Source organism: Mirounga angustirostris, unplaced genomic scaffold (assembly GCF_029215605.1).
Source record: "Mirounga angustirostris isolate CCGP_5_RB_7025 unplaced genomic scaffold, mMirAng1.0.hap1 SCAF_9, whole genome shotgun sequence".
In the NCBI taxonomy this organism is placed as follows: domain Eukaryota; kingdom Metazoa; phylum Chordata; class Mammalia; order Carnivora; family Phocidae; genus Mirounga; species Mirounga angustirostris.
Genome location: NW_026991717.1, coordinates 49,059,781 through 49,348,138, shown reverse-complemented (window position 1 = coordinate 49,348,138; position 288,358 = coordinate 49,059,781). Strand labels below are relative to the sequence as shown.

General features: G+C 39.1%; 2 protein-coding genes and 2 pseudogenes across 13 annotated transcripts in view; all 4 read right to left on the bottom strand.

The window, feature by feature from the left end:
- PRTG (protogenin) overlaps positions 1–110,903 on the bottom strand; it is a 135,966-nt gene extending 25,063 nt beyond the window's left edge. For 3 of the 4 annotated variants that reach the window (XM_064570444.1, XM_064570445.1, XM_064570446.1), the window contains exons 1-13: positions 110,599–110,901; positions 108,034–108,336; positions 50,363–50,507; positions 49,223–49,356; positions 46,178–46,315; positions 45,361–45,519; positions 44,573–44,732; positions 43,097–43,344; positions 40,856–41,020; positions 37,469–37,774; positions 35,727–35,915; positions 1,180–1,275; positions 355–541 (exon numbers count right to left, since the gene is read on the bottom strand). In XM_064570444.1, the coding sequence (XP_064426514.1) occupies positions 355–541; positions 1,180–1,275; positions 35,727–35,915; positions 37,469–37,774; positions 40,856–41,020; positions 43,097–43,344; positions 44,573–44,732; positions 45,361–45,519; positions 46,178–46,315; positions 49,223–49,356; positions 50,363–50,507; positions 108,034–108,336; positions 110,599–110,692 (2,324 nt within the window). In that variant the 5' untranslated portion in view covers positions 110,693–110,901. Of the gene's footprint in view, positions 1–354; positions 542–1,179; positions 1,276–35,726; positions 35,916–37,468; positions 37,775–40,855; positions 41,021–43,096; positions 43,345–44,572; positions 44,733–45,360; positions 45,520–46,177; positions 46,316–49,222; positions 49,357–50,362; positions 50,508–108,033; positions 108,337–110,598 lie in introns of all 4 variants that reach the window. The other variant, XM_064570447.1, reaches the window with a different exon arrangement.
- LOC123861994 (NADH dehydrogenase [ubiquinone] 1 alpha subcomplex subunit 1-like) lies at positions 27,975–31,226 on the bottom strand (annotated as a pseudogene).
- A 56,097-nt stretch (positions 110,904–167,000) lies between the features above and the next one.
- On the bottom strand, positions 167,001–288,115 carry NEDD4 (NEDD4 E3 ubiquitin protein ligase). 9 transcript variants are annotated; one of them, XM_045900028.3, is made up of 29 exons: positions 287,959–288,115; positions 272,994–273,067; positions 263,158–263,236; positions 263,017–263,055; positions 244,191–244,244; positions 204,963–205,013; positions 203,428–203,489; positions 200,797–200,899; positions 195,550–195,716; positions 193,549–193,666; positions 193,289–193,456; positions 190,014–190,079; positions 187,348–187,467; positions 185,064–185,264; positions 183,597–183,677; positions 183,108–183,162; positions 182,955–183,013; positions 181,858–181,923; positions 178,073–178,302; positions 176,983–177,104; positions 176,820–176,890; positions 175,630–175,725; positions 175,225–175,298; positions 174,877–174,937; positions 172,383–172,442; positions 172,193–172,300; positions 171,484–171,580; positions 168,619–168,691; positions 167,001–168,076 (listed from the first exon to the last, which is right to left on the bottom strand). In XM_045900028.3, exons 1-29 carry the CDS (start codon positions 288,001–288,003, stop codon positions 167,974–167,976), a joined length of 2,703 nt encoding a protein of 900 aa, XP_045755984.1. In that variant the 5' UTR covers positions 288,004–288,115; the 3' UTR covers positions 167,001–167,973. The 9 variants fall into 9 exon arrangements, with proteins under 9 accessions (XP_045755984.1, XP_064426510.1, XP_064426512.1 ...); XM_064570440.1 differs by lacking the exon at positions 263,158–263,236 and having other exon boundaries at positions 287,959–288,025; XM_064570442.1 differs by lacking the exons at positions 203,428–203,489; positions 263,158–263,236 and having other exon boundaries at positions 287,959–288,025.
- LOC123861993 (large ribosomal subunit protein eL37-like) lies at positions 263,247–268,627 on the bottom strand (annotated as a pseudogene).
- Positions 288,116–288,358: the final 243 nt, after the last annotated feature.

Below are 288,358 nucleotides of genomic sequence, written 5' to 3'. Positions count from 1 at the left end.
ACCAAGAAGACAAAATAAGCTTTATTTTTTGATGCCAGCATGAAAGTGGTCTTTTGTTTTTTCCTTTAAACATGCTAAGGGTAGCCACTTGAAAGTAATAATATCTTCTTGCCTAATCTTGTTGCATGAGGCTGAGGAAACAAACAAAAAATTCATTTATAGAAACTAAATGTCAGAAGATGCAGTTTTCAGAACTGAATATGGTAAAGATACAAAACTCCCAGCCATTTTATAAGTAAGATAAGTCCTGAGACAGGTGCTTACAGCTAAAGGTCAACCTGGCCCAAGATGGTAAGAAATAAGTGGGAAGAGGGAGAAGAGCAAAGAAAACCACCATTAATAGAAGCTACGTACGTTTGAAGGTACAGGACCAAAGAAGCATTCTGCAGGCCAACAGGGTTACAGCGGATGGTGTAGTTAATTATTTGTGCAGTGGTGAACGCAGGCCTCCTCCAGTGCAGGAAGATGGAAGATGAAGAGTTAGCCTTCGCATAGAGATGGTGGGGTGGTGGTGGTGGAGGAACCATGCGATCACGGACAGCTATCAAAAAAGACAATGTTAATTTACTGTACAGCATATTACTGCAGAAAGTGGTAAAATGATAAAATCACAATTCCCCACCCTATTAAGTTGACTTTAGGTCTTTCTTTCATTAAAGAGGTTCATAGATACATCTAGAGATGTATCATTCAATTATGAGCAACTCTTCCATGAGTTAGATAAGGAATCAAATATTAAAACAGAAGCACCAAGAAGACAAACTACTTGCCAAAGACATTCAGAAGGCCAGCAGTGGACTTAAAACTAAACGGACACCCTCTCTTCAGTGGCAATAAAACCAAACAGGTCTTAGCAGCAGTAAAACTGAACATTGTAATTGGAAGGAAATAAACAGCCTCAAGATTAGAGCAGATAGGTATTCAGGGTTATTTTTCCCAGTTAAATTACTAAAGGTCTTTTGCTTGCAAAAGTAAAATAAGTTCTTATAATTAAATACATCTCACTTAAATATTTAGTTTGAACACGTACTTGTTCAAAATAACTATGTTAGGTGCCACGGAAGATAGAAAACCACCAACAATTCCAAGTAGTGATGAGACTTAAATTTACAGAAGGAAGAGGAGAACAAGGACCGTGAGCCACACAGAGTGAAACGTGCTACCCTAACTCTTACTTACACACGCATCCCGGAGTGCTGACGGTCTGATCCGCCTGATAGCCATCTTCTACGTTGTTGTAAGCCAGCAGCCTCACGTGATACTTTCTTCTGGGGTCTATAAAGAAACTGACAGGTAATAATTTGGTCCTGCCCTCTAGATATCAGCCCTCCAGAGCCTTTGCAGATTTTGGTTTAAAAATCTTTTGGATGCCTAACAGTTTTATGTAAAATGAGATGTTTTTTCCTCTCCTATCCTACATAGTGACTCAGCAATTCACCTCTGTGTGGCTTTGCTACTGTGACTATCTACCAGTTATTTACAATTTTACTTAACCTCTCTTCAAACAATAACATTAACTCTACTACTCTTCGTCCTCCTCCTCAACCGACCAGAGATAGATTCTTGATCCTAAAAGCCTTGGGGGTTGCCTGATGGATCACTTGTAAGAGGTTACACTACATAGAAGTTTTTTGTTTAGTTATTGGAGGGTTAGCTACCTTCAAAAGCATGGAAATCAAAGCGAGCTTATTTTCTCCCTCAAACGTAAAGATAATTATAATTGTCACCCTTTCGTACCTTTAAAAAGTTTTATAACCATGTGTAATTTAAGTTTATTTCTATGTGTGCCCTTTCCATTAACTATTTTCAGGTTGACTGCTAAATTCACCAAGAAAGAGGAGTTGGAGCTCCCTCTACTGGTGCTCATTAACTATCACAATATGAAATCCAAAGTCCATCCCATACATACAGAAACAAAAACTTTTTCAGGTTTTTGAGGATATAAATGGTTATACATTTTAAATGACATGTTTTAGAACATATTCGAGTTTAATGATATAAATACATTTAAATATAAATATTTATGATAACATTTAATTATAGAGTACTTGCTTGGGACAAAAATAAATACTACTGAGAAATAATGTATTTTTTTTTCTCCCCAGCTTTGCTGAGGTACAGTTGATGAACAGAAGTTGTATATATTTAAGGTATATGAGTTGATGTTTGACATATGTATACATCGCGAAGTGATTTCTACAATCAAGCTAATAAACATATTCTATCATCTCACATAGTTACCATTTTTGTGTAGGTATGTGTGTTGAAAACAAGATCTTAGGAAATCTCAAGTATATAATACAGTATTGATAAGTATCATCACCATGCTGTACATCAGATCTCCAGAACTTAATTCATCTTGCATATGTGCAACTTTGTACCCCTGAGCAGCATCTCCCCATATCCCCCACCCCTGAGCCCCTGGCAACCACCATTCTACTCTCTGCTTCTATGGGTTCAACTATTTTGGATTCCATACATTCGTGAAATCATGCAGTAACTGTCTTTCTGTATCTGGCTTATTTCACTTAGCATAACATCCTCTAGGCTCATTCATGTTGTGCAAATGGGAGGATTTCCTTCCTTTTTAAGGCTGAATAATATTCCATTGTGTATATAGGCCATATTTTCTTTGTCCATTCACCCATCAGCAGACATTTAGGTTGTTTTTATATCTTGGCTATTGTGAATAATGCTGCAATGAACATGGAGGTGCATAACAGTTATCTCTTCAAGATACTGATTTCATTACCTTTTGATATATACCCAGAAGTGGGACTGCTGGATTATATGGTAGTTATATTTCTAAACTGAATATATTTCTATATTATATTTCTCTAAATAATAATAAACATACAAACACATCCAATACTTCATAAGGGAAAAATCATCCTTGAAAGTTATATCCAATGTGGAAAAAACTTAGAATAAAAAAAGATTAAAATAATTCTAGAGTGAATTTAAACATTTAAAAATCCAAAAATAAGGGTGCCTGGCTGGCTTAGTTGGGGGAGCATGCAACTCTTGATCTCAGGGTTTTGAGTTCGTGTACCTTAGCATAAGTAGCACACAGAGATTACTTAAAGTAAATAAACTTTAAAAATAAAAATCAAAAATTCAAAAATAAAATGTGAAGTTTATTAAAATCTCCAAAATAATCTGAGTCTGCACATTTTAAAGACTGATGTATTCTATTATTTAATATTAAAGTGCATTAAAAGGATGTCCTAAAATTTTTATTTCTGTTTCTATTCATTTTGACAAAATTAAAACCACAAGAAGAAAAAAACTTATACAACTTAGGACATTTCTATACTTTTTTAGGTAGAAAGTAGAAAGACTAATATTCAATTATACTATAGAAAATGGTATCTTATATATCAATGTTCTTCCCATTCTATAAATGGTGGTACCAAGGTGTTAAGTAGCATGTCTAGTGTTACTCAAAGCTAAACCAAGGACTTGCTGATATTTTTATCACATGTGCTTTTGTCACAGCAGGTAAGTCTGTCTCCTTAAATTCTAAAACTGAAATATTTTCAAACATTTTATAAAATAACTACAGAAAACACAGAAATACATTTGGACTTCATTACTCAAATGATTTCCAACATTAAGCACTGAAATTCTAAGATTCGAAAATTTCTGTTCAGATTAAGAGCAACTTAATTTGAATCTGTGTTCATCTTTCTTTCCTCCTAACATATTGCTGAGCTCATTAGGCAACTGAATCCTACGTGTCATCTTACAAATACTACTTCTGAATGGGTACAAATGGAATTCATTTGGCTCTCTGCAGTCAAGTTCTTCAAATGTATTTCTTCATTCTGTCTCTACTCCATCAGAAGAGTATCTTTAGGAAAGCCTCCTGAGTGTGGGGCATTGTGCCAGGAATTAGGAGATACAGAAAAAGAAGGCTGGATGAGAGAGAGTTTGCCCCAAGTAGCTCACATTCTCAGGGAGCCAGACACGGATACGGTCCGCTTTCACCGAAAGCGGATTTTGATGAGGGTTATGAGTATGTGTGGAGAGATTAATCTTTTTTCCACTGTGCAAACAATCAATCAACAGTTCATGAATACTTCTCTGGAACAGTTATTTATTTTTAGTCCTAAAATCGATTCTTCATTTTCCCTTCTTCATCCTTAAAAAAAGGAGCTGCTTAAATTTTAAACCCCAAATTAACCTTTTCTGGTTGATGAGAAGCAGTGTGCATGTCCTGAGACAATGAGGGAAGAGCACACCCAGCCCTTGTACAACCCACTCAGCACGGTAACAACCCAGATCTCCTGGTGCTCATCTGGAAATCATCCAAGTCACTGGAGCAACCATCTCCAGGGCTGGGCTCCTTCCCCTGTCAGTTTCCATGAGGTCAGGAAAAGGCAAACCATTAGGCTGGCAAATCAAGTACATCAGGTGCACAGGAGTCCTCTCTATCCACACACAAAAAGTACAAGAGCCAGGGTAATTTTGGAAACCACTTTGGTGGAAAAAAACATTAATGGGTGCATTAATGTTTTATGCACCCATTAAACGTTTGTTCACATGTGATCAACTCTTTATGCTCTTCAAAGAATCTCATTTATTAAAATTAAAATGCCAGGTTGGGGGCCAAGCTGAGCAGCGGGCCATGCTCTCCTCTTAAGCCCTGGGAAATAGGACTTCAACCTCAAAATCTAGTCACATTATTTTGGTTTGTTAATCCAGAGACCCTGGAACAACATGGCTCATGTTTATGCATCAATTTGTTAGAAATTTGATGTCATGGATCCAGGGGATCAGAGCCCTCAAATAATGCTAAAATGAGCACTATCAGGCAATAAGAATTATCAGCTAAAAAAGAAAACAGAGAACAGCTATACAATTAACAAAATTAAAAATTCAGAGTAATAAAAAAAAAATCAGAGTTTAAGACCAACACGTTAAATGTAGTTAAATGCACAAATAATGTACCTTAGCATAAGTAGCACAAGTCCTAAAACTCTACAGTTCTGCAAAGACCCTCCAATGCATAAAGTACAAAGCAGAGACCCAGGATCAACACTGTGAAATGCCACAGGGAACCAGTTTCCAAGGCCTGCTAACAGCCCTTCTTGAGTCAAACATTGCCACGTCTGTGGTGCTTGGTTACACGAGACTCAGCAGAATTAGGGAATGTGGTTTATGGGGAAAACAGGAGAATCAAGAAGAGCAGCCACAAAGAACAGTATAGGCCTTTCCAAAACCCAGTGAGGGAAAAAGGAGAAAGGGAAAGAGGGGAGAGAGTTCGTGCCATTTCCTTCCAAACTCAACACAAGGGGCATAAAAATCACTCACTGGGGCTAATCCTTAACGGCTCAGGAGTGATGGCTCAGATAGGTAGTATTTGCATTTAACTTACTTAAAGATTTAGCAATATGTAAAGATGGAGGGCCAGGAAGGAAAGCTCAAATTTAACGCGAACCTCCAGTGAGTGTCAGCTTAGGTTAACAGAATCGTGGTCCCAGCCAGATTAACTTGTACCTTTCTTACGGAGTCAACCTGTGGCCAAAAAATGAAGATCTCCTTCCTGAAACACCGCTACGGCCACACTCCTCTTTCCTCCTTTGGCTCTAGGATTTGCCTTACCTTCTTTCCTTTCTGATTCATTCTCACCACTAACTCTTCCACTTTAGTTTGTTTCACATGAGGAGAAATCAGAACCAGAAGTCTGGATGGCCAAGAAAGAGTTCACAGGTATCAAATAAACATTTATCAAATGCCTACTAGAAGCCAAACATTATATGAAGACTCAACAATTAGAAAGCCGTAACTCTTGGGGTGCCTGGGTGGCTCAGCCGGAAAAGCGTGTGACTCTTGGTCTCAGGGTTGTGAGTTTGAACCCCAGGCTGAGTGTAGACATTACTTAAATAAATTTTTAAAAATAAAAAATAGCTCATGCTTTTAATTTTAATCTTCCAGAGTACAGACTGATGAATGAATATTCTGTAAATAGTATTTACTGTTTAGCCTTGAATATATTTTTTAGTTTTCTAAGCCTTGCTTATTTTCATTTGGAAAACAGACAGATAATCCCTTACAGGGATTTTAAGAGTATTAAATGAAATCATGGCTATTAAGGACTTTGTACAGTCCCTATAATTAGTAAGCACCCAATATGATTACTGTTGTTACTATAATGAGGAAAGTTGCCCAGGAGAACAGAAAAGGTTCTACCAAAAATATGGCACACCTAAATTTGGGAATCATCTTTGTGAAGGCAAAAAATCATCAAGGATGCTCATTCATACAAGCAGGGTCTGGAATCCAGAGTGTCAGTAAGTGAGCTGATCTCTAACTACTCTCTGTCCTCATTAATATTCCCTGGTTCGTGGAGCAGGCAAAGGCTCCCAAGCGCGTGTCTGACTTGTATACACGACGGAGGGAGCAAAGGCTCCCAAGCGTGTGTCTGACTTGTATATACGGTGGAGGGAGCTGTGTTCTGGGTTTTGGCCACTAAGAACTCTTGCTGTTTTGGCAACCGTGTCACGTGGTGTATAATCCTCTCAGTTTCCAATCCACCTTCACCCACGTCTTCCATGTTCATGTAAGAATCTCTCATCTGCTAACAAACTACCTGATGAAATAAAAGCTTTAGAAAACAACATAATAGGTTTCTTCCTTAATGGAGGAACAGTAGATTGTTTCATGAAATGGAAATATGGAAGTCTGAGGGCTAGCATTAGCAACAGCAAGCAGATGGAGACAACAAATTCGTTCACTCTGTTAATTATATCCAGCTTTGACAATTAAGTATTTATTACCCTCAATGACTACAACTCAGAACAAGAAAAAAGTTCAATAAAATGAGATGCTCTGTAATGCCCAAGTCTTTATTTATTTATTTTTTATTTTTTAAGATTTTATTTATTTATTTGAGACAGAGAGAATGAGAGAGACAGAGAGCATGAGAGGGGGGAGGGTCAGAGGGAGAAGCAGGCTCCCCGCTGAGCAGGGACCCCGATGCGGGACTCGATCCCGGGACTCCAGGATCATGACCTGAGCCGAAGGCAGTCGCTTAACCAACTGAGCCACCCAGGCGCCCCTGCCCAAGTCTTTTAAAGATGTACTGATCGAGGACCTAAATTCCATTCTAAAAGCACCCGATTTAACAACAATAATGCATGAACCGTATCTTTATACATCTTAAGGAACCTACAAAAAACTGTGGTATAATATACCCAACTTTCATTGCAACATGTCCCAAAGACCACAAGACAAGAGAAAACCCAGGTCTTCTTCCAGTGTTTTACGTGAATACTTGAATAACTTGCACTTCTCTTGACTACCACTAGACGGCACCTGTGTGCCTGTACAGAGAGTGTACTCCTCCAGCTACTGAAGGGGGGAGCCATTCAGGTACCAGCTGAAACTATGAAAGAGCAATTCGAAAACAGGTATGCACGAAATATGGCTATTGCTTAAGATTCATCAAAAGAAGGACTGCATGAAATGCAAAGCAGTGAAAAGTAAGGGTGCCCTGGATCAGTATTTGTTATATACATAAATATTTCACACAGAGTTTAAAAAACTCTGTGAGCTAGATCATTGCTTTTGTCACCTGACCTCCAGAGAGAAGGATGCGGAGACAAACAAAAGACAACTTTCCTAATGACTCAGCACCACTTGGAAGCCAAGAGACAGTCCAGCACAACAGCGAAGGTCTCAGATGCCAGCCCCAGGCTGCCTGGATTCTGATTCCAGCTAGGTCATTACCGTGCAACCTGGGGAAGTTATTTTTGCCCTCTGTACCTTGGTTAAAATCACCTATAAGATGGGAAATGATGAAGATAACAGAATCTACCTCTCAAGGCTGTTGGGAGGAGGAAATGAATTAATTCACTGAAAGTGTCTACAAGAGTGCCAGCGTATCACAATAATATACTGATAAAAATATCAAGAGTAATAAAATAATTACTAGCAGCATCACATGACCCCTAATCCCTGCTTCCTTTCAGGTAGAAGGGCAGGCTGTCCTTTAGGCTGACTAAAGGACAGACTCTGGAACCAGACTACTTGGGTTTAAATGGAGTTTCCTCATCTATAAAATGGGGATTAAATGGATTTATATTTGTAAGTGCTTTTAAAAATGCCTGGCACTTAGTAGGCGCTTTCCAGTGCTAAATAAATAAACACAGAGGAGAGGGCTGGTTTGAGAATTAGGGGATTTGGATTTTAATCTTGGATTTAGTAGCTGTGTGGCTGCAAAGGCAATTCCCTGGAAGTCCGTTTCCTCATCTTTAAGATTAGCAAGTTGAAATGTATCAGTTGTCCTCCAATTTGTTTAGGTAACAGTGTATTAGGGAAGCTAAGACAAAGGTACAAATAAGTATCATGCCACGCAGGAAGAACTGCTGCAAAGAGATTTGTTAAGACTAAGGGAATTCAGAAGAAGGAAAGGTTACTGGTATTTTTTTATTGCGTGGGGGAGGGCTTCATTGAAGTAGAGCATGTGAGCAGAATTTGACCTTACAATAAGCACAGGGCGAAGAGATTAAGGCCAAGGGAGGAGTGTAAGCAAAGGCTTGAGGACAGGAACACATGGATCAGGGATGAGTAATGGGGAAGAGTTCGGTAAGGGGGCATGAGTGAAGGTCACATAGACAAGTTAGGCTGGGGGTGGATCTCAGACAGCTTGGAGAGCCAGGCTGGCCAGAGTGGATTTTGTTACACAGACACAAAAGATGGCTTGAGTAAATGGAATTGTTGAGAGAAGGGATTCATGAGGAGTCAGAAAGCTCCCAAGTTCCAAGCCTGGGTGGACAAATAGAAATGGAAGAGGAGATGCAGAGAGCCAATAACACGCTGAATCAGAGATGCCAGAGGAACATTCAAGTGGAGCTGACTCATGGGTGAGAAAGCGTGGGCTGAGCGGGCAGTGAGGATGGAGAACATGGTCAGTAGTCCTGCACACAGAGGACAGGGTACCCAGGAGGAAAGATAGTAGGGACTGGCAACCTGGGCGTGAGATGGCAAGTGGTGTTAAGGAGTCATGAGGAGAACCAGGAAGGTATCATGGGAGCCGTGAGCAGACTGGTTGACAATGTCCAGCGCTACAGAGAAGTCAATGAGGGTACAAGTGACATCTGGTATCTAGGTCCTTTAACAGAGTAAATTCAGCAGGAAAGAGTGGGGTTGTGGGGCATAGCAGAAAACAGGGACTTGAGCAAGGATGTGGTGACCCTGGAGGCAGGGCTCGAAAGCAGAATGAAGATGGAAATGCATTATTTTCTGATATGTACCAAAGTGTTAACAGTGGTATTTAGCTTTGTCTCCATGGTAGAATTTTTAGCTATTTTGCTTCCTGTATTTCTACTTGTTCTACAATAAATATGAATGGCTTTGGTAATCACAAAATAGTAAAGAATTAGAACTCAGAAAGCAAAACTGACAGACATCAATTCAAATTTTATGGATTTTTTGTTGTAATACTAACACTTCTAGAAGTTTGAGTTCCTGGAAGATGGGGGAATGCATAATAGAAAACTATTATTTACAAAGTATTTAGCTATGGACCAACAAAGAGATAGTATTGGGGTCATGAAAACCAGGACTTTGCTTCCTTCAGCTGCTGTGTTGGTGACACTCCAGAACCCTTGAAAAGAGCCGGGCTGGAGTGGACAGGTCAAAGGTAGATAAAACCAAGAAAACACCCGAGGTCAGGACTGTGAGAAAACTTTTACCTGACATGAATAAATCCACCTCTGACATCATTTCTAAAATCCAAATCTAGATAAGACTTAATGAGTTTTATCCCCCATCCTTCTAAAGAAAACTTCTCAGGTGGTGCGGAAAAAGTCTTCCTAGGACCAAAAGGAAGATCGAGCAACTGCATTTACTTTGAGACATTTCCTGCCACTTGGTTCAATTTAGACATGGCTCATGTTTAGTGAAATGTCTTAAGTAAATACAAAGCGTTATTTTAAAAATCCCCACGTACAACTTTAAATGATTTACTTAAAATACCACTATAGAAAGCTTTGCTAACGTTAACCACCAAGTGTCACAATAAAGATGGCTACAAAGCATTAAAGAAGTCAAACGGATTAGACTATATATGCAGAGGTAAACAGCAATCTGAAAATTTGCTGATAGAACGTCACCACAATGTGAAGTTTGGAAATGTTAAATTAAGAAACGGTCAGAGTAAGTGAGAAAGGTGAAATTCTGAAGGACGAAACCTAGTATCTGGCCCAATGTCCATTTTTAATTTAATCTTTTGTGTTACAAGGTTTTGTGCGAGCCTTTTCAGGGCCATTGTTCCCCTGTGGTCTGACTGGAGAACCCCTTGGTCTGGCTAGCCAGGGTGACTGCACTGCCCCCAAGCCTGTCCCTCCAACACAATACCCCCCCATATAATTATTCAGAGAAGAGGCTAACAGTATGACCGCTCTGACACCCGGGTCATGGCCTCTGACACAGGATCTGGGGCCAGCCCAAGTCTGGTCCAGCATCAGAAGAGCAGGAAAAATGCTAAGGGGGATGGGTGGGAAAGGAAAGCCTAGCGAAATACTCTGCTTTAAAATGGTATGTGTAAGCACAGTAACAAAAACACAAATCACATGCAAACAATGTGATTTGCGTTCAAGTTATCCAAACGTTGTTAGATTGTAGGTTTCTCCTCTCTGAGAAACCTTAGAGAGAGAGATTAGAGGAGCAGGCCTCTTTCAAGCAGGAATTCTTTGTCTTCTATCTTCAGACTTACATTAGAATGGAAAAAGTTAATTCGTGATGGTTAAAACAATACCTGACATGAACGTGTGAGTATGTGGATTTAAAAACAGGTTTTCGGCTAAAAGAATGCAAATTTTACTTAAAGCTGAGATTAAAATTTCATTCTCCTTTTGTTTATAAACTGAATTTCTGTAAGGACTGTTAATGATAAACATCTTTCATGTCCATTACAAATTTAAAGGATTTTTGTTAATGATCACTATGCCAAAATGTTATAAATCTGTTCTGTGATAATACAGAATATTTGAGTGTAAAACAGACACAGTGGCAGATGGGAGGGGGCAACCCCCACTCCCCAAATTTCCCTGTGTTCTGTGTAACAACTCTCTATGGAAGCTGATGGTAGAGTATTTGTCTAAAACTGAAATGACTCAGTCCCTTTTGTTCTGCCCCCCTGAAGGGCCTTAAGACAAATAACGCCTCTCACTCCCAGTGAAAACATCCCCTCTCCTACTGAGTTTAGGATAATTTAGAAGAAAGTTCTTTGCATGTGACATTTGAGAACAGTTTCCTACCAAAATAAGTATATCCTACTCATAATCTCTATTTTAAAAAACCTCCCCCACCCCCCCAAAAAAAACTCGGGATTGTTTCTACAAAATCCAGAAGCAAATGGCTTTTTCAATCATATCATGTTCGCTAATACTTTGACCACATTATTTTTTGAACGTGTGATTTCATCTTTATACATCTGTAAGGTTTTCAAGACTTCTTGTAAAAACTATTTTTCATTTTTGACAAATGCATTACTTGAGGTTGTCTGGGTAAGAAATACTTGGTGTTAAAGATTTCTACCTGAACACTGCCATGAATGAATCTGATTTACATCCAAATCCCGAAAAACAAAACCTCCCACAAACATGGTTTTTGATCTTTTCATGTTCTTATGATACTTCTTTCCTTTTGTGAATCCCTGTGGAAAAAAGACACCTCATTTGTCCAATTTTGTAAGATGAGAGAGCACAGCCACTAAGTCTCTCTATCCCATAATCAATTAGTGGAATGATGCCGGTGGCTGGTATCTCCTTCGGGGTGGGGAGGAGAAAAAGGGAGACTCCAAAAGAGCAGGGCTTAACTGTCCCCAAATTTATGAGAGCTTTATGTGAACAGTACTAATAAAGCTGGTCCACATATATGTTCCTGAATAACTTAAAAGTGAATATAATGGAACTGCTAATTATAAGAATTTAGAATTATAAGATTAAAAAAAATGTGTTAGAGTGGGGGGGCATGCAGCCTCCTAGGACAATTAAGACGCTACAAAGTTTACTTAAGAAAATGAAATAAGGGGCCCCTGGGTGGCTCAGTCGTTAAGCGTCTGCCTTTGGCTCAGGTCATGATTCCAGGGTCCTGGGATGGAGCCCCACATCGGGCTCCCTGCTCTGCGTGGAGCCTGCTTCTCCCTCTCCCACTTCCCCTTCTTGTGTTCCCTCTCTCGCTGTGTCTCTCTGTCAAATAAATAAATAAAATCTTTAAAAAAAAAAGAAAGAAAATGAAATAAATTACTTTAATTATATTGATATTTCTATCACAAACAATCCTCACCCTAAAAAAACCCAAGTGCTTGACTTACGATACTGTACTTGGCTCAGCATTTGTTTAAGTAGCTGCTCTCTCTGCCAACACACTCACACTGTCTCACATATATCACATCCTTACAAACAATATTTTTATAGACCGACAGAGAGAGCCTATTCACGACAACCAAACATCCCCTGAAGCCATGAAATAAATTTCCTTCCAGGACTAACATTTCTCTGTTTCACTGTCATGGGCTTGCCATGCCATTTTGACCCTTTTGTGAGGCAACATGGAAATACCATCTATCATCTCCTGAACCACAGCGACTTGGTCGGAGGTGCACAGTTTCATTGCAAAAACATCTGTGGTTTGATAACCATTCCTCCAAATCTCAGCCCTTGGCAGTTAAAAGCATGCTTACAAGATGGGAAGGATGCAGGCAGACAGCTTGAAACCAATCTTAAATTTCTTCTCAAGTGGGAAATGCAAGCCGGAGAAATATCAGCCTCATCAATCACAGTGATAAAACACGATCGTGTTATTTATTTATGCCTCCTTTAGAATTCACAAGAAGCACTATGTTACAATGTATTTAAACTTTGTTGAATGTATCACTCTGAAATCAATTTTCATGTTAGCAGATAAGGGAATTGTGGGAGTTCTTGGATACAAGCAGGTGCAGGTCATTACCATGTTAATTGGCTATCAATAACCTACTCAAATTCTATATAAACCTTAAATCTTTCAAGTATTAAAAGACACTGAAGATCACTGGGGTACTGGAAAGTATTCAATATATCTTAAGATGGTTTTCAACACACACGATAGAGAATCTCAAACAATCTGAGCACACAGAGTTAAACAAAAAGGCGTTTTCTGATAAATAAAACATTCAACAGAAGACCTAAGGTTTCTTATATTCCGTATCTGCTATTTCAGAAGCGTTATTGTTGTAACCATGTACATAGTCACTGTAAAACCATTCCTAATTTGGAAATACTGATTAAAGATTAAAAACAAAACACGGCATTTTTTAACCTTTTAACAATTTTCTTTTGTTGAATCATCATACTTCACACCTCAATACTTGGACATGCTTCCCCCGAGAACAAGGACATTCTCTCCTATACAACCATGATACCATGATCATAACCAATAAATTTGACAAAAACACAATTTTATCTAATATATTTCCCAAATTACTTCCCAAATGTCCTTTATAGCTGCTCTCTCTCCACCAGTTCGACGGAGGGTCACACTGCATGTCATAGCTCCTTCATGGAGAATTGCTCCCTGTCCTTTACCTATTTTTCATGACAATGACACCTTCGAAGAATCCAGTACAGATGTTTTGTAGACTCTCTCACAATCTGGACTTACCTGTTTCTTTCCTCATTATTAGATTCAGATTAAACATTTTCTTTTTTTGCTAAGACTACTTTATCAGTCAGATTATGACTCTAACACAGGGTCTTTTATTCAGGGAAATTTAAAACTCACAGTTTTGCAAGTGAATTTGTTTTGAATTTTGAATTTGTTAGATTGCTTGTTGAAGGGGAATATTATGGTTTCAAAAGCTTTCCTAAACTCAGAATGGCCTAATTTTCTCACTGGCCAATCTTATCTATTTATCTACATTTATCCATATAAATGAACTCTTGCCTGACACTGAGGACAAAAAAGAGAAAAGCACCAACATATTTTTAGGCTTCTTGAAAGATTTCTAGAAATATCTGATATATTTTTTATCTATGTAATGCAAATGCATATTTTTTTTCTAAAAAATTCTCAATGAGTCACACTGGAATGCCAATTTGTAATATGCACACAGCATGGGAATAAAGCATACAAGGAAGCAGGGCCACACACGTGTGCCACGGAGTCAACATGGGAAGGAGAATACGATGAGAACAATCCCTGCAATTCCTGAGAATAGAAATGTGCATTAGCAAAATGAGAAACAGTGTCTCCTTACTTTTTGAAATTTTCAGAGGTTTAAAATGTAGTTTCTATAGTTTTTTGGGAGTCAGAATTAAGGCCCATCTGCCATGATTTTTCTTCTGAGACAAAAGCTCATTTTATGAAAAGAATGGGAATGTATTCAAGAAAGGGAAACACACTAAAAACCATCCTAACTGACCATCCAGATGGAGAAAGGTGAAAGTTCAAAAAAATTATTTTAATTGTTTCCTCCACTAATATTTCTAGATCATCCAAAACCCTATAACTTGTCAAATGATCCTAGAAACCACAGAAATCTTTCCTTATTATGTTAAGTCATTGTCAAGCATAAGTTAATATGGTTTTCAATACATAAATTCATAGAGAATCTTCAACAATTTGAGCATATAGAGTTTTTCTGGAGGTACTATATTTTGGGAACTTCATTAGTATATTACAATTTTTTTTTCTGATAATTAAAATATCCTGTGCCCTGTAGCTAGCAGTGTTTGTGGTTTGCTTTGGTTGCAAGGAAGCTCACAGCTAAACTTATAGGCATTTCTAGCAACTGTACAGGACCCTACGGCATGCAATAAAGAAGTCAATATCCTGGTTTCATTGATTTTCCAACTTTATTTATCTTGGCTCTAATTTCTTCATCTAGGTATATTCAATTTTATTTTATTTTATTTTATTAAAGATTTTATTTATTTATTTGACAGAGAGAGACACAGCGAGAGAGGGAATACAAGCAGGGGGAGTGGGAGAGGGAGAAGCAGGCTTCCCGCTGAGCAGGGAGCCCAATGTGGGGCTCCATCCCAGGACCCTGGGATCATGACCTGAGCCGAAGGCAGACGCTTAACGACGGAGCCACCCAGGTGCCCCTAGGTATATTCAATTTTAAAAAATACTTTTTTTCTCATTAGGATCAAATGTTTGTTATAGAAAGTTTATAAAACTCAGACAAGCAAAAAGAGAAAATAAAAATAAAATATCTTAATACCAGCACCCCGATATAAGCTCTTTTAAATGAGGTTGTATCTCTTTTTTTTATTCCCTTTTCTATTCACATACATACTCAATATTTTTTGTATCTTATAGACTTTTTCTCACTCAATATACTGTGAATAACCACTCATGCTACTAAATATTCTTCTAAGACATTCCTTTCAATGTCCACATTTATTCAAATTGTAAGGATGTACCACTGTTTATTTTATTAACCTCTGTAATTGAGTATTTAGGTTTCTTCCATCTTTTCACAATTATAAATGATCCTGCACACTACAGTGAACATCCTTATGGTTAATGTGTGTGTCCATGGGGTGCCTGTGTGGCTCAGTTGGTTGAGCATCCAACTGTTGGTTTTAGCTCAGGTCCTGATCTCAGGGTCATGAGATTGAGCCCCGTGTAGGGCTCTGCACTCAGCTGAGAGTTTGCTTCTCTCCCTCTCCCCCTGCTTGCTCACTCTCTTTTTTTGTTCTCTCTAAAAATAAATCAAATCTTAAATGCGTGTGTTCATTAGTATTTCCTCATGATAGGTGTCTGTCTACTAACAGAATTGCTGCGTAAAGGAGTATGCATATCACAACCCCCCTTGTGGTGTTACCCAGTTATGCCTAGAAAAGTTGTGTATCAGTTTACACTCCTACTATCAGTATGAATGTTGTTTAATCCCAAACCCTTTCAAACACTGAGACGTATATCACCTATTTGTTTTTTTGTTTTTGTTGTTGAATTTTGTGTTTCCGTACTGAGTCACTCCAAATCTTTCCTGGAAAAGGAAGCAGGAGAATGTACATCTGAAATAATGACTTGGTAGATATATTTATACAATCTACCAGGGAAGATGGACACACTGTGATAATCAGGCAAAATGTGCTGCCTACCATCTACACAGGTTTCTTAAGTTATTGTTAACATCCTGGCATGCTGAGAAAGCAAAGATGCCATTTTAACCTTCAGCTGAAGCAACAGCTCTAGTTTCTGTAATAAACCAAGATAAGCGTCAGTGGAGTCAGCTATCTCAGCTAATTCAAGAGGCTTCCACCTACGCAGGGCAGTCTACATTTTCTGGGATGTTATGCAGTCTTTCAAGGTTTCACATGTTTTAAAACAGAGTAGCTATAATCATCAAGACAGTATGGTACTGGCACAAAAACAGACACATAGATCAATGGAACAGAATAGAGAGCCCAGAAATGGACCCTCAACTCTATGGTCAACTAATCTTTGACAAAGCAGGAAAGAATGTCCAATGGAAAAAAGACAGTCTCTTCAACAAATGGTATTGGGAAAATTGGACAGCCACATGCAGAAGAATGAAACTGGACCATTTCCTTACACCACACACAAAAATAGACTCAAAATGGATGAAAGACCTAAATGTGAGACAAGAATCCATCAAAATCCTTGAGGAGAACACAGGTAGCAACATCTTCAACCTCAGCCACAGCAACTTCTTCCTAGAAACATCACCAAAGGCAAGGGAAGCAAGGGCAAAAATGAACTATTGGGACTTCATCAAGATAAAAAGCTTTTGCACAGCAAAGGAAACAGTCAACAAAAACAAAAGACAACCGACAGAATGGGAGAAGATATTTGCAAATGCATATCAGATAAAGGGCTAGTATCCAAAATCTGTAAAGAGCTTATCAAACTCAACACCCAAAGAACAAATAATCCAATCAAGAAATGGGCAGAAGACATGAACAGACATTTCTGCAAAGAAGACATCCAAATGGCCAAGAGACACATGAAGAAGTGCTCAACATCACTCGGCATCAGGGAAATCCAGATCAAAACCTCAATGAGATACCACCTCACACCAGTCAGAATGGCTAAAATTAACAAGTCGGGAAATGACAGATGCTGGCGAGGATGTGGAGAAAGGGGAACCCTCCTACACTGTTGGTGGGAATGCAAGCTGGTGCAACCATTCTGGAAAACAGTATGGAGGTTCCTCAAAAAGTTGAAAATAGAGCTACCCTACGACCCAGCAATTGCACTACTGGGTATTTACCCCAAAGATACAAATGTAGTGATCCAAAGGGCCACCTGCACCCCAATGTTTATAGCAGCAATGTCCACAATAGCCAAACTATGGAAAGAGCCTAGATGTCCATCTACAGATGAATGGATAAAGAAGATGTGGTATATATACACAATGGAATATTATGAAGCCATCAAAAAATGAAATCTTGCCATTTGCAATGACATGGATGGAACTAGAGGGTATTATGCTAAGCGAAATAAGTCAATCAGAGAAAGAGAAGTATCGTATGATCTCACTGATATGAGGATTTTGAGAAACAAGACAGGATCATAGGGGAAGAGAAGGAAAAATGAAACAAGATGAAACCAGAGAGGGAGACAAACCATAAGAAACTCAATCTCAGGAAACATACTGAAGGTTGCTAGAGTGGAGGGAGGTGGGAGGGATGGGGTAGCTGGGTGATGGACATTGGGGAGGGTATGTACTATGGTGAGTGCTGTGAATTGTGTAAGACTGATGAATCACAGACCTGTACTCCTGGAACAAATAATACATTATACGTTAATTAAAAAATTAAAAAATAAATAAAACAGAGTAGAAAAATATGTAGAATCTCAATAAAGCCTGTGAGGATTACATTATCACACTAGTTTATACAAATCAACTGATAAATCAGATTGTTTAGATGCTAAGATACCCTAGTATTTAGCCTGTTCTGATGATTAGTCTATGACTATTGTTTATACCATGCCTGCTTTAATTCTTTCATTATCCCTTCAGAGTCCTTCACCCGGTTAACCTGTTATCATTCAGATATCAATTCAATATCAGTTTCTCAGGGAAATCTACCTGACCTCCACCCTCAAGCCATCTCCTGTCGCCCGTAACACAGCCTTATAACTCCCTCTGCTTTTCCATCAGAGCACTTACTAAAGTTTGTAATTATAATTTCTGTGGTGATTTTATGAATGTCTATTTTCTCTTCTAGATTGTACAGCTTCATAACTGAGTAGTTACTTAGAAATATCTGATTCGATATTTTAAAATAGTGGTCTCCCAAAATCTTTTTATTTTACCTTCCATTAGTAAAATATTTTTCTAGCATGCATATTCATAACATATATACTTTTATTTATAACATATACACGTATAACTGTCCTGATATACTATGCACATTATGAAATAAACATGCACAAATATTTTTAAAGGCTAAGGTACAAAATATTTTCCTCCAGGAATGGCCTATCTTGCAGCTCCCCTTCTACCCCATGGAGTAATTAGTACAATGCTAAAAATTTTATTTGCATGAACTAAGTTTGTGTGTGTGTGTGTGTGTGTGTGTGTAAGAACAGGCTTAAAACAAAAACAAAACAAAACCCGCAAGTATAATTACTGCTTTACAACAGTTTTTTTTCTATCCACCCTGAAGCTTCTTTCATGTGCTAATGGTGGTATTTAAAAAACCTCCTCTCCTTTAACTTACTTAGATCTTTAAGGACCTCACACATCTAAAGACTCTTTACATTCACCAGAAACTTCCAGAGTGGTCTGAGGGCTGACAAGCAGTATGATTAATGAACAGTATTGATTTAATTTTCTACAAGAGTTTTTCCTCCTATAAGGAAAACTGTTTGTAATTCATGTCATTTTGCCATGTTTACAGATTCTTAAAAATAGGAGAATGAAAAGCTTACTGAAGTTTTTCCATCATTCAAAAAGTACCATTTGAAAGCTCCAGCCTATAAAACAATCAAGAGCTGATGGATGGCTAGGAGTATCTTCTTAAGACCAAGGAACTATTGCTTTTATTTGTCACCATTTTAATCAGGTTTTACTAGCACATCTAGAAAAGAAAAAGGAAATAAAACAGTAAAATCAGTTTAATAAATAAGCTTCAAAATATAAATACAAAGTGTTACAGAGGACAATGGGATTTTTTTAGAAGAAAGATACATCAAGTTAAAGGTTTAGTATAAAGCTCTTAGTTAAAAGCCATGAAACAGATGTCAACATCATCAGATATAAATGATTAAAGTTTCTTCAAATGTCTTAATTTGAAGTGTCATTTGGAACCAAGCTAAACACTTTTTTTCTGGAGACAAATAGTGGCTAATTTTGATCTCATGTACTTTTTATATTTTACATCTGAAGAAAAACTTGACTTAACATATGAAGAGCTACACAACTGGTGATTCTCATCCTCACCCATATTTTGATAGTACCTTTTTTTTTTTTTAAGTCTTCTGTTGTGTTGCTTTCCTTAAAGGAAAAATATTTCAAATGGAAATTTAATTTGAGGGAGTCAGCAGGAAGGGATATTTGCTGGTAGCAAAGGAGACAGAGAAGGATGCTTTGCCCAGGGCATCCCTGACTCAAACTACTCCAACATCAGACCCCAAACTTAAGTGACATCAGACTCAAAACTAGAAACACATCGCAAATGGTATTTCACTTTATGGACTAGTAAAAATAAAACAACACACAGCCACTTGAAATAATGGAACTTCCTTATCCTGCTTATTTTCTCCATCTCCACAGGGGCCTTACTTTATTTAGGGCTCTTTTCAGTCAGGCATGTGGAATGAGGCTCCACAAGTACTCTAAATCTTTACCCCAGTGCCACAGGTCAAAGGGTTATCTGTGCTATGTAGTTTTAGGGTAGATGATCTTCTTTACTCTTTTCTTTCTTTCTTTCTCCTTTTTTTTTTTTTTTTAAGCAGGAGAACAAAACGAATGCATATGAATCAGAGCAAACTAATTTAGGTACTAAAAAAGTTCCTCTTCTAGAGATAAACTGCTTTCTCAAGAAACCACTAAATATCAACTTTTCAGACATTCTACAAAGAGAAACCAGATGCAACTGAGCTCCCCCTCCCCACCTCCATTGTCTGCTAGAAAACTTGCCACACAGCTGCTAAAGCAGTAAAATAACTTCAAGCCTACAAAAGTGATGACCATTTAGGCAAATGCATCCATTTCATTCTTGGGGGGAAAAAGAACAACTTGACTTTATCGTAAAAAAAAAAAAGGTAGTAGCTGTGCATCGTTTTTGTTCACAAATTACACTGCATTTAATAACAAGACAAATGTTTTTCACAGAGCTTTCCATGTTTTAGAGCATTTTGAAAGGTGATGACTATTCAAGACTAAGAATATAAAAGCCCAGGAAAAACCATCAAAATTCTTTTCTCAATTATTTTTTGGGATTTTATACGGAAAGCTGAAGCTTATTTTTTTTTAAAAGATGGTAAAAAAAATATTTAAGAAAGTACAGGCATTTATTTCTCCCTTCCTTTCGTCTCTCCAAATGATTTTCCTTAAAACGAGAAATAAAATTGTGAGGTATAACATCCCATAGGATGCCATTAATACAATTCTGATAAAGTACAATGTACAGCAGAAGAGTATAAGGCATTGGAGGCACTGTCATTTTAATGCTGCTCACAATGCTCTGACTTTAAGAGGCAAAAATGCAAATTATGATAGCATTGCTATTACAGTATAAAATATCTTCCGTAATTTGTTACAAGATTCGGTTTGGAATTTGCCAACTATACTTCTCCCATAATACAGCAGCAATGATTTACCTGATCCTCTTTGCTTCCTTCTTATTTAAAATTCTTCTATGTTTGTGTGGTCAGAAAAGGAACTGATAAATGTTTAGAATTGCACCAAATTGAGATTATGTATGACCTTATCTATATGGACAGAAACTATAGAAAGAATTTCAGTTTCCTGAGGTCTAGGAAGATAATTTAAAAAAAAGACTGGATGGACAGTGATTAACACAGGGAATGAGAATGTTCAAGGTTTCACAGAGTAAGAGGAATTTCAGTTGGATTTGCTGGATGTGTCTCACTTTCCTCAAAATGACCTGCTGTCCTTTGTTTTACAGTTATGCTGACAGAGGTTTCTTCTGCTCAAGTTTTTCATCAGCTTCTTTCAAGGTAGCTAAGCCGGAGAGATGCCAGGTCTCTTGGAGCATGTCTGCATCAGTAAGCAGCCTTAACTCCCAGATGCACACAGATTCACCATTTCAGATCTTCTGAAAGCTAAACTACTAAGCTATTACAGACATCTCCACTAGAACACCAACCTTTTCAACCTAATATGAGCAAAACTCAACTCAGTATCTCCCACTGCCCCACACCTGATTTTGCTCCTAAAAGCTCTACTCCAATTAAAGCACCATCCACCCAGAGCTCTTGGGAATCATTCCAACTTCTTCCTCTCTGTAATCATATTTATAAAGAGTAACTAGTTACTGAGCACTTACTTTGTATCATACAGTGTGCTGAGGGTTCCACATGCACTAGCACATTAAATGTAGCACATTTAATCCTCAACATCCTAGGGGTGCCTGGGTGGCTCAGTGGGTTAAGCGTCTGACTCTTGATCTCAGCTCAGGTCTTGATCTCAGGGTCGTGAGTTCAGGCCCTGCCTTGGGCTCCATGCTGGGTGTGGAGCCTACTTAAATCATCATCATCATCATCAACATCCTCAAAATCCTAGACATACAGCAAGCTGAGGATCATGAAGGTAGAGTGACTTGACACTAGTGGGTGGGGAGCTAGGATTCAAATCCTGGCCATTTGGGGAATGCAAGCTGGTGCAGCCACTCTGTATGTGTGGAGTTAAGTACGGAGGTTCCTCAAAAAGCTGAAAATAGAGCTACCCCATGACCCAGCAATTGCACTACTGGGTATTTACCCCAAAGATACAAATGTAGCGATCTGAAGGGGTACATGCACCCCTGTAGTGATCCGAAGGGGCACATGTACCCCAGTGTTTACAGCAGCAATGTCCACAGTAGCCAAACTATGGAAAGAGCCCGGATGTCCATCAACCGATGAATGGATAAAGATGTGTATATATTATATACACACACCCACACCCACACACCCACACACAAACAATGGAATATTATGCAGCCATAAAAAATTGAAATCTTGCCATTTGCAACGACATGGATGGAACTAGAAGGTATTATGCTAAGCGAAATAAGTCAGTCAGAGAAAGACAATTATCATACAATCTCACTGATATGTGGAATTTAAGAAACAAGGCAGAGGATCATAGGGGAAGGGAGGAAAAAATGAAACAAGATGAAACCATAGAGGGAGACAAACCATAAGAGACTCAATCTCAGGAAACAAACTGAGGGTTGCTGGACAGGAGGGAGGATCGGGAGGCTGGGTGATGGACACTGGGGAGGGTATGTGTTGTGGTGAGGGCTGTGTATTGTGTAAGACTGATGAATCACAGATCTGTACCCCTGAAACAAATAATACATATGTTAATAACACACAAAAAAATAAAATAAACAAAAATAAATAAATCCTGGCCATTTGATCTCAAAACCCAGTCTTGTTTTAATTTCTAAATTTCTATACACTTAAGCTGACCTTTCTTGGTGTACAGTTTTATTTAACACATGTATAGATTTGTTCACCACCACCACAATCAGGATACAGAAGAATTCTATTACATCAAGAAACCCCTTTGTGGAGGTGCCTGGGTGGCTCAGTCGTTAAGCGTCTGCCTTCGGCTCAGGTCATGATCCCAGGGTCCTGGGATCGAGCCCCGCATCGGGCTCCCTGTTCGGCGGCAAGCCTGCTTCTCCCTCTCCCGCTCCCCCTGCTCATGTTCCTGCTCTTGCTATCTTTCTCTATGTCAAATAAATAAATAAAATCTTCAAAGAAAAAAAAAAGAAACCCCTTTGTGTTTCCCCTTTGTAGTTAAATCCCGCCCCCACCCCTAATCCACAGCAATCACTAATCTAGTTCTGACTTTCCAAGAATGTCATATAAGGGGAATGATACAATATGTAACCTTTTGAGACTGGCCTCTTTCACTCAGTATAATGCCACTGAGATTTGCCCACAAATTGTTGCAAAAGCAGCAATATAGTTCATTGTTCTTCATTGCTGAGAGTATTTCAACTGTATAGATATATTGCAGTTTGTTCATCTGTTCATCCAATGGAGGACATTTACCGTTTCCAATATTTGGGGTGTAATAGAGCTATACATTTGTGTTACAGGTTCCTGCGTGAACCTAAGTCTTCATTTTTCTAGAGTAAATCTCTAGGATGGGATTGCTGGGTCATATGGTACAGGCATGTTGAACTTTAAAATAAAAAAGCATTAAGTTTTTTTCCAGAGTGACTGGACCATTTTGCATTCCTACAGTTCCAGGTGTTCTGCATCCATGTCAGCACTTGTTATTGGACGTTTTGGCATTTAAAACTTTTCAGTCGGGCACCTGGGTGGCTCAGGTGGTTAAGCATCTGCCTTCGGCTCAGGTCATGATCCCAGGGTCCCAGGATCGAGCCCCGCATCGGGCTCCCTGCTCAGTGGGGCATCATCTGCTTCTCTCTCTACCCCTCTCCTCTGCTTGTGATCTCTCTAATAAATAAATAAAATCTTCAAAAAAATAAAAGATAAAAAGAAATAAAAATAAAAATTTTCAGTCATTCTAATAGGTATGTAGTGGTAGCTTATTGTAGTTTAAAATTTTAAATTTGCATTTCCCTAATGGCTAATGATGTTGAGCATCTTTTCTTTTTTTTTTTTAAAGATTTTATTTATCTATTTGAAGAGAGAGAGACAGTGAGAGCAGGAACACAAGCAGGGGGAGTGGGAGAGGGAGAAGCAGGCTTCCTGCCGAGCAGGGAGCCCGATGTGGGGCTCGATCCCAGGACCCTGGGATTGTGACCTGAGCCAAAGGCAGACGCTTAATGACTGAGCCACCCAGGCGCCTGAGCATCTTTTCAAAGATCCCTTAGGTGTGTGACCCCTATACCTCTATCTGAAGGCCTCCCATCAGGCCATATGTAATCAGTCAAGTCCTGATTGAGCTGAGATTAAGAGTCAGATGCTTAACCGACTAAGCTACGCAGGCGCCCCATGATTGTTCTAAGCCCAAAACAACTTCACATCTGCCTTCTCTCCAATAAACTATTGTCTTAGTCATACCCTCATCAACTTAAATTACTTCAACAACCATTGTATTGATTTCCTGTCTTCAGTAACTCCCTCCCTGGTCCATACTCACTGCATTTTCTAAACCTATCCTCGACATTGTCTTTCTGAAACAAGCCATGTTTTACTTTCAGTTAAAAACTTTTGATGGCTCCTCATTACTGTATTGTAGGACAATATTATTAGGGTACACAGGGCTCTTAAAACATGGTTCCTATTTAACTCTACGGCTTCAGTCTCTACAACTCTTACTCATGCGACCCATGTTTTAGCCATAGTACACCAATGAGGCCACCTCTTCAGTCTTCTTTTTTGTACCCTGTAACTTCCTATTATTGGAATGACTTTCCTCCATTCTCTACTATGCAAAACATTCTCCATCATGCAGTAAAAATTATCCATTTATCCTTTATGCTTCTAGAACACTGACTATATCTCAATTTTGTCCACTAGCACATTTTCCTATGGACACTAATAGGTCCCCTTCATGCTGTGCTTAGATACTTTGGAAGCAGGCATGCCATCTTATGTTCACACTCCTTGTCCCCAATACAGGACCTGGTACAGAGTATGTGCTTTCAATCAATATACACCAATTTTTAAATTTTAACAATAATGGGAAATAAACTTAACATCCATAATTAGGCAGGGTACACTTTAATATGAAAATTTTATGAAACAAGAAATGGCAATGAAATTGGTATAGATAGCAATCTCGTGTTATTAAACCAAGTAGCTTACATAAAGTTCTGAGAAAAATATATATCGTATCAACCCTAAAATTAGAAATTTCACATTTTTATTTAGCACTATCTTCTAGGCAAGGTCTTCAGGAGGTGTCAGGAGAAGAAATCACACAAGTCAAAACTGTATGTTGTGGGGATGGTTTCAGTTTTGTGATTGATTTACTGGTAATTAATTTACATTAACTTAATAGTAACCGCAGCCCATTATCAGCGACTTCTAAATTGAGTTCGTCTTCTGATTTGCAAGGCCACCGAGCTTCTAGGAGCGGCCCAAAAGAACCACCAAGGAAGCACAGAAATCTCTTTATCTGAGACCTACTGAGTTCCATAAAACACTGTACTCACTGTATTCACACAGTGTTAACGAGGGCTTTGTAAACAGTACTGTAGCTCTAAGAGCCTATCCTAAAGCTCAATGGTAGCAGCTGAGTGGGCTCAAAAATATTGTTCTTTCATGGCTTCAAAGAACAGTTTATATTATTCCTTTACTTCCTTCTTCATTTAAAAACACGAAATTTAATTAACTTGGCAACATCACAGTTGCCTAAAATGACATGTCCCAAATCAAGGGTAATTAGGCATTCTCAGGGGGACAGAAGACACCATTAGATTTGTGACTACATGCCTCTTGAGAGCTGACTCAAGCAAAGGGAGGGAGAAATTAAAACACTTTAACACAGTTACAAGGCTGACTTTAAGACAAGCATAAACCAAAGATCCAAATATCTTTCCCTTTATAAAAGAGTAGGGTTTGTTTTTTTAGATATGGGATCAATATTACCTAACACTTTGATTTTTGAAGAGGGTCTGCACAAAGAAATTTCCAAATTTACTGATTTGGTGGAGATATATATATATGTGTATATATAGATACAGATAAATTATACCATGATTGTAGTTCCCAAAAGTTGAGTATAAACGGATTAAAAGCAGCAGAATTTGCTGTTTTCTGAAGAAATCTTTATGATTTGTGTGCATGGAAATTGCCATGTGCAACAGGATTGTAGCAAACACGGAATGTACACTTATAGCATCTCTGAATCAGAAAGGAAGTGAAAAAAAAACTTTCGGGGAAGAGGTAGTTCTGAGCTGCTTCACGTCTTATTTCTCCACATTATATTTTACACACTGCCAACAGAAAGATATTTCTAAACAAACCTAATCAGGTCACTTGCTTGCTTAAAATCATTCAGTGGTTTCATGCTGCCCTTAGGATAAAGCCCAAATTCCCTCATGCAGTTGCCCAGGTGCTGGTGATACTCTGTCATCAAACAGTAACATTTTGTCTTCTCTGGAGCATGGTCCCCCTCACCTCCTGGATGTCCCACATGATTTTCACCAGTCCCTGAGTATCTCCTGGGTTCTGCCCTTCCCTCTTTGCAGAGCAGATTTACCATGAAGTTGTGAGAACTTTCCAATTTTCAGAACCCTTCACACTTGCATGGGGCCTATACTCTACAGTGTAGGTACAAGGCCCTATACTGACAGTGTATTTTTACATTATTTTTATGTTATTATATATTATTTTATTAGGTCCCATATAACCCGTACCTGCCCCTGCCCCTTTGCCTGACTAATCCTACTCATCCTTTAGATCTCAACTTAAATGTCACTTTTTCCTGGAAACCATCCCTATTCAGCCCTGGAATAGGTCAGAAGCACCTGCCAAATGCTGTCCAAGAGTTTGTCACCTGGTTTTTCCGTTGCTTATTTGTTGGTCTTCCTCCTAGACTCAAATGTTATGACCACGTTTACATTAGATGTGGCAGTACCTAACATAGGGACTACCATACCATAAGCTTTGTTAAGTATCTGAGAATGAAAAAATGACTTTGTGAATGAGCACTCAGTGACAGACAAATACAGGGAAGAAGGGCACAAACTGGAAGATTATACCTGAGAGCTTGTGATTCATCCACTTCCTGGATGTCTAGGAAAAAATGCATTGGTTAAGGGATCATACCCATGAAAGGCCATGCTTATCCCCATGTGAAAGCTGAAAAGTATGGGGAGATAGGACTAGAAACAAAATATGCCATAAAAAGTGCAGTAAAAGGAGACTTAAGAGAGGCTTAGTGGCAACAATATTTCAAACCTATAATTGGCCTAACAATTAAGAGAGTCAGCAATATAGGAACGCAGAAGGCACAAAAACAAAGTCTGAAAGATCTCCGACATGAGTAACAAACGAATGCTAAAATCTATTAACTTACAAAGAATATTAGTTATTTAGAAAAAATATACTAGGTCCTCTAGTCCAGTGTTTCCCAAGCTTCAGTGTGCATACTAATCACCTAATAATCCTATTAACACAGAGATTCTGATTCAGAAGATCAGGAGAAGGGACAAGGGAAGGCCGAAATTCAGCATTTCAGTAAACTTCCAGATTTTGCTGCTGATCCTGGAACCACACTTTCATGAGCAACAACACTAGAGTCTACACTTGGCAAGACACAAAAGACACTGCCTAAAGACACCTGCAGATTGAAGGTGAGGGAATGGAGAAACATCTATCATGCAAATGGAAGTCAAAAGAAAGTTGGAGTAGCGATACTTGTATCAGATAAAAAAGACTTTATTTTTTTAAGACTTTATTTATTTATTGACAGAGAGAAAGAGAGAGAGAGCACAAGGAGGGGGACCTGACCCCAGGACCCTGGGATCGTGACCCGAATCAAAGTTAGATGCTTAACCGGGGGCGCCTGGGTGGCTCAGTCGTTAAGTGTCTGCCTTCCGCTCAGGTCATGATCCAGGGTCCTGGGATCGAGCCCCGCATCGGGCTCCCTGCTCGGCGGGAAGCCTGCTTCTTCCTCTCCCACTCCCCCTGCTTGTGTTCCTGCTCTCACTGTCTCCTCTCTGTCAAATAAATAAATTAAAAAAAAAAAATCTTAAAAAAAAAAAGTTAGATGCTTAACCGAATGAGCCACCCAGGCGCCCCCAAAATAGACTTTAAAACAAAGACTGTAACTAGAGTCTACACCTGGAATTGCTAAAATACAGTAAGATGGTCCACTGCCTTTGGGTCAGCCTGCCAGCTAAAAATGGTCTTTATATTTTTTAAGTGGTCAGAAAATAAATAATAATATTTTGTGACAAATCAAAAATATATGAAACTCAAATTTCAGCGTCCGTAAATGCAGTTTAATTGGGACATAGCCGTATCGGTGCATTTCTGTATCTCCTCTGGCTGCCTCTGTGCTCTAGTGACAGAATGGAACACCTGTGGTGGGTCTTACGGCCCACTGCGTAAGTCTGTTCGGGCTGCCATAACAAAATACCACAGACCGGATGGCTTAAGCCACAGAAATTAATTTCTTACAGTTCTGGAGACTGGGAAGTCCAAGATCAAATTCTGGCAGTGTTCGGTTTCTTTTCTTTTCTTTTTTTTTTTTTGATTTTACTTTTTTGTTGTTTTTATTACGCACTACATTAATACACTGCATAACCTTCTAGAAGGGGTACATGAGTATGACTTGAGTTATTTTTCATCAATCAGGAAAATGCTTCCTAAATCGATATTCTCCAAACCCTTTGACACATAGTAATGATTAACTCCAGAGACCCACTTATCTCTTTGCATCAAACTCCACTGAAATGGATAATAGACAACCCTTTTTTCCTTGTCCCCGTTACTGAGCCTGTGGATGTGCGCTCTGGCTATGCCAGGGAGACCAAGCACACGACCATGACGCCGACCCCGGGCAGGATCTCGAACCACATCGCAGCACGGTGGCCAGGGCCAAACCCTTCCTTCCCGGCCCAGTAAAGATGACCCGACCTCTGCCCCCTTCCCAGTAGGCTCCCCAGTGTTCAGTTTCTGACAAGAGCTCTCTTCCGGACTTGTGGACAGCCACCTTCTCACTGAGTCCTTGCTCACATGGTAGAGAGAAAGCCTACTGTCTCCTCCTCTTCTTAGAAGGGCACCTGCCTATCATATTAGGGCCCCACCCTTATGCCCTCACTCAACAGTTATCACCTACTCCAAGGCCGTATTTCCATATATCCAGTCACATTAGGGGTTAGGGCTTCAACATATGAGTTTGATGAGGACATAAACATTCCGTCCATAATACCCACAAAGCCTAAAATATTTACTATCCGTCTCATTACAGAAAAAGTCTGGGAGCGCCTGGGTGGCTCAGTCGTTAAGCGTCTGCCTTCAGCTCAGGTCATGGCCCAGGGTCCTGGGATCGAGCCCCGCATCGGGCTCCCGGCTCCTCGAGAAGCCTGCTTCTCCCTCTCCCACTCCCCCTGCTTGTGTTCCCTCTCTCGCTGTGTCTCTCTCTGTCAAATAAATAAATAAAATCTTAAAAAAAAAAAGTCCGCCTACTTCTGGTCTAGATGCTGTTTCTCAAAGTAGGTAGGAATGCAAAGATTTTACGCCATTTAGATATTAAAGTTCAAGAAGCACTGGTTTCCAAATGTAGTGATCATGGTAAATCACATGAAAACATTTTTTTTAAATACAGATTTCCAGGCTCCATCCTAGGAGGAGAACAATTTTAAAAACAATTATAACAGCTAACATTTGTTGAGGACTTACAATGCAGTTTTCTAGGAACTGTGCTAACTTTATTACATTATTTCATTTAAACTTCCTAATGTCTTAAAATAGCTATTATTATTATTATCCCTATTTAAAAGATTAGGTAAAGAACCAGGATTTAATCTGTTAATAAGTTACAGAGCTAATGCCAGGCAACAGACATGAAATTTACTTCACAGATATTTTTCTTTTAGCCGTCAGTGCCAAGTGGCTCCTATAATAGAGCATTATAAATGATGTACCATGGGAATGACTGACACCATTCGAGGTCATAAGAGGAGTCCCAGAGGGTTGAGACTTAAAAGCTGGGGAAGATTTTTCCAAATGGAAAGAGGTATATCTTCAATTTCATCCAGGGAGTATCAAAAATACTTCAAGAGAAGGAATTTAAAGGAAAGTTTACCAGATGACAGCCCTGTAACTTTTGCATAGTTCTTACAGTTTCACAAATCGGTAAAATTTTTTCTTTAAATGGAGGTAGTTGCAAATTGGCAAATGAAAATCTTTCCTTTGTTACTGTCTTGATGTAACAGTATTTTTTCAGTAACAGGATTTTTAAAGAAATGGATGCTCCCTTTCTTTTGAGGTATTGGTTTTTAAATATTTCAAGTATTAAGGTTCTAAAGTTTGAGCTGAATATTTGTATGTGGCATGTTCAGAGACTGCAGAGAATGAAATATTTAAAAGTTTTTGCTCTCCTAGTAAATTAAGAAAAAACAGTTGAGTATTTCCTAAAATCTGCGTTGACATTTCAACATATCTTGGCTAGATAATAAATTAAAACACAAGAAAGGGTAACTTAAAAGATAATTAATAGTGAAGTAAGTGAAATACAATACTTTTACAATGTTCCCTTTGTTATAATTAGTACTCCCACATTGTTGGTCAGTTTTCTGGCCTAGAGAGTAGGTGGTTTCCAAAATTATTCATGTAAGTTAAATGAATTTATTTTGTAATTCTTTGAAAGGAAGGAAAGAAAGAATGCAATCAGACACTGTTCAGAGGAGAGCTATTTCTACTAAAAGTGGAATTTAACAGTGATAAAGCACAGGAAGAACTGAAGAGACGCAAAAAAAATACGAGGCATGTCCCCAACGATCTTGCCTGTGGTAAATGACAGCAATAACGTCAATGGAATTTCTACACCAATCGCTAAAAATGATCTGTTAACAAATAAATGCAAAGTGATCTCAAAGAAACCAACACTACTCTGTGAAGTCAACCCTAATCTGGACAAAGTGCTTAATCATGCCTATGTTGTTGATTATATGTTACTTTAGAAAACAGAAGAATCCTGGCATCTGTAATTACATTTGAGTTGGTAGTTGACAGCAAGGCACCAAATTATTTGAAATGAATTTTTAGGCTAAAAGTCAGTATGCTAAGATATACTCGAGACTATACACAATCAGGAAGATCTGTTTATAAAATATGGTGTAGATTTTTACTCTCTCTCAAGGGGTGCGGTGAGAAAGTTGCAAAACAGCCGGATTACAAGAATTTTCACCTATAGCATGTTTCCAGAGATTTTTCTGAGTGTTATCTAAGGCTTCCTTGTGCGAGAGGAATGAGGGAACACAGTCTCTGAAAAGACTTTGGCTTGCCTTAAAACGTGACTTCCATATTTTGTAAACTGAGCGATTCTAGTTCTCTTCAAAACAAAATCACTATTATAGTGAGGTTCACAATGAACCCTCTCTGATAAAAGTAGTCTCTTTTATGTCCTGTCTTGACTAAATGAAAGATTACAACTCCCTCCAGATAGATGTTTGACTCACCAGGGGTAGCTCTTGATTTTCTTTCCTCAGATATATAATCACACAACCAAATCCTACTCTGTTATGGTAAAGGATAACACCCAGAAATCTGACTTAATTTTATCATGCTTCCATACAAGCTGGCTAAGGGACTCTAAAATTACTTGTTACCCAGGGACTGTTTCTTCTGTCTCCTATTTCCCCCACGGTAACTGGGAATTCCAATTTTGGATTTATCAAAAAAAGATCTGTGAGTTTTAAAGGTGTGCAAGGAATCCAGGAACATTACTAATGATTTTAAATATTTTGGATCTTTGTAACTGTTGTTAATCTCATACTCACTAATCAAGCTTGCTGTGAAATATAATAGCACACATTCTTTGGCAAAATAGAAGCTAAAGATTATCGTGTCCCAAATGCTAAACTAACAACAGCACCATCTAAATAATCCCCCCCTTTCCCCCTTATTATATAAATACTGAACAATTAAGAAGTTTCTGACAGCTTATGAAAACAGTCTTCTTTGCATTTAGAAACCCTAACTTCAGAATTTGAAGCCAATTTCTGAAATAAACAGACAAAAAAAGAGGAATGAATTATTTCAATCAGTCTATTATCAAAGAACACAAGTGTGCTATTAATTTTGCTTCAGTTTATTGTGTGATAAATTTAACAAATGTTTTAAAATTCTGCTTAAAACAGGTAAACATGAGAAGTGCCAAGGGAGAAAAAAAAACAACTGAGTGAAAATAATCACAACAAAGATGCAAATCTTGAAGAAAACCTCAAACCACAGTTTAGAACAAATCAAATAAACATTAAATCACAAGCCAAATGTTTTTTTCACCAACCCCCAAACCATTTCTAATTAAAAGCAAACTGTGTATTTACAAATCATTAAACTAGAACAAACCAGCAACATCAAAATACTTCCATTGCTCTACCAATATTTATATTACTAATAAAGACACAAGAATCTTTTCAGCCACTTTAAAAAACAAAACAGTCACATCTTTGAACTGAGCATTGAGGATTTAGCATAAAATGTTGTAAAACAACTTTCATTACAATTAAATTTAGTTATTCAGAACTTTGGGAGAAAATCAGGAAAGTAAATCAAGTTAATCTCTTTTGGTTTTTCTTGTTTTGAGCAGAGGTCACATCTGTTAAATCTTTTTATTTAGTACTACAATGCCTTATTTAGAAAAATAATTTGTAAATTCTTGTTAAATGAATTGAAATACACAAATTCATTTCTTTCTTTCAGAAACAAAGAACTGTATGTGTTACCAAGGAGAATGTGTCCCAATAACATACTTTTTAGTTGAAAACTTAATTACCAGAAGTAACAAAAGGATGTGTATTAGGGCATCAGAGAAGGGATTAGTATGAAAATGAAATTTTGAGACATCAGTTTGCTACTCAAATTGACACTGATTCAGCAAACAGAAGCATTTAAATTTCATTTCCAAGCCCACTTAGTAAATCTAGTTCTAGTTAGAGCATCTTTAATGTACAAAAGCTAGTATTCACCATGCAAGACACAGATAGGGTTCCCTTAACCTACTGCCCTCTGCACACATCACTCTCTGTTAAACAGGCAGCTAACGCCAGATGCTCTTGCTAAAAATGGTCACAGATGGTCAGTTGTCCAGTTAACAGAACATACTGCCCTCCCAATAGCCGAAAGTAAGAAGGAAAGGAGTGAGAGCTCTTAACACTTGCCTGCTTAGTGGGTTATACCCGTTCAACTTGCTATAAGCTCAGCTAGGCCCCAACGGTGTCTAAGAAAGACTATAGACCCTAGGGCTCTCAAGAGTAAAAGGCATCTTAAAGGTGAGCTAGTCAACAGCTGTACAATGCTTGGATCAACTGCATCTCTGCTGGTCAGCCCGTTCCAGCCCTGGCTTGGCACCTCCAGGGGTGTGGAACCCACTGTCCAACAAGAAAGTCCTACAGCTGAGACACAGTCCCCTGTTAGCCTGCCCTGCAATTAGCCCAACTACCCAGGTCTAACTCCACAGTCAGGAAACATGGAGTTATTTTAACAGAGAGGCATACTGACTATAACAAAATAATTTCCCAGTTTATGCATTATACAGTGATTTTAAGCTGAATTACCCCAAGTAGTATACACAAAGGATTTTACAACATAAAAACACAGGCCGTAATATATGTGATTTACTTTTAAAACACAGAAGGAAATAAAAACTCATAGTACTAAAAGCTATTAGAGATTATAAAAAAAATTCAACAAAGATCAATGGGTCTTCTTTATATTTATACGCACCCATAGAAAATGTTTAAATTTTAAAGCATTGTTTTGTTTTTGTTTTAAGATTTCACTTATTTATTTGACAGAGAGAGAGAGAGAGCACAAGCAGGGGAAGCAGCAGAGGGAGAGAAAGAAGCAGGCTCAGGGAGCCCGATGCGGGACTCGATCCCAGAACCCTGGGATCATGACTGGAGCCGAAGGAAGATGCCCAACCGACTGAGCCACCCTGGCACCTCTAAAGCGTTGTTTTTAATTGACAAAATTTTAATAAGATGTTTCTCTAAACTTTTCACAAGCAGAGCATTATTCTGTTCTTCCCAATAAATTATTCATTTTTTTAAAATAAGCTACCTACGTGTTCAAGAAAAGTGCTCTATGAACTTATTTTTTGTATTTTCTACTTATTTATATTTCCTGAACAGTGAAGAAACTGGAAATACTGAGTTTGATGTGTGATTTTTCATCAGCTATTGTCCCAAATCCCGTTTCTTACTTGATAACTTAGTACAACTCTTTTGAATAAATGATATGAACATAGAAAGGGAGAGCACACTGAGAAGCTGCAGCTAGAAATAAATGCTCCTGGGGGCGCCTGGGTGGCTCAGGTGGTTGAGCATCTGCCTTCAGCTCAGGTCGTGATCCCAGGGTCCTGGGATTGAGCCCCGCATCGGGCTCCCTGCTCCGCGGGGGGCGTGCTTCTCCCTCTCCCACTCCCCCTGCTTGTGTTCCCTCTCTCGCTGTGTCTCTCTCTGTCAAATAAATAAATAAAATCTTTAAAAAAAAAAAAAAAGAAAGAAAGAAAGGAAAGAAAAAAAAGGAAAGAAAGGAAAGGGAAAGGGAAAGGGAAAAAGGGAAAGGGAGGAAGGGAGGAAGGGAGGAAGGGAGGGAGGGAGGGAGGGAGGGAGGGAGGGAGGGAGGGAGGGAGGGAGGAAGGAAGGAAGGAAGGAAGGAAGGAAGGAAGGAAGGAAGGAAGGAAGGAAGGAAGGAAGGAAGGAAGGAAGGAAGGAAGGCTGGCTCCTGACTTTGGTGACAGGTTTTGTTACCACCTCCTCTGCATCAATGGTTTTAAGGAAGGTCACCCTGGAACATATGTAACTTCTCCTCATCATTTATAAAACTGTGTGACAGGGATCAATAGTGAAATTTATTTAAGCAAATGTAGATTAAATTAAAATCCAAGACAATAAGATTAGAAGCAAAATGCCATCTGGAAAACTACAGCAAAGAACCAGAGGATGGGATCCTCCTATGTGCCTGCCTCTAAAAACAGACTCCCACCATAGCTTGTCACCACACAGGGTCTCAGGACTACTGCTGTTTTCACAGGTTGTGCCGTGAAGCCAGAAAAGCAAATGGAGCTATCCCAGTGGGGTCACTATGCCCCTTTCCCTTCTGCACTCCAAAGGGTAGTCTGTGATGGGAAGAGCCAGAGAGCACTGTGAAATTCCAGTATGCGCAGAAGGTGCTCTAACAATTCAGTAGGAATCTAGTTGGGAATCATAGTTAAAGTTGCTGCTTTAACAACTAAGAAATAACTGAGTATGCATTTTACAACTTGAGTATCTGTTTATATCCATGTACTTATTGTAGACATAAGTTTCCTTACTTTCCATTAAACATGGTCACATTATGAAATTCTTCACTCAGCAAAGATAAGACGAACAGAGAATAAAACGGTGTCTTTCGGAACTGTGATAAACCCAAACACAAGGCTGAGTGCTTTTTCTGTGTTACAGCTACAAAAATAAATATGTATAGTGACATGGTCATATGTAAGAGCATTATTTTGTAATTTAAATATATTTTATATGTGAAAATAATGCACCTACAAAGCACTCTCCGGCAATTTCTAAATTAATCATTGTCTATTTTCTGCTCATTTTGTGATATTGCTATTTCACGTACATCATACATTCATAATAATTGATCAGATCTCACTCTACCAGAAGTTAACTGTAGAAAGAAAAGCAGATGCCCAGAGGTGGGGGAAAGATAGAAAGATACCAAGGTTATCTGACACCTTGTCAGTTCGCTCACAATGGTGAGTCAAAGACCAGCACAGAGTTAAGCAGGAGGATATACACAGTGATGTCATAAAGGCAATTCTCTTTCTACTAGTAAGTCAGTTCTTCTGCCCTATATCCAAAAACTCTTTTCCCAACTGGTCAGAGAGGAAGGACAAAAGGAAAGTGCAGTACGGACTCACTCACCTAAACCACTGAGAGTGTAGAGAAGGTCACCGGTATCTAAGAAAATGGGTCCATGTTCCTGCTGCCCTTCTTCTTTGTAGTACAGCTTGTAGCCCTGAATGGTTGCTGTGTCCTCAGCATCTTGCTGCCACTTCACAGAAATGGTGGTACAGTTCAGAGGCTCCAAATGTAACTCTGGAGACTTAGGGGCTAGAAAAAGCCAACAGAAATGTATGCATAAAAAAATCCATAGTTCTTCTCTGGAAAACAGTATGGAGGTTCCTCAAAAAGTTGAAAATAGAGCTACCATATGATCCAGCAATTGCACTACTGGGTATTTACCCCAAAGATACAAAAGTAGGGATCCGAAGGGCTACGTGCACCCCGATGTTTATAGCAGCAATGTCCACAATAGCCAAACTGTGGAAAGAGCCAAGATGTCCATCGAAAGATGAATGGATAAAGAAGATGTGGTATATATACACAATGGAATATTATGCAGCCATCAAAAGGAATGAGATCTTGCCATTTGCAACGACGTGGATGGAACTGGAGGGTATTATGTTGAGTGAAATAAGTCAAACAGAGAAAGACATGTATCATATGGATCTCACTGATATGAGGAATTCTTAATCTCAGGAAACAAACTGAGGGTTGCTGGAGTGGGGGATGGGGTGGGAGGGATGGGGTGACTGGGTGATAGACACTGGGGAGGGTATGTGCTCTGGTAAGCGCTGTGAATTGTGCAAGACTGTTGAATCTCAGATCTGTACCTCTGAAACAAATAATGCAATATATGTTAAGAAAAAAAAAAGAAGAAGAAGGTAGCAGGAGGGGAAGAATGAAGCGGGGGAAATCGGAGGGGTAGACGAACCATGAGAGACGATGGACTCTGAAAAACAAACAGGGTTCTGGGGGGGGTGGGAGGATGGGTTAGCCTGGTGGTGGGTATTGAGGAGGGCACATTCTGCATGGAGCACTGGGTGTTATGCACAAACAATGAATCATGGAACACTTCATCTAAAACCAATGATGTAATGTATGGGGATTAACATAAGAATAAAAAAAAAATCCATAGTTCATAAATATACACCCAATTTTAAACCAACAGCTGCAAAAAAGTGCAATTCTAAGCAATTATATTTTAACCTAACTATCAAAATTCCACAGTGACATTAAACTTTGAGACAGAATTAAAAATATAAAATATTGGGCGCCTAGGTGGCTCAGTCGTTAAGCGTCTGCCTTCGGCTCAGGTCATGATCCCAGGGTCCTGGGATCAAGCCCCGCATCGGGCTCCCTGCTCAGTGGGAAGCCTGCTTCTCCCTCTCCCACTCCCCCTGCTTGTGTTCCCTCTCTGTGTCTCTCTCTGTCAAATAAATAAATAAAATCTAAATCTATCTATCTATCTATCTATCTATCTATCTATACACACACACACACACACACATACATATATATGGCAATAATATCAATTAGGTCTCTATTAGTATATAACTTTTGGTAATTCAGTTTGATTTGGATTCACCCATTTATGAAGAATTTGCTAAGCAAACTAACAGTGTAACCAAAAGTTTTACACACTATTGAGCTCTATGTCAAAAGGGACTATGCAACAAAAAGTTTAAAATTATTTTCAGTGAAGTCCATGATCTATGGAATATTTTCATTCATAAAACACCATTTAAACATGACTTAGATTTTATAAAAGTAAGTTTCAAAAAAGTAAAAATACTCTTCCTCAATCATGTTTAGAAATTTACCTTTCACACTTGTAGCTTTGGGTGTCCTATGTGAGGTCCACACCGATGACTCTCCTAGCCCCACTCTGGTGGCAGCAGTAATCCGCACCAGGTAGACACTGTCTGGTTTCAGGCCCTCCAGAAGGTACTCGTGTGTGGTTCCCGGGAGCTCCAGAACTTGGATGGAAGTCTCAGTACTCAGGCGGAAGGACAGGCGATAGAGGACCACCTGGCCCCGCCGGTATTTGGCTGGGATCGGCAGCCAGGAGATGAGGATATCGGTGGGACTTCGACTGGTCAAACTAATTTCAGGAGGTCTCAAGGGAACTAGTCATACAAGAAAACAGGTTGCTTATGAATAGAATCAAAACTGTCAATTAGCACTGCAGTATTTACTGCATTCTCTTAAGAGCAACACACGTGATAAAGGAGGGATACGTTCAGCCCTAGCAGAGGTTTTCAGGCAAGTAGATCACAAACCAGAAAAAAAAAAAGAAGGAAAAATAATGAGGAAGGATCGAGCATAGAGAACCAAAGAAAGCAAAGTGTCAGTAAAAGTAAAAGCCCAAGTCCTCACTGTGACTTCATACAAAGCCCTATGTACTTACAGGGTCGGCTCCTCATGGATTCTGGGCCCCAATCTCCTACTGCTTTCCACCTGTTCCCTCCACTGCAGCCCTCAGCAATGTCCATTTCCTCTGCCGAGCATGCACCTCCCCCAGTCACCTGCTTCACCAGCTCCCGCACCTTCACTTCCTTCAAGTTTTCATTCAAATGTCACCTACTCAGTGAGCCTTTCTTGGGTGACTGTGTCTCAAGTCTCAAACCCTCCCAACATTTCATACTCCCTTTCCTTGCTTTTTTCCCCTTCTCCTAGATACTTACCAATATCCCATATAGCATATAATTACATAATGGACTGTTTATCTTGTCTATTGTTCCTCTGCCCCTCTCCCACTAGAAAGTAAACGCCACGAAATCAGGGACAATTTTTTGTCTCTTTTGTTCACTACTATCAAATAACACACAGCAGGTACTCGATGAATATTTGTTGCATGAATGAACTAATAGTTGGAAAAGAGAAAATCAATTTTTTAAGCATTTCTGAGTCCTTGATATGTATGAACTCATGAATTCTCACCAAAACCAAAGGAAGCACCACGATCATTATAGCTGAGGAAACTGAGGTACAAAGAGGTTAAACCGCTTGCCCAAGGTCACACAGGTCATTAGTGAAGGAGCAGATGTAGGCCGACTGAACAAAGCCCACATTCTTATCCCCTCTACTTGACTGTGTCTTATATAACAACAGTTCTTCTATCACAGGGTTATGTAGGGATTAAATGAGATAACGGAGAGAAGGTTTTTAGAACAGGCAGGGGCAAGCCCTCCACAAGTGTTAGTTGTATCTGCTGCACACAGCCGTGCCCCTAGGACACCCACACATCTCCGTTTGAGACGTATGGGCTTAGGAAATGTGGAGAAACTGGTGTAGAAACGTGAAAAGTAGGGTCAGAAGTCTGTGTTATTCAGAAAACAAAATGAAACTACATTAAGTAAAATGTTACAGAGTAAGAAAAGGTTTAAAGGAAAAAGAACTTTGAGATCATAACTTAACTGGAACTGGCAAGTTTTAAAAAGTAGCTTGCTATGGTCAGACTCCTTTCCTTTAAGGATATAGGGAGGAATACACCAAAAAACCCCCACAAGCCCCAAAACAGCACACACCCCCAGCCTGTGTTTCACCTTAGATATACATGTCAGAGGTTAAATGTGATGAGAATTCGAGAGGTCATAAATACTGTGATTCACTCTAAAATGGAACAGACTTTTTTTTTTTAAGATTTTATTTATTTATTTGAGAGAGAGAGAGAGAGAGAGCACATAAGCAGGGGGAGGGGCAGAGGGAGAGGGAGAGGGAGAAGCAGGCTTCCCACTGAGCAGGGAGCCCCATGCAGGACACTGAGCCACCCAGACGCCCCTAAAATGGAACAGACTGTTAAATGAAAACTGAATTGGAATTGAGCATCCAAATCAGTAATTTTTTTCATTTAGTCAAACTCTGAATTTATAAACATCTAATAAGTGGCATAATAGAGATGTAAGTAAGAGATCTGGGACCAAATGAACAAAGAAAATGATATGGAAATAATCTACATAAAAATGTTTTGGGGCGCCTGGGTGGCTCAGTCGTTAAGCGTCTGCCTTTGGCTCAGGTCATGATCCCAGGGTCCTGGGATCGAGCCCCGCATCGGGCTCCCTGATCAGTGAGAAGCCTGCTTCTTCCTCTCCCACTCGCCCTGCTTATGTTCCCTCTCTTGCTGTCTCTCTCTCTGTCAAATAAATAAATAAAATCTTAAAAAAAAAAAAGTTTTGAAGGACACCTGTGTGGTCCAGGTGGTTAAGCATCTGCCTTCTGCTCAGGTCATGATCCCAGGGTCCTGGGATGGAGCCCCCTGTCTGACTCGCTGTTTAGCAGGGAGTCTGCTTCTCCCTCTCCCTTTACCCCTCCCTCTGCTCATGCTCTCTGTTTCTGTCTCTCTCCCTCTCAAATAAATGAAAAAATGCTTCAAAAAAATGTTTTGAAAACTAAGGGTGGGCCATTTTGTGAGGATGAGAAAACATCTGTAAAGGAGGAACAGTATAATTAAGCATATGTTAAATCATTCCCTTTTCCCAGTGACGGGTACAAAAAGGGCCTTCTAGAGAGCCCCTGGAGAGAGAGATGACGAATCAGAGGAGGAGAATCAGTCTCAGGACTTTACTAATGGATGGGATCTCCCATCATTACAAGAATATATGGAGGCCTGCCCTCAAAAGGACTACAACTCAACTTCCAACCCAGGGTCTGTAACAACTATTACTTTCCTCCTTAAGCAGAATAAACATATTATACCTAAAAACAGACTAACTGCTGATTTTTAAAGAATATTTTTTAACTGACAGTTTACTAAATTTCAAAAACTCCCAGTTTCAGAGGTCCAAGACCTCTGACCTCTGTTCATTATATATTTACTTGTTGTATTTATATTTATTTATGCTTAGAAAATTCCACATTTTGTTCCACTCAAAAAAACCCTGCAATGTCAAAAAAAAATTTTTTTAAAACGTCAATGTATTTACAATTTACACTAGGAAACTTGAAGAAATACAATAATATAAGATTTTTATTATTAAAATTTATGTTACACATTATAAGTTATAAAAACTCTACACTTATCATCTTATTGTCAAAAAGTGAGGGTCAAATTTGAAATGGCAAACTAGCCTGCCAGTTACCATACCTGTTTTGATTATTTTTTTAACCAAAAAGAGGATATTTTCTCTAATTTAAAACACATTTATTCATTGAAATGGATTAAACATATTAATGTTCATACTTAAATGACATAGACTGTGTTTTCTTACCATCCTCTAAAGTATTCTGTGTCACATGGTCAGACATCTGGCTGGCTCCCATTGGCATATATGCCACAATGTAGAAAGTATAATTGCTAGCAGGTTCTAAGTCATCAATAATATAATGAGTTGTGTCATTTCCGATGACAACTTGATACTCTTCATTATTTAAACCTAGATTAAAGAATCGGCGTTTAAAAATCAGGAGTATTCAAAATGAACAGGACCAATTTCCCTTACCGTGACACACTGATCCTCCTGCCTAATCTTTGTTATCTTTTGTGACCCTTTAAAAAAAAAGAAATGTGACTTCTAAAAGTAACTACATCTTGCTACAAATTAGTAGTTTGAATTCTTCCCTAGTAAATCAAACTGAAAATAATTAACCTCTTCTAAATTTGTTTTAATATCCAGTCAAAACCCATAGCAGAGACAATGCAGAGCAGTAACACAACAGAGCGTAATGTTATAGAACACCGTAGTTTGAAACAGTGTAAGTTTTACTTGCTTAAACGCATGGCTTCTTTTTCCTTTTAAAAGTAAATGGAGAGACAGTAGGGAACGTAAAGGCTCTAGGCTTTATGGGAATGTAAAGTCTCCAGGCTTTATAAAAACAAACCAAACCAAAAGTCGTCCTGCAAAAGATCTCATTTTGGCCCTAGAGATTCTATTAAATTTGACTGACACAAGTTGTTCTTTTTATTTATTCTAGTAGGAAGCAAAAGAACTGGGAGGCACAGAATGTACTTCAAAACACTTTGTTCCACAACGAACTTCCCCCCGCCCCAAAGAGGAAAAAAAAAATTTCTCAGCAATTCTTAATAAAATATGCATGGCAAGGTATAGAACAGAATTTGCCTTTGTGTGATTTAATTCCTACGGCGCGGATCTGTACAGGGGAATAAGCACACTGGCAGCTCCTGGGCTTTGCGAACAATTCACGGTAAATGCACGTCAACTTCATCAAAACGCTCTAAGGACCAAGGCCCTTCTCCCCCTCACTGGATTTATAAACAAAACAGAAGGCAAATTCCACCATTAAGTTTTCCCACATTTCTGAATTAACTTGATAGCATTTTAATTAGACAAGATTACAGCCATTTCACAACAGACTGGCTAATGGCTTGTTAATTAGGAACTGCATAGTACGATTTCTGACCTACCAAACAAGGTCCTTGAGTTCGAATTAAAAAGCCTTGTTCTGTCCTTGAATAGACCACTGAGCCGCATGTGGAGGCTCTAATGAAATGACCATAATAGCGAACAAGAGTGGTCTCCACCAAAACCAGCATTCCTTTTACCTTCCTAAATCACTAAGAAGGGAATTAACATACTCCAACATGCTCAGTTAGACTTTTCATTCTTCTTGCTAAAACCCCTGATTTAAATTCAAAATATTCCTTTTCAAAATACTACTTCAAAGTATAAAAAACAAACAACAACAAACCACCTGTTTATATGGACAATTTTATCATATCATCATTTTTGGGTGCTAGGATTTGTTTTAATGTCTATTGCATAAAATCTAGACTGTGCACAACTAAAATTTGTAAACTTCTGTGGTTTCTATGAGAGATCAGTAGAGAAATCTCTAGGATTTCTAAGTAGCTTTTCCTTTCCCTCGAATTTTTTTGCCAAAAGAAAATACTAGGGCAAAAAAGATTGCAAAAACAATGGAATTAATAGTTCTGAATAAAAATTTTAAGACAGATTTGATTTCTACTTTTATATAAGAAATGACGTATCAACAAAGAGAGTCCTGTTCAATATTCAGAGTTTTAAATGTTTTCAGGAAACATTCAAAACATATAAAATCAACTTATGGGGATCTGATAATGTTTACCCCCCCCCTTAAAAATAACATGCTATAGTGACCATAATTCACCATATTATTTTATGAACCAATTACAACATTGTTCCTATGTAACTGTATACTTAAATTGGAACATCAAGTCTTAGCTAAAGAATTTATATCTTGGCTGGAATGAAATTCATTACTCCACCACTTTGTAATTTTTAGCAGGCAGAGATGGTACTTATTTCTAAACAAAATCTTAAACTATACTTATATATACAAAGTATACAATAATAAAAACATTTAGCAAAAACTGATATGCAGGTGATAGATTATTTTATTAAAAGAGATAAATGCCATAGAACTTCAAAAATATTTTCTGGTAAGACATCATTCATACTGAAATTATTGACAGCAAGTAGCAGTTGAAAATAAATACTCCTCAAATTGCTTACCTTCTGCTTTCATATAGTGCACAGAATAAGCAATGACTTTGTCTGAATTATAAAGTGGCCTCTCCCAAGCTAAAAGGATTGCTGAACTTGACATGGTTTCAGCATGCACGTTGTAGGGAGCACTGGGTCTGTCTTCTGACATTACTACGGTCAGTCTGGCTCTAGATAAAATAGATCCTTGGCTGTTCTCAGCCATGCACTGATAAATACCATCATCTTCAGGAATAATCTGGTTAATTACCAATTTACTGAGGAAAGAAAAAAATATTTTTATGAAAATTTCTAAGAATGATGTAAAAATAAAGTTAAACTATTGCTAAGTTCACTCTCATTTTAAGTGACAAAAGTTACAAAGAACAAAAAACTGTGTAATCAACCCCACTGAAAAATCTGAGTTGCTTAAAATTACTCTTATTTTCTGAGTTTAAGTAATAGTGATATCCAAACCCTGTTTGCTTTAGGTGAAAGACTAATCTCTTTTTTAAAATTTGGCTTTTAGGGGTGCCTGGGTGGCTCAGTCGTTAAGCGTCTGCCTTCGGCTCAGGTCATGATCCCAGGGTCCTGGGATCAAGCCCCGCATTGGGCTCCCTGCTCCACCAGAAGCCTGCTTCTCCCTCTCCCACTCCCCCTGCTTGTGTTCCCTCTCTCGCTGTGTCTCTCTCTGTCAAATAAATAAAACCTTAAAAAAAAATTTGGCTTTTATAAAAAAGTATATTATTCTGTAATAGCATCTAACTTATATAATACTGCAATGTTACATAAATTCAGATCAACAAAAAATTTTAAAGTTTTATTAAACATATGGCAATGTTATAAGAAGACTCATATTTATACTAATAAAAATGAGTTCTAAAAATCATTAAGTTTGAAAAATTCCTTGAGATTTGAATATTTCCTTCTAATTTTCTCTTTTTAATGGAAGAAGGAACTGAGACCCCAAAGGGTTAATATGCTTGCTAATAACTTAGCTATTGGCTCATCAGGACTAGAACCCAGGTCTAGGGGACTGTCCAACATTTATTTCATTATAATCTACCAATTCCATGATCCACATATAAAATACAAAAGGATCTATGGCGTGCTGATGTTAGAATCTTAATTTTTCTTTTCATATTTTATTTTATTATGTTAATCACCATACATTACATCATTAGTTTTTGATGTAGTGTTCCATGATTCACTGTTTGCGCATAACACCCAGTGCTCCATTCAATACGTGCCCTCTTTACTACCCATCACCAGGCTAACCCATCCCCCCGCCCCCCTCCCCTCTAGAACCTTCAGTTTGTTTCTCAGAGTCCATAGTCTCTCATGGTTTGTCTCCCCCTCTCATTTCCCCCCTCTTCAGAATCTAAATTTCTTATTTTAGTTTAAAATACCAAGATAATTTAGATATTTGATATTACAACCAGTTCACATAGCAATTACTAAAGCCACTATATCTTCTCTAAAATAGTAGCAAAGTGACATACCCACCTGTTGTACATTTTAATTCTCCCATTTGAATGTATCTTCCTCCCATTTTTCAACCATGACATTTTGGGTGAGGGGATTCCTTCTGCTTGACACACAAATCGAGCAGTACCAGCTCGAGGCCTTGTTAAACTTTCTGGCCATTCAACAAATGAAGGAGGAGCTATTTTTAAAGAAAAAAGAACAGAGAAAAATGTCCATGTCTCCAACAGGAATGATACAAAGAGTCAAGGAAGAGTTCGGCAAATGACTCAAGTCCCATCCTTGAAAATATTTAACATTCTGAGCCTCTTATCTACACTCTACATATAACTGTCCAGATGCCTTTTCTCAGCATTGTTCATTTAGATGTCCATTCCCTCGAGGTTTTCCCTATTGAGACCCTCTGTGTCAACACACTAGAAATAGGTACACTATAATCCTACTTAACTAAGCCCAATAATATATAGCCACTTGTGAACGCATACAATCAACAGATTAAAGTTTTAGATTGGTAAATGGATATGTGGATTTGTGGGTAGGTAACAAAGACATAAAAGAGATGCTTAAATAAGAAGGAACATAATGGTATGCAGGCAAACAGGAGGGTGACTTAAGCATTATAGTTAGTTACATTTTAACCCAGAGCTTTAACTTGCTTCTAAAATTCATTGTTGGATCACAGGATTTCATATCAACCTTCGTATCAATGCTACAAAGTTCAAGAAAGGAGGAAGTAAGCGATGAATGAGATAATACAATAAATGTTAAAATACGAGATTCTCCTGAATGCAGGATGAAATAAAACATACCTAAGACAGTTAAGGTTGCCATGGCAACTGTAAAGTTGCGCGTGCCCGGGGTTGTCGCCCGACAAACATACACTCCGGCGTGTTGCAGCTTGACATCAGATATCATGAGATTACCATTTCCCAGTACCCGAGTGTTAAAGACATCAATGGACTTGTGATCTATTTCCAAGAGAAGACTTCGGTTAAAATAATGTAACATAAGGGCGCCTGGGTGGCTCAGTCATTGGGCGTCTGCCTTCGGCTCAGGTCATGATCCCAGGGTCCCGGGATCGAGTCCCGCATCGGGCTCCCCGCTTGGCAGGAAGCCTGCTTCTCCCTCTCCCACTCCCCCTGCTTGTATTCCTTCTCTTGCTGTGTCTCTGTCAAATAAATAAAATCTTTAAAAAAAGGGGGGGGGGGCCCTGGGTGGCTCAGTCATTAAGTGTCTGCCTTCGGCTCAGGTCATGGTTCCAGGGTCCTGGGATCGAGCCCCGCATCGGGCTCCCTGCTCGGCAGGAAGCCTGCTTCTCCCTCTCCCACTCCCCCTGCTTGTGTTCCTGCTCTCGCTGTCTCTCTCTCTGTCAAATAAATAAATAAAATCTTAAAAAAAAAAAAAAATGTAACATAAGATCTAAAATTATGTCAAAAGATCACCATTGAATCATATCATAAAAAGCATAAAATCCGCTATACAAAAACCTTTTCTCCACACACTGAAATGCCGAAAAGTTAGAAGCCACTTCAATGACAAACATGTGTTTTGCCTATAAAATAAACATTCTGTCAGCTTCATTAAAATCAACAGAGTTTAAAGACTCTTTTCCCCGAGAAAACTTACCCAGGCGGCTCCAAGACACGAGTGGTTTGGGATTTCCCGTGGCCACGCATTCGAAAACCGCTGTCTGATGAAGAGACGCTGTTATGTTCTGTGGGCCTGCGATGATGGCTGGTGTGTGGAAGGAATTAGACTCTTCAGCTTTGAGGAGGAGGAGGCACAAGATGAGAAGAAATTACAAGCAAGATATAATAAGTGAGACAAGTTAAAACATCCTTGTTATTCCCTTAAAAAATAACTTCATTGAGGGCGCCTGGGTGGCTCAGTTGGTTGGGCGACTGCCTTCGGCTCAGGTCATGATCCTGGAGTCCCAGGATCGAGTCCCGCATCAGGCTCCCTGCTCGGCAGGGAGTCTGCTTCTCCCTCTGACCCTCCTCCCTCTCATGCTCTCTGTCTCTCATTCTCTCTCAAATAAATAAATAAAATCTTTAAAAAAAAAAAAAAGAAACAATAAATGTGAGTTTTTGCTGAGCTTCAGAAGCTCCAGTTTGATAAGGAGCAGGGCGGGGTCTGAGCTGAGTTTGGTGAGAGAATGTACTACTATTAATATGCAAACATGTAGGTGGGCGCCTGAGTGGCTCAGTCGGTTAAGTGACTGCCTTCGGCTCAGGTCATGATCCTGGAGTCGCGGGATCGAGTCCCGCATTGGGCTCCCTGCTCGGTGGGGAGTCTGCTTCTCCCTCTGACCCTCCTCCCTCTCATGCTCTATCTCATTCTCTCTCTCAAATAAATAAATAAAATCTTAAAAAAAAAAATAACTTCATTGAGATATAACTCACATCATACACGATTCACAATTTTAAGTACTTCAGTGATTTTTAGTATTTTCAGAGTTGTGCAACTATTACCACAATCAACTTTAGAACCCCAAAAAGAAACACCACACCCATGAGCAATCTCCTGTCTCCACAGCCCGGCAACCACTAATCTTTCTGTCTCTCTGGATTTGCCTTTTCTAGACATTCCTTAACAAAGGAACCATGTATTATATGGTCTTTTGGGAACTGGCTTCTTTTCACTTAGCATAATGTTTTCAAGATTCATCTGTGTTGCAATGTGTACCGGTATTTCATTTCTTTTTATTGAGTAATAACATAATAGAATTTAATTGTATCAATAGAACACATTTTATTTATCCATTCTTCAGTTGATGGACATTTAGGTTGTTTCCGTATCATTCCCTTTTAATTGAGGCTCAAACATTCATTTAATCCTTTCGCCAACCTTGTTAAGAATTTATGTGACAGTGGGAAGAAGAGAGAAGTGTGGGAGTGATTTTGTCTTTAATCTTTCATATCAGGAAGCTAAAAGATACTACCTGATATTGAACCATAGTGTTAAAAATGTAATTTCAGTTTCTCAAAGAGATTTTTTAACCTTCAAGGATATTTTAGGAATCTTGTGAAAAATAAACATTCAGATGAAGTTCACCAATGTCTTTAGTCCAGACTTTTTTCCACTATATTCAAGTAAATTTAAATTATTTAAAAATAAAAACTAGTATCTATGTGTAATTCCATTTTAGTAAGATACATATTTCTTTCTTCATATTCATCTCTTTAGCTAGTTTCCCTTCTAAGTATATTTATGTGTGGCAAAATATAGAAAATTATGTTCGCTTAATGTTAACAATGATAATTTCTGGATATTGGAATTGGGGATATTTTTAAACTTCTATCTATACTTTTTTACACTGTTTAATGTAAAAATTTTTATTTTTATACTTTTATAGACATCACTCTTTATGATAAGCATGTATCATTTTTACAAATGCAAATTATAATTTTTCTTAAAACAACAAACAAAAAAATACAAACTGGAAACAAATATATCTTTATTGACAATGGACAATTTTGGTGGAAATGGGTAATCGTTTTTCTCATTTCGCATTTTATATTTTAAAAACAAAAGTGAAATATTTACAAAACAAATATTCATTCTTTCTTAAAGATGTTGTTCTTAAAGATGTTAACATAAAATAAGCTGGCCTGTGAAAGAAGAGGAACCTAACAGGGATAAAAATGACCATTTCCAACTAGATTACAATAACTTACATGAAATTAAAGTGCTATTTTATAGCATACTATTTTTTGGGGGGGGGATTTTTTTTTTTATTCTTATGTTAATCCCCATACGTTACATCATTAGTTTTAGATGTAGTGTTCCATGATTCATTGTTTGCGTATAACACCCAGTGCTCCATGCAGAACGTGCCCTCCTCAATACCCACCATCAGGCTAACCCATCCTCCCACCCCCCTCCCCTCTAGAACCCTGTTTGTTTTTCAGAGCCCATCGTCCCTCATGGTTCGTCTACCCCTCCGATTTCCCCCCTTCATTCTTCCCCTCCTGCTACCTTCTTCTTCTTTTTTTTTTTCTTTTTTTTTATTCTTATGTTAATCCCCATACATTACATCATTAGTTTTAGATGAAGTGTTCCATGATTCATTGTTTGTGCATAACACCCAGTGCTCCATGCAGAATGTGCCCTCCTCAATACCCACCACCAGGCTAACCCATCCTCCCAACCCCCTCCCCTCTAGAACCCTCAGTTTGTTTTTCAGAGTCCATCGTCTCTCATGGTTCGTCTACCCCTCCGATTTCCCCCCCTTCATTCTTCCCCTCCCACTACCTTCTTCTTCTTCTTTTTTTTTTTTCCTTTTTTTTTATTCTTATGTTAATCCCCATACATTACATCATTAGTTTTAGATGTAGTGTTCCATGATTCATTGTTTGTGCACAACACCCAGTGCTCCATGCAGAACGTGCCCTCTTTAATACCCACCACCAGGCTAACCCATCCTCCCACCCCCCCCCAAAACCCTGTTTGTTTTTCAGAGTCCATCATCTCTCATGGTTCGTCTACCCCTCCGATTTCCCCCGCTTCATTCTTCCCCTCCCGCTACCTTCTTCTTCTTTTTTTTTCTTAACATATATTGCGTTATTTGTTTCAGAGGTACAGATCTGAGATTCAGCAATCTTGCACAATTCACAGCGTTATACCATACTATTATAGCCACAGAGGAAAAACTAACAGCTGGGACAGTACCTGGAATCACCGTTAGAGAGGCTTCCATACTTTTACGTCTGTGGGCTACAGTAGCAGCAACACAACGATAATTCCCAGCATCCCTGTGGCCAACATCATAGATCTGCAATACTCCTGTCGGAAGGGCAGTTATCCTGTTACAGGGAGAAAGATGAGTCAATTCTTTGTAGTAGATTTTATATTTTATTTTAACATGTATTCTATGATTAATATATTCAACCTTTTCAAAGTGCCAGATGCAATACTTTAAAGACCATTTAAAACAATTAGCTTGATTCAATTGTTTTTATTTGGGTCACTACAGGTCTCTAAAACATACATAACTATGCAGTATGTGGTTTGTGAAATCTACCAGCCTAATTTTATACAGAGTTACATTTGACATTATAGCTTACATAACTGGTGATGTAGGGCTTAGTATGATTTTTTTCAAATCCTGATTTCTTGCCTATTAATACAGACATATTCTCCAAGATACACCTGAATCTAAGTTTTTGGGTTTTTTTTTAACACTTTCTTGAATAACTTCTTCCATCATAGTATCCTGAGATTTTACCTACTTTGGAATACTGCTACTCATGAGGACAGGAATTAAACTTTATGAAGGCGCTACTAAGTTCTTGATCCTTAAACCTCAACCACCTGCAGAGCACTGGGGGTGGGGTGGGGGTGAGCGGGTGAGCGGGTGAGTGTGTGTGTGTGTGTGTGTGTGTGTGTGTGTGTGTAGCCGAGAGGAGACTGGAAGTGGGAGGTGGAGACAAAATGGGCAGGTACCAGGGCATATAGGAGACCCCTATAGTAGTATTGCTATTGCCAGCACTGAAGGTCTCATTTGGTTTCCTAAATCCTTGGGCTACAAAGCAGGTGCTCAGGTGGTCCTATGGTTGGAAAAGATGTTTAAGGAAAGCAACAAAGCAGTAAGAAAGGTTATTTGAATTATGATCTAAACCAAAAATCAGAAATTATTCCACATGTGCCAGAGACTGATGATCTAATTCTTTGCCTAAGTTTGAAATGTCTTTAAGAGGTTGGTAATTGCTACTGTAAATGAAAATAAGCTCCATCACGGTCTTTCCCCCATAAGTCCCATGACACCTTTGTTACTCCTGCATCGTCTCCAAAGACAAAAGCTGCATTTACCTGTCCATAGTTACAGGTAGAGTTGTCCGATTTAATTCCCATGTTATGACTGCAGGAGGGTTTGAGGAAATCTTGCATGCAAATCTAGCAACTCCACCTTCTTGGACCTCAGTAGAAATTGGCTGAACTTCAAATGCAGAAATAGCTGTAAGATAAAGTTTGACAAATTTAGGATAAGTACAGATACTATTATACTGTACTGTACTTGGAAATAACATTATGCAAGATATTATTTATAAGACTTGAACTCCGGCCCAGACATAAGAGCAACCCAACTTAACTAGCACAAAGATAATTTCAGCAGTAGTTTTGGAAAAACCACTGACAATTGCCTAGCTCAGGGAATCTGGTCTCCCCCAGGATGAAATTCTAAATAAGTTCTCAAGAAACTTACAACTTATTTGGAGAAAAAAAATTAACACAACTGAAACAAAAATAAACAATTAATAATGATATGTAATCACATACCATTTTTGTGTGGTACAAACTTCAAATACTACTACATTTCAGAGAAGAGGGAAATCAAGAAAGACAGATTAGACAAGTAAAAACCATTTACAGGGACTGGTTTTGAATTAAGTTTTGAAGACTTGGTTGGGTTTAGATGGAAGGGGGAAAAGAAGACATTCCAGGCGAAAGGAAGCAAGCACAGAAGAAAGGTGTAGCCTCTGTTCACAGAATTTTAAGGAAACAGCCAAGACTATTGTAGAATATTTCAGATGAAGGGATCATGGAAAAGTGGAAGGAGAGTAGAGATAAAGCAGATTTGTACCATGGCACAAATGAAGACATCATTGAAAATTTTTGAGCAAAGGACAATAGTAGTCCTGGATAATAGCCGTGTTTGGGAGAAATCAATCAGGCACGGATACACAGGATAGAGTGAGAAAAGGAGAGCCTCAAGTCAAAAGACCAATAGGCTGTTTAAGTAGGAATGACAGAACTGGGTGGTGGCAGTAAGAATGGTAAGATTCTACAGAGAGCTCAATGGAAACAAAGACTTGGTTCTCACTGGACACAAACATGTCACTCGGTTCGGAATCAAATGAGGTTGGTGTTGATGGAGCTGAATGAGAAAGGAGAGAAAGAAGACAAATGGTGTGTGTGTCCCTGATGAATTAAAGGTAGAAAGACTCAAGAGACTATTTTTAGTCTCATGTATTTCCAAAGTGGAGATACATCTCGAAGTGTTGATATTTCTAGAGATAATTCTTCTTTCTCATTCTAGGCAGGCCTCCAGGAGCTAGTCATCGGTGTCCATGCTTTTACATTTTGATAAGAGTCCAGACTCCAGGTAACACTGTGGTTTTCCTTCCCTCTACTGTTTTTCAGGATATAAAGAAATGGCCCCAATGATGGTCTTACTCCCCCTCTGCAGACTCCAGTTTAATATACATATACATATATATATATGCCTTTACAGTTTATCAACAAAGTAAGAAGTCATGAAGAAAAGCAGAGGGAATAAGGTCTACATGACTTACACTTCATTAGAGTAGGAAGGGTAAAAGGTGAGAGAAGACTATAAATTCTGCCTTAGAATTAGCATCATCAATCTGTAAATGGATCACAAGACTTTAGAGGTACAGGACAAAGCCAGGGAATAATGGTGAAAATACTCAGGAGTATCCACTTCCAAAAAGCAGATGGGGGTAGTGTAATACCTTATGTGTGTATGTAACAAAAAAATTCTGCTTCCTCAAGAACAGTGGTTCTCAAACCGCTGTTGTCAGTGGATAACAAAACCAAACCATTTTCATGATCACCATCATCTGCCTTTTTCACTCTTATTTCTCGAGTGTACAGTGGGATGGATGATATTGCAACAGACTTAATGCAGAAGGAGATATGCCTGGTTTATGAAGCATTAATTTCTCTTATTGATCCCATATTTACCTTGTTCATGTATGAGGGGGTGAGTTTTAGTTCTGGTTGTCATTCATAATCCAGACTATATTCAATTTACAGACTTCAAAGGGGGAAATTTATCTTATTCTCCAGTCTTTACCACTCTAGACCAAAATATGTAATATAGTTAAATTTTTCTTCATAAAACAGTTGTTCCTTCAGCCCTATCTGACTTCTTTACCCCAAAACATATCAAGCACCTGATTCAGTATGCTTTATCTCCTATCTCTCTCCCATATCTGACTTCTCTCCATCCCTAATAGTCCTCTCTTCAATCCAGGCCCCTATCATCTCCTGCCTGAAGTCTTGTAGGCACCTATTAGGTGATATCTCTCCTACCAGCAAAGTTACTCCAGAAAGTTAGTCAAAAAATATAAATTTGATTGTGTGGCTGATGAATTAATTAGTCCCTGCAAAACTCTCTTGTCTCAATCACTTATAGTTATGTTCCATGAGCACTGAACTACTTACAATTCTCTGAATATACCATGATATTTCGTACCCCTAAGCATTATATGAGCATATCCTTCTCTCTCAAATACCCTAGGTCCCTCTGTCCATCTGGTGAAATCCTGTCATTGTTTAGCACCTACTCTGCTTATCCCTTCCTTTGGGAAGTTGTTCCTGATCTTTTTCTCCGCAACCTCTGTACACTACAAACCTCCACTGCTACTTTTATCCCACAGTATTATAACCACTTCACATTTTTCTCCCCTTCCAAACTATGAGCTCCCTGGGGGCTAGTAATGGGTTGTATTCTTTGCAAGACCCCTTAAGACAGTGAATGGCACAGACTTGGCACTAAAATACTTGTTGAACTGAACTTACATATTTTTTTCTCTAATTATATTAGGTCTTTCAACATAGTAACTAGAAATATAAGGAGTTTCCCAGGTACAAATACAAATACTTCTCATCTTGAAAAGAGACTAATGCTTTTTATTATTTTGTTTGTTGTAATTCCAAATGGTCCCCAATATTTTAGTGGCATTATCTTTAAAGACAAAAATCGGATCCCCCACTATTAAAGGATTTTTATGAAGATTAAAAAAATAAAAAGTGAGGGATTTTTATGACTTTTTAAATAAATGTTGTGATTATTGAGAATAAAGATAATTACTTTTGCCTTGAGTAATTTCCCTCCAACCACTTAGACATCTGAGCATTGTTTTCTACCCTAAATCTCATCTAAACAAACAATATGATCTCTCTGAACCTTTTTTTTTTTTTTTTGAGCAGATTCCTGCTTTCTGCCCCAGATGCATAAGTCTATGAAACCCCTAAGATTTTTATGAAAACTGAACTTTGCACTTCAGGTCAAATGTGCTAGGGCTTTGGAGTCAAAAAATTCCAAGAAATAAAAGGTAAATGAGTGCATCTTCTGACTGAGTAAGGGTATCTCTTTTGGGGAAAGGGGAAAGAAACTGCTTTTGAGATATAATCACGTAACATGTAATTTACATACCATACAATTCACTCATTTAAAGAGTACAATTCAATGGTCTTTTAGTATATTCAGAGTCTGCAACCATCCTCCTGATCCATTTTAGAATATTTTCATCATTCCAAAAAGAAACCCCATATCCTCTAGTTATCACTCTCTAATCTGCCCATCCCCTCCCCAACTCCAGCCCTAGGCAATCACTAATCTAGTTTCTTTCCTCCCTCTACAGCTTTGTTGGGTTGAGAATGACATAGAACATTGTGTACAGTGTGATTATTTGATACATGCATATATTGGGAAATGATTACCACAATAAGGTTACTTAGTTAACACATCCATCAAATAAGGGTATTTTTTTTTTTTAAGATTTTATTCATTTATCTGACAGAGAGAGAGAGAGCGTGCACAAGCAGGGGGAGCAGCAGGAGGAGGGAGAGGGAGAAGCAGGCTCCCCGCTGAGCAGGGAGCCCGATGTGGGGCTTGAACCCAGGACCTCGGGGATCATGACCTGAGCCAAAGGCAGACACTTAACAGACTGAGCCACCCAGGCACCCCAAGTAAAGGTATTTCTTGACCTCACCCTGGTTCTCAGCAAGGTCTCAAGCAAGTATAAAGATTTTTTTAATCCCCCAAACACCTTTATATTTAACATTTCTCACTTTCTGGTCCCTTTTGAAAATTCAACCTGCTGGCAAAATGATTTTTCCTAAAGAAGACCCCTTGGGACTCTCATCAGTACCTCTGAGACTAAAGAAAAAGAGGCATTCTCATGATTCAACAATAAAAATAAGTTACCATCCTTCTGTCCATAACTACTTCATCTGGGTACCAACCCCATTCTCTTCCCTCACCTCTGGGAACCCGATGTATCTGCCTTTTGTCTGTCTTTCTGTCTCTCTCTCCTGCATATTCAAATTCTTTTCCTGGATCCTTCTCTCAGCCTATAAAAGTGATTAAGCTTCTCCAAACCGCAAAACACAAAAAGAACAAAACTCCAGACCTCTCTTTATGGCATGTATCCCTCCAGCAGCTATCTACCCTCTCTCTTCCCCATGGCATTACAACTTTTCTAAAGAGTAGTTGATTCTAGTTGCCTCCCCTTCTTCCCCTCTGACTTTATACCTCAAACATCTCATGTGCCTTCTTCCCCTATTATTTTATTCAGTGTCAATGACATTGCATACTCTTATTTCTTACATACTTTCTTATCTATTTCTCTGATTCCTCCTTCCAGTCTCCCTTTAAAGGGCGCTCCCTCCTCCTATGCCCTTCCTTCCAGAGATTCTCTGTTCTTTTCTCTCTCCAGATTCTCTTTGGGTGATCTCATCCACATTCAGTTTTCAGTGACATCCATCTCTTGCTGCTGATTCCCCAAAATACATCTCCAGCTTAGATCACCAAACCTAGAGCTTCATACTCATGGCTCCAATTGTTACTGGACATCTTCACCTGGAATTCATAAAAGGTACTTCCAACTCATCAAGTCCAAAATGAAATCATCTTATTTCCTTCAAGCCTGTGTCTCTACTTGTCACAGGACTATCCAGACACTCACCTGAGCTAGACACTATTAACTCCTTCTTCTACACTCTCATTCACTTGTTCCCACTGATCTTACTTAACTCCTTAACATATGTCGGATCCACTCCTGTGTTCCTCTCCCAATGTCTCTCACTGGAACCACTACAGAAGTCCCTTATCTGATCTTCTTACTCCCATTTTCCTCTTCCCTGCTTCAAAAACATCCTCTAAATGTACACAAGTATTTGATATGGGTGCACTGGGCTCACAAGCAGCTTCCATCTATTAATTCAAAGGCTTCCATAGGTCGACCTATTACTGCTAAAAACCAGAAAGGGAATAATCTCACAAAAAATGTGATTCCAATTTTAAATGTCAAAAAGCACTATGCCTTAGCAACCAACCCCTCCTTCTAAGCCTTTAAACTGCTTAGCCCAATTATTAGAAACACTGAACGTATATATCCTTGCTACATCAAAAGGAACAAATAGCTTTCTTTATGTCAACTACATATTTTTAATTCTTGTGGCTGAGTACATTCTCAATAAATAGATTAACTGGCTCCTTTTTGTAAATAAAGGAAAGTAGTTTGACATCCCTTACTCCAAACCAAACTGTTTATATGGTAAGCATACAGCAGTATTTAAAAAGTCACTCTTAAATAGTTACATTTAAAAAACACGGAATATCTCTGCGATTAGAGATACACATTATAACTATGACACAAAGCATTTAATTTCCACAAGTCACACAGTATCAATCCCATTATCTGTATAATCACACCATTCATTTAGTTTGTAGGGCTGGCAGGCTTTGAGTCATGCAATTACCCATAAATAATGGGCCAGATTAACTATCTCCCTAGTCCAGAAAAGGATTTTAATTACACCTATTTTAGAAAAATTTTTGACTAAAGTAATCTCTTCTAAGTTCATAATTCATTCTACAAATATTCATTATCTAGTATATTCTCAGTGTCAAGGATCCAATAATGAACAAAACTAACAGAGGCGCTACCCTCAGGGATCTTTGTCTAATGATACAGATAGGCATTTAACTAAATTACTATGCAAGCATATAACTTATAACTGTGGTAAGTGCTTTCAAGGAAAATTACCAAGTATTATAAAAGCACATAACAGAGGTTATAATAATGACAGAAATAAAAATAGCTTAACATATTTTATTGCCAGGCAGTGCTTTAAATGAATTATATATTCCAATTTATTTAAACCCCACAAATTTCAGTTGAAGAAACTGAGGCATAGGGAAATTAAGCACCTTACTCAAGGTTTTGCAGATAGTGAGCAGTGAGGCTGGGATCTAAATCCAGGCAATCTCCAGTGACCCTATGTGAATTCTCTCATGAATAAAAGTTTGAGATCCCCAACCTTTTAATCCCCCAAAATTACTGGTTCTAAATCCAAGCAATTCTATTGCTCTGGTATAAGTTAATATGCACTGACTTTCTAGTTGCAAGTATATGTGGTACAATCCTAAATTTCCAAAATACAGTAACACCTTTAAACTGCTGTATATGAGGATTCTGAAGCTAAGGCGCTCATCACAAGCAGGAGTACCTCTATCTCTAGGAACCCATGAAAGATAAGAGAGACAGGAATGCATGCAAATTGAATCATACTATCTCAGTCTAATATTTCTTTAGAAATCAAATTGGAGGGGTGTCTGGGTGGCTCAGTCAGTTGAGTTTCCGACTCTTGATTTTGGCTCAGATCATGATCTTGGGTCTTGGGACTGAGCCCCATGTCGGGCTCTATGCTTAGCGAGGAGTCTGCTTTAGATTCTCTCTTCCCTTCTGCCCCTCCCCCCAACTTGCACTAAATAAATAAATAAAATCTTAAAAATATTTTAAAATCTCGGGGCGCCTGTGTGGCTCAGTCATTATGCATCTGCCTTTGGCTCAGGTCATGATCCCAGGGTCCTGGGATCGAGCCCCCTACATCGGGCTCCCTGCTCTGAGGGAAGCCTGCTTCTCCCTCTCCCACTCCTCCTGCTTGTGTTCCCTCTCTCCCTGTGTCTCTCTCTGTCAAATAAATAAATAAAATCTTAAAAAGAATATTTTAAAATCTATTTGAAAAACAGTTTACCTAATGGGAATGCTAGCCATTCTTACATTATTATTCTCAGTTCTAAGTTCACATACATTTGATCATCAGAAAGTCAAATACTTGGAGAGCCCTTAGAGGTAGGGAGACCATTTAAGAGGCTATCAGAACAGTAGACAAGAGACCAGCTGTGGGTCCGAATGATGCAGGAGATTATGGAATGGAAGGGAGGACACATATAGGATGATGTACACCGAACATCATGATTTGGCCACAAGGTGTTCAAGGGAAATAGAGGGAACGATCCAAACAGTTGAGGTTTCTACCTATGTACCTGGAAGTTTGGGGTACAGTAATGGTGCCTACACATGGAACACAAAAGAGGAGCTCAGACGCACTGGTGAATTACTATTACAGACTCTCACATCCTCAGAATGAGAAGAAACCAGGCATATTAAGGAAGACCAGGAAACTATAAAATTTGTAAAATAAAAGGCCAAGGCTTAATAACATAAACCTCAAATATATATCCATCCTGATTTTTTAACTGGTTCAGATGGTCCAGATGTCACGCTGTCATTAAGATATGAAGAAAGACATCCCCGAGTTTTTAGAATAACAGCCTATAAAAATAGCAATGCATAACGTAAAATCAGCAGAGAAAAGAATTTCTTACTTCTGAGGCTCTGTTGGGATGAGCTTAGGAATAGTGTTTACTGTTCTTCCAATTTAACTTATTCTCATTTTTTTTGTTAAAGATTTTATTTATTTATTTGACAGAGAGAGAGACAGCAAGAGAGGGAACACAAGCAGGGGGAGTGAGAGAGGGAGAAGCAGGCTTCCCACGGAGCAAGGAGCCTGATGTGGGGCTCGATCCCAGGACCCTGGGACCATGACCTGAGCCGAAGGCAGACACTTAACCACTGAGCCACCCAGGCGCCCCAGCTTATTCTCATTTCTTGATGATAGAAGTTAAGGCATTAGAAAACCAAAGTAGAGCCCTAACAAAGGCAGAAGTATTCTAAGATTTAAAATTCTTCTTTTCTACTAAGCCAGACATTGTAGGCTGTATGTAAAGGAACATAAAGTGGAGAGAAATAATTTTCCCATTTTTCATTTAACTTTAAACTTAGCCTTAGCTGGTTTAAAGAAAATCAGGGGGCGCCTGGGTGGCTCAGTTGGTTAAGCGACTGCCTTCGGCTCAGGTCATGATCCTGGAGTCCTGGGATCGAGTCCCGCATTGGGCTCCTTGCTCGGCGAGGAGTCTGCTTCTCCCTCTGACCCTCCTCCCTCTCATGCTCTCTGTCTCTCATTCTCTCTGTCTCAAATAAATAAATAAAATCTTTAAAAAAAAAAAATCACAGCTTTGGACTCATGTTCAGGTACTGTATGCCCTTGAGAAGTTACTCAACCTCAAGCCTCAGTATCCCTCAGTAAAATGGGGATAATATTTTATAAGGCTATTATAAGATTACTAAATGATACAGACATATACATATGTGTACACATATACACACAGGACATGAGCATGTGCTGAGGCAATGCTGGGCACCTAGTAACTTTGGTCATGGTGGAGGTGGTAACAGTAACAGGATGTCCTGCTATGAATACACTTCTTTTACTTTCAGAATGATGACTTACAGAGCGGCAAACAAAAGATGTTAGTGACCATCACACGATAAAAATAAACCTTAAAGCCCTAACAAAGGCAGAGGTATTCTAAGATTTAAAATTCTTCTTTTCTACTAAGCCAGACATTGTAGGCTGTATGTAAAGGAACATAAAGTGGAGAGAAATAATTTTCCCATTTTTCATGTGCATAGATAAATTTTTTGGAGAGGATAAAATCCCCTACTTTAATAATAAAATAATAGGGGATAGATTACAAGAAGATAGGTAATTAAGTTCAGATCTCTAGTGGCAGAATTATGTATAATTTTTTGTACTTATATTTTTCCGACAATACATATAAACTAAGAAAAAGTAGTATTTTAAAATAAACTTTATATGCTTACATGGGGAATAGAATGAAAAGTTCATCTGCATAAATTTTCTATTGCTCCACTACCTGATAAAATCCCTCACTTTATCTGCCTTCTTTTTAGTACTTTGAACTTTTCATTCTTTGGTAGACAACACCTATGAGCTATGGATGCTTGATTCTCAACCCAACCAGGGCCCTCAATCTGAGAATTACAAGGAAAAAAACAGACATCTGCATAATAGCTACTTTTTCAACAAAAAACAAATTGTATAGAATTTTACATGAAAACTTAGAAACTTTAGAGTAACATGCAAATACGCATATCTCTATCATGACAGTCTTAAACTTTGTTTTCCAGCAAATATTTTTCTATTTTTTTCTCATCTTTTTTAATTTTAATTTTTTTTATTTTTACTTAAATTTTAGTTAACATACAGTGCAATATTGGTTTGAGGGATAATTTTGATTTTTTTTAAGGGGGGGGCATTAAATGGCAAAACATCTCTTATGTTCTTATGCAAATCTTGGCTTTCTCTTTGACATGGACTTTGTGTCTGCCAGTTAGGTATGATTTTACAAGTCTACAGCCTCCTTGTGAAACCTGACCTCTTTCTTCCCTCCACAGCCAGTGCTAACATAAACCAAGAGCCCCACAAGAAGTCATTAAATCAGTGCTGTTAAGAGGCCAGAGCTCTATAAAATAGGTAAGAAACAAGGTCTCGAGAAACATACACCATCCTCAAAAACAACCTTGCAAACACAATAAATGTAAGTGCCTATTTTATTTGTGACTTCCTCCTCTACACCTGTCTACTTAATCAGTTGCTTCTATGATTTACAGTCAGGAAAAAAAAAAGAAAGGATCAAAGATGCTAAGAGGAAAATGTTCTCCAAACCTTTATTTGATCAGAAAGCAACATACATACATTTCTACACTGGAAATGCAGGACTACCATATTAAACTAATGTGTCATTCAGGTTTTTAAAAGGCTGCAATGAATAAAAAAAAATACTTAATACATATTGATTTTAAAACCAACTAAAAATTATAGAAACACAGTCTGAAATGATAAAGCCATACAATAATTTAAAATAAGTTCACAGAGGATGGAATAAAAAATAAACAAATAAATAAGTTCACAGACTATTCCCTAGCTTAAGAAAAATATCACTTTCTTTTGTAAATCTAATTTAAAATATTCTTTCACTAAGCAGAATATTCTTCAGTAAGTCAGAATCTTGATGCAGGGTTTATACCAGTGGTCCTAAGGCTGTGGATGAGCCAAGGGTTCTGGAGGCCTGAGATGGTCAAGGACCGCACCAGTTGCTATTGCCACGCCCCCCTTCTTGGGGAGTCCTAAATGGCAGGAGAACGTGGCCAGTAGTCATGTTCTGGTGCCCCTGTGCTCTTTCCAAGGGTCTAAGTCCCCAGTCAGTAGCTCTGAGGAAATCTGTAAGCTCATCAAGAATATAGGGAGATTTCTATCTCAGACCCTCCCATGTGTACAATTTCAGAGTCCATCATGGAGTGTATACAGCTTAAAGTTTATTTCTATGACAGTGGTCTTTCAAATCATGCATTTGTCTATTCCAGACATTACTGATCAAAACATAGTTGTAATTTCTTACCTCATCAGGTCCAATTCACTTTGAGTCTTCAAACTTGAAGACTGACCTGCAAACGAACAGGAAGTAAACCAAGAGACCCGATCCATCATTTAATCAAAGCATCAGGGTAACCGATGCTTTACCTACTGAGGTAAACCTGATCAGGTAACCATCAGTTTACCCTGATGCTTTACCTACTGAGGTAAAAACCAACCAAGGTACAAATTTCAAACAGAAATTAAAAATTTATTATATCCATAAGTCTAGGCAAGAAACTACTTGTACCTTTTTTTTTTTTAAGATTTTATTTATTTGAGAGAGAGAGAGAGAGAGAGAGAGAGAGAGCATGAGCAGGAGGAGAGGCAGTGGGAGAGGGAGAAGCAGGCTTGATCCCAGGACCCTGACATGGGGCTTGATCCCAGGACCCTGAAATCAAGACCTGAGCTGAAGGCAGATGCTTAACCGACTGAGCCACCCAGGTGTCTCCTACTTGTACTTTCTAAAAAAATGATTTTATAGGGGCGCCTGGGTGGCTCAGGTGGTTAAGCATCTGCCTTCGGCTCAGGTCATGATCCCAGGGTCCTGGGATTGAGCCCCCGCATTGGGCTCCCTGCTCAGTGCAGAGCCTGCTTCTCCCTCTCCCTCTGCCGTTCCCTCCACTTGTGCTCTCTGGCTCTATCTCTCTGTCAAATAAATAAAATCTTAAAAAAAAAAAGATTTTATAGAAAAAAAGTTACCTCCTTAATAGGAATAATGTAACATAAGACAGATGCACTCATTCTGTGTCTTGGGTGTCAACCTCTTTATTCAGCTGTACTGAGCATAACATAGCTATTCTATAAATGGCTTATTACCTGACTTCTAGTCAATTTAGTATCTGCTTGAATCTATAGCAATTCTGTCAACCAGCTGCTAAGAGGTATACCTTTGCTTTTCAAAGGAAGTGTTTAGCCAAAATATTTGTCAAAATAAATATAAACAAAATAAGGGGTAGAAACTTTATAACAAGGCTGGAACGCAGGGACTTTCAGAAATAGATTCCACATGTAAGGTTTCCAGACTATACTATTTTCCAGTATATTTCTACTGTATCCATGTTAAAAGACACCTTTAATAACGCCTGAAAATTCTTTGTTTCTTTGATATTTTATCAACCCTGTTCTGTCAAATACCAGACACAGCTCTCCCCACAGTCAAGTTCTCTGGAAAGAGTGACACAAAGCTCTTCAAGTCCCCTTCTGTCAGCTGGGCCACCCATTGCTGTTCAACAATTCTTTTCTTAATTACTGGTTTTAGGAATTCTCTAACTTTCCAATTTGTTCAGGTCCCCAACCACGTGAATCCTAGATTATAAATTCCTTGAGTTCAGACAACATGTCTTATATGTCTGTCTGTATGTTGCCAGGGGCCAGAACAGTGCCCTGCATACAACAGGTACTCAATAAAGATTTCTTGAGAGTGAACTCAATGAACCACATTACTATCTCCCTCCTATTTGCAACAGAAAACTCTGACTCTTATCTCCTTGAGAAGATTATGGTAATTTTGGCTATAGCATTCCCTACAGTATAATCCTGAGCAAATTACTCTTCTTAAACACAGGTGGTTACGTAGGGGTGCCTGGCTTGCTCAGTCGACAGAGCATGCAGCTATTGACGTGGGGATTGTTAAATTTGAGCCGCTGGGTGTAGAGATTACTTAAAAAAAAAATAAAATCTTTAAAAAATGTGATTATGTAGGGATGCCTGGGTGGCTCAATCAGTTAAGCCTCGGCCTTAGGCTGAGGTCATGATCCCAGAGTCCTGGGACCAAGTCCCACATCGGGCTCCTTGCTCAGTGGGAAGCCTGCTTCTCCCTCTGCCTGCCGCTCCCCCTGCTTGTGTGCTCGCTCTCTCTGTCGAATAAATAAGTAAAATCTTTTTTAAAAATGTGGTTAAGTAAGGGGCGCCTGAGTGGCTCAGTCGTTAAGCGTCTGCCTTCGGCTCAGGTCATGATCCCAGGGTCCTGGGATCAAGCCCCGCATCGGACTCCCTGCTCAGCGGGGAGCCTGCTTCTCCCTCTCCCACTCTCCCTGCTTGTGTTCCCTCTCTCACTGTGTCTCTGTCAAATAAAAAAAAAAATAAAAAAAAAAAAGTGCTTATGTAAAATAGGGTTCTTAAAAGGGTTTGTTGTGTTTTTTTTTAAGATTTTATTTATTTGAGAGAGAGAGAAAGTGAAAGCACAAGCAGGGGTAGAGGCGAGGCAGAGGGAGAAGCAGGCTCCCCTCCGAGCAGGGAGCGGGACACGGGACTCGATCCCAGGACCCTGGGATCACGACCCGAGCGAAGGCAGCCGCTTAACCGACTGAGCCACCCAGGCGCCCAAAAGGGTTTTTTTTTTAATAGATTACAGAAGGTAAATGCATGCAGAGCACTTAGCACAGTGTCCCTAATATTAAAGGCACTCAATGATTTTTAACTATTTCTATTATTTTATTGGACATAAATTTTCTTCCTTACCACCTAAAAATCTCTGCCTCTTCACTTTGCTTCTCTCCCTTCACTCCTGGTTCTGAGGAAGAAGTAACCATTCCAGTCAGTGCCAAGGTTAGCCCTCTCCTGGCACTCTTAATCCCATCCCTGGGCCCCTATTCCATTTATTATTCCCATTCGCTTGCATCACTCCCTCATTACTAGTTTCTTCCTCTCTGACTATAAACATACTTCTATATTCCCATCCTAAAAAGGAATAAAGAACTCAAGCCAAGCCAATATTCAGTACATTTCTTTTCTGTCACTGTCATTCTTCTGGAATCACTCCACCCACCCAATTCTTTACTTCTGCTGGGGTGGGGTGGAGTGGTATGGGACAGGGTAGGGATGGAAAGGAGAAAGGGAGAAGAACCACAGATGCACAGTCAATCCTTGAACAATGCGGAAGTTTTAGGGGCACTGACGCCCTCCCTCCTCCTCCCAGCGTACTCAAAAATCTATGTATAACTTCGATTTCCCCCAAACTTAACTACTAATAGTCAACTGTTGAGTGGAAGAAGCATTCCAGATAACATAAATAGTGGATTAACACATATTTTGTGTGTGGTATATATATGTATGTGTGTGTGTGTGTACATATATATATATGTAAAATACACTGTATTCTCACAACTAAGCTGGAGGAAAAAAATGTTAAGAAAACCATGAGAGAAAATCCAATTACAATATTATACTGTATTTATTGAAAAATCTGTATGGACCCACAGAGTTCAAATCCATGTTGTTTGGTCAACTGTATTTATATGCAGGGCTCAGGAACCTCCTTGGGAATGAAATTTATCTTTTTTTAAAAGATTTATTATCAGAGAGAGAGAGAGGGAGGGAGGGCACGAGGGGGGCGAGGGGCAGGGAGAGAGGGAAAGAATCTCAAGCAGACTCCCTGCTGAGCGCAGGGATCAATCCTACAACCCTGAGATCATGACCTGAGCTGAAATCAACAGTCAGACACTGAACTGACTGAGCCACCCAGATGCCCCTGGAATGAAATTTATCTTAAGAGAAGTAGTAGTGCTCACAGTGCTCATGGATTTGGTTTAAAACAAAACAAAACAAAACTGACCTAAATTGGTAAGGAGTGTGTTAGAATTCAAAGCTGCTTGATTCTCAAATTAGGCAACCATCAGGACCCATAAATATATGTATATAAAGGAGAAGGAGGGAAGGGAGAGGGAGACGTATGTGGGCTATTGGCTAAAACTTCTGAAAGTTTTAATAAGATTACCAGTGAGAGAAACAGGGGTAAAGAACACAGGCATGCCCACCATTTGGGGTTACTATAGTACAAAATTGAATGGGGCACAGCAAATACAGTTCATCCACTGGGCCTAATCGGAAAACACCTGGAGAAAGAAACCATAATCCTCACTTGGGGGAGATACTCAATTAACAAAAGAAAGAAGAGGCTGCTGACTCCTCCAGGATCCTAACCACAGGAACTGATCTGAACTGGAACTGACTGAAAATTTACCTCTCCCACAGACCCTTTTTTTAACTTTTCACCACTCACGACTTGCTTTTACCACTGTTTACTGATAGCGTAATGCCTAGTGTGCCCCCGTAGAGATGCCCGGCATATCTGTATTTATCTGACACTTGGCCATCAATTTTCATCTTAGAGAAAAAATGATAATCGTTGACTTTATGTTGTCCAGCCACTAACACAGTCTCCTTGCTCCTCAATTTCTTCCCTCTCTCCTTCCTCTGTCCCTCTCTCTCTCACTCTCTCTCTTCCCAAACTTCCATATTCCTTTGTCTCTGGAAGACATTCTGGAACAATAACTATGGCCTGGCCTGGAGGAATGACTGGGGATAGAAACATGGGGACAGAAAAGAGATGTCTGGGAGATGGAACCAGTATGACGAGAACTTAGGGGCAAATGTTCCAATAGTACAAGATAACAAACATTCTCATAGCACATTGCTATTGGCAGTACAATATCAAAAAAGGTTAACGTATAACAAAAACAAAAATGCCTAAAAGGGTGCCTGGGTGGCTCAGTCGGTTGAGCGACTGCCTTCGGCTCAGGTCATGATCCCAGGGTCCTGGGATCAACCCCCACGTTGGGCTCCCTGCTTGGCGGGAAGCCTGCTTCTCCTTCTCCCACTCCCCCTGTTTGTGTTCCCTCTCTCACTGTGTCTCTCTCTGTCAAATAAATAAATAAATAAATCTTAAAAAAAAAAAAATGCCTAAGGACACTATTCTATCTTCAATTAATGCAACTCAGAGACCTTAAAATGACTATGCTATTACACAGGAAAAAGTTTGAAACATGCTAAGTGAAAAAAGAAGATACAGGGCGCCTGGGTGGCTCAGTTGGTTCGGCGACTGCCTTCGGCTCAGGTCATGATCCTGGAGTCCCGGGATCGAGTCCCGCATCGGGCTCCCTGCTCGGCAGGGAGTCTGCTTCTCCCTCTGACCCCCCCCCCTCTCATGTGTTCTCTCTCTCTCATTCTCTCTCTCAAATAAATAAAATCTTTAAAAAAAAAAAAAGAAGATACAAAATTATATTGACAACAGTCTCATGATCGCTCAACTGGAGAGTTGGAATTCACTCTTTCGACTTCTTTTATTCTTAATAAAATATGAGCAGGTCGGGGCGCCTGGGTGGCTCAATCGTTAAGCGTCTGCCTTAGGCTCAGGTCATGATCTCAGCGTCCTGGGATCGAGCCCCGCGTCGGGCTCCCTGCTCCGCGGGGAGCCTGCTTCTCCCTCTGCCCCTCCCCCTGCTTGTGTTCCCTCTCTCGCTGTGTCTCTCTCTGTCAAATAAATAAAATCTTAAAAAATATATATATATGAGCAGGTCAACCAAAGTTCTTTTTTGTGGGGATCTAAGAGCTAGCACTTGAAAACAATGCTGTGCTTAATAGACTGGCACTGGCCAATGTGGATGCAGACAGAGTGAAGCAAAAGATGTGAGTCCATGGGACAATGAAAAAAGCAAAAGATTAAACAGACATTTTACCTCTTTGAAAAACTTAAAAACAGCTCAATGAGAACTCAAAGTTTTTAGTGACAGCAAAGGATAACTGCTTTAGGAGAGAAGCAAGACTGAGGCAGGGAATTTTATTTATTGGTTGATTAAATAAATGAATGCATATGTAGGGAGCTGCTATAAATGTGTAATAAATATTTATTAGTAATAAAAATCAATATAAAAGTTGCTGCTTGTTGTTCATCTTAAAAGAATATGGTAAACGATTTCCAAATTGGGTGGAAGGTGGAATGATCTTCATGGTCTCAAAGGCACCTCCCATGACACTATTATTCCAGCAGCATATGTTGTGCTCTTGGAAGCTCCATCTCTGACAGAGAGGTAGCTGTGGCACAGAGATCCTGGAGTCAGAAACTCCAAGCTGTGGTCTGGCTCACTTACTCACTGCCTTTAAGAGGCATAGATCGGATTCTCCCTTGAGGCAGTGAAATCTACTTCACAGGTTCTTTTTTTTTTTTATTCTTATGTTAATCCCCATACATTACATCATTAGTTTTAGATGTAGTGTTCCATGATTCATTGTTTGTGCATAACACCCAGTGCTCCATGCAGAATGTGCCCTCCTCAATACCCACCACCAGGCTAACCTATCCTCCCACCCCCCTCCCCTCTAGAACCCTGTTTGTTTTTCAGAGTCCATCATCTCTCATGGTTCGTCTACCCCTCCAATCTCCCCCGCTTCATTCTTCCCCTCCCACTACCTTCTTCTTCTTTTTTTTTTTCTTAACATATATTGCATTATTTGTTTCAGAGGTACAGATCTGAGATTCAACAGTCTTGCACAATTCACAACGCTTACCAGAGCACATACCCTCCCCAGTGTCTATCACCCAGTCACCCCATCCCTCCCACCCCACCCCCCACTCCAACAACACTCAGTTTGTTTCCTGCAATTAAGAATTCCTCATATCAGTACTTCACAGGTTCTTTTGAGGAGGAGATAAGATTGTAGGCATGAGTGTCTTTACGCCCCAAATATGGGGCAGAAAGCAATGCAAATTGAGAAATAGAACTGGACTGAGTTCAGGGACCTGTACTCTTTTCAAGCTCTGTCATAAATGAGCTGTAGGACCTGTCAAAAGTAAGCTCCCTCTGGCTCTCAGTGTCCTCATACTCAAAACAGTAGTGCTCTTCTTCACTCATTCGACTCTGCCCCCAGCCTGGGTCCTGAGCTGCAAAGAATGGACCCAGTTACTTAAGGCTGGGTGTGGGAGGGATGGGGGTGGAGCCACAGGCGTGGTTGCTATGGCTACCCAGCTTTCTCTTAGGGAGTATGAACATATCCCAAAATTAGATTGTGGTGATGGCTGCCCCAAGTGAATATACAAAATATTTTTTTCATTATATACTTTTTTTTTTTTTTTTTAAGATTCTTTTATTTATTTGCGAGAGAGAGAATGAGAGACAGAGAGCATGAGAGGGGGGAGGGTCAGAGGGAGAAGCAGACTCCCCGCCGAGCAGGGAGCCCGATGTGGGACTCGATCCCGGACTCCAGGATCATGACCTGAGCCGAAGGCAGTCGCTCAACCAACTGAGCCACCCAGGCGCCCCTCATTATATACTTTAAGTGGGTGAATTGAATAGCATGTGAACTATGTATCAATAATGCTGATTTTTAAAAAAGAAAAAAAAAATGGTAGTGTTCTTCTCAGCCATCACTGCCATTCCTTCCACTCCTAAAGAACCTTCCCAGAGGCACAGTTCAGTATGCCCCAACCCATCTTTGAACTTTGAGAACATAGGAGTCATGGAGCTAATAGAGATTACTGGTCTAGCTATAGCCACTGTAGCCTTAAAAAAAAAGACCCAACATGGATGATCTTAATCCTCAATGATATGTTCCCAGCTATCCATAATTTTCAATGGCAAACTTACTAAGGTTGAGGCTTAATTTTTAAACAGAGGGCTCTTTTTGGTAGGTTCCCCTAATTATCCACTTTTTGGCACCCCTTCCAATGCATACACTCAGCAACAACAACAAAAAAGAACAAGTGTCATTAACTTGGCATCTGTCTCCTAAAATATGCAAGGATCTCAAGAGCCAGGAATTAGCAGTAATTTCAGCAGGCCTAAAAGTCATAGTGCTTTAGATATAATTGCCCATCATGAAATATCTACTGAAATGAAATTAACTCACAGTTAGTTATGATGTGTTTTGTACAAAACTAGAAAACTTAGAATGAGACTATGAATGACTTAAAATCAGTCCAAGGGCACCTGGGTGGTATAGTCAGTTGAGAGTCCAACTCTTTTGTTTCAGCTCAGGTCATGATCTCAGGGTCGTGGAATCAAGCCCTGTATCGGGCTCCATGCTCAACATGGAGTTTGCTTGAGATTCTCTCTCCCTCTCCCTTTGCCCCTCCCCCCCACTCTCTCTTGCTCGCTATGAAATAAATAAATCTTTAAAAAAATCAAAATTTTCTTATACTAAATATTTACAGCATCATTAGTTTGTGTTTGAGTTCTAGTATACAAGGAGACAAGAACATACTTATATCTATGCATAAACATATGTATCATAAAGCACAAGAATGGAACTTAAAAGACCAGATTTAGCCAGCAGATGCCATGTTTATGAAAAAGAATGCAGATAGTCAAATTCTCCTTGGTCTAAAGGGTCTTGTCAAGTCTGGAGCAGGGAACTATTAAGCCTGAAAGTGGCACAAATATATTAAGTAGCCAGTAGATGTTAAGAAGGTTGGATACAAAATATATGGAAAAAAGAAGTCGCAGAAGACTAAAGACAGGCAATTTTCCCAGGCCACACCTGTCCTTACATGTAGAATAAAAAGCTACATCCCATTATAAAATGTTAATGGAAAGGCAAAGGAACTAGAATAGCCAAAATAGTTTTGAAAGAGAGGAATAAATTGGAGGGCTTGCACTCCTTGATTTAAAGACACAATTTCAAGAATTACGATAAAGCTACAGTAACCAAGGATCTATGGTATTGGCAAAAGGACAGATTCATAGATCAAAGGAACAGAAGAAAGAGCACAGAAATAAACTAAAACAAATATGTCAGCTCATTTTTTTACAAAGTTGCAAGAGCAATTCAATAGAGAAAGGATGGTCTTTTCAGCAAACAGTGCTTGAACAACCGAACCTCCATATACAAGAAATTAGTCTTGACCTATACTTTACACCTTACATAAAAATTAACTCAAGGGGTGCCTGGGTGGCTCAGCTGGTTAAGCGTCTGACTCCTGGTTTTGGCTCAGATCATGATCTCATGGGTCTTGAGATAGAGCCCTGTGTCAGGTCTGGGCTCAGCAGGGAGTCTGCTAGAAGAGTCCCTCCCTCTGCCCCTCCCCCCACTCTCTCTTTCTCCCTTTTACTCCCTCTCTCTTAAATAAATAAATAAAAATTAACTCAAAATGGGTCACAGACCTCAATGTGAAACATTAAACTATGAAACTTTTAGAGGGAAATATAAAGAATATTTCTGTGACCTTGGGTTAGGCAAAGTGTTCTTAGATATGACATCAGAAGTTCAATCCATGAAAGGAAAAAGTTTACCAACTAGACTCCAGCAAAACAAAAAAAAAAACTTCTGCTCTTGAAAAAAAACACCGCTAAAGGAATGAAAAGACAATCCATAAACTGGGACAGAAAATTTGCAAATCACATATCTGACAAAATATTTGTATCCAGACTATATAAAGAAATCTCAAAATTCAGTAATTAGGAAATATCCAGTTAAAAGGGGGCAAAAGATGTGAACAGATACTTTACCAAAGAAGATGTATGAATAGCAACTAAATAAGATGATCAACCTCATTTGTTATAGTCATAGGGAAGTGCAAATTAAAACCACAATGAGATACCACTACACACCTATTAGAATGGCTCAAATAAACACGGACAATACCAAGTGCTGTAGAGGATGTGGAATAGCTGACATCCTCATATACTGCTGGTGGAAATGCAAACTGGTAGTCACTTTGGAAAATAACTTGGCATCTTCTTGAAGTTAAACACTTATATGCACTTACAGCATTCTCATCTTTAAATATTTACTCAATAGAAATGGAAACTTATGTTCACACAAAAGCCTATATAAGAAAGGTTACAGAAGCTTTATTTATAAAAGCCCCAAACTGTAAACTACCTAAACATCCTTCAACTGGTGAATGGATAAACTGCAGTAAATCTATACAATGGAATACTACTCAGCAATAAAAAGGAACAAGTTATTAATACATTCAACAACACAGATAAATCTCAAATGCATCAGGCTACATGACAGAAGCAAAACCCAAAAGGCTACATACTGTATAATTTCATTTATATGACATTCTGGAAAATGAAAGATAATGTGGCTGTAGGAGTTAGGGGAAGGGGAGTATGACTACATGGGCAGTGAGAGAATACTTTGGGCTGATGAAACTATTCTTTTTTTTTTTTTATTTGACAGAGAGATAGAGAGAGAGTACAGGTAGGCAGAGAGGCAGGCCGAGGGAAAGGGAGAAGCAGGCTCTCTGCTGAACAGGGAGCCTGATGTGGGGCTCGATCCCAGGACCCTGGGATCATGACCTGAGCCGAAGGCAGACGCTAAACCGACTGAGCCACCCAGGCGCCCCTGATGAAACTATTCTATATCCTGATTGTGGTGATGGTTACGTGGTTATGTATATGTCAAAACTCACAAAACTATGGACTCAATAAAGTAAGCTTTACTTTTTTTTTTTTTTAAAGATTTTTATTTATTTTAGAGAGAGAGAGCAAGAAAGCACATGAGTGGGGAGAGTGGCAGAGGGAGAGGGAGAGAAATCCTCAAGCTGAGCACAGAGCCCGACACAGGGCTTGATCCCAGGACCCCGAGATCATGACCTGAGCCCAAATCAAGAGTCAGATATTTAACTGACTGAGACACCCAGACGCCCCATAAGCTATACTTTTTTTAAGTATGTAAATTAAGAAATAAATTTCAAAAAAGGCTATGTTCTTTACAAAACAGAAAGGCTTTTAATTCTCTAGTTACTCTTAATAAAGAATTATAAATTCAGCAAGATGATTACATAAATTTTACAAGCCAACTCCTGCAGACCATTTTTACTTCTTCTGTGCGGTCACACCTGATTTTCCCAAGTACAGAATTCTTTCATACTCCCAGGATCTTGCAGTATGCTACTCGTTCCATTGTTTTATCAGCTCAACTTTCTGCCCCTACTCACAGGACAAGGCCTGTGTCTTTTCATCTTTGTATCCTTGGCAGTGCACCCAGGCAAAAAAAGCTCTCAGTAGATACTTGATAAACAAATGAATAAGATATACCCAGGGTACATACACATTCAGTTCCGTCACCAGATCCATCATCTGGAGTGTATAGAGTATAATGTGTGCATAATAACATGATGCTGAAACTAAGTTTACATTATCTTTAGCATACTATAAGTGAAAAGTGTACACAAAAATATTTATCCTAATAAAAAGGAATGGATCTAAGCTCCTGAGGAAAAGGAGGAGTAAGAAACCCAGAGCTCTCCTATTCCTCTTCCTATGGAAATGGTGGGAAAGCAGTCACACCTGTGCTGAGAGACTAGAATAGGGAGTCAGTAAGGCATTACACACACATATGTGAACACACACACACACACAGGCATGCACCTAAAAAAATGAGCCCTTCCTGAGCAGCCCAGCACAGGCCTCTGCCTCTTGATCCCAGCGGCACCCTGCAGGACTGCAGTTCTGGCAGGGACCTTTCACAGGCTGCTGACCCAGCGCACGCTGCAGACGCTTGTCAGTTCCCAAGCCCCCTGACATTCTGAGCCCATCTTGGGAAGCCGAATATTCAGCCTGACACAGATCCCATCCGACCAGGCTTGAAATTATTGAGAAATTGGGTTCTAGAACAAACTGGCTTGGTCCAAAGAACCTCACATGGGAAATAGAGTTTCTAGAGTGGTGACAGGGTTTTGGAATTCATGTTTGATGAAGACTGCTAAACATGCGGAGAGCTCCTTCAGGGTTAAACGGCACCACCGAATGCTTCAACAAAGGTGCACTGTGGTGCACAGCCATGCTTCTACTTTCCCAAAGCAGTGGTGGAAAGAGATCCACTGAATGAAGGTGTGCAACGATGAAGCTGCAGCTACTTCTCCTGACATCCTCAGCTACAGCTGAAGTACAGTCCTCTTTAACTACACTTTGGCCTATGTTCTGCTGGACTCATGGTATCCATCCTCAAGAGACCAACACTAACTAGAGAGTGACAGGCAACAGGGGTAGCTTCTCAGGACCCAATCATAAGAACACGAGAAGCAGATGCAGAAATGTGATGCTGTAAGAGAAACGGTCTGTTTTGGTAGAAATTTAAGGAAGAGATTAGGAACAAGGAGAATCACACAACAAGCAAAATAAATAGGAGCAGGCTGCCAACAGAAAAAAGTCCATTGAAATAAAAATGGTTTTCAATTTTTTAAAAAGATTTTATTTATATATTTGACAGAGAGAGATACAAGCAGGGGGAGTGGGAGAGAGAGAAGCAGGCTTCCTGCGGAGCTGAGAGCCCAATGCCGGGCTGGATCCCAGGACCCTGGGACCATGACCTGAGCCGAAGGCAGACACTTAACAACTGAGCCACCAGGTGCCCCGGTTTTCAATTTTTTTTAAAAAGATTTTATTTATTCTTATTTGAGAGACAGAGGGAGAGAGCACAGAGGGAGAGGGAGAAGCAGGCTCCCTGCAGAGCAGGGAGCCTGACGTGGGGCTCGATCCCAGGACCCTGAGGTCATGACCTAAGACAAAGGCAGCCACTTAACCAACTGAGCCACCCAGGTATACCAATATTTTTTTAAACCATCATAAAATTACTACCAATATTCCTTATCTTCCTTTTTAGAACTTACAAAATGAAAATAAGCCACTATTCACCTTGCCTTTCACCTTTCTCAACTTCTACTTAATCTTGAGTTGGAAGTCTTTTTTAAATAATCAGTCTCCGTATGATACTCTCATAATCTAGACAGAATCCTGTTAGTTGGGAGTAAAATCTGATCTTACTTTGAAAGACGTCCCCAACTGGGATTTTCCTCTTCTCAAATTATCTGTCTTCCCAGCAATAGTGTGTGGTCACAGAAGTGTATGGGACATGCTAATGCATTTATCAAGTGATTATTCTTGGCCCCTTTGCCGGCAAAAACAAGCAGGAAACGGTACAGAAAAAACATGTCTAGTAAGCTACATTATCCAGCTTCAAAGCTGTTCAACTTGTGTGGCTCCTATGAATTCAAGGGAAGAGAAAAAGCACCATTGCTTTGTCTTCACCAAAACCACTTCCCCTTCAGCCATTTGCCAAGTGTTTGCCTTATATTGCCTAATCCAAGAAATGCCTTTCGTATGCCTTGTTGTCATTCCATAAAGAATTAGTTCTGCTTAATAGCTCAACTGTGCAGGAAGAACATTCCATGCAATTTTACACTTTGCATCAGTCAGAGAAACAGAAGGATCAAGAAAGCATTAAGAAGAGTGAGGTTTTGTAACAAAACTCATGTCACTTAGCAACTTCATCCAAGTAGAAATTTATAATGAGAAAAATACAGAATCCGTCAAAACTACAGCAGAAATGTTTCTGCTAGGATTGTTTTTGCTTTTCTAAATGATTATCTCCTCAAACACAATTCCAGAACTTCAGTACCTTAACTTATTTTTTGATAAACTTTACAGTATTCTTTTCCACTACTGTTTTATATATTGTTTTCTCAGATTATAATTGGCCTAGTTTTCCTTTCTCTTCCTCTTAATGATCTCACACTCAGTGGATATTCAGTAAATGCCTGTTATGCAGTGCAATTCATTACACTTTATGTAATCACAATTTATTACACCAATTAAATGTGCTATATATGATATTCAATTTATAAACTGGGAATCAATCACTATGAAATGTCTGGGTAGCTCTTTCATCTTCTAATAGCTATTAAAGGCAAAGCCTATTTCATTGATAACAGAAAAAAAACCATACACACACACACACACACTCACACACACATACATCAGATAAACTTGTTAAAGTAAATTCATAAAGTGGACCTTGAGTTCTAAGCTACCTGTCCACAACATAATGAAGTCTTTTAATAATATTGTAGCTCACATTTTTATTAGGCTTGACCACTAGCCCTAACGGGGAGAAGAGAGAATTAACTTATTACATGTGTTCTATATATTACCTCATTTAAGACTCCTAAAACCTTAACAGGTAAGTAATATTACCCTCAATTACAGGTAGGGAAATATGTTCTGAGATGTTAGGCCATTCAGGGTCATAGAATTAGTAAATAGTGGAGCCAGGAGTCAAAATGGTGTCACTCTCTTTTATTTATTCATTTATTTTAAAGATTTTATTTATTTATTTGACAGAGACAGAGAGCGAGAGCAGGAACACAAGCAGGGGGAGAGGGAGAGGGAGAAGCAGGCCTCCCGCAGAGTAGGGAGCCCAATGTGGGACTCGATCCCAGGACCCTAGGATCATGACCTGAGCCGAAGGCAGATGCTCAACGACTGAGCCACTCAGGCGCCCTGTCACTCTCTTTTAAATTACGCTCAAGCTGCAACCCTAGAGAAGTAAGGAGTTCGCCGCTAGCACTTTAGAGCAGTACTCCTTGTCTCACCTTGTGAATTTACTCTCCCAGAAGGAAACATACATTCACAGACAAAGCACAGAGTTTCCCTCTCCCCCAGTTTCTCTCCTTTAAAAATTCCCGGAAGCAGCAACAAAAACATATTTCCCCAACCTTTTGCTTGATTAAATATTCATCATTCCCCATCAATGAGGGCTTTAGGATCTTCTGTCAACAGTTTTTTCTCCCTCTTTTTACCTATTTTTGACCAACATCAATTTAATTGTACAATTACTTATGCAACATTCTACAACACTCTCCAATATGTTTTTTTTTTTTTTTTTTTGGCTAACCCCAAATAAATCCCCTTGCCATTCTTTAAAAAACACTCAGATTTCAATTACATTAAGTCCCTCCCGAAAAGCAAAACCCACAGGATGCTTTGCAGTCAGGGAAGGCTTTGCAGGGGAGGTGACATGTGTGGTTGAAGGCTGAAGGACTAGTAAGCAGCAAGGGAATATTAAGAGTGGTCCAGGCAGAAGGCAGAGCATAGGGAGAGGCAAAGAGCAATGCAAGAGCACAACACGTTCAGAGAACTGAAATCCCATGTAATGGGAACAAGAGGTGTACAGAAGAACCAAGGGGTGAGGGGAGGTGGAGACACGGAGACAGGGTGGGAAAGGCTGCAGCCGCCAGGCAGGAGGGACCAGATCATGAAGAGCCTTGCCTATTTATGCTCCAATGTTTTGCTACTCTTAAGTGTGGTTGGTCCTTCTAACTTGTTTAATCTGCAGTCTAACAGGCCCACCCCTGAGCTTACCACATCAAATCAGCATTTTTTACAGATGCCCAGGTGACTTATATGCACTTTAAAATTTGAGAAGCACAGCTCTAACCATTTAGGTTTCATTCGGAAGGGAGTGACAAGCTACTAAATTTTGGAAGCAAAAGATATACACGGTCAGATTTGAAAGCCATATGCAAGACTGATTACGAGTAGGTACAAATGCAAATGTGGTTTTTTTTTAATGGTTTGTTTGCTACTGGATTCTTCTATTTGAGAATGATTGTTTCATAAAAGTGCTTCCTACTTTTCTACTCTCTGTTTCCATGGTTGTCAGGACCTAGGAGGTGAGTACAAACTTTCAGCTATAGGATTAATGAGGTCTGAGGATCTAATGTAAAATACGGTGGCTACAGTTGATAAAACTGAGTTGAATAACTGAAACTTACTAAAAGACTAGAACTAAAATGTTTTCATACACACAAAAATAAATATGTAAGGTGATGGATATGTTAACTAACTAGAAGAGGGGAATCCTTGTATAACATATACATATATTAAATCACCATGATGTACACTTTAAATATCTTACAATTTTATGTCAATTATACCTCAACAAAGCTGAAATTAAAATTCTTCCCTATCTATACAGAGGCGCCTAATGATAGGAGGAACATACAAGGTTATCTCAAACACCAAAAATGCACCTTCTATAGGACAAAAGCATGTCCTGAGCATATCCAACTAGTGATTTGAATCAAATTATGCAATCATGCTCCCTAAACTGTTTCATCAACTCTAAGCTGTTGCATAAACAGCTCACTCTTATTTCACCTGTTGAATTACTTAGGTAGGGGTGATACAGGTTATATTTGCTGCTCATAAATAATTCCTTAAATGAGCAAAGCATACATTCTCCTAGAAATCTGTGCTAAATTATATGCAACCTTTAGCTCAGAAGAATGAAAGCACAGAATTCCGGACCACAGCCATACAGAAATCCCCTATAATGTGTTCAATAAGCCAAATCAAAACAATGCATGTTTTATAGGAACGGGCTGAACGAGACTTGCAGCTCTTATTTCAGCTGCTGTCAAGTGTCACATTCATTCAAAGAGAGGAAAGTTAACTGATAAAATCTGCTTTTTAATGCCTGTTATTGACAATAGAGAGAGCCAAACAGCCTGACTTTTTCTTTGATGGCATATAATGAATGCCACTGAAAAGATTTTGTACTTAAAGAAACATGACCCTGCTAAAAAAAGATAATAAAACTAGTAACGGCAAAAATGTAGTTATGTGTTTTAGAACATGTAATGCATCTTTTATAGTGACCCAGATTATGATACTTCTACCCCTATTTAGTCCTCACAGCCACCTGACCCAAAATTGATATCTCAAAAGGATCATGACTTTGATATGAATAAAACTACATTCAGAACCAATTATAGAGCTGGATACCCCAACTTTGTGTAGACTGCTATTCGCAGCCTAATGTAAACATACCGTGTGGCTTAACAAGAGACCCTGACTATCAGTGGCATCAAGTAATTGGAAAGATTTTTGAAAATATACCAGTGCTTGGAGGAAACGAAGGTAGTGTTTTTCAACCCCTTCCATTCTGTAATGGGCACCCTTTAGAGGGCTGGGAAGTCTCGCTGCCCACAAATACACATTTGCTGATGGGGGAGTCTGTGTGTATGTCCATGGAAAGATGGAGTAAGCTGGCAAAGAAAACTGAGGCAAAGCAGTTAGTGAGAAAGAGGGGAAAGAAAAGGAACAAAATGGGAAAATATTACATGACAAGAAGACAAAAAGACAAAAGAGAAGGAAGAGATCAAGAATGAATGGTGCAAATAAAAGGAAACAAAATTTAAAAATAAAGGAACAGGGGCACCTGGGTGGCTCAGTAGGTTAAGCACAGCCCACTCTTGATTTCAGCTCAGGTCATGATCTTGGAGCCTGGGATGGAGCCCTGCATCAGGCTCCATTCTAAGTGGGGAGTAGGCTTGAGGATTCTCTCATCCTCTCCCTCTGCTCCTCCCCCTGCTCACACTCTCTCTCTAAAATAAATAAATCTTAAAAAAAAAAAAAAACAGGAACAAATCACTGGTCTACTAACCACTGCTAAACAATTATGACAACAGCTTTTAGTACATTTTAGTTTGGTGACAAGTACTGCAGCTGACTCTATTAGTAAATATGTCTAGCCAGGATTATTTCAAACTGATCCCTGCTGGCACTGTGAAATAAATTCTTAAAAAATTATCTGGGAAAATGAGTAGTTAATAGAATTACTGATTTTCTTAAGGTCTAAAAGAACTTACTTATAGTTTAAATTCCTTTATGATTGTAATTATGGATGTAAGGATGTGATCAAATTCAACAGTAGCAAGGGGGCCAATAACAAAAAAGTATTTGTATATTAAGTGAAAAAAAACAAGTTAAATACCAATATAAAGTGAAATATATTTAATAGGATTACAACAACCGCTTTGGAAAAATAGCTAGGCAATTTTATAAAGTTAAATGTATATTTACTGTTTAATCCAGCCATTTCACTCCTAGTTATCAAGCCAGGAAAAATGGACAAAGATTTGTACGTGGCAGTTTTAACAGCTACAAACTGTTGGAAAACAGCCCAAGTGTCCCTTAACAAATGAATGTATAAACAAATAGTGGTACTCCCACACAACAGAATACTGCTCAACAACAACAAAAGTGAACTATCGATAAATATACAACATGGATGAATCTGAAAATATTTACACTGAATGAAAAAATCCAAACAAAACAGTACATGTTATGTGATTCTATTTGCATAACATTTTAGAAAAAGGCAAACTAATTGGTAGTAACAGAAAGCAGATCAGTGGATGCCTGTGGATGGTGAGGAAAGATGGATTATAAACAGCACAAGGAAACTTTGGGGAGTGATGAGTATGTTATCTTCACTGTAGGAATGGTTTCATTGGTACATACATATGTCAAACTCACCAAGTTGTGTACTGTTATATGTACAGTTCATTGCACAATCATATCTCAATAAAGTTTTAAAAGACTGATTAAAAAAACTGTGTATGGACATAAACGTATTTGTAAATACACAGAAAAAAGTCCTGGAAGAATCTACATAACCATTAACAATAACTACCTCTAGAGGAACTCAGCACTTAATTTATTCTCCATTACTTCAATATTTAGGGTAAGCATGCATTACTTCTGTAACTTCAAAAATAAAAATTGAAATCAGATAGTATCCTCAAAAGCCTTAATATGTTCCAGAAAGCCCTATTCAAAATCACAAACATTTCCACCAATTTCTTCATCCTCAACTGTTAAACATTATTTCTTGCTAGTTTTAATGGTAATCTACTTAATTCTACACTGATTATAGCAATACTCTTCAATATTTTTAATTATACCTGTACAATTTATTAGCTACAACATGAGTCATACAGGTCTGTTTGCAATCTAATTGTTATTTGTAACATTTCTTTTCCTCATGGAGAAGTATTCTCTAACTGCAAACCACTATAATTCCTCATATTTAGTTTGTCTCTTTCTCTGATAATTATACTTGAAAGATGTGGAGCTGGAGTTCTGTTTTTAAAAAGTCTCATTTTCTGAAATTTTAGATTGTAACTGCAGTATAATATTCTAGAATTTAATATTTTCTTGGTTAGGATATTTACTCTAGGTATGTTTAAATACTTTTAATTTGTCCTTAAATCACTCTTCTATTTTTAACAGATCTAAAGGTCTTCTCTAAGCTAAAATGTTACACCTCTTTCAATGCAGTTAGTTGATTTCCGATCAGTTTAAATATATGGATTATCTACTCAAAATTATCAATTAAAAATATACTAAACCCCCAAAATTTTATCTAAGACACAGTGAGAGACAGAAAGAAAAGTTAAACTTTATACCTGCCCTCAAAGGACTTGCCTCTTCCCCTCTAAAAGGATATGCAGCAGGCATGTTTTTTAAAAACACAAACAAAACAAAAACAAATGTAATGGTGAGGGCTCAGAAAGAAACAGTGAATTAGGCCCACTAATTAATAGCTGTATGACTTTGTAAGTTACTTGATGTCTCCATGTCTTAGTTTCTTAATCTATAAAAGGGTGAGAAGTTTATTTCACAAAGTTGTTGGGAGGATTAAATTAAGTATCTACATAAAGGATTTAATTCTGTCCATTCCTTCCCTTTCCTCTGTAATCCTGATTTATTTATAACTTCTGTCTTCCAATTCTTCCTCATCCTTAGGTGCCATTAGCTTACAAATATACCCATGTCTTTCCTATCCTGCACAGATGGTCTCCTGAGCTAGCTTCTATACCCTTTGCCTTTTTCCCTCTTCACTCCTTATCACTACATTTCCTACTCATTTTTCAACCCCATCATGATGATAGTGATGGACCAAATGGTTTCTCCTCCATCCTCAGCTGATCTGGACTCCATACCATCTCCAACAGTGGAATTTCCTCATTTGGAGACTTCCTCCTTTCTGATTCCCAGGCTACTAATGTCCTCTCACTACTTCCTTGACCCACTTTGATGACTCCTTTGTTCACCCACTCCTTACATGTAAGGCTGATTGTGTCTTTAGTCCTCTTATCTTTGCACACAACCTCTTTCTTTAGCAACCCCATCAACTTCTGGCACCCAATATGCTCATAACTGCTAAATCTATATTTCTAGACTTAAATTTTCCTCTTGGAAAATCTTCAATTCTACCAACAATATGGCTAAATATCTCCATCCAGATGTCCCAAAGACACCTAAAGTTTGGTATGATAGGACTAAACTCATTCTCCTTCTCATTCATTCTTTCCTATTCTTTACCCTTTCTTCCTCTACCTGCCCCCTAACACTTTCTTTCTGCCTAGCTATCCCCACCTTCCTTTCTAATCCAATTTAATGGTATCACTATCCAAAAACACAAGCCATAAATCTTCAAGTTATATTCAAGGGTAGAAATCACCAAATCTTCATTTCCACACTTTCTTGCATATCCTTTTCATCTGCAGTATATTCACTGCAAAAGCAACTAAAATTCTTTACTCTTCCATATCCATGCTCTTTCCAATGTACCTTTGCAGTCCTTCCCAACTCTCAAATCTGAGCTACTCTTGAGACTTGCTTTGGCCAAAAGAATGGGATAGAAGTAACAGCAGGCTAACTCCATGCCAGAAACTTGAGAAGCCTTTTGTGAGTTCCCTCACTCTCTTGGAACTTGCCACAGACATGTGAACAAACTCAGAAGAGCTTGCTGGATGATGAAAGACATGTGGTCCAATCTCTCCCATCACTCCAACCAACAAGCAGTCATGTGGGTTGAGATCCTCCCAGACCAACCAGCACCCCTCCTCCCAGCAGACCTCCCAGCCTACTGAAGATACACCAGTGAGTACAGCTGCGATCAGCTTAAAAGACTTGTAAGCAGTAATATACACTTTCGGTTTTAAGTCACCATGTTTAAGAGTAGTTTGTTATGCAGTGATAGCTAAACTGATACACTTTCTTTTCTGCTCTGATGATTACACTGCCTTAACTCATGCATCCATCTCTGAGCTGGCTATTGGAAAGGTCCCATAGTTGGTCCCCTTGTTTTTTCTCTCACCCTGTAATCACTCATGTATATATGTGTGTGTATATGTTATACAAATAATTTTAGCAACCATCTATATCTATATCTATAGTGGGGCAACTCACAAACCATGGTAGCCTAGAAATATTCAAAAAATTAAGAAAAAGGGGGACACCTGGATGGTTCAGTCAGTTAGGCGCAGATCTGCCTTCAGTTCGGGTCATGATCTTGGGATTGAGTCCCGCATCAGGCTCCTTGCTCAGCAGGGAGCCTGCTTCTCCCTCTGCCTGCCACTATGTCCCTGCTTGTGCGCACTCTCTCTCTCTCTGACAAATAAATAAAATCTGTAAAAAAAAAAAAATTAAGAAAAGGTATGTCATGAATGCATAAAATCTATGTAGATGCTAGTCTATTTTGTCACTTACTACCATAAAACATATACAAATATATTATAAAAGTTAAAATCTATCTAAACTTATGCAAACACTTATAAGCCATACATGGTACCATTTGCAGTCAAGAGAAATGTAAACAAACACAGATGCAGTGTTAAATCATAACTGCATAAAATTAACTATAGTACATACTGTACTACTGTAATACTTTCATAGTCTACCTCCTATTGTTATTGTGGTGAGTTCAAGTGTTGCAAGTATCCACTTAAAACATGTGATACGAATCCCCTCCGTGTGAGCACTTCATCTCTCCAATAAATTGCATATGGTAGGTAAAAAGTGATTTCTTATGTTCTCGCTATTAGTGATTAAGTTTTGGGGGAGTTGATAGTTATATGCAGATTCTCAACTGCGCAGGGGTCAGATGTGCAGGCATTCTTCAAGGATCAATTGTGTGTGTACATGAAAAACATTTGCTCAATGAATGAAGATGTAAGTGATTAAGTAAAATTAAGTTAAATAGGTGACAACTCTCAGCAGAGAAGGGAGAGATTACAGTGAGATGAAATGGTAAAAAAGGGCAAATGATTCTGGACATAGAATTTGGATTAGGTCAAATTAAAATAGAGCAATAAAGGCATTCCCAGGCTTCAAAGTAACCTTGTCAATCACACAACTGCAATGTAGCCTTTTAAATAAAATGAATAAGCTCACACAGAATCTTTTTTTTCCTACACTGGTAAATTTTTGACATAAGAATGTGAACTCTAGAAGGTTAATGAATCAATTACTAGCAACCCACACTATGGTCAAGATGGTAACATGAAATGCTTGGTCAGAGTTCACTGACCACTGGTCAAAGACAGACAAAGACCCCTGTCTCAAATAATAGCTTTAGTCTTCAGAGAGAGAGGCTTGTTTTCTGTACCAGAATGCAGTTTTGCTGCGTGTCACAACCAAATCCACAAATCTCAGGTGGATTGGCTTTTTGGGGGGTATTATAATAGCTAATTGAAAAGTAGCTGATTCAATTCCTAATTGTTCATCCAATTTGATCATTAAGACAACCAAAATAACCATGCATGATCTGGTTATTATAATTGTGCTACCTCCCAAATTGAATTAAACATGGGCAACCTGATTGATAACTCAAGGGCCATGCTGAATCAAAATAAGCCAATTTGGTGCCAAGCACAGATATGGTTTTGACTTTTCAACATATACTAGGGCAGATGTTATTCCAGATTATTAGTAGCCTTTTAAATCATAAAATTTAATGCAAATTCAAGTTATTGTTAAGACTTGGAAGTAAGAAAAATAGTAAAGACAGTTAAGATGAAGTTTAAAATTAAGCTGTTAAATAATTCAAGAAACAAAAAACATTTATAGCAACAGGAAGATAATTTAATTTCAGAAGGCCACTAAGAAGGTCACTTTATCTCTGACAAAATAGGGAAATGAAAGATTGTTTATTCAAACTATTTCAAACATACAGAAGAGTAATAGAAATGGCTCAGGTCATGCATGATCTCTGAGTCCTGGGATGGAGCCCTGTGTCAGGCTCCCTGCTCAGTGGGAGGGAGCCTGCTTCTCCCTCTCCCTCTGCTCCTCTCCACTACTCGTGCTCACTCTTTCCCTCTCCCTGTCTCTCTCAAATAAATAAAATCTTTTTTAAAAAAGTAAAATACAGAATAGAGTATGATATCTTTGTATATAGATTGAAAGTATGCAGAGCAGTACATATCTTATTTATGAATACATAGATATTTAGTGACAGTATAAAATATCCACGGGATTTACAATCACTAAATTCAGGATAGTAGTTACTTCTGGGAAGGGAAGGAATAAGATCAGATCAGAGAGAGGTATACAAGAAGCTTCAACCAAATCTGTAATGTTTTATAGTGGGTTTCTAAATGAAGTCTATTTCCCTTGCTTATGTGTCATATAAACTTTGAAACATTAATTGCTTCAGGTGTCGTGATGTAGTCCAGACTGTGACTACTCAACTCTTTTAACCACTTACACTTTAAAAACAAACACACAAAACAGCTATGAGATAATACACATTTTTTTCTACCCAATATATTTATGCATTGAAATTGAGCAGCAGCTTCTTAAAAATATATATAAACATCTTCGATGTTGCTGAAGTTAAAATTTAGGAACAATCCTTAAAAATCTCTGTGCTTAAGGAATTCAAATGGAAACCCCACAGGGGACTTTTGAGAAACATCCATTTACAAAGTTCCTTAACCTCTCAGGAGCAGAACTTTATAACATACAGACAAGATACTCTAATAATAATATTGAATACAATGGTTGTAATTTTTTCTTTTAATCTAATAATTTATCTCTCATTTATTAAAATAGTAAAATATATGAACATCAAAAACATCCCATAAAATATCAGCTGTCTTGACATTCATTTTATTTAAAAGGAAACTACTAAGTAATGTATCTATTGTTTAATTGAGGCTAAAATGACAGACTACATTGAAACGAAACACTACCATCCAAAGACCTCAGTGCCAAAGCTTTCACATTTGTTTCCTGTCTAATGAATTAGTTTCCACCATGCCCATGGCAAAACCATAAAAAAAATACATCTGAATTTTGAGGCTAATCAAGAGATTTTCCACTTGCCTTCAGGGATAAGAACACTTTCTCTAAATAATCCCAACTATGTTTTTAATCTTATTGATTCATTGATTCTATACACAAAGCTATCAGACTATTAGGAATTCCAGCCCTTATCCCTAAAAGCAAGAGCATGGAGTTAGGAGCTGACTTGGGGTGTTGAGAGTATTTGAAGCATTTGTAAAAGTGACCTAAGGGCAACTCCAAGCCCTAAAGGATGCTTTCAGTGTTTGCAAAAGCAGCAGGAAGTTCCTAATCCCTTTTTCCTTAAAAGAAGAGATAAATGTCTTTGATTTGGGATCAAAACATCCAGGGTCCTCTGGAATTATAGTATCCCCCAAAAAACCTGAGTACTAAGGATCCAAACTAGAGGTCTGTGGGGAAAACAATATTGGTTTTAAGATTAAAAAGGGCTAATCTTTAAGCTAAAAAGGCAGTGAAAGAAACTCAAAAAGGAATTCAACTGCTATTGGTTTGGTCTAACAATTAACACCAACTCCAAGTGAGAGGAAACCTTTGTGATAAAACATTTAGATAAATAATTCATTTCTTTCTGAATTGGCACATGTTGGAGAAGGCATAGGTAAATTATCCAAGTGCATGGCTATTAAAATGCTCAACACTTGTTCACATTAACTCATTTTTTCAGATACCATCCAAAAGCTATCATAGAGACGATCAGAATATAGCACTTTCCTTGAAAAGAAATATTATTTACCAATTTATAAATGAATTTAGATTGACAATCAGCTGATTCTCCAAATAAAATTTTGTTATCAATCACAATAACCCAGTTTGTTGATAACTAAGACTGAGCTTTCATTCAGAATAAACAACCTATAGCTCAAGATTGACAATTACTCTGCCAACTACAGAACCTTCCCCTTCCTCTCTAATCCATGTGGCTAACCTAGTAGTGAGTCCTTAGTTTTATGAGAGGCAAGGAGTCACTGAAGAGGTTTTGGACTATCAAGAGGATTTCAATAAGATGCTGTGACATCTTCATAATATGGAAACATCTTCCAGTCAAGTGCTGAGAGGATCTAATCGTCAAGAATACAATATAATCTATTTTTAAAATTTTTTCTAAATAACCCACTAGGAGAAAAAAAAAAATCACTCCTATTCCTTTCTTTTTTCTTTTTGTATCTACCTAATCAAAACATACAAAGCTATGAAAATTCTTAGGATTATAATTGCTGAGTTCAACACAGCATAGGAAAAGTAATTTCACAGAAATATATGTAACAAAAATATATATTATATGTGTGTATATATATTTATAAAACTTGATAGTCCCTAAAATTCAAGCTGTGATTATGAAATTAAAAGAGTTTTTCATTTGCAAATGGGATTCATATCTAGTGACATCCTCACATGCAAAGTGGTGTACCACCTATGGTAAAAGACGTGGCTTTAGCTACATGATGAAACAACTTAATAAACAAAACAACTTAATGAAAAGTGGAAAATCCAGCCATTGATGTAAGGGCTTTAGTTACATGACACTTTATTGGTCCATCCTGATGTCATAGAAACCTGGCTTTTACAGGAAAGTAGAAAATGTATATATTTAATACAGGTGCAATTTTCTAATTTATTTCAAACAGAATGCTTTAACAAAAAATATAAATGATACCTCACATAAAATAGTATACACAAGAAGGCACGTTACAATGAACCCTTCCTACTGAAAACTGTCAAAATCTGGGTAAAGTACAATATTATCCTGCAGCGGAATTCTAGTAGTTAATGATTTTACAAAGCCTTACAGGGGTAAAGGCTCTCTCCTGCTGATTTATGAGATGTTTCTTTCAACCATGCTTCTCCAGTAATTCTATGCAAGGGAGGAAAAAGCAAAAGGCCACAGTGAAGGTTTCTGGGATTTGCCATCTAAAAGCTTTTATTCTTCCAAAGAAAGAAAGTTATGACCTTTGACATTGTGCTATGGTGCCGAAGAAACTGCTCATAAATGTATGTCAGTAATGAAGCAGAAATCGATAATTTCATTTAATCTAGTGAACTATTATGTAGTGGGACACAATATGTTTGAAGAGCCAAATGTCCTTGTCTTATTAATGACACCCATGTTGCTCTCTCATTAAGAAGAAAGTTTTGTTCCTCTCTTATATTTTTAAAAATCATAATTTTCACTATCATATATGAAAATATCCAGCATTTTAAAGTTAACACGAACACTTTTTTTCCTTAAAAGAAAAACACCTCATAAAAATTCATGCAAATTTTAATGCAGTATTTTCGTTTGACCTCAAATATGGCGATACTGCATTTATGATAAGTCTCTTAAGAATCAAATTACTTTTCATAATAATTTTACACATGCAGACATATATAACTGATTTTACAAATATACACACTAATTTTAAGCCACTATATTAGTTGGATTGCTTAATAAAATTGAAAAACTGAACTGCTTAGAAAATCACAGTACCAAAAACAAGGGTTGGGGAATTGTTTTCCTTATTTTGATTGATTTTAATTAAATATTTCCAATATTTACAGGTTAATGAGAAATGATTGTACGTGTTATACTACACCAACATTATCTGCAAAGTTGATATTGGAAGACAAAATAAAGAAAAGGAAAGTTTGTTTCTTTAAAAATCAAGCTTTCTCTCTCAAGCTGAAGACCTGGTAAGGCTAAAATTTTAGAAGTACATATTTTGAGGGAATTTAATAGATGGCACAGAGAAGTTTAATAAACAAATAATGAATGCCTATTAATGGTTTAATATATTCACTGATTGTTATTTTTAAAGAGTAAGTTCCCCAAGGCAGAACTGTACATATATAAGTTATTTCAGGTAAAATACAATACCAATTTAGCCACTTTATTTACACTAGTTAAATAACTAAATTTTCTGACAATCACCATGACATTGATAAAAGTTTCAGGAAAACATAAAACGGTATTATTTTCCTAAATCACAGCACAGTAGTATTATTTCTAATTTCTAATATATTTCTTTCTTCTTTTTTAAGTAGGCTCCACACTGGGCGTGGGGCTTGAACTCACAACCCTGAGATCAAAACCTGAGCAGAGACACTTAACCACCTGAGCCATCCAGGTACCCCCATAATTTCCAATATATTTCTGATTTCTACTTATTTCTATTTCTAATTTCTACAATAATGTTATGCTTAACCACCCGAGCCATCCAGGTGCCCCATAATTTCCAATATATTTCTAATTTCTAATTATTTCTAATTTCTACAATAATGTTGGACAATATTAAAACAATGAGAAATTGTTTTGCCTAAAACTTAACTTGCTGTTAAGTTTTAGGCAAAATTCTGTGTCCCTAAAAATTATGCTTATGTTTCCTCTAGGACTTTAATGACCTATTAATTGCCTAGTACAAAGGGTATTTTTCAAATCTTGTTTTATCGAAACTCTTTATTGCATCTGATGTTGTTTCATAAGTTCTTTGAAACTTCTTTGGCTTCTGTGATTTAGTACTCTTGTCCTAGTTTCTTCCAACTACCTTCTTGACAATTTGACCAATTGCCTTGGTCTCTGTTGATTGACCATGGCTCTTGCACTGCACACTCATCCTGCTCAAAATCACCCATGATTAAAACTCCATTTAATAACTGGTAATGCTCAACTCAGTATCTTTATGCCATGCCTCTCCTGGCTTCCAACTGTTCTTTGGACCACCTGCTAACCAGTTCCACCTATACACTTCACAGACACCTAAAATGAACATTTTCCATGCCAAATTCATAACCTTGATCCCTGTATTGGCTCCTCTTCCTGTGTTCTTTATTTTAGTTGCTGGCACCACCATTCACCAAGTCACCCAAACTAGAAATACTGACATCATCCTGAACTTCTTCCCCTCCCTTATTCTCCACATCCAGCAAGTACTGCCGATTTTTAATCCTAATTATAACCTAAAGTCCCTCTTTCCTTCATCCCCTTACTGCTCCAGTCCAGACCCCTATAAACTCTCACTGTGCCGCTATCACAGCCTCCAACCTGCCTCTAGCCCTGTTCACCGGACCTGTTTTCTTCCCAGACTCTAGTAGGATCAATCTAAAACACAAACTGGCCAATCCAATCCCCTGTAGCTCATCACTCACAGATTAAATTCCAGGTTCCTTAACATGCTATATGGTATATAATGAATCTTTCCATGAGCACATCCTGCCTACATCTCCAGCCGCATTTCTGGCTGCCAATTCCTTGAAATTTACTCTCTAGCAACACCAAAAATGTATTATTCCAGATATATGATGTTGTTTCTCACTACTATAACTTACTGGACTATCCATCCCCTCATTTAACTAAAATCTAGTCTTCCTTTAAAGTTTAGCGTAGGCATCACTTCCATAAGAACCTGTCTTTAAGTGCCCCTTAGCCCCTACTCCAAACTCAGAGATGCATGGAGAAGTATTTAGGGGTAAAGTGTCAAGATGTCTGTAAATTTTTTAGAAAGAAGAAGTAAACGTGGCAAATATTAATTAACAGCTGGGCATCTAGGTGAAAGGTATTCAGGTGTTTATTATTCTATCCTTCCAGTTGTCTGTAGATCTGAACATTTTCAATATAAAAAGTTGGAGAAAATAACACCACATATGCAACTCTGCTAGGAGTATACTCTACTACTGCACGACCATACCATTCTAGTTATTACCTATTTATGATTTCCTTTCTGCCCCTAACAAATCATTCAAGTCAGAGACTGTTTTTTAGTAACTGTGGCATTCTCAGGACCTAGCAGAATAGGTTTCAATAAATATCTGTCGAAGAAATAATGATAGTCCTAAATCAAAAATAAACCTAAACACAAAATTCTCAATCAGCAAGTATTTTAGTGTTTACAATGTGCTAAGTTATCTTAGGTGCTCTGGTGGTAGAAGGGAGTATCACTCAAGGTCACTGAAAAATCCCATTAACTAACATAGGGACATGTTAGTTACACGAGACAATGAGACATGAGTAACATGAGACAATGATGAAAGACAGAAATGCAGGTGGGAGGGATGATGAAAACTAAAATGAAGAGAACCATGATTATACAAAGAAGTGAAGTCAGGAAGTTAGGAACTAAGTCCTCAAAGATGAAGCACGTAGTTCCTAAGGTACAAAGAGATTCTTCAGGACCCCATCCTTATTTCAGTTCCTACAAAATAGTAGACAGTAAACACAGCTGCTCTCTCCCACTAAAAATACATAGAAATGCTGCACACAACACATACAAAACAATTATCACTACCACTAACAAAATTTTAAGGTCAAGGTCAGAGCAGTAAATTTTGGCCTGATGCCATGATGCTCTAGATGTGGCTACAGGCACTAAAGGCTTCTAGAAAGTAGAAGTGGTTTTGTTCCATCGCAACATAGTTAACTGAGACCTGAAGCTGGGAACTTGAAAGCACTTCGAGAAAGGATCAGTGGAAAAATTCACTCACCAGCCAGATTAGGAATAAGGAGGCTTTTATTCTCAATAAGAAGAAATGTTTCCATGACAAATATAAATCCCTGACGTATACCACACACTTGTGTAGAATCTAAATTTATACAACCAATGTAGAGCAGCCAAGAATTAACCCCAAAATTGGTTCATGATCAGTGAAACCTTAGGGCACCAAAAAGAAATAAACACTTCTGTAATATAGTATTTAGTAAGTCTTACGAAGATGAGATTGTAATAAAAAATTAACAATCACATAAGGAAACAATATGCCATAAGGAAAAATTACTAGACACAGAAAAGAAGGAGGCTGACACCTCAAGAACTTGAGATAATGCTACAGTTGAAGGAAATTAAAAGATAATAAAATATTTAAAGTCATGAAAGACAGAAAAGCCATAGGCAATGAATAATACCTTCTTGTTCCTCACTCAATCTTTAAAATGAAAATAACAGTATGCATCTCATAAGATTATAAGGATTAGACAAACTAAATACATGTAAAGTGCATAGATAATGCCCCTCCCCCCACTCAGGTGATATTATCTATTATCTGGCAGTAAATGTCAGACACCATATGATTTCACTCTTACGTGGAATTTAAAAAACAAAACAAACAATTATAGAGGAAAAAAGAGAGAGGAAAAACAAGAAACAGACTCTTAACTATTGAGAACAAACTGATGGTTACCAAAGGGGAGGTGAGTAGGGGAGATGGGTTAAATAGGTGATTGGGATTAAGTAGTGCACCTATTGTGATGAGCACTGAGTGTTGTATGTAAGTGCTGAGTCACTAAAATGTACACCTGAAACTAACATTGCACTGTATGTTAACTTACTGGAATTAAAAACAAAACAAAACAAAAATAAATAAAAGCCATAGGGAATAAGATACAGATGTGCAAAAAAGAAAAGGATAGGTGAACAGAGCCTAAGGGACATATGGGATACCACTGAGCAGACCAACATATACATTATGAGAGTTCTAGAAGGAATAGCAAGAAATAATGGGCACAAAGAATATTTGAACAAATAATGACTGAAAACTTTCCCAATTTGATGAAAGAACTGAATCCACACACCAGAGAGGTTCAGTGAACTTCAAGTAGCATAAATTAAAAGAGATCCACAAGGAAATACATTTATAATCAAATTGTTGTAAGACAATAAGAGACCCAGGAAAACAGCAAGAAAGAAGAAACTCATCACATACTTATTATTCCTCTAATAAGATTAACAGCTGATTCCTCATCAGAGACTGTGGAGGCCAGAAGACAGTGGGATGACATATTTAAAGTGACATAAAAAACTGTAAAACAAGAATTCCATATCCAGTAAAACTGTCCTTCAGAAATGAGAGAGAAATTAAGACTTCCCAGATAAACAAATGCTAAGGCAGCTTATTCCATAGACCTGCCCTACAAGAAATGCTAAAGTGAGTCCTTCAGGTTGAAATGAAGGGACACTAGACAGTAATTTAAAGCCATATAAAGAAATAAAGATCTCCAATAAATGTAACTAAATAGGCAAATATTAAAGTCAGTATTATTCTATTTTTTAGTTTATACCTCCACTTTTTAAAAAAGATTTTATTTATTTATTTGACAGAGTGTGAGAGAGCACAAGCAAGGGGAGGGGCAGAGAGAGAGGGAGAAGTAGGCTCCCCACTGAGTAGGGAGCCCAACATGGGGCTCAATCACAGGACCCTGGGATCATGACCTGAGCTGAAGGCAGACACTTAACCGACTGAGCCACCCAGGTGCCTCTATACCTCCACTTTTTATTTCCCAATTTTAAAGATAAATAGATTTATATAAGTATAAATCTATCTTACTGGACACACATGTATAAAGATGTAATGCACCACAAAACATAAAAGGAGACTGAACTGCATAGGAGCAGAATGAAATTAAGGTGGTATCAATTCAAACTAGATTGTTAAAATTTAGGATATTAAGTGTAATCTCTATGGTAACTACAAAGAAATACCTAAAAAATATACACCAAAGGAAACGAGAAGGGAGTAACAATGGTTCACTACCCAAAATCAACTAAACACAGAAAGAATGCAGTGGTGGAAGAAAAGAGCGACAAAAAAAGGTATAAGACATTCAGAAAATAAATAGCAAAATGTCAGAAATCCTTCTTTATCAGTGAATATATTAAATGTAAATTGATTAAATTCTCCATCAAAAGACAGAGGCTAGCAGAATGGATTTAAAAAAAAAAAACAAAACAGGATCTAACTACATGCTGTCTACAAGAGATTCACTTTATATCTAATGACATAAATAGGTTGAAAGTGAAAGGCCTGGAAAAGGTATTCGATGCAAATGGTAACCAAAAGAGAGCTGGGTGGCTGTAGTAGTAGTAGACAAAAGTGACATTAAGTCAAAAACTGTTATGAGAGACAAAAGAGGACATTATATACTAATAAAAGGGTCAATTAATCAAGAACATATAACAACTGTAAACATATTGCACCAAACAGCAGAGTCCTGAGATTCATAATACTGACAGAATTGAAGTGAGAAATAGTTCTATAATAATAGTTGGAAACTTCAATACAGCACATTCAACAATGGACAGAACATCTAGACAGAAGAAAAATATGGAAATATAGGACTTGGACAACACGGTACACTAACTAGACTTAACAGACACATAGACACTCTACCGAATAAGAACAGAACACACATATCCTGGAATATTCTCCAGGATAGACCACATGCTCAGTTGCAAAACAAGTCTCAAAACATTTTTAAAAATTAAGTTCATAAAAGGTATCTTCTCCAATTACAACAGAATGAAGCTAGAAGTAAAAGCACAGAAGGAAAACTGGACAACTCACACGCATGTGGAAATTAGACAACAAACTATTAATCAGTGGGTCAAGGAAGGAAGGAAGAGGGGAGGAGAGAGAGAAGAGGGGAGGAGGAGAAGGAGGAGGAAGAGGGGGAGAAGAAAAAATAATAATACTCTGAGACAAATGAAAATGACAATGCAACATACTAAAACTTATGGAGTTTTGGTGGAAGCAGTGCTCAGAAAATCTGTGGCTGTAAATGCCTACATTAAATAAGAAAAAAGATCTCAAATCAATAACCTTAACTACATCTTGAAAAATTAGAAAAAGAAGTAAAAACTAAACTGACAGCTAATAGAAGGAAGAACAGAATAAAGATTAGAATGGAGATAAACAAAAGAGGCTAGAAAAACAACAAAGACAATCAACAGAACCAAAAACTGGTTCTTGGAAAAGATGAACAAAATTGACAGATAGTTAGCTACACTGACAAAGAAAAAAAAAAGAAGACATAAATAAAGAAATGAAAATGGGGACATTACTACCAACTTTACAAAAATAAAAAAGATTGTAAGACAATATTATGAACAATTGTATACCTACAATTTAGATAATCTATATGAAATTGTAGAAATTCTAAAAACATACAAATTATCTAAATGACTCAAAAAGTAACTGAAAATCACAAGAGCCTTACAATGAGTGAAAAGACTGAATCAGTAATCAAAAACCTCCCAACTAAGAAAAGGCCAGGACCAAATGGCTTCATTGGTGAATTCTACGAAACATTTAAATTAGAATTAACATCAATCTTCTCAAACTGTCCCAACAAAGAGGAGAGAACACTTCCTAACCCTTTCTATAAGCCCAACTCTAATTCCAAAGCCAAATATATATCACAAGAAAATTATAGACAAAGAAAATAGAAAATAACAGACCATCTTTATGAATATAGATGCAAAATCTCAACAAACTACTTGCAAACTGGATCTAATATTATATTAAAAAGACTGTATTGACCAAATGAGATTTCTCCCAGGAATTCAAAGGTGGGTCAACAGAAAAAAATTAATATACAACATTAACAGAACAAGGAAAGAAACTATATGATCATCACAACTGATACAGAAAAAGCAGTGAAAAAGCCAACACCTTTTCATAATAAAACACCTAGAAAACTAGGAATATAATTGAACTTCCTCAATATGATAAATGGCATTTATAAAAAATCCACAGCTAACACCATACTCAATGGTGAAAGACACAGCTTTTCCCCTATAATTTTTTTTTTTTTTAGAAAAGTATTCTATTTTTCAGTTTGGTTTCTCTTACATTAGACTCTGAGTTACAGATAAAGCAAACATTCTTCCATTGCAAGTGAGGTAATAGTCTCGAAAGGGGTTAACATGACCAAGATTTTCAAGAGCAGAAGGAAACTTACACTGAGGACCCATTTCCCAGTTGAGTATTATTTCTACAGCTCCTACCAAAAAGCAATGAAAACCTGAGGTCACTAGAAACCCAGCCTCTTTTAGAAAAATACATGCACAACAAAACTCTACCACCACCCAATTCAGGTACAAAATGCAAACATTTTATTTACTTGAGAGGTGATATTCTTCACTTGGTAAGACAACTCTGACAAGTTCTGCAAAACTGCCTGAGGTAGTCCTTGTTAGTACCCTGTATGTACCACACATAACCTCCTTTCCATCAGTTGTTGCAGTCTCTGCAGTGCTAATAGCCATATTTCTAATTTAGGAACAGGAAGTGAAGACTATTCAACATTGTACTAGAAGTTCAAGCCAGAGGAATTAGATAAGAAAAAGATGTAAAAGGCATCCAAATTGGGAAAAAAAAAAAAAAAGTAGTAAAACAATGTCATTCACAGATCATATAATTTTATACATATAAAATTCCAAAGAATCTATAAGAAATGTTCTAAAGCTAACAAATGAATTAAAAAGTTTCAGTGTACAAGATCAACACACATAAAGCCATTGTGTTTATACACACCTGCAATAAACTATTTCATTTACAATAGCGTCCTAAAGAATAAAATATCTAAGAATAAATTTCATTAAAAATATCTTTGGACTGAAAATTATAAAACACTGCTGAAAGAAAATAAAGATCTAACTACACAGTAAGATGTATTGTTTCTGGATTGCAAGACTTAGTATCGTTAAGATATCAACATTACCCAAAGTAATGTGCACATTCAATGCAATCCATATAAAAATTCAAAAATTCTTTTATGCAGAAATGGAAAAGCCAATTCATATTCATATGGAATTGCAAGGGGCCATGAATAGTCAAAAAAAAAAAAAGTCAAAAGAAAGAACAAAGTTGGAATACTCACATATCCTGATTTAAAACTTACTGCAAAGCTCTAATAACCAAAATAGTGTGGTACTGGCATAAAGGTAGGCATATAGACCCAACAGAATAGAATCAAGAATCCAGAAATAAGGGCGCCTGGGTGGCTCAGTCGGTTAAGTGTCTGCCTTTGGCTCAGGTCATGATCCTGGAGTCCCGGGATTGAGTCCCGCATCGGGCTCCCTGCTCAGCGGGGAGTCTGCTTCTCCCTCTGACCCTCCTCCCTCTCATGCTCTCTGTCTTTCATTCTCTCTCTCGCAAATAAATAAATAAAATCTTTAAAAAAAAAAAAAAAGAATCCAGAAATAAATCCTATACACCTATGGCTAATTGATTTCAACAAGGGTGCCAAATCCATTCAATAAGGAACAAAGAGTCTCTTCAATGAATGGTGCTGGGACAACTAGATTTCCACATGCAAAAGTGTAAAGCTAGACTCCTACCACTGGATTTGGTGACGGATTATTAGGTCTAACAACAAAAGTACAAGCAACAGAAGAAAAAATAAACTGAATTTAATCAAAATTAAAGATTTTGTGCGTCAAAGGACATTATCAAGAAAGTGAAATGACAAAATACAGAATCAGAGAAAATATTTTCAAATCATATGACTGATAAGATGAATATCCAGAATATGAAAAAAACAAAACTCCTGCAACGCAACAAAAATATAAAATTCAACAACCCAATTTAAAAAAAATGGGTAGTAGGTATTTCTCCAGAGAAAATATACAGATGGCCAGTAAGTACATGGAAAGATCATTAGTCATTAGGGAGATGCAAATCAAAACCACAAAGAGGTAACACTTCACACTTACTGTGGGATACTAATAATAAGGAAAATAATAAGCATTTGGTGTGGACATGGAAAAACTGAATCCCTTGCACATTGCTGGTGGGAATGTAAAATGCTGCAACAACAGTTAGGTGGCTCCCCAAAAGGTTAAATGCCGAACTACCATATGATCTAGCAATTCCACTCCTAGGCACATGCCCGAAAGAAGTGAAAACAGGGACTGAGATACTTGTATACCAATGTTCACGGCAGAATTATTCACAATAGCTAAAAGAAGGAACAATCAAATTATCCATCAACGGACGACCAGATAAATATAATGTGGCATATCATACAATGGAATCTTATTCAACCATGAGGATGAGGTACTAATAAATGCTACAACATGGATGGAACTTGAAAACACTATGCTAAGTAAAAGAAGCCAGACACAAAACTCCACGTATTGTACAATTCTGTTTTTATGATACGTCCAGAATAAGCAAATCTACAGAGACATAAATCAGATTAGTGATTCCCAGGGTATAGGTGCAGAGAGAACTGGGAGCTGTGAGGTTTCTTTTTGGGGTGATGGATATATTCTGAAATTAGATAATGGTGAAAGATGCATAAAACCCACAGAATTACACACTTTTTTTTTTTAAGATTTTATTTATTTATTTGAGAGAGAGAGAATGAGAGAGAGAGAGAGAGAGCGCACACATGAGAGGGGGGAGGGTCAGAGGGAGAAGCAGACCCCCCACCGAGCAGGGAGCCCGATGCGGGACTCGATCCCAGAACTCCAGGATCATGACCCGGGCTGAAGGCAGTTGCTTAACCAACTGAGCCACCCAGGCGCCCCAATTACACACTTTCAAAAGATGGAACTTTTGTGATATGTGAATTCTACCTCAATAAAACTGCTACTAAAACAATTTCTATGCTAGACATAGGCTATCACTATGACCCTCTTTCCAAGGAATAATACTAATAATGCACATAGTCAACCATTTATTTAAATCTCAACTTTTTTCTTAAAGATTTTATTTATTTGAGAGAGAACGCAAAGAGAGAGAGAGAGAGCGCGCGCGCGCACGCGCAAGCAGGGCAAGGGCAGAGGGAGAAGCAGCAGAATCCTCATTGAGTGGAGAGCCGATGCACCTCCCTACCCACCCCTCGATCCCAGGATGCCGGGATCATGACCTGAGCCGAAGGCAGAAGCTTAACTGACTGAGCCACCCAGGCGCCCCTCAACCTTTTGACTACAAAAGAGCCTTGTTCTTTGGAGGTTATTTAAAGATACATTGAAAATCAGTGCTTTAGCTCAAACTTCCATTTGTACAGATACATCAACAAATGCTGAACCTCTAAAAGGACTGGAGCTCTATCTCCCTGCATTGAGGTTATACACAGGAAAAGAAACTTCGTGAAGTGTTACAGGGCAGATTAAAGTAGAAACACATTAGTGATTTTGTTTGAAAATTGCCTATTTTCTACAGCAACAACAACAAAGTCTTATACAAATACAGAAGTAAAGGGTGAGTTGCACAATGATAAAGTAATGCTTTTAAATATTAAGAAATTAAAGAAGTATCTTTAACCTCAGGGTCAGTTCCACTATGATTCTCTTTTCTAAATTCTGGATTAGGTGAGATACATTTGAATATAAAAAGACACATTTCCACACAATACACAGGAGAAAATCTTTACTGAAACACTGCGAATTCATGACTAGAATCAGCAAACTTGAACTCTAATCCCAGACCTAGTAGCTGTGCCCTTCTTGGGCAAGGCAGTTATCTCCTTTCAGCTTCATATTCCTTATCTGCAAAATAGAAACTTCTAAGACTACAAGTTGTGATCTTAACTCATGTTAGAGGAAGCCAAAATGATACTGCAAGTCAAATTAGGGAGCAAGGACTCTACTGACTACGGGTTTCAGAAAATCTTAAAGGTTTCTCTTCAAAATGTTCATTGCCAGTAACTTAACAAGTTTTGTTTGTTTGTTTGTTTTTAAGATTTTTACTTATTTTTCTGACAGAGAGAGACACAGTGAGAGAGGGAATACAAGCAGGGGGAGAGGGAGAAGCAGGCTCCCCGCTGAGCAGGGAGCCCGATGCGGGGCTTGATCTCAGGACCCCGGGATCACGACCTGAGCAGAAGGCAGAGGCTTAATGACTGAGCCACCCAGGTGCCCTTTAACAAGTCTTTAAAAGTTTGGAGATTAGCAGAAAAATAGTAATTTTTTTTTGTCTCTCTTTTATTCCATTTTTTTTTTTCATGTTATCCCTGTCCGAAAATTGTTTAACAGGGCAAAACTTCGGATTGTCAGCTTCTTTCTGTCCTGAGAAGAGTCAATTCTACTGTAAGAAACCAGTCACTTCTCTATTGACCAGCTTGTAATTTCTCAGCATACCATTTGCTAAGCAATAAAATTCTCTCCCTAAATATCATAGCTTCCAAGTTGACATCTGGTGGACTGAAAATTACACTTAAATTTCACCAAGTTTCTTCTGCCTATATACTATCTTTCATGCATTATCACAGATTTCTAAAAATGTGGTAAATCATCCAGGTGAAGATACTTGCAGGCTTTGAAGAAATCATTCCTTCACTGGGATAACTAATAATCCTTTTGGTAAAACTTTTGGTAATCTTACTGCTTTACTGAGGTTGGTCCCTCAATTAAAATTATGTTAAAAGTATTAACTAAGACAGAGCATGGAAATGTGACTTTCTCAAACACATAAAAAGTGAATTCTTTTTAGTAAAAAAAACCAGTAAATATATTTAACTGTTAAATTTAAGAAAAGCTGTGATCTCTCTTTTAAAAAGAAATACCAAAATGGCAATTCCAACATCAAAGCATTTTTTTTCCTATTATGTGTTCACTTTGAGGTCAATATTTTAATTGGAGTTACTTTAAATCCAATCAGAGGGACTCAAGCTAACTCAGTTTGAAAGCTGGGGGGGGGGGAGGAATTAAACTTTATCATTCTTAATAGGAATTGGTGGTGGGTGGAGACAGGCAGTATAATCTATTTCTATTAAAATACTAATACATTAGCAAAAAATCTGTTAAGATGAAATTGGCACTATTTTGCTTAAACACTGAGTCAATAAACATCAGAATACACTATTAATTAGCAAAACTAGACACATTTGTAAAGTTATACCTCTCACATACTATGTCAACCTTCAGAGAGCACAACTATTATGAACTGCCCAGTGCTAGGCAAAGTAACTTATTTTTCTGACTCTTAAAAATTGTACTAGTTCAAATTATCAGTATTGGTTTAAGACTCCCCCCACCAAATTTGATTCCGCTATGATTCATGGCAAGAGTATGAATTCTTAAAAGTACCAAGATAAATAATGGCCAAGCTATTTTAACTTTTTCTCGGTGACTTAAATGGTTCTCTTACAATGTGTGATTGGACTCAGTCTTATAAAAAAATATAATTTATTGACCATTTATGTAGAATTACAATAACGAATTACAAAAATAAGGGCACTGTGTTGCTCAACACCCGTCCCCCCTCCTTTTTGGCCAGCTACCCATTTTTACAGATAACACAAGGTAGGGATCAGAATGATTAAGTGATTTGTCTAAAGTCATATAAATCACCAGCAATGGAGAAGACATAAATGACTGGTTTTCCTGCCTTTTGTCGTTCTGCTTTTCCACTGCAGCTCCCAGCAACTTGGTAAAATAAATAAATAAAATAAAATAAAATAGCCGTACTAAGAATATTTACCAGATATTGGTACCTGCCAAATTCATAATTTCTTTATGAAATGACTATTAAGAATAAGAAAAGAACATTAAAATTCTGTTTTGACACTACTATTTACCTTAAAATAAGGAAATGTGCATTTTCTCTTCTAGTTTGAACTGATGATTTGTTCTACTCAAAGAACTTTTTTGGAGTAGAACACATGATGCCAAGTGTTCCACCATCCGTGCATGGTACTAGAGCCACTCATTAAGAGGTCCGGTTTTCCAGAGAAAGACATGTATCATATGACCTCACTGATATGAGGAATTCTTAATCGCAGGAAACAAACTGAGGGTTGCTGGAGTGGGGGGTGGGGTGGGAGGGATGGGGTGATTGGGTGATAGACACTGGGGAGGGTATGTGCTCTGGTAAGCGCTGTGAATTGTGCAAGACTGTTGAATCTCAGATCTGTACCTCTGAAACAAACAATGCAATATATGTTAAGAAAAAAAAAGAAGAAGAAGAAGAAGAAGGTAGCGGGAGGGGAAGAATGAAGGGGGGGAAATCGGAGGGGTAGATGAACCATGAGAGACGATGGACTCTGAAAAACAAACTGAGGGTTCTAGAGGGGAGGGGGTTGGGAGGATGGGTTAGCCTGGTGATGGGTATTAAAGAGGGCACGTTCTGCATGGAGCACTGGGTGTTGTGCACAAACAATGAATCATGGAACACTTCATCTAAAACTAATGATGTAATGTATGGGGATTAACATAAGAATAAAAAATAAATAAAGATAAAAGAAAAAAAAAAGAGATCCGGTTTTCTCCTTCATCCAGCTCAACTGCTACTTGGGTCAGCAGTGGCTTCCTGGCCTCAACAGGTGACCAACCACCTATAGGCACAATCTTAATTTTACTAGCATAAATAGCTAGCCAAAACGAAAGCAAACACAAGGAACGATACGGTGAGAAAGATGAAGACTATGAAATCCCTGCCCACTACCACTAAGTGATCTAAGTAATCTCAAACAAGTATTTCATAATAACCATTCAGAATTTGTCTGCAACTTTGTATGTGCTAGTTAACATACTGTAGTGTCTAATTCTTCTCCCTTTACTTACCCCTGATGCCCTCTCAAGACACTACCATTTTTACATCATTATCTAGAGGACGTTAAGTTGTTTCTGCCCAAAATAAGTCTATGGTACCGTTGAATTAGCTGAAAAGATTTCTGTTAACCATTCACCCCAAGAACCACCTACCACACAGCAAATGTAATTCTCCGGGCTGTTAATCTCATACAGTTTTACTTGTCTCCATGCAGCGCATCACAAAAGATGTTCCTTATCACTTACCACACATGGAGATTTCTCCTATCTTTCTCAACACTGGAATCCATCACATCAAGAAAATAAAATGCACTGAGTAAACAGGGTTAAATAAAATTTGTTTTCACTCTTTGACTAGATATCCTCAAGAAAAGATCTAAAAATACTGAGATCAAAATGAATGGACCTATAGAAGGGTGAACTCTTTTTCTTTTTTTTTTTTTAAGATATTATTTATTTATTTGACAGAGAGATAGAGAGCACAAGTAGGCAGAGAGGCAGGCAGAGGGAGAAGGAGAAGCAGACTCTCCACCAAGCAGGGAGCCCGACGTGGGCCTCGATCCCAGGACCCTGGGATCATAACCCAAGCCGAAAGCAGCCGCTTAACCAACTTAGCCACCCAGGCGCCCCTAGAAGGGTGAACTCTTAATAGCAGGTTTCAAAGTACCAGGTGTGTGAAGAAGGAATGGAGAGGCAACATCACTCCCACTTAGACAAACAATGACCCAGATGCATTTTTTTAATCAAGCTTCCTTCACAATACTAAAAAATAGTAACTAGTTCTACAATCAGCAAATTCAGCACTGTTAACACCAAAAAATTAGATTATCAAGCACAAGACAGAAATAGTTAAAAAGAAGTACTGGCCCAGTATCACTTGGAAAGAAGTTTTCTACCTCTTTCAGAAACAACAGTTCTCAACTACTGGGAGGCGTGATTTTGCCTCCAAAAACACATTTTTGGTTGTTACAACTGGGGAGAGGCCTGCTACTGGACTGGCATCTGGTATGTAGAGGCCAGGGATACTGATGTACATCCTAGACTGCATAAGACAGTGTCCACAATGAAGAATTAATCTAGCCCCAGATGTTGATTGCACCAAGACTGAGAAACCCTGAGAAATGTAACCTATGGTAGAAATACAGGATCATTTTTTTTTTAAGTTGGTGGAGTGAAAGAGATCCATTTTGAGTACTACTAAAAAGACTACAAAATCGTAACAATAAAAAGCCCATTTTGGAGGATTACTCCCAAAAAATATGATTTAGAGAAAGTAGTCTATATAAAGCAGCATCATTTAAAAAAAAAAACAAACTATCACTGATTTCCTATGGTTTCATAAAGTCAATTTTTTTTCTATTTTTTTAAATTTAAATTCAATTAGCCAACATATAGTACATCATTAGTTTTTGGTGTAGCATTCAATGATTCATTAGTTGCATATAACACCCAGTGCTCATCATCATAAAGTAAATTTTTAAAAGAAAATTTCCCTGGGGTGCTTGGATGGCTCAGTTGGTTAAGCGTCTGACTCTTGATCTCAGCTCAGGTCTTGATCTCAGGGTTGTGAGTTCAAACCCCTCATTAGGCTGGGCATGGAGCCTACTAGAAAGAGAGAGAGAAAGAAAGAAAATTTCCTTTCCATCAGTCCTAGGAAATAAGCCCAGTGACGACACAAATTTGAAACCAGAACCCTGAACAATGATTGTGTTCTCCAACAGTCACTTGATTAATCTAGCCACAAATGCTAAAGCTATTAAAAAAAAAAGGCATATACATAAACATGAGAAAAGGACAAACCCTCCAGAAACAGAAAAAACAAACATTTTTAATTCATCCCTTCTGCTCAGCCTATAAGAATTTGGCTTTTAACACTCATCAAACGCAGTTTCTGAGAACCAGAGGTTGAAAAAAGAAAAAAACAAGGAATGTAAAAGTCAGGAAAGTATTTGTCAGATTAGTGTCAGAGACCTTTGTGAGGATGACACCTTCATCCTCTACAATACATATCCCTAGAGGGATTCACTTGGCTGCAGAATTATAGCCACTGAAGGTAATTTAGTACATTTTTACCTTTTTTGCACATCACCGTTGTCAACTGCCGACTGTGAACTTGCTCTGTGCAGATTACCATGTTAAAGCAACTGCCAACATTAATTACTTCAATGATTACAACTGTGTCTTCTTCTTCCTCTCTTATTTACCAAATTTAAATGATGAGCTTAAAAAATGTTTTACTGAAGAGTCTGGACATTCAGAAGTATTATAGTCCTGACTGAAAGTGAAAATCTGGGGTATAATTTTTAGGTTTTCTCTTAAGACATCTCAATAATCACAGCTGTTCTTAAAATTCAAGTATGAGGGTCGCCTGGGTGGCTCAGTCGTTAAGCATCTGCCTTCGGCTCAGGTCATGATCCCAAGGTCCTGGGATCGAGCCCCGAGCTCCCACTTCAGGCTCCCTGCTTAGCAGGGAGCCTGCTTCTCCCTCTCCCACTTCCCCTGCTTGTGTTCCCTCTCTCACTGTCTCTGTCAAATAAATAAATAAAACTTTAACAAAAATTCAAGTATGATCCTCAACAAAATGCCTAACATTATTATTTTTCACATAGTCATTGCCAATTTAAAAGCTGAAAGTAATCCATCCTAACTGAGCGAATCTGCCTATGAGAAATAAAAATTCTCTCTCAAAATTGTAGTCAGGGCTATTAGGGGTCTCAAAAAAGTAACCTCAAATGTATTTATTTATTTATTTATTTATTGAAATAGTGCTTCAACTTAAAGTCCTGCTTAAAAGATTTGTTTTGGGGGGGACTTGAGGGAGTTTTTGTATTTTGGTTTTTTTGCTAGTCTTTTAGATTACTCTGGACTCCATCAATAGGCCCAGCTGTTAAACTCAGGAGCAGTGACAACAAATCCCTTGGCAAACAAGTGCTGAGAGTGAGACCCTTTCTTTAGAATAATCAGAGATAGTTGATAGAAGAGGGCCATACCAAATGCCCTTTCAAAATTCCATTAAGAAGCTGAACAGAAATAAACACATTTATATACATCTTAAAGCAAATTATAATTCTACCCCTCAGTGGATCCTGCTTGGTTATAAAATTAAAAATCCAACAACTTTGAAAAACAGTGAGATAGTGTTACAGGTTTCTGAAGATGAGAAATGATCCTCACTAATCAAGTGCAACGTGGGAAAAACTGGTTCCATTACCCAGAGATTATCAGGTACCTGATAAACCTTTTAAGTAGACAGACTTAAAGAACCAAGTGTCATTGTATATAAGCCTGTAGAACTCTATGTGCTTTTACTTCCCTGACTTAAGCAATTTTAAGATGGTCAATTTTTAAGTTAAACATGTACTCTTGAACCATAACCCCTTCTCTTTAAAGATGATTTTTCTTGGATCCCAGAAAGCATCATCTGAACCTTATCTACAGTGTTGGCAGATGGGTCTCTCTAAATACCTCAGTTCTTTCGTTATTTTTCTGAAATCAAATGACTTTTACTTTTGTGTTACAACTGTTGAATTAGGACAGGTAACTGTTAACAGCCTGAAGTGAATATGCACACATGTAAGAGGTGTTCCCCTTTACAGCATCTACAAATCTCAATAAAAAGTGACACTGTAGCAAAATCTTGCCCATCTTGGGTCCTAGATCACTAATAAAATTCTAAATTTAGGCTAATAGTCTCATAGTTCTTTCTCTTTTCAACCACCCACCTTTTTTTTTTTTTTTAACATGAGTCATTAAATGTTCTCAATATATTTTAACTCATTTTGGGCTATAATTTATGTATTACTCCTTAAAATAGAAACCACACTCATAGAACAGTTTTTCATTAATCTAACTACAACAACAAAAGCCCTCAAGTTCATCTCCATTTAAACTACATCCTTTTAAAGGGAATTACTATTGCTATGTAAAGTTATAGATACAGACCACCTCCCCCGTTCCCCCCCAACTTTACACATGCAAAAACTAACTTCAAAATTTTGGCGGGGGGGAGGGGGGAACATCATAAAGTTACAATACTATGGTCTTCCGGCTAACAAATGCTCGCTTAAAAAATGATTTTTCACCCAAGTGAACAGTCCCAAAATACCTAGAAATATAAGCTGGCTTTATGTTCTCTTTCCCTGTATCCTAAGACTTCAATTTCCACCTTTTATGGAAAGGAAATAAACAACTAGCTTCCTGTTCAATCACTCGCTTACAGCCAGTCTTTTACACATCACAGAACACAACCCGCCTCCTCCTTTACTTCTCTCAAACGTCTCTTATCTTAATTTAAACTTGTTGAAATATGAGACCATTTTACCACACTAATGCGTTCCTATGAAATTTATCTTACTTTAATGTTAAGAACGCAAGAAACATCAAAATGTCCATGGATTATTTCTTATTCCTAAAATATTTAAATTAAATTATTTACATAGTGAAGACTTAGTGCCATTGAAAGTGAAAATTCAATTTGCCAAAAGCTAAAAATATTGCAATTTATAGGAAACGGCTTAATCTTCTGTTCTTACTATTGTATACAACTAGAAAAAGGGCCTCCCACATACTCTCCTTTCTATTCTAACTCCATGAAAATGTAAAACGGCTAAAATGCTTATCAACAAAAAGGATTACCTTTTTAAAAAAAAACCTAAATATTAATTTAACCCTGTACTTTCCTTTAAAAATGGGATGCCTTAGAAAAACTAAGTTAGACAAATTCTTTTGTGCTCGGGTGAACAACAGGAAAGCAAAGCCTCCAGGCCTTTGGGGAGGAACCCTGTCCCTGCAGCCAGCTCTGATGTGCTTGGGAGATAAGACTCCATAGTGACACTTAAGGAAAAGCCTGTTCACATTTGAATTTCTGCATTCCTCAAGAACAATTCATGGCAATAACTAACTTTGCAGGAAGAGCTACATGAAAGCTTTGGCCAATGAATGAGGGTCATCTGCTCTTTATCACAAGGGTAAACCTCATCCTGGCCAGTTTCTAACCTTTTAACCCTGTGAATTCCTAATTTACACATGAATAATGGAATTCTTGCCTAGAGTGCAACTTTCAGCTTCTAGTTCCTAAGTTTAGAAACCAAGACTTGATTGCCTATATGTGTTAAAAATCTAAAACTTGCACAGATTAAAGTTTTAGATTTTCAGATGCTGTACTCTTACACTTCTGAACCAAAAGATATGCTTGCTGACAAATCTTTGATCAGAAAATAAAAAGAACATAGTTGCACCCTGCTGCTATCAATAAGTAGTAGAGACCAAGCTTTTTTTTTTTTTAAGCAAAACAGAATGTCCACTTAATGCCTATTCTCTTCCTGTTTAATATGTATAACATCTTTACTCTGTACATAAGATAAAGTCATCTGAGCCTATATCACTGGACATTGCTCTTTAAACATCCAAACTAACTTTGTGAATTCAGAACCTCTAAGAAGTCTCATATTTCTAAAGAAAAATTTAAAACCACTATGCATTCATTTTAGATCTATAATACTGAATGTAATTTCCTAGGAAAATATCTCCACAGAGTTAAATAAAACATGTGCTTATGAAAAGTGTGGTCCCTATAACTGAGTACAGTTGACATTTAACAGCAATGTTCTACACAGTTTCACTAGAAAGTTTTTGATACTCATTATATGAAAACTACCTCACAACAGCTTTCAAAACTATTCACATCTAATATTTATTATCCATAATTTTTACACAGTTAAAAAATCTAAAGATATTTTAAAAAACCAATACTAACATTTGTTTCACTGTTAATTACACTTATTATCCTATACAGACTTTAAAGCTCTGTGTGTTTTCAAGGCATTTCTGAGTGCCTTAGAATTTTGTCAGGCTACTAAGGAGGTCCTGGAAATAATGTGTGGTCATGATAAATGCTTCATCCTTTCAAGGCCCATCCGCCCTCCTCCACCTTTCTGTCCTGCTCCTCTCCTCTCCAGCAAAGAACTACAAGCTACAGTTCCTGGGTATGAAACACCTTCCACAACCCTGAAAAGGTGACAAAATTACAACTCTATACAACAACTTTATGTTACACAAAAAAATAAATGAACAGAGCACACTATCTTGAAAACAGCACAGAAAAACCGTTAGTCAACAACAACAAAATGATATTGGCCAGTGATTATGACAAACAAAAAAGTTTATCAGAAATTTTCTCAGGTTTTTGCTATTCTTGGGGGGGGTGGTTTAGAACTGGGAACTTTTCTACCTTTCTGATATATTTCAATATAAAAGTATCTTTGCTTGGATAATTTTCTATAATTAATCATTACTGCACAAATAAAATAAATTACTAATATGATGGTGGCATAAATATGGTCATACACTGTTAAAATAGTTAAAGTCACCTAGAAAATCCCTGCCAGTAGCTTTCTAAATTTCAGCTGTGTAGACCCTGAAGAAACTATTTCCTAAAGAATATGCTTTATCTCAAGAGCTCCCTCTTCCTATTATTCATCCTGTAAATGATCAATTTGTCAGTAAAGCACAAAATCTATCTTTTGCAGATTAATAAAAGAATGTAGCTGCAATACTTATAAAAACTATTTTTAAAATATAGTTGTCATTGTTTTAAGATTTACATTTTCTATTGTCATCTTGAGTGTTGCACATTTGATCCCCCAAAGAGGTGGAAAGCCTCAGTGGAAACAAGGAGTTCCCCATTCATCCTAGGCCCATCTTTACACTCAACAGTTATCAGGTCAACCACCAAGCACTGGGTCACTTGGACAAATGGCTGATCTGACAGGGCTGTTAATACAAAGGAAATCATTAGACAGCAGACTTTATGACAACTGGAATAAAGGGGGTAGATCTGTTTTAAATCCATTAGGCATAATATGGAAATGGCCTTAACCTCTTTCTCTCCCAGCAGAAAAAGACTAGGAATACTTCAAAGGCTTGAGAGCTACTGACCAATGCCCTCTCTACAATTAAAAAGCAACATGAGTGATCTTAAAGCTCTCAGAGAAATGGAAGATTGGGCTTTAAGAAAGATTTAGCACTCAAGGGTCATCTACAAAGCAGAAAGATTTGCTTGTGATTTTTAAATTTTAATTATTAATTTATGAAAGATGAGATTTTAGAGCTTTCATTGTATTAGCCAAACTTTTACACCCAACTCTTTTCATAGTGTGAAACACTTGTAAATTTATAGAAAGCCACTTCTACAGGTTTAGGTGTTCTAAAACTAACTTGACTTTCATTCTCAATCACTTATTCAAACTTATATTTTTTTCTCAGATTTTTCTGCATGCCTTAGTTAGCATCAGCTACTATCTCCAGGAAAATTCTTAATGTTTGTGTGATTTTTAGGGTTAGCACATAGTGAATCACAAAATCATCAAAATGTAGCAATGAAAAATGTCAAACAATGAAGAATTTAAACACTTACTTGACAAGGTAAGATGCGCTTTTTGACTAAGAATGGCTCCATATTTGTTCATTGCCAAGCACTGATAAAATCCTTCATCAGACTGCTCTCCTCGCTTGCCTTCCGCTTCACTGATGTATAAAGAGCCATTAGACAGAACCTGGATCCGTTTATTTTCAGACACTTTTGCTCCATTTTTCAACCATGTGACCTTAATAGGAACCTCTCCATGAGCCTGGCAATCTAAAATGACTGGGTCCTTTCTTGTGACAGTTACATCCTGTGGTTCTTTTATAAAAAACAGTTCGCTAAAGCACCACACTCCTATAAGGAAAAAAGGGGGGGGGGGCATATGCAGAATTACAGATATAAAATCATTTCTTTAACACATAATTGTAAAACATATTCAGGGTGTAACATGACAAAGTTTAACAAACATATTTGTTAACTGATAAACACCTTAATAAACCAATCTAAGTTCAGCAAACCTTTTCAACAAATCAGAAAAATCATCTTTTACAACACCTACTCTAAAAGCAAAGGCAAGATTTCATAATCTTCTATGCCTTGTAAGAATCCTGTTCTCAAGCTCCTTGCTAGAGTATCAAAATCATCAGGAAAACTCATGAGCACAAGCTGTTTGCTACTTTTACAAGCTTGTCAAAAAGATCTTGAGCAGAGTAAGTCGTAAAAGTCTAATTTTACAAGAAATCATTAGCAAAACTCCAACTCTGTGAACAAGCAAGTTTATTTCCTTGTCCCTTGAAGTGTTTTGGACCCCTTGGCACCTACTCCTTTGGGAAGTGCATTTATCTTTTGTGACAAATTACAAGTTTGCATTTTTATATCTGTCCTTTTACAGCAAGGACTCTGTCTCCTCTCCTCGAAAGAGATCCATTTTACTTAATTTCTGCAGAGTAAGGTAGGTATTTAACGGACAAACAGTAGGCTTTGAAACGCTGGTAACTCTTGCTGATTGTACTCAGTAGGTGATCGGATTAGAAAACTTTCATTTCTTCTTTCTTTCCTTTCTCTCTCTCTCTCTTTCGAACTACCAACTGCTGGAATAAAGTGCGTGACTAATTGGTCCTTACTGTCTAACAGGGATAGGAGATTGCTTAATTGAACAATATACATTTTATCAGAGCAAAGGAAAGGTTTTATCCTAAGCATACACATCGACCCCGTCCTTGCCAGGAGAAAGCATCCGATGACCGCCTAATACCCTGTCACCTCCTGCATTCTGCGCAAAGGCCAGCTAAAGTCTGGCATACTGATCGGGGAGTGTTAGAGAAGTTTGGGGACATTTCATCTTCCTTATGATGTTCTGAATACATGATTACAAATTCCCGGGACTGATCTGTTTCTCATCAAGGCAGGTCCTCGGAAACTTCACACACTAGTCACGCTCCCACCCTCGGGCTGCCGACTTCTAATATATGCCCTGGGCGACGCGAGCGACCCTAACAGCCCCCGCGCTGCGAGGACCACTCCGGAAGGCGCCCATTGTGTTTCCGAGTCACATCTGACTTTGATCCTTTTCTCATGATAACAGAAAACTAACTCCTCCAGAAAAGATGCAAGTCCGGGGTTTGTAACCTGTAAATAAATAAAATAACCCATTCTCCTGAACATTTCTCCTCCTCGCCCCCCTGCAATCATCACATCCACTTTACACTTTTTATCTCTTTGAGGATAAACCAACGCAGACGCAAATGAGAAAAATCAGTTCATCCAAGTTTGTACAAGGTTAACCTGGAGTATGGAGTGATCTTCACATTGGTACACATCTCGGGCCCTGCCCCAAAATACCTGGCTGGGCGGGGGAGGGGGGAATCCTATTTATAGGATTATACCTGCCTTCTCAGCTCCCGGTACCTTCCTCCCCTCCCCCCACCCAGCACAAATCGGCCACGCACCTTCCAACCCATCTTGTCTCCAATTCCACCCCTCCCTCCCTCCTCCTCCTCCTCCTCCTCTCTTGGTTTGGATCTGGGAAAATGGGGGCCCTAGAGGTGCTGCCCTGGCCGCTGAGTTCACCTATTCTCTCCCCTGCCCTAAAACGTGGGGGAAACCCCCACTGCAAAAAGGGGAAGCCGCGAGAAACCGCGGCGCCCCCTGCGTGGCCAGGCTGCCACTAAGGAAACAATATAAATAAAGCCACGTGCGCCGCGGCGGCCCCGGCGGGCAAGCCGGCGACCGGGCCGGCGGCGGGGAGCTGGGGCTGGCCGCGGAGGCGAGGACGCGGTCGGAGCCCGGACAATGGCGCGAGGAGAAAGGGGTAAGAGTGGACAACGGGCGCCACGGCCCTGCAGCCTGCGGCTCGGGGAGCGCAGCGAGGAGGGGCGTGTGCCGGGAGAGGCGCCCACAGCTCTGCCCGCGCCCCCGCAGAGCCCCCGGGCCGCCCGCGCCTAGCGGCGGCTCCACACTGGCTGCGGGGAGGGGGCAGGGTCCGGCGGTCAGCGCACCGCGGAGGACCTCGCCGTCCCCCCAACACCCCCCCCCGCGGTTTCCTCTTTCCCCAGCCCACTCGCGCCGGCTCAAACCCCACAGGCGCAGAAGAAACGCAGCAGAAAGCGCGCCCACCTGGACCTGAGCCGAGGAGCAGCAGGAGCTGGAGCGCGCGGAGCAGCATCCCTGGCGGCCGCAGCCGGGCGAGGGGTCGCAGACAAGGCGCCATTCAGCGGGGCTGCGCGGGCATGCTCCCCGGCCGCCCCGTAGCCGCTGTCCGCCTGCCGGCCCCCGCCTCCGGGTGCTCCCCACGCCGCTGCTGGACGCGCGCAGCCTGGCTTCCCTCTCGGGCTCCGGCGTGGTGTGGCTCGGCGCGGCCGGCGGCGGTTTCTGCGGTCGCGGCGAGGCCGGCGCACGGACACCCGCTCGCAGGAGGCGGGGGCCCGAGAGTCCGGCCTGGGGGCGGAGTGAGGCGGAGGCTGGAGGGGGCGGGGGCGGCGGAGTGGACAGCGCCGCCGCTGCGGGCCTGGGGACTACTTTCTACATCTGGCCCCTGGTCTGGGGACCGCGAGGTCGGTGCGGCCGGCGGAGGGAGACGCCAGGAGGGGGGCCCCGTGGCGGCCCTGTCGCTGCCCCGCGGGGAGGGGCGGGCCCCGCCGGACAATGCACCTGGGGGGTCAAGCCCCGGCTGAGGGTCTCCGGCCCGCGGCCCCGCCCCCTCTGCCTGCCCGCCGCCGTCGAGGACAGAACCACAAAGGCCGAGTCTCGCGGCCCAGGCTGCCCCCGGGGCCCCTCTCCCGCCGGCTCGTTTAGGATTCGGGGAAGGAGGAGGCGGGGGTGGGGGAGGGATGGTGTTGAGAGACGTGGAGAGGCCGGAGACTTTTCCCCTGATGGCCCCTGCCCATCCCCCTCCTTCCCTCGCACGCCGAGGCCCTGTGGAGGGAAAACGGACTATTCCCACTTCGGGGATCTGTCAGCCTGCCTGGAGGCATCTCCGGGTGCCAAGCCCCACATTTGGGGACGGCTCTTACCTTCCCTGCCCCCCATCAGCTGCAGCACTGGCTTAAAAACATCTCCAAAAAGTGCCCTGAAATGAACAATTACCTTTTGGGGAGACGTTTTATTATCTTTCTCAAGTTAGTCGAGTTCTTTAATTCGTGAGAACTGTGCACACAAAGGGCCCTGTCCTAAGAGTTGAGGCGAGGTAGGAGATTTCTAGATTCTCTGAGCTTGCCTTGGGGAACTAGGCTTTCATAGACTACCTGGTTAGAAGTTAAACTGACCAGGAAATACACAAATGTTATTAATTTGTTCACATCTCTTAAAATTAAGGATAACAAGAGGAGGTAAAAGGTACATTTGAAAATGTAATCAGATTGCTAAACATATGTGGATCATAGAGATCATTTCCATGTGGATTAGCACTTGCTAATCCAAAACTAAATCTATGGCACATGATGAGGGCACAGGCTAAAAGCTAACCTTAATGAAAGCTGCTGACAGAAATCTAGCTTTTGTCACTAAAACATCAACACACTGCCTTTAGCATGTTCCCAAAATACTCCTTATGAAAAAAGGAGGGGGCGGGGGCGGGGGGCTGGAGATCAACAGTTTTAGAACATCTGCTGGGAGGGCAGCACTACCTACCTTCCCCGGAAGCTTTCTATAATAAGGATCAGCCTGTTTAACAGTTTTAACCCGTGTAAAACAGTAATACCCTTGGCTATACTGCCTCCAAAACTTTACTTATAATTTAGATGAAGTAAAACAATTTCTAAGCATCAGAATAAAGGTTCAGGGAAAGGGGAAAATGTTGAGGTAATAAAATGAAATACTTGGAAGAATGTTTTAAAATTTATCTGATAAATTTACACAAATTTACATGACATTCTTAACTGTTCCACTGAACTAAATTTTCTAATTGTATGACATTCTTCTTCCTCTTGACTCCTTTCTCCCAGTTTCCTTTCAATTGACCCTAAGTGCTCATATTTCCTGCATAAGAATTGCTAATAAGATGCTTTTATACTCTCTTTCTTGAATAAATCAGAAGAATAAAGGCTGGGGGAGGGGAGAGAGAAGCTAAAAAGCAGGGAAAGAACTTTTTTTTTTAATTGACATTTGCCTTCCCTTTAACATTTTAATTGATCATAGAAGCCTTTGATTTTTTTTTTTTTAAGATTTTTTTTTTATTTATTTGACAGAGAGAGACATAGCGAGAGAGGGAACACAAGCAGGAGGAGTGGGAGAGGGAGAAGCAGGCTTCCCGCTGAGCAGGGAGCCCGATGCGGGGCTCAATCCCAGGACCCTGGGATCATGACCTGAGCCAAAGGCAGACGCTTAACGACTGAGCCACCTAGGCGCCCCGAAGCCTTTGATTCTTACAGAATGGCTTTGCACTTTGAGTTGCATTGGAGAAGAACATAGCATCGATCTAATATGAAATAAAATAATACATGTGATATGTATATATATACATATAATATATATAATGTAGTGAGATTAAACAACCCTATGGAACTTTTCTGATATATTTACTGTCTCATGTTAGCCGGCAATACACTTACTCTGATAATGTAATTATACCATATTATATAAAATTTGCAGAATACCCAAGGTCACTCATTAGTAAGTGATAGCTGGGAACCAGAATTCATGTGTTCCGATTTGTTTGTTGCCCTTTCTACTATATAATCCTTTCTGCCTTTAAACTTCTCTCTTTTTTCCTTAAATATTTATTTGAGGAGGGGGAGAGGCAGAGGGAGAGGAAGAGAGAATCCTCAAGTAGACTCCCCACTGAGCATGGAGCCTGACATGGGGCTTGATCCCAGGACACCCAAGATCATGGCCTGAGCCAAAATCAAGAGTTGGCCACTTAACTGACTGAGCCACCCAGATGCTCCTCTCCCCCCCCCCCCTTTTTTAAACACCTATTCCTGTTGGCTTCAGAATTTATAGCATACTTTTTAAATACCACAGTACATGTCTTCTTGGACATTATTACTTAGTAAGTAAATATTCCCAATAGTGATAAATCTTTGTCCGTTCAGAGTGGGCTTAATTTTTAAATATTTAAGTTTTTAAGAGTCAAATCTGATTAATTTGTTTGGTGATTACATTGATGATGACTCTAATAACTTCTTTCAAAAGTTCCTAAGTTGGTCCGGAAAGAGGTAGGAAGTGCCTAGTTGTTTAATCTCCCAAAGTTATCCCCTTAAAAGATCAATCTCATTGAGATAAACAACTACCTAAACTCTATTTCTATTTTGCTTTCACATTTGAAAACAGGAACAATTATTTTCAGGCTGAAAAGAGCCTATATAGCTGAGAATTGAAATCTGAGGGTAAGTTAAAAAAAAAAAAAGGAATTGCTGTTTCCTTAAATAAATTCAAGTCACCTGGCCCAGCTTTGGGGGGGGGGAAACCATATAACTTCACCCATCAAATTATGGAGCTATGCCAAATGATCTTCAAGCTCTCTGATCTCTGAACATCAATCTGGTTCCATGAAATCCTAGACCATTTGTATATGTTTGTGAAGCAAGAGATTGAGAAAAGACAGCAAAAGTCTAGAGTTGTTCAACTTTTCATTTAACAATTATTTATTGAGCTCCTAGTATGTTGGTTAGAAGACCAGCCCTGGATAAGGATCACATGCTATCATCGTCTCATGATTTCAGAAATCACTCACCCATGAACTTAATTTTTGCCATCAGAAGCATTCTGAAATGGACTTTTTTTCATAGGAGGGTGGTAACTATTTGTGGAATTATAAAATGGTGCAGCTGCTATGGAAAATGGTATTGAGATTCCTCAAAAAAATTAAAAATAGAACTACAATGTGATCCAGCAATCCTACTTTCAGATGTATATCAGAAGAATTGAAAATAGGATCTTGAGGAAATATTTGTACACCCATGTTCATTGCAACACTATTCACAATAGTGTTGTGAATGTGGAAGCCAAGATGTGGAAGCAACCTAAATGTGCATCAACAGATAAATGGATAAAGAAAATGTGGTGGATATATATATATATATGATGGAATATTATTCAGCCCTAAAAAAGGAGGTTCTGTCATATGCCACAACATGAATGAACCTTGAGGACATTATGTTAAATTAAATAAGCCAATCACAAAAAGACAAATAATGCATGATTCCACTAATCTGAGGTATCTAATCAAACTCATAGAAACAGAAAGAGGAATGGTGGTTGCCAGGGGCTATGGGAGAAGGAGATGGAGTTGTGGTTCAATGAGTATGAAGTTTATACAAGATGAAAAATTTCTAGAGATCCGTTATACAATAACATACATATAGTTAACAATATTTTACTGTTCACTTAAAATTGTTAAGAATAAATTTATATAATGTGGGTTGTTTTTACCACGAAGAGGGTTGCAAATGTGTAGGAAAGCCAGTCGTCATGACAAGGCAGAAGCCCATGTTTGCTAAGAATACGTATATCAACATAAGTCAAGGAAAATGGAAAAGCAAAACACATCTTGATTTCAACAAGACATCTGACCACCCACATGTCATGATATTCTTATGGAAAAATACTGATTGGTTGTTAAAGGGATTATGCAAAATCACACTTGATTGAAGCATCTACTGCCCCTTAAGGGCTCCATGTTGTCAACTTTCTCTCTGATATCTTTTAAAATCTGTTCTCCACTCAGTATCTCCTGCCACTGGCCATGTTCTAGCTCTCAACAGACTTCTCCCAAATCTTCTCATCTTTCCATGCTCCAATCCATTTTTATAGTGACTACCAGGTTAACTTGCCTGTGATCAAGTTTTTCTTCTGATTAAAAAACTTTCACTGCCCCTCATTGCCTGTAAAATACCAAAGTGTTCATTATATAACAAATGCCTTAATCCTAATGGCCCCCTGCTCTGGTCCCAATCTACCATTACAACTTTACAGTCAATCTTTTCCTAAATGTATTCAACACTCAGGCCAAAGTGAACCTTCTGATGATTGCCTGATAGTACTTGAATTGCCCTGACTCTAAGCCTTTGCAGAAGCTCTTCCCTGAGCCTAGAAAACTTTCTTTACCCACACCCCCCACACTGTATTGAGAACCCTCTAAATTTTATCTATATTTTCAGATGCAGCACAGATGTTATTTTGTCTAAAACCTTATAGTATTTTTGTGGCACATAACTTACACAGTTTTTTTTTTTAAAGATTTTATTTATTTGACAGAGAGACACAGTGAGAGAGGAAATACAAGCAGGGGGAGTGGGAGAGGGAGAAGCAGGCTTCCCTGCGGAGCAGGGAGCCCGATGTGGGGCTCGATCCCAGGACCCTGGGATCATGACCTGAGCCGAAGGCAGACGCTTAATGACTGAGCCACCCAGGCGCCCCAACTTATACATATTTTATCACTAGCATTTTGAGGGCACAAATCATATCTGATTCATCTTTGTGTTCCTTAAAGTGAGAAAGACACTGGCCTTGCAATTAAGAGGAACTGAATCGATAGTTGCTCACTGAATAAATAAGGAATTACTGTACTGAAATATTGTTTAAATAGGTGGAACCAATTGGGAGAAATTTCTTGGGGAGAGTAGTGCAAAGTCGTGTACTTGGAGATGAACTTGTCTAGTCTACATTTACTATAATTGGCTTGGATTAAAATACAGAGGACATATTTATCTGAGTTTGCTTGTAAAACAATGCATAACCAATAAGTTGCATGACAGAATGAAAATCTTTTCTATTCCTGGTAGTTGTCTAGGAAGGTGGAAATTAAGAAGAGAGGTCCTGGGGGGACTCTTTGGTAAAGATTTGTTACTAGAAGAGAAAAGAGGAAACAGGGACCAGGAGTAACTCATAAGATACCAGAACTGAATTGGCCATTCCAGGGCAGGAAAGGAGAGGTGATCAAGGGTTTGTGGCAGAAGAGAGCACAAGATATTCAGAACTGGGGCCAAGAGCACTGGGCATCTCCTTGGAAATATACCAGCAATGGGAAGAGTCTTAGAGGAATTGCTGAGGGCTGATCATACTCATTCAACAAAGTACTGAGCATTCAGTGTATTCCAGGCACCAATAGATGTTGCAGATACAGTTATAAGAAAATTATGTAGGGGTGCCTGGATGGCTCAGTCTGTTAAGTGTCCACCTTCGGCTCAGGTCATGATCTCGGGGTCCTGGGATCAAGACCCAAGTCGGGCTCCCTGCTCAGTGGGGAGTCTGCTTCTCCCTTTCCCTCTGCCCCTCCCCCCCCACCCATGCTTTCTCTCTCTCTCAAATAAATAAAATCTTTAAAAAAAAGAAAATTATATAGATACTGCATATTGTGATCAAGTGCAATATTTGGGATACTTTGAGAACAGAGCTTAAAGATATGTATACCCCTACAGTGGGATGAGATGGGAAAGGAGGGAGCATGCTACCAAGAAGTATGAAGGGCCTCAGATTTTACCCTGCTTATAAGTGAACAAGTTAGCCTACCACCATTTTGTGGATACTGGTAAAAGACACAAAACTCCTGTGTCAGAGATGAAGGACAGTTTATTGCTCCTAGCAATAGCAGTAGCCAAAGTACCAGCAATTTTGCACCAGTTCCCTAAACACACACAGATCCCATAGCACCATATAAAGAGGTCTGGATGTCACCCGCACGTACAGCAGATTGTGTTACAGGAGAGGAATCCTAAGCTTAAGAAACCCAAACCTTTAATAATAAAAAATAAGTAATTTAAAAAAAGAAGCCCAAAACTTATAATGGGTAGTAAGTGTGCCTTCCCTCTGTCCCAGAGAGAGACACTCTGTCTTCCTCAGCTCTTCACTATACCAACATCCTTGAAGAGACGGACCGAACGAAATGCAGCTGCTATCTCTCTTGCAAGCTATTCTCTCTTGGGCAGAAATTCTAGAGAACCATGAAGAATTGTCTCCCAACACATGCTTCACAGAGGAGCTGATATCTGTGGTGAATGTTGAGGCTGAGTCGAAGTTTTCTAGCTGGACTGGATATTGGCTAGCCTTCCAGAGAGAAAAGTATGAATATGGCATTGAAGTATGAAAGTTGAAGATATACTCAGGAAACCATGGCTAGGTCAGTATAGCTGGAGAACAGGCCATGGTGGAGAGTGGAGGGAAGAGAGGTAGGGCCATGTCCAAAGAGGCCTCATGCTCTGCTAAGGAACTTGAACTTTGTCCTGCAGGCCATGATTTCCCAAACACTGCCCTTTGGTCAGTTGCCTCTAGGGCATTTTTTGCTATCTGCCCTGTGCCAGGCACTTCAGCAAGTTTATCTCTCTCAGTCTTCACAACTTGATAGGCTGGCTATTGGTATCCTCATTTTGCAGACGAGCAGAGGCTCGGAGAGGCTAAGTAGCTTAATCTGGTTCACACAGCAGGTACATAACATAAGCATGATGCTCCCCCAAGTCTACTTGACTCAGAGTCCTTGTTCTTAGAACCCTGAGTGTCCTGTGAATAGTTGAAGAGAGGAAGTGATAGCAGGAGGTAGACAGAACGACTAACAGATTCTAACAAGATAATTTTTACTAGCCAAGAGTTGCTTCTATATTTCTTTTTTTTTTTTTAAGATTTTATTTATTTGACAGAGAGAGACACAGCGAGAGAGGGAACACAAGCAGGGGGAGTGGGAGAGGGAGAAGCAGGCCTCCCGTGGAGCAAGGAGCCCGATGTGGGGCTCGATCCCAGGACCCCGGGATCATGACCTGAGCCGAAGGCAGACGCTTAACGACTGAGCCACCCAGGCGCCCCAAGCTTCTTTATTTCTTATGCTCGGAAATGACACTGCTCTTTGGTTCTTGCTGGCACACTCTCCATTCTCCTATCACAGTCTACCTGAGACTACCGCCTGTTTTTCTCCTTTGCATGGACCAGTAAACCACAGACAACTGGTATAGCTGGGCTGTGTGATGGGTGAGAGACAGCTCCCTTGTTTTTAAAACAGCATGGAATTTATATGAGACAAATATAAACTCCTATTTTGGGGCTAGTTTAATTGCATTTGATGGACAGGAGTCAGAGTTGGGCATGGGGAAACCTGACTTACCTGCAGTTTCTGAGAAAAAGACATGTAGATATCAGTCACAACTGAGCCAACAATGTGTGTGGTTGCAATCATGATAATGCAAACCTGTGCAATGTTCATAGATATATATTGCTCAGGACAAGGAAGGTTTAGATTTACTATATGCCACTTTGGTCATATTATATTCATCTCTGAATACCACATTTTAAGAGACAAAGTCTAGCATACAGGCAGAGAATAACCAAGAGGGGGAAATGTTTGGGAGCCAAAATAATAATATTAGCAAAAGCAATAGCTAATCCTATTCTACAGAGAAGGACACAGGCTTGGAGAGGTTAAGAAACTTGCTTGGGGTCATACAACCAGTAAGTGATAATGTAGAACTCAAATTTGGGCTTGTTTGATCCATGCTTTATTGCTTCATGTGTATTTGTTTCTTTAACCACACCAAGAGCAACATATCATTGGATTCATTGTCTTTGATCCTTTTCAAAAGTCTATAGAGACTGGATTTAAGACCAACTGAATTTTTGTTTCAGGAGTTCTACTGCAAAGCATTTAAGAAATAACAAGCAAAATACATGCATGCATGAAAACATGGCAATGGGATGCCTAAATATAACTTCTGGTATCTAAACTTAATTATTCCCTCCTCTTTAGCGATGGGCTTATCTTCAAATAAAGATTCTATTTCTAGGGGTGCCTGGGTGTACAGTCGGTTAGGCGTCTGACTTGGTTTGGGCTTGGGTTGTGGTCTCAGGGTGGTGAGATCCAGCCTCCTGTCGGACTTGGGTTTCTATCTCCTCTCCCTCTGCTCCTCCCTCCCGTCCCCACACACTCTCTCTCACACACAAATCAATCAATCAATCTTTTAAAAAGTTCTATTTCTAGTGCTGCTTGATACAACAGAAGCAGAAGAAAGAAAAAAATTAGGGAAATGGGAAATTTGAGGATGCTGAAGAGGAGGGTAATGAAGATCTGTAAAGCAAAAGCAATAAGAATAGGTGGGAAAATGTTTAGACCAAAGAAGTGAAGTTGTGGAATAAATTCACAATATGACTGTGAGATTTAGAAATCCCGCACCTTCTAAACCACCCTGCTGCCAATCTCCCGGCCACTGACGAGGTGCGTGTTCTTACTAATGCTCTGCTTGGAGGATGAGAAAAAGAGAAAAGAAAAGTGGTGAGGGAGGGAACACTGTGGACTAAGATATTGGCTCCAACAGCTTCATGCTTCATTAGAGACACTCCAGGGGTCTAAAGGGATTTCAGCACTCCATGTCCAGACACACCCATGCTAAGCTTTTATTGAGTACATTCATAAATCTTTTATGACTGTCCTCAACTAGTGCACCATGCCTCAACACCTTTACATAGCACCTAGCAAAGTACTGTGCACACATGGACCAGGGGGTCCCCAAATTTCCAAAAGGAGGAATAAGTTACTTTTCACTTTGTCTCCTGATGAGTGGAGTGGTGCTGATAATCTAGAGTCCATGGTCAGTATGGGTGTGATGGGACTGATGCAGAAGTACAGAAAGTTCACAATTAGAAGCCTCTGAGTCGTGTCTGCCCCACTCCCAACTCACCTGGCCAGTGTTCCAAGGCCTAAGCTCAAGGAACACCAAGCTCTCTTCACTCCCTGCCATGGGAAATGTTGATGACACACACACACATAGTAGCAGTTTCTAGATCATAATTTACTGAGTTAGGTTTTATGAACCATTTATTTATTTATTTATTTATGTATGTATGTATGTATGTATGTATGTATTTATGTATGTATGTATTAAGATTTATTCATTTGACAGAGAGAGACACAGCGAGAGAGGGAACACAAGCAGGGGGCGTGGAGAGGGAGAAGCACGCTTTCCGCTGAGCAGGGAGCCTAATACCGGGCTCAATCCCAAGACCCTAGGATCATGACCCGAGCCGAAGGCAGATGCTTAACGACTGAGTCACCCAGGCGCCCCCCCAAAATTTTTTTAACATATATTTAAATTTCTCTAGTTTGTAAATTGTATGGCTATCATTGCCAAAGGATAATATACTATGTGAAGGTGATTAAAGAATAGTTTTAATAATTATAATTACAGATACAGAATTTTTAAAAGTTTGTTCTAGAGGTTTTTGGATCACTGCAAAGTGTTTTTTAGAGCTCTTGGCTATTAGAGTTAGAGAAGAAAAGGTAAATAAATGTAGGGATATATATCATCCATCATATAAGTAGATCATAATTCTTTTGCTTTGGCTAGCATTTTTATTTATATTCTGCAAGTTCAAATTTCTTATTAAGATAACTAAGACTGATGACTTAATAAGCTATTAGTTGCCCTTTATTTTTTAAAAATATCATCTATCAATAAATACTCATTTTATAACAGAAACTTTCTTAGGTAGCATTTTTAGTGACGACAGAGCTGTGAACAAAGACTGAGTAGTTTGGTATGTCTTCACTCTCCAAGATGAAAATGTATGACTATATATTTTGGAAGTGGTAGGTATGACTTACTCCTGGACAAAAATCAATCCTCCTTAATTATGTATGTTTTAAGAATTGGGAGAAATTTTCATTTTCAAGCTTGGTTCTTACAGTTTCCCTTAGGTTTGATGTCCACTAAGCAATCATATTCCCATTTATACTAGTCACATCCCATTCATCAGTGAATGGTAGCACCAAAGTTGGAATGGTACCCCACATACTTGTTTTTAGTTCAAAGCTCTTGCACTAGTGAAGGAGTGATAATTTCTTCTAAGGCTTCACGGCAGCTCCTTCACAGCCTTTGAGGATGCAAGGAATTGTTTCCTGAGTCCCATAGAGGTTCTGCTTAATCACCTTAAATGTAGGGAAGGAGGAGGAGCTGTCCTCTCTCCTTCCTCTTCGTCCACCCCTTCTTAAAGAATCTTCTTTAGTGCAGGGGCATCCTGATAAAAAACTTGCTGTGTGTTTTCTAACACACACGCCCTATTTCCTAATAAGACGGAGGGAAGCAGAGGAAGAACAGGAACAAAGAGATGTGAGGGAGGCCTTCCCTGGCCACCCCATCTAAGAGAGCATCCCTTCGTCCCCCCACCCCTGCCCTGTCCCCTGCCCCCACCCTTCTCTGTTCTCTTACCCAGCCCAGCATTATTGCATATATATTTTTTGTGATTGATTTCCTATCTCCCACTAGAAGACTTTATCTGGTTTTCAGCAAATAGAAGATTTTCTGGCACAAAGTGGACATTCAATATCTACTAAATGAACAAATTAGTACATTTTGGAGATATAAACAATTCGCCTGTTGGTAGTTTAATATTAACATCAAGAGAACGTTTTTGAAATGTTAGTTGTTTGAAATAGACTTTTCCTCTGATTTGAAATTCTATTATGTCAATATAAAATGCTCTTTTTGAGGAATTTCTTTCCAGCGCTATCTTAATCAGTATTTGGTTCAACCGGGCACATACTATCTACTCAGGCATTCTGCGGAATGGTGAGAAAATCAAGATGAAATGATGCAGCCCCAACCCTCATAAAGCTCACATCATAACTGTGGAGACAGACATGTAAACAGGTGCTGATAAGGCTCTGTGATATATGCTGTAACAGCAATATGAACTCTGCTGGAGGGACTTGGTTGGGTAGGAATGTGTTTAAGTAGGGGAGAGGACAATTCAAGATAGGATATAATTTAAAATATTAATTTAAATGTTATTAAAGTAACACATGTACATAGAGTTAAAAGTCATGATGCAAACAAACAGTTCTGTGCACCTTGCCCCTACTGGCCAGAACCTCCCTCTACCAGTCTACCTCCCTCCTCCAGTCTGGGCTGGTTACTCTAGCAGTCTGCTGCATAGCTCTTGTCCTGGGACCCTCCTTCCCAGCGCTCCAGAGTTGGAGCCATGTTTTCCGGATCCCACATCATCTTCTTTCTTGCATATTCCTTTATTTGGCTTAAAGCATATCCTGTAGTGGATCTCCAAGAAAGGGTGCTTGGAGGTGTTATTTGAATCCTTGAATACCTGAAAAATATTTGTTTCACTCTTTGTGCTTGATTGATGGTGCGGCAAAATACAGAATTCTTGAATGAAAATCATCATCCCAGGGTGCCTAGCTGACTCAGTCAGTAGAGCATTTGACTCTCGATCTGGGGGTTGTGAGTTCAAGCCCCACGTTGCATATAGAGATAACTTAAAAATAAAATCTTTAAGGGATGCCTGGGTGGCTCAGTCAGTTAAACGTCCAACTCTCGATTTCGGCTCATGTCCTGATCTCACGGTTATGAGACTGAGCCCTGTGTTGGGCTCTGCGTTGGGTGTGGAGCCTGTTTAAGATTCTCTCTCCTTCTTCCTCTGCCCCTCCACTTTCTCTCTCTAATAAAATAAAATAAATAAAATCAAATAAATCAAATCAAATCTTAAAAAAAGAAAAAGAAAATCATCATCCTTCAAAACTTCAAAGGCATCCACTGTCTTCTGGCATCATTTTGCATTGAGGAGTCCTATAAACCATTCTGACTTCTAATTCTTTGAATGTGAGTTTTCCCCCCATCTCTGGATGTTTTAAGGATTATCTGTTTATCAAAGGTGTTCTGAAATTTCATCATCACATGCCTTGATATGGGTTATTTTTCATTCATTATTCCAACAACCAGTGGGGTCTTTCTAAGTTGTAAATTTTTTTTTTTTTAAAGATTTTATTTATTTATTTGAGACAGAGAGAATGAGAGACAGAGAGCATGAGAGGGAGGAGGGTCAGAGGGAGAAGCAGACTCCCTGCCGAGCAGGGAGCCCGATGCGGGACTCGATCCCGGGACTCCAGGATCATGACCTGAGCCGAAGGCAGTCGCTTAACCAACTGAGCCACCCAGGCGCCCCTAAGTTGTAAATTTTTTGAGAGCAACAATTTTACTGAATTTTATTAGCTTGCAAGGTTGTCTGCAACCTTGACTTCAGAAAAATTAGAAAATTGTACTTTGAATAGTTATTTTCAGTTGTTTGCCTAACTTATCCCAATTTAAATTTTTTGTAATATGAAATTTCAAAAGCAGTATTCTTTTCTAAGAAGTAAACCAAATACCATATAATGCCTTCCATTTATACAATTTTTATAGTTTATTAAGTGTTTTCACAAACTTGATCTCATACAATATTTTATCAGCTATTCTGTAGAAAGTTTTAAAAGATACATCACATAACCAGTGAACAAAAACTCATTTGATATTTTCCTTTTTCTATCTTTTAAAGAAACAATCAGTAGAAGGGTGATTTTCTCTAATCAGGGATCAGTTTGGCATTTTCTTTGCTCTAAATAAATTAAAAGAACAGGGTAATGAAAAAAGGCTGTCTGGTGAAGAATGTAAGGAGTGAGATAGGTAATCTGCATGTAGAAATGGAAAATCCACAGGAAAAAAAAAAGACAAAAACCACAAACAACTAATGACCTGTGAGAGGAACTAGGCTAGTGTACTAGAAGACATAGATATTGAAACAAAATGTTATACTCTGCGTACAAAGCTGACAAACAGGTCTAACTTCATGGGTACGTAAGGGCCCAACTTGCTGAGAGAGGGGTATGAAACAAATTCTCCACTTTGGATGCCAGAAAATGGGGAGGGTTTCTATGATAAATCTTTTCCTCAGTCTCTGATTTTACCACCAAGTAAGTATCTTTTGTCTTCCCATCCAGTCTAAGGATAGAAATATATCTCTTGCCTTGGTCTTCTAACACTAGCTTCCCTGGCTCTCTAAGTCATGTGAATGCTCACAAGGGTGGAACAAAAACTCACAATGTTGTTAAAACCATGTTTCTTTCACTTTTTTTTTTTTTTGCCTAATGGGCTTTTTTTTAAGTTCAGTAGATTTACAAGTCTTAGACTACATTGGCAAAAAAAAAAAAATGCTCATTTTAACTACTAAACTTGACTTGTTTTGGAACTAAATATATACATGAAGTTCTCTTTCCAGACTTTCACTTTTATTTTCATAGTCATTGTAGTTATTAAGAGTGAATTCTCTAATCTTGAGTCTGATTGCTTGGTTTCAATTATTCCCATCACTTACCTAATTTCATGATGTTGGGCAAGTTGCTTAATCTCCTGAACTTCAGTTTTGCCACCTGTAATATGTGGATGATAATTAACATCTACATGACAGAGTTGTTATGAGGACTAAATGAGATAATACATATAAACAGCTTGGCAGAGTGCCTGGTACATGGTAAATAAATGCTCAATAAATGTAAGCCATATTATATTTGCATATATAATGTGCAACTGAGCTCCATGTTCAGTTAAACATTTAATACTCCAAAAGAGTTCAGATTTTTTTTCAGTGAATATAAGGAGGCTTCTTGGCTTCCAAAGGATCAGAAAAATATCTGATGCAATCTTTCCTCCAAATGAACTATCGGAATCAATGCAAAGGTATCCAATTCCATGTCTATGATGACCAAGAAACTTCAGATCCACCTGCCCTACCAAATATGGTTACACACCTATTTGGAGAGTGTATTTATATCTAAGAAAATCACACTTCTACCTATTGTTTCTCAAAAGGTATATATATGCCTTTTCCAGATATCAGTGTTTACATATAACAGTCACCTGAGGTTATAAGAATTTCACTAGTTTGACTCTAAAATCATCTGTTAGACATTTGAAGCAACTATGACCAGATAGGAAGGTGTTTTGTATAAGGAAGGTGCTGAGCAGTTTATGACATGGATTTACCCAGTTTTGTTTCCTCATACTGTTTTGATAGGACTGTATATTACTTATGATAAATAACAATGGCTGCTGTAAAATTCCATGGTTTAATACAATAAAAGCTTATTTAATGCTATGCTATGTCCCGTGTAAATATTCATGGTTGGTGGATGAAGATCTACATAGTCATTCAGGGACCCAGGATCCTTTCATCTTGTGGCTTTACACCGACAGGGCTTCAGAGTCCTCTGCTGGGGATCCTACACCTGGCCACTGGACTGAGAAAGAGAGTAGAGGACTGTGCAGGAGGTATTTATGGGCCAGTTTTGGAAGTGGGGTACATCACTTCAGCCCATGTTTCCAGGGGTGAGAACTCAACCACATGGCCAATACATGGGGGCTGGGAAATATAGTCTAGATAGATTCCCAGGAGTAAAGGAAATTATAAACATGTAATCTCTGCAATAGCCCAGTTCGAAAGAAAGCCAACAAATATTCTGGGAAGCTGTCAGAGAGTGTGAAGTCAACTAGGCACCATGGTCTGGTCAGAGAAAAATTTTTGGTATCTATGGTCAAAGCAACACTGAAAGAATGGTTTCCAGGGACAAATGTTTACCTCCTGTGTGACATGGCTAAGTTCCTTAACCCTTCTGAACCTAAGCTTTCTTGGTCAGTAAAATGGAAATAGTGTAGTGTTTACCTTTTAAGATTGCAAGGATTACATAAAAAAATGTTTGTAAAATCCCTCGAGTATAATAAACACCTAGCAAATGTTAGCTATCTATCATCATCATCATTACTATTATTAAGAATTTTACTAATACTCTCCTTAAAGTCCTTCTAGTTTCTTCAAAATTTCTCTCATATTCTAAGTTTTTATTGTTTGCGGTCCACTTTTAGGCATCAGAATCGTATCAGTTACCTATTGATGCATAACAAATTACCCCCAACTTAGTGTCCTACAATAACAGTAAATGTGTTTTATCTTTACAGTTTCTGTCAATGTGTTACTTTTCTATGGCTGCTGTAACACATTACCACAAGCACAGTGACTTAAAATCACACAGAAGTATTATCTTCCAGCTCTGTAGTTCTAACTTCTAAAACCGGTCTCCCTGGGCTAACACCAGGGTGTTGGCAGGACTGCCTTCCTTGGTGGAGGCTCTGGGGAGAATCTGTTTCCTTGCACTTTCCAGCTTCTAGAAGCCACCCCATTCCTTTTCTCATGCCCCTTTCTCCATCTTTCAAGCCAGCGTAGCCGTGGAATTCTCACACTGCTTCACTCTGATCTCTTCTGCCTTCCTCTTCCGCATTTAAGGAGACGTGTGATTACAGTGGGCCCACAGGGATAATCCAGGATAATATCCCTATTTTAAGGTCAGAACCTTATTTCCATTTGCTACCTTGATTCCCCTTTGCTATGTAATATGACATATTCCCAGGGCCTGGGCATCTTGGAGAGGGGGTCATTATTCTATTACAGTCATTAGAAGTTCAGGGGCATCTTAACTGAGGGTCTCTTGTGAGGTTGCAGTTGAGATGTCAGCTGGGCTTGGTGGATGCACTTCCCAATAACTCACCAGGTTGATGTTGGTTCTTGGTGAAAAGCCTCAGTTCCTCCCTACATGTGGCTCTCTTCTACTGCTTGCAAATCCTCAAAATATGACTAATGACTTCCCCCAGAGTGACTGATCCAAGAAAGCCAAGCAGAAATGGCAATGTCTTTCATGAGCTAGCTTCAGAAGTCACACACCAGTACTTCTGCCATATTCTATAGATCACAAAGACGAACTCTGATACAATGTCAGAGGAACTATATAGGATGTGAATACCAGAAAGTGAGGCTAAGCTGTGAATTGTGCAAGACTGTTGAATCTCAGATCTGTACCTCTGAAACAAATAATGCAATATATGTTAAAAAAAAAAAAAAGAAGAAGAAGAAGGCAGCGGGAGGGGAAGAATGAAGCGGGGGAAATCGGAGGGGTGGACGAACCATGAGAGACGATGGACTCTGAAAAACAAACTGAGGGTTCTAGAGGGGAGGGGGGTGGGAGGATGGGTCGGCCTGGTGGTGGGTATTGAGGAGGGCACAGTCTGCATGGAGCACTGGGTGTTGTGCACAATGAATCATGGAACACTACATCTAACACTAATGATGTCATGTATGGGGATTAACATAAGAATAAAATAAAAAAAGAAGATACAGAAAAAAAAATTTTTTTGAAGAAGAAGGTAGCAGGGGGAGAAGAATGAAGGGGGGGAATTGGAGGGGTAGACGAACCCTGAGGACGATGGACTCTGAAAAACAAACTGAGGGTTCTAGAGGGGAGGGGGGTGGGAGGATGGGTTAGCCTGGTGGTGGGTATTGAGGAGGGCACATTCTGCATGGAGCACTGGGTGTTATGTACAAACAATGAATCATGGAACACTTCATCTAGAACTAATGATGTAATGTATGGGGATTAACATAAGAATAAAAATAATAATAATAATAAATAAATTAAAAAAAAAGAAAGTGAGGCTAATTGGGGCCATATTGGAGGCCAGCGACCACACTGCCACACCCTCCATTTGAAATCCTTTCTGACCATCCCCCTGCTGCCACCACACTCCTCTGTGCTTCTTCTGCACGCTTTGGATTCTCACTACCCTTCATTTCACTCATTTGTTTGCAGGTCAGTTCCCCTTTCCCTCATTTTGAACTCATTGAAGTTAGGGGTTATGTTTTATTTGGTTCTGAATTCCACACCTAGCACCGTATGGTTGAATTAAATTTAGTTGAGGAAAGAAAGTCTGAGAACCAGAATGTGGAAGCAAACTCTACTCTTATATGGGAAACTTGCTGAATTTGGATGGTACCTTATTTGAATTTGAAGACTAACCAGAGAGAATCTTGACATAGTAAATCCCTTGAGTAATAAGATATCTCTACAGTAAATGCAAGAAACTTGAGGGCTGGGGACTAAGCATAACTACTTTTGATTGCTCTCCTGCCTTGAATAAAATTGAAACTTGATGACTGTGCTGAATACCTATAGTCTTTTTAATTGTCTGTTTGGACATGGAGACTCCTCACTCTAAACAAGTTGATCTTTCAACATTTGACTGTGATGAGAATCATTAAGGATTATTGTTTGCCTTATTTAGGTTCCCTATTCTTACTCTACAAATATCTCTATACAGACTGTTGACAGTTCCTCCAAAGACAAGACTTATTTGAACCCCTAAGATTTACATTTCCAGCCATCCTGTGTTCTCTTATTAAATAGCAGCATGAAAATTTATAGGGGCTCACACTGTGTTTATTCTGTGAGTGTTCATGTAAAATGTACTCAGTTTTCCAAACTGTGTATTAATCTAGAGTCTTTAGAGAATTTTGTGTTAGTGAAAATTATTGTAGCATCCTGTGTTAGTGAAAATGGTTTCAAATTAGACAGCTTGAATTTCTTAATAAAAGCCAAAGAGACTTTTGGTTAATATGAATTGAAAGGAAAGGATCTGCCAGTTTCTGGCCAAAAGGTGACCCCTGTAAAGACATATTTGTTAGTTGTGAGTGACAGAGGTTACAGAGCCAGCCAGGACCATTTCTAAAGTGTTAAGCTGACCTTAGGTAACAAGGTCAGGAGGTCAGTAGAGGTCAGGATTGGTTGAGGAGAACTCTTTGCCTTTTGTGGGAGCTTTTAAAAGGCTTCAGCTCTCTGTCCCTCCTTCTTTCTGGCCTCTCTTCTTTCTGGCCTCTCCCTGCATGGCTGTTTTCTAAAAGCCAGAATGATTTGAAAACTGACTCACTGGCTGACCTTTCCAGCCTAGGGGCACATGGACAACCAGATGCTGGGGTTTAAGCCTCTTTCTGTTTGGCAGGGTGGCCAATGGACATGGGGCATCTCCTATTCCTCATGTTGTCTGTAGGTAAAGTATTTTGGGCACCTATCCCAAGTACTAACTCTGCTTTCAGCCCCAAACTACTTAAGAACTTTAGATTAAGCTTTTAAGACTTTGCACATGGTTTTTGCTCAGCATTTGGTTGTGTTGGTTTCTCTACATCTCGCTTGTATATTACTTACATATTACTTTGGACAACGATTTTTTATTAAAGAGACACTGTCTTTTCCCCTTCTGAACATTTTAAAGCACATTTGGACAAACATCTTTTAAAGAGAGAAATTCAGCGATTTGCTCGCCTATACCTTAACTGACTCAGGGACATTTCCTCTTCATTAACCTCTCTCCATCAATTTGAAAAGGAAATCAGCAAGACCTCACCATGAAGTCTCTTTACCTCTTCACTTCCTCTTTACCTTTCTTTGGAAAGTCTGCTGGAATCTGGGTCTGACTTTTGAATATTTTCCAGGCTTTCAGCTATGGTGATCTCAGCTCCCTGAAACCACAGTTGGCTACAGCACCAGGGTGCCCCTAGATGAGGCTGATCCAATGGTTGGAAGTGAGAGCCTTCCCCGCACACACACCCCATGGTGTTTGCCTGTTGACAACTCAGGCAGGCATACGAGCAGTTCTGGCTGCCAGATGCTCATCTAGTGCCTTCCGCCTCCATTTTAGGGGAAAATAACCAGGGGAAGAGGCGGAAATGATTGTGTTAATGATCATGGCCTCACAAAAATCTAGCGTACATGTTGGAGGAACAGAACATGGGAAGGAAAGACCCTGAGCACCTGAGTGAGAAATTTGGATTTGTTTACATCTGATTCAATTCAACAAATATTTATGAGTAAAATTCTGTAATGTGAGCAATGAGGATGCATAAGACACACAAAAAGGGTAAGATGTGGGCCCTCCATTCAGTGGGAGAGGAAGAAAAAAATATACAGAACTTATATACAACCACCATAAAGACATAGAAGCAACACTCATGGGAATAGAGAGGAGGAAGGGAGTCATTCTGATGGGAAGACTTCCAAAAGTCTTCATGAAGGAGGTAGTTATTTTAGCCTGGTCTTGAAGAACGGGTATAATTTAGTGAATAGATTTCGCAGGGCGGTGGGGGGTGGGGGGGAGGCGGGGCAGAGGTCAGGGAGGATATTCCAGGGAGGAGGAAGAGAAAACAGCTTGAAATAAATCCCAGAGGAGGCAGCAAATGTCAAGAGGCATACAGGTAGGAATTCGTGAGTAGCTTCTTGAACAATTAAATATTACTGTGAAATCATCTTGAGGAAGAAAAATGAGAAATTATCATCACTGGATGGAGAACAGGAAGAAAATTTAAAGACAAGATCAAGATCACTCCAGAAACTTAATTTAAAATTATTTTTGTCGGGGCGGCCTGGGTGGCTCAGTCGTTAAACGTCTGCCTTCGGCTCAGGTCATGATCCGAGAGTCCTGGGATGGAGCCCCACATCCGGCTCCCTGCTCAGCGGGAAGCCTGCTTCTCCCTCTCCCGCTTCCCCTGCTTGTGTTCCCTCTCTCGCTGTGTCTCTCTCTGTCAAATAAATACAGTCTTTAAAAAAAAAAAAAATTATTTTTGTCAAGAAAAAAATAATATATGTACATGGCAAAAAACACTTTGGATCATACAGAACATCTTGGAAAAAATCTTGGAAGTTATTTAGACACTTATTGGGATTAGGGTAGAGGTTGGAAAAGAGAAGATAATTGCCTGCATGGGGTAACACTTCTTATATTTAGGATTATTGTAGGGATAAAGAAGATAATTTAGATTAAAAGCTTCATACTAGGCCAAATCCCTAAATGGTAGTTGCTATTACTATTTAAAATTTTTTTATGATGTTCATTGCTATTGTTATAGTTATAGGAAAAATGAGACTTGAAAGTGCTTGGCCCTGGGAAGAGAGGGGAGGAAAGCATCAAACATTACCTTAGGGATTTAGAAAATCAAGAGTGAGACTAGGATCTTGGACATTTAGTCCCCTGTGGACCCTTCCCTCCAGTCTGTGCTTGGCCAACTTCTTCAACAGTCAGTTGTTGTTTCCCTATCAATTTTCTACCCATCTCCCTAAGCTCAGGCCAATGCCAACCCCTTCCCTAAGACTGTTCCCTCCTGTCAGTCAGAATGCACCTCTGTGTGCTTACAACATGTTGCTTGTACTTTAAGATTTTATTTATTTGAGAGAGAGAGAGTGCTCACACACACACGAGTTGGTGGGGGGGCAGAGGGAGAAGCAGGTTCCCTGCTGAGCAGGGAGCCTGCTGCAGGGCTCCATCCCAGGACCCTGAGATCATGACATGAACCAAAGGCAGAAGCTTAACTGACTGAGCCACCCAGGCACTCCTATGTTGCTTGTACTTTGAATATGCACATGTTAGCATGTCTGCCTCCCCCACTGGATTCTTGTGGGTGCCTTGCAATTAGTGGGTGTCCAAGAAGCATTTATTGAAATAAAATGTGGCACATAGTGAGTTTAAAGTTTACTATAGTTGAATTTTTAATGTAGGTATTGGGGATAGCCCCAAACCCCAGATGTATAAAAAAAGTAAAGTTACAGTTCTGTAAATCCTATTCATTTTTCTCAGGGTGATAGAAATCCTATTCATTTTCTCAAGGTGATCCTTTTCCAGGGAGATACCTGCTATGATTTTTATCACTGTCTTCCTCCCCAAACTGGACTTGCCTCCTTCCAACCAGAAAAGCTTCACCTTGGCTTAAGAGTGGGAAAATTTTCACTAACGTCCAAAGTTTTCCCTCTACTCACTAAGGCACTGGATAGCCTCTGGTCTAGCTGTCCTATTAAGGCAAGGTTGTGGAGTCGTGGAATGGAGGTTGTAACAGGAAATACTGGGGTGGGGGAATCTTTAGTATTTCAACCACATGGGCATCTGGCAATGTGGGGCTCCTGGTAGAGAAAAGAGAACTAGCAAGGTAGATTTGGGAATCAAAAACAGGACGTTGGTAATGGAAACTGAGAGTGAATCCATTTTCTCCATGTCTTAAGGGGGAAAAGAAATCAATCATGTCATTTTTTTTTTTTTGAATTAAACACTGTGCTAATTACCCCTAAGGGACAGACAGGAAGCTTGCAAATTACTTATAAGAACCTTCTGCCATGTGGCCCCAGGGCCCCTCTGTAGCCTTTTCCCACCACTGCCTTCCTTGACCACCCGCTTCTCAGCTCCACCCTTTGCCAGGCTCTTCCCCGAGGCTGGACTGTCTGTGGGGCTCTCTCCCTTCTCTTCCCCAGCCAGCAAACTCGTCCTTAAAGAAGATCAAATGTCTTCTCTTGAAAGCTTTCCTGATGCCTGCAGCAGTATTCTCCCGGAACTATCTCCCCAGACCCAGTTACACCAGCAACCACTGACCCGGGAATGGCTGAGGGCAGGGAATGAGTCTATCCCCAGCAACTAGCACAGCGCTTGGCACATGGCAGTTACTTAGTGAATATTTGTTGTCTGAATGGAGGAATTATATATACATTCAAAGGAATCACATATACATTCAAATATGTTTATGCAAAACAATAAAAACATCTGAGCAGTCAACAAAAGCAAACACTTGCTGTATGTTCTATATACGGTTCCAGGCACTTTACCTCCTTAGCGTTGTTGAGTCTGAGCCACAAACCTAGGAGATAAGCACAACTTTTATTTCCATTTTCAGATGAAGACACCGAGAACCAGAGAGGTCAAGGTATGTGCTTGGGTTACTTGCCCAACCCTATGACAATTTGCCCTGCCTTGGGTCGGCTTCTTAAGGCCTCTAGACTCCAGTTTCCTCATGCTTGAAGCAAGGGCATCGGACCCTGTGAACCACAAGATCACTTGCCGTTTGGAAGACCTGTGATTTAATAGTCAGGGATGTGACTAAAATGTGATGTATGCCGATGGTGGGAGTCACAAGTGCAGGGCTTGGGGTGGGGGAAAGAGGTATTCTGAAAGCAGATGCTGAGGGAAAGGCCCAGAAGCAGTCACTATATTCCGTTCTCACAGAGCAAGTGGCTGAATTGCCTCTCTTCTCCCCACCACACACCTTCCACAGTTCCTTCAGAAAAGCCCTTTCTCAAGTTCCTGTAGTTTCTTTCCCTTTTTAAAAGCTGTGCTACAGGCTGCTCACTTGCCCTGCTTTTCCCAGGCAGTGGGAGGGATGAAGGGGAGGATCTGCCAAGGATGTGGCCCCTAAGATGGTATTGGGTGCTTCATTCTGTAGATGCAGCCCAGGCCTGTCACAGCAGCTCTGAGAAGTCATGGGGCCCTTCTGAGATGGCAAAGGGGGGCGGGTGACCAGAGCTAAGCAGGTTGTGGGGTGAACAAATGGATCTCCGGCTCCTTTTGTCCCCTTAGGGTCCACACATCCAGTTCATGAATCCCACCCATTCTACCTCCCACAGAGCTTGTGTCTCTCTCCCCTCTTTCCCTCTACCTCTCTCTAGTTTGGGTATTAAGTTCTTCCTTGGCTTGGTGCGGTGATCTCCTGAACAGTCTCTCCTCTTTCCAGTTCATCTTACACCAAGCTGTAAGATTTATTTCAATCACCAGTCTGGCCCCACAATGCCAGAGCCCCAATCTTCAGACCTTTCCCATTACTTTGTCCTTCATGTTCTGGTTCCAAGCCCTCCGTATTCTCATTTCCTACCATGTACAGGGCCACAACCCCACCCCATCTGTGCCTGTTGGAACCCTCTCAGACCTAGTGCAAATGTTATGACTTTTATAAGGCTTTCCCAAATATCCACAAACTTAATTGTCCATGGCATGTTTTGGTGCCTCTACTTTAGCAGAAGATTACAACCAAATGTGAATGTAGCATTATTTTTGTAAATCTGCTTCCAGATTTTGTAAATCTGCTTTCATGTAAGCCCCATGAAAGTAGGAATCCCATGTTTCAAGTTACTCACAGAGGCCAGTATGCAATCTTCAGTTAGTGGGCACTTGGCAGCTATTGAACATGGGAAGAATGTAGAAATGTCCAAAAGTGGTAAGCATGTAGAGACTAGAATGTGTCCACTGGGGTTGAGCACCATGAGCCAACACTATCTAACTTAATCTAAGAAAGAGAATGTATAGTCCTATTTTGTTGAAAGACAGATATGATGTGTCAGATAAAAGGAACTTGCTTGTGGTTCCCGTGGAGTTTTCTGCTCCGGGCCTTCCACTCCGGTACATTGTGTTTGTATTCTCCTACCTCTTCAACTTTGCGGGGAGGGGTTTGTCCTGAGACCTCAGTTCTCTGACGGATTTGAGAAGAATTATTGATTCTCAGTTTATTCAGCATTTTCTTTTTTGTGTGGATGGGAGTGATCTCTAAGTTCCTTTCAACGTGGGGCCAGAAACTGGAAGTCTCTATCAGGTCTACTTCAGATTAAGAAAGAATCAGATGACCCTAGTTTGAGAAGAAGAGAACCAGGGCGGGTCTGGGTACCTGAGCGGTGGAAGTTGATGTCTCAAGAGTCCTGCCACAGATGTGATTTAGTGTCAGCAACATCCAGGCTCGTCCTCTCTCCCCTCCATACCTAACCTTCTAGGAAGGGACCCAAGGGGGAATTAGCCACCCATGGATCCATCAGCTATGGCCGAGGTCACTGGGGCCACTCCTCAGAGGGGTCTTTGTGAGCCTTGCAGAATCACAAGAAGTGTCTACCCCATGGTCAGAGGTTCCTATTTGAAAAGTTTGGCAGAAGAGAGAACAGGGCACGGGAAAGAATAAATTAGCCTCTGGAGGAGCCAAATGTTGGATAAGAAGATCTATTACTATCCAATCCCCAACAGTTGGAAAATGAATACAAGACCTTTTTTTTTTTTTTTTAAATATTACTGTTGTCCTTAGGACAGTGTTTTGGAGACTGGAGAGGTGGAGGCTGGAGTGGCCAAAAGCGTACATAACAAAGAAATGGATCTTAAACCCACTGATTTGGATCATACATTTGAAGAACCAGCTTTTTGGAAAGAGAAAACAGGGCGACAGTTGGAAGGAGGCTGTAAATTCCAAGGATTGTTCTCTTTTCATGTTGGTGGAAACAGGAGGGTGTGACTGGAAACGAGTCAGTAGGCTGGGAGGTGAGAGGAGGGGTCAGGGAGGCAAAGGTGAGGATGGGGGGTGCGGTCTTGGGGGTGGGGCTTGGCTCTGGCAGTCTTGGCAGCTTCTGGAAGCAGATTTGCTGCTGGCAGGATTTCAGAGTAGGGAAGGCATCAGGGCCAGAGCTTAGGTGGTGGTGGTGATTATGTGTTCAAACACAAGAAGGACATCTCTCCCTCTGAGACCACAGGGAAGATAGAGTTTAGCTGTAAAGACAGGCAATATGGGGACCAGCAGGGTGGCCTGGGACTGAGCACACAGCTAGCAGCCTCTTGACACTTTGATCTATTATCTTCTTTCTTTCCAGGTGGGTATGTTCCTGAGTTAGTTTCCAGGGCTGTTGCAACAATGTATCACAAACTGGATGTCCCAAACCATAGAAATTTCCTGTCCCACAGTCCTAGAGGCTAGAAGTCTGAATCCAGGTGTTGGCAGACGTGGTTCCTTCTGAGGCTGTGAGGGAAAATCTGTTCCAGGCCTCTCCCCTAGCTTCCGGTGGTATGCTGACAGTCTTTGGTATCCCTGGCTTGTAGATACACCATTCCTGTCTCTTCTTTCATCTTCACAAGGTGTTTTCCCTGTGCCTTCACATGACCCATCTTATAAGGACACTAATCATATTGGATTAGGGGCCCATCCTACTCTAGTGTGACATCATCTTAATTCATTGCATTTGCAATGACCCTATTTCCATGTCAGGTCACATTCCAAGTCATGGGTTGTATTCTGAGTCAATGTATTTGTTTTTGGTGTGTGTGTGGGTGGGTGGGGGGACACAATTCAGCCAATAACAGTTCCCATGTTACAGATCAGCAAACTGAAGCTCAGAGAGATAAATGCATTGCCCATGGTCATCTGGCTAGGGAGAATCAGAGTCAGGATTTGAACCGTGTCTCTCTCACTCCAAGACTGAAATGCTCTCATTTCTGTGAACTGAGGGTTGGTGAGCAGAAAATGGGAAGTGAGAGAGAGAAAGAGAGAGAGAGAGAAGGTTAGCAGCAGTCCCTGTAGGAATTGAGCTTGAGAACTCACAGGAGGGTTATTGGTGGACGGCCAGAGTTCAGTTGAGCAGAGGACATAAAATTGTCACGGTGGGTCTGCACAGTTGGATGTGTCAATTGATGTATTTTACTAACTCACAGTATTTATGCCCGTTAGGATGGGACTGATAGTACTAGAATTTGAGAAATCCTGCTCCAAATTTTGAGGAAAAGCATATGAGCGCTATTTTTTAGAGCAGAAGGTCAGAAAATAAAGGTAATGACAATAGCTAGGGCTAGTTCTACAGTGCTTTACGGCGTATGCCATACCTGTGGCCGTCCTGAATTTACTGACAAGGGAAGGGAGGCTCAGGAAAGTAATTACGTGGCTTCCCCGGGACCTCCCAGCTGGTATGGAGAGGAATGGCCAGGGGTCTATCGTGTCCTTTTTTCACTGAATCCCCTTAGATATCTTCTCCGCAGATACAATAGCTGAAGCGGTGAGAGAAGCAGGGGACGTTGCTGGGAGAGAGCACAGCACGGGGGGAAAAAAGAGAAGCGCGACAAAGCAACGGTGGACGCCGGATGCCATCAAAGGAACAAGGGATCACACAGGGTAGGATCACAGCATCGAGGGAGAAAGAGGTGGTGAGGAACAGCATCAAATGCTGGGGGCAGGTCGAGGGGATAAAGTTGAAGAAAACGTCACTGAATTTGGAGATGAGTCGTTCCCCGGGAACCTCTTTGAGCTTTCAGAGCTTTCTGGCGAGCAGTGGGAGGAAGCTGGAGTGCAGGGGGTGGGGTGGAGGAAATGGGATGATGAGTGGCTCCATTTTTCATTCAGAAAGTTTGGCAGGGAAAGGGAAGAGAACAGGATCGTAGCTGGAGGGCACAGCAGGACCCAGCAAAGGTTTTTCCAAGGGGGAGGTAGGGGGAACCTGTGCATGTCTGGAATACATCTGATTTCAAGGCTCGCCTCTGCTTCCAGATGTGCAACAGTCAATGGTGACTACAATAACATCTCCATCTGTCAGCCAAGCTGTAGTCCTGCTCTCAGGAAGGCTTCCATGTTGACTAGCATATGTTATTAATTCTGGAGGCATTGTAGTGGACAGTGCATTGCCTGACACTTGTCAGAGGAGTCCTTGCACTGGATTTATATCTACATTACCATCCAGCAACGTTTATTGCAGAGTGGCCAAGAGCTGGGTTTTTGAAGTGAGACAGACCTGGATGTGAACACCAGCTCTATTAGCTGCGCAGCTGTGGGCCAGTTAATACCCCTCTGCCTCCGTCTCCTCATCTGGAAGTCAGGGATCGGATCTATCCTGGAGTATTGTCAGTAGCATTAAATGAGCTCATGCATGCCTTGTGCTTAACACAATGCCTGGAACATACTTAACGCAATGCCTGGAACATAAACAATACACGGCAAGCATTCGTCGTCTGGGGTAAAGCAGTAAAAGCAATACCACTACTGTCTTGTCCTTAAAATCCAAGTGAGGCCTTTGTTTTTACTTTTTGCACCTCTACAGTGATTGCTCACAAAACGATCCTTTAGATCAGAGACTAGGGGTGTTGAACTAGCTACACTCCACCCCCCTCCCCTCCTCATGCCTCCACTATCAGGTCAGTCTGTATGTGGGAAAAGAGATCTGAGTCCTTTTCAAACAGATCTGGGATGAAGCGGGGAGGGAAAGGAAAGAGGAGAGAAGGAAGGACACCAAATGAAACTCTTTGATCTAAAAAAATACCCACCAACACACACACACACACACGCATGCACGCACGAGTGCATCTGGTTTCTCTCTATCCAGTCTGTGTCCACACACCTTCCTTTCTGAGGCCTCAAAGACAAAGAACATTACTGAGGGTATCTATTTTTATAGATATTAAAAACTGTAAAAATCTGGATCAACCATCACAGCTCCTTCTTAGTCCATAAAATCATTAATGTGTTAGGTGCGTGGGAAATTCCAGAATTACAAGAAAATGTTTAACTTTTAGAAAAGCTATCCATTTGGGGGAATGGATGGGGTGAGGGGTGGAGGGCTGAAGGAAGGGCAGGCCTGCCGCATAGCTGCAGGCCAGACTGCCCCAGAACCCAGACAAATATAAACAAATATCCATGCCCACTGTGACTTTCTTTCAAGTTTTCTCGGCTCTCCACAAATACCACTTCTCCTTTGATCAAAGTTTCTTCTGAAGACATAGGGGAAAAGATGGAACAGGCTTCCTGCTGCTCTCACCCCATTTTATCTCATTGAGAGCCACTGCTGATTAGGAGAAGGCCACTTGGCCGAGGAGCCCACACATCTCCGCTCCTGGAATGTGCTCGCTACAGTGCTCTCTGCTGTCACGGGAAGAGCGATGGCTTCTCCGGAGTGTGAAGATAAACAGATTTCTCTGTCTGCAAAGCCTGTTCCCAGCATCACCGACCCACTCCTGCTCTGGAAAGACCCTTGTGGCCATCCCCCTGCTTTAAAAACAACCCCAAACTATGACTGCTCTGCCCCTGGACTCTTTCTACAGTCGCATATGATTGTCATTTCCGGATCCCGGGGGAGGAGGCATGATTAGCTCAACGCCTCCTTCTTGGAGGAAGCAACGCGGAGACCAACTGGTTCAAGACATAGGCGAGCCAACGGGAAAACCGGGATGAAAGGAGTATGAACACGGTAGTTCTCCGATGTCGCCATGGCCACCTGAGAACAGTGGTTAGACTTTCTTTCTCGGGTCTTCCAGGCTGCTTGCCAAAATCTCGCTGGGACCTCCCGTTCCTGTTGTCTTGCAGCTGGCTGGGGACCCGGGTCTTCACGGTGGCCGCCTCATCCTCCACCAGAAGAGGAGCCTTTCTGAAGCCCTGTGCATCTTGTTTGTTTGTTTGCTGTGATTCAGTAGCAGGTGGGGTGGGAGGAAAGAGCGATTACTTCTGGAAGCGACTCCAACAGTCCTGTACTATATACTTATAAGAGTTCAGTGAAAACCTGACACGCGAGTAGTCTCACCAGTGAATAATTGCGGGAGGTGGGAGTGAGCAGGGAGCAGTTGGGTTACAAGAAGCCCTGGGCCTGCTCTCAAAATACTTCTTTCACCGCAAGAGCCATGGGCTTTTGCCATCGGCTTTGTTGTCAGGACGATGACAGTTACCTCCTAGCATGATTTGCAAGCCCGGATTTAGCTTTTCAAAGTGAAGGCCCCACAGAGATTGAAGGAAGAAACACTGTCCCCTAATGGATTCACACATGCAAATCTCACGTCTGGTGGTAGTACCGAAGCACAGAAAAGCACAGCCCCCGGGCCAGGTAGGAATTTTCAACCGATAACCTTCTGCAGAATAGCCAATTGGGTCAATAATCCCCCAGCAGCAGGTAACAAAGGCTGCTTGATGAGTTGTAGACAGAGCTCCCCGCCAGAGGCCCCTAATGGTCAGAAGTACATTCCCTGGTGTCTTCGTGCTTTTGTCCTAGAAAAACCTCTTCAGGCTCCATTGCTTCCCTTCTGGCGCCAGCTCCCCAGGCAGGTGAGGGAGGGAGGGATCCCCACAGAAGAAGGGCTTCCCTCTCCCTTGGCAGTGGGAAAGCAGTCTGCAGAGGGCCGGGAGGAGGGGGAAGGAGGTGAATCTGACTCTATCTTCTGCTTCGGGCTTGGGAGCTGGGGATGGGCAATGGGCAAATGGATGTCCCCACGGATGGAAGGTATTTAGTACTCCCACCTTGGTTCCCCCGGGCAGGAAGGATGAGGGCTTGGGACCCATCTCCTTGGGCTCCTAAGAAAGGAGCAGCTTTCCATCTGATCTCAGGCAAGAGAAGCGAGGCCCCGCCCCCAGCCAAAGGTGTGAAAGCTCAGTGCTGGCAAGGGTTTGTGCCTCCTCTCCCTTCCATCAGTTCTCCGACACCCAGCACCCCAGCCTGTTCTCATCCCCTGGGTCTCGGCTTGAATCCATCTCCTTCGTGAGGTCACTCTCTTCTCCTTCCCCTTCTTTCGTCTCTTGATTCCCTCACATGCTCTCTCGATTTGTGGTGTTTGCATACTTGCCTCCTCTAGACCTTAGGGCCCCTGAAGTCAGGATGACGTCTATGTGGCCAGCCTGCCCGGTGTGCGCAGCAGCAGCTGAGTGCTGAACTAATGGAGAAATGAAGAAATGCATCACATCCAGGATGTCTGCAAAGCACCCCTTCCATTGCTCAAAACGGTCTTCCTCCTCTTCAACGGACATTCGGAGAGGATATTCTAAGTGTCTGGAGCTTAGGACAAGGAGGACAGGTGCTGATACATACAACGCGCACCACGTGCCAGGCTCTCCACCAAGCACTTTTCATTTACTCATCTAGACATCACCACTCTGTCAAGTAAGCATAATTCTTACAATCCCCATTTTTTCAGATAAGGAAATTGAGGTCACACAGCTAGTAAGTGGCAGAAGTGGGATTCGGACCCTAGTACTGTCTCATCATTCCCTTGCAGCAGATGGGGGCCTCCTTCCGAAAGGTCGAATTCAGAGGTGGTAAGGGGCTCCAGTGTGTACATTGTTAACCAGCAAGGAAATTTTAGGTAAAAACAAATATACCCATTTGCTTGGAAAAGCTGGTTCCCACCTCTTTTTAGAGTAGGCTGTCGTAAGTCAAAATGGCAAATAGTTTGGGCGCCTGGGTGGCTCAGTTGGTTAAGCGACTGCCTTTGGCTCAGGTCATGATCCTGGAGTCCCGGGATCCAGTCCCACATCGGGCTCCCTGCTCAGCAGGGGGCCTGCTTCTCCCTCTGACCCTCCCCCCTCTTGTGCTCTCTCTCTCTCATTCTCTCTCTCTCAAATAAATAAAATCTTAAAAAAAAAATGGCAAATAATTTGAGTAGCTCCCTTCAGAAATCCCTTTCCCTCAGACTCTATTTTTGAGAGAAAAACAATGTTCATGATAATTCACAATGAGGTGTAAAAGACAAATGGCTTAATTTACCTAACTTCCAGAAAGGATCTGTTGTGCTAACAAATGGATGACTTTAGGAGTGACCATGCAATATCCTTGGTGTGCTGATGGATGTGGACATTGCATGCTGGGAGGGAGGAAGGAGGAAGGCAGAGAGTGGGTGGAAGATGGGTGGAGGGTCTTAATAAGCAGGGAAGTTTAAAGATTTATTTATTTTAGAGAGAAAGCATGTGCGTGGTACAGGGCGGGGGGGGGGGGGGGAGGCGCGGGTGGAAGCAGAGGGAAAGAATCTTCAAGCAGACTTCCTGCTGAGCGCAGAGCCCAACATGGGGCTCAATCTCATGACCCATGAGATCACAACCTGAGCAGAAACTGAGAGACACTTAACCAACTGAGCATCCAGGTGCCCCAACAGTCAGGGAAGTTTAAATGCTCTGTTGAGTCTTAGGAAAACTTGGAAAGTTTTTTAGCTAAGAAAGGTCCATTCACCTATTCATTCAGTTGAACAAAATTGTAGCCCCAGAGGCTACCATGATGAATAAGTCGATCCCTGCCCTGTGTACTCTCTTACACGGGTAGAGGAGCTAAGTATATAAACAAGTAACTACAACCCAGCTGGACAAGTGTGCTAACAGAGCTATCAAGGCACAGGATCGAGGGCTCACTCTAGGGGAGAGGTGAGGGCTGGGCCCTCCAGGAAGGCTTCCTGGAAAAAGAGACATCTGAAATAGGTCTTAAGAGATGAACAGCGGTTCACTAAGTAGAGACTGAGTTAAAGTGGGGGAGCGGATGAAGGTGGAGGGCCGCAAAAGGACATTTCAGGCAGAAGGAAAAGCATTAGCCAAGGCCCAGACGTGGAAAATAGCAGAGGATGCCAGTCTTTTGAAGTTTTGATATAGTGCATTTTGGAGAAATAGAGGTAGAGAAAGAGAGATGGTGGTAGTATGAAAAAGAAAAAAAAGGAGGTTGGGAGAGCTGTTGGGAGCCTGATGGTGAAGAGCCTTGCCTGTCTGCATCGTGGTTGGAAGCTAATCCCAGCCTTTCTCCCATTGTTTTCCAAAGGAACACCAATGCCCCTTGGGAGGATAGTACACATTCCAGTGTGAAGGGGGCCTATGGTCTGTTGGCTAAAATGCTTAAGGAAACCTTGGGTTAGACAAAGTTAGTTTTATATCACTTCCTGAATTTTCAGAGTTTAATGTATCTAAGAGGGGTTTTGGTTCTGTTTGTTTTTTGGGTTTTTTTGTTTTGTTTTGTTTTGAGCATGAAACAGTGTATTATATGGGACAAAAGTATTTTTGTAAGAATTGATAAATCTTTATATCTGGTGTATTAGGGTTTCCAGAGAAATAGAACAAATAGGATTTGTGTGTGTACACACACACACATAACTATCTATCTATCTATTGAGATTGACTGAATTTAAGGAATTGGCTTATACAATTGTGGAGGCTGCCAAGTCTGAAATTTGCAAGCTAGCTAGCAGGCTAGAAATTCTGGCAGGAGTTAATGTTGAAATCTTGAGTCTGGAGGCAAAATCCTTCCTCTTCTGTGTACCTCAGTCTTTTCTCTTAAGGCTTTCAACTGACTGGATGAGCCCACCCATAATATGGAGGGTGATCTGCTTTACTGAAATTGTGCTGATTTAAATGTTAATCTCATCTAAATGGATAAAGAATATGTGCCCTGAATCACAGGTATGGTCCACATTTTAATCCACACACACACACACACGCTACAAGTGCAAATAACTTATTATGAAAAACCAGATCAAGATTTGAGCTGAATGGGTCAAATGACGTTACTCCAGGACGGACGGCACCTGCTGGATCAGAGACCACATGTCCCTGGGCCACCAGCCAGCAGATACTGCGGGGTGTCCCTTGTTTCTCTCCCAAAGCCTGGCATGGGGTCAGACTGGTACCGTGGCTGTTGTGTGCAGGTCCAGACCAAGCCCTGCCTGAATGTTGGGTGTATTTAGAAAGGACTCCCACCATCCCACTCAGTCTGAGGCCAGCCAGGATCTGTCTCCTTTCCTGGCCTGTCTTTCCAAGGTGATGCTGAGCTAGACCGTCCTCCCCTGTATGCCTTCCCAGTGGTTCCTTTTCCCCAGGCTCTCCACAGGCCCAATCAAGCTGAGGGTCAATAAAGTCACATGACAGCTTGTGATTAGACACCAGTTGCAAGTATAGAGAAAAGTTCCCTGACTGTAGAAGACGGTGCAGTGATGGTGTAGTGAGGGCGGGGAAGGCTTCAGAAAGTAGGTTGGAAACCAGATTGGGCCTACTTAGTGAGAACTCAGCCCCATCAGATGCTTGCGTTAACCATGATGACTGTTTATAGAGCGATGGTGGGGTGCCACGCACGGTGCTTAGCAGTTCACATGTATCTCCTGCTTCCTGGTCCACGAGGGCAATGAACATAGCCGTTTTGTTCACTGCTCTATCCCTGACATCCAGAACAGTTTCTTGCACACAGCGAGTGCTCAATAAATATGTACATAATACCTGAGAGGTCGGCATTTTGGTTCTCTTTCATAGAGGAGGGATTTAGGGTGAGAAAGAGAAAGCGGCCTGCCAAAGCCACAGTGGTAGATTCGGGACTCAGACCCAGGTCCTTCTGACCCGGGGTTCTCACTCTTAACTATTCTACTGCATTGGAACCATGCGGGCATGAAAGAGGGCAGTGCCCAATAACTATAGCTGGTAGACTGTAATGAAGTCCAGGACATCCCTATCCTGTGCTACGGAAGATTAAGTGGGGTAATCAAAAGAGTTCAGTATCATCCTTACCCCTTCCAAAACCACCTCTCATCACTGCCACATCCTCCTAGCCCCGTGCAGTATACCACACAGAGGGCACATAGTTGCTACTCAATAATTATTATTTGAATATGGGTTTGTTCTTTCCACACTGTTCATTGCTCTTTTTCTTGCATTTTTGAATTGCTATTTAACTTTGTTCCATATACATCTGCTTGTCACACCTAGATTACAAGCTAGTTCTCTACTCTACCTTACCCCTCTACTGTACCCAGGCCAGGGCTGAGTACATTGAGGGGCTTTACGAAGTCTAACATGAGAGAAAAAGCTTGTTATAAAACTCTCCACAGGCAGGCTTTTCATAGTTATCCAAGGTCTCCTCTTCCTTTCACAATTCTTTCAGTTGGTTCATTTGTATGACCCTCGGCTAGAGGCTGGGCAGGATAGGAGGATGAGAAAACGCCTGGTTCCTGCCCTCAAAGGGTACACACATAGCAGGTGCCACAGATATGGTTATAAATACCATAACTCAAAATAGAGATAGTTCCATTAGAGAAGCTCAGATAAAGCTTAGTGCAGCATGTCAGGGCAGGAAGAAATTGTTTCCAGCTGTTGAGATCAGGGAAGATGGCTTCTGGGATGTTCACTGTCTTATGCCACTCACCCCCATCAAAGAGAGGTGACCTCAGAGGACTTCAAAGGATGCTGCTGACTAATTGGATGACTAAGAACTGGAGAGCCCAGCCCGGCGGTGCCCCTTGGAGTACTTTTGCATTTACTCTTCACTGCAAAGTGGAAGGCTGTTTTAAAGACTTGAACTGGCTGGAGAGAGCTCAGAGGGAAGAGGATGGAAACACAAGCCCTAGCTCTGGTAATCAAGTCAGGGGCAATTATGTAAAGAGAGGTTTATGAAGAGTGGCAAGAGCAGAAGCCAGACTGCAAGGGTGATGAGGAAATGGAGATATTCATGCATTTATTCAGGAAATATTTGAGGCCAGTTCTATGCCAGGCACTAGGATAGACACTGGGGATGCAGAAATATGCAAAACACATGTCCCTACTTTTGGGGACTAGCACCCTATGAGTCCTCGTTTAAGAAGATTGGAAAAATGTCATATGTCAGTTAAAACTTAATTTTCTTTTTTTAAAGGAAGATTGGAGGAGGTGCCACGAGGAGAATGAGAAGGGTAGCACCACTGAGCAGTTGAGGGAAGGCGTGTTTTGTTTTGTTTTGGGATGAAGGTGAGAGAGCCCAGGGTGTGGTCTCAGGCCGAGGGGAGACAGAGATGAGGAATGCAGAAATGCCAGGGGGAGTGGGGTACCTAAGAAGGCAAAATCCTAGAGAAGACGTGTGTAGGATGCTGACATCACGCCGGGCCTGTGCTGAACACATCTCGGGAATGATCTCATTGGATCCTTATGCTAACCCTATAAGGCAGTTATTATTAAAGATGAGGAAACTCAGGTGCAAGGTCACATAGCAAGTGGGTTGAAGCAGAGATGTGAAGCCAAGTTCAGCTGCAAAGGCCAGGCTCTCCAGAACGTCATTGCTTTGAGGGATGTGGCCACGAAGACATTCAAGTGAGTCTAAAACCTGCTTCTGCTGGTTGGCTTTGCAAGTTTCCTGGTCTTCTGGCCGCTATTTACTGGGACCTTTGGCAGTTTTGAGCAGCATGGCATGGGGAGGGGACTATCTTCCCCCACTGCAGGCTGCCCTGAGTCCGTCTGCAATAATGCTCTGGTGCAGATGCGACCCTAGTACCAAGGCGGACTGCCCCTCCTTCACCTCCAGCGCCACCCTGCCTCACTCTTGGGGCTGTTGGTGTTTCCTCTGGCCCATCCTGGTGCCCATTTTCCCAGCCCCTGCCTCCAGGCTCAGGCAGTTCCTCTCTTCGCAGTCAGCATGGCGCGGGCTGTCCTAACTTAAAGCAGTGCTTAGCACATAGTAAGCGCTGCGGAATGATGGACAAGTAGCATTCTGCACTTCTAGAGCAAACCAGCCTACATGGAATATCATAAAAGCACAGGGCCAGTCAGACAAACCTAGATTTCACCTCCCCTTCTAGTACCTGGAAACAGTGTGACTCAGAACAAGTTACTCCTTCTCTCTTCATGAACCTGTTTCCTCATCTAAGGACCGGGAAAACAAAACCTTCTTCATACGTCGTCCTGAGGACTAAATGAGATAAATCATATCATGTGTTAAATGTCTCCTTCATAGTGTATTTCTAATAAATGTTGGTTTCTTCCCGCCTCACATGCGTTTTAATAAAGCGCTACCCCTCACAAGAGCCTGTAGGATTGGTCCCCTAATCCCTATTCGATACTGTGGGAAAGTCTCAAAGAAGGAAATAAGACCTGAAGTATCTTCCAGAAATCTGTCTGGATTTGCTTCTCAAAACAGAGAACTCTCCACCTTTCACGTGCTGTCACAAAAGGCATTCATACACCGGAAGTGTGACTTTCAAGCAAGCAGGAGAAGGCACTACCTTCTCCAAGGACGGGCCGTGCTATTGAGACATTTTCAAAAAGCCACTGCAGAACCTTCTAACAGAGTTCATTTGTTGGTGGAGTCATGAGATGCCTGGATAATTTTAGAGTAGGACTCACTCATTAGACTAGGAGAAAGCCGAAAGCTCAACAGGCAAGTTCTCTTTCCATAAGCAGCAACAGATGAAACCATGATCATGCTGTCACCCACATGCCACCTGTTCCCACTGTGCAGATGGTGTGGGGGCACGAGCAGGAGGGAATGTTCTGGCACCTACCAACCCCAGCCTTCCCAACCCAGTGAAGCAACCGTCCTCAGTGACATCTACATGACATGGCAGAGCCATCATTCTGACAACCCACTGGTCCCATTCCACCTCCCAAACCTTGAAAGACCAAAAAGATGTGGGTTTTTAATGTAAATTCCAAAGCCACTTACAAAGTACTTGGCTAGTTAGTAATGAAGAAAAATTACTTTACCTAATAAGATTTACACCACCATCAATAAGACTTGATGGCGTGTGATGTGATTTCTCTCGCAATCTAAAATAATCAGTTTAGCTCTAATAAAAGAGACCAGGGAAGAAACTGTTCTGCCTGCACTGCTTTTTTGTTTTGTTTTGGTTTTCTGTTTTGCTATAAACTAGGAATCGTCGTCTTTTTTGGATGATAAAAAAAAAATCTTGCATAGGGTCTGAAAGTAATTTTTTCTTCTTCATAATGAATACAACCTAAATTTTCTGCTGAGGCTGGTACCAGAGAAGAAAGTTTTGACAACCTAACATTCAAAAGGTCAAAATCAATCCAGAGGATAATCTGATTTAACCCACTAATTTTCCAGCCTCCAACCAAATAAATGCTTAGAGCTTACGTGTGTAAAATAGACAGGGCAAGCTAGAAGCAACGATCCATTAATCTGGATATATCTTCACTTCCTAAATCTTAAAATTATTTCTTAGGAGGGAAAAGGCAGGATAACTATTTAAATGTTAACTATTTCACAAAACAACCTACCTGTCTCTTTTCCTGTCCCCCTCTCCTCTTTTCCATTTCTTTCCTCCCTTCTTTCATTTCTTTAACTCTTGAGAAAAGTCAATGGGTGGGAGAGAGTGAGGGAATTTTCATCTTAAATTCACTTTACATATCCAGAACCGGCCTTGGGTAAAATTAGGAATTTGGCTCTATTGGCCTTAAGTCCTTCTCCTATCCTGCTCACACTGCACAAGACTGATCCTCTTCACAGTAACCCAAGAAGACTCAAAACCCACATTTTCTGGGCCGCTCCAACCTGGCTGCTGCCAGAGATCTGAGGCTGCAAAATTCTATCTGTGACCTCCTAGGTGGCAATTAGGCAATTGCCAGCGTAAGTGGCCATTTGCGCCCTCCAAGAGCATGCAAATGGCCTATGGTGGGTGCAATTCAACGGCACAGGCTTAGTGTCTGCAGTTTTGCTTTTGGGCAAAGGCGAAGTTGGCTTCATCAGAGTTCTCTCTTCACCCTTTCCTAAATACTGATGACTGTCCAAAGGAAGACAATTTTGACATGCCGGGAACAAGAGTGGAAAATCCTGTCACATTCAGGAAACATCAGCACCATGATTTTAAAAGTCAGTTTAGAAGTAGCTGCTAAGCAGGCGAGTTTTCAGGCTCCTTTTCAAAGCTGAGGGGAGATTAACAAATGGTCAGCCCACGTCTCTGCTGGAAACATGAATCAGTGGTGCCACCTCCTGGCAGAGACCACCTCCCTGGTGAAGGCTGGGAGATCGTGGCAGCCATTTTGTTTCAGGCACCAGAAGGTTCAGAGCTGGAAGAAATCACAGGGTTTGTTCTAGTCCCACGAGAGGACATCGAGACCTGGAAAAGTGACACAAAATCAGTGGCAGACCTCAGACAGAGGAACTAAATGAACCACATCTGTTGAATCCATCCTAAGGGCTGATCACTGTACAAGGCCCACTGCATACTCACAGTAACTCTGTGAGAAAGATGATATTCTCTCCCATTTTCCAGGTGAGAGAAGTGAGGGCCAGAGAGTCTAAATGACAGCCAATCAATGACTGACCTGCCTACTACCTTTCTGGTACTTCCCAGCTGCCTTTCAGACATCTGGACACCACATGGGACAGATACTAAGCCCGGACTCCAGCGTATCTGGAAGAAATGCTGCCGCTGAACTACACATATTGTCCTGTTCGCTGGTCCTGGGAACCTGAACGAAAACAGGCCCGTTGTGTGGAGTGGGAGGGGGACACTGGGAGTGGTGGAATGGGATCTCCAGAAGGCAAGTGGTTCCTGAGAAGTCGATCAGTAAATAACACTCATCAGACACCATGTTCTCTCCGTTAGCTTTTCTGTAAATGTCAGGCCAGCTTCTTATTTGGAAAATGTGGAACACAGTAGAAACTAAGCAGATACTTGTTAAATGAATTGTTCCAAAAGGGAATTTGGAGATCATCTCTCCATTCAATGCCGTAATCCTCCTTCTCTCCCTCTTATTCCTTCCTTCCCTTCCTCCTCCTTCCTCCCCCTCTCCCCCTCTAGCCTCCTCCACACACAAACTCCTTTCCAGTTCCTTACTCAACTTGAATATCTCTAGGAAACTCAGTATTTTCAATAAGTATCATTAGAATTATTCCTGTTGAATTCATTTGTCATCCAACAACTGCACTCCCTGATTTTTTTTTTTTTTTTAAAGATTTTATCTATCTATCCTACAGAGAGAGACACAGCGAGAGAGGGAACACAAGCAGGGGGAGTGGGAGAGGGAGGAGCAGGCTCCCCGCTGAGCAGAGAGCCCGATGCGGGGCTCAATCCCAGGATTCTGGGATCATGACCTGAGCCAAAGGCAGACGCTTAACGACTGAGCCACCCAGGCGCCCCCTGATTCATTTTTTTAAGTAATCTCTACCCCCGACAGGGGCTCGAACTCATGAGATCAAAAGCCACATGCTCTACTGACTGAGCCAGCTAGGCATCCTTCCCTGATCCCATTTTTAACCTCTTGGGCAGCATAGGACCTATCTAGGTTGTCATCTATACACCAGTGGTCAGGTTTCCACTGGGCTCTTCCCCTTTAAGTTAAATATCCTTGGTTTGTTTTATGGTTCCCAAAAGGTCCCTGTTCTCTGGTCACATTGTGTCCCCAGAACCCCACCCAGCCTCTGGGAAGATAGCTCCTGAGGAGCAGGACTTCTTTCTCTTATTTAGGCTCAGGAACACCCAAGACCACCATGCCTACCCGTGGACTTGTTACGTGAGAAAAACACACCTATAAAGCCAGCTCTCTGTTGCTTGCAGCTGAACACTTTCCTAACTGATGTTTAAGTACCTGCTTTGTACCTGACTCTGTGCTGGCTGCTTTACTAATGCCATCTCCAATCACTAGGAGAATTCACTAACTGTGCCCCACCCCTGACTCCCGCCCCATCAGTGTTGTCACCTGTAAAACAAGGGATCTGGACCTGGTCATCTCTCTGGTCCTTTTGGTCTTAGATGTCAACTCCATTGGCATCACCACCAACAGTCCTTAGCGCCTACACTGGGGTCCAAAAACAGTGCTGACATTTTTCGTCAATGATTTACAGTCATAACTGTATTTAATTTGCATAATATTTTCCTTCTGGAAATATTTTTCATAATTGCCCTTTTAGAGGAGAGAAAGAACAGGGTTTTGCAGAATCTGTTCCTGCTGAGTTGGAGAATCCTTAATATTCCAAATCATCTCTTCCCTTCTCCCTGCCTCATCCATTCTTCAGGCCAGTGCAGACACCAGCCTCCATCATCTCAGCTCTGAGAGAGAGAATTGGGAGGAGTGTCAAGGACTGTGGTACGGACTGTTGCCCGCTGGCCACCAGGCCCCAGGGGGAAGGACTACAAGGAGCATGTTGATTTCTGATGGGCCCAATATGGCGTTGGCCGGTAACTAGTGCCAGGACATCACCAGGCCCGTGTGTTCACCTGAATGATGGGGGTGGTAACGATCTCTGCTTAGCCTGCCCTGAGGAGTTAATGAGGGTTAGTGAACATTATGAAGAAGCTATATATGTCAGGCTCAATTTTAAGATCATGATAGCTATTCTTTCCATATGATGATAATTTTTATGACCAGCATTATTATTGCTTGTCACCATTCAGAATTAATTGATGTGGAATGTTGTCTCTCCCCACATATCTCCTTGTGGCTAGAATGTGCATTTATTTGTGCAATTACTGCATTTATCAGACCAAAGCATATGCAGAGTTTAGAGCATCTAATTACTCTGGTACAAGAAGCATTTACTCTATTCCTAAAGGGGAAAAGCACCTCTGGAGAGTAAGTGACAGTTGCCTAGCTATGACTATTAAAGACACCAGCATTCCTGAGTTTTACTTCTCAGTCTCTGAAAACCAACAGAAGGGTTAAAGCTGAAACTCTAATTCTAGCTCAGGATCAGGGCTTGTGGTTGTCACTATGTTCTCGAGTTCCCCTGTGGGTAATGGGGGCCGGAACTCCTCTAGTGGCTGCCACCGCATGGGAATAATCATCAAAAGAGAAAAGAGACAAAAATATTTTAATTGCCTTGTAACCTCTCCTTAGCTGTGAAACAAGGTGGCCTTTACAGCTGCCCCCCAGAGAGACTAAACACTGGGCCAGGACTGTTTTGAATGGAAAGCTATAAAGTCCCAGCCTTTAAAAGGAGTGTTACTCTGTAATCACCGCTGCTATTTATAGAGCTCGCCCTACTCCACAGGCCTAGGGCCGCACAGAGAACACCACTTGGCATCGGCCTTTACCAGCTGAGCTTGCGGAGATTGGGGGTGATGTCCTAGTGGGACCTGCAGTTGGAGGAAGTCTGGGTCCTGTGATATGACAGCCACTCACATGAGGTTCTCAATACAGGGACCAGAGCTTGAACCCAGGCTGGAGACTTCCACTGTGCCAAGCCATGCCCGGAAGAAAGTGAGCTGGCCAGCCTCATACACAGAACCCCCCTCTCATACACAGAACTCTTGGAAGCTAGGGTTTGTTCTCTTGGAAAAATACTTAACATTTTTGTTTTTAATTAGCAGTTCTCTCCTAACGAAGTTGAGCATCTCTAGAGTTGTCTCAATTCTAGCATTTTGGGACCATCCTCTGGACAGCTGGTTTCCTGCTCAGTCGTCGGCTGGATGACAGGTCTCTCCCAGTCACACAATTTCTTAATCCCTCATTCTTAAACATGAACAGAAATCCAAGGGTCACCAGACAGTTGGTTCAAATTACATGAATGAAAAACCTAAACAAACAGAAAAATTGACTCCAGAGGAAACAAAGGTAATTCAGGGAACAGGCTTTAAAAAAAATCTGTAAATAATATCCTCAGAAAAATGTGAGATAATATCATGTCCTTAAAACAACAGAGTGTATTTTTAAAAAATACAAGAGGTCTTAGAAATTAATAATATGATTGCTGAGATATTTAACAGAGTATAGAAATATATGAAATCTCCCAGAAAGTAAAATAAAACCAATACACAGACACAAAAAATCAGACACACACACACTAAATGTCAGAGAGAAAAAAAAAAGGCACAGAAGACCAATCTAGGAGGTCCAAACTCATATCTTTCCGAGTTTCTGAAAAAAGGACCAAGAATATGGAAGGGAAGAAATAATGAAAAGAAGAATGTAAGAAAAATATCTAATGCTGAATGACATTATAATGTCAATGAGTGATGCTGCAATTAAAATGGCCCACTAAGTGCCTAGTAAATTTAATAGATTCATATATTCATACCTAGATATAACATGAAAGTTCACAATACTGAGACTGAAGAAGAACCTAAATGCTTCAAAGGAGACTAAAACAGAATAGCCACCAAAAACCAAGTATCAGAATGGCAACAGCAAAAGTAAATCCTAGAAGACAGTGGGACAAAGACCTTACAATTCTGAGAAAGATTATCAACATTTGTGTACCCAGCAAAACTATCATTTGAACATGAGGGTAAAGCTAAGGCATTTTCAGGCAAGTAAGGACTGAAATGATTTAATTTAAAACCTTTCTTCTGAATTCACTTTAATATATGCTCTTGAAAATGGAGGGATCAAATTGAGGAAGAAGTAAGACCTAAGAAATACTATAGCCAGTCTAGGAGGGAGGCAAGGGATCTCAGAGATTCCTCGAGCAAATAGTCCCAACCAAAGCAGGAAGCCAGGAATCCCAGAAAAGAGATCCCTGGGGAAAAATGGGAACTTAATAGAATACTTAAGTTACGAAAAGTTTGGAAATAACTGGGAATACGATAAAGATAATTGGTGGAAGAAACAAAAAAGAGAGCTAAGGAGAAATTCCAGGAAAACAGAAAGCTGCACAAAAAAGGAACGTTAATTATAGTGCATACACTGTGTAAATTAGTATGAACACCATTTACCTGGTCATAACAACATGATTGTTGCTTACTGGTTTTCAGCTGCTGGACTTAACCAATGGGTAGTGCAAATTATGGTTTCAGAACAAAATGTAACCATTATGAATCTTCAAAATGCAAAACTCAAAGTCGGATGAATAGGATTAAGAGAAAGGAAGGAGAGGAAGCCAGCTGGAAGACAAAGTAGGGGTGCTGAGAGAAAGCCAAGAATATTGTTTATAGTAGATGGAAGAAAAACAGTATCATTTTTTAAAGGTTTTTTTTGTTTGTATAAGATGTTATTTATGAGAGAGAGAGTGCACAAGCCAGCGCAGGTGGAGGAGCTGAAGGAGAAGGACAAGCAGACTCAGTCCAGAGCTTGGAGCCGGATGCAGGGCTCGATCCCAGGACCCTGGGATCATGACCTGAGCCGAAGGCAGACCCTTAACCGACTGAGCCACCCAGGTGCCCCTAGCCAGTTATTTTATAGACCACCTCTATTTGTGCTTGTCTGATGTCTTCTCATTATTGTAATGGAGTTATAAGTTTTTGGTGAGAAGGGCACAGTGCCCTTCTCACTGTCTTATATCAGGGCTGCATGCTATCAACACGACTTCTCACTGGTGAGGTTAACCTGAGCAGGGAGCCCAATGTGGGGCTCAATCCCAGGACCCCGAAATCATGACCCGAGCTGAAGGCAGATGCTTAACCGACTGAGCCACCCAGGCATCCCCATCCTGGTTGAGTTTAAATGTTTAATTTTGGGTGGTATGTGAAACATTACCATGGTTCCGAGTCAGAGCTTCACAAAAGGGTTTATTCAGAGAATGTTGCTCCCTCCTCATCCCCACTCCCCCATTCTAATTCCTTCCTTCTCTCAACCCCTTTCGCACTCACCCACCGTAGGGAACTGTATTTCTTAGGGCTGCCATTTTGTAAGTGCCACAAACTAAGTGGCTTAAAATGACAGAAACCTATCATCTCACAGTTCTGGAGGCTGGGAGTCCAAAGTGAAGGGGTCTGCGGGCCCATATTCCAGCTGAATCCTTCCTTGCCACTTCCTAGCTTCCAGTGGTTTGTCGGCAATATTTTTGTTCCTCGGCAGGTAGATCACCCCTACCATGGCCTTCATCCTAACATGTTGCTCTCCCTTTGTGTCTCTTTCCTCACATAGTCATCTTCCTTATAAGGATGCTAGTCCTTACATTGGATTAGAGGCCCACCCTACTTCAGTATGACCACATCTCAACAAATTATATTTGCAACAACCCTATTCCTAAATAAGGTCACATTCTGATGGACTGGAGATAAGGACTTCAACATAGCTTTTGAGGGCTGCGGGGAAAGAGGGTAGGACCACAGTTCAACCCACAACAGTAACCTATCTCTTTAGTTTCTGGTTTATTCTTCCTGTACTTTTTCTGTACAAAGGAAAAAATTACATATATTTTTCTTATATCTCTTTTCTTACACTGAGGATAGCATACTATAGATGCTTTTTGTATGGTTTTTTTTTTTTAGATTATTTATTTGAGAAAGAGAACATGGGGGAGGGTAAAGGGAGAGGAAGAAGCAGGCTCCTCATTGAGCAGGGAGCCCAATGCGGGACTTGATTCCAGGACCCTGGGATCATGACCTGAGCCAAAGGCAGATGCCCAACTGACTGAGCCACCCAGGCGCCCCATTTCATGTTATTTTTCACTCAACAATATATCCTGGAAATCACTCCGTATCAGTTTTATGGAGATCTTCATTCTTTTATAGAGCTTAGTATTCCATTTTACAAATGAACTATAACCTAATCAGTCCCCTATGAATGAGCATTTTTTTTCAAATTTTTATTTAAATTCTAGTTAACATACAGTGTAATATTGGTTTCAGAATACAGTGATTCATCACTTACATACAACATCCAGTGCTCATCGTAAATGTCCTCCTTACTACCCCTCACCATCTAGCCCATCCCCCCACTTCCATCAACCCTGTTTGTTCTCTATAGTTAAGAGCCTCTTATGGTTTGCTCCCCTCTTTTCCCCTTCCCCTACAATTGTTTTCTTAAATTCCACATACGAGTGAAATCATATGGTATTTTTCTGACTTATTTCAATTAACATAAGACACTCTAGCTCCATCCACGTCGTTGCAAATGGTAAGAGTTCATTCATTTTGTTGACTAATAGCCCAGTCCCCTATGAATGAGCATTTAGATTTGTAGTTACCAGCAATATTGCAATGGATAACCTTGTGCACCTCTATTTTCACATTGTTGGAAGTATGCCTGCAGGATAGTTTCCTAGGCGTGTTATTCTGGGTCACTTTGCATATGCAGTTCTGGTAGGTATTGCCTAATTCTCTTTGCAGTTTGCATTCCAACCAACACCATGTGGGAGTGCCGGTCTCCCCACAGCCCACAGACTGTACTGTCATACTTAGTTGTTCTTGACAATATCGTAGGTAAGAAGTGGTTTTTCAGTGTTGTTTAATTTGCATTTCTCTCATTATGAGTGACTCTGAACTTTTTTTCATGTTTGAAAAATACCTTCTCCATTTTTTCAATTGTCCTTTGTCCCTTATTTAGCATTTTTATTGAGATGTAATTCATACACCAGAAAAGTCACGCCTTTCATGTATACAATTCAATGGTTTTAATAGAGCCACAGAATTCTGCAACCATCAACCCAATCTAACTTTAGGACATTTCATCACCCCCAAAACAAACCTTGTATCTACTCCCCATTCTTCTCCACCCCCTGCATCCACTAACCACTCTCTGACCCTATGGTTTTGCCTAATTTTGACATTTCATATAAATGGAATCACACAATGGTGGTTTTTTGAGACTGCCTTCCTTCACTTAGCATGTTTTCAGGGTTCAGTCATGTTATAGAATGTATCAATGAATTTTTTTATTGAATACTCCATTATATAAATATATACTGTTTTGCTTATTCGTTAGATGGACATTGGGTTGTTTCCACTTTTTTGGCAATGGTGAATAGCACCATTTATTAAAATGTCCATCTTTGCCCTAGGATTTGAGATGCCACTTTTTTTTTTTTAAGATTTATTTGAGAGAGACAGCACAAGCAGGGGGTGGGTGGCAGAGGGAGCAGCAGACTCCCTGCTGAGCAGGACCCCTGACTAGGGGCTCCATCCCAGGACCCTGGGATCATGACCTGAGCCAAAGGCAGACACTTAACTGAGCCACCCAGGCATCCCTGAGATGCCACCTTTATGTCTACTAAATTTCCCTATGTACTTGGGTGTATATCTGGACTTCATTTTCTATTTCCCTGGTCTGTTGGTCTTAGTGGTACTGCCACCTTTTTTTTTTTAATTTTGAGTAATCTCTACACCCAACATGGGGCTCAAACTCACAGTGCTGAGATCAAGAGCCACAGGCTCTGACCAAGACAGCCAGGTGCCCCCACACTTTTAATTACAGAGGATTTATAGTATATTCTAGTGTCTGGTAGGGCTAGTCATCTCTTGTGCTTTTTCAAGTGTTTTTTGGCTATTTTTGCATTTGTTTTTCCATGTGAAGTAAAAAAGCTTTTTGGTATTGCATTCAATTTTAAAATTAACTTAGGAAAAAGGACATCTTTATAATATTGAGTCATCCTGTACAAGAACAGAGGGTGTCTTTCCATTTGTTCAAAAATGCTTTGTCAGGAGTGTTTGTCAGAAGTGTCAAACTATTTTAAAATTGCTTTGCAATTACTCGAGGGGCTGTGTTGAGTCCTTAGGAATGTGAGGCCATGCAAAACAGACAGCATATGCCACATTCTACGCAGAAAAAAGACCAGGGTCTTAAGTGCTGATATGACTCATAGTAAGTGATGTTTTAAAACCCCGTAGCCTGATTGACCAATGCCTTTGATGAAATTTTATCAATGTCAGCTGTAGAGGGATGGTTTGGGCAGCCAGGAAATGCCAGAAATACAGGATTATTTTCTTTCTTGGATCTTCCTCTCAGGGCTCTGTGGGGAGCCAGATTTTTCCCACCTAAACCATAAAATTTCTTGAGAAAGAGAAACAGTGTCTCTCTTGAAGAGGGGGAAGGGAAGGCTGATATAACCAATGAAGTCAATGATCTGAGACACAAAATTTCAGGATATCGGGGAGGAGAAAAAGAATAAATTTTGTAGCCAGGACAGCAAAACCCTTGTAATGGAATAACCAGGCACTGGATGTATAGCAGAAAGTTTACAAATATACACCCCCCTCCTTCTTACTCTCAACACACCCACAGAACACCTAGAATGACAGAACAGAACTGATCAAGACATAGAAAACAAGATCTGGGGGACAGAACAAAGATCCTGGCCCAGCCACCCTCACCAGAGGATCTTTAGCAAACCCCCTGTGTAAGTGAAGCCAAAGCACCTGGATAGGTTCAATTTCTAATTAGTTGTAATGTTTAACTATTTAGAACGTTTTATGCATTACTGATACTTATTAAGAATACGGTTTACTACCAGTACCAGTTTGAGAGCCTAAGAAGGTGATAGGAAAAATGCAAATCTGGTTAGTTCCTATCGCCCATTAGCCCCTGGCACAGGGACAGACAGCCTGCATCTCCTTTATCTACACCTGCTCTATCTAGAAGGGAGGAAGGGTATTGGCCCTGTGACTGAGATTCCTGATGTGGGGGGTTGTCTCCAAACCTCACCTGTAGGTCAGAGGCAGTGAGATTCAGGTGAGCTCACAGGCCTAGATACAAAGTTCTGAAACTCTATCAAGCCTGGGTCAGGGGACCACCCAAAGAGGCTGACCTCACTCCTAGATCCAAGTCTGCTCCTAATTTACTCTGCGACCAAAGGCAAACCCTTGCTGTGTTTTACCTTTTTGATCTGTCAGATGAGAATCCTGACACCTGCCCTACCCACTCTCCTGGCATTGAATAAAGTGCGACAATAAAGAATACATGAAAGAGAATTAAAAGTGCCACCTAAATGTAAGGGACTCTAGAATGGTTCAGTGAACTCTATGTTCTAGCAATTTCCAGTGTCCTAATTAGGAAGAGAGGGAACAATTAGATAGCTTTCAAACATTTGTCATGGATTAAAAAATACCCTCTCAGGCTGAGTCACTGTGCTGACCATGGTTGTATGTATGATTTTTTTTTTAGATTTGTATTTATTTGACAGAGACAGCGAGAGAGGGAACACAAGCAGGGGGAGTGGGAGAGGGAGAGGCAGGCTTCCCGCAGAGCAAGGAGCCTGATGTGGGGCTTGATCCCAGGATCCTGAGATCATGACCTGAGCCAAAGGCAGACGCTTAACGACTGAGCCACACAGGTGCCCGTTAGATCATTTTAAAAGGGCTGGAAAAAAAAAAAAAATCTGTTCCACCAGTTGAAGAGATTTCTGAGTCCCATAACCCGGCAAAGAGACTTGGGAATAAGGCCATCCCCACAGTGCTGGCAAGGGAGGCCAAGATGATGAAGAAAGAGGTGAGTCAGAGGGAAAAAGTTATTGTCGCTCTGGAAAAGATTCTGTAGACTCACAGAAGAGTAGTGCCTGGTATATTTAACTAGGGAACCAGTATAATTAAAGAAAACCTCACATTTATGTCTGACCCTCTTGGTGTACACATGTTTGTTCTCGGAGTTCATGCCCAGGGATATTATCTTCTGAGGAACTCAATACTTGGGAGTATTTTGCAATGCAGAGATTTGTGAAATACGTCTACACAAAAGTCTCAGGTGAAATCTCAGGCAGATGAAGTAATTGAGTCGTCCACACCGCAGCTAACACCACCACCATCGCTCACACTCGGAACTCCGCCCCGGCCATTTCTCTCCGTCTGAGATTGATTTCAGATAAACTGCCCCGGAGAAATGGGTGAGACCGGGGCTATGGGCCTTTTAGAACCACAGCGTCTCCTTTCAAGGCGCTTTTCCAAACTAGGGGACGTGTCCCTTTTCCCTCCATCAGTGTTGGAACAGGTCGTATTTCAGTCACTTACACGCTACTATGAGTTCATTGGGGGTCAGGAATCTTTTGTCCTTTGTGTTATAATTTCAGTCTTCTAAGTATGGAAGTGGAAGGTCTTATTTGCTATTGAGATCATTTCAGACATGAGCAAATGGGTGTGGGGGGCTGTCTGGTTGCCCTTGAGCCTCACCACTCCTGCCTGGGAGGCCAGCCCCCAGAGGGAACTAAATTTATTTGTTATTATTGAGGTCCCTTGGGGTACACGGGTAGAGAGGAGGGGGCTTTCATGCCTCCCTCCAGAGCTTGCTGCCTTACCTGCTCCCCCTTCCCGGAGTGGCCAAGGCTTGGTCCAAGTAGCTCTTGAGACAACACAGGCTCCGTTCTCGTCCCTGCTGGGCAGCCTGCTCCCCACCTCCCCCGTGCTCTCCTAGGCTCCTTAGCTCACCTCCAGCCTCCACTTCCTCTCCCCACCACTTCCCCATGGTCTCGGAGCCCACTCTCACTTCCCTCCTCAGGGCCCGCCCCAGAGCCTGTTTTAGTTTCTCCACCCACTTACGCTTCCTCGTGGATTTCTAGAGCTTTCCTCATCGGCGCAATTATCCGCACGTGCGGGAGCTGGAGGGCCACGGCTCTAGCCGGCTGGCACCTGGATGCTAACGTGCAGCAGACCGCGCACGGGGAGCGAGCCAATCGAGCCAATCGAGGCAGGGTCTCAGGTGGGAGGGAGCAAACTGAGATCTGGCCCCGCACAGGGAAAATTGGGAGTGGGAGCCCCAGTCATCAACAAGCATCAGGCTGCAGGTGTGTGCACACTTGTTCGTGGGGGAGGGGGTGGAGCACTCATCAGCACCCAGGAGAGAAAGCTGTTGGCAATATTTACAGGTCCTGCAATACCTAACAAAGAAGGAAGAAAGATCCGAAAGCTGGGTTTGGGCTAGAAAAACACTTCCAATTATGTTGTTTATAGTCTTCCCCCGATCATCCAAATGGAATCATTTGTTCTATTAATTACAAAGTATAATACAATTATCTGACTCGGTATTTGGTAATATGGATCAGCTCTCCTGGTTTGCTGCACACGTAATACGGTCTCTTCACAGGCTCACAATTTTTTGCTGATGAACTCCAAATCTCTACCCACTTTCAGACCCACAGCTGCCGACCAGAGGCCCCCTGTGATATCACCATGTGCAAAGTCCACAGTTCTCCAGATTCTGTACCTGGAGAGGCATGAGACCCACCCAGTTGCCCCCGTCTGGATGTCAGAGTAGGTGCAGCTAGACTCCTGTCTGCCCTTCTTGCCCCTCTCTGCACAACAACAGGGACCCATTCAACCTCCCACCGCTCGCCATACCCACATCTCAACCCTGGGTTCAGATGCTACCATCTCTCTCCTATGTCACCGGAATGTTCTCTCAACAAGCACCTGCCCCGAAGTCTTGCTACCCCTACACGGGTAGAACAAAGCCCTCTTAAGTTTATGCCAAATCCTACACCGTTGGCTTGTTGAATAGCTTCCCTATCGTTGACTGGGTAAAGTTGGGATTCCTTAGCCTTTCACAATCAGACCCCTATTTCTCCAGTCCAGTATAATCTCTGCTATTTTACTCATTGGGAGTAACTCATAATTATCTCTGGTGAGTCTCTTGTTTTATTTCACTCTTTGTTTCATGGGCCACACGCACTGCTGAAAATTAGAGGGTTGGTTCCAGTTCAAAGCCTTTGGCTGGACTGAGCTCTCAGCCAGAAGTTCTCCATCTGCAGCCTATTAGCCCTCCAGTTAGCATTTTGTTATTCTCCTTGCACCAGAAAAAACAAACAGATGTCTCTCCCACAGTCTCTGCCTTCCCTGCAATGTCAAAGGAGTTCTTTCCCAGGTGACCCCCTGCGACCCCGTGGAGCTCCCTCATCTGCAGCGGCCTTACTCTCCCAGTTGTCCAATCTTATTATTGCCACCCCCTAACTTTCTGGCTGTTTCTCTCTGATAAACCATCCCCTTCTCTGTCCCTGTCTTGGTGAAGATCTTCCAAGATCTCAGATGTAGAGCTTCACCCTGGATGCTGGTTTCCAGCGATTCCCATATATTTGCTTCTGCCCACAGCTTCTATGGCCTTCAGTATGGGACACAATTGAGGACAATGTCAGCCCTAGAAAGCAGTCTTGGGTGTGATGTGGGGATTTAGTCTCCTTCCCCATAATACGCATCAGACTTCTCCCGAGCCATCCCTAGCAAACATACAATCTAAGTGTGAACACAGTTCCCCTTTCAACCAGACTGCCATTCTTAAGCTCCTAAATACAAAATTTGGAATGGCCACAGAGCAACTGTCTAGAATGTTGCTTTGTTTTCAACATTTAGCTCTCCTGGAGGAGCTTCTTCCAAGTCTCTGGGGTTGCCTGGAGAAAGTAAACTCACTTAGCACCTTACCAGGTGAGCTACTTCTAGCTGCTTCTCAAGCCCCTTATATTGTGTGGCGGCATGACCTAGGCCCATTGCTTCCAGTGCTGTCCAATACAGTGGCAGCAGCTACATATGGCTATTTGAAACGTGTCGGGTCTGGACTGAGATATGCTGTAAGCATAACATATCTAGTGCATTCCAAACACTTAGCCCCCCAAGATGAAAAACATTTCACTAGCAATTTTATATTGCTTGCATGCTGAAATGATAATATTCGCGCTCTCTCTCTCTATATATATAGGGTTAAATACAATATATTATTATAATTAAACTCACTTATCTCTTTTTACTTTTTAAAATGTGCTACTAGAAAATTTAAATTTTTCTACTGGATAGTGCTGGACGAGGCCTTGGCTCTGGGTGAGGTCTTAAATGTCTTAACATACCTTCCAAAGACTTAACAGTATGTGCTGCATGTTCCCTTTTTTTCCTGCCCAGGCAATGCTCAAATTAGTAATTAGAGGTCTTGATGATAAATCCCAAATTCCAATTCACAGTGTTCCCAGATGGCAAGGGGGCAGGTATGTAAATTGAGTCCCTGGGGCAACCCCAGATATTCAGAGTCCTCCTAGTGACTGAGTTCATAGAGCTTTCTTTCTTTGCTCCTTGAACTTTTTTTGAAGTAGAAGACAAGGATACAACATTATTGAATTCCTCCTAGCTTAAAATCACACAACAACACGCATTCACAAATATTTAAGCAGCAATACTATGAAAGCAAACCCAGTGGGCTGCTACCCATTCATCCCTGAGAAGCTGGGCATCCCTTTGGAGGGCCAAACAAACGAGTTCACAGTCATCGAGTCTGGAAGAATATTTATGCTACACTTGGGCGAAGGCCCAGTGACTGAGTATTAACAAAGTCATTAATCTGGACTGTATTTTCAAGTCTAGCGTCAATGAAAATCCTGTTTGTTTAAACTGGGATTATCCTTAGCTCACTGTGCTCATCACCTCTCTTTAATCTGATAGAATATGCCTGAGTTTCTCATTTATAAAATACACGTGTTAAAGAAAAACAACTCTCAGGAAAGCATGGGGTTTGCCTTCCAATCGGTTATTTTTCGTAGGAGAATGTAAGTCAGAACCTCAACGATGAATTGAGCATACTCATGGTTAGCTTCCCGAGAGGAAAAAACTCTGCTCCTCCGCACAGGACCTCTTGGTTACCAGGGTGTCTGCAGAGCCCTTAACCTTCTCCCCTGAGACCAAAACCCCCCAGTGATCAGGAACTCTGGACTGTGAACAGCTTTCTTCCTTTCTCAGCTCCATGCTGGCTCGGACCTACCTCATCATCCTGAACACGATTTTACTGAGAATACCAACCCTTCAAGCAAATAAAAAAGAGCAGCTATGATTTTTTTAATTTCTCTTTATATAATAAGGAGGCTCCTAAGGATGAGCTGAATCTAATTTCAGGCCAGTCCAACCTTGATGCCACTGAATAAAAAAGGAAACCAGTGGCTCGCCCGAGAACACTGACTTGTGAATTTCCAGCTGCCGAAGTTGAATCTCACCTGTAGATATTAGCATCAGTTCAGCTATCTGGCACTTCATCGACAGTGAATGGAAAACTGAACTGTGCACTCTAAAATTAGATATATTTCAGTGTTTTTCAAGTTGTATCTCCACAAGCCTTTGCTATTCTTTACCTTTACCTTGTATGGGAGGCAGAATTTCCAGTAATAGCCCCCAACAGTTAAGTGTCCAGTCCCTGCAACGTGAATGTCAGATCTCCCTCCTTGATTGTTAGGCCTATGGCACAGTTAGCCTTCAAAGGGGACATTATCCAGGTGGGCTTCATCACTTCAAGTGAGCCTTGACAAGTAGAGAACTTTCTCCACCTGGTGGCAGAAGGGGACATCGGGGAGATTCCAGGCTTGAGGATTCCACACACCACTGCTGGCTTGAAGATGGAGGTGGCATCTAGAAGTTAAGAGTGGCCCCCAGCTGACAGCCAGGGAGAAAATGGGGACCTCAGACCCACAGCCACAAGGAATTGGATACTGTCAACGATCTGAGGGATCATGGGAGCCTATAAGAACCAAGCTGGTTGGCACCTTGATTTGGGCCTTGGGAGATCCTAAGCAGAGAATCCTGCTGAGCCAATGTGGACTTCCTGACCTACTGGATTGAGATAATGAATGGGTGTTGATTTTAGCTGCTAAGTGTGTGGTCACTTATTTTTCACCACAATAGGAAACTAGACAAGCATGGTAATTTGTATGTTGGATCCCATAGCTTTCCTGATTTTGTTGTGGTTCATAATCCACTGAGTTGACAAGCTGTGTGGCCTCAGGTGAATTGCTTGTCCTTCTTGAGCCTATAAAACCTGCCTCACTGAGTTTTTATGAAGATTAAATGGGATCCACGTAAAGTGTTTACTGCAGCCCCCAGTGCTCAGCAGGATCTCAGTCAAGCTCCCTCTCCGCTGTGTATTTATATAGTTCCCCATGTCCCCCTCCATACAGAGCTTCCTGCATGTTGTCACACAGAGCCAGGGACCCTGTAGGTGCTCAGAACCTGTGGGGTGGGTTGTATACAGAAACAGTATTCATCAGATCATCATATTCATCAAGTATTTGTTTTGGGAAATGCACATATTAAATAGATGTATACAAGATAGGCTGTCCTCAAGCTGCCCAAAAGTCTGTAGGAGGGAATTATGCAAACAAAGCATTGCAACACTGTGCTATTCATGGTATTCATGCTGGGGCCGTGTCACCTTTCCTCTGGTCTAAGCGAGACTCTCAGGTGCCCACGAGGGTTGAAGGACGCTGGGAGAGCAGGAGTGGAAGAGGCTGCAATCAGCAGGGGCTGGACAGAGGCTTGGTTTGGGGGGAGCACAGGGTGCCTGGGTGGGCTGGGACGGAAGGTGGGAGGGCAACCTGCATGTCATGCCAGTGGGCTGGGCTTCAGGTTTCGGGTCCCGGGGAGCTTTCAAAAGTTCTTCGGCAGAGCAACCTGATTGGATTTATGTACTAGAAACAGTGGTGTGGGATGGAGGGCCCGCACAGGATGGATCGCAGATGAAGACACTGGAAGAACCCAACAGGCAGCTAATTTAGTGCTACTCTTTAACTTCCAAGAAAAATACACACAAATCTACTGGAGCCCTTTATCCATACTGCGGCCCTGAGATTCGAACATTTAGTTTAATGTCTTTGTAAGAGGAATGTGTCTGCCCCTGGTGGCCTGCAAAGCAAAGTCTTCCTGTACAGGGAGGCGTGGCGTGGGCTCATTTCTGCAGAGCTGGTTAGCCCTGAAGGGGCAAAAGTGGAGAGGGAGGTGGCCTGACTCCCAAGGATTAAAAGCTATGGTCTGGATTTTTAGCACAAAAGGAGCTGGAACCTTCCAGGGGCTGGCTTGAATTAGTTTGGGATTCCCTTCTAACTGGGAAACTTCCAGGTGCATAGAGGAAGGAGGAAAAGAGACTTCTGAATTAGTGCTTGGAACTCCTTCTTTCATAGAAGTAAGTTTATAAATAATGGTTTGGTTACAAGCTGGCTTCTCCACAGAGCGACAGCCTGTCTGAAATCCAGTCCATTTGTAACTTTGTTATTATATTCTCTTCTGGATCTTCCACTAACTACCAGACTTTTGGAATATGACCTGTTTGTAAAGTGGAGATTATCTGGGATTATGAATTTATAATCATGCCAATTCATCAGACACACATTCAAGATGGTCTTGAGAATTCCATATGTGGCCGCAAAGGACCAGACCAGAAGCTATCTCCCAGAATACTGGCTTGGAAACATTTCTATTTGAAAGTGAATCACAGTGGGGTGCCTGGTGCCACAGTCAGTTAAGCGACTGACACTTGGCTTCAGCTCAAGTCGTGATCTTGGGGTTGAGACTGAACCCCACATCTGGCTCTGCGCAGTCTCTTTCCTTCTCTCCCTGCCCCACCCTGCCCCCATGCTCGCTCTCTCTCTAAAATAAACTTAAAAAAGAGAGAACCTTTAAAAAATAAAAATAAAAATGAATCAGTTTTTGTTTTTCTTAGAATAGAACTTTATTTGTGGCATCAAGATTTTTAAAAATGATTTTATACTTTAAAGTATGCAATAAATTTGATACATTAATCTTGATATATATTCACCATACGAGAAGATTTTTAAGAACAATGTCAAATGGTTTATAATCAAAACAAATTGTGTTTAACTTGATAATTATGTAGAATAATTTCAGCATTATAAATAAAAAATGAAAACAAATACCACTTAAATTTGAGTTAGGATGAAATGCACTTGTTTTACAATTTTATGTCTATTTTAAAGTTCGTGTGATTACAGAGAAAATACAGGCTAAAATTATGTGCTCATAATTTCTAGAAAAATAGAATGTCCTTGCTTTATGAAAATGACCCTATTTACTCTCCTGCTGTAGAGTGCATTTGGGACACTTTTTTATCTGGGATGAGAGGCTGTGTGGCTTGATACAGGTTCCTTCCAGACCCCAGCCCACACCTCGAGACGAAGGGGATGATGGTCTGTGGCTGGGAGCTGTGGGAGTGTCTGGTCTCATTCACACCTTGTTTTATCTGAGTCACAGGATCATCCAAGTGAGTATCAGGGAAAGCAAGCTTTGTATTTTCTTTAGCTCTGATCTGCTCTGATATTTCACAGAAATGCTACTTAAACATATGTGGTAAGATCCTGTTTCAACAAAAATAGTTTTCACATTAAGTTCTCTAAAATGAGGACATTTCAAAATGCATTGGCCCATATTAATATTACTTTGCTGATGTGGAGAAAATTAATTCTGATGGTATATATAAACACACACACACATATATTCAGTATCAGAGATGTTCCTACTTCTTTGTCTATTAGCAGACATTTTATTTTTAAATGAAGAGATTCTTCTTTGGGAGTGTAGCTTGTGTGCATACCTGATTTGACAAAATCTGATGGTCAGCACAAAGCACAAAGCATCTTCTGATTGTATCATACTTTACAAAGTGGCTCTCTGGAGCTTATAACAAGCTTCCCTGACAACGAGTGTGGGCGTGATTGTTCTCATTTGGCAGATGAAAGAATAGGAGCCCAGAGAGGTTAAGTAAATTGCTTCAGTTTCAACAGTTGGTAAGTGATAAAACTAGTACTACATCTGGTGGCCTTGCCCGAATGCTGGGGTGAAGATGAAACACAGGGTGCACTCATCTGTCCATTACTTTCCCTCAGCCCCGCTGGAGATGTGGTGTTTGGAAAGTGGTTTTGCTGCTGTCCCATTTGAGATCTTAAGCAGGTGCCAATTGGTACCCATGGTGCTACACCCCACGAACTTAAACCAATAGCCAGCTGCACTTCTTACAACTCTCCGAGTATACATATGTATTTAAGAAGACTCATAACATATATTTACAATTATTCCTAAATCGCCAAGACATCATATTGAGAAACAGATTTAACTTTTTGCAAGAGCATTTTCTATGTCATCATTCGAATATACGCATGAAACATATAAATACAAGTCTTGGCAAACTTTATCCGTGCAGGTGCATGGAGCACTTTCCCTTTTGCCTCTTTCTGCTCACCCCTACTTTTGATTGTTCACAAATTCATTTACACGTCCGTAAGTTCCTGGAGGTGAGGCCTGAGCTAGATTTCTTTGAAGCTGATGGGTCTTACTCCAGGGCCTTCCGCAGGGCTAGGCACACAGCAGGCATTCAGCACACATTTGCTGAATGCATGCATGTGATTTGTACGTACTTCAATTTGGTTAAAGTAGGATTCTGCTTGTAGCATTTTTCTTAAAGAGTTTTGGATTTATAGTGAAACATCATTTTCATAGTAAACAGTATTTTTTAAAAAGTGTAAGAAATACAGCAATAAATTTAATACAAATTACGCATTATAACTATTCTTTGGTTATTTTTAACAAATTATTTTTTTTTTTACTAAAGAGAGATACTAAAAATATAAAAATGCAACCACAGAAATTAGCTTAATCTGTAAACATAATAAACATGTTCTGTAAACATATTTACTACATAACTGGGCAAGTGTAAAGAATGACTAGTAAAGGCAAGTACTATACATTTAACTTAGTTCTTCAAGGCGTATTTAGAAATACTGCTCTGCGGAGCTTTAGTGTAATGTCTGAAGAAGGAAGTCTTTTACCTTAAACAGGAAAGAGTTCTGACTATGCCAGTGAACCAAAAGGATATACAGGCAAGACGAAGGCGTTAATACTTTTCATGCTTTGTGAATCTGAATTCGCTTCACGTCTTATAAACCACCTTGTTTAGTAAAGCTACATATTAACAAAAGCCAAATACTTTTAAAATGAAGAAGTAAACAATTTTTTTTTTTTTGCAAGTGAGTCAGTGGACTAAAAAGGTAACACACTTTCCAAGGTTTTTTCCAAAAATCTGGGCAGTAAGGTGCAGTAGGCAGGTCTACAGAATAATAATAGCTGTAGGCAGCATGAAGTATATTGTAGTTTAATCAATATTAAAGTATTCTTTTCCAAATTTCAGTTTTCCTTCTCAAAAAGCATCCAACTTTTCACACATGACACTTATCACAAATATTTCACAGTTATAATTTCAGTAGTTTAAGGAAGAACTGCCTGGCAAATACTGTAAGAGAGGTAAATGTTAAGGACACAACTCACTATTTCAGGCACATGGGATTTAAATCCTAGAGTGGGAACTCTAAAGATGGAAAGAAACAGCTGTGTCAATGCAACATATTGTTGTAAAAGTGAATGAAATAATGGTAAGGTTGTCAAACTGTTTCTTCTAATGCTTTTATATGATTTTTCTCCACTATCTGGAAAGAAACAAAGGCCAAGTTTTAGTAGTTCCCTGGAAAATTTTAAGTCAAGATTTTGCTTATACAAAAGTGGCGGTGAAACACTCTAGATTGTTATTTGGAATCTAATCGACGCCATCAAAGCCCTGAGTGTTCTCAATTGCCATCTGAAGTTTATCCCATAATTCTTCAAATGATTCATAGGGCGGCAAGTCCAAGCGGTTAAAGCTGAAAGAACAGAGAGGACCTGGTTAGATCAGACACTGACAAAGCAAGTGCCATGGTGCCCAACAGGACCGCTGCTATTCGTGATGTGTTCCACCCACAACACTAGAAGACATTAGATCACCGGAGAGAAGGAAGGTAACAGCACTGGGCGCTAGGCATGGACTCATCCCACGACTTCTTGGTGGGCTCCTCTCACTCCCATGACCTCCAAATGCCTGGGGTCCTCTGTTATTTTAACCTCCAAGAGGGAATGTTCTAGCTTCTCTTGGGATGGCCCATCATTCATGCGATGGAGGGCAACACATGGTCAACGGCTGAGATGAGCCTCTCCACTGTTCAGCTACCCAGACTTCGAGCCCAGGCCTGGCTGGCAAAGATGCACCTGTTCCTGTGTTGCTGTTCCTGCCCACCCCCTGCCCCCCCGCCCCCCGTAGCTGCCACTGACACAGCACAGAGCTGGCTACACCTTCTGTACCTAGACTCTGTTAGAGGAGCTTCACTCTCTGAAAACTTGTTCTCTCAATGTTGAAAAAACTGCTTACCATGTGTGGGCTCGTGGCAGCTTTTCCGGGGTACCCCACTGTTCAACTGTAAATGACTGTGGTCCATTTGAGCCTGTAAGGAAGAAGAGTTGCTGGGGTCTCATCTATTCTTTATAGGAATCCCTAGAATTTCACAACTCATTATTTCCAATGTAGAACTTAAACGTCCAGAGAAGGAGTTTCTTTGAACTCCAAAGAAATGAAGGCTGTCCTGTCCTTGATGGTTTCATTGTCCAGCCACAAGATGAAGATTCCTCTCCATCGGCTCCTCTCACTGCCTAATTGGATTTCTTTTAATCCAAAAGAGTCTCACTCCACCTATAGGGCGGCAGGCCTGACGGGACTTTTGAAATGTTTCCTAGCCCTGCGCTTCCCTAGGACCACCTCCTTCATTGGTACACAGAGAAAATGAGGAATTTCTTTCTTTCTTCAGTCCCACCAAAAATAGCTTTAATTTTTCTCTGATTATCTAATCTCACTGCAAGAAAATTAAAGCAATAGAGAGAAATATAATGAATAGTATAAAAATTGTCTCAAAGTCCACTATTAAATTTGAGTAAACATTCTATTGTGAATCATTTTGCACATGTGCATATACATATGGAATTTTGTGTGCAGGTGATCATGTTATCCATGCTACATTTTTCTTTTATTATGGACACTTTCAGAAGCTCTTTTTTTCCTCTGGAGTTTTCACTTAGCTCTTCCTTCCCCCAATTCTCAACATCCTCCAACCACCCAGGTAATTGGTGCTGACAACGCGATGTAGAACCTTCCATACTTTTCCCCGAGTCTTATAATCATAGCTAGTTATGTGTGGGAGTGTAACTGCCAGGAGCAGCACTAAATATACTGGATATTCTTTTTTTTTTAAAGATTTTATTTATTTATTTGAGAGAATGAGATAGAGAGAGAGCATGAGAGGGGGGAGGGTCAGAGGGAGAAGCAGACTCCCTGCCAAGCAGGGAGCCCAATGCGGGACTCAATCCCAGAACTCCAGGATCATGACCTGAGCCGAAGGCAGTCGCTTAACCAACTGAGCCACCCAGGCATCCCTTTTTTTTTTTTTTTTAAAGATTTTATTTATTTATTCGACAGAGAGAACACAAGCAGGGGGAGTGGGAGAGGGAGAAGCAGGCTTTCCGCCGAGCAGAGAGCCCGATGTGGGACTCGATCCCAGGACCCTGGGATCATGACATGAGCTGAAGGCAGACGCTTAACGACTGAGCCACCCAGGCACCCCCTGGATATTCTTGATAGTACAGTTTTCTCAGAAAACATTGCTTTTCACACATCACATATCATAATTATGTTCACAGTTAAAGTTTCAGTATCTTTGTCATTGTTTCCTGTACATGGGATCAAATATATTTCCCTGCCTCTTGATTCTCTCACCTAAATGACCCATTGTGAAAACTTCCTCTAAGTCAACCAATACAAACCTTACACACTTTTTATTGGCTAGATAATACTGTATTATAATATTAACTTTTTGAAAATGCATATGAATTTGAATTATATTCTAATACTTCCAACTCTGGCTCCATGTGTGGGATATTTCCCCCAAATTCCAAACAATTCACACACTCAGTGGATGGCTGTAGGCCTGGACTGCACAGAAGAGGGATGCGGAGCTAGACATGGAAAGGGGTGTTTGGCCGGCCTTGCTCTTTCCCCACTGTAACTGGCTAAAATATAGGAGAAGCAAAAGGAAGGGGGAAGTCACGGGAAACCACTGAAAAGACAAAGGCAAAGAAATCCAATTAGGCAAGAAGGGGTGCAGGGGTTAGCGCAGAGCTCCTGTCTTGTTCTTCTCACTGTGCACGGTGACTCTAGGTGGGATGGCAGATGCTTTACAGGTTCTGCAAAATATGCATGAAGCTTAAGGAGCCCAGGTTTGCCGAGGAGACCGACAGGGCTAGAGATCCCATCAGACAGCAACAGCTTTCTCTGTGCGCAAGAAATCCAGCTCAGCAACGACTGAGGCGGAAGTCATGACTTGTCGTTCCCAGAACAATTCTAAACTTCGTTGTTGCTCTGCGTGGGGCTCCCACCTTAGCTATACCTTCCCTGAAAGATTTGTTCTTCATAGTATCTTTAAAAGCAAGTAAATGTCATTCCAATACATAGATATTAACTGATTTGAGTTGATTTACATCAGAAACAGCAGGTTTCTTGTTCTGTTTTTTTTTTTACAAAAAAACACCTCTAGTGCTATGAGATATATGCACTGGAAAACAGTTTGCTAGGATATGCAGAATTCCACTTTATAGAAAACTGCATTAATAGTAACTATTCTGAATATTCAAAGACATGTGCAGTCTTATCACCAGTCCTGCACATCCCCCCCACACACACCACACACACATGCATGCACGTATATACACAGAGTCCATGATCAAATAAGTTTTGGAACCCCCTCTTTTTTTTCATAGTAAAGGTTCCGAATGAGTCCCAAAGAAATCTACTCACTTTTTAGTCCAGTATTTGCCCCAAATGTATTCCACTATGGAACTCTTTGTTTTCTGTTGTACACTTACTAACATTCTGTGGGACGTTACATGGTGCCCTAAACAATCACCCTATAGACAATGCTTTTTCTGTGATGGGATATGTAGTGGGAATCAAATTTAAAACTCAAGAACGGAAAGGAACTCGAGCCATTTCATGTCTTTGGTATCCGATTAGAAGGTGTACATATATTCTGGCCTACTTCTGTGTATCAAATCCAATCATTTAAAAATCTTAATTCTTTTTTTATTAAGCTCAGCTTTTGTATAAATGATAGAAGTTTGACAACTAATCGTCAAATGAAAAAGACAAGTGGCATCACTCCATTTTTAAATGATGTGTGAAAACCCTTACCATATAGTTCAGCAAATCCATTCATGGGCACTCGAGAGGTGCCAGTGACAAACTGAAGTAATCTTATTCTTTTTTCTGAATCCATCATTAGAACAGCCTGAATAAGAGAAAAACAGCATTTAGGAATATCACTGGGAAAAAAGTAAAAAAAGTAACAGCACTATCCTGAAAAATACGTTATCAGAATTTAGTTACAGTATTAGTGATCAGTTATTACATTTACATGTGTTTCTGGGTGGCTTACAAAGTTCCTGGAAACTTCATTTCTGAGGCTACACGGTAACTCTCTAGAATGAGATCATAGCCTAATAAAGTGACAAAAATATCTTCTTGGATGTGACTCATGGCTTTTTAAAAATTTATATTTACAGATACTATTGAGTGACATACACATTTCTTGATTAGATGGAAAGTCACATTTAAGGAGCCATGCAGGAGTCCCAGGGAACACCCAGCAGGTTATTACAAGTTCTCTTAACAGTTTCCATGTTGGTAAGGGACTAAGCGCCCACTGCTGTTGTTCCTGCCATTTACTACATTCTGAACACTGACTTATCTATAAATATGTATGGAGGATGGAGCCATACCCAGAAGGCAGATGGATACAGTACACTGTTACTTTTTCTTATCTCTATGTAATCCACTAGTATCGTTAAGTATGATTGAATCTGTTGAAAAGGAATTTACGGAAACAGAAGCTTTCAATTACCTTCCAAAACCACTGTATGACTTGATGATTCACACTGTAGCCATTCTTATACTTTGTGTGTTCTCTCCAGTCATTCACATCGACATCTCCCAATCCACACATAAGAAGCTACGTGATAAGAAATGTCAAACTGTAGACAAGAAAAATAATGGGCACAAAAATCCTGTTTCAAAATAAGAATATTTCTTACCTCTAGTTCGTTTTCGTCAAAAATTTTGATAAGATCCTGTGGTATTAGTTCAAAAAATCCCTAGTGGAAAGAATGTACTTTAAAACCTGGTTAGCAGAGTCCATCGACAGCCCTACACATCAGCCTCTGGATTGCTATGGGAGAAATCCCACCTGCACATAGATTCCTACCACCACACAGTCATGGGTTCTTAAGTCAACGGAGGGTTCAATATCGGCAAGAACATGGATGTGTCCACAGTCTGTTCTCTCTCATTGATTCCTCAAAATGGCCATTTTGAAACCTCCCCGCATTTCCCCAACTGCTTCCTCCTCCTCCATGTCATCCCTCCTTTACAGCAGATAACTTTTATTTGAGAGAGAAAACAGAGGTGATGATGGAATTCCCTCAACCTTCTGCCTGCCCGGGTACCAGCCGGCGCTGACATCCATCATGGCCGCCTGCCCATGGCAGTGGGGACAGGTGCCTGCCCCCTTTCTCTCTGGGCTTCATCTGCTTCCCCAAGGGGCTCATCTCACTGAACCTCCTTCTCATTATTAGCTCACTCTTTCAGCATTTACATTTGTTTAAGCCTATCTAACTTACAAACAAAACAAAAAAGCAAACCCGTCTTTCTTCTCTTTACCGCCAAGTCATTATACCTGACCGAACCCACGCCGGACCATCTCTGCCTCCACCCGCTGCCCTCTGCCCTCCATGCCCCTGCTGCCCTCAAGACAGCTTTGCGGCGAACTCTGACCAACGCTTTCTAGTTAGGTATCTTATCTGACTTCTCTGCACTATGAGATTGTTGAAAACACTGCTGTTCTGGAAACTTCGTCTGCTGTCGATGGTTTCTCTCATGTCTCTGTCTGCATTTGCTAATTTCCTCGACGTATCCCTTTCTACTGTCTGTTCCTTCCAGGTTGGTGCTCCCACATCCCCACCGTGGGCATCCACTTTCCCTGTTCTTACTGTTCTTTCCAATTTCCCATCTTACCGAGTCCACAGCTCCAGTACACATAGGCAGATGATCCCCAAATCCATGCTGCTCCCCCACACAGATCTCTATCCTTTAAAGCACCTGAGCTACAGTTCTCCCTTGTGAATCCCATTCAGATACACACACAGTGGTCTTCCCACCACCACCACCTTCGTTCCTGCCCTGATCTTCTCTCACCCGGATCGCTGTAGCACCTTCCCGCCCAGCCCTGCTGCTAGTCTTGTCTATCTCTAACTTGCTACGTACCACTTCCAGAATGATCTGACTAAAATGTAAATTGAATCCTGTTGTTTTATAGCCACCTTCCTTCCCCTCACTGGACTTCCGCAAAAACCCCAAATTCCCTCTGTTTCCAGTTTAGCAAACAGGCCTTTCTTAATCTGGTTCTGCTCAACTCTTCAGCTCAGTTTGACCTCCTGCCTCATCTTATCCAGTGTATGAACTGCTAGCATGTTCAACATGTGCACAGTCTGTCTTATGGCCAGACTTCACACATGACCCTCATTATGCTTAGAACTGCACTGCCCTCCTCCGTGTGGCTGGCCAGTCCCTCCAGGCCTTCCCTGGCCCTTCCTGCACCTCTCCCTGCCCAGATCTCTTCTCTGTGCTTACTGAGCACTTCACGCCTGCCTCTGTCCACGTCACTCTTTAGATTTTCTGCTCCCTAGAGCAGGACCTAGGTCTTTCTGCCTTGTGCAGCACCAGATACATAGCGAGCACTCAATACTGAATAAATGAAAAGTACGTGATAAATACTGAACGGAAGATTTTAAGTTGGCTTAAGAAACGAGTGCACTGGCAATAGCCTAAATGTCCACCAATGGGGGGAATTTAAATAACTTATGAATTTATATTGTGAATAAAATGCAGCCACAAGGAAGGGCAGTTACGCATCTTGACATGTAAAGATCTCCAATAAATATTTGATAAGAGAAGAAAGCAAGTCACAAACTAGCATGTACAGTGTGATCCCATGTGGGAAAATAAATGGCCTACTCCACTCTCCCTACGGCACTCTGAACCTTGTTCACCTGAGGTTACTTAAGATGGAGGAGACGTGACTGGGAAAAGGTGAGGAGCAGTGACCGGAGTATAGGGGGAGCGTCAGCGTTAATTGTATGGGCCTCTTGGATGACTGAGTTCTAACACCTATTCATTTAAATATTTTTTTTTAAAGATTTTTATTTATTTATTTGAGAGAGAGAAAGAGAGAGAGCACATGAGAGGGGGGAGGGTCAGAGGGAGAAGCAGACTCCCTGCCGAGCAGGGAGCCCGATGCGGGACTCGATCCTGGGACTCGAGGATCATGACCTGAGCCGAAGGCAGTCGCTTAACCAACTGAGCCACCCAGGCGCCCCCATTTAAATATTTTTTTTACTATAAACATATAATTAAAAGTTGTTTTAAAAAGCCAGTCATTTCTTAGTTCTCAGATGTGATGAGCCCCCAATACTTGAAACTTATGAATTGTACTTTGAAATGGCAGAAGAACGAACAAAAATAAATGAATACCTCTTTAAATGCAGCCATTTGCTTCTGGATTCGGTTTACAAATCGCCACTGTATTACAAGACTAAAAAGAAACAAAACATTTCATCTTTTTCACATGAATGAAGAAAAAAATTTAAGGTATATTTATTCCAGTTGGAAACAAAAAATAAAGACTAGGTAAGCTCCAGGCAAAAAGTGAATATGAGTGGTAATATGGCATTGTTATAGAAAGAGTAAAAAGAACACTGAGACTCTGGCTATGAAGAAAGAGAAAGAAGGTACAAAGAGTCTTCCCAGAAAGAATTACAAAATTATTTCCAGGGAAGTATATACTAAACATAATAAAATACTTACTAACAAAATACTTACTAAATATATTCCTTTTTGTTCTTATTGGTGACAACTATTTCTGATCCACCAATTTTCAACTCGTGTTGATGTGTCTAAAATTAAGCATGATATCTTGATATGTTATTTTAGTGAAAAAAATAAAATACATGCATTATAGTTATACCAGAAACCCAGTGTTTTAAATTAAATCCATTCACAAGCTAAGAAAACTTAAAACATTAGTTTTACTAAAATAAACATGGAATGAGTCAAATGTCAAGGAAAGCAGAAATTCTTGCTGAGACAGCTTTTGTTGCTGGAAAATAAATTTAAAAATAGAGCACAGGAATGTGTCAAGGATATGCATCATTTAACTTCTAAACTTAAGTTATAACATTTGTTTCACAATTTATGTACCATTTTAATTAATCAAAGTTTACAAACCTGTCCAAAAAGCTCTTCATCTATGACAAACCTGAGGTCCAATTCTGTTGGATCATTTTCAAGAATCCATCTTAGTGAATTGTAATATTCACTATCCTAGATGGGGAAATCGCATATTTAAAATTTGTGCATAAAAAGACACCTGAACCTGCAAAGAAAGTGTGCTGAGAGTCTGACTACTTGGACAAAAGATGAAAAGTAGTAGGATGTCTTTTCTTATAAACACACAAGTATTATAAAAAGAGTGGGATGACTATTAAGTGTGAGAGTAAAAATGCATAAATCAGCAGAGTGGGGCTTTCCCGAGAGTTTGGAAACCTATCTCTATGTAGAGGCAGTGGAGGTACAGATTTTATTATCCAGTTGAAGGGTCAAATAAAGTAGTTTCCAGATGAATCCTAACTCCCACGGATGCCCAGGAGCACCTAGCGCCTCTCTCGTACGGCCTGTTGAGACGGGGTGTAAAATGTGTAAGTAGCTATGTATGAGCAGGTTGTTACTTATACTTGGCCTAAGTTAAAGAAAAATCTCAGATAAATACAGAACCTCAATTAACCAACTCAAATAACTGTGAAATCTTATGCTTCATAAAGAATTATACGGTCCACATTGATAATGTCACAAGGAAAGGAATAAAGAATGTACTTGGTCCCCAGGAAGAGAGCTTGGAATCCATGTGTACACACAGCACATGAGGCTTTTCAGTTCACACAGCAAAGCTACCATCAGGGATTTAATCCTTAGGTTTCCATTTCTTTGTAGTGGCCTAACCACAAGGCCTTGCCTTTGGACTGTTATTTTGAAAACATATCCACTCATCATAAAAGATCAAAATTCAAATGTTGTTAGTACATTGGAGTAATTAGGGAGAAGGGCATTCTTTGAAGTGCATCAAAAAAGAAGATGGATTGATGGACACATGGATGGACTGATGGATAGGTAGGTAATAAAGTAAGCATAGGGATAAAAAAACCAAGTACAGAATCTTGGTGGTGGATACATATATGTCCACTATAACATTTAAAAAATTTTTTATTATGTATTAGGAAATTTTCGTATTAGAATGTTGGGGAAAATGTTCATTGGAACATTATAATCTATTAATTTCTTCATCATCATATTCTAACTTTAAAATATCCAGTTGCTTCTTAAATTATATGTTCTGTACATTATAAGTGAAAAAGACATACCACTGATTCCATATCATGAAGTGTTATTGGTTTGTGTAGCATCATCTTGTAAAACGGGCGGATGAAAAAACCTTTCAAAAAAATAAAACGTATTGAAAATGATTACCAAATGAAAGAAATAAGATCATTATACTTAAAAAAATGTTTTATGCTTAATACTAACCATCCAACAGTTTGCCATGATAAACTGCCATTCCAGCTACCCGGCCAATAAACTTGAAGTAAGAGAGGTGATCCTCATTACACAATCCCGAGTTTGGATTTATCTGTAGGGTATAATTATCCCTGTAAAGACAACCACATTTATATAAATTTTCCTCTCCACATTTCATATAAAAATTTTAATATAACAAAATCATAAATTAGCTCCCTCTTTTTGGAGTTTTTACTTCTATTAGAACCACATGAGACCACTGGATTTAATGGTTTTAAAAACAGTCATTTCTGTCAAAAGGGGGAAACAACCCAAGTGTTCAACAACAGATGAATGGATATGCAAAATGGGGTGTCCTTTTACACAACGGGGTATTACTCAGCCTCAAAACGGGAGAAAATTCTGACAGATGCTATGCCATGGATGAACTTGGAGGACATCACGCTAATGAAATAAGTCAGTTACGAAAGGAAAAACCCTGTAGGATTCTACTGATATGAGGTACCTAGCGTGGTCAGATTCACAGAGACACAAGGCAGAATGGCGACCACCAGGGAAGGCGGTTAGTGTTTCATGGGCTTCACCAGTTTCAGTTGACGGTGAACGAATTCTGGAAATGGACGGTGGGGACAATGGCACAACAATGTGAATGTACTGAACACCGCTGAACCACACGCTTAAAATGGCTAAAATGGTAAGTTTTATGTTATGTATATTTTACTACCATTTTTTTTTAAAGATTTTTTTTTAATTTATTTATTTGAGAGAAAGAATGAGAGAGAGAGAGAGAGAGAACATGAGAGGGGGAGGGTCGGAGGGAGAAGCAAACTCCCCGCCGAGCAGGGAGCCCGATGCGGGACTCGATCCCAGGACTCCAGGATCATGACCTGAGCCGAAGGCAGTCGCTTAACCAACTGAGCCACCCAGGCGCCCTATTTTACTACCATTTTTAAAAAAGTTATTCCTGAAACAACGTTAGTGACTGTCTCCTTTTCTGGCACGTTGTTAACACACAGTTTCCTTGCATCATGCAACTCTTTGTTACTTTCACAACAGTGACTTTTGTTTTTCTGTATACAGTCATTGTAAAAGTACTTACGTAGCAGAATATTCAAACAACCCATAATAAGGGTTAAACATTTCCTTTGAGATCAGGAAGAACCATTCTCTGGTGACTCCTCCATAATCCAACCCCTTTTCACCATCAAACTCGATCCACAGCCGAGCCTTGAGGAAATCTGCTCTCTTGACACCCATAATTCTCCTGTACGAGTCCTCAAGGACAGTTGCACGGCGAAGTTTCATTTCAAATTTGTTTGGAATGTCATTCTGAAAACCCAGAGAAGAGAGACTTAGGGTTTAAATCAATTCAACACGATGGCAAATTTATTTCTCGTAAAGTTATAAAAACCGTTGTGCTCTACCCTGTGCCCAAGACCCTTTTTTGGGGAAAATGTGACTAGGGATATTGTCTAATATTTCCTCTATGGTATAAAAAAAATTCATGCCTTTTCTCTAATCACATAATAATACAGACTTCTGATTTTTATACTGGAAGAAGCAGTTATCGACAGTGGCAATCATGCTCACACGAAGGCATTTCATGAACAGTCCATTCCATATTAAGTTCCAGTGAAGACCATCCCGTGGCCTACAGTCCCGCCAATGCCTGCTCTTTCTCGCCTGCCTGTTGGTTCTGGGGTTTTCCTGACCTCCACCTTTCCTCCTTGCAGCCCACCCTGCTGCACTCATTCACAGGCACTAACGTTTAAAGACTGTATCAGGCAACTATTCCCAGCATTTTAACAGGTTAACTCATTTACTCCTCACAACAACGCAAGGAAGAAGGGACGGATATAATCTCCATTTTATGGGTGAAGAAACTGAAGACAAAAGTTAAGAAAGCCTGAGCTCTCGAGTCTCTGCCGTCTTGCTGATTTTTCTGTACATCCTTTGCTTATGTGACAAATGCAGATAACTATGCTTCTAGACAGACCTCATTGTAAATTTTATAAAAAGATGTCTGAATATTTTATTCTTGAGTGCTTTGTGTGCAATGTTCAAGTGGAAACCAGTAAGAGAAAATTCTGTCACTTCAAAAGAAGAAGAGAGGGTTACTTCTAAGAAAAAAAATACCAATTTCACTCAATATATTTAGGGAAGAGGCGAAGCCCTACAGAAACATAATAATATAAGCAGTTTTTATAAGCAATATAAGCAGTTTTCTCTGCTGCTTATGCAAATAAAAATAAAAGCAAGATCGGAGAAAACCAATCTTAGACACTAGGCATCTTGTGCAGCCAAGCATTTACTGGGGCCTGCTCCGGGCCAGGCCCCATGCTAGGTAGCTATGGTAATGGGGATGGGAAGAAAAGGGAATAAAAATGTGGTATAAGATATGATTCCTCCCTCAAGGAGTTTATAATCCAGTGTGTATAAGAGAAACAAATGTAAATGTTACTAATCCTGAGATTTACAAGAGTAAGAAAATTGCTAATAATAAAGATATAAGCAAATGTTCTGTGGGGCCTAAAAGATTGAGCTATTAATTGCAAATGAGGTGATCCAGGAGGCTTTAAGAACAAGTCCTGACTTGAGGGAGAGGCAGGGAAGGACTGAGGAGCAGCTAAGGGAAGAGCCTGTGGGGGGGGGGGGGAGGGCGGGGAGGGGGCTACTGTATGTAACAGCAAGAGGGTGCAGGAGGGAGGGAGAAAGGGTTGTTGCAGTGACAGGAGAAGACAGAACAGTGGTCTGGGGCCAGAGTGGAGGGAGCGTGGATGCCAACTGGGAAGAGCTGCTGAGCAAAGGGGCAGGGTCAGGTTGTTCCTGGAGACAGACTAACGGGTGGCTTTAAGGAGAGACAAGAGGCACCTGGTCAGTTAAAGACCCTGTGAGAGAGGGATGGCGATGGAAGAGAGAGAGGCCAGGAGGAGTGACTTCCATGTTTGGGCTGAGTAGTGGACCAGGGCGTGGACTCTGGGGTCAGGAGCCCCATGTTCAGATCCCAGCGCCCCCCTGACATGGCTTTTCTAAGGCTTATTACCTCACCTGTAAATTGGGGACAATAATCGTCACCTCATGGAGCTGTTTTAGAACGTCAGGGGATAATGCATTTCGTGTGCTTCCTCCATGTCTGGCACATGGTAAGCTCAATAATGATTAGCCATCTTTACTCCTCACTAGTGAGATGTTATGGATAAGACAGAGGAAAAAGTTAAAGACAACTTAAGGTTTTGTAGCAATGATTTTTAAACATTTTTATTTCTGTCTTGGTGTTCTGCTCTTTTGCTGTAATGAGACTAGATACGGATTTTTTTAAATCCTACTAGGGACTTTTTGATAAACTAAGGATGCAGGTTCGTAGCCTCTTCCCCATGCTCTTGAGTCTCTCCCTCTGGAGCAACTCCATGTTTCTTAACCTTTCTTTCATGTTTTTATCTCTTTATATACCTTTGTTGCATTTTGGGTAAATATCTCTCTTAATCATCAATATATGTCATTTTGGTCAAGAACATGGACTCTGGAGCTAGACCACTTGTCTCGCTTTGCCACTAATAACCCTGGGACTCGATCACATTACTTAATCTCTCTGTGCCTGAGTATCCTCACCTATAAAAGTGACAATGACAGTTCCTTCCTTACACTGCTAATATAGAGATTACATGAATACATATAACTTGCTAAGAAGAATGTCCGGTTTGCCCTGAGAGCTCAGTAACTATTGCTGCTTTCATTGTGGCTTCTGTGTGTTATGACCTGCTTATGAAGGCTTTGTTCCATATCTCCTGCTGCCAGGAAGACATCAACAATTAGATATGATAGCATGTTTGTAAGTGTTCAGAATGGCAAATGGAGAAGCTAGTGAGTTCTATTCCACCAGCATATTTTCATTAAGAGTGAAAATATTTACCAGACCAACAGATCAACAAAGTCTTAAAACCCCAAAGGACTTTAAGAAGTAGAAAACCAATTTCCAGAGCAATTTTAACACAAAGCTATTATTGAAGATGAGTTTTAAAAAGTTGCTGATAGTTTAGGCTTTTATTAAGGCACAAAATATTTGCACTAAAAAACTATTACATCTCGTTTTTTGTTAAATGTTGGATGAAAACATTCTTGGTAACAGACCCACCATCTTGAATCTTTGGAAAAGCAGGCTTCCAGCTTGGAACGCAAGAAAGTGTAACCCAATATAGCCACCTAGTGGTAGTATTCCTAAACTGCAGGGAAAGGGGAAAAGTGGGAGCAAATTAGAAAGGCATTACAAAGTGGTCATCACCAACAGAAGTGAAATAGATGGGCAGATGGTAAGTATAGTTCCAAATATTAAATTTGTGGTGATGGAAGAAAAAAACTATAGTGAACACATCTGATAAGCAGAAGGAGACAAACAATAGGACCACTGTTTCAATCACAGTTGTATTTTCAAATTAGGCAGAGATAAGTTGTACGAAGCGGTAGAGCATGAATAACTACCACTGGAAAACAAGAGTCCAAGCAGAAGAGGAATATAGAGAGTCCTCCTACACAATCAGGGATGAGGCTGGGGGACAATCTGAGCTTGCTCGGATTCTACCAAGCCCAAGTTCCACAAACCCCACTAGGAAACCAGGTTAGAGCTCATTAAAAGCAAACTTTAATACTATTGTTCTATATATCATAAGGTATCTTGAAAAATAAGGAAAGACACGACATAACTGTGGTCTCTAATGATATGTAACATGGAGTAGTAAAAAAAAAAAAAAAGCCACCTTTCCCTATAAGAAGCTATTCAAAGTTGTTAAAATATAGAATAAATTCTCTATTACTTTTTAAAAATGCATTTCCCACACTTTCAGTCTACATAACAATCATTCCTAAGAACTCAATGTAAATATAACTAACCTGCTTCTTCATCTTTCGTCGGAAGAACTCATACTTTCTTTTGTAATCCCTGGAGTAGGGCACTGCCTTGAGTTGAAAATTTTAGAAAAATGAAGAAGGTTTAGGTTGTTTTTATTCTGGAACAATTTTTAAAGTTCCCCTCTGGGTATTTTATGAACATAAGTTAAAGGCATTAAAAGAGAATACTTGGAAAGAAAAGTTTAATTTGAAGGAAAACAAATACAAAACTTTAAAATTTTTAATTTCTCTGTTTAAAATTAAATTGTATTCAGCAATTTCCATGGCTGTAATTTTCATCATGCAATATTCTTGAAATGCAAAAAGCCAGAAACAGGAAATTTCTTCCAAGGAGAGAAATATTAGAAATGAAAATTTCCATTTCTAAACACACTGTTAAAGTGATTTCTCCATTAAGGGAACAATTTGAAAAATGCACTTTTTCCTTGAACTCTGAGGAATTGCCCTTTTTACCCATTATTTTAAAATACTAAACATGGAGACTAAAGAGTAATTTAAAAGAACTGGATCTTCAATTTCACTTGTTCCTGTGAATTAGAAAACAATTAAAATCTCAAAAACAAAATATGGAACAAGTAACTATATAAAGAAGAAAATGATTTTTCCTATCATTATTATATTATAACATTAAATATTATAATATTTATACTTAAATACGAGTATTTTATACACCAGCATTTACAGTAATTTCCACCAAAAAGTTCAAGCATGCCTCTGGAGTCGACTGGGTGCTGTCTACTTTATCACCTGGTACATTCTTGGCTCCTCTCTGATCTCCTGAGGATTGCCAACATTCTTTTTCAGGCAATGGCAAGTACCAGCCTGAGCCCAGCAGCCCACTGCCTTGGCATTTGACTCTCTGGCTCACTAGTCCCCTAAGGCTATTGAAAGGGTAAGAACAATGAATTTATGCACTCTTTTCAAATTATTAAGACCTGGAGTGGGGGTGGTGGGAGAGTACAGAATTGCAGATGTGCTGTCCTCTCAAGGTCTGTAGGATTATGCCCTTGACCATTTGCCCTTGACAAGACAGTTGAGAGGCCACTGCCATCAGAGCATACGGATGCAAAGAGACTTACTGGTCCAGTTATTGCTACATTCTGCAACCGAGGATCTTCCCATTGTGTTCTTTTTATATCTGAATAGGGAGAGAAATAAGGTGTTCTTGAGTCTCCTGCACAAAATTCAGTATTACAAAAAAATAATGTAATGAAAAATCATGTTGCACCTACTGTGATTAATGTAGAAGATTCTTCCATCTGTATGAGTTCTTTCTTCCCATCCTGGCTATAATGAAGAATGTATTTCAATTATTTTTGGAAAGGGTCTGAGATGTATACAGGGTAGAAAAATGGCATTTTGTTATATAGGTTATTTTCATATTCCATTCTTAGTAGAAGGCATTACACTTTTTTTTTTTTTTAAAGATTTTATTTATTTGACAGAGAGAGACACAGCGAGAGAGGGAACACAAGCAGGGGGAGTGGGAGAGGGAGAAGCAGGCTTCCCGCTGAGCAAGGAGCCCGATGCGGGGCTCTATCCCAGGACCCCGGGGTCATGACCCAAGCCGAAGGCAGACACTTAACGACTAAGCCACCTAGGCACCCCGGCATTACACTTTAATAATAACATAACTTAGAGTTGTCGAAGAACTACTGTATTCCAAAATAAAAAATGTTTGAGAGAGCCAAGTTAGATTGCTAACAATTCTATAAACTTACAGGTAAAGGCCCCAGATCATTGGAAGAATCAAGTGATGTCTTTCCTCTAAGATGAGCTGGAATTTTCAGTCTTGGATCTTCCTTTTTTTTTGGTAGAGTAAATAAAGCAAACAACAACACACACACACAAATTTTAAAATCAAGAAAGTCAATCTGTTACTATGTTTTTCTAACATCAATTGATATTTAAAATAATCTCTTTTAAAGTCTACTTTTATTCCATTTGCTTCATCTGTGAAATAGTAGTTTCTCTGTCTAAAACCCATCATTCCCAGGCTGCAAGATTCAGTCCACAGATCTCAGAGTAGGATCAGTTTTAACTCATCATCTGTTTCATAGAAGCCATTCAGAGAATTTTGCCCCACTCTTCAGGGATTGTGTCTCTACCTAGGGGCTATTCTCTCTATAAAAACTGCTGAATGAATGGACATGAAACTAGACCATGTGTTATTTCTGAGGTCTTGCGCATGCTTTTTGGCACTTATCTGTAAAGGTGTTGATGTATTAATATTTTTTAAAGCTAGGGAGGTAAGCTCAAAAAGGTTACTAAAGCCAATTCAAATTGTTGAAAAAAAGAACAAAATTCAATTTGTTTGGATTCACTTATATATATTGTTTCAATATTATTTTAAGTAGTTTATTAAACTATTTTAGTTTTATTAAGGTACTTCGGTCTTTTAAATAAATAAATAAATAAAAATCTAGTCATCTGTTGCTGATTTTCAGTCATTTTTCTCTGAGTGGTGAACCAACTGCTAAAGAGCTTTAAGGCTTATCTTAAAAGAAAAATACTATTCTACCTAGCCACCCCCAAGGTTTTCTAGGTATTAAATGAGATACGGATTCAAAAGTACCTTGGAACTACAAAGCAACATATAAAAGGATTATTACAAATACCTTCCTAAGCATTTATGCCTAGCGAGTTAAAAACGAAATAGGAAGTAAATGTATTTCCACAATCCCTAAAAATATTAAAAATGGGCATAAATATTTCTTGAGTAGAAATAATACTGTTAAGAATTCAGCATCTCCTTAAGTGAATACAAGGAAATGTAGGTTATATTAATGTACATTTAAGAGTTCCAGGGAACTATTCGTAAGAGTTAAGATCATTGCTCCAAATTCAAACCGGACAGTATTAAAGTTACCCATAAATATGTTAAGAAAAAAAAAAGAAGAAGAAGAAGAAGGTAGCAGGAGGGGAAGAATGAAGCAGGGGAAATCGGAGGGGTAGACGAACCATGAGAGACGATGGACTCTGAAAAACAAACTGAGGGTTCTAGAGGGGAGGGGGGTGGGAGGATGGGTTAGCCTGGTGGTGGGTATTGAGGAGGGCACATTCTGCATGGAGCACTGGGTGTTGTGCACAAACAATGAATCGTGGAACACTTCATCTAGAACTAATGATGTAATGTATGGGGATTAACATAAGAATAATAAAAAAAAAGTATTCAGTATTAAAGTTACCCAGGTAGTGGTTTTGGTGTTGTGATCGACAAAGAAAGGCCTCCCATTGGGTGCGTGCCGGACTTCCCAGCCTTTAGGAAGGAATCCTTGCTCCGTTTCAGACGGCTGGGTCACCTGCTGCGCTGAATCACTCGTGGGGACGTGTGGCTGAGGGCACACCGAACTCTGGCCTGACCGCAGCTGACTGGCCTCGGCTGTGGCCTAGCACAGGAAGTAAGTCATGTCGTCACGTTTTATAGAGAACACACAAATAGCTGTGGTTAAAAGGTAACTTAACCTGCAAACAGAATATATCCTTATAAATAGACCTAAACATGGCAGACTCATTTTTCTAACAGCGTTCCGTCAAACTTCGTTTTTAAAATAACTTACAATTCCTCAGCTAATTCTTGAGCGGTCCGACACTTGCCAGCAGTCCAAGTCTGCTGCGGATGCGCGTGACGGAGGCAACGAGGTCAGCGGGACCGTGCCCCAGCGCCAAGATCACCACGGTGCCAGTTCAAGGAGGCTGTCTCTGCTTGCCCCAAAGACGCACAGAATGCGCAATTCCCCACACGCAGAAGTGGCTGCCAATGCCGGGCAAACAAAATGCATGGCAAATATCCATTGCAGAATTGCATCATTGAAATGTAATGTATTCATTCGATGAAATATTAGGCAGTGGTTAAAAGAAACACACTGGACCCATACATAAGACAACATGGATAGGATTTAAAAACAATGTTGAACAAAAAAAGATTTAGAATTATATGACATCTTTGCAAAATTTGAAACACAGGAACATAAACACTACTTTGCATCATTTTAGCTCTCTCTGTAAGTATATAAAAGAGCCTGGAAGAACTGTGCGAGGCCACTGCAAGAAGATGGAAGTCTGCAGCTCAGAAGAGGGCCCTCACCGGGACCCAAAATGCTGCCCTCTGAGCTTGGTCTCCCTGCCTCCAGAACTGTGAGAAATAAGTTTCTATTGTTTAAGCAAAAAAAAAAAAAAAAAAGAAAAAAAATGACTGGAAGAATACCCAACAGACTTAAGACGGTGCTTCTCTCTGGGTAGTGGGACCAAGTGCTTGGCTAAAGGGAATTTAGTTTTATCTGTACAATTTTATATATATATTTTTAAATTGTATGCCACTGCCTTTATACTTGTTTTGTTTTAAGATTTTATTTATTTATTTGAGAGCGAATGAGAGAGAGAGAGAGAGAGCATGAGAGGGGGGAGGGTCAGAGGGAGAAGCAGGCTCCCCGCGGAGCAGGGAGCCCAATGCGGGACTCGATCCCGGGACTCCAGGATCATGACCTGAGCCGAAGGCAGACACTTAACCAACTGAGCCACCAAGGCGCCCACAATTTTATTTTTTAAATATTTTTTAAAGAGAGAGAGAGAGCCTGGGTGGCTCAGTCGGTTAAGTGTCTGCCTTCGGCTCAGGTCATGATCCTGGAGTCCCGGGATCGAGTCCCGCATTGGGCTCCCTGCTCCGCGGGGAGCCTGCTTCTCCCTCTGCCTCTGCCTCTCTCTCTCTCTCTATCTCTCATGAATAAATAAATAAAATCTTTAAAAAAAAAAAAAAAAGGAGAGAGAGAGAGAGCATGAGTGGAGGGAGGGGCAGAGGGAGAAGCAGATTTCCCCTGAGTGGGGAGCCCGATGGGGGCGTGCTCGATCGCAGGACCCTGAGATCATGACCTGAGCCAAAGCTAGACACTTATCTGACTGAGCCACCCAGGCGCCCCTGTAAGATTTTATTTTTAAAAATAAAATGCCTAGAAACAAATACGGTAATTTGTTAATGGTGGTAAATTTTGGGTGTTAAGAAGGTGTGTATTTGCTATATTGTTCTCTATACTTCTCAGTGTTAAAAAATTTCTCAGAGAAACAGTGATAAAATAAACTAAACATTTTCCTAAACACTTACGAGGAAATGTCATGAAAGGCACTTGCTGTTGCCAAGGACAAAGTGTCATTGTGGCAAATTTCTTTAACAGATCCTAATCACTAAGATTATCTTTTAGAGAAATAATGATTTTAACCATTCAAATAACAGAATTACCCAATGGACCAGATCATTTGCTCCATCCTTTTACTCCCACTTGGACTTGTTTTACATGATAGCAAGTGGTAATCATGTATGTGAGAGATCCATAGGAAACGGGAGCACCAAGGTCAGCAAACAATTAGAAGACACTAGAGGCAACCAGTATATACCACAAAATTATGTACCAGCTTCCACAGGAGTATGATGGCATAAACTATGTAAGAAAACAAGTTAACAGGTAGATTGCACAGTACCTGTACCATGGGCTTCGTCCAGGTGGTAGTTCTGGAATTGTGGTCTACATAATACGATCTTCCTCTTTCATCTTGCTTTTCTTCCCAACCTGGGGGTAATCCAGATGAAGTAGGCAAAAACTACAGTGAAGAATAATAGGAAAACTGAGTATGACTACGAAACAATCCTTTTAAAAGGACCACCTACCTCCCTTTTTCACTGCCCTCTCTCTTTAAAATGAAGAGACTTTTAAATCATATTTTGAGGTGTATGAAATGAAGTGTACCACATTCCACTTAAGAAAAACCAGAACAGACCACAATGATGAGAGTGATACCAACATTAACAAAACATGACAGTAATCACCACCACACACTAAATGTCTTAACATAGATCATGTCATTGAACCTCCACACAAATCTTAATGAGATCATTGCTTTTACTAGCCCGTTTTTATTTACAAGGAAACTGAAGCTTAGAAAATTGGGCTAATTGCCTAACAGATACATTGCTAATATGGAGCTGAGATCTGAGCCAGGTAGTCTAACTACAGAATTTATCACCCATATGTGCTCAGTCAAAAGTTACCCCTGCCGTCTTTCTGTAAGGGCTGGGGAGTTGCTACTTATGAGTTTATTACTAATGAATAAAGAGGTCTGGTTGTTCCCAGGTTTACTTAAAGTAGTCCAGGTTTGGTCTTCCTTTTGTCTTTTGGACCAGATTAGACTCCTCAAGGTTTGGCCTGTTTCCCCAATGTGTCTTATACATATAAACTATCACCACTGGTCTGTTTACCAGCTACACTGTCCCTAGACACACAGGGGTAGATGGATACTGCTGACAGATATGATGAGCTGTTGGTCTACAAAATAATGGAATTTAAAGTTGCCTGGCTTTACGAATGTCCAACAGCTGGTGAGTAGATAAATGAAATAGAGCAGATATGTCTACACAACAGAGTATCACGAACTACTGAGACATGCACCAGCATGGTCAAAACTCAAAAACATCATATGAAGTGAAATGGGCCAGATACATCAAACTACAACACTGTATGGTTCCACTTATATGAAACTTCTAGAAAAGGCAGCACTGTAGCTACAGAAGGAAGATGAGCGGTTACCTGGGGTTGAAAGTAGGTGCTGGGATTGAAGAAACTTTCTGGGGTGATGAAGGGTTCTTAGACTTGATTGTGGTAATGTTTGCACAACTGTACAAATTTATTAAAATTCATGTATTTGTACAAAATGAAGGGATTTTACTGTATGTAAATTATATCTCAAGAAAACTATTTTAAAAACTAATTCAATGTATTGAGAAGGAAAAGGTATGGAAATAGCTTTTCTAGTACGTGTAAAAACTGAAGTGCGTGTATACACAGATGAATATAAATCATCTCTAGATTCTGCTGCTCATCTGGTGAGCTTCTTGGAGGAATGCCTGTCAGTCGATCAGAAATGCGACATTTTCCTTGTATGAGGACATTACAGAGCACAGTGGGAGAAAACCACAGGTCTCTGCTTAAGCAGGCTCCAGCCTAACGGAGGAGGACAGGCAAGTGGCAATAGTGGGAGAAAGGATGGTGAGGGCCGTGCTTCTGTGGCATTTCCTCTATTGTAGACGGTCAACGCTGACTGGGCCAATGGCACAAGTGAGTTGCGCCCCCCCCCCTTCGTCAGTACAGGATTGTGTCCCTCTCTTGGTGCAGCGCCACCCTTTTAGATGGATGAGCCACTCTTGGTTCAAGGAATTCTGAGCCTCTGCATCCCTATGCTGGAATTTTCATAAAAGCAAAAACAATCCCCACTTTTCAAAATTAATGCATAGACTGCCATTCAAAATTACAAATGGCGGAAAAAGGTGAGGAGGTATTCTACGTGTGGAAAAGGCATGCACACAGAGCCAGAGGAGGGAGAGAGTCAGGAAAGGGGGCAGCCTGTTTGGAAGAAAAAGGAGGGACGGGGTGAAGGCAGCAGGAGGTTCCCGTGGGCGGATGAGGAGGATGGTAGGCTGAGGGGCTGGGAGCCTGGGAGTAAGACACAAGTGGGGGCTACGTCAAGGAGAGAGAAACTCAAAGTAATGAGAGTTGGGTCAGGAAGAGGGGGGAAGACCAAAAGGGAGTCAAGAGTCCAGGCAGGAGGCTGTTAAGGTCTAAGCCCCAGTCAAGGCTGCGGCTGGAAATCCTACTGAGAAGGAGGCAGAAGGCCTCAGTGGATGTGGAGTCTGATGGGAAGAGAGAGCAAAACTCCATCCAGCCTGGCCACTGAGCTTGCCAACACCAGCCCACCCCTGCCCAAGTGACTGATGTGCCACTTCACGTATGGGGCAGACACTGCAGCTCGATGCCAGGGGCCAGCACCCAGAGCAGAGGCAGCTGGACAGCACAGTCTCGACCCGGAAGCTGCCTACAGACCACCTCCAGCCAGCCCAGCGCCTCAGCGCACAAGCCCACATGTCGTCCCCAGTCACCGGGGCAGGGGCCTTGCTTTCTTAGCACGGGAGAGGTGGTCTCCCCCGCCTACCTACCTCATTTCCCCCTCTCCTGAACCTCATCTCCAAGAACCGAGATTCTGTGCTGGATTGGCTCATTGCTAAGCAGTCCAATGTTCATACTCAGTATTCCAAAAAAAAAAAGTTCTTGAGTTTCCTATTTTTACTGACAATGAGGGGAGAGGATAAAACTCACCACAGGAAGTGTAGGCTGTTCCTCAAAAGTATAGGCTTGTAAGCTGCCTCTTCTGCTGGAATGATTCTTATTTAAAAAAAAAAAAAAAAGTGACAATAGGTTTAGGTTTTTGATCTGTGTCTGAGTGGCAGATAAGGTATAGGGTGGAGGGGTGGGTGGGTGCGATGGGGTGGAAGGGAGAGCCACCGTGGAGTGGCACTCAGCTGCTCTCCACACCCCCATGGGCCAGCGCCTTCCACCCTATGGCTCGCTCTTCGGCCCTGGCTCCTAGGCAGCCTCCCGGACACTTTCTCTTGAATGTCTAGCGGAGACCCCTCATTGTGCCCCACACTCATTCGCTTTTCCCCTGTCCACACCCACTCAACCCTGTTCCTTGTTTCGGGGGGAAGGGCTGGAGTCCAGCAGCGGCTGCCCTCAGGTATCAGTTCATCCCCAGACTCCCCTCCCATCCCTTACAGGCAGGGCAGTCACCAGATCTTACTGTTTCTTTCCCAGCTCTCAACTATATTCTCCTTGCACTTTAGTTCAAGTTGGGTTTTCTGTTTTGTTTTGTTTTTTTTAAATTTCAAGTATTCATCATTTGTTGCCTTGCCTGTCACGGCAGCAACCTCCTCACAGATCTCCCTGCTTCAAGTCCGATTTCCTTAAAGCCGCCCTCCATGCTGCGCACTGTGGCCAGAGCACGCCCCACAGTGCAGACCCCATCACATCGTTCTCGAGTGCAGAGCCCTTCTGTGACCTCTCACAGTCACCAGCATGAAATCCATAGCACAGAATGTAGTGAGCTCCCAGACCAGGCTGCTCCTCATAGCTCCAGCCCTTCCCACCTCAACACCCACCCTCTGGACATTCTAGATGACTCGTCCCCTCAGAAGCCCCCTATTCTTTCTTTCCCTGTGCTTTCATATGCAGGCTGTTGTCACTATCCAAATTTTTTGATGTTATTAAATAACAAAATAAAAAACTTATAACACACATATAAATTAAGTCAAAATATCTACTGTAGTATTGTTTACAAGAACAAAGAACTGCAAACAATCTAAAGTCTATCAGTAGGAGATTGGTGAGATATCTTAATGATTACTTGCACAAAAGAATGATGTTTGATGATTTTTCTTTGTTGGTTTTAAAAGAGGACATCTATATGTACTGAAATGGTCCAACATGTATGATACAACAAGTGAAAAGAGTTAAGTTACCAAAAAGATGATCTCAGGTTAAAAAAATTATGTACAAATATATGTGTGTCATACATGTTTATAAATATATAGAAAATATTTAGGGGTGCCTGAGTGGCTCAGTCGTTAAGCGTCTGCTTTCGGCTCAGGTCATGATCCCAGGGTCCTGGGATCGAGCCCTGCATCGGCCTCCCTGTTCCGTGGGAGGCCTGCTTCTCCCTCTCCTACTCCCCCTGCTTGTGTTCCCTCTCTCGCTGTGTCTCTCTCTATCAAATAAATAAATAAAATCTTAAAAAAAAAAAAATTAGGACAATATATGCCAAACCATTAATAGCAACTGAGGGAGCATATGTTAGAAGTAAGACGGAAGACTGAATTTTTGTTTTATATACTTCAATACTGTTTGAATTTTTAACCATGGCCATATAATACTTTAAAAATAATAAATTATTTTTTAAATTAATATACACATGTATGAAATTCAAAAGGTACAGGGGCACCTGGGTGGCTCAGTTGGTTAAGCATCTGCCTTCTGCCCAGGTCTCAGGGTCCTGGGATCCAGCCTCACGTCGGGCTCCCTTCTTGGCGGGGAGCCTGCTTCCCCCTCTCCCTCTGTCTGACTACTCCCCTTGCTGTGCTCTCTCTCTCTCTTTCTCTCTTGCAAATAAATAAATAAAATCTTAAAAAGAAACACAAAAAAAGAAAAAAAAACCCAAAAAAGCAAAAAAACCCCCCAAAACTCACTTCATTCTTTTCATAGCTGCATAGTATTTCATTGAATGCCATCTACCTCCCTGTTTAGTCCAAGTACGTCAGCTCTTATTCACATGTGTGTGTGGTGACAGGTGTGGTATAACTGAGGGGGAGAAAAGTAGCCTCAGACATGCAGGACTTGCTTGGCTTTCGTCAGTCGGATCAATACAAAATCAAGACCACTTTGTAATCATGCCTGAACACAGACAAAATGTGAACACTGTCCAAGTCACAAAATACCAAAGATCCCTCCATCCTGGCAAATCTGAGTGACGACTGCTTTTTTACGAATTACAGCTTTAGCCTCGCTATACATAAGATTTGAGACACACAATCACAGAATCATTCCTGCTTTTTTTTTTCTTTTAAGTGGGTCCACACCCAGCATGGAGCCCAATATGGGGCCTGAACTCACAACCCAGAGATCAAGACCTGAGATCAAGAGTCAGACGTTTAATTAACTGAGCCACCCAGGCACCCCACACTCTCTTGCTTCCTCACAGCATCCAGGGCAGAGCAAAGTCCTGCTTCCTTAAACCATCCTCAAAATCACCTAACATGAACCCAAATCCTCCAAGTCTTTTCTAACGTACTCTTTTTTTTTTTTTTAAGATTTTATTTATTTATTTGACAGAGAAAGAGACAGCGAGAGAGGGAACACAAGCAGGGGGAGTGGGAGAAGGAGAAGCAGGCTTCCCGCCGAGCAGGGAGCCCAATGTGGGGCTCAATCCCAGGACCCTGGGACCATAACCTAAGCCGAAGGCAGACTCTTTAAAGACTGAGCCACCCAGGCGCCCCTTCTAACATACTCTTACTGAGACACTCAGGGTGTGTGTTCTCCTTGCTGAAATGAGTAATAAACCCAACATGTTTAATTACAGGTGTGTTCCTGAGGGTCTTTGGCTGGGAGGCACTGGTTTATGTAATGGCTATTTAGACTCCAATGACCATTTGGGTTATCCATGACTCTGCTCTATACTATTAGTGGAGATATTCGAAAAAATGACCATACTGTAAAGTCCTAAAGCCCCTAACACACTATTATATGCCATTTAAGACATAATTTTTCTCATCACAAGAAAAAAATTTGTAGCTATGTGAGATAATAGATGTTAACTAGACTTCGTGTGGTAGTAATTTTGCTATTTTTTATATATATATATATATGTATGTATATCACATCATTATGTTGTATACCTTAAACTAATCCAGTGCTGTCTGTCAATTACATCTCAATAAAACCAGGGATAAAAGACAAAATTTTATGTAAATGTTGGATAACCAATGGAATAATATATATAATATAAAATCCTGAAGCTAAAACAAAATCTAAGAGCATCTTACCGAGCTGGATACTGGCTGGCCGGTGGCTGAATTTCTACAAATTGTGAGTCTGGCATTCAATTCTTCTGCAAGATGAGTCTGAACATCCAAGTTATTTGATGCTGGAGATGATGGGAAGGCCTGATTGCTATACATGGTGGCTTCATCTTCTCTTATAATTTCCCAGTTCTAAAACAAACAGAATAATCTTAAGCCACACATACTTTAATCTTACTGCTGTAACATGTGTCTATGGACAAGAACAAGAAAATTCTTTCTACCTCGGAAGACTCTCGATTATCCACACTTTCTGTCTCCTCAGATATCTGCCGCCTGGTGGTAAATGCACGCTGTGCTTGCAGTTGTATGTTACCGTTCTCAGCATCTGTTAGGTTGTCCCTGGATTAGAAATAGAAAAACTATCACTCATGTCTGAAGATAGTTAAAATGATAGTCAAAGATGCTATGATCATTTAAAAAAAATACCTTAGATTAGAATTCACTCGTTTGGGCCAAAGCCTATTTCAACACACACAGATGAAGTCATGGGCACATTGGTTTCTTCAGAGTACCTTGTGCAATTAAGGTTTTGTGAAAATGTGTAACACGTCTGACTTTGATATTTTAGTTCATCACCATGCCTAGGGCAATGTTTGACATGTAAGGGCACTCAAAAATATTTGTTGAATAATGAATTTCTGAGAGTTTTGTAAATAATTTCATTATATTATTATTTTGCCATGTTATGATATGAGTAAAATCTAAAGTAGCTCTAGAGAGATTACAAAAAAGAAGCTTTAGGAGCTAGTTACATATACAGCTTCAAGAACCAGACAGTAATGTTTTCCAGAACTGATCTTAAGCCAAGAGTAGAGTTCCCCATGCACGAATGCAGAGGGCAAAATGAAGTATCATGTAAGAAACACTGTAATTAAAAACTTAATAGATCCCAGATTAAACAGTATCTGTTTTTGATCATTAACAGAAATAGGTCTGGTCTGAAAAAAGATAATAGTAAAAACATGTCTTGAGTTTAGGAACATTATAGTAAATCAGACTGAACACCATTACCCCATTTATTCCATTATTCTAGCTATTTGTATTTAGTATAATCAGACCTTCAGATCAAGAATTTTATAAAATATTTAATAACAAAATTATTGTTAATTTATTTAATGCCATATAAGCCCAGGGTAGTTGGAAGATCAATTCTTAATGTACTATTGCTGAAGAAAACATAATTTTGACAGATGGTTCTAAGAGAATGCTTCAGATTTTTTTCTCCTCAATACCTGATTTAGGCTAGCTGAAAGTGACATCAACCGTAGTGAAAGAAATGTGATTCTGTTCAAGTCAGGCTTGCTATAATACTGAGGTCTGCAGTAGGACAATTTTGTAGACTTTCACAGTGTCTTCAGTTTTACGGTTTGTACAGGTCCCTAAGAGATTGATGCTTCTGTGCCACGAAGAACCAGGATCACTGATTTGCTTTGGAAGGATTTGAGAACAGAAAATATCTATGAAAGTGCTTGGACTGTATCAGACACAAAATACCAAAGCCAAAAATTAGAAATTAATGGACAAATATGAAAAATTTTAAGTCTCTGTCAAAAAGTAGAAGACTAAAGAAAGCCTTCATAAGGCCATAAGGGAGGAGAAATGGAAGGGCATTTGATAATAAATGTGAGTAATGGGACATTTGTAAATGTATATTTAGAAATACACAGTCTAATGATAGTCAAAGAAAAATGTCACTGAGAAGACATAAATTAGAATACCTTAAAGGTCATTCTTTCTGTCCTTGATCTGTGTGCATTGAAAATTGTGTATGCATTGACAAGATTGGCAAATGAGTGTTTAACAAAAGACCCTTGTTATTCAGTCCTTTATGTTTTATAAGTAATTTATACTTAAAAATAGTGTACTGTAGAAATTAACATTTTATTATATTTTAGTAACAAACTACAAAAAATTTCCAAGATTTTCTAAACAAGTCTAAAGAGAAAAACCTATCCTTTGTGGCTACAAAATAATTTAACATAAATAAGCAATTAGAAAGGTAGTATTTGTGACTCCAATAATTTTGAATATTATCAAATCATTTAAAAAAAGAAACAGTTAAGATGGCATTTTTAAAACCCTGGATCATAAAAATCCTCCTCACATTTTTACAGCTTATGGATCCCTATACTACTATGAACCCATTTGAGACACAACTTCAAAATGAAAATTAGAGGTCAAAATGTATTCATATCACAAATGTAAAAGCCACCGGCACATACTGAGGGGTTGGTCTTTTCCACTGTGTTCTTCTAGATTCATGGTTTACATAGTAGGTCCTTCCAAGAATATCCTGCCTCTCTTCCCATCCTGGAGGTAGAGGAGAAGGTTCTTGTTGTTGCTGCAAATGGCAAGCAGCATCTGGTTGGTCCAAAACAACCCAGCCGGGCTGAAAAACAGAGTGGTAACAATTAAGTTTATGATTAATTTTTTTAACCTTATAAATTATGCTGGAGGAAATTTAAAAAGAGATTAGCATATCCAGTTCCAGAAATTATGCAAGGAAAAATTTGCACAGTGTCAACTTTTAAGACCATAATGTGAACATTTTATGATAATGAAGACTTTTTTCTGCAAAATGACAACATGTAAATTTTGCTTGAAACTTTTAACATTTTTCAAAAAAGTTTTAAAACACACCTAATAGGAAAAAAGGGACAGAAAACATTTTAATATTTTTAAAGGTTTTATTCTTTAGTAGTCTCTATACCCAACGTGGGGCTTGAACTTACAACCCCAAGATCAAGAGTTGCATGTTCCATCTACTGAGCCAGCCAGGTGGCCCAGGACAGAAAAAAATTTTAAGTAAACAAACAATGATGGGCAGCACTGAGAAACACAGTTTAAACTCGTGTAACCTTAGTCTGTTCTTTAAATTACAAGCAAATGAATGAAGGACAAGAATATTGTCTTATTGGGCATTGTCTTTCCCATAGAGAAAGGATCTTGGTATGGTAGAAATCAGTAACTAAGTAAGACCTGAAAAAAAATCACTAGATGAAGCCTAAATATGTGTAGGCTTGACAGGGAAAGGCAAAGGATTTAGAAATAATTGCTACAATGAACTCTCTAGCAACTGAAAAGCCATTATGATTCTCACATCTGACTTTTCTCTCTCTGGATTATGGAAAGGCATTTTGGTCAGGTCATAAAATAGTCGAAGAAATAAAATTTCATTTGTTTTCTTTGTTTGTTTTATTTAAGTGCTAGTAAAGCACTGGAAATTTCCTCTGGTACTAGTGAGGGGCATATGTACATGAAGCCTAAACTAGGGTAGTTAGGGTAAGGAATTACTCAGAAGGGTAGCAAGAGTTAATGGCATGTTTTTACATAAGAAACTTCCTAACAGAAAAGGACTACTAAATATCAATACTAAATACCAATAAATAAATAAAAGGTCCTACTAAATACCAATATGGCTAGGGAAGCAGAAATAAATGAGTGAAGAAAACTTAAAAATTCTCCTGAAGAGACATAAAAAGAGACCTGAATGAATGAAAAGACATAATATGATATTGGTTAGGAAGACTCAGCCTCACAAAGGTGTCAATTCTCCCCAAGTTAATATATAAAGTGTCCAAGATTCCGATAAAACTACATTACAGATTTTTTTTTTTTTTTAAAGTAGGCTCCACACTGGGCATGGAGCCCAACATGGGGCTTGAACTCACAACCTTGAGATCAAGATCTGGGCTGAGATCAAGAGTCAGACACTTAACCTACTGAGTCACCCTGGCACCCCTACTTTACAGATTTTTATAAATAATGGGACAAGGCAATTCTCAAGTTCAAATAGATACACAAACAAGCAAGAATAACCAGCACAGTTCTAAAAACAGAAGAATGAGTGATTAACTCTACTGAATAAAATATAGCATACACTACAACAATTAAAGCTGTGGAGCATTGAGGTACACTCAGACAGCTCAACAGAATGAATCAGAAAGCCCAGAAAGACTCAAATTTATAGGACTTTAGGATATGATAAAGACAGTTCAAATTTGTGGGGAAATACACACAAAAAATATGTGGGGTGCTACCTCATACCTTCTACCAGGATGTTACAGATTGAACAATGTTTAAATGTTACAAAGTAAAACCAACATGTATTACAACACAACTTGAAATTTAAAAGAACATGTTCCAAGACTGGGGAAGCCTTTGAGTATGAAAAAGACTGACAAATTTGATTACAAAACCCCCAAATTTGTACGTGGCAAAAATTACCAAGTCAAAGTGAAAAAAAAAAGACTGGGAAATGTATTTGGTAACATAATAACAGGCAAAAAAATAATGTCCTTAATATATACAGTCTTTCTTTCGAGGCACTGGGGATCTAGCACTGAAGGATGGTTGTGTGCCAGCCAGTGGATGGCTTAGAAGGTGGAAGAGAGTTCTTTTACGTTGGAAGCCTGATTCTGAAAAGAAAGGGCCAAGGAGGAGAGCTGAGAAGGAAGGGAATGCTTTCTGGCAGCCTGGAGAAAAGGAAAGGGGTTTCTGCAGCAAGGGTGATCTCTCTGGCTGGTCTGGTGGGGAGGGTTATCGGTTATAGGCTGAGGCAGGACAGAAGGTGAGGGGGGCAGAGGGGGCAGGGAGAGAGGAAGACAGAAAGAATTCTGGAAAAAGGGATCTGGATGGGAAGTAAATTCACTCCCTTTCTTACTCTTATTTTTTTTCCTTTTTACCTTTTCTACGGAATCGACATCTCTTTAATTTTGCTTTCTTTTATTGCTCTATTTCTCTCCTTTTCCTTTATCCTCTTACTTTCTCTCTCCAACTATATTTACCTTCCTTCTCTTTCTTCTTTCCATTCCTTTAAATGATCATAATGTAGGATCTACAGACTTAAAAATTAGTCTTGTATATATTAAATCAATTTTATTTCTCTGGTCTCCATTTTAAAAGTAGGTGAATTGAATTTTTGTATTTCACTCTCTTGAAAAATGGTTAAGTTTTTAAAAATATGGTCATTGATTATTTTTCTGTAGATTAATAAAATTTATTAATAAGCGGGTCCTCACTACTGCTGTAAAGGATTGTAAAAATGTTTAGAGCTAGGAAAATGGTACCACAAGATTATTTCTTTAAAATCTTAAAGATTTCTCTCTTAAAGGTCTTAGTGAATTTATGTTATCTAAGTAAACTTGAGAAGGTAAAGGCCTAATTTTTAAAAACCTGTTTCAAGTTCTAGGAAGTACAGTTGTACATTTGAATATTATTTAGAAAAACTGAGTTTTCATTTTTTTTGTATAGAATGCCTCCCTATGAAACATATATCAGCTAATATTCTTCACAAAATAATTTTCTAAGTATCAATGAATGTTATTTAATTACTAACTTGAAAGCTAGTATGCAATTGCCAACAATTTAATGGAGTCAAAGAGGATCAGAAAGAAAGCATTCAGAGCTACAACACACATTAACGTTAGTCTTGCAAAATATATACAACTAAATCTAAAGTTGCAAAGGGTATAAAAATCAAATGTTAAATAATAACCTATTACAGCCAGGCTTTGATATACTAAGGAATACAGGTTGCCTAAGTGTGAGCCTCTTTTGAAAATGACAACTGTTTTCTTTAAATAGAATTTTATATATTCAGTTACAAATTAGATGTCAAAGACAAGATTTCTCTGGTCATTAGCTACACAGAAGATAAATAAGCATAGATTCATGTGTTTAAATTCCTAGGGCCTTTCATAAATAAACTCCTACATGCTTACATCTACTGAAATTATAAGGTGCATTCTGAGGGAATTCAAACATTGAGACCTGAGACCACAAAATGAAGCGAAGCAACTCTACCCACGGGAACCGAACTGTGAATAAGGTACCTATGATATGTGTGTGTGGGCAAAACTTGGAGCAGGTTCCTAAATAATGAAATGCTGTTAAATTTTTTTTAGTTACTAAATAAAGAATTTTCTTTATGGCAGGCATCCTTCATCTCAAACAGAATTCCATTATGCAAGATACCCTGTGTACCAAAATGCCAGGCAGAGAAACTTCAATAATAAATACCTAAAATTTTAAAAAAGTGATTATTATATGATAAATCAGAGAAAAACTAAAAAAGAAAAGGTAATCAAATACGCAAATATAGACTTAAGAGAGGGTACCATGTTTTTTGATTGACAAACTAAGGGTTAACTATATTCTGTGATTTAAAGAAAAAAGTTCTTTCCTTCTATTATTACAGATTTCCCCATAAAGTAAACTCTTCTTAGTGCATATAAGAAATTCCCAGAGGGGCACCTGGGTGGCTCAGTCAGTTAAGTGTCTGACTTTTGATCTCAGCTCAGGTCTTGATCTCAGGTTTGAGTTCAAGCTCTGTGTTGGAGCCTACTTAAAAAATTCCCAGAAAGCTCTGTTACAAAAGCATGGCTTGTTCTCGAGCTTTCTTTCTCAAGGTATGTGAGTATGTGAGGTACTGTCCAGTGCTGGGGGAGGTCCCTCACCTTTACAGTTCTTCTGGAGGCTTAACCAGACCCTCAGCCAAAGAGGCATGACTGTTGAGGAAGGCACACACAAGAAAACTCTTCAAAGCAAATTGGTGCCAATATACTGTGTGCTTTCAGTAAATGTTGCTTCAGTGGGAATGTCAAGAGGCAGTTGTTTTAGGGTCCCCTTTTCAAATCACAAATTTTTCTGCTGGAAGAAACCATAGAGGTCATCTGGTACAATACTGTCATTCTACAAATGAAGAGCCTACGGTTCAGAGACCTTCAACAATTCACACAGTCACTTGGCTCACTAGCAGCAGAGGTTGGGATGAGAATTCCAGCCTCCAAATCCCCATCCAATTCTATTCCAAATACATGCTCTCTGCCTCTTCCTCACTTACCCTTGATGTATGTAGCTCTGCCCAAATACTTAACTTGAGCTTCTTCTTACCTGTCATCCATGAAAATTGTTAAATTCTATTTGCCCCAGATAAATATGGCCTCTTATTAGATCACTTGAATTCCTTCCCTCTCTCATTCCCTCCTTTCCTCTGAGCCCTCCCATCCTCACCCCAACCATGAGAGGAAAAGTAACAAGAATTACATTTCATAAAAGAGTTCCTAATTAGTGGAGTCTTCTCAAAATTTCCATATATTTAACTTACAAATAGTAAATTGTATTCTTACTTTAATGGAGGGGAGAAGGACATGGTTTTAGAAAACTCTAAAAAAACAGAAAGAGTTAATGACTTAATTACAATAAATGCTTTCATTTATAAACATTGTATTCTCTATTCACTAACCTTTAAGAATGCCATCAATAATGGCTATTCATTCTACAGAAATGTCCTTAGAAGGAAGAAATGTTTAATGAATGCTTGGGTAAAATAAACAAATGCCCATGTAAATAATTTTTATTGCACACATTAACTTCATTGAATAAAGTTATTTTTTTCTTCAAAGTACAGTAAAATAAGAAATGAGATATTTTCTTCTCAGTTGAACCAAATATTTGTAAGATCTCACCTCTAATTCCTCAGCCTGTTCTGTGTTATCTTCTTCTGAGCCACTGGTTTTAGGTAAATAAGTCATTTTTAATCTCAGATAACCTTTAACTCTTGATTTGTGACTGTAGAAAAGAAAATAATTATTCGCAAAACTTTAAGAAGAAAAGCATTCATTTAACAAGAATTTACTGAATACCTACTAGCTACTAGAGGAGACCCAAAGACAAGCTCGAGGACAGAACATATCTAGGCAAAGGAGTGAGTGGAGGACAAAATGTAACAAACATAAATAAAAGTTATGAAATAAATAAGATACTAAGGAAGTGTGAGTGACAGATCAGGGAGAAGGTCAGCGAGCAGTTGCATTTGAGTGGGCGCCAGCAGACTGGGGAGGATTTTGATCTGTGGCAATGAAGGGAAAAGCATGTAAGTGGAGAAAAGAGTAAAAAATGAGCAAATGGATGGGAAAGCTGGGGATCAATGAAGGGAATGGCAATCATCGGGCTTGGCTGGCCTACAGGATACATGGAGGAGGTAGGGATGATCCAGAGGATGAGGTCCATGTGAAACAAGAGAACTTTCAATTTTACTTTGTGCACACTGTCAAGCCAGAGAATTCGGGGGATAGGGAGAGGCATCCTCAGAGATATGCTTTGGGGATACTAATCTAGTCAGACTGGAGAGGAGGACAGGAAAGTGGAGAGCAAGGCCTGCTAACTGTCAGAGACCTACTGTCTTTCTTTGACAGCTGTTTGAATCTATCATACATTAATTTATCTACTCTATTTTCATAATGTATCTTGTATTTCCTCTTCGAATAATGAGTTGTCCAAGCTAAAGGCTGCTGTACATTGTGTTAATACTTAAAAAAAATTAAATCTGTGAATGGCCCCCAACAATTCTAGCATCCTACTTACTTAAGAAATCTTTCCTTGTCCTCACTTTCTGTATAGATATTTTGGTGATTTTTATAGATATCAGTTATGTAACTCATTACCCCTTTTCTTTCTTGACAAAAAAGTCGCATCTTTTATTCTATATTCAAGAGATACTCCCTTCCCCACCCCACCTAATCTCTTAGGTGTTCTTTGTACAGTTCTCATGAACTTGGAAACTGTACCTTTCCTGAGTGGTCAATAGAATCCCTGATGCTTATTTCCAAGGTCACTAATGTGGCTTGTGTCTCCACTTTTAAGGGGGAGTGAACACTGACTTGTTGCCATAACAGACATGTACAGAAAACTTGCTCAGATAATGGTTTTTACAAGCGTTTCTTTATAGTGATATGTTTCATGTCTTTTTTAAAAAGGTTTTATTTATTTATTTGAGAGAGGGAGAGTGGAGAGAGGAGCAGAGGGAGAGGGAGGAGCAGACTCCACACTGAGCAGGGAGCCCAACGCAGGGCTCGATCCCAGGACCCTGAGATCATGACCCCAACCAAAATCCAGTCAGCCACTTAACTGACTGAGCCATGCAGGTGCCCCTCACGTCTTTTCAACCAGACAATAAGCCTGTCGGTTTGGACTTAATGGGGCTCAGAAAGTCTAAGAATGTAGTACATTTTCTATTGATTTAAAGTTCTTTCTGCACTTGCAGTGATATCCAGTGCAGACAGAAGATGTAAATTATATTTTTTAAAGATAAGGATACTAGAAAACATTTGACAAAATGAAAAGCAGGCTACTAGGGCAATCAAATAAGAGAAGAAAATATTGATTTATTCTTGGTATGCAGATACCACAAGCAGTCTAAAACTAAAAAAGGAAGAAAAGAGATTTATATTCTAAGACTTCTGCAGAAGTTAAATATATGACTTCTCTTATAGAAAGTAAATATTAAGAGAGCACTGTCCCTTTTATTTTGCTTTAATAATTTATATTACAGAGCAATTAAATGTTTTTAAATGAAAAATTTTACTAAGTTCCCACAGTATAGCTTTCAAATGTATTTTCTAGTTTTAAAAACAAGACAAATATTGTTGTACAGATGTACTTCATTATTCTGTGACTTTTTTGACAATAAATCCATACATGTCTTCACTAGATTTTACTTGGCTATGTGGTACAGATGATCAAAGGAGTTTTATTTACAGCTTAAACTTAAAAATTTTAACCAAAATCAAATAATTCAGTTTAGGAAAATGGAATTATGAACATGTTATTTAGGTTTTAAATTCTAGTCTTTGCTCATGTTATTTTCTCTAAATTTTGGGTTTTCTGAAATATTTTTTATTAACATATGCAAGATGTAGTTAGGTTTTTCTGAAATTGGTTTTGCGCACATTGTTGGATATTGCTTTGGTGGAACTAATGTCTGTGATTTTTAAAAGGATAGTATGACAAAATTACATATACTTTAAGATATAAAAGGAATAATAAAACAATAATAGTAAATTTCCACCTTCTAATCTGATAAATATTATGGGGACAAGTCTTTCCTAAGAAGTATGAAAAATACTTTTCTGTGTTTTCAGAATTTTTTGTGCTGTGCATATATTACTTTTTAATCAGAAATAACAGTAAAGCTTTTAAAAAATAATATTTCGAGGTAGCTTATTTACAAAGGTTTAAACTATGAATTTCCAAAGAAGCTACTATAATGTATAATGAGATTAAAAAAATTAATATGTTGTCATTTTGTATTTACTGACCTTCTTGGGTGAAGAACAAAATCCTTAAACGTATATGGTCTCTCCATTCTTGGATTTTCTGTCTAGAATAAAACAGTGGGTTTTCAAGATATATCTATAAATACCAAAAACATGTACTTCTAAGGAATATTCATGATATGATCTAAGCCATCACTGAAGTTAGAAGTGAGAAAAATGTGGCTTTAGCTCATTAAACGGTTATAACTGGTAGCTTGACAGGGCTTTCCCCTTTCTGCACCCTAGGACTTGCGGCGGTCACACCTCAGTACCAAACAGGCTGAGCAGGTGCCCTGAGGAGCCAATGGAGGGAAGCGGAAACAAAGTAGAGTGGTTAGCATGTTGGTGCCCCAAAGGAATATGGAGTACATGCAATGGCAGCAGGTGGGCGTGGTTAGAGCATAGACACCATTCTAGGAAAACAAAAAAGGAAATGGCCTGGAAAGTGAGACTGGATTAAATATATTATCAAAAGTGTGTAATCTCTAAAAACTGTGGAGAGCCAATAAATATCTCAAAAGACTGATACAGTAAAGAGGTATTACTTCTCTTTCTTATCAAGTTCAACAGCCCTTTGCTTTTATTATTCTTTACTTCTTACATTTTGCATTAACTACCCATTTGGTCTTGGAACTCTTTCCTTAAATTCTCATCACATTATTTTACTTGTTTGTTTGTTTTTTCGTTTCTCCTTGTCTGTGTTCTTCTCCTCCGATTGACCCACACTGAGGCTCAATGTCTGGTCTTTGATGCTCTCATCTCTCTTACTTGGACAGCCCATCATTCTCAGAGATTCTGCTGTTACCTCGATGTGGTAACTCTCAATCCTCCCAGTCTCTTTCTCTACACAACTGATTTTTGTATTTCTGTTGGCTGCCCACTTTAGGCTTCCATTTTTCCTGTTTTCTATTGAAATTCATTATGGCCAAAGATAAATGTATCCTTTTTCAAAACAAAATGGCCTTTCCTCCTAACTTTTCTACTTGAGACACCACCTTAATTTCCAAAATTCAACCTGTATTATCATTACTTTTTTTTTTTTTCCTCAACCTCCATGTCAGAAACCTGGCCTAAAAAAAAAAAAAAAAAAAAAAGAAACCTGGCCCAATGGTGTTTTGTTATGAAATGTTTCCTGAGTGTTACCTTCCTTCATTGTGGTAAGATGCTTGGTCCACATTCAGTTTCATGCCCATATTGTCATAAATGATCCTAGGTTCTTTCTGTGAGACTAAGCTCTCCCCACTCTACGTATTCAGCAGAATATTTCCAAACTGATTTTCCTCAGACATGCTTTCCTGATATCAACCAACCTCAGCAACTCTCTATTTCTTACTAGGGTTCATGTAAGGGAATCTTGGAAATAAAATTAAAATGGAAAATTGAGATGAGTTTTCAGAAAATAATATGCTCGAGGAATAATAGCAGTATACATTTTACAAATCAAATATTTACATTTACTATATATTGTGCATCTGTAAGTATTTATTAGAAAAAAAAGAATAAACATAAAAATTAAAATCATGGACATCTATACCAACCGGTAATGGATAAAGAGGAACATCCACTTGACCTAGGAAATCATCTCTTGTCTACAAGAAAAAAAAGAAAAAATAAGATTAGTAATATGCTCAATGTTTTTAGAAAAAATTGATGAACTATTGCCATCATTCATAAAAAATACAGAAGTCTTTTTTGTTGCTGTTTAATCCTATGCAATATCAATGGAAAATAAAATGGAATATGGTACAATTTGTGATAATGGCAGGATAGAGTATATTAGACTGGTCCTTTTGCAGATAATAATTATATACCCTGAAAAAATATAAAAACTATTTGAAAGCACTCTAGAGTTACCATAAGCAAGTAGAAACTGAAGGGGAGTCGATCTTTGAAAGAAGAAACTGTATTGTGTAGGATTCGTATTTCCATGGCTTTTTACCTGATAGTACTTTCAGTTCATATGGTGGGATGATTAGAACTCAAGCAGGAATCTGACATCTTACTCACTTGAGGAGTATGAAGACCTAGTTTGAGGTTAACAGCATAACTAGAAAGTGAGGGAGACAATTTCTGCAAGAAAGAAGCCACAGAAGTCCCTCCAAATCTATACATAAACTCCACCCAAATTCTTAGCTGATCCCTGAACTGTATCTATGAAAGGCAGCAACTGGACCACTGAGCATAGATTCCAGCTGATGTTCACCTAAGGGGAGATAACATTTGGATTTCAGCTGAGTTAACAACTTGCTAGAACAAAAGTCAACACTCTTCAGGGAAAGATGGTAAAATTTACGGTCTCAATCATGTACCACACACACTGTCCAGTATACCATAAAAAGTTACTAAACACGGGAAGAAACAGAAAAATGTGATCCAGTATCAAAAGAAAAGGTCATTCAGGGCGCCTGGGTGGCTCAGTCGTTAAGTGTCTGCCTTCGGCTCAGGTCATGATCCCAGGGTCCTGGGATAGAGCCCCGCACCGGGCTCCCTGCTCGGCGGGGAGCCTGCTTCTCCCTCTCACACTCCCCCTGCTTGTGTTCCCTCTCTCACTGTGTCTCTCTGTCAAATAAATAAATAAAATCTTTAAAAAAAAAAGAGAAAAAGAAAAAGTCATTCATAGAAATTGGCCATAAGATAAGCCAGATCTTGGAATTAGCAGACAGGGAAACTAAAGCAGCTATTATAAAGATGTTCAAGGACTTAAAAAGAAAATAAGGTCATAATGAATGAATGGAGGGGGAATCTCAGTAGTGAAATGGAAACTATAAAACTAAATCAAATGTATATTTTGAAATACATATAGAATTGAAAAATATAATATCTGAATTAAAGATCACTGGATGGGCTTAACATATGACTGGAGAAAAGTTCCATGAACTTTAAGATACAGCAATAGAATTTATATAATATGAAAAATAAAGAGGACTTACGGAATAATTTCATGCAGTCTAATATATGTGTAATTGGAGTGCCAGAAAGAGAGGGGAGGGGAGAGAGAGGGAGAGAGGGAGAATAAGAGAATAGGAGAAAAAATATTGGAAGAAAAAAGTAGCCAGCTTCCCCAAACATTAACATCTTACATAACCATAGCACAATGATTAAAACCAGGAATACTATTTTTTTTAGAGGAAATAATAACACTTTCATATATTTAACCATTTATTCTTAAGTTTTTAATTGTAAATAAAAACCTACACACATAACAGTGTCTGTCACCCATAATATTTATCAAAGTGTTTAAAATAACTTATGAAAAATCTTGTCCCTCCAAGTTCCCAGAATGAGGCAGGGTTAACTGTTCAATAAACTTCCTTCAGATATTTTCCTACATATATGCATCCACATACCTTTTTTTTAATTAATGTGTAATAAACACACAACACTATATTACTTTCAAGTATACAACATAATGAATCAATATTTGTATATATTTATTTAACATCTTTCACAATAGTTTTTTTTCTTGTGATGGGAACTTACAAGATTTGCTCTCTTAGCAGCTTTAATGCAATACAGTTTTATTTATAGTTGCCATGCTGTACATTACACTCTCATGATTAATTTATCTTAACTGTAAGTTTATACCTTTTGACTCCCTTTACCCTTTTCACTCACCCCCACCCTCTTCCTCTGGAAACTACCAATTTGTTCCCTGTGTCCAAGAGCTTTTTTTTTTTTTTTTAAGATTCCACAAGTAAGTGAAATCATATGGTATTTGTCTTTGTCTGACTTATTTCACTTAGCATAATACCCTCAGGGTCCATCCATGTTGTTGTAAATGGCAAAATTTCATTCTTTTTTGCTGAGTAATATTCCATATATATATTTAAAACCATATATATGATTAAAACCATTTTCTTTATCTATTCATCCACTGATGGACCCTTGCATTGTTTCTATAGTTTGGTTATTGTAAATAATGCTTCAGTGCAATGGAGGTGCAGATATCTTTTAAAGTTAGTGTTGTCATTTTCTTTGGAAAAATACCTAGCAGTGAAATTGCTGGATCATATGGTAATTTTGTTTTTAATTTTTTGAGGAATCTCCATACTGTTTTCCTTATTGGCTGTACAGATTTACATTTCCATCAACAAGGCACAAGTGTTCCTTTTTCTACACATCCTCACCAACACCTGTTATTTCTTGTCTTTTTTATAATAGCAATTCTGACAGGTGTGTGGTGATATCTGATGTGGTTTTCATTTGCATTTCCTTGATGATGAGTAATGTTGAGCATCTTTTCATGGGTCTATTGGCCATATGTAAATCTTCTTTGGGAAAATGTCTATTTAGAACATCTGCTCATTTTTTAAATCAGATTGTTTGTTTGCTATTGAATTGTATGAAAAAAACAGTAATAGTATTAGTTAATCTACAGACCTTACTCAAATTTCACCAACTGTCCCATTAATTTTGTTCCAGGATCCAATTCAGGATCACACACTGCACTTAGTTATCATGTCTCCTTAATGTCCTTTAATCTGGAAAGTACCCTCAGTCTCTTTTTCTTTCATAATCTTGACTCTTATGAAGAATAATGGGTAGTTATAGAATGTCCATCAATTTGGGTTCACGAAATGTTTCTTCATGGTTGAATTTAGGTTATGCATTTTTTTGCAAGAATACCATAAAAGTAATATTGGCACTTTTCTCAGTGCATCATGTCAATAGTCAATAAACATTGGAATCTTATACATTATGGACAGTGAAGGACCACTAAATATTTGAGGACAGTCTATAACTAAATCCCCCCCAAGAACCAAACAGAAAGAAGGGAGTCAGAGGAATCAGAATCAAGTCAGACTACAGGAGAAATACTTTAGAAAAACTATAATTAACATTCTCAGAGGTAAAAGATGAAACATCTGTCAAACAGAATAGGAACTTATAAAAAAGAAGCACTTAGAGAATAAAAAAGAGCTGTCGGGAATTAAAAATATAACTGAAGGGCACCTGGGTGGCTCAGTCGGTTAAGCGACTGCCTTCGGCTCAGGTCATGATCCCAGGGTCCTGGGATCGAGTCCCACATCAGGCTCCCTGCTCCCTCTCCCACTCCCCCTGCTTGTGTTCCCTCTCTCGCTGTGTCTCTCTCTGTCAAATAAATAAATAAAATCTTTAAAAATATATATATATATATAACTGAAATAAAAAGTTTAATATAGAGTTGGAAAATAGAGTTAAATTTCTCAGAAAGTAGGACTAAAAGACAAAAGAAAAGACTTATTCCCCAAATAAGGAAATTACAGGACAAATTTAAGTCTACATCTAAATAACAGGCATTCCAGAGAGAAAAAAGAAAAGGGAAGAAATTACCAAAGAAGCATTTAAGAAACTTCCCTTGAACTCAAGCAAATGAATTTTGAGAGTAAAAGGTCCCACTGAGTATTAGGCAAAATGCATGAAAAAACATGCACAGCAAGGCATATCACCGTGATATTTCAGAGTATCAGAGATAAAGAAATTCTAAGCTTTTAGAGCTGGAGAGACACAAAACAGATTATACACAAAACTGAAAGACAAGAGAAAAATGCCTTCTAAATTGTGGGAGAAAAATACTTCCTACATTGAATTCTATACCCAGCCAAAATATCTTCTTTAATAATGAAGGTAGAATAAAGACATTTTCAGACACTGGTGTTCTTAGTAAGGTAACAGAGGATATATTCCACCAAAATAAGGGAGTACATCATGGTAAGGGAAGATGCAGGAGATTCAAGATAGGAGACAAGAAAAGAGGATCTCCCAAATGATGGGGAAGGGAACTTTCAGAATAACAGTAGTGTAAGATCTACAGAAAAACAAGTGCATACTGGAGCAGGAAGATGGATGGCTATAAGAAGGATGCTTCCAGAAGAACAGAAATAACCGTATCTACCTAATAAGGTTTGTTAGAATTAAATAATATATATATATTGCTTTGCATAATATTCAGCATTCAATAAATGTTAGCTGTTGTATTTGAAATGCTGGATTCTGTAATGAAGCCCCTGCTCCTTTTCTAATAAAACAGTCTCTAGACATTTCAAACAGGTACACAAAATAAAAGGAGCATGGCTGGAGACTGAAGCCTAGCAAATTAGTTTAGGGCCATATTCTTATTTTAGAACATGAGTTGATAATTTTTGAAATGTACAAGTTAGCTTTTAGTTATACCTTCAAGGCTGTTCTATGGTATGGTTCTTTATTCTTGTTTTTATTGCAACTAGATGCTATAAATCCGATTTTTTTTAAAATTTAATTTTATTATGTTATGTTAATCACCATACATTACATCATTAGTGTTTGATGTAGTGTTCCATGATTCATTGTTTGCATATAACACCCAGTGCTCCATTCAATACATGCCCTCTTTAATACCCATCACCAGGCTAACCCATCCTCCCACCTCCCTCCCCTCTAGAACCCTCAGTTTGTTTCTCAGAGTCCATAGTCTCTCATTGTTCGTCTCCCCCTCCGATTTCCCCCCCTTCATTTTTCCCTTCCTACTATCTTCTTCTTCTTCTTCTTTTTTTAAGCATATAATGTATTATTTGTTTCAGAGGTACAGGCCTGTGATTCAACAGTCTTACACAATTCACCATAGCACATACCCTAGAAGCTATAAATAAGAAAGTAAAATACAACAAAATGTAGTAAAATCCTAACCAGGATGACTGAAGAATAAAATATTTTGGTTAATTGAATGATCTAATTAACTTACTTTAGGCTTCACCAGATAAAGAAATAAACCACTTTTTGTTTTGTTTTGTCATATTGAATAGCCTTGCCCTTAGTAAACTGAACAGAGTAAACATCTACCTGTTTGATAATTCATGATCTTTCAGTGCTTCAGAAACATGGTTGCAGTCAATCACCACTGGAGTTAACACAGTTTTTGAACAGGATTTCTCAACTTGGGCACTACTGACAATATGAGCCAGATAAATTTTTTGTTGTGGGGGCTGTCCTGAGCATTGAAGGATGTTAGCAACATTCTTGAACTCTACCCACTAGATGTCAGTAGCACCCCTCTTCCAGTTGTGACAACCAAACATGTCTCCTGTGATTGCCACATGTCCCCCGGGTGGCTAAACTGTCCCTGATTGAGAGCCACTGCTAAAGAAGGTATAAAATAGAATGTCTCCAACAGTGAGTAAAAGACCCTCCCTCTTCAAATAACACCTTTATTGAGATATAATTTATATAATATACAATTAATCTACTTTATTGAGATATAAATTATATAATATACAATTCATCCACTTTAGAACATTTTTATTACTCTAAAAAGAAAATCCATACCTATTAGCAGTCACTGCCTATTTCCCCCTTCTTGCCTTAGCCCTAAGCAACCATCAATCTACTTTCTGTCTCCATGGATTTGCCTATTCTGGACATTTCATATAAACGGAGTCACATAATATATAGTCCTTTATGACTGGCATCTTTCACTTACAATAATGTTTTCAAGGTTCATTCACGTTGTAGCAAGTATTGGTACCTTACTCCTTTTTAAATTCTGTATATTATATTGTATGGCTATATTGCAGTATTTGGCTATTTATCAGTTGATTGATATTTGGGTTGTTCCCATTTTTTGGCTATTATAAAAAATGCTGCTATGAACATTCAAGTACAAGTTTTTGTGCTGACATGTTTTCATTTCTCTTGGGTATATACTTAGCAGTAAAACTGCTCGGTCATATGGTAACTCTATTTAACCTTTTTAGGAACTGCAATACTTTCCAAAGTGACTGTACCATTTTATATTCCTACCACCACTGTATGAGGGTTCTAACTTCTCCATATCCTTAACAACACTTATTATTATCTATCTTTTTGATATAGCTCTCTTAGTCGGTATGAAGTAGTATCTAATTGTGATTCTTTTTGCATTTCCCTGATGGCCAATGACGTTGGACACCTTTTCATGTACTTATTGTGCTCCTTATTTCTCAAAATCTCTTCACTGAGAAATCTTCCCTACAGATTCAGTTTCCATTGCAGAAGCAGTGCCTGTCACTGTGGAACAGAAAGGAAACATCTCATTCCATATATTGCTCCATGTTCCTTGTTCACTGATTGCATTTTGTGAACAAAAGCATAGAACAAAAATCCTGCTTAATGAAAATTTCTTTGTCTCGAGTAATTCTGGTATGTAAAAACACATTTTAAGAACTTCTTGCAATGCATCTTCCTTCTTTAAAACAAGTGATCTGAAATGAGTTTCATAACTTCTACTTAAAATGAAATAGTCCCAAAGAACTATATTTCTAATATTAGAAGAATGAGCAAATTTTCCAAACTAAATGTCAATATACATGGTCTGAGGAGATGGAGAATATGAAACTGGGAATTATCCTGGAAAGTCTGGGACATATGGTTGCTATAAATATAGGACAATTAGAGGTTCTTTTTCCATTTACAAAGAAAAAGTAATAGTTTTAAATTCATTCCTATGAAGGCAAGTCAGTCTGTGATGTTCATTAATGTTTCTCTAGCCAACCAATTGTTCCAAATTCTGAATATCAAGCATTTCTTTGCAAGAGTTATTACCTATATTTGAGCTGCATGCAGCTGACTTCATAAAGCAAATTTGCATTTGGTAAAATATAAGTAATTTTAAAACACCTGAAATCTGAGTAAGAATTTAGAACAGCAGGTGATTTTTAAACAGGACCATCTGTAGTGGGCACAGTTCTGTCAGTAGATAATACTTTTTCTAATATTTTAAAGATAAGAATTTCAGTTTCCTAAAACAATTTTTAGAATATAAAAAAAGAAAAATCCAAATTGCTCTTCTTGCAAAACTTCAATTAGAACTATAGATGGCTCTAAGTTTAGAAGGACAAATTATTATTAACTTTGATAAGGCTGCATAGCAGTTGAGTTTCTGCTTTAAAAGAATCCAATGTTACAAAATATCAGAAATTTAAAAACAAAGTGCCATAGCTTTGAAGAATACTGAATACTTGCCTTTAAAATGTTTCCATTAAATTGGAGCTAGAAATAATTTCCCAGGGCAAATCTACTGTATAAAGCAAAATAATGAAGGAAGACTCATTTCTTTACAATCAAAGCCAAACAACATAGCCAAAGATTATTTTTGCTGTAATATCCAACTTTTACTTTCAATTACGTTTTTTAATCAGTGAAAATGAAATTTTTTTTAAAGATTTTATTTATTTATTTGACAGAGAGATATCAAGAGCAAGAACACAAGCAGGGGGAGTGGGAGAGGGAGAAGCAGGCTCCCCACCGAGCAGGGAGCCCGTTGTGGGGCTCGATCCCAGGACCTTGGGATCATGACCTGAGCCGAAGGCAGACGCCTAACCATCTGAGCCACCCAGGTGCCCCAAAAATGAATTTTATACATGAATAAAAGTAATTTTATACATGAATAACTTTATATAAATATAGCATAGTTTCAGTTTGCAGACTTAGCCATCAGCACTTTTTTTTTTTATCAAGATGATCTTTTAATTTTTAAAACAAAGGTAATGCATGCACAGGGTACAAAATTAAAAGGAAAAAGGTTCCCAGCCCCCATCTATCTAACTCTACCCTCTGTCGTTCCAAGAGGCAATAGCTGCTATTTTTGTGTGTTTGATATGTTTGGGTCTGAAACTATTCAGAGTTTTCCTTGACACACTGTTATGCATCTTGCTTTTTTCTCTTCAACAGTATCTCTAGGACTTTGACCAATATCAGACCACGTAGAGACGCTTTACCTGTGGCTATATAGTATGCCATTGTATAGAATACCAAAATTTATTTCACTAGTCCCCTATTGACAGATATTTCAGTTGTTTCTAATCTTTTTTCTGTTATAAACAATACCTCAATGAATAAGTTTCTATTTTTTATATTGCATGTATATCTGAAATAATTTTCATTTTGTTTAATAATAAAGACAACAGTAGATTAATCTGAACTAATCTCTAGTGAAAACAGATCTCAGTGACTGACTGGATGTTACAGAAGCGAATTGTGTCCAGAGTAAGCCAAAACCACATATAAATCTTCAAAGATCAAAGATTCAAGATCAAAAGTGTGCATTTGAATCAATATCTTACTCAGTGCCAATAACTACTGTCTTCACACAGCTATATTCAAATAGTCTATGTGCAAATGTCATGATTCTTCTGTGCAAATCACTGAAACTCTAAAAAAATGAATTGGAGTGGGCAGCAAAAAAGAAACAATAAATCCATAGCTATAAAAATGTTCAAACTGGGGATGCTTGGGTGGCTCAGTAGGTTAAGCATCTGACTCTTGATCTCAGCTCAGGCCTTGATCTCAGGATTATGAGTTCAAGCCCCGCACTGGGCTCCATTGTTTCAAATTTATATTTCTGAGCAAAGGAAAATTACAAGAGGACTAAACATATAAAGTTATAATTTAACTAGGAAATACCTACTACTAGATTTATTTTAAAATGAATGAATGAATGAATGAATGAATGCAAACTGTTGTTAATCATATTTAAATTAAGTCAAGAGATCAAGAGATATTTCAGAGATCATAAAAGATGAGAGTAAAAAGCTCTGAAGCTGAGAAAATAAAAGTGAAATTACCTAAAATCTCTATTAGGCAAATTTAAACTTTTATTCTATTATTTATGTTAAGATGATAAATATTTTCTTGAACACATGAAAAATTGATATCTTAACACAGAGAGTATTAGCTCATACGAATATCTGAGAAAAGTAAGTAAAACTTTTATGAACGGACCCATCTATAGCATTTTAAAAAAATCGGGACCATATATTTTCTGCTTCCAAAATTCTGTGAAAGACTATTGTTTTTAATGAACAGCCTTACTCTCACAATCCATACTACATAGATTCACACATCTTCGATGTTATAAATAAAAAAAATCATAAAACGACTCTAACTTTAGCTTACCTGTTTTCTAACATATGCAGATCTTACTAACTAAAACTGCATTTGCATAGCCTCTGCCTTCCTCCTTCCATACTGACTCACGCTATACTATGACCTGCTAATTTTAAATGTTTTTCTGGAAGTTCAAGATTTATTGATTCAATCTTTTTAGTATGTTGAGGGGAAAACGGTGTTAGCTAAACAAACAGTATAATCTGATCTAGGCTATAAAATCATAGTGCTATGGAAACGGGATGTCTTTGCTTAAAGCACACATTCAACGTCCCACGCTTGTGATCTGCTCAGCCAGCCAGCCAGCCTGTCTGGTAGATTTAACTGTAAGACACACACTGTACTTGTTCTTTGACAATAGCTTCATACTGCTTGAAAATTTGGGTACATGTGTTCTAAAGCCTCTAGCAACTCTTGTATTTTAAAAGGGATTTTTACTTAATAGATGTGGGTAGGAAGTCAGGAGAGGCCACTGTCTAAATCAGTTTTGGTTTGAACTATACTCCTCTGAATTTCAGTTTCTTTGGAGGGCTCCACTTGATAATCATCACATGCTTGTGAAAACTGATGATTTACCTGAATACATTTCTCTATCTTTACATGCTTTAGAGTTTAGCTTATAATTTACTCTGAGGTTTTCAAATACAAACCATTTTTTAAAATATGCTACCGAAGAGAAGGACTTCAAAGCAGACAAGAACAGGAATCAGACTGTGTTATTGAACCTGAACAGGATTTTATAATTATTTTCAAAATTAAGCTTTAATATATCCAACATACTTTTATAAGCAATTTATTTTTTATGCCCCCTAAACCAAAGGACTGTAGAAGATAAGAATAAGTTTTGCATTTATTACAACTTTCTCCCCCCTTCACAAAAGGTGAAAGGCTCACCAATTTTCTCCATTGTTTCAAATTTATATTTCCAAGCAAAGGAAAATTACAAGAGGACTAAATGTATAAAGTTATAATTTAACTAGGAAATACCTACTACTAGATAACAGATAAAAGGGACAAGGCTCTTCCTTCCAGAGAGAAAAATACTCATTCTTGATTGAAAATAAACAGACACAGATTCATCCTCCTGAGCTCCAATAAATTATGTTACTACTTTTTTCTTTCTAGGAAGGTCTGCTAAGCTATTAGGGAATAAAAAAAAGGTAAACTTTTGAAGAGACTGAAGCTAATAATCTCTGGAGAATTCTATCTGTAGTCTAAGTGAGAAATTAGTAGATAGCTTCCACTGTTGTGAAAGATCTAGTGACTTTAATTCTAAGACCCAAAGAGCTGTGTAAAACCTCAGATATTAATTTAAAAACAAGTAAGTGTGAGAAGACGAACTAAAATCATCACTTTAAAATGGATAAAGGGAAGCTAGGGCAGCTGGGGAAGTTGTCTAGAGGCTTCTGCTTCCAGCCCTAATCTAGAGTTTCAAAGGATTCAGGTTCAGTTAGTCCACTCAAGTGGTTTTCAAACTTCTGGGGTAGGGTCTCATGCAGTTGATCCAGTAGTCACATCAAGAGAACCATATCTCTATTCAATTCAATTTCTAAAGAAAATCAGGAAGAATAAACAATGATAACAGCTGAAGAAGAATGAGCAGGGCATCTAAATTTATCTATTTTTATCCTGCCTACTTCCAAATGGATTTGGCAGTTTAGAGATAACACACAATGTAAATTAAGACACTTCAAGATAACAGAACAGAATTCCTCTAAAAGAAGCAAAAGGAGTCAGGTTCTTGCATTTCTTTTTAGCTTAAATTGCAAAAATAAAAACATATTTTCTAATTATAACAATCCTCTTTTCAAAACTTTTGAAGACTTGCTATTGAAGAAACACCATTTCCCCAGTGTGTTCTGAAGAATCACAGATCTGCTAGGTACTAAAAGAGGTCAAAGGTGGTCACATAATTGGGAAACATCTGGTTAAACAAAACTCAAAAGTTTATTTCCTGTAGGACTTTTAGAAACTTCACTAGTGTGCATTGTGACATTCTAAGAAATATAGCATGTGGCACTATACAAAATTATTTCTCAATGGGATGGGTTTATATGAGGTATCCTACAGACTGGTGAGGAACACATTTCAAAGACACTGGTCCAGAAGAACTATAAATTTCTTAGCATGGGATGCTAGGCCTTTCCTAGCATTTCCAACCTACCTTGCAGCCTCATCTATTAATATAAGACCCCCAATAGTGTAATAGGCATTTGCTGAACAAATCCTATTTCCCCCTCTCAAACTCACTCATGCTTCCTGGAAAGTTTTTCTCTCTCTGCCTGTGTAAATTCTACTCATGAGGCCCAGCTCAGTGCCATTCTAATGGAACTTGTCTTGATGAGACTAAATTGCTAATTTCCTCCTCTGTAATTCTACTTCACTTGTATCTTTTAACATCTGTATAATAGTTCTCTTCTACTCCAAAAAATTATTAAATTGATTTTTTTAAAAACTGAAATGGCCTGACTTACTAGAATGTATCATCTTTATGTCAATTAATCCCTCCTTTATAAAAAACTAGCTATTTAGACCACAGGAAGTACTCTATGATGTGGAGATAACTTACTTAATAGTTCTAGCATTGTGAAACCAAATGAGCAATATGATAGGAAATGCTACAACACTCAAAGAAGATGGTATCAGATTTTCCTTTTTAGGCAATAGACTAAGTCCCCCATTTTAAGAAGATTAGTATGTTGAACATGGTTGAAGCAAAAATCAAAAGGGTTAAATGACCTACTCGACTCCCTGCAGTCTGACTGCCTTCTTCAACCTGGACTTGAACTTAGTTTTCTGCCACCAGTGTGATAACGTGGTAATGCTGGGGCTCCAGATTGGTATACTGATTCCCTGTCCATGTCAAAGCCGTAGTCAAAGCTATGTTCCTAGATCATTTACTGGCTTTTCAGCCTCAGAAAAAGGTTTTCAGCCAGTTTTCTTAGTTGTAAGGGGCTGTCTTCCTTAGGAAATGGTAGTATGATCTCTCCCTACTGTCTCTAGCCTTCCCCATCTGCGCCTGACCTTTTCTGCCTTTTAGGGACCATGAATCATTCACTCTCCCACCCTTGGCCTATAGAATCTACCACTTGCAGTCTGCACATGGTTGGTAAATTTTGACAGACAGAACATTTTGCACAAATCTATTATTCAAGTTCTATGAGATTACAACCCTGATTTCCTATTAATACTATGCCCAAATTTAAAAAATACATCCATGAGGTGAAATCCACTTAGATTCAGATGAAACTACCCCATTTAATAGTTTAAATATAACCTAAGAATGTTTAAAAATGTTTAAAGGAAGATTAAAAATAATTCCTAAGTTTTGCCACATTGTGCTGGGCTTGCCAATGTCTGGCTCATAACAGGAAGTCATTATTTTGCTCATTGGTCAATTGCTCCAGATTTTAGTCATCTTTAAAGGTAAATGAATCTGAAATCTAAAAACCACTGAACTTCATACTATATATGTTTCTTCAGTATATTAAACAGCAGCTAGCATTAGTGGGTCTAGAGAACACCCATGACAATTCAGGATTTATCAAAGTTTTTTGACTACTTGAATGAGGTGATCCTCCTGCAAACTCTCAAGGCAAGCAGCCTTGAGGCTACAATCATTTCAACTCTCTGATCCTTAATTTAAAACTATTTTACATATTCTCTTTGTCTTCCTCGCTTAGACTGGCCCATCAAAAGTTGGGATGATGTCTTCTATTCTTTTGTATTTCACAATAAAAAAGTATTTTTAAAAAATCTGCTTGCTGGAGTTTCAGTAGTATTTTTCCTAACTGATAAATAGTACTAAGCAGAAGCAAGGTACAGTCACTGGCAAATACTTTCAAAGATTTATTGTCAGTAAAATGACTATATTAAGAGAGGACCTGAAGGGACTGGGCCAAGAATATCTCTAAACAACAAAGAAAATAATTTATTATCAAATGATTCCCAGTGTTTCTTGTCCTCCTCCTCTTCCTCTTCCTCCCCCTCCCTGTTCTTCTTCATTTTTTGTAAACTTTGGTAGAAGATTACTTATGTACTGGTAGAAAGAAATGTTTTCTCTAACAACTTTTACCTTTTGAAATAATCGCTTTTAAGTTTTTAGAAAAAATTTCAGAATTAGAAACTCATTATTCTTATGATTTGATTACCTGATCATTTGGTCAAGTGTAAATTTAGCTGATCTATAAACAGTTTTAAAAGTTCTCCCCAGGGTTGAAAACTCATATAATTTTTATTGAAGAATATAATGTATCAATGAAAACAGGGGGGTGGGGGTAAGGATGTGGGTTACTGTTGTTTAAGAAAATAAGAACTCAATGGATTCCTTTAAAACCAAAATTTCCATGCTTAAACAGCAGGTACCAGTGGAGAAAAATAAGGTCACTGAGACGTGGCTCCACTCCTTCAGCCATGACAGCTACCAAGCACTGTAGCTTTAGGCGCCTTCCTCAATAGACTGGAGCACTGTCGAAGTTACAGGGGTATCCATGGCTTGAGGCTCAGGATGTAATGTTCTAGAGAAACCCTGTCCAATAGAACTTTCTGCAATAATGGAAATATTCTATATCTGTGCTGTCCAATGTAGTAGCCACTAGTTACTTGTGGCCACTGACCGCTTGAAATGTGTCTAGTACAGATGAGGTTCAGAATTTTAAAATTTTATTTCATTTAAATGAATTTAAATCTCCATGGCCACACGTGGTTACTGGCCCCTGTATTGGACTGTGGAGTTCTAGCAAATTTTTTAGTAAAACAATACTCTCTGGTTTTAGGCTTTTACTTTTAGTTCTTGCCCAGCCATTCAGACATGTCCCCAAAGCTGACCACCCCTCACCATACTGTATTTGGAATCATGACTCCATTTTTTTAAAAAATCAGTTTGGTTTATCATACCTAAGGAAAGGTTGAGTTAAACTTAAAGTATGCCCTTGGGAAATAAGTCACCCTAAGAAAAGAAGGAGCCCAGTGGGACACAGCAGTACCCCAAAGTGACAATGCCTACAAATACAAAGCTAGCAATAACAGTGCTCAACTGGACTGGATTTGTTCAAGAGTGCATGGTATCCATCTCTTGGGAACCCCAGAAATAGTGAAGAGTACTTTACAGCTGCCTGGGATCTTTTGCAGACAGAAGAGAAGGGCTAAATCAGTGAAACTTGGGTTATAACTGTCATTTCGTCTCCACTAGCACCTGTACTCTGGTGAATCTTGGGAAAACTTAGGTTACGTGTATTGAGTATGCAGATTTGATGGTTTTTTATCAGTATAATATATTTTGGCATTTTTACCACCTGTCTGATAAAATTTTTAAATGATAATTCAGGATAATATCCAAAATAATTTTAGCAGGTTAAAAAAAAATCCCAAGAGCCAAATACGTACTTTCTTTCAGTAAAGGGAATGATAACTATAAGAAGGCTATTTTTAAAACCCCACCAGATGCACAAAATTACTTATATGAATTATATAAAATTGAGTTTTCTATGAATACCCCAAAGACAGTAACTATATAAATATGAAATTATAATAGCTGAGTTACTTTGCTTTTACCCTATTGATAACTGCCAACCAAACATTTTAATATTAAGATAAATGGGCACACTGGGATATGTTTCTTTTTGTAAATGTAATCTTTTGTTAAAAACATTAAAAAAAATAGAGATAATGGAAGATCATTTGATTCCTAAAGATCAAAATAAAATAAAAACCAAGTTATAATGTGATTTTTACAAAGATATTTAATGTTTTCAAATATTATAAACAATGAAAATGAACTTAAATGAAAATAGTGCTTAATGAAAACTGTGATATCTTAAAACAACTATTAAGAGACTCTCTGAATAGGCCTATATCTATAAAAGAAATTTAATTAATAATTAATAATTCTCCAAAACAGAAAGCCCCAGGCCCAGATGGGCTCACTGGTGAATTCTACCAAACATTTAGGAAAGAAATTATACCAATTCTCTATGAACACTTTCAGAAGACAAAAGCAGAGGGGATACTTCCTAATTCATTCTATGGAGCTAGAATTACCCTAAAATCAAAACTAGACAAAGACATTACAAGAAAGGAAAACAACAGACCATTATCTCTCATGAACATTGATACAAAAATCTTCAACAAAATACTAGCAAATTGAATCCAACAATGTATAAAAAGAATTATACACCATAACCAAGTGGGATTTAGACCAGGTGGAAAATTATTTCAACGTCTGAAAATCAATTATCATGATATATCACATTAACAGGCCAAAGAAGAAAAAAATCACAAGATTATATCAATAGGTGCAGAAAAAACATTTTACAAAACCCAATAGCAATCCACGACAAAAGTGTTCAGTAAACTAGGAACAGAGGTGAACTTCCTCAATTTGATAAGGAATATCTACAAAAAACCTGCATCTGACATTATGCTAAGTGGTGAAAAACTAGAAGCTTTCCCACTAAGATCAGCAACAAGGCAAAGATGCCCTCTCTCACCACTCCTTTCAGCATTGTAGTGAAAGTCCTAGTTGATACAATAAGAAAAGGAAATAAAAAATATACAGACTGAGAAAGAAGAAATAAAACTGTCTTTGCAAATGATATTATTATCTTTGTAGAAAATCCAAAAGGTTTGACAAAAAAAACTGCAGCTAATGAGCAATTTTCACAAGGTCACAAAATACAATATTAATATAGAAAAGTTGATTCCTTTCCCATATAGCAGCAATTAACAAGAACTTGAAATTAAAACCACAGTATCACTTACATTAGCATCCCCCAAACAGAAATAGTTAAATATAAACCTAACAAAATACAAGATCTATAAGAAACACTATAAAACAGATGCATGAATTTGAAGAAAAACTAAATAGATGAAGAGATATTCCATGTTCACAGATAGGAAGACTAAGTATTGTCAAGACGTTGGTTCTTTCCAACTTGATTTATGGATTTAATGCAATCCCAATCAAAATCCTAGCAAGTTATTTTGTGCATTTCAAAAATTGATTCTAAAATTTATATGGAGAGGCAAAAGAACAGTCAACAGTCAACAGTCAACAGTCAAGAAGAACAAGAACAAAATTGAAGGAATGACACCACCTCACTATTAAACTATGATAATCCAGACAGTGTGGTAATGGTGAAATAATAGGCAAAGAGTTCAATGGAACAGGATAGAGAGCCCAGAAATAGACCCACAAAAATAGTCAACTGATCTTTTTTGTCATTAATTTATTTAAATTCAACTTAATTAGCATATAGTGTATTATTAGCTTCAGAGGTAGAATTTCGTGATTCATCAGGGGCATATAACACCCTGTGCTCATTACATCAAGTGCCCTCCTTAATGCCCATCACCCAGTTACCCCATCCCCCAATAGTCAACTGATCTTAAACAAAGGAACAAAGACAATACAATGGAGAAAATACAGTCTCTTCAACAAATGATGCTGGGATGACTGGATAGTCACATAAAAAAAAAAAGAGAGAGAGAGAGAGAGAATATCTAGACACAGACCTTATATCCTTCATTAAAATTAACTCAAAATGGGTCACAGACCTAAATGTAAAATGTAAAACTATAAAACTCAAATAATACTGGAGAAAATCTAAATGATCTTGGGCTTGGCAATGACTTTTATTGTATTTTACAATACCAAAGAGATGCTCCATGAAAGAAATTACTGATAAGCTGGATTTCATTAAAATTAAAAACTTCTACTTTGCCAAAGACACCACCAAGAGAATGAAAACACAAGTCACAGACTGGGAGAAAATATTTGTAAAAGACGTATCTGGTGAGGACTATTATCCAAAATATATAAAGGTTTATAAATTAACAATAAGAAAACAAATAACCCAACTAAAATATGGGTCAAAAACCTCAACAGACACCTAGCCGAAGAAGACAGACAGATGGCATATAAGCATATGAAAAGATGCGCCTCAGCATATGCTGTGAAATGCAAATTTAAATAATGAGATACCATTACACACATGTTAGAATGGCCAAAATGTAAAACACTGACAACACCAACTGCTGGTAAGGAGGTGGAACAACAAGAACTCTTCTTCCCTCACTATGGAATTACAAAATAGCACAGCCACTTCAGAACGTAGTTGAGCAGTTTCTTTAAAAACTAAACTTACTCTTACCATATGATTCAGCAATCGCACTACTGGGTATCTACCCAAAAGAGTTGAGAACATAAATCTACATAAAAACCTGCACACAGACATTTACAGCAGCTTTGTTCAGAATTGCTAAAACTTGGAAGCAACCAAGATGTCCTTTAGTAGGTGAGTGGATAAATAAACTAAGGTACATTCAGACAATGGAATATTATTTGGTACTAAAAGAAAAAGAAAAAACAAAACTATCAAGCCATGAAAAGATATGGAGGGAACTTAAATGAGTATTATTAGTGGAAGAAATCAATTTGAAAAGACTACATACTGTATGATTTCAATTATGTGACATTTTGGAAATGGTAAAACTATAAAGGCAGTAGAAAGATCATTGGTTGCCAGGGATTAGAGGATGGAGAGATGAAGAGGCAAAGGATGAAATATTTTTAGGGTAGTGAAACTACTCTGTATGATACTATAATGGTGGATAGATACATGCCATTATAATTTGTCCAAACCCATAGCATGTACACCATCAAGAGTGAACACTAAATTCAACTATGGACTCTGGATGATAACAATATGTCAATGCAGGTTCATTAATTGTAACAAATGTACCACTCTGGTGGAGGATATTGGTAATGGGGGAGGCTACATGTTTCAGAGTGGGGGCGGATACAGAAAATCCTGGGCCTTCTGCTCACTATTGCTGTGAACCTAAAAATGCTCTAAAAAATAAAGTTATTAAATAAGAATACCACCAATTGAGAGATTTGGAATTCTTTAGTTTACAAACTGAAAAGAAAGAATCTACCATCTTATGGCTAGAAGCTGATTCTATCAATGACATAAAGTCAATAAAATAGTTTCTGAATCACTATTTTCAATGAGGGATAAAAAAAAAGTAATAGGGTCACCTCTTTAGAACTACCAGTTGTTGCATAAAGATTGGCTTTGTGGGGCACCTGAGTGGCTCGGTGGGTTAAGTGTCTGCCTTCAGCTCAGGTCATGATCCCGGAATCCCAGAACTGAGCCCCAAGTCGGGCTACTGCTTGGCAGGGAGTCTGCTTCTCCCTCTGCCCCTCACCCTGCTCATGTTCTCTCTCTCTCACTCTCTTAAATAAATAAAATATTAAAGAAAAAAGAGTGGCTTTGTGGCCCACATATAGGACTTTCTAGCTGCTAATTTGCTGTATAATTCTTATTTATTTCTGTATTTCTTCTGTATATCTAGTATTGATGTAGTTTTTTTCCCCAAGAATATGCAAATCAAAATTGAGTATAAGAAAAAAGAGCTGTGCTTTAATTTGTAATAGGGCTTTTAAAAAACTGTATTCCTTTGAAAATATATCTTGATCTTTGATAGAGTCTTATGAAGAAGCGCTTCCCCAGATTTCTGGTCTGTATTTTTGTGCCATAGTTGACCCTTGAATAACATGGGTTTGAACTGCACAGGTCCCCTTAAATGTGGATTTTCTTTTTTGATAAATACAGTATAATACTGTAAATGTATTTTCTCTTATAATTTTCTCAATAACATTTTCTTTTCTCTAGCTTACTTTATTGTGAGAACATAGTATATAATACATAAAACATATAAAATATGTGTTAATCGGCTGTCAATCAGAAAGGCTTCCAGTCAACAGTAGACTATAAATGGTTAAGTTCTGGGGGGAATTGAAAGTTATATGCAGATTTTCAACTGCATGGTGACTAGGGGGATCGGCACCTCTAGCCTCTACATTGTTCAAGGGTCAACTGTGTTTTTTACTTTATTTTTTTTTAAGATTTTAATCATTTATTTTAGAGAGAGCAGGAGGGAGTGGCCGAGGGGGAGAAAGAGTCTTTTTTTTTTTCTAAAGATTTTATTTATTTATTTGAGACAGAGAGCATGAGAGAGAGGAGGGTCAGAGGGAGAAGCAGACTCCCTGCCGAGCAAGGAGCCCGACGCGGGACTCGATCCCAGGACTCCAGGATCATGACCTGAGCCGAAGGCAGTCGCTTAACCAACTGAGCCACCCAGGCGCCCAAGGGAGAAAGAGTCTTAAGCAGACTCTGCGCTGAGTGTGGAGCCTGACGTGGGGCTCAATCCCAAGACCCTGAGATCATGACCTGAGCCAACACCAAGAGTCGGCCGCCTAACTGACTGCACCACCCAGGAACCCCAAATAGTGTTTTTTAATGTGTTCTTTTCATGTATTTCCTATTACTTAACTGTTAACCTGGATTCTTAAATTTATATATGATTCACTTTGTACACATATAAAACAATAATTATTATGTTACACATTGTGGTACTTTACAGTATACAACGTACCTTCAGTACTCTCACAACAAAGTATAAGGCAGATAATAGCTCCTTTTTACTGAGCACCAACTATCTGCCAAACACACATGAAATTTTCAGTCCTCAAGACAACTCTGCCAAGTTTCATAAATTTCATACTTCATAAACATGAAATTAAGACTCAGAGAAGCATAAGAGGAATAAGAGAAATTAATGTAGCTAATTCATCATAGTGTACATTTCCATTCTATCTAGGGATGAGGAATGTGGGTATCCTAGATGTTTAAACCCCAAATGCAGATTTGTGGTGATTTAAAATTGAGGTAAGGTGTAGTTTAGGTGATAAATTCCAGGTCCTAACAATAACCTTTTAGTTCTAGGTTACAAGGTGAAAGCCTCAATTTTATTTGTAACAAATATATTATCAAAAATTATCAGATTAAAGAAACAGAAAATCCCATGATAAATAATTGACATGCTCAGCCCCACAGTGAAATAAACATCATAAAAGAGATGAAAAATTAGATAGACACACATTAAAGGAGAGGTATCCATCTTGAGCTACGTCATTACTAAAACGACCTCGATGACTTGGGTAGAGATCCAGTCAAAACAGTTTAGAACTAGTGTTAATTTTGTTAAGTGTGAAATTGCACTGTAGTTTTTAAATATTTAAAAGGTCCTTAATCCATTACAGATGTACTCTGAAGTGTTTATCATAAAATTGTAAGATGTATGGGATTCACTTAAAAAAAAAAAAAAAAAATCCAGGAAAGAAAAAAGGGAGGGAAAAGGTGGATGACATGATTGACAACACATTGGTAACAGCTGAAACTGAGAGTTTACTGAGGGCACACAAGGGGGCTCCTTGTATTATTCTTTCTATTTTTGTGTGTTTGAAATTTTCCATAATAAAAAGTTTAAATGTAAGTGAAAAAAAGATATGTAGTTTGTAATCATTTAGGTAGTTTATAACAATTATTGAAGAAAAAAAACATAGTGAAATTCATAAACTGTGTTAAAGGAGGTATAAACATACAGTATGTGTTATTTGATCAATAAAATTAATCAGAAGGTGCCTGGCTGGCTCAGTCTGTGGACCGTGTGACTCTTGATCTTGGGGTTGTAAGTTTGAGCCTCATGTTGGTTGCAGAGATTACTTAAAAATAGAATCTCTAAAAATAAATAAATAAAATTAAATTAATCAGAAAGAACAAAGTAACTAAAAATGTTGGGTCACAAATTAGAAGAATAGAAAAAGAAATATTTAAAAGATAAACTGGTTCTCCAGTAATATGTTTAAATAATAATCCCCACACTTAGCTTTTACTCAACAATGGCAATAAGAAAGGACCTGGACTCACAGATACAGGGTTAAGAGTTTTAAAAGAATATATTAGGATTTTCTCCAAGTTAAAAAAATCATAGTTAAGGTTTCAAGTTCAAGTGACAGCAAGCATCCAATATCACATTCCATTAGGAGGTCATGACCATTACCTCTTTCTTCTTGTCCTCTACCCAAACACATTTTTAATAGGTCTATTCTCTTCCTCAGAGTGATAATCATGGGTATTACATTTAAATGGATTGCCAAGAATATAAAAGGTTAGGAAATAAGGAAATCACATATTCTATTACAAAGAATGTTTAATTTAGTCTTTCTACGAGTATCTTCACTTCTAGACTATACACAATGTATATTCAGACAACAGGTATGAAAATCGGGTACCCCCCCACTGTAAATTAATTAAGCTACCAACAGAACCTTAAGGATTTGGTAAGTAAATACCACTCTTAAGGCATGGTTTTACCAAACTGAACTAACTCAGTTTCAGAACCTAAAGAAATCACCTTCATCCATAGTTTATCACTAAGCATGGATATAGAACATAACTGGGTGGGGCGCCTGGGTGGCTCAGTTGATTAAGCATCCAAATCTTAATCTCAGCTCAGGTCTTGATCTCAGTGTCCTGAGTTCAAGCCCTGTGTTGGAGCCTACTTAAAAAAAAAGGTGGGGGGTCCATAACTGGGCAGTCATTGGAAGTTTCTTCTGTGGGGGAAACAAACTTGACGTCTGAGGAAAAAACTCTAGATAATAACAGTCAGAAGTCTCCCAACAATGAAGTTTACCAGTTTAAAAGCCCCACACAATTACAGACGCTCCAGATCACTTAGCAGTGACTCACTCTCAAATATGAAGAGACAGCCAAGGTTCACCAGACACGTGAAGAAAAATGCCCAATAACAAAGAGAAACAAAAAACAGTAATAGCAAAAGGACCCATAAGAACCAAAGACAATGCAGGACTCATAACAAAACTTGAAAAAAAAAAAAAAAACCTGAAGTAAAACATTTTCAAAGAAATAAGAGATTGTATTTACAAAACAAGAATAAGAAGGGGGAATCATCAGAAAACAAGATAGAACTTCAGATATTTAAATAACCAAAAATTTTAAAATTAAAAAGAAGGGGAAATTTGGGGAAAATCTTCCAGAAAGATTTGGAAAAATAAGGAGGCAAAGAAACAGAAAACAGGAGAGAAAAGTAAATTGTAGGAGCAATCCAAGAAATGCAAACTTCGGCTCATTGGAATTCTAGGAAGAGAGAACAAGAGAAAAAGGCAGAAAGGGAATTTTCAAAGAAATAACATCTGATTTTTAAAACAGGCACATGTTATCCTGATAGAAATTTAAATTAATTAAAAATTATATAGGCAAGGGGCGCCTGGGTGGCTCAGTCGGTTGGGCGTCTGCCTTTGGCTCAGGTCATGGTCCCAGGGTCCTGGGATCGAGCCCTGCATCAGGCTCCCTGCTCAGTGGGAGGCCTGCTTCTCCCTCTCCCACTGCTTGTGTGCTCTTTCTCTCTCTCTCTCTGTCAAATAAATAAATAAAATCTTAAAAAAAAAATTATACAGGCAATCACATATCTCAGAGTTTAGGTGCTCACCTGCTTAATGTAGGTATATGGACATTATTGTATGTTATACTGTATCATACTGTAGTTGGTTGTTGCTGTTGTTGTTGTTTTTAATAGATTCTACTGTCTTTTCATCTAAATTGTAAACTCTTCAAAGCCAGGAATAATATTTGCCTCTCATGGCAGGCACATATTCTATTTCTGATAAATACTTGTTAAACTCATTTGCTTTGAAGATGACTTTAGTTTCCATTAAGCTCTGTGACTCTTTAAGAGGGTTCAGTCATTCAGCCTTGGTACAAAAGGTAAAGGTCATTCTTAGCTAAAACAGTTACTTGAAACTCCAGGAACAACTCTGAGAATCCAATTCTTAACGTTGTTTGGAATGAAGTCACTCTATTAAACAATGATAAATTTAAAGCTGGTCAAATGGCCTTTGTTTAAATACCCTTAAAAGTTTTGGCTCATTCAATCTTCTTTTCAGAAAACTTGATCTGAGTCTCCATCTAGACACATAGTTCTATGGTACCAGTTAGTGGAATATGTAGGCTATGAATCAGACTCCACTGTGGAAATTAATCCTTGAGTCACGATCATAATATTCCATTGGCATCCACCCCAGGGACAAGGTATTCATTTAAGAGTGCCACTCTTTCATGCAAAGGATGAAGCATCAAGTAGCTCCCACTCATCATTACAGTCATCCCTTAAATATCCTAGTTTGGTTATCTGTTTGAGCAAGGCTGGCTGGTCGCCCTCATCTATCAGGATTCTCCAGTCATTTCTACCATTCCAAAGGGTCCCTTGGTTTTGATCATTAATTTAATTAATATTTATTGAGTGTCTGTTTTGAACAAGGCACTGTTCTAGATACTGGGAATATAGCAGTGAGTAAGACAAAAAGTCCCTGATTTAGGGAATTATATTCTAGTAAAGTAGAACCCAGAAAAGTTTACCTATTTGCTTAACCTTTTCTCTAAAATTCTCTGATCAATTCTAGAAAATATACATTTGCTTGTCTGCTTGCTTGCCTATCTATTTCTATCTCCCTATCTTTTTTCTTGCTACGCTTCCTTTTCCCCATTTCTTACCTGAGATATTTAATATCTTATTAGGCTCCCTGAAATTAGGCTAAGCCACAAGCGCTACAAAGTCTACAAAAACCCAGCTACCAATAAGATTGCTTAAAGTGCTCCAATGGAAGGACAGGTCCTAAGATTTTCATGTCCTGATTTATATTTGAGAAGTAATATATGCTTGAAGCATTACAAAGTTGTATGTAACGGATCTCTAAATTTTCTCCTTATAGAACTATCAAAAGGATAGTAAGCACTGATTATATATGGTTTTTCAATTCATTACATAAGCCAGTGTAAGATTTAAAAATTCTTGGTAGTACCCTAATTGATGCTGCTACAGGAAAGCATATTGAAAAGATTCAAAATGTTCACAAAGAGGAAGATAGAAGATATTGCTTGAAAAAGCCAAAATACTTAAGAAACATATAACATTTCAATTGTGTATTTTTCAAATCGCATGCTGAGAGGGGAAAAAACTAATGTAGGCAACAATTTTATAAAAACAACATAGACCAGAATTACAGCCATTATAAATTTAAGAGATTCCCTTAGGTAGAACCACAAATGTTATAGACTAATATTTTTAAATTCTTAAATGAAACTAAAATGTAATCCTGGAAAATTTAATAGTCAGAATTCTACAAGAGTCGTATTAAAGTTCTTTTGTGAGGCAAGTAGGCAACTTTGCTCTTGAATGTTCCTTGGTCCAAACAATCTCTTTTATATTACATGGTCTCAATCAATAATGAGTCTAATCATGGTCTCAATCAATAATGAGTCTAATGCCTAAGTAGATTTAAAATTCTTTGCAAATTATTTTGACTCTGGCCACAGTATACCTACATAGCTCTGCTGTATGTAAAAGTGGGAGAAGGACTCATTGGATAGTTCAACTATAAACTGTATTACTGTTCTCATACAAGAATGGTCTTCTCAAAATGTGTTCGAGAAATTAGCAGCATTGATACAACTTAGGAGCTTGTTAAAAATATGGAAAAGGAGCTTGTTAAAAATATGGAACTCTCAGGCATCCCAGACCTACAGAACCAGAAACTGCATTTTAATAAAATCTCCAGGAGATGTGCACGGACATGAAAATTGGAGAATTACTGGTCCAGTTGACAACTTAAGGCATTTTCCAGTTGCAATCTTCAAAGCATGAGAGGGCAGCTTGCCAACAAAAATTTGAGAGAAAAAAGGAAGTAGTCCTGGATAACATTATTTTAGCTATATCATAAAATGTTATACACTCAGCTTTTGTAAGGGGGGTAAGGGGGACAAATGATAAAAAAAATCTGTTAAGAATATTTCTGTATTTAACGAACAACTGAATTTAAAGACATTGTCTGTTGTTCCACCAATATCCTTGATGGATATTGGGTTCTTTTTCTTGGTAATATTTTTTTCTATTTATGCAAATCACACAATGTTTTACAGTTTGATGGTTTTGTAATACATCTGAATCAAGAGAAAGCCTGATGTTCCCCCCACTTCCCACCCCCACAGATATCCTAGAGCCTAACTTGAAACATGTGGATTCACTTGGTCAAGATGTTCTTTGTGTTACTAGCCCATGAGTTGAACTACAAGGTACATAAAACAAGCTACCTGTTTGCGCTTTCAAGTTCTCAGATCTGCTCTAGTTCTATCTAAGAAGTTTTGTTAAATCTCAGGGTAGGTAAAATTGCTTTTCAACAACTGCTCCCATGTCGGGACAGATTCGCTCACCTCTTGTTTTGAGATGCTTTCTTGCATTGCTAAGTGTCTGTCTTCATCTGACTATAGTCTTCCAGTCTCACACATGGCAAACAAAGAATTCAGAACCACACACTTGAGCAATACTTCAGGTATTTCCTGGACATGCTGACAAGATCACTGGTTCCCTTTCTTGGCACTCATTCACACCTGCTAACCACCCTGCTGACCTCAACACACAGGCTAGCCACACACAGAGACCCTGCCCAGCCCCTTCTGCCCAAACAGGCTCCCGGTCCTGACTTCTCCTGCTCTATCTTGTTCACTGTCACCCAAATGCAAAGGGACAGTGGGTCTAGAAGGGGGAGTCCTCACAACGGCTAGTACCCGGTGGGCTCCATATCCTGGAAGAAGCCCATGACAGAAAGACAGAGATGCCTACTCTCCAAGTAGTTTGTAGCAACAGCCCTTAAACCCTTACTTGCTTCCTATGGGGAAGCTCTGTTTTTGTTTCATCTCCTTTTTGGTGGTAGAGAGGGGGATGAAAAAGTTAAGAATAATACCATTCAAAATGAGCTGTGACTATTCATAGGCAGCATCAAGTTTGCACTCCTGTGTGTTGTTTCTTTCATCGTCAGATTACTGAATCTCCATTTCTGGTTTCCCTGCTTATACTCACTTATTCTATAGTTCAAATGTAAAAGAATAGAGAGCTAGAAGCCCCTTCTTCCCCTGAGCCTAGGCTGCAATATCTTCATGGACAGAGAATTAGTGCATTTATATCCACCCAACACGGTGCCTTCTACATACCAGCCATTAAATATATATTGTGCCCACACTAAGTCATGCCTGTTCTGTGATACTGATATTTCTCTTCCTTACCTGTTTCATTCTTTCTTCAGCCCGGCTTTCGTGCTGTCCCCCTGATCCCACTCTTGCTAAAGTCACCACGGACCTCCTAACTGCCACGGATGCATAGGTTCTGTGGTGCTGCATGCTACCCTTCTTGAATTTTCCCTTCCCTTGACTTCTGGGCTTCCCTGCTCTCCTGGCCTCTCTACCCCTCCAGTGGCTCTTTTCTTAGTCTCCTGATTATTTCTTCTTCCGTTGTCTCCCCAAAGTTGGTTGTCCCCAGAATTCTGATTTACTACCCCCTCCCATCTCACTTTTATGCTTTTTTGGTTCATCCTTAGCTAAGGCCTTGACTATATTTGTAAGTCCCAAGCTACATTTCCAGCCCTCGCTTCTCTCTTGAGCCCTGATCCTCCATCTCCACCAGCCCCACTACCCTCTCAATACATGAACCTAATAATGCATGATTTCTTTGTCACCCTCCCAATTTGCCCTTCTCCTGGATCCTCCATCACCTTTCACACATCTAGCCTTGCACGTACTGCTGTTTCTACCTAGGGCAACGATTCTCAACAGAAGTCAATTTTGCCTGTGGGGGACCTTTGGCAATATCTGGAAACATTTTTTGATTGTCACAACTAGAAGAGAGGGGTGCTACAGGCATCTAGTGGGTGGTGGCCAAAGATGCTGCTGAACATCCTAAGGCACAGGACAGCACCCCCACAAGAAAAGGTATCCAGCCCAAAGGTCAGTCAATAGTGCTGAGATTGAGAATCCTTGCTCTAGAATATCTTCTTTGCTTTCTCTGCCTGGTGAACTCCAACTCACCTACCAAGACTCAGCTCAAATGTCACCACCTCTGTGAAGTCTTCCTCTATCAACCGGGTCCTCTCCTCCAGATGAGTATTCTTGCATCTTTCTCACCTTCTCATACACACCTCTATTTTAGCACATTAGACATTAGGCTGAATTTCTGTTTGTTTACCAGCATATCTCTATTACTAGCATGGGAGTTCCCCCAAGGAGACCATATTTTATTATCTTTTATTCCCAGGGCTTGGGTCAGTGCCTGGCAAATAATAGGCACTCAAATGTGTGCCAGATGAATGAATTAAAGAAATAATATCTACAGAGAAATCCAAAGTGTTTCTGAAGCAAACAACTCATCTCCCTGAACCACTCTGAAGTTAATATTCTAGTTCCTCAGTTCTAAGAGATATGCATTCACAAGTGTACATCTCTTAGCAAATTTCTAAAATGGGTCACTCACATTGTTATATCACAGTTTTAGAGTCAATATTTATAAACTATATTGGTTTTTATAGGAAAGGTTAAGTGTTGTTCAAAATAAATTTAACCAAATGTCTCTAAATATTCTGCTGAAGTTAAGAGGAGCTGAGAAAATAATGCAACACTAAAACAAAAACATATTTAAAACATTTATTTTAGGAAGAATAACTAAGTAAATTATTGAAATGTATCATCTTGAGATTAGTGTTAAAGGCTTTGAAATAATTGAGACAGTGTTTTTTTAAAGTTCTACTACACTAGGCTTAAACAATTTACCTACCCAGGATGAAGCAACAGGAAATGAAGAAAAAATTTGTAACAAAGAAAAAATGTAAAGCCAAACTTTTGGATAAAAATGTGCATCTATGTGAAGAATGGAGGACATGTACAAACTTGGGCAAAATGCTGAAGTATTTTAAATAATAGGGTAACAAAATCTCTGAGCATCCTAACAGTATAACATAGGAGATTTAGAGAATAGGAAAAAATAAAATAACAACTGAGTAAACTGTTCCTTAGAGTTTAGACAACTGAAGTCATTTTTATAACTAGATAAAAACTACTTCTTGACTGAGCTGACAAAATATTACAATGTTAAAACATCAAATATCTACTTTCAGATCAAAAGTCATTACACAGCCTTTACAAAAGTAATATTGTATTTCAACAAGTATATATAAGAAACATATGCCAGTTATTGTTACGTTCTTTGATAGCAAATAAATAAAACAAACATTATCATGCAGACTAAAAGTCCCACTTTCATTCTAAGTTGTAAACACAGAACAGAGCCCTGTTGCAGATAGGTAAAAGTTCTCACTAGATTTTAAAATATCAGCCATTTATGAGCCGTTATTATAGAGAGCTAGAAACTGGATACTATGCTGCTAGACACTGGTAGCTAAACACAAGAAAAGAATTCATAGACTCTCAGTGCTTTAGAAACCAGGGTCCCTGACCAAAGCAGTGATTTAATTTCACGGCTGCTCGGTACAGATAGCTGACATTACTAAATGCTACTCTAATATCAACTTGTTAAATGTGAATCCAGACTCAGCATATCAGAATACTAACCCAGACTAACTGGAGTCATGGGAAATATTTTGGGAGCTGTTTATTTATAAATGAGTTACAATATACCACTATAATTAGACTAATATATAATTATTGATAAACACAGGATTATTTCTAAAAGCCCAGTATTGTTGCCACTGCTAAGTTTAGAAAAAACATTAGCATTTTCTTTTTAAAATAAGCCTTTACCAATCAATTAGATCAATTTAGATCTAGTATATGTTGAATTTAATGGTCACTGTATTGCTTACCAATACTTTTATATAGAGTTGTTTAATAAACATTAAATGGAGGCACAAATTAAAGCTCTCCAGCAAACTACACATTTCTGAACTATTTATAATCCAATAATCTACCAAAAAACAGCATCTGCACAAAGCTAGACCTTTGGCTGTCACAAAAAAACAGTTAAGTTAGCTTACCTAAGTTAAATAAAACCAATAAAAGTGTATATTTTTAGCTATGCAGAAGGCATTTAGTCACACTTTATTAAAAAACATTAAAAATACCTTTTTCAAAAGTATCATTAACAACAAACTATAATATTACCACAAAATCAACTATTTTGAGGCTAGGTCTACAAATATATTTATCTATAAATATTTCTAGGTTACTTATTCCTTTCAGATTTATTTCATTTAATGTAAGATAAGTTTACAAGGTACATGTAATTCAATTAGCAAATTATTAATATTTTTCTTTATAGAATCACTTCATTGCTTTCTTTCAGGGGGCAAAACAGTTTCATGGATTATAATCTCCTCAAAACTGTTTTTTTAAAAGTTTTATAAATAAAATAATACTAAAACATAGATCAGAATTTGAAATCTGATCTTTATTCATCTTTAGTAAAGTAGTTGCTTAAATTAACATCTGGGCATTGGGTAACAATAATTGTATTTATGAGATTTGAAAAGAGGGAAAACTATCAATTACTTAATATTTTATTTACCTAAAGCTACTTGTGCAGAAGTTTAAAAAAATTTTTTAATATAGATATTGAGGTTTATATAAACACAGATAAACAGATAAGAATTTTTCTCCCCTAAACTATTATGTACTGTCATCTAGAATTAGTTTAGCCAGAAAAAATTTTTTAATTTCCTGGAATCTGGCAAGACCTTCCAAATAGAGAAATTTTAAAAACCTACTTAAGTTCAAATACTTTGGAAAATCTATTTAAGTTCAAATACTTTGGAAAGGCTCAACTATATAAAAAACTTTTTGGTTATGATTCATTAGAATTAAATGACTAATAAACAAAATTATCAAAATAACAAATTAATAAGGTAACTAGAAGAGTATGGGAAATGCCTAGCAGTTGAAACCAAATTCAAAAAACATAAAATTTAGAATTCAATATTGTTGAAAGACCAAGTTACATTTTAGAAGGCAGTCTTAACTGGTAGCTAAAGCTAGAGGAAAATCGGGTGGAAACAAAATTCCTGTGGTTAAGGGTATATACAAATGCAAATGCCATTTATTTTTCCTCTGCTTTAAACATGCAGCACAATCGTTTTTTATCAATGTTCCACTAAATACACATCTTTTAGAGGAACATTTTCTCGGGTTCATTTGTGACAAGATTTTCACATTTTTTATGCAGGCTTTTTATTGTTTAATATTTTAAATAAGTATTCTATATTTTACCTTATTTCACAATGATTAAGGAGGGGAGAATACTAAATGAACATTTTTGAAAGAGGAATAAAATATGAAGTTAGACATTAAAATGCTATGTTACCTGAAGAAAAAATTACCAAAGTAAAAATGTTATGAAATAAATTATTATTTAAAGCTTGTTTTATGCTACAGAAATGTCTCATGCCTTAAATCACTTTGGAAAGTTTTTTTTTCTTTTTAATGCATATTTCCAACACTGGTAAAATAACAAATAGAGTGAAAAACTATTGGGGGTTCTTCAGATTTGCAACTATAAAGTTATGACTATAAAACACTTACTAGCTAAGTTATAATAAATTTTAACCAAATATTTCATAAAGTTGTTCTAGTATAAATTAACATTTACCAGGACCAAAGGAAACTTACCTTACAAGAATGCTTTAAAGAATTAGATAGTTCATTTGTGAAATCTCTGTTACTGTCTCTTGATACGTTATCAACTTTATCTTCATTTCCAGATGCAAACTTTATGAGTAATTGTGATGGTCCCCCCTTAGAACAATTGTGCTTAAGGCTGGATAAACAGGAAACATTTGGATAAGTTCCTCCCAATGAAATACTTCTTTGTAAAATAGCATGGTTTTTGTTTATCTGTAAATTTGGTCTTTCCAACTGTCCATTGATATTTATTTGGTAATCTATGTTTTGAGAGGATGGTAAACGTGCAGATGTCCTCTGCATAAGCTTAATGCACTCTGAATCAGAATTAAGCTTCATTTCTGACATCTCTGGTTTACAATCACCATTTGCTGTTTCACAATCTAATGTAGTTGCTTTTTGTTGGCTGAAATGCACTGAGACACAAGAATATCCTTCAGATGACTTTTCACAGACAGTCTGATTCGGACTATTACTTGCAATAGCAGTTTTCTTTTGTAATGAGCCCTTCCCGTGAAGTGGTCGTATGTCTCTTACTTCTCCGGGAGTACTCATTGTTTTAGATAACCGAAGTCCATTGACAGCTGTGGAAAGAAATGCCTTAGCACTCGTCCCATCTTCACTGTGGGCAATTTCACTAGGAGAAATAATAAACTGGTGTGAGGTTTGATAGGATCCTTTGCTTGGAAGAATATCTGTACTTGTTGGAGAAGTTGGTGGGGTATTTGAAGGACTCCCAGGAAAAATGACTAAAGATGAACAACGTTTCAGTGGAATTTTTGAGTTCCTGCTCACTGGCAATTTCATAATTTCTAGTCCACGCTCCAAGTCCTCCTGGACAAAAGGAACAGTACTTGGACTTCTTGAAAAAATTTCATATGGAGTAGTATTCCTGTTTGGCACGCTTCTCTTGGAGGTGCCGTCAGAAGGTAGATCTCCACCCAAAAAAGTATCATCAGTTGGTGGAAAAGTATAACCACTGCTGTCACTGATGGTACTGTTTGTGTAGGAACCACCACTCGTGATACTTGTACATGATCCATAATCACTACCTTTGCTGCTGTAAGACCCATTCTCACTGGTGGAAAAGTTACTAAGGCTACCACTGCGAAGGGCAGAACGGCTTACAAGGTTACCATCACTCACAGCGTTCAGTTCATTATCAGCCCCAGCATTGTTGTAAATGCCGTCCTTGAAGACACACGTCAACGAAGCATCATCCCCATCATCTAAGACATGGCTAGGCTGAAGACATCCACCGTACCTTGTCGGCTGTAGCGAAATCTGCAGACAGCTGCTCTTTTTATTAACATTTTCAGGTGAAGGAACAGATGATCTTTCCTGAGACTTAAGGTTTTCCTGTATTAACGGAGTTGGTGCAGTCTGTCTAGGAGTCAGCTTCATTTGAACAACATTAGACGCTGAAATCCGGGTTGGCCTTTTGAAGTACATGTGAACATTGCTATCCAAATCATCTCCGGAGCTTTCTGACAAAGGATAAGTATTACTTCTTCGGGCTGCAAAGTGCAATCGTAAGCTTTGTGCCATTTGTTCTCATTTCCAAACATGTTAAGGGCTGAAAGTCATGACAAAGATCTCTGTCGGTAGATAGGCTAGCAGCAGCTGCCCAGCATCGAAGGAAAAAATCATTTGTGGTGCCTAAAAGAGCTCTTAAGTAGCAGTCTTTATCTTAAGTAAAACCTTAGATACCAGCTATCATAGAAAGAAAAAGACGACCCATTCCAGAGACTGACGTTTCCAAATATTTTGAATTGCTTGTAGTCAAAGTGCCTTCGCTTACAAAGCACTTGATTTCCAGCGACCTTGAAGCGGAGCTCGGCTGCAGCACTCTGCGTCAAACACTGCCAACCTTGTTTCAATTATACCTTCTCCAATTTGCATGAATGAGTAACACAAGAACAACAATCTTCCAGCGTTTCAAGTTGAAACAGTATTTTTTCACTCCTGCTCTACTAAATGAACATTTAACCATGTGAATCACGCCTATACTTTCTCCAGCAGTTCCACCACTAATATTTTTACCCATAGGGATAGAATTACAGGAAGTTGGTAGGAATGAAACCCCATGTAATTGAGTATCAAATAAAGGGTTGAATTTCCAAATAGCAGCCAAACTAGGAATCTCGTCAAGTTAGTTAATGTAAAAAGGCATATATTCTGTTAATTTTTTTTGAATGAGTAAAGTCAAACAATCGTATAAATTTGGAAGTACCAAAACTTTGGGGTGAGTTAAAACTCAAGCATTAAATCAAATAGATAAATATTCTAGCTTCCAAAACACTACTTAGGAAAAGTGAAAGCTTAAGGAGAGAAATACAAAATTAGCCTAGTAATACTATTGAAAAATTGAGCACAGGTCTGAGAAAGAAAAGTTTAAGAGAAGCTGTCACCAAGCATTTTCTCCTGTAATTTTAAGGCCTTTTCCAGCCAAGTAGTACAGTCTTTAAATGATGCCATTTATATTTTGACTATAAAAACTCTGCCAAGAAATAGCCTAAGCAAACATTCCATTAAAAATATATGCAGATTAGACAGAAAAACTATACCCCAATATAGTTTGGGCACACAGGATATTTTATTCCACTGTCTCTGCAATTCATTCATTTAAGAGAGTGTTGTGGTAAGTAAAGAAGTCTAAAAAGGATTTAACACATCAAATAAACATATCTCAATGCCAATTCTGTTCTGAAAACTCTAAGAGCTCTTTGCTGGCCCCTACTGGTGTGTTGAAACAATCCATTTAGCTGTTTGATATCTATAAAGAAATACAAACCATGCTGCATATTTCTTTGTATAAACAAAGTACATACTTGTTTACATTTTTTAGTACTAGCCTTGCCCTAGAGGTGGAATTACCTACTACTGCTGATAAAGCTCCCACAGTAGAGAACAGTAGACTGTTTGTCCTCCTAGAGGTTGTGATTTTGTATATATATTTTTTTCTGCTTTGTATTTATTTAACCTTTACTTTATTTTCAGTTTACTAGGTAATAAAAGTTTAATATTTTAATTTCTCCCCTAAATGTCATAGACCAAGGTTAGTATTCTACTTGAAAGAAACAAATTTATTTTTAAATAATACTCTAGGGTATATTTAAACCCCTTACCTGAATTTTATAGCTGGAACTCCAGTAATAAATATATACTGGCTCATTCATAGGAAAGTAAAAAGTAAAATAGTTCAGTTGTTTACACCACATGGTACTACACCCAAGTTGTATTTTTCTAAGTAAGATTTTTTTTCTAAGTAAAAGTAAATATGTAAAACATATACTTGTACTTTGTTTAAAAAAGAAAACGCCTTAAGATAGATCTGTTCTCAATCATAATTTTCTAAACAGTATTTTTAATCAATTAGGAGATGATGAAATAGAAATATGGAATTTATGAAATTATATTTCGGACTAGGATGATATAGTACTATGTTTTAGAATGTGTACAATAATTATAAACTTAGCAATAAAATTATTATGTTATTTTGGTTTTATATAACCTACCTCTTTTATGATTTTACAGACTTCAGTAAATATTCCCCTGTAATCCTCTCTCTTTATAGAAGAAAGAGTCCCAATCTTTTCACTTTACCTTCAAATGACTTCAGCTTTTCTTCCTGAATTAAGTTAGGGGTCTCATAACTCAAAGAATGGAACACTTCTAAGAGGCTAACTAATGAGATCTAACTGCTCATGCCTGTGGCCTAAAGCTTCTAGTTAACAGGCAAAACTCCTCTGGTTGTTGATATAAAATAATGAGCCTCAGACATTTGGCTAGATAAATGTTTTCTCTTTGGTAAGCTTCACTAGAAACATCAGTCTCATGTGCCCGAACTAGATTTCAAGCTTCCAGAATGCCAGGACCATAACTACACTTTTCTTCTGATCTTCCTGGGCTCATGCTGGGCACAAAGTAAGCACGAAGTAACACCAGAGAGGAGGCTAAATGGGTGGATGGTCACCACACTTACTCTGACTGGCTAATGCTTTCTTTCAGGATTTTTTTTTTTTTTAAGTTGATCCAGCTATTACTTCTGAAGAAATATCAAAAAGCACCTTATGACCCAGCAATTGCACTCCTGGGTATTTACCCCAAAGATACAAATGTAGTGATCTGAAGGGGCACATGCACCCCAATGTTTATAGAAGCAATGTCCACAATAGCTAAACTATGGAAAGAGCCTAGATGTCCATCAACAGATGAATGGATAAAGAAGATATGGTATCTACATACAATGGAACATTAGGCAGCCATCAAAAAAATGAAATCTTGTCATTTGCAATGACGTGGATGGAACTAGAGGGTATTATGCTAAGCGAAATAAGTCAATCAGAGAAAGACAGGTATCATATGATCTCACTGATACGAGGAATTTGAGAAACAAGACAGAGGATCATAGGAGAAGGGAGGGAAAAATGAAACAAGATGAAACCAGAGAGGGAGAAAAACCATTAGAGACTCTGAATCTCAGGAAACAAACTGAGGGCTGCTGGCTGGAGTGGAGGGGGGTGGGAGGGATGGGTGGCTGGGTGATGGACACTGGGGAGGGAAAGTACTACGGTGAGTGCTGTGAACTGTGTAAGACTGATGAATCACAGGCCTGCACCCCTGAAACAAATAATACATTATATGTTAATTAAAAAAAAAAAAAAGAATAATCATCAGATTTTAAATTAAAAAAAAAAAAGCACCGCAGCTGGACTGGACGAGAAGGAATGATGATTAAAAGTTTTCAAGGAGGGCTTCAGCCAAGGGAAAGGAAGGTGAGAGAATCATAAGCACTTCCCAGCCTGTCAGTCTGAGTTTCAGTTGTAGAGAGGCTCAACAGTTCATGCTGCCGGCTCTGGGCTGGGATCGTACAGGATCTATGCCACCACCACAGCAGTTAAGTGGAGAACCTGGCGCAAAATGTAGCTCCTTAGCCAGATTCCAAAAGAGGAGCATCAACCCTCAACCTAAGTGGAGAAGAGCTGGAGAGTGGTGACAGCCCTTACCTGGGAGGAATCTACGCAAGTCCTGAAGAACTTCACCTTCTAGAACGAAATGGATCATGTCTGATGATCAGATTGAAACTCAGGACCCCACATTCTGGGGTGTTTGGTTATTGATGATATACACAGAAAATAACGTGATGATCTAAATGTCAGGAATCGACTCTGGATAACCCTCATCATCGACTACAATGTTGAAGGCCAAAGTCCACTGTGATGATTTTTAATTGTACGTGTCAAGTTGGTTAGGCTCTTTTGCCCAGCTGTTTAGTCAAACAGCAGTCTAGATGTTGCTATCAAGGTATTTTTCAGATGTGATTAATATTTAAATCAGTAGATTTTGAGTAAAGCAAATTATCCTCCATAATGTGGTGGGCTTCGTTAACAGCTAAAGGCCTTAAGAGCAAAGACAGGTTTGCTGAAGAAGAAGCAATTGCACTTCAAGATTACAACATAGAAACCCTGCCTACGTTTCCAGCTTGCTGGCCTGCCCTACAGGTTTCAGATTCAAGACTGTGACATCAACTCTTACCTGAATATTCAACCTGCTCTCCCTGTCCCACAGATTTCAGACTTGCCAGCTTCCACAATCACATGAGCCAATTCCTTGAAACAAATCAATATCTCTCTCTCTCTCATTCTTCCTGGTTCTGTTTCTCTGGAGAACCCTGACTAATATGACCACTAAACCTGAGAAGCATAATTATCTCCATTCAGAATATAGAATATAGGCATCTCCTAAAGCTTCAGAGGCTGGATGTGTGCAGGTGTATCTCTCAGGTCAGTGACAAAGAGCATGAACTTTTGCATTGGTGGGTAGAATTTATGTCAAGGCACATCATTCTGAAATGTCCCATTGTGTCATCACCACCATGATCACCATCATCAGACTGCTGGTTTATAACCCTTAGGTCTTAAAACAAGAGGGATATAACCCTCTCTTTTTTCAAAACAAACAGCACTTATATTGCAAATATTTCCCAGAGGACTAGAAATTGTTTCTGCTTAAAATTTTATCTGTGCCCTTCGCCATACATTTCCAAAGATAATTTGCTAGGAAAAGGATATGTTCTTAATTCAGTTGTGAATGCTACAGGGGAATAATCATAAATAACATTTACAGTGGCACAGGACATTTACTGCTATATAGTCAAGCCTGTTAGTCTACCAATGGCTAGAGTTTCTATAACATCTCAGGTGATACATACACTTCAGTTACCTGCTAGGACTAACAACAAATCAGAGGATTAGAATGACACACACCACCCTGTTCTAATTATTTCTTGCTTCTTGAGAAAAGCTGTATTTCTAATCCCAGTTGATACCCTAAATGGCACATGTTAACATGTCACAGAGGAATGTATTCAGTGATGTTATTTTAATAAATTCAAAAATATGCAAAAGGAAACTATACTCAGGGATACATATATACATGATAAACAAGTTTTTTATAAGCAAAGAAATGATAAGCACAATATTCAGGACAGTGGCTACTACTTGTGGAGGAAGAAAAGGAGATGCTACTGGGGAGGGGAATGGTGGGGGGGGTTGTAGATTTTGGTAATGTTCTAGTTCTTAAGTTGAGTAATAAGTGCACAGATATTTGTCTTATTATTTAAAACAAGGATTTAGGGGCACCTGGGTGGCTCAGTTGGTTAAGTGTCTGCCTTTGGCTCAGGTCATGATTCCAGGGTCCTGGGATCGAGCCCTGCATAGGGCTCCTTGCTCAGCAGGGAGCCCGCTTCTCCCTCTCCCTCTGCCCCTCCCTCCTGCTCTTGCTCACTCTCTCTCTCTCACTCTCTCTGTCAAATAAATAAATAAAATCTTAAATTAAATAAAATAATGATTTATATTACTTTTTTTGTGTTTATTTCATGATTTTAAAAAACACAAATACGAAATTTCACCTGGTCCCATCTAGAAGGGAAACAAATCTGTAGAGACAGAAGGGGAAAAAAATCTCTATTCTATAGAAAAAACAAAAATACAAATAGAAAAGAAAAAGCTCTGCACCTGACCATATTGATAACCAAACATCAACATCTGTCATGTCACTCAATCTTAAAAAGTTAGACTGCAGGGCGCCTGGGTGGCTTAGTTGTTTAAGCGACTGCCTTCAGCTCAGGTCATGATCCTGGAGTCCCAGGATCGAGTCCCGCATCGAGTCCCACATCGGGGTCCCTGCTCAGCAGGGAGTCTGCTTCTCCCTCTGACCCTCCCCCCTCTCATGTGCTCTCTCTCTCTCATTCTCTCTCTCAAATAAATAAAATCTTTAAAAAAAAAAAGTTAGACTGCAGTTAGTGATGAAGTCTCCTTTGGCAATAAAAAAGCACTTTTGCTTATTATGATTGCTAATTAATAGATTTCATTTGCAGTATTTTCCATTACTAGTATAGTTATCATTTCTTGAGGGGGGAAAAAACATGTTATGTAGTCCAACACTAAAAACAAATTTTAAAAATCCAGTTTCTTAAAAAAAAAAAAGAAGAAGAAAAGAAAGAAAAATCCAGTTTCTTTGTTAGCTAAAAAGTGAATGATTATTTCTTTTTTGGTGCTTCTGTTTAATAACTGATACGCCTTGAATACATAACACTGTCCTTACACCTTCCTGTTCGAATCTTACAGGTTTAAAACAGACGTGGAAGATGCGGAGAAGAAAAGATCTGAAATAGCATTCCTAAATTTTTTTTTTTTTAAGATTTTATTTATTTATTTGACAGAGAGAGACACAGCGAGAGAGGGAACACAAGCAGGGGGAGTGGGAGAGGGAGAAGCAGGCTTCCCGCCGAGCAGGGAGCCCGATGCGGGGCTCGATCCCAGGACCCTGGGATCATGACCTGAGCCGAAGGCAGACGCTTAACGACTGAGCCACCCAGGTGCCCTGAAATAGCATTCCTAAGAGACAAAATTAGGAAAAGGACAGGACTTCAAGATAGTCTTTAGGAAATCAGGAATTAGAACTACCTTTTCATAAAAATAAAATCAGGCTTAACTTTGTTTTTTTTTTTTGGCCTCTGTAAGAGCTGACAGTCCTTTAGAGGACTTCATCAGTGTCAAGAGGACAGACAGTCTTCCTTCGAAGAAGAGCGGGGGAGGGGAGAGTGAGTGAGACAGAGGCACTGCAGTGAGGAGGTGCAGGTGTAGCTGCTCTGGGAGAGGGCTCCCTGAGCCTGGGCACACCCACCACTCCACAGAGCATGAGTGTGAGGGAAGGCAAGACAAAGAGGCCAGCTTTCCTGCCATCCCATCACATGGCACAAGAGGTCTTGAGTAAGACCGCAATCTGTGGAGAACTGACAAAAAGAGAGGTACCTGGGAGGAAAGTAGAAGGGAACACAGTAGCACTTGAAGGAGGGGGAAAAATTGTATCTGCCCCTCCACTTTGCCCAGAGCCTCCATAACCACCCTAAGTCATCTCTCCCGTCACAGATCCCCAGCCCACTATGCACTGCCCTACTGAGATATACCCTTGCTTCCTATTTCACACTAGTACAATGTAACTTACCAACCGATTTTCATCAAATACTTCAAAAAGAAGCCGGTGCTGCTGAGGATGGACCTAAGTAAGAAAAACACAACGTTTCTTTAAAAACAAGTGAAAATCAATCAACCTGGACTCTGAGAAATAAATTCTTGAAATGTTTCCTAATTCCTGCTTTTTAGAGTGTATTTAAAATTACACGAGACACATCGTACAAAAGCAGGCCAATCCTATGTCACCCATTTTCTGATAGTTCTACCATAACAACGAAGTGGATTTGGGTGCTTATTTTTACATTTTTTTCTAAAATAGAATAAAATAAAGGAAAATAAAATTTCAAAAAATTATTTAAATATTTGCAAGCTTTTAAAAATATAGGTTGTATTTTAACTTTTCATCATCAATTTTATTTACTGACTTCTTATTTATCAAGTTAGAACAACCCAAAGTGGATACTGAGTTTATGGAAACTAGTTTTCTGAATCCTTTTTAGCACTGACTTGATAAAACTGTTTGTTGCTTCTACTGCATAAAGGACATAAGCACTCAAAAAGTATACACTGAGTTTTCACTTACAGGATGAGTAAAAATTAACATGCAGTATTTTTTTTTCCAAAGCTGACACTTTCACATTTTCTGAAATACTTCAACATCAAGTTAATATCTACTAAATATCAAATACTGGGCACCTGGGTGGCTCAGTTGGTTAAGCGACTGCCTTCGGCTCAGGTCATGATCCTGGAGTTCCCAGGATCGAGTCCCGCATCGGGCTCCCTGCTCAGCAGGGAGTCTGCTTCTCCCTCTGACCCTCCCCTATCTCATGCTCTCTCTCTATCTCATTCTCTCTCTCAAATAAATAAATAAAATCTTTAAAAAATATATCAAATACAAAGAAAATCCAATAATTTTTTATACCAGAGGTTAAGATAACATATAAAAAAATTCTCACATTTAAATTGATTTTTCCCCTATGATATATTACATTACACACTTTGATATTTTATTTTATTTTATTTTTTTTTAAGATTTTATTTATTTATTTGACAGAGAAAGACACAGCGAGAGAGGGAACACAAACGGGGAGTGGGAGAGGAAGAAGCAGACTCCCTGCCGAGCAGGGAGCCCGATGCGGGACTCGATCCCGGGACTCCAGGATCATGACCTGAGCCGAAGGCAGTCGCCCAACCAACTGAGCCACCCAGGCACCCACACACTTTGATATTTTAAAACTTAGGTTTACAAAAAGACAAACAAAAAAACCTCCCCAAAACCCCCAATTTTGGTTTACACGTTAAAAGTATTAACAACCTCCAGCAAAAGTCCGACAGGTGTGACAAAGATATTTAGATACCTAAGCCAATGTCCACTCTCCCTTATGTCCTTCTAAGAACATAATCCTAATTTTACCTGCAGCAATTTGCCCAGGGTCACCACACTGTACAACTCTGGGGGAGAGAGGCTTTAATTTTTTTTAAATTGAAGTATAGGATACCTTCAGTAAAGTATAAAGTTTACTAACCTTATATACACAGCCTGATGACTTTTTTTTTTTAGGTTTCAGAACTATCAAGAGGTAGAACTTTTATTTTAATCTAGGCAGACTAATTTCAAAATACATGCTCTTAATTACTAGGTTATACAGCCTCTCAAAGTAAAAAAAAAAAATGAAGTAAATGATACAAAAAGAAAACAATTATATTAACTTTAAAAAAAAAGTATTTCATAGGAAAAAAGCATTGCATAGTTCTATAGGTTCAATCCATAACATTTAGTGTTTACAATGAAGATGCAACTGGAATGAACATATCTAAAAAAGGCATTAAAATATACAAAATACATACTAGTGATAATAGAAGGAATTATTAAAAGTAAATGTGGTCTTTTTTTTCATTTATTAAGATTTTCCATAGCCTGATATAGAGCCAGATACTTAAGTATTCCAATGGCAAGTTAAAAAAAGTTGCATTTTCTGATATTAGGCAGCAACATATGAGAAACATCTGTTAGATCAACTTTATTCAGCTTATTTATTTGGATTCTCTTTATCCTTACTAATTTTTTTAATTGTGTTTCTATTTTTCTTAGTATTTTCTTAATATTTAGCTCATTTTTCATGTATTTTATTTTTTTTAAATAATTTTAATTCCACTATAATTAAGATAGAATGTTATATTAGTTTTAGGTGTACAATACAGTGATTCAACATTTCCATATATCACCCCATGCTCATCATGACAAGTGCACTCCTTAATCCCCATTATCTGTTTCACCCATCCCCCCACCCACCTCCCCTCTGGTAAGCATCAGTTTGTTTTCTTTATTTAAAAGTCTGTTTTTCGTTTGTTCCTTTCTTCGTTCACTTGTTTTGTTTCTTAAATTCCACACATGTGTGAAATCATATGGTATTTGTCTTTCTCTCATTCATTTATTTCACTTAGCATTATACCCTCTAATTCCATCCATGTTGTTGCAAATGGCAAGATTTTATTTTTTTTTATAGTAGAGTAATATTCTTGTGTGTGTGTGTGTGCGTGTGTACCAATCTTCTTTATCTATTCATCTATTGATGGACAGTTGGGTCACTTCCATATTTTGGCTATTGTAAATAATGCTGCAGTAGTAAACAGGGGTGCATATATCTTTTAGAACTAGTGTTTTCATATTCTTTGGGTAAATACCCAGTAGTGAAATTGCTGGATCATATGTAATTCTATTTTTACTTTGAGGAACCTCCATACTGTTTTCCACAGAGGTTGCACCAGTTTGCATTCCCACCAAGAGTACACAAGGGCTCCTTTTTTTCCACATCCTCGCCAACCTTGCTGTTTCTTGTGTTTTTTACTTTAGCATTCTGACAGGTAGGAGATGATCTCTCATTGTAGTTTTGATTTATTTCTCTGATGATGAGTGATGTTGAGCATCTTTTCATGTGTCTGTTGACCACAGCCTGATGAGTTTTTATATACATATACTGTGTCATCATCACCTAGATCAAAATATCGAATGCTCCATTCTATTTTATGTATTGTTTTCTCTATAAATAGTGCCCTCTGGACTTGTTCAACATTGACACTCCGAATCTGTCTATCTAAAAATGGTTCCCTTCCATCCAGGAACAACCAAAGAGGCCAACCTACTGGCAGTCATTTGGATGGGCTTCTGGGAGAGCTCTTTCAGTAGGGCTGACTCAGCTGGGAGAGATGTCCCTTCTGTCCCCTTGCATTTCTCTTCCTGCCTTGGTTAGGACAGCTGGTTCTCTTAAAGTCACATTGTGACCATGGAGCAACTATGGGGATGGAAGCCCCAATCAAGGGTGAGACACCATGGAAATAGAAAAGTAGTGTAAGACAATAATCTTTTCTAAGAAGATATAGAGGAATTTGGGGAGGAGATGAACCTTGAGCTGAAACTTAATGATGGGAAGAATTTGAATAAGAAACTATAGAGAGCATTTCACAGCAAGGAGATCACATGAGGAAAGACATGGGGGCAGAATGAGCATGCTCTAAGGAGATCACACTGATAACATTTTTGTATTAGGAAGTGGCAAAAAATTTTTATTAGTGAGACTAGAGCCAGGCTGAGAGTACTGAAATCCAGAAGAGGAGTTATGACTTGACTGGTAGGGAAGAAAATGAAGCTTTTAAAGGAAAAACAACATGATGTAGGTCGTACGTAAATATTATTTTGTCAGTGATACACAAAATAAATGGGGCTGGAGAGAAACCCTGGAGTCCATAGGGACTATGGCTCTAGGGACTCAAACATGAAGTGTGTATGAAAGCTGTGCCTGAGATTGTCCCAGTGAGAATAGGGAGGGAGAAAGGCCATGAAAAATATTTTGAGGAAAAAAATCAAAAGTCTCAGTGTCTGTCAAAGTACCTGACAGACACTGTAGAAGTTTGACAAATATTGCTAAGAAAAGGTATAATATCTGATCTAATCAGGCCTCTGCTGCCCTGGCTTAGCATTTAATTAATAGCAGGATTCGCTACCCCAACTATCATATCTTTTAAATTTATCTTTCCTACTATAACTGGATTGACTTACCTAACGGGCTGTTCAGGCCATCTTTACTGCCCTACTCAAAAGTTGTTCCCGATGGCCTAAAGAATGAAATCCAAATGACTGAGCATGGAGTGATCCCTCATGATCTGAGTCCAGTTGCCTTTCCAGCCTCATCTCTTACAACCGTCCCCTTGCCGACCCAAATATACATATATACTATGTTCTAATCACATGAGAAGAGGATGACTCACCACTTACTGTGCTTCTGAGCTACCCTTCAGTACATGCTAAGGTCTCTCCACTTGAAACACTTTCTCTGCTTTATGTTCAAGCCTTGGTTCAGATGTCAACTTCTCCTTTAAGCCTTACCTCCCCAGTCACTTCTACTCCTCTGTCTTCAGCTTATTACAACACTGGCTACAATCTTCCTTTTATCAAAGTTAATAGGGAATATGTGATATTTCCCTACTGAATTACAAACACCGTAAGAGACTTATTGTTTTCTATATATGAGAGGCACACAATAAATGCAACAATACAATTGAACATGTGTGGTGAGAATACTAATTCAAAATGGTAGCCTGAACATGACTATTTATCCTCTCCCTCCTGAGAGCCCATTTAAGTAATAGTAAAGGAGTTTGTAAGAGGTGTAAAACCATTACAGCAAAGATAATATGAGGGCCATTAGCAAGTGGGCAATTTCAACAACTCCCCACTGGATAGATGAAGTAGGGATGAAAGCAGTAAGCAGAGCAGAAGAAGATGAAAACTCAAAACAGTGCAATCACCCCAATGAGAGAATGTTCATACAGCACTTTACCTCTGGATGGTCCACACACAGACATACACACACATCATCAGAGTTTCTCTTTGCATCTGATTTCAGCTAGAGGTTTTACAAAAAATGCAACCACCAGTTTTAATATACAAAACTTAAATGGACTCTAAAAATGTAACATATAATTGTTGAATGTTTATGCCTTGTATGTATGGAATAGGTGGTTTTTCTATTGTATCACTGTTAAGTATGATTAGAACACCAGAGATCACAGATGTACAAACAGCAAAACTGTCTTTAAAGGAAAAACAAATGTTTTAGGAAACAAAAGAAAACACTTTAAAAAATTGTAAGTAGAAATATTGGGGAAAGTTCTGAATCCATAAAGCAAAAACAGGATAGTATAAAAAGGGAACAACTGGAGAACAAAGAGGCTTTGGAAGTAAAAATGACTGTTGAATTCAAATATAAGCAACTTAAGGTAAATTTGCAAAAATCTCTCAAAATATAGAACAAAAAGCTAAGTTGAGGAAAGTATGAGAGAAAAATTTAAAAAGAGGGTTTTTCTGAATCCTCAAAATTCAGTGAAAGAATTGGACCCTAATGCCCTAAAGTAGAAGTTGAGAAAACTATGGCTATAGGCCAAATCTAGCCAGCCACCTGTTTCTTTTTTTTTTAAACAGCCCATGAGATATGAATTTTTTAAAAATATAAAATGGTTACATTTTAAATGGATATATAAGTAGCTACATAATAGCCTCGACTTTTGCCTCCAGGCCCAAAAACCCGAAGTATTTACTATCTGTCTCTTTTCTAAAAAAGTTTGCTAGGGGCGCCTGGGTGGCTCAGTCAGTTAAGCGTTTGCCTTCAGCTCAGGTCATGATCTCAGGGTCCTTCAGCTCATAGCCCCCACATCGGGTTCCCTGTTCTGTGGGGAGTCTGCTTCTCCCCCTCCCCCTCCCCCTACTCGTGCTCTTTCTCTCTCTCTCTCAAATAAATACAACTTAAAAAAATTTTTTTTTAAAGTTGGGGCTGACTCCTTTCCTGAGACATTCACTGCATGTTATCTATTAATTTCTCTATCTAGCATGGTACTGAATAAAACCATCCTTGAAAGGTGTGAACAGTCACTCAAACCATTTTCTGTGTTTTCTCTGGTTCACATGAAGAATTCTTGTTGAGAAAGCGTAGGTGACTCTGCATCCAACCAGTTGGAATTCTCAAATGATAATACAGAGGGAAGAAAATTATTAAAGGAATTACACAAATTTTCAGAGCTGAAGGGAAACAATAGTCTTTAAATTGAAATGCTCACCAAAGGCCCAACACAATGAATTTAAAACTACACACAAAGGCATTTCACTGTGAAATTTTAAAACACTAGAGGGGCACCGGGATGGCTCAGTTGGTTAGGCGGCTGCCTTCAGCTGGGGTCATGATCCCAGGGTCCTGGGATCGAGCCCCGCATTGGGCTCCTTGCTCAGCGGGGAGCCTGCTGCTCCCCCTGCTTGTGCTTACTCTCTCTCTCTCTCCCCCTCTCTCTCTCTGTCAAATAAATAAAAAATATTTTAAAAAATAAAAAAATAAAACACTAGGACAATTATGAAACATTTCAGAGAAAGAGAAAAGAATCAAACCCAAAAGAACAAGAAACAGACTTCTCAACAGCAACACGATGCTCAACAATGTTATGAAGCCATGCCTTCAAGTTTCTGAGGAAAAATTATTTTCAATCTAGAATCCCATGAGTGGCCAAACTATTGGCCAAACATAAGTTGGCTATTTATTCATCTGTCATAGCTTGAAGTCAGTTTGGGACATGGGTGTGTGAGCTTATTCAGCAACATGGGAATAATGGTCAGAATAACAAACAGAAACAGTTAAAAAGTGGTTTCTCCTGGGAAGCAGGAATAGGAAGAGAGAAGTAGAGCACTAGAGTCTGTCACTTTCCATTATAAGCCCCTTTATACTACCTCAGTTTTAAGCTATGGGTGAATTTTTTCATGAGATAATTCTTAAATATTTATTAAAAATAGGAGTAAAGCTATGATCACAAAAAAAGAATTTATAGGGTCATATTTACAGGAAAGGTGAAAGCAAAGAAACAAAAACTAAAATGCTGGTGATAGATTTTTTGGAAAAAAAATAAGTATGTAAGTCTATAAATGCATAAAATAGTAGAATAAAAAAAATTTGCCAGAGGAGTAACCAAATGTTCAAAGAACAAAGGTATTGGTAAGTGTCAATTTATTCTATAGTGTCCATAAAGAATGTGAAGTAATGTTCCTAGAAATTCTGCTGGTGGATGCAGGAAAAAAACAATGCAGGTACATTTCAGAAAGTAGCTTTATTGAGATATATTTCACATACCATATGATTGACCCATTGAAAGTGTACAATTTAATGGTTTTTAGTATTTTCATAGAGCATGCAACTACTGTCACGATTTTAGAACATTTTCATCACCTCAAAAAGAAACCTCATGCCCGTTAGCAGTCGCTCCTAATTTCCCCTCAACCTCACCAATCTCAGGCAACCTCCAATCTACTTTTTCTCTCTATAGATTCATCTATTTTAGACATTTAATGTAATCATATAATATGTGGTCTTTTGTAATTGGCTTCTTGCTACTTTTTTGTGGTTCACCCCTGTTGTAGCTTGTATCAGTACTTCATTTCTTCTTAGAGCTGAAAAATATCCCATTGTATGTATATACTCCATATTTTGTATCCATTCATCTGTTGATAGACATTTGGGTTGTTTCTACTTTTTGACAATGATTAATGGTTCTATGAATATTCATGTACAAGTTTTTGTGTGGACATGTGTTGTAAGTACATTTTAAAATAAAACTGTGTAAAAGTTAAATGGCTGTGTAAAAGTTAATGGTATTTTTATTTTTATTTATTTCTTTTTTTTTAGAGAGAGAGCATGAGTGGGGGTGGGAGGGCAGAGGCAGAGGGAGAGAAAGAATCTTAAGCAGGCTCCACGCCCAGCACGGGGCCAGACACAGGGCTCGATCTCACAACCCTGAGATCCTAACTAGAGCCGAAATCAAGAGTCAGACGCTTAACTGACTGAGCCATCCAAGTACCCCAGAAAGGTAATTTTACAAGAATAAAGCATTATATAAATAGAAGGTATCTTGGCATTTTTATTTACATGTTTTATGTCTGCTTTCTCTATATAGTTATTTTCATCAACAAATATAAAAATAAATTATAGATACATAGTCATGGGGGGAAAATCCAAACAGTAAAAAAGATACATAGTGAATTATAAATCTCTCTCTTATCCTTGTCTCATCCTCAGAGAAAATACTGCAGTTCCTTAGGTCCTTCCAGAAGTATTTTATGCAAATACTAGCATATGAGAAAGCATTTTTTGTTTCTGTTTTTACACAAAGAGGTGCATCATACACACAATGTTCTGTGCCTTTGCTCCTTCATCAGTATATTTTGAAACTAATTCTCTATTAATACATATACATCTCTTTCTTTTCAAATAGCTAATGAGGATTTCATTGTATGGCTGTACCATAATTTACTTAGTGCTTTATTAATGGGGTGTCCCCTACTTCTTCCTAACTAACAGAATTCTGATTTTATTCAAACAGTGGATGACAATGTGTGTCAGGGATAGATGGCCACTCCCCACCCCCAGGGGCTGAATTCTGATTCTTCTAAGCCTCGTAATTCCATTCTCCTTACCAAAAACTGGGTTAGAAGTACGTACATGACACAATTCTAGCCCAAGATATAAGAATCAAAGTCTCCTGGGAGAACTTTTGAAAAGGGTGCTTCCCTTTTCAAAAGAGACACGTGGGGGAGAACTCTCCGTTTTCTACCTATGGACATCATTGGGTGACGCTATGACTTTTGGAACTGCTGCAAGCATCCTGTAACCTGGACAGAAAGCCAAGAGAATCCCAGAAAGGCTGGGTCACACATGGCTGTTCAGCTGCTGTGGTCACATCCATTCCCCTATCTGATTCTTATGATTAGAGATAATAAATGTCCTTATTGTTTAAGCCAGTATTAGTTGTTACTTCAAGTCTTTTACTTGAACCCAAAAGCATCTTAAATGGTACACTTCCTCAGAGGGGCTAAATTCCCTATGATCTCCCTGACATTATACCCTAAATGCCTAATATCTCCCTGATAGTCATTCCCTAGCATCTGGTGTTTCCCCTTTCATAATGCTCCGTACACTGGCATTTATTTTGACACGTTCATAGGGGTCCATAAGAAACAGTGAGCTTTGTTGAGGGACTGTGGCCATCTCATTAGCAAACATCAGAAAGTGCCTGGAAACAAATATAGAAAACTATCACACCAATTTTGTATGTGTTTGTAGAGGTGGAGGAGTATAAATATATGGATAAAAACACATAGGAAACAATACCAGAAGATTGCACAGTGATGGTTTTATGGTAATTAAGTTACAGCTGATTTTCATTTCTCTTAAAAATATATATAATACATATATGTGTATATGTAAAAATATAATTATACATAAAATATTTATAATTGTTTTATTTGTCAGAATTTCCAGAACCAGGGTCTCTACTACACAGGTAGAAAAAAAAGAAAATTTTACTACTTTGAAAAGGACACTCTGACAAACAAGTAATATGCTCAGAAAGGGGCTCCTCAAACAGACACAGAGTTCACCTAGAATGGTGTAGTATGCACAACAGAAAGGACCCTGTGTTCCCACATTTTGAGATCCGCGTTTCCCTACAGAACATATGCGTGACCATATACACATTATGTAAATGCAGTTGGCCCTTTGTTCAAACATGGGGGTTAGGGGTGCAGTTGAAAATCTGCGCATAACTTTTGACTGCCCCAAAACTTAATTGCTGATAGCCTACTGTTGACCAGAAGCCTTACAGATAACATAAACATAAATCAAGATAGCAAATGTGCTTATTGTTTATTGTGTATGTTATATATATTAAATACTGTATTCTTAAAATAAGCTGAAAGAAAATGTTATTAAGAAAATCATAAGGAAGAGAAATACATTTATAGTACTGTACCATATTTATAAAAAAAAATTCCGCATATAAGTGAACCCATGCAGTTCAAACCTGTGTTGTTCAAGGGTCCACTGTATAATATGCTGAGTATGACTACTAAGGATACAAACCAAGCACCATGGGAATATGAAGAATGGAGTGAGCTGTCTTTCCAGATGCTCAGGTACTGTGCTCATACACAGAGTCCATCTTCCCTCCCATAACTTGCCTCCATTAGTCTCATCTGAGCTACTAACTGTCAGTACAGATTTTACTATAATTTGCTATGAAGCATATAGGCACTTAAAGGAGTCTTCCTGTTTGTTAATCTACCAATAACAGTTCTCTGCAAAAACTTTCTTTGAACTTCATGTTTTCTCAAAGATACAAAGGCTCTCTTCAACTTCTGACCACAATTTCCATTTGGTTAAATGCCCAATAACTGTAATATATTATCTCTATAAATAGAGATATTTAGTTTTGACTGTAATACATTATCTCTATAAATATTTTATGTGAATACAGTCAATTGAAAACATTTTATGCTATGTATAAATAATGATATAAATGACAAAGAGGAAAATAGGGGACCACACATAATAATGTCCTTTGTACAGAAAATACTCAATCACCATGTGTTTTCAGTTCTATTCTAGCTGTGATGAATTAGCATTGATATAAACACAGATTTATCTAGTTGTTGTTGCAATAAATTTGCAAAGTTCTGATAGAAATAAATGTGCAGCCTCTGATCCCAGAGTAAAGCAACGCTGGCTAGAACATTTGGGAATAATGAAATTATGGTAAAAGAAACAATGAGTAAAATACAGTAAAAGACACTAAGTTGCTCTATCATTTACAAATGGCCTTCTTATTTTTGTGTTAACATCTCTAATTCAAAAGTAGTACCAATTTTCAAGCATCTTTTCTAGAAGGAAATCAAGATCATCAAAAATAATGAGATTTTTAATTCTAATTTTAAATTTAAAAAATTCTGAATTTTAATTACAATTTAATTTCCTCTAACAGATATCTTTGATTTATTTTTGGCTTTTAAAGAATCTGTCCATTTTAGCTGTTAAAATTGTTGCCATAAAGTTGTCCATATTACATTATTATTATTATTGTCTATGGGATGTACCTTTCATTCTTTTTTTTTTAAGATTTATTTATTTTAGAGATAGAGAGAGTGGGGGAAGGGGCAGAGGGAGAGGGAGAGAGACAATCTCAAGCAGACTCCCAGCTGAACTCAGAGCCTGAGGTGGGGCTCAATCTTACTACCCCAAGATCATGACCTGAGCTGAAACCAAGAGTCAGTCGCTCAACTGACTGAGCCACCCAGGTGTCTTTCATTCTTGATAGTGGTCATTTGAATTTTCTCTCTTATTTGGGCTAGCTACAGCTATAATTTTATTAATCTTTTCAAAGAACCACTTTGGTTTCATTTATTTTCTTGACTTTTTATCCATTTTCTATTTCATTGAATTCTATTCTTATTTCTTTCCCTCTACTTTTTTTTCTAAGATAGAAACTTAGATCACTGATTTTAAGTCTTTTTTCTTTTGTATATAGGCACTTAAAGGTGTAAATTTGTCTCCAAGCACCAAATTAGCTTATCCCATATTTCGATAATGTTACTTTAATAATCAGTTAAAATGTCTTGTAATTTTCCTTACGATTTCCTTTTTGATCCATGGCTTACTTAAAATATGTTGCTTGGGGCGCCTGGGTGGTTCAGTTAAGCGTCTGTCTTCGGCTCAGGTCAGACTTGGGATGAAGTCTCGCATTGCATCGGGCTCCCTGCTTCTCTCCCTCCCTCTGCCTGCTGCTCCCCCTGCTTGTGCTCTGTCAATTAAATAAATAAAATCTTAAAAAAAAAGTTGCTTAATTTCCAAATATTTGTGGATTTCCCAGGTATATTTGTACTACTGAATTCTATTTTCAGAGAACATGTTGAATCTCAAGCCTTTTAAGTGTATTCAGACTCGATTTATGGCCCAGTATATGGTCTATCTGGGTGAATGTTCCATAGGCATATAAAAAGAATGTATATTCTTCAGGTATTAGGTGTAGTCTTCTATACATGCCAAATGGGCTGATTGATAGTGTTGTTCAGATCTTTCATGTATTTACCGACATTTTTTGTCGTTATTTTATTACTACTGAGAGAGGAGTGAAAAAACCTTCAACTATTCTGAATTTATTTCCCTACATCTGTCAACGTTTGCTTTATAATTTTGACGCCCTTTTATCAGGTGTGTCCTCCTGATGACTAAGCCCTTTTATGTTCACGAAATGGCCTTCTTTATCTCTAATAATACTTTTCATCCTAAAGTCTACTTATCTAATGTTAATACAGCCTTACCAGGGTTTTTGTTTGTTTGTTTGTTTGGGGCCTTTTTTTTTTTTTTTTGGCCTAGTGTTTGAATGGTATATCTTTTTCTGTACTTTTACATTTGACCTGTGTGTGTCTCCTATTAAGGGCATATGCTTGAATCTTGCTTTTTTCGGGTACTTATTTAGATGGTTGGCATTATGACCATCATCTTTCTATTTCTATTCTATTTATCTTTATTCCCTTTTATCTTTTTAAAAAATTATTTATCAAGTATTTCTTGGTATTCCATTTTCTTTCCTTTATTGGATTTTTACCTATAATTTTCCATTTTAATTTTTTTGTGGCTGCTCTGAGGATTAGAGTATGCACCCTTAAGTATCACAGTTGTAATGGCCAGAGTTGGGCCACTTAGATCTCTTTCAAGAGAACCTGCATAGCTGATTGACAGCCTCTGGCTGACCATGCATCTTTGAATCTACCCATTGTGTTCTCCTGGGCATAGCAGGGATCTAGAGCCTGGCCATTCATGCCCAACACAGGATTCCTCTAACAGACCATCTTTCCTGGGAAACTCTCCATCAGCTTGGATAAGACTTTCTCAGAACTGTGCTGCAACACGGGGCTCTTGCTACCCAATCTTTTCCCCTCTCCCTGCACAAGTGTTAGGCCTGCATCATGATGAGAAGGCTCTTCCCATCTGTGTGTCCTCCCGCTTTAACCTTCACAGGTGCTTGCCCAATAAACCTCTTGTGCATCTAATCCCATCTGAGTGTCTGTTTCTTAGAAGACCTAAACCAACCAGATGGTATGGGTGGTGGGGTTTTAGGACCAGTCCACCCTTACCTGCTGTCAAGGAGCTCCCCATCCTGAGCAGAATGTGGGACACATGCAGTCCCTGGCATAACATGGTGATTCAGTTCATAAAGACTTCTCCAGTGGTATTCTGGGGAAATGCCCTGGCTAAAATTCAGCTTGTACTGAGTCCACTCGTTCTGTGGATCCACCCAGTAGTCATTTCACTGGTTTTCAAGTGTAAAAGTGGGATTGACATACTGGAACTTGGACCCCTCACCACCACCACGTTGAATCCATGGCTTGTGGGATAAGAGCTATCAAAGTGAGAAAGCCAAGTGGAAGTCTCTGAAACTGTCCTCCCTCTGGTCAAGGTAATAAATCTAAAACAACATTGATTATATATGACAACAAAAGCACAAGCAATAAAAGAAAAAATAAACTGAACATCCTCAAAATTAAAAATTTTTGTGCTTCAAAGTATACCACCAATAAAATCAAAACACACAATCCATGGAATGGGAGAAAATTTTTGCAAATCATGTGTTTGACAGGGATTTGTGTCTAGAAATACAAAGAACTATGAAAACTCAAAAACAAAAAGACAAATAATCCAATTACAAAATGGGCAAAGAATCTAAACAGACATTTCTCCAAAGAAGATATACAAATGGCCAATTAACTCATGAAAAGATGTTCAACATCATTAGCTATCAGAGAAATGCAAATCAAAACCATAATGAGGGGCGCCTGGGTGGCTCAGTTGGTTAAGCGACTGCCTTCGGCTCAGGTCATGATCCTGGAGTCCCAGGATCGAGTCCCGCATCGGGCTCCCTGCTCGGCAGGGAGTCTGCTTCTCCCTCTGACCCTCCTCCCTGTGATGCTGTCTCTTATTCTCTCTCTCTCAAATAAATAAATAAAATCTTAAAAAAAAACAAAACAACCCACAATGAGATACCATTTCACACCCACTAGGAGGGCTGTAATAAAGAGACAGATAATAACAAGTGTTGTCAAGGATATGGAGAAATCAAAACTCACATACTACTGGTGAGAATATAAAGTGGTACAGCCACTTTGGAAACAGTTTGGCAATTCCTCATATGACCCAGCAATCCGACTCCTAGGTATATACTTCCAAATGAACATATATGTCCACACATTATTCGTAATAGTTAAAAAGCAGATACAACTCAGATATCCGTCAACTGATGCATGGATATATAAAATGTGGTTATCCATACAATGGAATATTATTTGGAAATAAAAAGAAATGAAGTACTGATACATGCTATAACATGGTTGAACGCCGGAAACATTATGCCAAGTGAAAGAAAGCAGACACAAAAGACCACATACTGTATGAAACCATTTATATGAAATGGCCAAAATAGGCAAATCTAAGACACAGAGAGTAGATTGGTGGTTGTCTGGGAAGAGGGGCAGGTGTTGGGGAAGAATGGAGAATGACAGCTAGTGAGTATGGGGTTTTTTTTTCAGGCTAATGAAAATGTTCTAAAAGCTGATTTTGTTGATGTTTGCACAATGCTGTGAATATACTAAAAACCACCGAATGGTACACTTTGAGGGGGTGAATTGTATGTTATGCGAATTATATCTCAATAAAACTGTTTAAAAAAACAAACAAAAATCTTACAACCTGGTGGAAATGTCAAAGATTAGTACACCACTAAAGTCCTAAAGGATACGAGGATGGTTCCTGTAACAGGTTCATTTAATTCTCCAGTCTAGTCCCTGCAGAATCCAGACAGACTTTGGAGAAGGACTACACATGCAAGCTCAACCAAGTAATAGCTCCAGTCGCCTGCTGGTTTCCGAACACAAGGAGTCCAGAGTGCCCTGGCATTAGCTGAAGACTGTGGTTTGATGGGATTCACTATGTCCCCTGGTTGAGTGTGCTCCCTTTGGGAACTCAGACCTCTACCTCAGTAAAGCCCAGAGTTCCAGGGTTGGGAAGCATATAGTCCTCCAGTGGGTCTTTGGAAATGATGACAGGTAGGGCCACTCCTACTTCTACTCCTTTGTTCCGGGTCCCGTGTATACTTTCTGTTGCAATCACAGCTTCATATTGAAGCCTCTGGTTTAGTGAATAAACTGGCACCCCATCTTTGCAGACTATTGCCTCCATGTTGGTGCTTCAGTTGTGTTCCTTCAGTAGGCTGTTCCAGTGTCCTGTGAGGCTCCTGCTTCTGGATGATGTGGCAGGTGATGCAACCAATGGATCCCATGCTCATGAGTTCATTCCTGCACCTCTTTCACTATGAATTGGGTCCCCTGGAAGGTTGAAATGTTGTGTGGATTTCTATCCCTATAAAACATCCATCTGTAAGCCCCCAGACAGTTGTGCTGGCTGAGATTCTGCAGACTGGAAAGGCAAACCCATACCCAGAAGTAATCTGAGAACAAATTACTGGCCCTTCCAGAATGGAAGGGACCCAATTTAGTAAACTTACCACAAAATGGCTATGGTTTTATTTTCTTAAAAAATATTTGTCTGGTTTTGGTATCAGGGTAATGTTGGCCTCATGAATGAACTGGGACATGTTCCCTCCTCTATTTTCGGCAAGACATTGTGAAGAATTAGAATTATTTATTCCTTAAATGTGTGACAGAATTCAGCAATGAAACCGCCTGGGCCTGAAGATTTCTTTATTGGAAGGTTTTTAACTATTTTCAAATGCAGTTTCTCTAAGAGCTACAGAACTTTTCAGGCACTTTTTATCTTCTTAAAGTATACACATCTTTTAAAAGGAATTGGTTGATTTCATCTAAGTTAATGAATTTATGGACACAGAGTTGTTCACAGCATCCCTTACTATTCATTTAATGTCTGTAGGTTCTTGATGAATTTGCTCTATTTTTTATTTGTTGTTGTCTTTTTGGCTATATCTATTATTTTTTAGTGGTTACACTAGGGGTTACAATATACATACTTAACTTTTTGCGGACTACTTAAAGTGAATATCAAGCCACTTTAAGTAATACATAGAAGCCCTACAACCAAAAAGATAGCTTTATCCTCACTCTCCTATGTTATGGTTGTAATACATATTATACCCACATAAATCTCACCAGTGTTATAATTTTTGCTTTCAACAGCCATTAATATTTTAAGTTACTCAAGAGGGGAAAATAAAATATTATAATAACTGATATTTACTCTTTGTTGCTTTTTCTTCATTTCTGAGGTTAAATTTACCTCTGGTATCATTTACCTTCAGCCTAAATAATTTCCTTTAGAGTACATCTACTGGCAATAAATTCTCTTATTTTTCCTCAGCTTAGAATACCTTTATTACACTATCATTCCTGAAGGATATTTTTGTTAGATATAGAATTCTGAAAACCTTTAGCTATTAAATAATTATTCGTCTACCATTTTTCCAGGCTGTCTTCAAAATTTCTTCATTATCTTTGGTTCCAGCAATTTGACTATGATGTGTCTGAGCATGATTTTCTTTGCACATACTCTGTGTTTTGCTGAATTTCTTTAATCTGTAAAGGCATTTCTTTCACCAAGTTTGGAAATTTCTGGCCATTATCTCTTCAAGCATTTTTTTCCACCAATGTCTTTTTCTTCTTCTGAGACTTCAATGACCCAGATATTAAGCTCTTTTAATATTGTCCGCAGGTCCCTCAGGCCCCACTAATTTTTTTTTCAATCTTTATTTTCTGTTCTTCAGATTAGATCATTTCTACTGCTTATCTTCAACTTCACTAATGCTATTAACTGTTATCTTCACTTTGCTATTGAGCTTATTCGGTGAGTTTTAAAATTTCAGGTATTATATTCTTAAATTCTAATATTTCTATTTCATTCTTTTTTGCAGTTTTTATTCTCTGCTGAGAATATCTATCTTCCCACTCATTTCAAGAGTGTTTACCTCTATATCATGGGGCATAAATATAATGGTTATAATAGCTGTTCTAATTTGGTAGTTGTTCTACTACTAAATTCCAGTGTCTGCATCATCTTGCTATTGGCATTTGTTGATTGTCTTCTTTTGAGAATTGGTCATATTTTTGTGGTTTGTTGTATGTAAAATAATTTTAGACTCACTTTGAATATTATGTTGTGAGACTTTGGATCCTGCTAACATCCTTAACACCTTTACAGTTGTTCATAGCATCAGGTTAAGTTCAATGCCCTATTACTACATCATGGCTAAAACCGGAAGAGTAAAATTTTTTAATTCTTGAAAAAAATAACAATAGCTGAATACCTCTTTAATGTGATAAAAAAAATCAAAGGTTATGTTTAATGGAGAAAAGCTAAATTAATTCCCATTAAAACTGGAAACAAGACAAATAAACATCCATCCCTATTACACCTAATTATTAGTTGACACGTGCAAGCCAATGATATTAGGAAAAAAAGAGTAAGAGGTACAAAAAAACTTCAATACATTGAAAACACATATATTTCTAAGAAAAACACAACAAAACAAGTAAAATAATAACGAAAGTGTAAATAAGTAAAACACTCAACCACTTGGGAATTTTAAAATTCTCTCCTAAGCAATTCTTGTGCCAAGAGGCAATCAAAAACAGAGGTTACCAAATCTGGAATTTATGCTGGTGAAGGTAAGCCAGAAATTTAGCTTCATTTTCCACCATACGACTATCCAGTTGACTCAATACTATTTCCTCAAGAATCCAAAATTTCCAAACTGATTTAAAATGCTGTTTTCATGCCATCCTAAATAGGGTAAGGGAGACCTCCTTCTCTACATAAGAAAAACCAGAAGCACCCTAGTTGGTGCTGTTGGCTAGATCTTCAGTAACAGCTTCTCAGATTTGCTTCAGCAATTTCTTCCCTTCTAATTCACTTTATTAAAACAAAACAAAACGAATAAAAAAATCTTCAAATGTGGGATACAGAAGAGAGGCTTCTATTTTCCTGACTGAAGTCCGGTGTGGCACCATACAAGCCTCCAGAGAGGCTGGTGTTTCAGGCATGGTCAGCTACGTCAAGCATTGCTGAGCATGTAAGTAGGGTGAGTTTAGATGAATGTGGCAACACAGAGGTCAGTGGTGACCTTAGTAAGAGCAGGTATATTCCAATGATGCAGGTGTGAGTTAGATTAGAGTGGGTTAAGGAATGCATTAGAGAAGCAGATACGATGGGGGCAGGCAACTCTTTCAAGAGCATTGATTATTCAGGTGAACAGAGAAATAAGTTCAAAGCTAAAGGGGAAGATGAGGTCAAGGTAGGACATTTAAAGGATGGAATGTACAAATGGGAATGATCCAGCAGAGAAGGGGAGATTGCTGTTTGCATCTCTATCACTGCTGGGAGGGTGTTGATTCTGGCATCAGCAATGACTCTGACAAATTGGTACAAAGAGACATTGTCAACTTGAGGGCCCTCCTGAAGAGTCTGAAATAACTGCTGATCTGGAGTTTGTTCTTATGGTATAGGGAGGAAGGGTGAAGGGGAAGGCAGGAATGTGAATGAAGGATGTATAAGAAGAAATGCATCTACTTAGTGGTAGGCCCTCACCATCTCTTGTCCAGATCAGTCTATTCAATAAATGACTGGGGAAACACAAATATTGTATGATCTTTAGGGGAAAACACCAAAATCTGCTAAATTGGAATAAGACTACCATACAGTCTCTAAATCAGAATTAAAGTAGAATAAGATAATTCCAGGTCTATAATTGTCTTTTACCTCTTTGTTGCCTTACATACATTTTTTTTTTGGATAAATGGTTCCAAGACCATGTCATCAAAGGGATACCTAGATTTAACTCCTTTTAAATTTTCAAAATTTCTAGACAAATTCTAATAAGATACATTTTAGAATGTTATAAATGGTAACTTATCATTCAAACCTACTGAGAACAATTTTTTGCTGTTTTACTGAAATAAAATACATACTTACTCTGAATAATATTTCTTCATTCCATTTTGGATTCAAAGTCTAAAAGACAACAAACATAGTATAACTAATTTTTTTATATTTTGTCATATAAAAATAAAACAAACTATATTTAAAAATTTTTTGAATACTGCTAAGTCTAACCTTTTTAATGGTTTTTGTTTGCACACTTGTAAAAACTCCATTCATTGGGTCATATAACGTCACTCTCACATAAGGATCACTGTTAAAATAAAAAATAAATAAATAATAATTGTTGTTTATTCCCAAACTCAGATTGCTCAAACTATAAAAATCATAGATTTTTCCTTGTTAGCAATTTCTACAATTATTTCCTACGCTTAGAAAGAAGGGTTCCTTAGGCAGGAGTAAGTAATTAGAGTAATTTTTCCATCTTGTTAAAAAGCTAAAGTACTGTGTTAGTGAAATAGACAAAGAATTGGAAAGAAAACCTTTTAATCCAATTTAGTGATTTCTAACCTTTTTAGATTTTTTGAAATTTTGTTCAATTTTTATTACATTCTTTCTTCTTTTGGGTTAAGATGGTTAATTTAATGATTCTCAAGACTAGCTTTGCAAGACCTCAGGTTGTTCCAAGTTATCTCATAGGTGTAAACTTTTTTTTTTTACAAAATAAGACAAAGTGCTTTCTGTTGAAAATAATTATGTGTCATGTAACCCTTTCTACAAAGAGACATGGAAAAAAAATCTTGTGATATTTAAATTTGCAAAGCAAAGACTGTAGACATTTTACTTGTTCATGGTCGAATTTCTCCAATTTCCTCTGGGGATCCTAAAAACTCATGATTCTCCACCACCAACTCCCCCTCCATTTCCTCATACAACCTTACCTCTTACTTTAATTGACAAAAATCAAAGCCATCAGACCACTCCCAACATCCTGGTATTTATCATAACTCATCCTTACCCCTAACCTGAGTGATTCAGGTATTGTGCCCCCTGTTTGAGGCCAATTCCTCTTTGCATGTTCCTCCCACCTGCTCTGGGACTTTGCATCATCTGTTTTCACTTCTCCCTTTTATATTTTCAGCTTTTCTTTTGACTTTTTTTCTAATCATATAAATACATTTTTAAACTCCTCCCTCCTTAACTCTCCCTCCTTCCTCCAGCAGAGTGAGCTAGATTGTCTTTCTTCCCATCTCAAACTTTCCAGGAAAATAATCTGCAATAATATTAATAATAATAACAACTAATACTTATATAACAATTACTCTGTGCTAAGCACCGTTCTAAATAGTTTATATATATATATATAATAACTACCTATGAGGTAGGTATGGTTATGGTTATTGTCTTTATTTGGTACAGAGAGATAGGTCAGTCAACTCATCATAGATCATACCACTAGTAAGTGCAAGGATGAGAACCAACACTCAAGCATCTGGCTCCACAGGCCATGTTCTCAGCCATAGAGCCAACCACCTCCCTTTCTTCATTTCCTCAACTCCCGCTGCTCTTGAAAGCCCTAGAATTTGGTTTCTACCTCTTTCCTTCTGACCCATTCCTCTGAAACTGCTCTCTAAAAGTCACCAATTTGCTAAAGCAATCAAAACTTCCAGGCACTTATTTTGTTGGTCCTCTCTATTTTTGATACTACTGATTACTTTCTCTTTGAAACTAATCTCATTTGCTTTCATGACACACACCCTTTCTGGTTGTCCTCATACTATTCTAACTGTTCCCTCTCGGTCTCTTTCTTAGGCTCCTCTCCTGCAATCTACCAGTTAAATACTGAAATTCCCTAAAGTATTGCCCTTGGCCTTTTGTTCTCTCAACATTTTCCCTTCACAATCTGATCTATGGCTTTAACAACTAACTACGTACTCTCAAATATAAATATTAAATGTGAATGTAAATACAAATATATATCCTCGATCTCACCACCCAGCTAGACACTTTCACCTGGATAGTCCACAGACAATGTCTGTTTGAGAGTTTTGCTTTTTTTTTTTTTTTCCTTTTCCACATTACTTATTCACAGTCAACTAGCTACATGAAGGGGATAAACGAATTAGTAGGAGCTTTTGTGGAAAATGGTGTATAGGTGGGACGGTGGGACTGAAACAAAATAATCTTACACATAATCTAATAATCTTAGAAGATTTACAGATATCCTTTTTAAAAAATAGTATCCTCTGAGGGTAACAGAGGAAGATAAAATCATCATGAATAAAATAAGCTAGCAACTTCATATCAATGCATGACCCAAAAGTCTCAGAAAATGGTTTGCATTTTCTGTCATGATTTACAGATACTCATGCAATACATATTTCCAACACAGAAAAATTAAGACTAACACTGAGTAACAGATTAATACAATGCGGAGGGAAGTTGAGTACATGAAAATAGCTATCATCTGGTAGCAAAAATAGATTTAAGCTGATGTTAATATCAAAATTAAAGACATTCAAGTAAATTATGCCAATACATTACAACTATTATTCCTAACATTGTAAGAACTTCTTATTGTTCCTACTCAGAACTAAAAGGTCTGAGAAGGGTTTGGCCCATTTTTTAATCAGCTATTTTATCACATTATTTTTGAGTTGTAAGAGCTCAATACATATTGTGAATTAAAGTCTTCTATCAAATATGCTTTGAAACTATTTTCTCCCAATCTGTGGCTTGCCTTTTCCTATTCTTACCTGTGTCTTGCAAACAAAAGTTTTTAATTCTGATGAAGTACATTTTAACATTTTTCTTCCTTTATAGTTCATACTTTTCAAGTCCCATTCAAGAAATCTTTGTGTAACCCAGTAAAGCACAGATTTTCTCCTATGTGTCCCTGTAGAAGTTTTATAATTTTAGCTCTTATTAATTTTCTATATGATGTGTGGTAAGGAACGAGATTCATTTTGTTCCATAGAGATAACCTGTTGTTCCAGTACCAAAGACTATCCTTCTCTTGAATTACCTTTACACATTTTGGAGAAAAACAACCAGCCATATATATGTGTGAGTGCGTGTGCATGTGTGTATGTGTGTGTGTTTCTATGCTCTTTCTTCTATTCCACTGAACAATATATCTATTCTTATGCCAATGCCACTCTGTTTTGATTACTATAGCTGTATAGTAAGTCTTGAAATTAGGTAGGTAGCATAACTTCTCCAATTTTGTTCTTCTTTTATGAAACTGTTTTGGTTTATTCTGTTTTCACTTTCCACAAAAATAATGGGATCAGTTTATCAATTTCTCCAAAAACACATGCTGGGATTTTGACTGGGATTGTGCCAAATCTAATTAATTTGAAGAAAGATGAAACTCTAACACAGGTGAATCTTTCAATCCATGAACATAGCATATTTATCCATTGATTTAAATCTTCAATTTCCCTCAGCAATATTTTGTAGCTTTTGTGTACAGTGCCTGCAAATCTTTTGTTAAGTTTATTTTTTTTTTTTTTAAGTAGGCTCCAGCCCAGTGTGGAGCACAACATGGTGCTTGAACTCACAACACTGTAATTAAGGCCCGAGCTACGATCAAGAGTCAGATGTTTAACCAAATAAGCCACCCAGGCGTCCCTCTGAGTTTTATTTTTATGCTATTGTAAATGGGTATTTTAAAAATTTATTTTCCAATTGTTCATTGATAGGATATAACAATATAATCGATTTTGGTACATTGAGTTTGTATCTTATGGCCTTTGGTACCCTGTACCAAAAAAATCTGTCTAGATTTTTTTGTAGATTCTTTAGGGCTTTCCATGTACATAATCATGTTGTCTGCAAATAAACAGTTTCCTTCCTTTTCAGTCTGCATTACTTTAATTTCTTCTCCTTGCCACATTATACAGCTAGGACATCCAGTACAGTGTTGAATTAAGTGTAAGAGCACAAAACCTTGTCTTATTCCTGAATTTAAGTAGAAAGCATTCAGACTGTCACCATTGAGAATGATGTTACTATTGTTCTTTTTTTCACAATAACCTTAATCAGGCTTAGAACATTCCCATCAGTCCCTAATTTGTTAGGAGTTTCTATCATGAATGGGTGCTGAATTTTGTCAGATGCTTTTTTGCTTTCATTGAAACGATCATGTATTTTTCACTTATTCTATTAATATGATGAACTACACTGATTAATTTTTGGATGTTAAACCAGTCTTACATTTTATTCTCAGCTTGCTGAGATTTTTTTTTTTTTACCATGAACAGGTGTTGGATTTTGTCAAATGTACTTTCTATGCCTACTGAAGTAATAATGTGTTTTTTTCTTCTGTACCATACTAATATGATGAATTACATCGATAGATTTTAAGATTTTATGTATTTATTTGAAAGAGAGAGAGACAGCATGAGCGGGGGGAGGGGCCAAGGGAGAGGGAGAAGCAGGCTCCCCACTGAGCAAGGAGCCCGATGTGGGATTTGATCCCAGGACCCTGAGATCATGACCTGAGCTAAAAGCAGACACTCAACTGACTGAGACATCCAGGTGCCGCTGATAGATTTTTTTTTTTTTTTTAAATCAGAACATTTATTATTGTGGTGACTAACTGTTGAAATCCTTAAGATGAACTGGAAGCCCCAACAGAGTTTAGTTGTTGTTCCTTCATGGAATCCATGCTTGAATCTGCGGTATACAACTTTTTTTTTTTAAAGATTTATTTATTCATTTGAGAGAGGGAGAATGAGAGAGAGCACATGAGAGGGGGGAGGGTCAGAGGGAGAAGCAGACTCCCCGCCGAGCAGGGAGCCCGACGCGGGACTCGATCCCGGGACTCCAGGATCATGACCTGAGCCGAAGGCAGTCGCTTAACCGACTGAGCCACCCAGGCGCCCTGCGGTATACAATTTTTGAGTGCCTCATTCAACCAGTCCCAGTGGTATTTCGTCTTTTAGCTTTGGCTAGTTATACTCTCTCTTCTGCTCGACAGGACAGCCACATTTGCCATAGGTCAACTTCTGAAGGTAGTAGGCCTTAGAGCTACAGTAGTGGCATACCATGTGCATCTTACTGTGACGCTTTCTAAATGATGACGTCCCCTTGGTCACCTTGTTTCTTTAGCTGAGAACACAGAGGCTGGAAGGGAAGGCACTTCCACTATATCCTACACTGATAGACTTTTTTTTAAATGTTGCATAAACCTTACATTCCTAGAAAAATGCTCACCTGATCATATATTAATATATATTGGTCATTATAGGGCTATTCAAACTTTCTATTTCTTTTGTGATTAATTTTGGTAATTTTTGTCTTTCAAGGATTTTGTCTACTTCATCTAAGTTGTGTACAATTCCTTATTGGTATGAAGTTGTGCACAGTGTTCCTTTTTTTGTCTTTTTCAGTTCCATAGGATCTATAGCAATGCCTCTGCTTTCATTCCCATTATGGTAATTTGTGCCTTCTCTCTTTTGTTCTTGATCAATTCTAGCTAGAAGTTTAAAATTTTATTGATCCCTTCAAAAAACAAGCTTTTGACTGCAATGATTTTTTCCTATCATTATGCATTTTCTACTTCACTAATTTCTGCCCTTACCTTTATTATTTTCTTCCTTCTACTTACTTGGGAATTAATTTGCTCTTCTTTTTCTAATTTCTTAAGATCAGAATTCAAATCATTCATTAGATTTTGCTCCTTTTCTAAATTAGGCATTTTAAATCTATACATTTTCCTCTAAATATTACTCTAGCTGCAGCTCCAAACTTCTGATATTGCTGTATTTTCATTTTCATTCTGTTCATTCTGTTCAAAATGTTTTCTACTTTCTTTTGTGGTTTCTTCTTTGACCCATAGATTATTTAGAAGAATATTGTTTTATTTCCAAATATTTGGGGTTTTTCCAAATATCATTATGTCATTTATTCATAATTTAATTCCATTATTATCAGAGAATATCCTCTATATAATTTCAATGTTTTCAAAATTCCTGAAACTTGTTCTAACATGGTCTATGTTCTAAGATGGTCTGTGTCCCATATGCACTTGAAAAGAATGTGAATTTTGCAGTTGTTGGATTTATTGTTTTATGGCCCAACATATTTTTTTTTTAAAGATTTTATTGATTTATTTGAGAGAGAGAGAATGAGAGACAGAGAGCATGAGAGGGAGGAGGGTCAGAGGGAGAAGCAGACTCCCCGCCGAGCAGGGAGCCCGATGCGGTACTCGATCCCGGGACTCCAGGATCATGACCTGAGCCAAAGGCAGTCGCTTAACCAACTGAGCCACCCAGGCGCCCTATGGCCCAACATATTTTATGGCTGACAGACTCTAGGGTAGCTCCTATTATCCCTACCGCCTAATGTTCATGCCCTTTGTGTTATCCTCTCCTTAAATGTGGGAAGGACCTATGTATTCTAATCAATACATTATGGCCAAAGTGACAAAATATATGTGATTGTATTATGTAAGATTGTAATCCATCTATGCTTAGAGACGCCCTCCTTTACTAGCTTTGAAAAAGTAAGCTGTTAGCTTGTAAGCTGCTGTATGAAAGTCATGAAATAAGGAACTTAGGGTGGCCTCTGGCTGACAGCCAGCAAAACTGAAGCCCTCAGTCTGGCAGCTACAAGGAACTGAATGCTATCAATAACCACATGAGTTTGAAAGTGGATTCTTCCCCAAATAAGCCTCAGATGAGGCCATACCCCTAACCAATACCTTGACTGCAGTTCTGTAAGATCCTGAAGCAGACTTCAAAGCTAAATCATGCAAGGATTCTGACCCACAGAAACTGAGATAATAAGTGTTTGTTCTTTTAAGCTAAGTTTATGGTAATCATAGTCATGCAGAAATAAATAATACATTTATGGGCTATGCTGGTGAATGTACTACATCCACTTGAAAATAGTGTATATGCATAGTTGTTAGAAATAGTGTTTGTTCCTTATTTTGAAGTTGTTCATAATATTGTTCAAATTTGTTTTTGTTGATTTTCTAATCTAGTTGTTTCATCTATTGCTGAGAGAGGCGTTAATGTCTCCACTAGGATTGTGGAATTTTTTATTTATCCTTTTAATTTTGTCCAGCATTGCTTCATATATTTTCAAGTTCTGTTAATAGGTACATATTTATGATTGTTTTATAATTTATTTGTGATTTATGATTGTTATGGCCTCCTGGTTACTCTTTCATTGTTATGACATGTCTGCAAATATTTTCTGGTGTTGAAATCTATTTTATCAGATATTAATAAATCCACTTCAGTCTTTTTATGCTTACTGTCTATGTGACATATTTCTTTGGGTCCATTTTATTTCACCTTATCTGTATCTTTATATTTTAAATATATCTTTTATAAACAACATGTAATTGGGTCTTGTTTTTCAATCCATTCAAACAACCTCTGCCTCATATTTACCTTAGTCCATTAATGTTTAATGCTATTATTGATAAGATTGGATTTAGGTCTACCAGTTTATTATTGGTTTTCTATTCTTCCCCTTCCCCTTTTTGTCTTTTTCTCGATCACTTAGATCATTTATTCTTCCTTTCCTGGGCTTTCATTTAATTATTTTTTCAGGAATTTCATTTAAAAATGTCTGCTGGTTTTTTATATACAATTCTTTACATTACTTTTAGTGGTTTATCTAGATATTACAAAACACACCCTTAATTTTTTATTCCACTTACATTTAATATTGTACCACTCTAATAAACATTTATTTAGTTGAGTAAACAGGTCCATAACTGTTTTTGAGGAGCTGGAGCTATATATTAAATTAAGAAATTGCAGATTAGGATCTACTGAGTGAGGAGGAATAAACCACCCACATGGGTGGTTGACAGGTAGCTCCCTCAGCATCTGAGCTCCCACTCTGTGGAAGTGAAAACCCCAGGGTCATTTTGATTGAAGGCATTTTTAATATACCCACATAAAGGAAGTAAAGCACAAGATTTGTTACTTACAGATCCCAGAAATGGGAGGAAATGGGAAGGAGCAATGAGACAGAGGAAAGGCAGTCCTCTGTTACCAGGTCATGAGAGAGCAGGAGATGAAGAACAGGGTGGCAAGCACCTATTACTTATAAAGTGGTTGGGGTAGAGGTCACTAACTTTTTGTGGTCTTAACTCTAAGTGGTTATTTTAAAAAGGGTGTCCTGGGAAAAGCATAGCAGTAACTTGCGGCAGGAATCCTAATCTCAGGTCCTTATTTAAATGTCCAAACTTGGGGTGTGAGCAGGGTTGTCATAATGTAAAATGCCTCGGCAGCAACTAAAAATAGTTGTTCTTTTTGTGATGATAACCCATACCCATCCCTATCCTTTATGCTACAGGTATTATATATATTCCATCCATATGTAATAAAAACCCTGCAAGAAGTGTTATAAGGTTTTCATATTCCCATTTCCTTATTCTTTTTTGAGGATCTGAGTTTCCACCTATTATTTTTTAGCTGGAAGAACTTCCTTTACCTCTTCTTATAGTGCAGGTCTGCCAATAATAAAATCTCATAGTTTTACCTGAAAATGTCATTATTTTGTCATCACCCTGAAGGATATTTTCACTGAATACAGAATTCTGGATTGATGATTATTATTCTATTGTTCCAATTTCTTCTAGCCTCCATAGTTTCTTTGGAGAACAAAGCCCTTAATTGAATTGTAGTTCCCATGTATGTAATATGTCATTTTCTTCTCTTTCTTCTGTCAGGATTTTTCTTTACACTTGGCTTTCAACAGTTTGACTATGATGTGCCTCAGTAGTTCTTCTTAGTGTTATTCTGCTTGGGATTTTTGAATACTATATATTTGTATCTTTCATCAAATTTTTAAAAGTTGGCCATTATTTCTTTAAAAAATGTTTTACCTCATTTTTCCCCCTCTCCTCTATTTCTAGGACTTTAATTTCATGTATGTTAGACTGTCTGATATTATCTAAGAAGTCCCTGAGTCACTGTTCATTTAAAAAATTTTTTTCAATCTTTGTCTCTCTCTCTCTTTTTTTTCCCATAGGCTCCATACCCAGTGTGGAGCCCAAGGCATGGCTTGAACTCCCCACCCTGAGACTGAGACCTGAGCAGAGACCAAGAGTTGGACACTTACCTGACTGAGCCACCCCGTTGCCCCATTTCTCTCATTTGCTAATTAGGAAATAATTTCTACTGATCTAATTTTAAGTTCAATTAAGTTTTCCTCTTCATCTGAATTCTGCTATTAATTCCACCTGACTTTTAATTTCAAATATTATAATTTTCAGTTCTAGAATTTTCATTTTTTATGGTTTCTATCTCGCTCTTGAGATTTCTAATCTTATAATATCAAGTATAAACATGTTTTTGAACATATTTTCTTTTTTCTACTGAGAATGTGTTCCATTTTCCTGATTCTTTATAGATAATTTTGAATTATATCCTGGACATTCTAAGTATTAAGTTGTAGAGACTCTGGATTCTGCAATTTTTCTCTGATGATTATTTGTTTTATTTTATCATCTAATTAATTATCTTCTCTGGACGAGAACCACAACCATGTTTCTTAGGCAGTAACTCTTATCTCTATTCAGATCTTTTGTCTTTAGCTAAGTTGCTTTGAATCTGCTATCACATGTGTGACTCAGGGTCAGCAGATATCCATAGACAGAGTTTGGGAATCTACTCTCTGGGTTTATTCCTTCCAGAATCCCCACCTTTGCCATGTGGTAGATACCAAGGAATTTATTGGAAATACCAATTGGAAATATAATCATTCCACTTTGCACAATAATTTACCAATAATATTATTCAATTATTCATCTCACCAAAGTTTAGAAAAAATTATCAACCAGGGCAGTTTAAAATTACAACCCATGGGCGCCTGGGTGGCTCAGTCGTTAAGCGTCTGCCTTCAGCTCGGGTCATGATCCCAGGGTCCTGAGATCGAGCCCCGCATCGGGCTCCCTGCTTGGCGGGAAGCCTGCTTCTCCCTCTCCCACTCCCCCTGCTTGTGTTTCCTCTCTCGCTGTGTCTCTCTCTGTCAAATAAATAAATAAAATCTTTAAATAAATAAATAAATAAAATTACAACCCAACTTAATATACTTACCTAGCTCCCAAGATATCCTTTTTGGCAAGGCCTATTCCAGCTATAACTTTGACCCTCACAATTCGTGAATTTTCCTAAAATACAAAAATTTATATATTATTTTCATGTACTTTATAACATACCCAAGACACATACCTTTAAATATATACATATCAAATAAAGTAATCAGGATTTTAAAATTACTTGAAGGACTCTTCTTCAAGAATTAATTTGATTAAAAGATACATAAGAGAAAATAAAAACTATATTGTTATTTCTAGATAACTTGATTATCTATGAAGAAAAGCCAAAAAAACTAGAGTTAAATATTACATTAAGAACTTATCATTGCTTCCAATACAATCTACAGCCAAATTCTTAGTACTAATGTTTTCATTGTTGCTATGTACACAATAACACAAAATCAAGAGCTTATAATCATTTGTAATAACTGTTTAGAAAGGTAATTATTTTTTTAAGTTTTAAATTCCAGTTAGTTAACATACAGTATAATATTAGTTTCAGGTGTACAATTTAGTGATTCAACTTTTAATAAAACAACCGATGCTCACCACAAGTGTACTCCTTAAACCCCATCACCTATTTAACCCATCCCCCTGCCCACCTCCCCTCTGGTAACCATCAGTTTGTTCTCTATAGTTAAGAGTCAGTTTCTTGGTTTGCCTCTCTCTCTCTTTTTTCCCCTATGCTCATTATTTTAAAAATCCCATTCAATAGATTATACATTAAATAAAACCATAATATATTGATACTGTAACAAATCAAGTATTAAATTTCCTGGATATCATAATACTGTTATAAGGTTTTATATAAGGCATCTTTTGAGATACATATTGAAATATTTAGGGATAATGGGCGCCTGGGTGGCTCAGTTGGTTAAGTGACTGCCTTCGGCTCAGGTCATGATCCTGGAGTCCCGGGATCGAGTCCCGCATCGGGCTCCCTGCTCGGCAGGGAGTCTGCTTCTCCCTCTGACCCTCCTCCCTCTCATGCTCTCTGTCTCTCATTCTCTCTGTCTCAAATAAATAAATAAGATCTTAAAAAAAAAAGAAATATTTAGGGATAAAGTATGAAAAAGTACAATATTTCTTAAATGTTTCAGCAAATAAAAAATTGAATGTGTGTGTATGTGTATGTGTGTGTGTGTGTGTGTAAATAAAGGGAGTAAGTAAAATGTTACCAATTTGTGGCTCTAGCTGAGGGGTATATAGGTGTTCATTATACTACTATTTTAACTGTCCTGTAGATTTTAAATAGTTCAAAATTAAAAGGTGAGTAAGAAAATATTATAAAACAGAACGTATATTTTTAAAAATTTCCAATTAAGCAAAACTATCAGACACAGAGTAACAGAGTAACATTTCTCTTAATGAGAAATGTAAAAAACTTTTATGGATAAAATTATAATAACTTACTGAAGAACACAAAGAAGACTTAAATAAATGAAGAAATTCACTGTGTTCACAGATGGAAATATTCCATATTATTGTCTGTTTTCTCCAAAGTAACCTATAAATTTAATACAATTCCAACTCCCCCCGCCCAGATTTTGTCATGGATTTTAACAAATAATTGTAAAATTCATAGGGAAGAGTAAAAATGAGTATAGAAGTAAATAATAACATTTAATCACTATCTTATACTCTATACAAAAACAAATTTCAGATACATTAAAGTCTTAAAAGCAAAAAAGAAAACTTTAAAAATTTCATAGGAAATTTTAGAATACTGCCATGACCCTGAGGTAGGAAAGGATTTTTAAAAATACAAACTCTAATGGGAAAAGTGGTGAGATTTGACATTAAAATTATATACCTTTTGTATGAGAAGAGATGCCATGAACAAAATGAGAAGGCAAGGGGATAGACAAAGAGGAAGTATCTAAAATGTGTGCCATTGACAAATTATGATTATCCAGAATATCCAAAAAAAAATCCTAAAAACCAGTAAGTGAAATATATACAACATAATACAAGAAATCACAGAGAATGGACAGTAAACACATGAAAAGATTTTCAATCTCACCAGTAATCAGGGAAAACTCTTATATGGTGTTGGTAGGAAGTATAAATTGAGGAATCATTTTGAAGAGACATTTGGAAAATCTACTAAAGTTCTAAATCAATAACCCGGAAATTCCACTTTTAGGTCTATCCCCTAGATACACTCTCACTCATGTACTCAAGGACATACGCATAGCAATATTCACAGAAGCATTTAGAAGATCAACAAACATGAAATAGATGTAGCCCAACAGATAGCAACCTAATGGAGTCTATTATACAGTCATTCCATCAGCAAGTAGTCATATTCCCTTGTGAACACAGGTCTGAGAAGGCGAAAATATACATATCATGGAATATTTATTTCAATCTTCTCCTACTTCTAAATGCTTACAACCACCCTCATTCCTGGAAGTTTCACTGAATAAATACGATCATGGAAATATTCTATTAGCTCCAAAACTCAGATGACAAATTCAGATAATACAAAAATGCTTACTAAAGATTCTAGGTAAAATATAAGTTTCCTATATCCCCAAATAAAACTAAATACATAGCTGATTTTGCAAGAAAGAAGGGAAATCCTCAGGTATCAGAATAAAGATAGAATTAAAAATTAGAAAGGAAAATATGTGAACTGAAATTTCAGTTTTCTGCAGGGACTCTATTCCCAAAAATCAGAAGAGATTTGCAGTCACCCTTTCTTCCTGGAAAAGTCCCACTGAATAAATAGGCCCATTAGAGTATTCTATTGGTCTGAACAGCCAAATTCTCATCTACCGGTTGACTGGGAAATGGCTGTACTTTATTAGATGGGTATGGATCTCCAACACTGAATTCTGAAAATTAGAAGTCTTTTCTGTGATGACTTAATAAATAAATACAAAGTTTTTCAAGGGGTAAAGTGTAATCAAAAGTGCCATCAGCAAATAATGTTATTTGATAATCCCAACTTTTGTAAACACAGACAAGTGTTTATAATTTATATATAAACTTAATTGAGGAAAGAAATTACCACACCCCTCTTAGAAAGTTAATCCATATTGGTGGAACCTCTACTGAAACTATCCCCCAGAAGTCTCCTGGAGAAAAATGTAACAAGTGTTAATTTAAAAAATTCCAGGGAATGATAAATTACTCACAGTCACAAACACACTTAACTTTCAAACCTTCTCCTTGCATTTCCTACAGCAAATATCAGAACTAGTCATCTTGGGTGTTGTGGTTAAGTGATGTGAAGCTATACTGATCTAAGATTCTGTCATAAAATTAAATAAGAAATGCCCTTTATTTTCATATTTGCATTCACTTAAGTGCATTTTATAAATTAATGCTAGAAAACTGCCAAAACGAGTCTTTGCAATCCCAACCATAAGCAGAAATCATAATATCTCACAGCATCTTTGAAACCGAAGAACATAAATGCTGCAACAAGAGACTGAACTCTTCAATAACTTTGGAAACATGATATTCAAAGTACTGTTAATAGAAATGTGGATAGTACTCAAATGAGGGAAAAAGAAATGAAAATTAAACATCTTCTCCTTATTCAAAATGGGGACATTATCCCCAAATAGATCAGAGCTCTTCTTTAAACCTTAAGACTTACCCCTTCCACTCCTAAGAAAGCTTTCTTGATTTATGAAAGTGAAATGGAAAAGTTGCAAATCCTAGGCAAAGATAAGTGATTTTCTCAATGACAGTGCAAAACAAAATAGTAATGCGTTATCTATGCAGGAGGCTACAGGAATTAAAAGCAGCTTTCCAGGCCTCAGATTTCTCCACAAGTCATAAAAACAGTTTCTAACTGCTCCCTAATCTTCTCTCAACCCCCCAAAATCCAGGAGCAGGAAATGCAGAGCCTTAGATCTTTCCATCTCTCACAGGTCTTGGAAGAATTTTTGTTCCTCTCTTCATCATTCTCCCTCCCTTTTGTTGCCTCCCTCCCATACCTAACTCCCCCCTCATACCTCCAGTCAGTCTACTTTATAAAAAAGATACCCTGTTTACTTATCCCTGAGATTTTACATAAGTTGGGTTCCCTGTGCCTGGGATAGTCTTCTTTATCCCCTACCCCTTCATCGTTAAAATCCTGTATCATCTGAGCAGCCATTTAAAATGTATTAATATTATTTAAAGACAGAAAATAATTATCATGTTAACTAGAAAAATCAGGATGCAGAATGATATCTATTCTATGATAACTCTGTAAAACTGTATGTTGATGGATAAATATTAGAAGGAAATATGCAACAGTGATATAACTATTTTAAAAAATGAAATAAAATAATGAGATGATAGGGGCACCTGGCTGGCTCTGTCGGTTGAGCACCTGACTCTCAGTTTTGGCTCAGGTCATGATCTCAGGGTCCTGAGATGGAGCTCAGCACCAGGCTCAGCACTTAGCAGGGAGTCTGCTCTGGATTCTCTCTCCCTCTCCCTCTGCCCCTCCCCTGCTCTCTCTCAAATAAATAAATAAATCTTTTAAAAAATAAAATAATGAGATGATAAAGGTTTTTGTTTTCCTTCTTAAACTTTTCATAAATTTTAAACTGTAGGGTGCCTGGGTGGCTCAGTCAGTTAAGTGTCTGCCTTTGGTTCAGGTCACGCTCCCAGGGTCCTGGGATCGAGCCCTGCATCAGGCTCCCTGCTCAGCAGGACGCCTTCTTCTCCCTCTCCCTCTGCTGTTTGCTCTCTCTCACTCTCTGTCAAATAAATAAATAAAATCTTTTTATAAATTTTTTAAAGTGTAGTTTTCTTTTAAAGGCTTGTCCTTCCTTCAAAGTCCAAATGCTATCTTTTCTAAAAGCCTTCATAGTTGAAACGAATTTTCCCCTTTCACTGTTAAAGGCCCATTTTTATAGCACTTATCACATATGGTCTCTTATCTGAGGAGATAACGATGTGTCTTTCTCCACTATTAAAATTGTGAGATTTTGAAGTTCAAGAAGTTTATCTTTTCATTATCTTTGTATTCTCTGTGGAACCCAGCAGAATACTTGGCACAAAGCAGGGGCTGACAAATTCTTGATTAACCACAAAGCTTTCTGAAGTAGCCAAAAGTAGGAATAAGGCACTTTATGGAAAGCAAGGAAAAGTCTACACAAACAGTGAGCCCAGAACACTGGCTGCCAGATCTATTGCCACCAAACAGAAGATTGGAAGACTTCTCTCTGAGGAAACTGAGTGATGCAAGGGGGGAGAGGAACCAAATATTATAAATATTTATACATGAGAGTCCCACTGGGAAATGATAGGTTCAGATAACCCTATCTCGAAACACTCCAGTCAATAGTACCTGCCCATTATATAGAGGACGTATGTCAGCAAATGAGGGAATAAATTGGGAAAGAGGAAGACAAGAGATTAAAGAAACAGTAGCTCCAATGCAGAAAAGAAATCAAGCGAATTCTCACAGGATGGCAAATGGAAGCCTGCAGGTGACAGCTCCACAGCAGGTGTAGAGTTCGAGCAGTTCAGCTGGAAGTGATGTAGCAAGAGGCTGTCTCCAACAAGAATGAAGAAAAGGGAATGGATACACTGAGTAGTTTTAAAGCTCTGTCAGACAGTTTGCAAATTTGTGACAAGTATATAGAAAACTAAAGTGAGAAAATGTGCAATAGTTATAAACATGGCATAAGGGTTCTGATGTGAATGATACTGTATTCACATAATGCAATAATATAAATACAGCATATTTATTTTAAAAACTACTAGAGTGGAAAGGATGTATTTTTGTCTCTTTTTTTGCAACATATGTTATATAATTTATGGTGACCGTATTTTCAAAACTAAAAATTTGAACCTGTGGACTACCAGCAGTTTTGTTCCTCTGGTGTGTAAATTTACTTGCAACATTTTATAAAAATGTAAATGCTAGATCACCCTTACTGGAAAATACATGAAATGAGGACTGTCCCAGTAAAGGTGGAGTATATGACTACTATAGATTTGCTTTCATGGTCAAATCTCCTTCCCAGTGTTTGGCAGAAATAACCACGATAAACTAGAACACTCACACTCCTTAGATTTAGGGCCAGCTGTGGTTCTCAAAGTGTATTCCCTGGACCAGTGGTATGAGCACCACATGGGAATTTATCAGAAACACATTTTCAGGCCCCGTATCTACTGAATCAGACAGTCTGTGGCGGGGTCACTAGCCTGTGTTTGAACAAACTCTCCAGGTGATTCCAATGAACACTGAAGTTGAGACCCACAGGCAAAGAGCATGAAGGTAAGAAAGGGAAGTGCTATAGTTAATGCAGTTGTGGGACTATTCCCCCTCTAGAAAACTATAACTTTATTCAATCAGAACTATATAATCTCCAAAAAAGATCAGCTCATCATCACTTCACATTTTAACACTACTCTTAAATGTGATAGCACCATATATGCTTCTTTATACATGAAATGCCTCTGGAAATGTACACTCCAAGCTCATAACCTATATTTGTGGAAAAGATGTTTTCATAAGACTTGTAGATGAATGTTCACAGTAGGTTTATTCATAGTAGCCAAAACCTGGAAACAATAGAAGTGTCTGTCAAAAGGGGAATGGATAAACATCTGCTATATTCATACAATGGAATACTACTCAGCAATAAAAAGAATGAGTTGCTTATACAAACAACCACATGGGTGACTGAAAAACATTACGTTAGACAAAAGGAGCCAGATACAAAAGAATACATAGTGTATGATCCCATTTATATGAAGTTCCAGGACAGGCCAAACTAAGCATGGTGATAAAAGGTTGGCTCTGGAGAGTGAAGTGGGAAGTTGACTGAAAGAGGGCCCAAGGGGACATTCTGGAGTGATGGAAATATTCTTTTTTTTTTTTTTTTAAGATTTTATTTATTTGAGAGAGAGAGTGAGCATGAGCAGGGTAGAGGCAGAGGGAGAGGGAGAAGCAGGCTCTCCGCTGAGCAGGTAGCCCCATGTGGGGCTCGATCCCAGGATCCTGGGATCAGGACCTGAGCCAAAGGCAGCCGCTTAACCAACTGAGCCACCCAGGCACCCCTGGAGTAATGGAAATATTCTATATCTTAATTGAGTTGTGTGTTACACATGTTGTTGAAAAGCACTGTACATCAAAGTGTACATTTAAAAACCTGCATTTCACTGTTTACAAATTTTACTCCACTCCCCCTCCCCCCCACAAAAAAAGAAGAAAAGAAAAATAAAGACATTATCAGGCAAAAACAAAAACGGAGGAAGTTTATTACCAGCAAACACTAAAAAATCTTCTACAGGATGTACTTCAGGCAGAAAAAAGTGATCATAGATGGAAAGCCAGAGATGTGACAAGAAATGAATAACAAGTAGAGAAAAAGTTAAATATCCGAGGAGCAAACAGTAACTATAAAAAAAAATATTAGTGATGATGATGTGTGTGTGTGTGTGCACGTGTCCACACGTGTTTGCTGAGTTTCCCTCGCCTGCCTGCCTGGGCTCTGCTCGTCTCTCCTCTCCACACTTATCTCCTGACACCACCATTCTAGTCTTCTTCACGTTCCTCTCCATCTTATCTTCTGCACGTGCAGTTAGCTATGTTTACCTGGAAGGCTTTTTGCCCCACTCTTCACCTGGATAACTCCCATTCATCCTTAGGTTCAGATTAAAGGTGACTTCCTCAGCCTTTCTTCATACTCTCTCCCCTCCTTCATACCATACAAGATGAATTCATCTTTCCTGTTATATACTTTTATCTCACCTTCCTTTTCCTTCACATTTATAAAATGTTTGTGTTGATTATGTATTTACTGTCCTTCTCTTCCTGTAGGCTATAAATTCAGTGAGGTCTGTCATTCATCATTATCACCTCATGGCCTGATCCAAATGCCTTACACACAGTAACTGTTCAACAAATATTTAAGCAAATACAGAATTCAAGTACTTCAGAGGTCCACCTAAAAGCTATTAACAAAAAAAGACAGAAAATGTGGAAGAACATAAGAATGGTTACAAGTTAATCCTGCACATGTTACATTTGTGACCTTCCTGAGAAAGACTCTCTTCTGTTAAATTCTTCTATTGAGGCAACTATTTGCTGTAGGACAGTGAAAAGACCAACTCTTTGGCATTAAAGAAATCTGAGATTCAAGCCCAGATCTGCCACCTAATAGGACCAAGACCTTGAGCAAAACACAATCTCACATACCTTATCTGGAAAATGGAGATAACACTATCTACTTCTGCAAAACTGTTTCGATGACTACAACTAAAGTATGAGAACATGTGACCTGGTGCTGGGAATATAGCAGGCATTCATTAAAGGCAGCTCTGATTATATTCAGGCTGACCCTTTTACCTTAAAGGAGAATATTTTCATGAAAGCATCTTTATGCACTGACATGATTGGTCACATTCATTGGCATAGCACATCTCATATGGGGGGCGGCCAAATGTTTGGGTCAGGCCATGGGGTTACGATGTTGCACTACAGACATTTATTCCTCAAGACTTCAGAAAAATCTTATCAAAACCTTTTTTCATCTGTTTGGGCTGTGTCTTTCTCCCTGCATTTCTTCTTCCTGTCTTCTCCATTCATTTATCCTCTTAACTTTGACAGGGATTAGCAAGGGAGCCAGACTAAGTAGAGAGAGGTCAGTAACACTGATGGCCACAGAATTCAGTAGGCAGTGGGTTTAGCAATTCAAACCAGCAGTCTTACATTCTCTCGGAACTATAGAATATTCTTAATACCAGACACATTTAGGGAATGGGAGAATCAGCTGATGTAAATATCCTGCTCTGACAGATGTCAAATACCTACTATGCTAGATCACTGACAGTGACAAAGCCAGAAGTCTATCCTAGTCAAATCTGATTTTTCTATACCCCTGTTTACCCTAAAGGATTTATTTACGGGTGCCTTCCAGCTCCAAGATCCTATTCCTATATGATAGAGGAATTGCTAATAGTTAACTGTAAACAAAAATATATATACGTACAGTCCCTTCGAATCTCTTCCTGGTGCAAAGGAGTCAATGTCAGGCCCAACTCAGGCAGGGCTTGGGGGGAGGAGGAGTCTCATGGAGGTGCATGGTCAGCATGCTCCCTAGCCTGGGGCACTAGAGGAAAAGGACGGTACCATACAGAGATGCATCAGTAGGTGGCCACTGGCAGGGGGCACATGGGACTCTGTGCCACAGCAATACTCCTACTAAAGCTGAAAGTGGCAGACACAGGAGATGCCTGCATGCTGGGGAAATCAGTGACACCAAAAACATGAGTAAAGAGACTGGGCACATAAGTGAATACAATGAGAATAATAAAAGTCAGAATTTTTACTGGTAGAGAAAGTACTTATGATGGCTGGAAAGAACCCTGAGGCATTAGATTTGAATTCGAGAAACTGATATGAATTAATGATTTTTAAATACATGTATACAGATTGATAGAGAAATAGGTATACATTTATGTGTGTACATACACATACACACACATATTTCTTAACTGTTTGCTGAAATGGTTGAAGGGCAATGACATTCAATAGTAATGAGCACACTGAGCACCCAGATCTTGTCTTCTAAAAGGCGTTCTGAGTGTTCCGGGCACCAGGGTTCCGAGGAGGAATGGCTGGTTCCAGACAGTGGTGGGCCAGGCAAAATACAAGAGGAGTCTGGAACATCTTCTGCTAGAAAGTCATGGAGGGTTCAAAGAAGGACGGGGACTTGTCACAATGAACTAGGAACCCCCATGAAAGGGTTTCCACTGACCAAACTGTGATCATTTGAGCAACAAAATATTTAATGATAGTAAATAATTACAACCCATTGAACAAGGTGGAATTCTACACACCCATGCTGATATAAATAAATAAATGAAGGAGAAAGGGAAAGCTCTTCTTACACAGAATGCCAATTAATAAAGATGGAAATTAAAAAAATAGTGGTGTCTGATTCAGGTGGAAGTCATCAATGAATGCTAAAAGTACTGGATGGAAATCTGATGAATGAAGGATAGGCTACTGGCATAAACTCTGAAGATGTCCCCACAAAATACGAATCAGTTATGCATGGGGAAAAATGACATTACTAAAAGAAACCTGGCAGACACCAAAATGATCAAGTGAGCAAGGTTATCACCGACAGTGACGGGACAAATCAATATCACGCACCCTCCTCATGGGAGACACCGAGAAGAATGCAGCAGCATCTCCATGATTCCTCCCAAAAAAGCATGACTGTGACATGGCCCTGAGGAAGCAATACACAGACCCAGGCTGGGGAACATCCTACAAGTTGTACGGCCTGTACTGTCTATCAAGGAACTGATACAGATTAGAATAGACCGCAAAGCCATGACAAGTACATGCAACCTATGCTCCTAAGGGGGCTCTTGGACCAGAAAGGAAAAAGAGAAATTATTAGAACACCCGGCAAAGATTGATGGGCTCTGCACTGCGGAGGGTAGGGTTGCATCAGTGCTGATTTTCTGGCTTAGAGGACTGGACAGCTGTTATGTAGGAAAGTGTTTTTGTTGGGGTGCCTGGGTGGCTCGGTCGTTAAGCGTCTGCCTTCGGCTCAGGTCATGATCCCAGGGTCCTGGGACAGAGTTCCCCATCAGACTCTCTGTCTGCTTCTCCCTCTGTCCCTTACCCTGTTCATGCTCTCTTTTACTCTCCCACATAAATAAATAAAATCTTTTTTAAAAAGTGTTCTTATTTTAGGAAAATGCACACTAAAATATTTAGAGGTGACAGGCATTGGGTCTGCAGCTGCCTTCAAATGGTTTAGAAAAAGACTAATGAGGGGCACCTGGGTGGCCCAGTAAGTTAAGTGCCCGACTCTTGATTTCGGCTCAGGTCACGAACTCAGGGTCATGAGATCAAGTCCCGTGTCAGGCTCAGCACTCAGCACAGAATGCACTTGAGATTCTCTCTCTCCCTCTGCCTCTACCCCTCCCCCTGCTCGTATATGCATGCTCTCTCTCTCTCTCTCTCTCTCTGAAATAAATAAATAAATCTTTTAAAAGAAGAACAGAAAAAGACTAATGAAAATGGCAAAAAGGATTATGGAGCAGTTGTGGTGAAATGTCAACAGCAGGAGAACCTGCGTGAGGAGGATCTGGAGTTCTTTGCACTGTACTTCCAACTTTTCTGTTGGTTTTAAAACAACTAAAAAGTAAACTGCTACAAAATAAATTCTATTTATCCACTTCTTTGGTCCCATGGAAACCCATGAAAAATAGGATGCTGCTGGAATTAAGGAGTTGCAAAAAAGGAGCAATGGCAAAATCAATGCATGAAAAGTATGGGATAGATACTAACACAGCTGGGGCTTAAACGGTGCTTCTCCTCCTTTGCGTGCAGGGAATAAAGGTTGGACAACTGTGCTCCCAGGCTCGGTATGATGCCTGGGCAGGCCAGGTCTGCTTCCACTTGGCATCGGGGGTCGAGAAGTGTCAGCAGATGCACTTCTTAGTTACCCCGCTGCTTATGCTCTGTTGTCGCTGTTCCCACCAAAGGCATTCATTCTTCTACGTGTACAAACCGTACTACCAAACTGGCAGTGGACACTCTCAAGTCTTTCCCTTTCCTTCCTTCTCTACCTTGTTTCAGTCAGGTTTCAGGTGTAGGAAACGGACATCACTCTAGATGTTTTACGAAAAAAAGAAGTTAACCCAGGGAACTGGGTGCTTAGAAAATCGCTGGGAAGAGCTGGAGAGGCGGACTGCAGGCTGGGCTTCCCGAGGCCCTGGAAACAGATCGAACTGGCCCTCCAAGAAAACTGCCACTTCTGCCCCCATCAGGAAGGCAGAGACTCAGGGGCCACCCCCAGATCTGCTGGCTTTACAAACTTACCCTAGCTAGTCATCAGGAAGCTGCCACCAGCATGAGTTCTGCAACTTCCTAGCAATCCTCACAAAACAAGTTACCAGATACCAAAACACTTCTGCAGGAAAAGTCAATGTCTACATGACTGTGCTTGTCAGAAGAACAAGCCAAAGAAACAAGAACTTATGCTCTGCTTCATATCTACTTTCCAAATCTCAAGCAAGTGTGCCATACTGGGAAACCTATTTGAAAACCCATTTCCAGAATGCTAAGTGCCAGAAAGTATGAGAAACATGGTGTTTGGCTTTCCAACCTCTGCCTAACCCAGAAGTCCACTGAAAGGGGGCTGGAAGGGATGCTGAATTCCAGTGTCCGTAACTACCACACGCCTCCTCACCAAAGGTTGGTGGGAATTAGCCTCTATTGCTAATCCCAAGAGACAGTCAGAGCAACTCTGGTATAATTTATAGTCACTACTTCCTTAGTTTGTTATGCTTTAATGACAAAATTCTGCACATGAAGCCAGGACCATCTCTCACTAAAAGACATTTGTATGTGGAATAAGAGCTAAAACTCATTGAAAAGTGATAGGAATTATGGTCTAAACTTCGGCCTACTTCAATGAGCAACTAATGTTCATACAGTGTGACGCAGTGGTAAAAAAAAAAAAAAAATTGGTTAAATTATAATTCTCCAAGTATCTTCTATCCCATGTCTGTTCATTTTTCTTCTTGTTTCAGTTTCAAATTTAAAATGAGAATCATCACTTTTTGCTGCAATAGAAAAGCTACCTTGTCATCAACAGCAGAGGGCTGCCTCTTCCCAACTAGTCTATGAATTCTAGAAAATAACAATGTTTTCTTCTAAAAAAAAAAAAAAAAAAAAAAAGTGAGGGGGAGGCTTCTCCTAAGCCCTCTTTTACTTTTGATGGACCAGAAAATAAATGACAAATAAGAGTGATGAGATGGCAACCTCTACAAGAAAACAAATGATTTTTATCTTTCCCACCAGACTGTGAGCTCCTCACAAAACAGGCAGGGACTGTTTTTTCTCTTTCTATCCCTGGTGACCAGCACACTGCATGACACAGAACAGACAGTTAATAAATGCCTGTTGAATGAATAACCCAGGGGAAGAAGTGGAAGACAACACTCCATCATCATGTCTCTTATCATCCGATCTCACTCTTTTCTTCAATGTGGACACAGTAGACAGAGGGAGCTGCAAGGAACTTTGAGTCATGGGACTGACAACTGGATCCCCATCATGCAAACAGAGCGGGCCCCACACCATGAAACTTCCTAGAAATACAAATCCCTCAGGATGCAAGTTCAGGAACACTTCATTTCAAAGGGTGGAGTTTCTGGCCTTGAGCCCCAGTAGCTTACTGACCACCCACTAACTGCCATAATTCGTTCTATTTCAGCTGGAAGAAGGGTGATGCGAGAAGCAGGTAACAGAAAACAGAGAACCTGGACCAAAGAGAGAAGAGTGAATGATGCCTTTGGCAATATTCTATGCTCAACTGGCTTTGCTGGAAGGGAATGAGATGAGAAATCTGGAAATCAGGATCTACCTCTAACAACAAAAACGAAAGAAAGTCCAAGGCCAGCCTGACTGGGTTGGATGTCAGCTTAAGGTTATCTGCATTGAACAGCTTATGGTAGCAAAGCCAGGGAGACCTGGCGGATGAGAAGAAAGCGATCACAGGTTCAACACCACACTATTTTCCTCTGATCTCTTCTGCTGGACAGTAATGGATGTTAGCAGGAATATCATCTTTGGCCATAACATACTGACTGTTGTTTCTGAGGGTCTACCAAGCTGCCACCATTTTTCCACCACCACTTTGCTTCTCTTCTGGTAGCAATAACTAAGAAATTATATTCTGATCTATCACAATTATTCTCAAAACTGTCTGAGATACTTGCCTGCATAAACAAGTTGCCCACTGTTTATATACAAAGAACTGTCAAGATAAATGTAAAAGACATTTTGTAAAAGACATTTGAAGATACCAAGTTACTAAGAGAAGGAACTATTCCAACACGGTCAGAAGATACATTAAATTTACGGTGATGTATTACAGTTAATTGGGTCCAATCTTGATAACAAGTACATGTGACAGTTTAGCCAGTCAACAAGAATGCTTAAATTTGATTTTTTTCCCCCAACCTGAACTAGTCACTGTTAAACTAGATAGCTTTTCATCTCCCACCCATTCCCATTTTTGAGACACTCATCAAGAATTTAGGGAAGCCACATCTCATTATTTAAAACGGAACAACTCTTTCCAAATGGCCTCATTTTTACTAAGTGTCAGGCATAACCAGCCTTATTTCGCTGAGAAGAGACGGCTTTGCCTTCTTAAATCATGGAACTTAATTTTCAAAGTGAATAGCTGTGGGAAGTTCTTTAAAGTATTTATACTTTTTTCGGCTTTATTTTTTAAATGTCACTGAAGACCAGTGAAACATAGCACGAACTTGCCACACTTGACCCTTGTTGCTAACCCTGAGGAGGAAAATCTATCTGCCAGCTTTCCCATCGCCCTCTCCAGTTACGGGGTTAAAAACGACTTCAGGTGGAAAAAAAAAAAAAAAAAAAAAAATCAAGACAGCTAATGACAATTCACTTGGAACTCTTCACGTCAAAGCCCACGAAGTGAAGTCCAGCGGGCCCGCGCCAGGGCAGGCTCATCAACAGCCGGGACGCCGATCTCCGGGGAAACCCGCCCCACGCCCGAGCTCCCGCACCCTCGGCGGGGGGGGGCAGGAAGACGCCGGCGGGCGATGCGCGGCCCCCGGGCGCACGCACGCCCCTCGCTGCCTAGCGCCCCTCCTCGGCACTTCCTGAAGGAAACTGACGAGGAAGGCGGCGGCTCCGGGAGGACCGGGGCGTGGAGTCCACAGGCTGGCGAAGAAAACGCCGCTCGCTAAAGCAAGCACCCCCCCCCGCCCAAACACACACACACACACACACACACGCACGCGCGCGCGCGCGCCGGGCCGCCCCGGATCCCCACGGCGCCTTGCGCGCTCCCGGAGCTCGAGCGGCGGCAGTGGGGGCTGACAGCCGACCCTCTGGCCGCCGCCGCCTCCTCCCGTCCGGCTGACGAGCAGCGAGAAGGGAAGCCCGCCCCGCAGCCCCACGGCCCCCGCAGCCCCACGGCCCCCCGCACCTCGTCCTCCGGGAGGCCGAACACCTCCACCGCGCAAGTTGCCATTTCCGAACGGTTCCAGCAAACCGGACGCGCTCGCCCCCGCCCGGGAGTGGGAACAGTAGTGAGGAGGAGGAGGAGGTGGAGGAGGAGAAGAGGGAGGAGGCGGGAGGAGGTGGAGGAAGAGGGGGCGGTGCTGCCCCAGCGGCCGCAGCGCCTCCTCGGGCCAGTGGGCGCTCGCGGCACTAGGAAGCGCGGCGGGAAGGGGCCGGCGGCGCGCGTGCTGGGGCGCAGGGGTGGGGGCGCGCGCGGTGGGGAGAGCGTGCGTGGGGGACTCATGTAGGAGGCGGGCGCGTGGCGGGGCTCTGGGCGTGGGGAGTGCGCGTGGCGGGGGCGCGCCGTCCGCTGCCGCGCGGGAAGT

Bases quoted from the DNA above. Each gene is read 5' to 3' on its own strand.
- NEDD4 (XM_045900027.3), bottom strand. From the start codon at position 237,227: ATGGCACAAAGCTTACGATTGCACTTTGCAGCCCGAAGAAGTAATACT. The intron at 195,717-200,796 runs GTGAGATCTTAC...TCTGTTTTTCAG, and splicing joins AACAGGCTGAGGAATTAGAG to CCCGGCTGGGTTGTTTTGGA. The intron at 168,077-168,618 runs GTAAGCAGTTTT...CTGTTCTTTCAG, and splicing joins CTGCCACGAGCCCACACATG to CTTTAACCGCTTGGACTTGC.